This window comes from Pseudopodoces humilis, chromosome 16 (assembly GCF_049639895.1).
Source record: "Pseudopodoces humilis isolate 2021_Gansu_Grassland_sample_001 chromosome 16, ASM4963989v1, whole genome shotgun sequence".
In the NCBI taxonomy this organism is placed as follows: domain Eukaryota; kingdom Metazoa; phylum Chordata; class Aves; order Passeriformes; family Paridae; genus Pseudopodoces; species Pseudopodoces humilis.
Genome location: NC_142215.1, coordinates 897,604 through 1,113,130, shown reverse-complemented (window position 1 = coordinate 1,113,130; position 215,527 = coordinate 897,604). Strand labels below are relative to the sequence as shown.

Here is a 215,527-nt window from a genome sequence, read left to right as displayed (position 1 = left end):
TCCACCAAAAACCGGGAAACGCAGAATTCCCGCTCCAGGTGAGGATGGAAAATCTCATCTGGGAATATTTTTTAATCCCGTTTTATGCAAAGTTTGGGTCTCCCAAAGGCTCCGCTCGACTCATCCTGCCCGAGCGCATCCCTTTCCAAAAACCTGGGAATCCCATGGAAAGAAACGATGGAAAAATTCCAGGATCCATCCTCCCCCACCCCGATCCCGGGAAAAAAGGAAACAAGACACCGGGAATTTTTAAAATACCGTATTTTTAATCCTTAAAAAATACCAGGAAAAGTATTTCCCGAAGCTCATCCCGCATCCAGAACCTTCCGCTTCCCTCTTCTCCATAAAATTAATATTAGCATAAATAATTCCGCTATGCCGAGGGCGGATTCCCGCCCTCAAAATTCCATGATTTCCATGGCACCAGCTATGTACAGGTATGATACAGGTGGGCTCCCCCGAACTGCTCTGCTGGGACAAAACTCATCAAACTGCTTTCCTAATTAATTTTTAAGAAAGATTTTCAATTAAAAAAATGATTAAGATTTTTTTTAAAAAAAAAAATTCGAAATTATTTTAAAATGTGCAAAAAAATTTTTATCATTAAAAATTCAATTTTTTTTTTTTAAAAAAAAGTGTTTAGAAATTTAAAGAAAAAATTGAAAAATGATTAAAAAATTTTAGAAGATTTTTTTATTAATTATTAAAAATTTTAATTTAAAAAATTTTTTAAAAATTGAAAGAAAAAATTGAAAAATTATTAAATTTAAAAAGATTTTTTTATTAATTATTACAAATTTAGATTTAAAAATTATTTAAAAATTGAAAGAAAAAATTGAAAAATTATTAAAAAATTAAAAATATTTTTATTATTAAAAATTTATTTTTTAAAAAAAATTAAGAATTTAAAGAAAAAATCGAAAAATTATTACAAAACTTTTAAAAATTTATTAATTATTAAAATTTTTAAATTTTTTTTTAAAGTATTTAAAAATTTAAATTTTTTTTTCCCAATATTTTTATTACTTTATTTTCCTTTTTCCTCCTTTCCTTCCCATTTCCAGAAGAATTATGTACAGCTGGAATTTTGGCGTTTAAGGTGCTTGAAATCACAAGATTTTTTCGTTCAGTGCATTCAGACTAATTAACGCCTCCGCTTAATTACTCCGCTTAACGAAGGGGCAGTTTGAGAGCCGTGGCCAGCAGAGCCCGGGATTCCCCACAGCTCCGCCACGGGAAGGAGCAATCCATGGGGGTTTTTTTGGGATATCATTAAATTTTAAGGAGTTTTCCAGCCCCGCATCAGGGACCCCTCACGTCGGTGTCCCCTCGTCCCCGCTGCTGCCGCCTTGGAGAAATCCCGCTTGGAAGCAGCTCCCAGGAGGATTCTTTGGGAATTTTCGGTTGGTTTGAGGGGTTTTTTTTATGGAATTCCAGTTGGAAGCATCTCCCAGGAGGATTCTTTGGGAATTTTCGGTTGGTTTGAGGGGTTTTTTTTATGGAATTCCAGTTGGAAGCATCTCCCAGGAGGATTTTTTGGGAATTTTCGGTTGGTTTGAGGGGTTTTTTTTATGGAATTCCAGTTGGAAGCATCTCCCAGGAGGATTCTTTGGGAATTTTTGGTTGGTTTGAGGGTTTTTCTTATGGAATTCCAGTTGGAAGCATCTCCCAGGAGGATTCTTTGGGAATTTTCGGTTGGTTTGAGGGGTTGTTTTTATGGAATCCCAGTAGGAAGCATCTCCCAGGAGAATTTTTCAGGAATTTTCGTTTGCTTTGAGGTGTTTTTTCTGGAATCCCAGTTGGAAGCATCTCCCAGGAGATTTTTTTGGGAAAGTTTGGAGCTCCTCTGAGGAGATTTTTGGGAATTTTTGGTTGGTTTGAGGGGGTTTTTTTATGGAAACCCAGTTGGAAGCATCTCCAAGGAGATTTTTTTGGGAATGTTTGGTTGCTTTGAGGACTTTTTTATGGAATCCCAGCTGGAAGCGCCTCCCAGGAGATTTTTTTGGGGAAATTTCAGTTGGTTTGAGGGGTTTTTTATGGCTTTTAAGTGCTGTCCCACAAGGGGCGTTCTCTCCTCTTGCTGCAAAGCCAAGCTCAGCCCCCAAATCCCTCGGGATCCCGGGAATCTCCGGAGCTGGGAGGGGGCTCCTGGCCCCGGCAGAGTCACTCCATCCCTTGGGAATTCTGCTCCCGCTCCGCTGCTCGCCGGCGGCTCCCGCTCTTGAAGAACCCGAGCTGTGGGAAGAGAAACAAAATCCCGCCGTTATTCCAGGAGCTCTGGATGGGAAATCAGCTGGAAGTTGGTCCTGGATATCGTTTGTACGGAAAAAAGGGGTTTTGGAGGAGATTTTGGGATTCTTGGTGGCGCCAAGGAGCGCCAGACACGGATCCAGAGGGATCCTCACGCCTGGGAATCTCCAAAATTCCCCCAAAATGCGCGGCCTGAGCGCTGCTCACCTTCCAGAGCGCCAGGACGAGAAGGGCCAGGAGCAGGAGACCCCCCAAGGTGCTCCCGAGGATGATCCAGATGGGAATCTGCCATTCCTCAGGCTTGGAGATCTCAAACGTGATCTGGAGGAGAGAAAACGCTGAGGATTCCAGGCAGGAACGGCGGGAGAAGGGGAGAGCGGGAATGCCGAGCACCCCTTCCTCCGGGAATGCTGCGCCAAGGATCCGGCTCGGTTTTCCGGGAAATCCGGAGATTCCAGAGCTCGGCTCTGACCGAGCTCCTCCACACCTGGGTCCCTCCATCCACAGGGATTTTTCCCAGCGGGATCAGGGTGTGGCAGCACCCCAAAACTCTGGGATGAATCCGTATCCCAGGGCTCACCTGGCGGCTGGGATCCTCCTCCCGGAAAACCACGGGGCTCTGGAAGCGCCGCTGGAGCGCGGCGTTGGTGGTGAGCTTCAGTGCCTTGAACTTCAGCTGCACGGAGAGGGCTGGGATCAGCTCATCCCACACGGAACAGGAGCCCCCGTTCCCAACGGGATCCATCCCATCCCCACGGATCAACCAATCCAGAGGGATTCTGTTTGCCCCCATGGGAGAGGAGGATGCGGGGCAGGCAAGGAGCGGGGCGGAAGGACAGCAAAAAGGAGGTTTTAGGTTAATTAAATTAAAAAGGAGGTTTTAGGTTAATTAAATCTGCATGAATTAATTAATTATGGAATGAAATAATCCACGGCGAGGAGCTGTGGGTGCACAGTCCCACAGGGGGAGAGGCCATGGGAGCGAAAATCACCCCGTGCATGCCTGGGCTTCCCTGGGGATGGGAAAAATCCCAAACTTTTGGGGTGTAAAGGTTCCTTTTGGGGGGATTTTTCCCGGGAATCCACGTTTTCCGTGGAGCACTCACTGCTTTCAGAGACTTCAGCCACAGATTTCCACGCAAGTGCAAGTTCAGCTCCTCGTTGGGGGCCAGTTTCACCTCGCAGTCGATGGAAACCACGTCCGAGTTGCTGTGGTTCTGCAAAAGGAAATGTGGGATCGTGGCTGGAAAAGGAGGGAAAATCCCACTGGGATTCATCCCTGGCAAGCACTGAGGGAGGGAAATCCCGCAAGTCCGTCCTCCTGCGCCGCCAAATCCTCACAGTCTTCAAATTTCCTCCCCCTTTTTCACCCCGAGCTTCCCAGTCCCGCTGGGTTTTGTGCTGTTCTTTCCCTCCCAGTTTTCACTTGGGGAAAAATGATCCCGATCTCTGCGAGCTGGAAAATCCCTTCCCTCCCCGCAAATCCCGAGTGTCGACGGGATTTATTTGGCTGAGAGGAAAAAGATCGACCGAAGGGCTTAAAAATCTCCTGAAAATTCCAGCATCTGGAGTTTTTATCCATGGGCCATCCCTCTTCCGGGTTTTTCCCTGTTTTTGGGGTATCCTGCAGGATCAGCCCCGTGGAGGTACCAGGTGTGGGGTGCGGGACAGGTCCTCCTCCGCCGGGGTTCTCCGGTAGTCACTGGTGTTCCCCCAGATGCTGCAGGTGGTGTTTTCCTGTGGGAGAAGCCGATGGAATTCCAGCATGGACACAGGGGTCGTGGTAGTGGCTTCCCTGTCCTCGCATTCCGATGGAATTGGGGATGCTCAGAACCCCCCAGGATTTGCTGGAGCTGGGATTGAGTTTGGCTCGCTGTGGGATGTGGCTGGAGGGCTGGAATCCCATCCTAAACTGGGCTGGAATTCCATCCTTAATTGGGCTGGAATTCCATCCTAAACCGGGCTGGAATCCCATCCTAAACCGGGCTGGAATCCCATCCTAAACCAGGCTGGAGTCCCATCCTAAACCAGGCTGGAATCCCATCCTAAACCAGGCTGGAGTCCCATCCTAAACCAGGCTGGAATCCCATCCTAAACCAGGCTGGAGTCCCATCCTAAACCGGGCTGGAGTCCCATCCTAAACCGGGCTGGAATTCCATCCTAAACCGGGCTGGAATCCCATCCTAAACCAGGCTGGAATTCCATCCTAAACCGGGCTGGAATCCCATCCTAAACCAGGCTGGAATCCCATCCTAAACCGGGCTGGAATCCCATCCTAAACCGGGCTGGAATCCCATCCTAAACCGGGCTGGAATCCCATCCTAAACCAGGCTGGAATCCCATCCTAAACCAGGCTGGAGTCCCATCCTAAACCGGGCTGGAATCCCATCCTAAACTGGGCTGGAATCCCATCCTAAACCGGAATCCCGTCCTACCTGATCCGCCCGGAATTCCGTGGGCAGCAGGAGCCGGTTGCCCGCCCGGGTGGCCACGGGCACGGTGATCTTCAGGGTCAAGCCTTGCACCGGGAAGAATCCCAGGTTCTGCAGCTGCCGGGGAAGAGCGCAGGGATGTGTCGGGATCGTGGGATGGGGATCTCCCGGGGCAGATCCCAAATCCAGGAGATCCCAGGGATGCGATTCCTGCTCACCGTGAAGGTGCAGTGGAAGGGGGGCCCCATGGGGTTGGATGAATCCAGGGAATTGTTGGATCTGATCTCAAGATAGTCCAGGCTCGACGTCCTGTGGAAGAAGCGGCGACAGAAGGATTTGCAGGATTTTCCCCTTTCTTTGTAGGATTTTCCTTTTTTTTATAGGATTTTCCCCTTTTTTTGCAGAGTTTCCCCTTTTTTTTGTAGGATTCCCCCTTTCTTTGCAATATTTTCCCTTTCTTTATAGGATTTTCCCCTTTTTTTTGGTAGGATTTTCCCTTTCTTTATAGGATTTTCCCTTTCTTTGCAGGATTTTCCCTTTCTTTATAGGATTTTCCCTTTCTTTGCAGGATTTTCCCTTTCTTTATAGGATTTTTCCTTTCTTTGTAAGATTTTCCCCTTTCTTTGCAATATTTTCCCTTTCTTTGCAGGATTTTCCCTTTTTTAATAAGATTTTCCCTTTTTTTTTGCAGAGTTTCCCCTTTTTTTTGTAGGATTCCCCCTTTCTTTGCAATATTTTCCCTTTCTTTATAGGATTTTCCCTTTCTTTATAGGATTTTCCCTTTCTTTGCAATATTTTCCCTTTCTTTATAGGATTTTCCCCTTTTTTTTTGTAGGATTTTCCCTTTCTTTATAGGGTTTTCTCCTTTCTTTGTAGGATTTTCCCATTCTTTGTAGGATTTTCCCATTTTTTGTAGCATTTTTCCTTTCTTTTCAGATTTTCCCCTTTCTTTGCAGGGTTTTCCCCTGTTTTTTGTAGGATTTTCCCCTTTCTTTGCAATATTTTCCCATCCTTTATAGGATTTTCCCTTTTCCTTGCAATATTTCCCCATTCTTTGCAGGATTTTCCCTTTCTTTGTAGGATTTTCCCTTTCTTTGCAATATTTTCCCATTCTTTGCAGGATTTTCCCTTTCTTTGCAGGATTTTTTCCCCTCTTTAGAGCAGCAGAGCCATCGCAGGCCCTGGCTGAGGTTTGGATGCCACAGGAGGTAAATCAATCCCTGCTCTGCATCTGGAGAGGCGGGAAAAGCGCCAGGAATATCCTGTGGGAACCCATTCGGGAGCACCTGCGATGGCCCCAAACCCCCACATTCCTTAAAATTCTCTCCCTCCTTTTTCACTCCAAAATTCCCAAAATTCCATATTTTTTTTGTGCTCTTTTTTTTTCCGCTCCAACCTTTCCCTTCGTTCCGAACCGGAGAATCCCCTCACTCCCCATAAATCCTGAATATTAAAGGAATTTTATCCGTGGCGTCTGAGGGGAAAAAAAATATAAAATGACTGAAGGGCTGAAAAATCCCCTAAAAATTCCAGCAAGCAGCGCCAGGGAATGTGCTTTGGGATCGCTGATTTTCCCATCAGCAGCTTCCTAAATTATCTCTGCCTTCATCCCTGGCTTTTCCAGACGTGAATTCCCAATAATTCCGCGCTCATCCCGCAGCTGAGCTCCCCTCCGACGGTTTTGTGGGATGGCCGCCGGCCCAGACGCCGGAACACCTGTTATGGCCATTATTCCCTCCAAGAATTCCCTTTTTTTTTCCCCATAAAAACTCACCCTCACACCTCTTTAACAAAATTTATACCTTTAAACATCGGGAGAATCCAGCTCCTCGCGGCTCGGGAACTTTATACGAAGCCCTCAATTTATGGCTCCTGGTTTTTCCATAAATCCCCCAAATCCTCGGTTTGGAGGCCCAAGGGGGTTTTTCCCAATCCCTGATTTCCCGGGAATCGTGTCCCATCCCAAATCCCTCACCTGGTGAAGAGCAGGTCGGCCTCGTACTTGAGCTGGAGGTTGAGGTGGGCGACGTTGTCCTCCTTGGTGTTTTCCTTCTCCTCGCTGTCACTGCAACGGCAGCAGCGCCCCGGGGCTCAGCCAGGAGCCAGATCCCACCGGGAATTTTGGTTTGGTTTTTTTTTTTTGGGAATGCCAAAAAAACCCCCTTTTTTTCTTTTTTTTTTTTGCTTTTTCGTCCAAAGCGGGATTTTATTCCCGTGATTTTTATGAAGGTTTTGGAGGAGGTGGCGCTCCCAGGAAAAGCAGGGCAGGGAATCCTCTGCTCTGATAATTTGGGATTTTTTTTTTTAAATCAATTTATTTAATTAATTAATTAATTAATTAATAATAAATTTTAATTAAATTAATTAAATAATTCATTAAAAATTTAATAAATATTAGGCTGGTTTAATTTTGCCTTTCTTTGTAGGATTTTCACCTTTCTTTGCAGGATTTTCCCCTTTGTAGGATTTCTCCTTTCCTTATAGGATTTTCCCTTTCCTTATAGGATTTTCCCTTTCTTTGCAGGATTTTCCCTTTCTTTGCAGGATTTTCCCCTTTGTAGGATTTTCCCTGTTCCTTATAGGATTTTCCCTTTCTTTGCAGGATTTTCCTGCATTTCCCTTTGGGAAATCTTGACCTGTGCAGGAATGGGGAGGAAGGAGAACTTTGCAAAATTATTAGGAGATTTTTTTTCCCGGAAAATATTTGCAGTGGGAGCTTCTGCAGGCACAGAAAAATCATGGACGTAAATCCCTGGATAAGCAAAAAAAAACAGGTTTGGGATAACCCACAGCAACTCCATGGGGTTATTCCATGGAAAACCTCTGGCTCTGGAGGAAGGAATCCCAAGGGAAGCATCCCAGGGTGCCCGGAGAAGCTGTGGCTGCCGCGGGATCCCTGGAAGTGTCCAAGGTTGGACACCCTGGGATCGGATGCGGGAAAGGGGTGGGACTGGCCGGGCTTTTTTTCCAGCCCAAAGCATTCCATGATTCCGCGATTCCAGAGGGAGAAAGCATCCCCAGACCTGCTGGCCACCATGTAGACCTCCATGCTCTGCAGGAACACGGACTTGCTGAACTCAAAATCCAGGCGGAAAGCGACCTGCGGAGAAGGGGGAAAACATCGGGAAAAACATCCCAGGGAATAAAATCCCGAGTGCTGAGCGCGGGATCCTGCAGGAGACGCAATTCCCGATCCCACCGGGACGGAGCAGAGCCTTTCCAGGCAGGGAGGATTGGCAGGAATTCTCCCAGCCACTGCCACGGGAGCGGCTCCCTTTGGAATCAGATCCCTCCAGAGGCCCGGGATCGGCGGGAAGGGGAGGCAGCCGGAGAGAGCCAACACCAATAAAACGCGATCGATGTGATAAATGTCACATCTGCCGTGACCTCAAACCGTCTGGGCCGGCACAGCTGACTGGAATATTAAAGCTCGCGCAGCTCCGGAGCCAAAATTCCATTTATTTCCAGCCTGTCTTTGTCTTGGCAGGAGCGGCGCTACCTGACGGCCCACGGACGCATTCCCGACCCCGTCGGTCATGGGGAGCCGGCTCCTCGTGCAGCCACAGGAATCCCACGGGATTTTTGGGAGCCTGAAAGCCGAGCCTGGTGCCCGAGGCTCATCCATCATAATCAAGGAAAGGTTTCAGGCGGATACGGGAGACGGGGAGATTTTATCTCCAGGTCTGGCTTGTGTTGGTCCCTTTTCCCACGGGCGGCAGGTGGGATTCCATGCGGATCCCGAGTGGATCTCCCCGCTATTCCTTTCCCAATTTAACCCTGAATTTTATGTTTCCCAAAGATTTACGGCTTATAAAAACGATCAGCTGGGCTCATCCCAAATACCGGGAACAGCGGTTTGGAGGATGCCACCACCCAGGAGGGCTTGGGCTGGCTCCAAACGGGATCCAGAGGGGCCTCAGAGCAAGGAAAACCCCCCAGGCCTTGAAAATCCATCATCAGTATGGAAAAATTTCAGATGGACACAGGAGCTGGGTAGATTTTCTCTCCAGATCTTGCTTGTGCTGGTCTGTGGAATTCCGCACGGATCCTGAGCGGCTGCAGCTCCCTGCTTTTCCTTCCCCCACTTTATCCCTGGATTTGATTTTTTTCCTGAGGGTTTATGGCTCATAAAAACGGTTCTCACCGGATTTGGGCTGATCCCAAATACCGGGAACACCGTTTTGGAGGATGCCACCACCCAGGGGGGCTTGGGCTGACTCCAAATGGGATCCGGAGGCGCCTCAGGGCAAGGAAAACCTCTCAGGCAGGGGAGGAGCCTCATCCTGCAGGGAATGAGCTCAGGGAAGTTCTCATCCGTGGTTTGAAGCCAACATTAAATTTTTCCAAAGGATTGGAGGCAAATTCCAACACCTGGAGGAGGTGGGCTGGATTCTGGGGCACCGGGGCAGGATCCCAACCATCCTACAATGGTTTTTCCCAACCATCCCATTCCCTAAGGTTTCTTTCAAACTCCAGAAGGGAAGAACCCAAAAGTTGATCTTCAAAATCCCGTTCAGGGCTGCCCAGATGTGCCAGATGTGACCCCGGAAGGTCCAGGGAAGTCGGGAATGTCCTACCTTGGCCTTGGCTCGGAAGAAGGGGTAGCTGACGTTGCACACCCTCCTGCTGGGGTGGCGGTCGTCACTGGCGCAGTCGATGTTGATGTCGGTGTCATCCTGAAACGGGACACGGAGAGTCCGGGACACTGGGAATGAGCCCCGGCAGCCGGCTCTTCGGGAAACTGGGAATGGCTGAGGGGCTCAAAATGGGCCTTGGTTTTGGGGGAACAACCAACCAATCAATGGCCAACTAATGACCAATCAATGGCCAACCAATGGCCAACTAATGGCCAGCCAATGGTCAATCAATGACCAATTAATGGCCAGCCAATGGTCAATCAATGGCCAATTAATGGCCAACTAATGGCCAACCAATGGCCAGCCAATGACCAATCAATGGCCAGCCAATGATCAATCAGTGGCCAACTAATGACCAACTAATGGCCAACTAATGGCCAGCCAATGGTCAATCAATGGCCAACTAATGGCCAGCCAATGATCAATCAATGGCCAATCAATGGCCAACTAATGGCCCACCAATGGCCAACCAATGGCCAACTAATGGCCAGCCAATGGCCAATCAATGAACAATCAATGACCAATCAATGACTAGCCAATAATCATCCAATGGCCAATTAATGGCCAACTAATGACCAATCAATGACCAATCAATGGCCAATTAATGGCCAGCCAATGGCCAGCCAACCAAAAACCAACCAGCCAATGACCAACGAACCAATCGACAACCAACCAGCGAAACCAACCAACAACCGAAACTAACCAACAACCGAAACCAACCAACAACTGAAACCAACCAACAACCGAAACCAACAACAAATGAAACCAACCAACAACCGAAACCAACCATCCACGAGATGCTCCTTTGTAGGGAAGGGCAGCCAGGAGCCCGTTATCCGCGACTCCTCCATGAGCAGCTGTAAATATTCCCTGCAGCCGCCGCTTTCTGTTCCCCACCATCCCAGGGATTTTCCCTGCTCCCCTCACTTTGTTCGGAATAATCTCCAAAAAATGTATTTTTCTTCTTTTGTGGGCAGCCAGCCCCACAATTTTCCCTTGGCTCGGCTCGGAGAAAAACAACGGAGCTGGGATCTGCGGGCTGGGATGAAGTCATGGGGGGGTGAGGGAAGGCTCAGCAGCATCAGCACATTCCCAAACCTCGCTGGGAGCAGGGAGGAGTCGCTCCAGGATGGACTGGGTGGGGGAGTGACATTTTTGGGACACTTGGGGATGATCCAGGGAAGGCCACGGAGAGGTGGCATCGCCCGGCTCGCTGCTGAGCTGTGGCCACATTCCCATGATCAGCTCCTACTTCCAGGAGTTATTTCTCGGCTGCAAAAATTCATTCCTGACGGGAACTTGGCCGTGCTCAGGGAATATTTTTAAACAGCTGCAGGAGAAAAATAGAGGGAAATCATTTCCTCTGTGCTTGACCTTCGCTTGGGCTCTTAAAACTCAAACCTTTTTTGTATTTCCAAAACAAAGAGCTGGAAGCGCTGCGAAACGGAGCCCATAAACAGCTCGGATTTACGAGGGACCGAGACAGATTTGGGCTCTGCTTTAGGCTGCAGCTTTCCCGTCCAGCCGGGATCAGCAGCGCCTCTGGAAAATCCTGGATCTCCCCCGCCGGGAGCTCACCTTGGGGATCAAGCTGGCGAACTGGAGGTTCCTGGAGAAGGAGATGTTGAGGACGGTGCTGTAGGCGTTTTCCCCGCGGTTTTCCAGCGTCGCTTCCACGGCCACCCTTCTCCTGCTGCTCTCGATGACGAAGACGGAGGCGTCGAAGGAGAGGCTGAAGGCCGAGCAGTCGCCCCTCCGCAGCGCCCTCCGGCAGAATTCCCTGCGAGAAGGGGCATTCCAGGGATTTTACCGGCGTGGGTGGTGCACGGAATTCCCTGCTCTCCCTCTGCCCTGCTGTGCTGAGAGAGGAATTACGGATTCCTCCCGTTGTCTGTAATTTGGGGCTTTTTGGCCATCGGTGCGACGCTTTCTCAAACGTTATTGGGAATTGTTAGGAATGCTCGGGACAGCTGGGATGTAGGGAAAAAGCAAATCCCGTGCCAGCGGCAAAGGTGGCTCCAAGCCGTGTCCAGCCTGGCCTTGGACACTTCCACACTCTGGGAATTCCATCCCAGCCCCTCCCCACCCTCCTAGGGAACAATCCCTTCTCAATATCCCACCCATCCATCCTTCATTCCCTGTGTCCTGTCCCTCCATCCCATATCCCAAATCCCTCTCCAGCTCTCCTGGAGCCCCTTCAGGCCCTGCAAGGGGCTCTGAGCTCTCCCTGGATCCTTCCCTTCTCCAGGTGAACATTCCCAGCTCTCCCTGGATCCTTCCCTTCTCCAGGGGAACACTCCCAGCTCTCCCTGGATCCTTCCCTTCTCCAGGGGAACATTCCCAGCTCTCCCTGGATCCTTCCCTTCTCCAGGGGAACATTCCCAGCTCTCCCTGGATCCTTCCCTTCTCCAGGAGAACATTCCCAGCTCTCCCTGGATCCTTCCCTTCTCCAGGGGAACATTCCCAGCTCTCCCTGGATCCTTCCCTTCTCCAGGGGAACATTCCCAGCTCTCCCAGCCCAGCTCCAGAGGGGCTCCAGCTGCTCCTGTGGATTCAGGGATAACCTTTAATAGCTCTTTAACCACGGAGCTGCAGCGTGGAATTTTTTCCATGAGTCAAGCCCATAATTGCCAGGTGGGTCATGCCAGCCTTGCAGTTAATTCCCTGTTATTTCCTGATTTGTATCCCTGGAACTCATCACCATGGCACCAAATTCCCCGAAAAACCACGGATTCCTTCCAGACAGGGAGCGGGGAGAGGCTCAGAAGCTCCAAGGAGCGCCTCATGTTGGGCTGGGATGAACCTGGTGGTGATGCTGGATGAAGGAATCCATCCAGCCAAAATATACGGAATGAGGATCGGGGCGGGAGTCCCGAGCTGGTGACACTCCTGGAGGATGCTCCAGGTCTCCAACTCACGTGGCACTGGGAATGTCACTCCTGGCATCCAGCACCAGATCCGGGACACAGTGCTCGTCCTCGTTGCAGCCGTTCCAGAAGGGGACCTGAGGGGACAACGAGAGCAGCTCGCTGACGATTGCTCCGGAGATAAATCTGCCCTGGTGCCCTGGGAGGAGGAACTTTGGGAGGTGGAACTCTGGGAGGAAGAACTTTGGGAGGAGGAACTTTGGAAGGTGGCACCTGGAAGGTGGAACTTTGGGAAGTGGCACCTGGAAGGTGGAACTTCAGGAGGTGGAACTTGGGAAGGTGGAACTTTGGGAAGTGGCATTTGGGAGGAGGAACTTTAGGAGGAACTTTGGGAGGTGGCACTTGGGAAGTGGAACTTTGGGAGGAGGAACTTTGGGAAGTGGAACTTTGGGAGGAGGAACTTTGGGAGGAGGAACTTTGGGAAGTGGCATCTGGGAGGAGGAACTTTAGGAGGAACTTTAGGAGGTGTCACTTGGGGAGGTGCCACCGGGGAGGTGGCAGCTGCTACCTACAGAGACCCTGAGCGAGGTGGGCCACCCATCCTCCAGCACGGGGCCGTGCTCGGTGTGCTCCAGCTCATAGTCGATGGAGAACGTCACCGGCTTCACGTAATCCGCCGTGTCCTGTGGCACAGGGAAAAGGTCGGAGAGGAGCCCAGGACACCTCAGGTGTCCCTCCAAGGCCCCAGATCTGTCCTGTGGCACAGGGAAAAGGTCGGAGAGGAGCCCAGGACACCTCAGGTGTCCCTCCAAGGTCCCAGATCTGTCCTGCAGCCCCCAGCCAGGGCTGGGATGTAACTACAAAACACATCCCATGCTCCAAGGTTGCTCCGAGCCTCATCCAACCTGGATTTGGACATTTCCAGGGGCCAGCCACGGCTCCTCTGGGAATTCCATCGCAGCCAGGAATTCCCTCCTGGTATCCCAGCTAACCCTGCCCTCTGGAAGCCCCCAGGAGCTCCTCCCGTGCCGGGGTGCAGAGGGATGCTCTGAAGGGAGATGTTTTTTGGGCTAAATCACCAGCTTCAGCTCCAGCTCCAGCCTCAAATTTCCCAAAAGTTCACGGCAGTTCAGGCCGGGGCTTGGGGCCGGGCCAGTCTGGCAGCTGGAGCCTGCCTGGCTTCCATGAGATTCTCCTCATTCCCTGGGAATGTTTGGCTTTGGCCAGGTTTGTGCATCAGCCATTCCCTGCGAGCGAGGGATCCACCAGCTCCGAACCCCGGGCTGGGACAGGGGGACACCGCCAGGGCCATCCCCATGGAAAAAAACCAGGAATTTTGGAGCAGGAAGCTGGGATGAGGAGCTCCCCGAGGACATGGAGCACGTGGAAGCTGCAATGATGTCACTGCTTGGGGAGCCGGCAGCTGCCACGTGCTGGAAGCTCCGTCCCCGACCACATCAAACCGGCGGGGAGGAATCCAGGGAGATGGAGGAATCCAGGGAGATGGAGGAATCCAGGGGGATGGAGGAATCCAGGGGGATGGAGGAATCCAGGGGATGGAGGAATCCAGGGGGATGGAGGAATCCAGGGGGATGGAGGAATCCAGGGGATGGAGGAATTGAGGGGGATGGAGGAATTGAGGGGGATGGAGGAATCCAGGAGATGAAGGAATCCAGGGGATGGAGGAATCCAGGGAGATGGAGGAATGAAGGGGGATGGAGGAATTGAGGGGGATGAAGGAATCCAGCGGGATGGAGGAATCCAGGGGGATGAGGAGGCTCATTCCCAGCCTCGTTCCACACTCACCAGGACGTGGAAGGGGAGGCTGTGGCAGCGCTCCAGCCCCGCCGGCAGCTCCAGCCCCCTCGCCCGCTCGGCGCCGTCGTCCAGGTGCGCCCGGGGCGAGTAGCGGCGCTCGTCGATGGTCGCGTTGTACCTCAGCCCTGCAAGGACACGCCCAGCTCATCCCAAACCCCGGGCAAGGAGCAGGAAATCCAGGGAAACCCCAGGCAGCTCCGGGAAAAGCAAACGAGGAGTTTTAGGAATGGATTATTGCGAGGGGCCGTGTGAAATCTGTGTGGGTGTGGAATTCTTTGCCTGTCAATATTAATTATTATTAATTAATTAATTAATGTCCCGTGCTGCTCTGGAGGAATCGGAGCCCACCCCTCACCTGGATGATTTTTGGAGAGATTTCTCTTCCTGTGCTGCTGTTGGAGAGAAGCTGGAGATTCCCAGCCAAGCAGGGATTTTGGTGAGCCTCGGACTGGTTTGGGTTGGGAAGGACCTTAAATCCCATCCCATTCCAGCGGCAGGGATTCTTCCCACCATCCCAGGCTGCTCCAGCCTGGCCTTGGACATTCCTGGGATCCAGGGGCAGCCAGAGCTGCTCTGGAATTCCATCCCAGCCCCTCTTCACCCTCCCAGGGAACAATTCCCAATATCCCATCCATCCCCCTTCCAGCTTAAAGCCATTCCCTGTGTCCTGTCCCTCCATCCCTTGTCCCAAATCCCTCTCCTGGAGCCCCTTCAGGCCCTGCAAGGGGCTCTGAGGATTCCCTGGATTTTTCCCTTTTCCTGGCTGGACACTCTCAGCTCTCCCAGCCCGGCTCCAGAGCAGAGGGGCCGAATCTTCCACGTGGAAATAAAGATAAAATCAAATAAATAAAGAAATCCCACTCCGATTTTATCCCACGGGAAGAGCAGCAGGGAGAAAAACGCTGGATTTGTCAGCACAAAACAAAACTCTCGCTCGGGGCGATGGGAGTTTTTCCTTTGGCTTTGGATCCTGTTTTTCCTTTGGATCCCGTTTTCCCTTGGACGGTGTTTGCCGCTATCGCTGCCTCCCGGGAATCCGCCGGGGGGACTCGGGGTCACGGCACCGTCCAAGGGTTTAACGGGAGAGCCGGCCAGCTCCGCAGATTCCCTGTGATATTATGGAAAACGCACATCTGGCCGGCAGATGTGTCCCAGACGGATGATCCCGGGATGGACGAGCCCTGCGGAACGCGGGCCGGGCGCTCCCGTCCCGCCGTGGCAACATTCCCGTCACACGGAGCGCGGAATAGCAAATCCCAGGAGAGCTCATCCCAGGGAACAGGTGAGGGATGAGGCGGGATTTAGACTCGGAAGCGCCAGATGGACGCATGAGCTCCTCCAAGCTCCCGCATGGTTCCCATCCCAAAAATTGGGGCAGGAACGGGAATTCTGTCCTTACCCACGCTGGCGGTCCGGAAGTGAGCAGAGAGGAAGAGGGCGGTGAAGCAGACGAAGGCTCTCATGCACGTGGCCTCCTTCCCGTTGCGCTTGCAGTCCTTGGTGAAGATGTTGATCTTGGAGGGCTCGAAGCGGAGGCTGGCATTGATCCGGACCACGCTGCGGGACCTGGGAACAGGGATGTTCCCACAGATCCAGGTTTGCTTTTTTTCCCCTCTTTTCCCCCCTTTTTCCCTCTTTTTCCCTCCTTTTCCCTCCTTTTCCCTTCTTTTCCCCTCCTTTTATCCTCTTTTCCCTCCTTTTCTCTTTTTCCTATTTTTCCCTCTTTTCCCCTCTTTTTCTCTCCTTTTCCCTCTTTTTCCCTCTTTTCCCCTCTTTTTTCCCTTCTTTTTCCTTCTTTTCCCCTCCTTTTATCTTCTTTTCCCTCCTTTTCCCTCTTTTCCCTCCGTTTCCCTCTTTTTCCCTCTTTTTCCCTCTTTTTCCCTCTTGTTTTTGATCTTTTGGGAATCCCACAGGGCCTCTCCGAGGTGACCCATCTCATCCAGGCACAGCCACCCGCCGTCCCTTCTCCCTTGAGCATTAATTAACATTTGAAATATTGCTCTAATTAAATCGGACCCGAAGGATCCTGGGCAAATCCCCACAAAGGAATTTGGGATTTGTGGAGAACCCATGGGTGAAACTCAACGGAAAACCAACCCTGGCACCTCCTCAGGGCCCCAGGGGATTGAGATCCCCCGGCCGCGTTGGGCAGGGGTCGGTTATTCGGGAAAGATTCCGTGGATTATCGCTGGGATCGGTTTTTTCCTGGGAGAAGCGCGGCGGGATTTGGGCAGGGGGGATGGGGAGAGGATCGGCGGCTCACCAGAGCAGCACGGCGTTGCCCAGCGAGCCCACGGCCAGGTCCACCAGCCCGTCCTCGTTGAGATCCAGCTGCCCGTGGATGCTGCAGCCGAAGTACCTCAGGCCCGGAGCCAGCTGGGCGGCCGCGATCCGCTGGAAAGGAACGGCAGCGATCCAGGCTGGATCCCAGCGGGAGCGTCCCCGCCTGCCAAGGGTTTGCCAGGCTGGCTCCGCTGGAAATTCCCCCTTCCAAGAAGGAATTTCCAGGGAATGAAAGCAAATTCTCTTTGGAGATTTGTACTGGATTTAGCAGCGGAATTAATAATTAATATTAATTTAATTTTAATTAATTTAACATTAAATTTTAAAATTTTGTTTTAAATTTATTTCGTATTTATCAAGAGTATTTAATATTTGTCAAAAGTGTAATAAATATGTTTTAAGAAACAATGCATTTATAATTAAGAATAATTACTCAATTTATATTAATATAGTAATAGTATTGATATAGTTATAATAAATAATGTGTAATCAATATAATAATACATAATATATTATATTATATTTATTTCTATTATATCATTATACTATATGATAATATAAATATAAATATAAATATAAATATAAATATAAATATAAATATAAATATAAATATATTATATATATTTATTTATATTATGTATTTATTTATATTCTATATATTACATATATTATATAATAATATATATTTCTATTATATCATTATTATATATATTATATATATAATTAATAAAATTCTAATTAATAAATTAATTAGAATTAATAAACCTATAGCAATCCCTCGCAACAAACTCTAAACGTTGCTTTTAATTCCAAGTTTTTTTTTTCCCCCAGGCATTCCATGGAATAATTTAGGTTGATTTATCCTGCTCCGTTAAAACCGGCGCCAACGACATTCCTTCCCGCCAATACCCAATATCCAAAATATCCCACGATATTTTCCATGAGAAACGAGGAAAAGGAAGCACGGGGAAGCCCCACCTGCTTGTACTTCCTCAGGATGGTCTCCTGGAATCCAAGGAAAACGTAGATGGCTCCTTGGTGCTCGTCCTCCAGAGGGGCCCCCACCACCAGGTCGTTGTAGGAGTCCTGGTTGAGGTCGGGAACGGCGGCGATGCAGGAGCCGAACCGGGAATTCTGGTAACTCTGGAGATCCCCCAGCGCTCCGCTGGGAACGAAGAGGTTCTGCCGGAGGGGAAAAAGGCGGGAGAACAATTCCCGAAGGGTCGGCAGCCAGGCTGGGAGGAGGAGGGAGCCTCCAGCAGGGACTGGGTAAGGAAGGAGGGTTTTTCCTTCCTAATTCCAACTGGGAGAATTCCTTCCTAATTCCAACTGTGGGACTCCTTCCTATTTCCAACTGTGGGAATTCCTTCCTAATTCCAACTGTGGAACTCCTTCCTAATTCCAACTGTGGGACTCCTTCCTATTTCCAACTGTGGGAATTCCTTCCTAATTCCAACTGTGGAACTCCTTCCTAATTCCAACTGTGGGACTCCTTCCTAATTCCAACTGTGGGAATTCCTTCCTAATTCCAACCGTGGGAATTCCTTCCTAATTCCAACTGTGGAACTCCTTCCTAATTCCAACTGTGGGAATTCCTTCCTAATTCCAGCTGTGGGAATTCCTCACCCAGGACAACTTCCACAGGGAAGCAGCGGGCAGGAGCTTTGAGCTCTCCCTGGCAGGAGCGAGTTTGGAGGAGGCCACGGAGCTGGAGATGGTTTCTCCAGAGGGGACACCCCCATTCCCACACAACAAATCTCCCATCCCATACCCACCCGGGAGCCGGGAATGCTGGAGACCCCCAGAGGGTCCATGACCAGCGGGACAGCGTCGGGAGGTCCCCGCGGTGTCCCCGCGGTGTCCCCGCGGTGTCCCCACTCACCCCCCGCAGGGTGTACACGTAGACCTTGCCCCTCTCGCGGCCCTCGCTGAAGAACATGGGCGCTCCCACCAGCAGGACGTCGGTGACGCCGTCGCCGTTGGCATCCAGGGAATTGATCTCGCTGCCGTAGTAGGAGCCGATCTGGAGGAGCCGGAAAGCCGCCGGAACGCCGCCGTCATTCCCTGCCATCCGCAGGGGCGTCCCAACCCCGGCGGGCGCGGCCACGACCGGCACGTCCGCGGCGCCGCTGAGCCGTTCCCGTTGGGAAAGCCCAAGGAGAGGGTGGATTTTTTTGCCAGGGTTAAAATTCCTGGCTGGAATTACCTGCTCTCCCTTGAGGGCCTGGTGGATGGTGAGGTTCCTGTTGCTGTGCATGGTGAACAGGATGACTTTGCCGGTGTGGTTGAAGCGCGGTGCTCCCGCCACGTAAATCCGCTCGTGCTTGGTGGAGACGACGGAGGAGACGGTGTAACCTGGAAAAGGGACGGACGCCAAGTGAGAATCCCGGGAATTCCCTGTCTGCTCCCGGGATCTGCTTTCCTTCAGCCCCCGGCTGCTGACACGGCTCTGGCCGCTTCCCAAAAAGAGGAGCTTAAAAAATCTGGATTTTTCCAAAGATAGAATCACCCGGATGGACGCTCCGGTGCTGCCGGAGCCGTGCCGGGAGTTTTGGCGCTGCCCGATTTGCGCTTCCTGTGCAAATCCTTCTTTTATCCGGGATGAATCCAATTCCTGCAATTCCTGGACTTCTGAATGTTTCATTCCACGGCTCAAATCCAGCTGGACAAACACCCGCGAGGTGCCGGGCCTTGGGAAGTCGCAGCTCCCGCTGCTCCGCTCCTCTGTGAATACCAGGCAGGAAAAGCTTTGCCGGAGCTTGATGTCAACATTCCCAATCCGATAAAATCCATGAATCCAATCAAACCGCTCCTCCTCGTGGAAATAGCCCTGCCTGAGCCGGTGACCCTGAGCAATCCCGTTTTCCTACTGGGATCACCCCCTGCGGCGCTTCCACGCCTGCAGACTGGATTTTGTGGGAATATAAAGCTGCCAAATCCCGGTTTTCGGCCCCAAGTCCAGGTTCCTGAACCTTCAGGCTCGGGTTTAAATTCCACTCAAATCCTCGGGAGTGGAACAGGCTGCCCAGAGAAACCTGGGATAAGGGAAGGTGGAATGGGATGGGATGAGCTCCAAGTTCCTTTCCAACCCGAATCATTCCAGGATTCTGGGATTCTGTGGAGCTCAAAGTCTGGCCAGCCGTGAAACTGAATCCCTGGGATCACATCCAGTTAAATTTTGAGTATCTCCAGGGATTTCCAGACCCCTTTCCCTGATCACCAGCCTTACCTGGGGTCCCTCTTTCCCTAAAAACGCCTCTCCTGGAGGGATATTCCCAAACCAAACCCCAGCCCGGAGCTGCCCCGGCCGCTCCTCAGCAGGATACACCAGCATTCCTTAACATTCCCGGATTCCTCCCTCCGGGCAGCGGGAAAGGGATTCCCATGGGACACCCACAGCTCCGGGGGGACGCTCTGCTGTCACCCCACGGATCAGCCATTCCCAGGGAATCCCCCCCTCCCTCCGAGGAGAGGCCGCGTTTCCCGATCCAGGCCGAGGGTTTTTATTCCAGAGCTTCAGCGGCTGCACATGGAATGGATTAACCCAGCAGGTATTTCCTGCCCAGGCATGAAATTCCATCGGCGCTTTGAAAGCGTTCCAAGGAAAGCTGCGGATGAAGCCGCTGGCTCGGCTGCTCCTGGATTTCAATCCCGTCTGTGCCCCGCTCCGGGCTGGGAGCCGGGCTCTTCCCAGCTGTGGATGCTCCCGTGCTGCATCCCACAAGTCTCCCATGGATAAAATCCCGTGCTTCCTATTTTTAAGGATAAAATCCCGAATTCCCCCACCTAAGTAGGCTCCGTGGTTTTTCAGCTCCTCCGGGAATTCCTGCAGGTAGGATTCCCGCAGAGGAATGACCTTCCCGCTGCTGGTTTCCTTCAGGACGGCTCCATTCCAGTCGTAGGCTCCCACTGCTCCCAGCAGGATCCCGTCCTGTGGGAAAACCGGAGGGCTTTGGTGGGATTCCATCCCTCTGACCCCACACAGACCAGGAAACCGTTCTTCCCAAAACACCGGGAATGCTGGAGGGCTTTAAAAACGCTGGAATGCCGCTTCCACCCTATTCCTGTTTTTCCAGTGGTGTTTTTTCTCCCCGGGAAATTCCCAAACACTTTTTCCATGGATATCCCAGTCCTTCCCAAGGGGTCACGGCATTGGGAGGAGGTGCTGCAGATCCTAAGGAATGCTCGGGTCTCCCAACTCCCCCCTTTCCCATGGGATAATCCAGCAGCGTTTCCTCATCCTCACGTTAATGATTTAACCCCATAATTAACAATAATTTGTCCCAAATCCCGATCTCCCACCTTGAGCGGGGGGTGATAAACAGGACAAGGCAGGAGCAAAACAGAATTCCCACATTTCCTCTCTTACTTCCACGACGTGGGATGAAAATCCAGTCTGGGACATTTCCAGTCCGAAGGAGATCTCGTTCTTGTTGGTTCCTTAAAGAAAAAAATGGAAATTTGTGTTTTATGGAGAGTTTTGCTTTCCTGGAGGGGCTGGGCCCTGATCCCATCCCATTCCAGCCCTTCCCTATCCCAGGCTGCTTCAGCCTGGCTTTGGACATTCCAGGGATCCAGGAGCAGCCACAGCTGCTCTGGGAATTCCATCCCAGCCAGGAATTTCTTCCCAATATCCCACCCATCCCTGCCCTCTGGCACTGGGAGCCATTCCCTGTGTCCTGTCCCTCCATCCCTTCTCCCAAATCCCTCTCCAGCTCTCCTGGATCCTTCCCTTCTCCAGGGGAACATTCCCAGCTCTCCCTGGATCCTTCCCTTCTCCAGGAGAACATTCCCAGCTCTCCCTGGATCCTTCCCTTCTCCAGGAGAACATTCCCAGCTCTCCCTGGATCCTTCCCTTCTCCAGGAGAACATTCCCAGCTCTCCCTGGATCCTTCCCTTCTCCAGGTGAACATTCCCAGCTCTCCCTGGATCCTTCTCCTCTCCAGGGGAACATTCCCAGCTCTCCCTGGATCCTTCCCTTCTCCAGGGGAACATTCCCAGCTCTCCCTGGATCCTTCCCTTCTCCAGGGGAACATTCCCAGCTCTCCCTGGATCCTTCCCTTCTCCAGGGGAACATTCCCAGCTCTCCCTGGATCCTTCCCTTCTCCAGGGGAACATTCCCAGCTCTCCCAGCCCAGCTCCAGAGGGGCTCCACCCTTGGAGCAGCTCCGGGGCCTCCTCTGGAATTGCTCCAGCAGCTCCAGGTGCTCCTGATGATCCCATTTCTCCCCAAATCCCCCAGTCCCATATCCTCATGCCATTGGGAGGTCTTGGAGCTCTGCTGGGGTCCAGATCTGCCCTTGCAGAGCTGCAAGATCACCCAAAACCGGTGATTCCGAGGTTTTTCCCTTCCCAATTCCAACCGTGGGAATTCCTTCCTAATTCCAACTGGGGGAATTCCTCACCCAGGACAACTTCCACAGGGAAGCGCCAAGGCTGGACAGAGAAAAGTGTGAAACTCGTGGGGAGTTTGGTTTGAGCCCAAATCCCCGAAATTCAAACTCTTTCATTCCCCCTCCGTCTCCTGTTCCTATCGTTCACTCCAGGCTGCATTTTTCCTCGGAAATTCGGATAAATTTAGTTTGGGAGAGCGACAAAACTGTCACAAGAGCTGACATTTAAGACAGAAATATTTCCTGATATTTCGTTTCAGCCAATAAAGCCAAAATCCCGACGCTATCTCCAGAATCTCCCCGTGTCTGGCGCCCCGGGAAGCTCCTGTTTGTATCCCTGGATTTTGATGGATGAGGCCCAAATTCCCCCCATTCCTCAAATTCCCAAATCTCCGGGCTTTTCTATAAAAAGGAAAATCAAAGCCACCAGGATTCCGGCGGCCGGAACGCGGCGTATCCTTTGGAAAAATCACCTCCCTCCATCCGAGCCCCAAACATTCCCCTCGATCTCAAGACACCCCAGGCAGGATTTTCCCCCCGGATTTTGCGGAACCGCGTCCAAATCCGGAGGGAAAAAAAAGGATCGGCGGCAGATTGGGATGAGCCGGGAGCATCCCTGACCTTCCAGGCTGAAAATCCTTTCTCCCAGAGCATCCACGATGTCCTTGAGCGCCGCCTCGTCGGTGACGTTGAAGAAGTGTTTGTCGTCGGGGTCGCTGGCGATGAATTTGATCTCGTTCAGAAAGGCCTCGGGGTTGATCCCTCTCCTGTTGTAATAACCCAAAACCTGGGCGGGAATGAAAGGCCAGACTTTCACGGGATTAGAATTCCCAGATTTTTGGTTTGGATCTTAAAGGTGATCCCACTGTTTGGACCCATCCCAGCTCGCTCCGAGCCTCGTCCAACCCGGCCTTGGGCACTTCCAGGGATGGAGGCAGCAGCTCCTCTGGGTTTTCCCAGGATGGATAAACCCATCCGGGGCGTCCACGTGGGAGAAGCCCCATCCTGGGATCTGACACGGCTTTGTGGGAACAGAGGAGCTGCTGCAGTTCCTCCAGGACATTCCTCATGGAATTTGGGGTCCTGCCTGTCCCTGGTCCCGGCTCCTGCTCCAGCAGTGGAATCCCGAGCTGAGCATCCCAAAAGCAGCACCAGCCCCAGGAGCTCTTGGAATGTTCCAGGAGCTCTTGGAATGTTCCAGGAGCTGTGGGGATGGACAGGAGCCCTTGGAATGCTCCAGAAACAGTGGGAATGGACAGGAGCCCTTGGAATGTTCCAGGAGCTCTTGGAATGCTCCAGGAGCAGTTGGGATGGACAGGAACCCTTGGAATGCTCTAGGACCTCCTGGGATGTTCCAGGAGGCCTTGAAATGCCCCAGGAACCCTTGGAATGCTCCAGGAGCAGTTGGGATGGACAGAAACACTTGGAATGTTCCAGGAGGCCTTGGAATGCCCCAGGAACCCTTGGAATGCTCCAGGAGCAGTTGGGATGGACAGAAACACTTGGAATGTTCCAAGAGGCCTTGGAATGCCCCAGGAACCCTTGGAATGCTCCAGGAGCAGTTGGGATGGACAGAAACACTTGGAATGCTCCAGGAGGCCTTGGAATGCCCCAGGAACCCTTGGAATGCTCCAGGAGCAGTTGGGATGGGCCATCCCGGTGCTTTGGAATTCCCGGAGCAGCAGCAAGCCCCGCAGCAGCACCGTGCCCACCGCCCGGCTCACCGCCACGGCGTATCTGGTGACGTTGTCCCTCTCGCTGTCCTCGATCACCTTCTCCAGGTCCGGGCTGTCGTGGGATTCCCCGTCCGTGATGACGATCATCACCCGCTTCGCCCCTTTCCGGCCGCCCTTCCGGAACGCCTCCGAGCTGCGAGCCAAGAGAAGACGCGGGATGTGCGGTTTTCCCGCTTTTTTTCCCGGGAAAGGGGCCTTTGTTCCCTAAAATCGGGTGAGGGGATGGATCCCGAGTCGCTCCGAGGAGTTTTGGCCTCGCTCTAAAAAGGTTTCTCCCCTTGAGGGAAAATTTTCTTCACCCGATTATCCACCCCTGCGGAAATCCCGCTCTTCTGACGGAATTCCGGAGTATTTATGGAAAAGGTGGATTCGCGTGTGACACGAATCGTTCGGGATCTGGCCGAGATCCATCGGAATCCGCCTAAAACTTTTCCAGGCGGTGCTGGAATGCCCAATCCTGCAGGGATTTCAAAGCCACGGGGATGCGGCGCTTTGGGACTTGACCTCTGACCTCTTTTCCGACCTAAAATTCCAAGCTCTGCAGCAGGAATAGCGCTCGGGAAAAAGCGCAGGATTTGTCCCTGGAAAGGGAGGAGATGGAGCTGTCCTGAGTTCCTGGGGGTTCTCCAGGGATTTCCAGGAGATCTCTTGGAATTTGGGGGCTGGGAGCTTCCAAGGAGAGGACACAATTCCAGAATCCGCTCCAACCGGAAACAATGACAGAGAAATTTTGGGAAGCTCAAAGCTTCCAAGGAATGACATTTTCCCACAAACCCCGGCCGTTCCCTCATTTCGACAACAAAGGGAGAGGGAAGGAGGGAGGAAAAAAACGGGGATTGGGGAAGGTTTCCCCGGGAATGCGGGCGGGAATTTACCGAGCGAACTCGATGCCGTAGGCGGTCCTGGTCTCGGTGCCCCCTCGCTGCTCGATGTGGCTGGCGGCCGCCACCACGTCCTGCACGGACCTGTAGTCGTTCAGATGGAATTCATGGACCACGTCCTCTCCGTACTGGACAACTCCCACCTGGGAATGACGGGAATGTCACCAAAGGTGCCACCAAAACGAGGTCCTGCCCGCGGGAATCGCCCTTCGGATTCCATCCCAAATTCATTCCCGGTTTTATGGCGCTCCTCCCTGCTCTGATCCCGGGTTTTGGGGTGATCCGGGTGTGCTCCAGTTTGGAGCAGAGGCATCTCCAGGTGGGACCAAATTTGGGAAAATCTGGGGTATTCCTGCTCAAATCCCGGCCCAAATTCCCGCCTAAATCAACCCACGGTTACTTGGAGAGGACGGGGAGCTCCTTCCCGTGGGTTTCACCCTCCCTGTTCCCATCGGGATCTGGGATCCCTCCACAGCTCCCTCGGGAACATTCACGGCACCACTTTTCCCCACGGGATGAGTTAAAAATCCCAACATTTTAACGAATTCCCACAGGAAAGGGAGGTTGGGAATGGCCCTGGGATGACACAAACGTTTCGGGACCTGGATCTGGCCGGGACCGATGTAAAACTTTTTCAGGATATTGATCAGGAAGTGCTGGACTTCAACCCACGGATAAATGCTGTTGGATCCATCCAGAACGATGATGATGTCCATGTAGGTCTGGCACCCTGTGGAAAATCCAGGGATTTATTACAAGTCCCCTCACAAAGCGGGAGGATTTACGGCTTCGATTCCAGCTTGGGATTTTTCTGGGGAAAAAAAAAAAATGGGATTTTGATGGTTTGGGAAAGAGCTTTGGCGGGGAGAAGCCACAGGAATCTTCTCCTGCTGAGAAAAGATGGGATCGCTCCCGAGGAATAACATTCCGGGTTCAGCTTTGGAATTTGATCCCGTTTTTCAAAGAGGAGCAGGATCCGGCTCCGTTCCTGATCCCTGAGTCATTCCCAGCCCTGCCATGGAACACAAGGCAGGCATTTCCTCCCTTCCCGTGAAATCCTCGGCTCCGGAGGCAGCCAAAAACCCCGGAGGGACCCCAGGGCTCGGCTCCACAGCCGGAGCGGGAAGGATTTAAGGATTTTTCCTTAAAAATTCGCTCAGGATCATCTCAGTCTTGCTTGTTCCTTGGAAAATTCCTGGGTGATCCTGGATTTTTATCACTCTGTAGGTTTTTATGGATGAGAGAATCCGTGGATTGGAGTCACTCATGGATCACTGGGATCCTCGGTGTGCCTCCATCCCATCCCAGGAATCACGGAGAGGAGCCGGCCTCGTATCCCACTAAATCAACGCTTCCAGAAACCCCCAAAAATCCCAATTATCCTTTGCAGCGAGGACGGGAATATAACAGTGGGAATTTGATGCCTTTACCGCCTTGATTGCGAAAATCCCGTTTTTCCAAGCCCCTCTTTTCCAACCCCCTGGGAATGCGGTGCTGGGCTGGGCTTTTCCTGCCTTGATCCCCCCCCAAATCCCATTTTTCCCCGTCCATCCCTCTGCCCTGGGAATAACCAACACCAGAGGGGTTCTGGAGCTGGGGAATCACATCCCATGGGATGAGGAGCTCCCAGGAGCAGTACAGGCCTCTGGGAATCTTTCCCAGCTCCAGGAAAAGCAGGAAACTTCATTGGAACCCTCTGGAATAAAATCCTGGATCCAAATTGCCAAATTCCAACCGATTCAACTCCCGGTCAATGAGGGCTTTGTTTTGTGCAGCCAAAATGGGATTGGAGCTGGGATCAGAGCTGGGATCAGAGCCAGGATTAGGTCGGGATCAGAGCCGGGATCAGGCCAGGATCAGGCCAGGATCAGAGCTGGGATCAGAGCCAGGATTGGGTCGGGATCAAAGCCAGGACTGGGTCAGGATCAGAGCCGGGATGGGGTTGGGATCAGAGCCGTGATCAGATCTGGGATGGGGTCGGGATCAGAGCCGGGATCAGATCTGGGATGGGGTTGGGATCAGAGCCGTGATCAGATCTGGGATGGGGTCGGGATCAGAGCCGGGATCAGAGCTGGGATGGGGCCGGGAATGTGGGCGCTCACTCTGCAGAGCCGGAGCCACGCTGCGGGAGAAGCGGAAGCTGGAGCTGACGCGGGAACACATTCCCGTGGTGAAGTAGGAGCTGCCGCACTCGTGGGCCCAGAGCGGGCTGCAGGCCTGCGGGACACAGCGGATCCCGGGATCCCATGGAATCCATCCTGGGATCCCATGGAATCCATCCCGGGATCCTACGGAACCCAGCCAGGGATCCCATGGAATCCATCCTGGTATCCCATGGAACCCATCCCCAGATCCCATGGAACCCATCCCGGGATCCCATGGAACTCATCCCCAGATCCCACGGAATCCATCCAGGGATCCCACGGAACCCATCCAGGGATCCCACGGAACCCATCCCGGGATCTGGCGGGAAACAGGGAATCATGGGATCCTGGGATTCTGGGATCCTGGGATGGAGCTGGGTGGGTTCCTGTCCCAGATTTGTCCAAGCTGCTGTTGGACGCTTCCAGGGATGGAAATTCCCGAATAAATAAATGAATAAATGGATGAAAGAATAAATGAATCCAAGAATTAAAAAGAATTAATAAAATTATCAATAATATCGATTTTTAATATATTGAATTGGAGTTAGATTAAAAATATAATGTAATATAATGTAATGTAATGTAATATAATATAATATAATATAATATAATATAATATAATATAATATAATATAATATAATATAATATAATATAATATAATATAATATAATATAATATAGTATAATATATTGAAATAAAAATAAAACAAAATAAAATGTAGAAGAAAATAAAATTTGGACTTTGATGATCCTGGCAGGTCCTTTCCAACTCAGGATGTTTCATGATTATATTACATTGTATTGTATTGTATTGTATTGTATTGTATTGTATTGTATTATCTCTATTTTATTATTTATTCTATTCTATTATTTATTTTATTTTATCTTATCTTTATTTAATTTAATTTTTAGTTCATCTTTATTTTATTTTTTAAATTTTATCTTTATTTACTTTATTTTACTTTATTATTTTACTTAATTATTTTATTTTATTTTATTTTATTTTATTTTATTTTATTTTATTTTATTTCTTTTACTTTATTTCATTTCATGTCATTTCATTTCACTTGATTTCCCTTTCTTTTAGCTCCATCCCATCCCATCAATCCCATCCCATCCCATCAATCCCATCCCACCAATCCCATCCCATCCCATCCCATCAATCCCATCCCATCCCATCCCATCCCATCCCATCCCATCCCATCCCATCATTCCCATCCCACCATCCCCATCATTCCCATCAATCCCATCAATCCCATCCCATCCCATCATTCCCATCAATCCCATCCCATCCCATCCCATCAATCCCATCCCATCCCATCCCATCCCATCCCATCCCATCCCATCCCATCAATCCCATCCCATCAATCCCATCCCATCAATCCCACCCCTCCAATCCCCAACCCCCCCCAGCCAGGACCCTCCCCATCCCCTCCTCCTGTGACACATTCCCAGATTCCCGCCGGCATTCCCGGGAATTTGGCTCACCAGGACGCTGCTGTCGCGGGGGTCGGTGGCCAGGCTCAGCCCCAGGCGCATGTTGTCCTTGCGCTCCGACACGTTGGACAGCGTCACGCGCCCTGCGGAGACAGCGCGGCATTCCCGGGAATCCCGACGGCCCCGGGAGCTCCGGAGGAACCGGGAATTCTGAGCCGGAGAGGGATCTCTGCCCCCAGAACTCCGGGTTTGGGGGATTTTTGGGAGGTGAGAAAAAAATTGGGAAAATTGGTGGGGTTTTTTTTCCAAGATGAACAGTCAAGGAAGGAAAATTTTTTGGGAATGAGGCTGGAAGTTGGAGAGGCGGAAATCCCTTGGAGGGCTCAGCTCCTCATCCTGGATTCCCAGGAAATCCCTGTTTTTCCCATGGCACAGCCCAGGAATTGGGATCGGCCAATCCTAAACACCACGGAGCCGCGTCCCAAATCCCGCTCCGACCGCTCCTCTGGAAAATCCTTGGGAATCAAACCGGGAACGGCGGAATAATTGGGGACAGAAGGAATTCCAAACCCATCCAGGCCGCTCCAAACCCCATCCAACCCAACCTCGGAGGCATCTGGGAATTCTCTGGGATTTCTCTGGGAATTCCGCCTTCCCTCGATCCCGTTTTTTCTGGGATGTTTGGGATGGCCGGGAATGCCGTACCCAGGTTGAGCTTGGTGCAGTTCCCGTCACTCGGCACCGGACACTTGTAGACGTCTCCGGTTTTCTGGTGCCCGTTGGATTCGTACGGAGCTCCCACCACCAGCCTGCGGAAAACACGGATCCGTCGGGAAAACGGGAATTCCAAACCCCCCCGGGAAAAAAAAAAAAAATCCCTGATTTGGGAGCGGCCTCGGTGGAAGGGGAAGTTGGGAATGGGATTCTGCCAGCTGGAATTCTGGGATTTATTCCCAAGGGAGGGAGGGATCCGAACCCCGCTGGAAGCGCAGGGAAAAGCAGGGAAGCAGCTCCAGGACAGCACCAAATCCCTGGGAATCCTCTCATGGATTGTCCCGGCTCTTCCCTCTTTTCCAGAGGGACTTGGAATGGTTCGGGATGGAAGGATCATCTCATCCCAACCCCCTCCGTGGGCAGGGACTCCTCCCCCTTCATTCCAAGAACTTCTCCAGGGCATTCCAGGATGTGGAATTCCAGCGGAACCATGGGGAATTCCAAGGAGCACTTCCAGCAAATCCCACTGGGTTCCATGAGGAATTTTGCCCTGGAAAATCCTGGAAAAGGGAATTTTCTCCGTCTTGGAGTTGTTGTGAACAGCCCTGAGCCGAACGTTGGGATCTCCAGGAGTGGGGGAGGAAATTGGGAAGGAATTTTCCCAGGGAAAAACCCGGAAAAGGGAATTTCCTCCAAACTGGAGTCGCTCTGAACTTTGGGATTTCAAATAGAGGGAATTTCCCCAGGAAAAACCTGGAGAAGGGAATTTCTCCCAAACTGGAGTTGTTCCAAACATTGGGATCTGAAATGGAGGGAATTTTTCCCAGGAAAACCCAGAGAAGGGAATTTCTCCCAGGAAAATCGCTCCGAACGTTGGGATCTCAAATGGAGGGAATTTTCCCAGGAAAATCGGGAATTCTCCCGCTCTCCAGGATCCAGGAGCTGCTCAATCCCAATCCCATTCTGGGCGGGATAATTTTGGCACATCCAAACATTTTTCCCGCTTTTTCCTCCACCTCAACATTCCAACCAGCAACCCCAAAGCGGGAAGAGATTCCCAAGGAATCCATCCCTTCTTTCCAGGTTATCCCAAAAATCCCCGGCACCAGGAGCTGCCGGCTCCCCCCCAAAAAACTGGGAATTTTTAAATTTTTTTTTTTTTTTTGCAGCTTCCCAAAAATCCGATGGATGCGATCCCGCTCCGGATCTCCGGAAAAACTGCGGAGCTCTTTTTTGTTCCCAGCAGCTGGAAAAGCCACGGGCGCAGCTGGTCCCTGTTAGAGCGGGAATTGTCATTCCATAAAAATGTCGCTGCTCCAAAGACAAACATCCCAATCAGGAATCGCTCGCGCGAGGAAAAGCTTCCGAATCCAAGGATTCTCATGGAAAAACTTCCGGTCTTAATGTGGGAATTGGCGATGGGAGAATCGGCTCCAGCTGGAGCTGTCATTGACATGGAAAGGTGGGAATAAAGTTAAGGAAAACTGGGAAAAAAGTTGGGGAAAAAGTAGGAAAAAAGTCAGGGAATCTTTTCTTGGGAATCTCCAGAGGGAAGCCAGAGATCCCACGGGATTCCCTGGATGCCGATCCAGGAACGGCTCCATGGGAAATCCCGGCTGAGCCGAGAGAACCTCGCCAGGAAACTCCAGAAAAAAGGGGGAAAAGGATCCCTGGGAAAACGGGAATGCAGAATTCCCGCTGCCCAGGGAATCCCAGAATTCCTGGGGCTGGCCTCGCTCCCGTTATCCGCTCTTTCCTGGGAATTGTCCATGGGAATGGGCTCCTGGTGTTCCTCTCCGGGATTCCTTGGAAAAGGAACTTTGGGATCAGAGATTCCCATGGAATTCTCATCAAGCTCCTGGAATTCTCATCAAGCTCCTGGAATTCCCATCCAGCTCCTGGAATTCCCATCCAGCTCCTGGATAAGATCGGCCCTGGGATTCCCTGGGATCCATCCCTGGGATCCATCCCTGGGATCCCTCTGGGATCAGCCCTGGATCCATCCCTGGGATCCCCAAATCCCCAATCCTGAGCTGATCCCGGAGCTAATCCCACATTCCCGAGGGATTTTCCTGCTGGATCTCCAGGCCCCGCCCCCTCCCTGGGAACTGAACCCGGGGCCGCTCTGGGCGCGGATTCCCGAGGGATCCATTCCAGCAATTCCCGAGGCGCTCCAAGGAATCCACAATTCCCAAATTCCCAATATTCCCACCTAAAATTCCTCATTCCTTTAAAGGAAAACCTTTTCCAGGAGCAGCCTCAGCCCGGCCCAGCGATTCCCGGGAATTCAGCAGGAGATTTGGGGCGGATCGGGATCATTCCCGCCGGAATTCCCGCCAGAATCCCATCGGAATTCCCGCTTTTCTGGAGCCTGCTCACCATTTCTTGCCGCCGATGTCGTGCTGTTGCACCGTGTATCCAAAGAAAGATTCCCGGGATCCCGGAATGATCCGGGGCCTCTCGGTGTCCACATTGAAGGAATTCCCGAATCCTGGGGAAAAAAAAAAAACCGGGAAGGATCCGTCAGCCATAAAAAAAAAAAAAAAAAAAAAAGCCGGAATTTCCCCCTCCTTATCCCAAAATTCTTTCCAGCTCCTTTTGTCCCAGCGGCTCAGGAAGCTCCCGCTTTTCTCAGTTTTTCCCAGTTTTTCCCAGTTTTTTCCCAGTTTTGCCAGTTTTCCCATTTTTTCACATTTTTCCAATTTTCCCCATTTTTCCCACTTTTCCCAGTTTTTCCCACTTTTCTAATTTTTCAACAGTTTTTCCCATTTTTTCCCAGTTTTCCATTTTCCCCATTTTTTCCCACTTTTCCCCATTTTCCCCGAATTTTGGACACCGGGAATGTTCCGATCCCGCCATTCCAGGACCCTTTTCCCGCCCTCTCCAGGAGCCGGAAGCCGCCATTCCATGGATTCCATTCCAGCGGTTTTTTGGGATGAATCCCAGGCTCCGGCTCCACGGAAAAGACGGGAAAAGCTCAGGAAGGGAGGCTTGGAATTCCAGCATTCCCAAAATTCCGCTCCCCATCCCGGAGTTCCCAGGGAAGATCTGAGCCTGGGAATGGAGCCTGGAGCTCGTGGAGGATTCAGAATTCCCTGAATTCCCGGAATTCCCAGCCCTGAGCGGCCGATCCCGGGAATTCCCTGGAATCCAGGGATGAGCCGGGCTGGATTTGGCCGCTCCCATGGGAATCAGGGGATGGGATCCATGGAAAAAGCCATTCCCGAGGTTTTCCCAAGGAATTGCCATTCCCGGGAACGGGGAGCGGCGGCTCGGGCCGGGAAAATCCCTGAGGATGGAATTCCAAGCGGAACAGGGAGATTTCTTTGGGATGAATCCTCTGGAAAACGGCGCTTCCCAGGGAACAGCGGGAATGCGATCCCCGGCATCCCAATCCCGGGAGGAATTCCAGAGAAATCCAGGGAATTTCCTCTGGGATGGACACGGATTCCCGGGATTCCATTCCCTGAATCCTGCCGGATGCGGCATTCCAAGGAAAAACCAAAACCTTGGAATTCTCCTCCAGGCCAGGGACAGGAGGCTCCGATGGGAATTCCTCGGGTAAGAAAACTCTGGAAAAATCCAGCTGGGAATGTTTGGATGACCAGGAACGTCGGGAATAAAGGGAACGTTTGGAATTCCAGGAATAAATTCCGACCACGGATTCCGAGGAGGAGATTCCAAACGCTCCGGGAGGAAATTCCAGGATAAAAAAAAAAACCCGGGAGACCGGGATGAGAGCCAAGGAATTCACATCCCAAAAAACCGAAAAACCCGGGAAAGAGAAAAACCAGGATTGGCCATGGAATTCTGGGAATGGGAAAAGAGCAGCCGGAGGGAATTTTGGGAATTTGGGAATTCCCAAAGATGCGGAAGGGAAGAGCTCGGGATGGATTTTCCTCTTGGATTTTCCTGGATTTTGTCCTGCGGAGGAATTTTGGGAATGGGAACGTCGGGATAAGGGAGAATCCCATCCCGGGAAAGGGACGGAAACTCCTGGATAAACAGAAATACTCCAGGGAAATCTCTGGGAAAACAGGAGCTGGAGAATCCCAAGGAAAGCCAAAAAAAAAATCCGGGAGAGGAAAATTCCAAGCAATATTGGGAATATTCCAGCTGGGAATATCCCGAGAGGCTGGAATGGGAATTCCCAAAAATCCCAGAGATTTTTCCGCTTGGGAATGATGTCATTATCCCAAAAAAGCGAGGAAAAGCTCCAGGTTTTCCTTGGAATTCTGAGGAGGGGAAGAATCGAATTCCTCCTTTTTTCTTTGGAGGTTCTGGAGAATCCAAAGTTTTGGGTTTTGCCGGGAAAAACGTTGGGAATTCAGGAAAAATTTTGGGGAAGGAAGGATGGGAATGAAATCAGCCCGATGGGAAAACCGGGATAAAGGGAAATCCGGGAATTTCTGGGATGGGGATGAGGATTCCAAAGGTGGGGAAATGGGGGGAAAATGGGGAAAAATGGGGGGAAAATGGGAAAAGAAAAGAAGAAAAAAAATTGGGGAAAATGGGAGAAAATATTGGGAAAAAAAGAGGGAAAAAGTGGGAAAAATGGGGGGGAAAAGGGGGAAAAAAAGAGGGGAAAAAAAGGGAAAATGGGGGGGAAAAAAGGGAGAAAAAATTGGGAAAAAGGGAGGAAAAAAAGTGGGAAAAGCGCCCTGCCCGAATCCTTTGGAATTCCCAACTGGAAGAGGAACTCTGGGAATCTCCTGGAAGTTTTCCCATCATTCCCAGCCCTGGATGAACGTTTGGAGCCGGATTTTGCTGCCTTTGCTCCGAAGTTTTCTGATCCCGGGAGCTGCCGGAGGAATATCCCGGGTTTTTTATGGAATTGTCAGGAAAATTCCAGGTTTTTTTCCCCGGTTTCCGGCACTGCTGGAGCTCGGGATGGAATTCCTGGAGCGGGAAGGTTGAGCTGAAGCAGGAAAATTTTCTAAAGGAGAAAACTATTTGGGGAAAAGCTCTGGGAAGCAGCTGGAATTCCCAGGAATCCAAGGAATGCTGGCAGCTCCAAGTTTGTTGTTGGCTCCGAGGGAAAATCCCGGGATTTTTGGATGGGAATGCTGGGGAAGCTCGGTTATCCTGGGATATTCCCACTTTCCCAAAAAAATCCCTGGATACGGAAACATCCCGGGCCAGAACGGGTCGGGAATGGGAATTCCCATGGATAGAAAACATCCCGGGATGGAAATTCCAGAGGGAGAAACTCCCAAGGGACACAAATCCCTGGAGAGAGAAAATTCCAAGAGCAGAAACCCCCGAGGATGGAAAATCCCTGGATACAGAAAATTCCAGAGGGGAAAACTCCTGAAGGACCCAAATCCCTGGAGAGAGAAAATTCCATTGGGAATTTTCCAGGACGGAAATCCCTGGATAGAGAAAATTCCATTGGGAATTTTCCAGGACGGAAATCCCGGCCCAGAACCATCCAAGGATAAGGAAAAAAAATCCAGGAGAGCGGAGCGAAAATCCGGGAATGTTTCCATAAATCCGCCGTGTCCAGAGGGGGAAATTCCCGAGGCTCCGCCAGCTCCCGGATTTTTCCAGGATCCCATTCCAGAGGCGGCTCCGCATCCATCGCTGCGGCCACACATGGATCCAATTATCCCGGGAAAAGCGGCTCCCTGGAAAGGATCGGCGGGCAGAAAGGGAAAACAAAAATCCCAAAAATCCCCAAAAAAAAAAAACCTCCCAGAAAAACTCTCAGAAAACCCTGGCGCGTTTTCCAGAGGAACTTTGGGAATGTTTGCAGCTGGAGCCGGCGGCCGACTGGGGAAAAAGCTCTTTTCTTTCCCGGCTTTTTCCCGGTTTTTTCCCGGTTTTTCCCTGATTTTTCCCAGTTTTTCCCTGATTTTTCCCAGTTTTTCCCGGTTTTTCCCTAGTTTTTCCCGTTTTTTCCCCGGTTTTCCCCGGTTTCTTCCCGGTTTTTCCCGGTTTTTTCCCGTTTTTCGGCTCCCGGCGCGGGTGGATTCCAGATGGGATAAAACCAGGAATGAGCGCTGCCTTTTCCAAGGAAAAAAAAAAAAACCGGGAAAAGGCGGAAAATCCATGGAACGGGAGAAGCCGCAGCTCCTGGAATTAAACCCCGCCTGAAGCCTGGGTTTAACCCCGAGAATTCCCGCTTTTCCAAAGGGATTTATGGAAAAGGGAAGTTTCCTTCCCCATCCTTTGGGATTATCCCGATAAACCCCGCTCCAAAACCGAGGAAATACCGGGAATTTCCCGGCAATTCCAAGATTTCCATCCCTCTCCAGCTCCCTCCCGCTCCCGGCAAAATTTTTCCAAGAGCCGCCCTGGAGGTTTTTGGGATTTTTTCCCAAGCCATTCCCGGCTTTTTTTTTGGGATTGGGACTCACCGGGCAGGAGGAAGAGGGAGCAGGCCAGGAGAATCCCGCTGGGAATGGCCATGGAATCATCGGGAAGCGCCGATCCCAAATCCCGGCCCCGATCCCAAAGCTTTTCCCGGCTCTCCCTGACAGCGGGAGAGCCCCGGGACCGAGGGGGAGGGGCCGGGAAAACTGGGAGGAGGGAAAGGATGGGGATGGGGGCGGGAATTCCAGCGGCGGCACCCTTTAGGGAGCGGATTCCAGCCGGGAATTCCAGCCGGGAATTCCAGATGTGCCAGCCGGGAATTCCAGCCGGGAATTGGAGCTATTCCAGGCGGGAATTCCAGCCGGGAATCCGCTGTGCCAGCCGGGAATTCCAATCTGGAATCCTGGGATGAGGTCCCTCAGGAAAGGATGGGAGTGGGGGCGGGAATTCCAGCCGGGAATTCTTACCTGGAATTGGTTGTGCCAGTCGGGAATTCCAGCCTGGAATCCTGAGATTCCAGGATCCCAGGACTGCATGGATTCCCAGCCTTTTCCAGCCATACCAGCCTTTAGAGAGCGGAATCCAGCCGGGAATTCCAGCCGGGAATTGGCTGCGCCAGTCAGGAATTCCAGCCGGGAATTGGCTGTGCCAGTCAGGAATTCCAGACGGGAATTCCAGCCGGGAATTGGCTGTGCCAGTCAGGAATTCCAGCCGGGAATTCCAGCCGGGAATCGGCTGTGCCAGCCGGGAATTCCAGTCTGGAATCCTGGAATCCTGGGATGCCATTGGATGGATTCCCAACCTTTTCCAACCGCGCCAGCCTTTAGGGAGCGGATTCCAGCCGGGAATTCCAGCCGGGAATCGGCCGTGCCACCTCTGCCGGGAAAAGAGGGAGAGAGAGGAGAGGGAAAAGGGGGGAAAATGGGAAAAATCTGGGGAAACACCGGGAAAAAAACCCGGGAAAACCGGGAGAGAGGAGAGGGAAAAACTGGGGGGAAAAGGAGGAAAAACCTGGGAAGAAAAGGGAAAAAAACTTGGGAATAAAGGGGGAAAACTTGGGATGAAAAGGGGGGAAAACTGGGAATAAAAAGGGGGAAAACTTGGGAATAAAGGGGGGGAAATCCTGGGAGAGAGGAGGGAGAAATTGGAGGGGGGAGGGGGGTGGAATCTGAAGGGGAAAAACCGGGATAGGGGAGGAGAAATCTGGGAATTTTCCATCCCAGGGAGTGAATTCAGCTGGATTCGGATCTGGGAATGACGTCATTCCCAAAGGGAAGATCCCGTGGTTTTCCCAGATTGAAATCCTTGGATGACCCCTCCAAAACCTTGGAGAAGGAGGAGGCCGCGTCCTCCGGATCCAGGAATTTTTGTTTGCCTGGAAAAAAAAACTCTGGAAAAATCGGGAATTACCCCTGGAATCTGGGAATGGGGAGCTCATCCCATCCCGAGCCCTCGCCGGGCACGAATCCCTGGATACAGAAAATTCCAGAGGAATTTTCCGGAGCCGGATCCCAGCTCCTCCAAATCCCACAGGATTTTGGTGCTTCCATCCCATTCCCGACTTTTCCCGATTTTTTTGGATCATCCCGGGAAGTTTTCCGAGGGTTTTTTTTTTTTCCCGTTTTTCCAGCTCCTTGATCCCGACCTTTGGGAGGCCTCGGATGCCGCGGGAATTGGGGAAGAGCCAGGAATGTAAACACAGGCCGGGAATGACAACAAATTCCCAAATTCCCGGGATTTCAGCGCGGGAGGAGCCGCGGGAGCTCGGGCAGGGATTTGATGCCGTTCCCGAGGTTTTTCCAGGGAAAAGCGGAGGTTCGGGAACAGCTCCGGGCCTGGATTTGGGATCGGGATTTGTGGATCCCTCGTTCCCGATCCAGCGGCTCCGCTGAGCTCCCGGATCCCGGGAATTGATCCAAGGAAAAAAGTTGGAAGAGGAATTCCGGCCTCTGCCGGAGCCAGGAAAACGGGGAACGGCCCCCCAGCAAATCCTGGGATGGATCCTGGGATCAGCTCCCAAAATCCTGGGATGGATCCTGGGATTTATCCCCCAAAACTCTGGGATGAATGCTGGGATTATCCGCCCAAAATCCTGGGATGGATCCTTGGATCTGCTCCCAAAACTCCCCTAAAATGTTGGGATGGATCCCAGGATTTATCCCCCAAAACCTGGGAGTGAATCCTGGGATCAGATCCCAAAAAATCCTGGGCTGGATCCCTGGATCTGCTCCCAAAATTCTGAGGAGGATTCTGGATGCAGCTCCCCTAAAATCCTGGGATGGATCCCGGGATCAGCTCCCAAAATCCCGGGATGGATCCCAGAATTTATCCCTCAAAATCTGGGATGGATCCCAGAATCTGCTCCCAAAATCCTGGGATGGATCCCGGGATCTGCTCCCCAGAAGTGGAGAAGCCGGAATCTCGGTGCCGCTGGGAATTCGGGAATGCCGCTGGAAAAGCCGGAACCTCGGGAATGCCGCTGGAGATTCCGGGGCTGGAGGAGGCCGGGATTGGAACCCTGGGAATTCTTTCCGGGCTCTGAGCGTCGCCTTTTCCCGGGATCTGCAGCCGGATCCGGGAAACGAACACGGCCGGGAACGGGATCCCAGGCAACATTCCCAACATTCCCAACATTCCCAACATTCCCAACATTCCCAACATTCCCAACATTCCCAACAAATCCTTGGGATGCATCGCTGCCTCCGCCTGGATCCGCACGGATCCCAGAGTTCCCAAAGCCGGGATTTGGGATTGGCCTGAGCTGATTTCCCGCCCATTCCAGAGGAATTCCCAGCGGGAATTGTCCCACCCTGGGTGGGAGCAGCGGTGCTGAGAATTCCCAAAAACTTTCCAAAGAATCCCCAACAAATTCCCAAAGAATTCCCAAAAACTTTCCAAAGAATCCCCAACAAATTCCCAAAGAATTCCCAAAAACTTTCCAAAGAATTCCCAAAGGATTCTCAAGTATTTCCCAAAGAATTTCAAAGACTTCCCAAATAATTCTGAAATAATTCCCAAATATTTCCCGAAGAATTCCCAAAGATTTCCTGAAGAATTCCCAAGGAATTCCCAAACAATTCCCATTCCCAGCTGGGATCAGGAGCTTTCCCACTTTTCCCAAATCCCAGCCCCTTTCCCGACGTTCCCGAACTCCTCCCAATCCACATTTGGGATTTGGGAGATCCTGGGGATTCCAGCACGGAAATCCGGGATCCAGCCAGGAATTCCCGGGATTCTTTCCCTCCCCATCCTCACCTTTCCCAAATTCCAGCCGGAAGGAGCCGGAGCCGCTCCGAGGCCTTGGAAAAACCGGGAATCTCCTCCGGATATTCCCAATCCTGAGCTCGGGAGGCGGCTCCGGGAAAAGATTTTTTGGGAAGAGGTCGGAGCCGGCTGGGTCGGGAATTAGAGCGGTGACGCCATTAATTCCCGGAAATCTCATTAACCCGGCCACGCCCACTCGGATTATCCCAGAAAATCCATCCTGGCCAAGGAATGGCCGGGAATTCTCCTCATTCCCAGATCCTTTGGGATTCTCCTCATTCCCAGATCCTTTGGGATCCGGGAATTCTCCTCGTTCCCAGATTTTTTGGGATCCGTTTTCCAGGGAATTCGGCCTTGCAATGAGCCTCGATTTCCCCCTGGGAAAGGGAAACCCTTGGGAATTTTGGGAAATCCCCGGGAATTTTGGGAAATCCTTGGAATTTTGGGATGTTTCTGTTCCCGGAGGATCGGGAAAGGCCTCGGGAATTAATGGGAGTGGGTGGGAAGGGAAGGAATTAATGGGAGGGGGCAATTAAATAATTAATTGAGAGAGGTAATAAAAGAAATAATAAATAATTGCTAATAAATGGTGACCAATAAATAATGAGTAATTAAAAATTAATAAATAATCAAAAATAATTAAAGAATAAAGAATAAAAAAAAGAATAATGAAATAAGTGATAAATAATAAAGAAAATAATAAATAACAGATAATAAATAAAGAAAATAAGAAATAAAAATTAAAATTAAAATTAAAATTAAAATTAAAATTAAGATATAATAACGAATCATGAATAAATAATAATATAATAAATAATAAATAACTGACAATTAATATTAAAGAGCAAATAAATAATGAATAATGAATAAATAAAAAATTAAATAAAGCATAATAAATAATTAAATCAAGAAAAAGATGATAAATAATAAAAAATCAATAATAAAAAGTAAATAATAAATAAATAATAAAAAATAAGTAATAAATAATAAATAATAAAGGGATAAAGGGATAAATAAATGAATGTGATAATTAATTAACTAAAAGGATTCAATATTAAACGGATATTTCTCCATCTAATTATTTTATAATTATTTATTTCTACCCGCCGTCCTTCATTCCAATACCGTTCATTAAATGGCATCAAACGCGGCTCGGAAAGGGTTAAAGGGAACCGGAACCGGGACCGGGACCGGACCGGGCCTCCAAAGGGTTAAAACTGACCTGGAACCGGGACCGGACCGTGGCTTACAAAGGGTTAAAACTGACCTGGAACCGGGACTAGACCGGGGCCTCCAAAGGGTTAAAGCGGGACCGGGACCGCACCGGGGCTCCCGAAGGGTTAAACCGGGACAGGCACCGGACCGGGCTGTGAAGGAATTAAACCAGGACCGGACCGAGGCTTTGGAAGGTTAAACCGGAACCGGGCCTGATCCCGAACCGCGGCTCCCAAGGGGTTAAAACTGATCCCGAACCGGGACCGGACCGCGGCTCCCGAAGGGTTAAAGCGGGACCGGAACCGGACCGGGCTGTGAAGGGATTAAACCGGGACCGGACTGGTGCTCCTGAAGGGTTAAAGCGGGACCGGAACCGGACCGGGCTGTGAAGGGATTAAACCGGGACCGGACTGGTGCTCCTGAAGGGTTAAAGCGGGACCGGAACCGGACCGGGCTGTGAAGGGATTAAACCGGGACCGGACCGAGCTGTGAAGGGATTAAACCGGGACCGGACCGGGGCTCCCGGAGGGTTAAAGCGGGACCGGGAACGAGGCTGTGAAGGGTTAAAGTGGAACTGGGACCGGACCGGGGCTATGGAAGGGTTAAAGCGGGACCGGAACCGGACCGGGCTGTTAACCCGGTTAACCCGCTTAAAGGTTAACCCGGGACCGGACCGGGGGTCCCGAAGGGTTAAACCGGGACCGGACCGGGGCTGTGGAAGGGTTAAAACGGAACCGGACCGGGGGTCCCGGAGGGTTAAACTGGGACCAGACGGGGGGTCCCGAAGGGTTAAACCGGGACCGGGAGCGGACCGGAGTGTGAAGGGATTAAACCGGGACCGGACCGCGGCAGTGGAAGGGTTAAGGCGGAACCCCGGCAGTGGAAGGGTTAACACACGGAACCCCGGCAGTGGAAGGGTTAACACACGGAACCCCGGCAGTGGAAGGGTTAAGAGGCGGCGGAGGCTCCGGGCCCCCCCGGGGGCGGTGCGGGGCTGACATCACGGCCCCGCCGCGCCGAGCAGCGGGCAGCGCTCCCCGCCGGGCAGCGGCCACGGCCCGGCCTCCTCCTCCTCCTCCACATCCTCCTCATCCTCCTCCACATCCTCATCCTCCTCCTCCTCCTCATCCTCATCTTCCTCATCCTCCTCATCTTCATCCTCCTCCTCCTCCTCCCCCCGGTTCCCGCCGCCGCCGCCTCCTCCCCGCCGCATGACCGTGACCAAGGTAAGGCGCTGCCCGCGGTGCCCGCCAGGTGCGGCCCCTCCCGGCCCGGTTCCGCTTCTTCTCCTCCCGGCTCGGTTCCGCTGCTTCTCCTCCCGGCCCGGTTCCGCTGCTTCTCCTCCCGGCCCGGTTCCGCTTCTTCTCCTCCCGGCCCGGTTCCGCTGCTTCTCCTCCCGGCCCGGTTCCGCTTCTTCTCCCGGCCCGGTTCCACTGCTTCTCCTCCCGGCCCGGTTCCGCATCTCCTCCCCCCGGCCCGGTTCCGCTGCTTCTCCTCCCGGCCCCGTTCCGCATCTCCCACCGGCCCGGTTCCGCTGCTTCTCCTCCCGGCCCGGTTCGGCTTGTCGCGGCCCGGTTCGGGGGATCCGAGCGGAACCGGGCCCCTCCCGCGGCCGCCCCGGGCCCGCAGCGCTGCTGCAGTTTTAACCCTTGGAGGGGGCGGCGGCGCCGGGGGAGCTCCCGCGGGAGGGAGGGGCGGAGACGGAACCCCCGGTACCGGGAATGGCCCGAACCGGGAATGATCCGAACCGGGAATGGTCCTGAACCGGGAATGGTCCTGAACCGGGAATGGCCCCGAACCGGGAATGGCCCCGGTACCGGGAATGGCCCCGAACCGGGAATGGCCCCGAACCGGGGAGCCCGAACCGCGCATCCCAAACCAGGCATCACGAACCGGACATCATCAACCGGGAATGGCCCCGAACCGGGAATGGCCCCGGTACCGGGAATGGCCCCGAACCGGGAATGATCCCCGAACCGGGAATGGCCCCGAACCGGGAATGGCCCCGAACCGGGGAGCCCGAACCGCGCATCCCAAACCAGGCATCACGAACCGGACATCATCAACCGGGAATGGCCCCGAACCGGGAATGGCCCCGCACCGGGAATGATCCCCGAACCGGGAATGGTCCTGAACCGGGAGTGGTCCCCGGTACCGGGAATGGTCCTGAACCGGCAATAGCCCCCGAACCGCGGTCCCAACCCTCGATCCCAATCCAGGATCCCGGTCCAGGATCCCGCGGGCCCGGCCCCTCGCGGGGGTCGCGCATTCCCGGGATCTCTCCCTGAGCCGCTTTTCCAGCCCTTCCCGAACCTCTGCAGGTGGCCGGGAGGGCTTGGAAAACCTCGGGAATGGCTCTGGGAGCTCGGGGGGATCCCAAATCCATCCTGGAGCAGCTCCCGGATTCTCGCGGGCGGGGGAGGTTTTGCTTCCTCAGGGCTGATCCCGTCTCTTCCCATCCCGGGATCCCCGGGAGCTGATCCCGCTCTCCCATTCCCGATCCCTGATCCCGCTCTCCCATTCCCGATCCCTGATCCCGCTCTCCCATTCCCGATCCCTGATCCCGCTCTCCCATTCCCGATCCCTGATCCCGCTCTCCCATTCCCGATCCCTGATCCCGCTCTCCCATTCCCGATCCCTGATCCCGCTCTCCCATTCCCGATCCCTGATCCCGCTCTCCCATTCCCGATCCCTGATCCCGCTCTCCCATTCCCGATCCCTGATCCTGCTCTCCCGTTCCCAATCCCGCTCTCCCATCCCATGGTTCTGCCCCTGGAGCGATCCCGAGCCCCTGGATCCTGCTGGATTTGGTGACCTGGAGCAAAGGGGGAAACTCCAGAGGAGCCAACGGGGAATTTGGGATCAGGGATCCAAACCTGAGCTGATCCCAGACTCGGAATTTGGGATCAGGGATCCAAGGCCGGGCTGATTCCAGGGAATCCTTGGGAAGGCTCCGGAATGACCTCAGTGGGCTCCGGGAACGGGATCGATGATCCCATAAAAGCCCCGGGGCTGGATTGGGAAAGGCTGGAATATCGGGAATGGCGCTGGGAGCTGATCCCTCCCCAAAGCCTGGAATGGGATTTGGGAATGTCCAGGGAAAACAGGGAGAATCCGTGCCAGAATCCCAGGAAATTCCCAGCCCTTCCGGACAGGGATCGATGCCCAGGCCGGAATTTGGGATGTGAATCCACAGTCGGGATCAAAGAACCCCAAATTCCCGGGAATGCGGGGCCGCACTTGGAAGCCAGGCTGGGAATTCGGAGCCTCATTCCCAGGGATTTTATTGGAGTGGGATTTATCCCGGAAAAAAGGGAAAGCAGCTGCAGCAGGATTGGGAATTCGCTGTTGGATTTTAGGGAAGGGAAAAGTTTTCCATGATTTTATCCCAAAATTCCTTGTGCTCCCTCCGAGCTCTCCCCGTGGATTTGCTCTCCTGCGATCCATGAAATCCAAAGGAATTCCAGGAGCAGCTCGGCCCCGATTCCGGGGTTTTTCCAGGCCAAACTGGGACGCGGATCCCGGGAATCGCTCCCTGGATATTCCCTGGATTTGGAGAGGGAAGAGACTTTTCCCGGATGTTTTTTTGGCTTTCCGGAATTCCGGGAAAAGCTGCGGCGATCCAAAGGGAACGGTGGGATTTGGGGATGGGAATCGTTCCCACGGCGAGGCAGGAAAAGGGGGAAGGGGGGGGAGCTCCAGGGAATTCCTGGATCCCGGGACAGGAATTCGGGATTCTCCTCCCACGCCGGAGGAGCCGGAAACCTTGGATAAGCTTTTCCAAAGTTTGTAAATATTCCCGGGAATCCGGGGCCCAAAGGCATCCGAGACTTTTCCTGGGATTTGGGGGGGGAAGGATCTGGAATATTCCCTGGATCCGCCCCCCCCCTCACTTCCCACGGGAAGGAGCGGCCGGAGCCGCTGGGGGAGTTTGGAATTAAAAATAGGATGGAGCCGAATCCATGGGAATGCTGGGAGAGCCCGAATTCCCTGGAAAAACACCGAGGGGGTTTTTTTATTCCCGGCTTTCCAGGAGATCCGTGGGAATTTGGGATAATTCTTCCGGGTTTAATGATATATACATTTATAATTTTATAATTTTATAATTTTAAAATTTTATAATTCCTTGGTCTCGGTGCCTTGGGAAGGGAAAAGCTTCCGGAATTTTGGGAGTTCTCAGCCTGGAGAAATCTCCCGGGAAACAGGAGGAGCAGGAAGGGGGCGGGAGCGGGATTGGAGGGAGAAGGGACAGGAATGGGAACGGAATCCTTGGGAATATCCAGGGGGAATATCCAGGGGGAATATCCACAGGGGATATCCACAGGGAATATCCAGGCGGGAATTCCGCGCTCAGGGAGGGGCCGGAGTTTCGGAGCTTGGATCAGCCGCTCCCAATTCCCAGCCATTCCAGAGGCTGCTCCCAAATCCCAAAGGAATCCATGACCGGGATTTCATTTCGGGAAGAGGGATCCGGAATGATCCGGAATGATCAGAATTTTCCCCAAAAAAACCCCTGTTGAGAGGAGGAGGATCCCGGGATGATCCCACGGCTCCTCTGGATTCGATTGGCAAAATCCTGGAGCCGGGATCCGAAGGAATGGGAACATCCCAAGGGAACGGGAACATCCCAAGGGAACGGGAACATCCCAAAAATGGGAACATCCCAGGGAATGGGATCATCCCAGGGAATGGGATCATCCCAGGGAAATGGAGCCAAACCCAGATTCCAGAGGGAAAATCCCAACTATTCCCTGTCGGGATCAAATAAACGGAAGTTCTCCGTGGCTGGAGGTTGGAATGCCGGGATATTCCCGCTGGGAATTCTCGGTGTCCTCTGGAAGGGCGGATTCCGTGGCCGATCCATGGATCCATGGAAAAGCCGGATCGATCCGTGGCCGTGCCAGGAGGGAATTGGAGCGCACGGATCGATTTCCCGGGAATGCGGGATGGGGCCTCCTCCGGGGGGCTCCTGAGATGGGATCCCGGGAATTCCAAATATCCCAGAGGGGCTCCAGGAGAGCCGGATTTGGGATCATGGGACACAGGGAATGGCTCCCGCTGCCGGGGGGAGGGGCTGGATGGGATTTTGGGATTTTGGGAAGGAATTCCCGGCTGGGCTGGAATTCCCAGAGCAGCTGGAGCTGCCCCTGGATCCCTGGAATGTTCAAGGTGAGGCTTGGAGCAGCCTGGGATGGAGCCAGAGAATCCATGGAATGTGGGAGAGTTTGTTATTCCCTAAAATTCCTCTCCCTCCCTTCCCTTCCCTTCCCCATTCCCCCCCCCCATTTTTCCCCATTTTCCCCCATTTTTCCCCATTTTTTCCCCATTTTTCCCCAATTTTTTCCCCATTCTTTCCCCTTTTCCCATTTTTTCCCATTTTTTCCCCATTTTTTTCCATTTTTTCCCCATTTTTTTCCATTTTTCCCCATTTTTTCCCCATTATTCCCCCTCCCCTCATTCCCAAATTCTCCACAAAACCTTGGAAAATCCCGGCCGGGGTCCCCAATCCCTGTGGGATTAGGAACAGGGATCGGGATCCGTTGGAATCCGGGAATGGGAAAATTTCCCGGCTCCAATTAAAATTCCCCTCACCCGAGACGACTCCGTCCCTTTTTAACGAGTTCTAATTAATTGGCATTCCGGGCAATTAATTTGGGATTCAATGGAATTAATTCATTGGGATTCAATGGAATTCATTGGGATTCAGTGGAATTCACTGGGGTCGTTCCCGGGGCCTGGCGGGAATTCCGGGATCCGTAACTCACACCCGCCCGGCCGGGTGTTCCCATCCCCCTTCCCGCTTTTTTCCATGGAATTCCATCCAACCCTGAATGGTTCCATTCATCCCGGGAGCTCCATCCCGGATTCCCGGCTCCGGAGTCATTCCCTAAATCCGGCCCCGAGGGGGGAAAGAATCTGCGGATGGAGGGTGGGGGAGGGGGGAGCTGCTCCGGGGGCCCCCAAATCCCGGGATTCCGGAATTCCCAGAAATCCCGCGCTCCTTTCTTGGTGGTGAACGCTCCCAGGCCGGATCTGAGGCTGGAATGGAGCAGAATTCCCAGGAAAAGCTGTGCCGGGGAAAGGGAAAAATCAGGATTGATCAGTCGGGATCGATTGGGATCAATCGGGATCCCGGGAGATCCACAGAAATCCGGGAATTCTGGGAATGGCGGCAGCCACGTCCCTGCATCCAAAGCTTTTCCAAGCTCGTCTAAAATCCAAGGAATCTGGGTGGGAGCTGTGGCCGCCTTCCCGACGGATCCGGAATTCTCCGGGATGAGCTCGTCCCGCTCGTTCCGGCTTTTCCCTCCTCTCGGAATTCCCGAAATCCCGCTCCAGTCAGGAAAAAGCCTGGAATTGTTTTTCCCCTGGAGGAAATGGAATTCCATGGAACTCTGCCCCATCCCGCTGGGATTCCCACCGGGAATTTGCCCCTCCGGAAGCGCTGTGCGAATCCCAACAAATCCTGCCAAAAAATTATGGAAAACGATGGAAAAATCCATTTTTCCAGAAAAAAAAAACCCCAGAAGTTTGGGAAGATCCAGCAAAATTCCCAATGGAAATCCCGGGAAGCTGCCGGGGATGCTTGGGATGGGGCGGGGCCGGGAGCAGGGATCGTCACCATGGAGCTGATTCCTTGGGAATGGGAATGGGAATGGGAATGGGAATGGCTGAAAAGGCTGAGCCAAATTCCGGGAATATCCAAGGAAAACTTGGACGGGGCTTGGAGGAATCTGGGATCGGGAAATGTCCCTGGGCAGGGAACGGGATCTGAGGTCCACTCCAGAATTCCAGGATTCCGGGATTTCCAGGGATGCTGGCGAATCCCAAGCCATTCCCGGATTCCCGCGGATCCCCCGGATCCTTCTCCCGGTTTTTGGCGGCTGGGGATGGATCCCAGCTGGGAATGGGGATCCAGAGGGTTTCCTTCTTTTCCAGGCTCCCGGAGCAGCCGCGGTTCCCTGAGCTCCGGCTCCATCCCGCGGGATCCGGAGGCTCCGGAGCAGCCGAGCGGGGCAGGTGAGGATCCCGAGGGACCCGGACAGCAAATCCCGGGATTCCGTGCCAGGCTGGGAATGTCCCATCCCAGATTTCTGTCAATCATCCCAAATTTCCATCATCAATTATCCCATCCCAAATTTCCACCCATGATCCCATCCCAAATTTCCAGCAATAATCCCAAATTTCCAGCAATGATCCCAAATTTCCAGCAATCATCCCATCCCAAATTTCTGTCAATCATCCCAAATTTCCACCAATCATCCCAAATTTCCATCATCAATGATCCCATCCCAAATTTCCATCCATGATCCCATCCTAACTTTCCATCAATGATCCCAAATTCCCAGCGACGATCCCAAATTTCCACCAATTATCCCAAATTTCCATCATCAATGATTCCATCCCCAATTTCCTTCAATGATCCCAAACTTCCATCAATTGTCCCAAATTCCCAGCAATCATCCCATCCCAAATTCCCAGCACTGATCCCAAATTCCCATCATCCATGATCCCATCCCAAATTTCCCCTCTGGAAGTTGGGAATTCGCTCCCGTGGTTTTTTATCCGGAGTTTTCCGTGGATTCCCCCCCGGGGCCTGGAGCCGTTATCCCGAGGAATCTCGGAAAAGGGAGTGGGAGGAAAACCCGGCTCGCTTCCGGAATTTTTTCCGGAGGTGGAATTTTGGGATTGTTCCCGGCCCGTGGGGGCTGGGAAAGTTTGGATTTCCTCCTCCAGGAGTTTTCCCGGATGGAAAACGATCCAAGCTCTTTGCGCCTTTCTGGGAGAATTCCGTGAGATCCGTGGGAATTTGGGAAGCGGCTCCAGGATCCAGGAGGGACGAGAATTCCCGGGAATTTAAATACAAAAAAAAACCTCGGAGATTTTCCCTGGAGTTTCCAGGAAGTGAAAATCCTTGGAAAGTCGAATTCCAGGGAAATCCCAGAGAATTCCAGGCTGGAAAAAGCTCAGCTGGGAAATTCCCGACTGGAATTTACCCGTCTCCCACATTCCATGGATTCTGCTCCAAGCCCCATCCCAGCTCACCTTGAACATTCCATGGCTTTTCTGGGAATTCCAGAGAATTCCAGGGAATTCCAGAGAATTTTTCCCACTTCCCACAGGAAGAATTCCTTCCCGCCATCCCATAATCCCACTTTTCGGAATCCCAATCCAAGCTTTTCATGGAATTCCTTCTCCCTCCGGACCTCGGCAGCCGCCTGGGATCCTCCAAAGGAAAAAAAAAAGCGGGAAGAGGGATCGGGAATCGGGAATTCCGTGCCTGGGGGTCGGATCCGGGAAGGGCTCCGGGGGCTTTTCCCTGGAATTCCTGGGAAACGAATGGAATTTTTTCCTTTTCCCAGAGCTCCATGCGGGATCTGCACAAGGCCGAGGTGCTCGGGAGCAAACGCGGCCTGGTGAGTGCCCCGAGCCGGGAATTCCACAAAATCCATGGAAAACTCATCCCGGGGCAGCCCAGAGCTCCCCCCCGGGGCCGGATCCGCTCCGGAGATCTCCGGGAATGTTGGGAATTGGCGCCGTTCCCGCCCCTCATCCCGAATTCCTTTGGGTTTTCCCTCTTGGGATGAAGCGTCGAGGCTGGATTGGGAATTCCAGGAATTGTGGTGAGGTTGGATTGGGTATTCCAGCCCCAGGATGGATTGGGAATTCCAGGAATTGTGGTGAGGTTGGATCGGGAATTCCAGGGCCAGGATGGATCAGGAATTCCAGGATTGGTCTGGATTGGGAATTCCAGGAATTGTGGTGAGGTTGGATCAGGAATTCCAGCCCGGGATGGATTGGGAATTCCAGGATTGGTCTGGATTGGGAATTCCAGGAATTGTGGTGAGGTTGGATTGGGAATTCCAGGGCCAGGATGGATCAGGAATTCCAGGATTGGTCTGGATTGGGAATTCCAGGAATTGTGGTGAGGTTGGATCAGGAATTCCAGCCCGGGATGGATCGGGAATTCCAGCCCAGCTGCTGCTCCCGAGTTTTCCCCTCCCAATGGAAAGAATTCCGGGATTGGGATGGGCCGGTGCCTCCGGAGGGGGATCCCAGCCCGGATTTCACCTCCGGATCTGGATCCCAACAAACTCCGGGATATCAATCCCAAAACATCCCCTGGAGGATCCGGGATGGCCCCGAATCCCTTCCCAAACCAAATCCTTCGGGACTGAATCCCTGAGGCTCCCAAATCCCTCCATCCCGAGGGAAAATTCCCCGTGGAACCACCGGAAATTTGGGATCACGGCTCTATCCCGGGAAAGTGCCACAGCAGCGAAAATTCCCAGGAAAAAATTCCAAACATTCCCATTTTTCCCAAGTTTTCCGCAGGAGGGAATGGCGGGATGTCCCGGGATGGGATTGGGAAGCTCCGGTTCCTTCCCGGCCGTTCCCGATCCCGGATTTTCCTTGGGAAAAGCGGCTCCCGGCGGTGCCCATCAATGAGCCTTTGATGCTGGAAATGTCAAACTCCGCCATTCCCGACCTTTCCATGGAAAAAAAACTTCCAGGGATGAGCCAGATCCGGAGGGAGGGAGGGAAAACAAAAATCCCGAAATTCCCACAAAACCCGGCCTCGGTTTTATCCAGGAAATCCCAGACAGGGAATTTTTGATCCCAGTTCCCGGATCCCTTTCCAGGAGTTTTCCCACCTCGGATTTCCTTTTCCCGAGGATTTTTCCAGAGCAAATCCCTCTTTTTTTCCCCCTCTCCCCCACCGAACCCATCGGAAAATCCCGTGGGAAAATCCCGTGGGAAAAATCCCATTATTCCCGTTAAAAACACAAAAACTCCCGGAAGGAAATCCATGGAGAAGAACAAAAACCTGGAAAAGAGGGATTTTTCCTGCCAGGAATTCCAGGTGGAGGCAGGACGGGATTTCTCCGCCGCTCGGGGCGGATTTACCGGCGGCTATTTTTAGGATATCCAGGTTTTTTCGGGATTAGGGTCGGAGCCGCGCCGGCTGTTGCGGCCGGAGCTCCTTTCCCGGTTTTTCCCTTTCCCAGTTTTTCCCTCTCCCGGTTTTCCCCTCTCCCGGTTTTCCCCTTTTCCTGATTTTCTCCTTTCCCGGTTTTTCCCCTTTCCCGATTTTCTCCTTTCCCGGTTTTTCCCCTTTCCCGATTTTCTCCTTTCCCGGTTTCCCCCTCTCCCGGTTTTCCCCTCTCCCAGTTTTTCCCCTTTCCCAGTTTTTCCCTTTCCTAATTTTTCCCTCCTCCGGTTTTTTCTTTTCCCGGTTTTTCCCTCTCCCGGTTTTCCCCTCTCCCGGTTTTCCCCTCTCCCGGTTTTTCCCCTTTCCCGGTTTCCCCCTCTCCCGGTTTTCCCCTCTCCCAGTTTTTCCCCTTTCCCAGTTTTTCCCTTTCCTGTCTTTTCCCTCTCCCGGTTTTTCCCCTTTCCCGGTTTTTCCCCTCTCCCGGTTTTTCCCCTTTCCCGGTTTCCCCCTCTCCCGGTTTTCCCCTCTCCCAGTTTTTCCCCTTTCCCAGTTTTTCCCTTTCCTAATTTTTCCCTCTCCCGGTTTTTCCCCTTTCCCGGTTTTCCCCTCTCCCGGTTTTTTCCCTCTCCCGGTTTTCCCCTCTCCCGGTTTTTCCCCTCTCCCGGTTTTCCCTCTCCCGGTTTTTCCCCTCTCCCGGTTTTTCCCCTCTCCCGGTTTTCCCTCTCCCGGTTTTCCCCTCTCCCGGTTTTCCCCTCTCCCGGTTTTCCCTCTCCCGGTTTTCCCCTCTCCCGCCGTTTCCAAGGCTCCCGAGGGATGAAAGGATCCTTTGAGATCCCGGGAAAGGCCGGAGCTGCCGGGAGAGCGGGAAAAGATCCAAGAGCGGCCGGGGGCGGCTCCCGGGCCTCTTCCCGATTTTCCAGGCCTTTCCATTCCCAGGGAATCAGGGCAGAGCTGGAATTTTACTCCCGGCTTCTTTTCCCACTTTTCCAGGGGTTGCTGTTCCCAGGAAATCAGGGTAGATCTGAAGGCTTAATCCTGGAATCTTTTCCCGCTTTTCCAGGGGTTGCTATTCCCAGGGAATCAGGGCAGAGCTGGGAGTTAATCCTGGAATCTTTTCCCACTTTTCCAGGCATTCCTGTTCCCAGACCTGCTGGAATTTTATTCCCGGGTTCTTTTCCCGCTTTTCCAGGGATTGCTATTCCCAAGGAACAAGGGCAGAGCTGGGAGTTTATCCTGGAATCTTTTCCTGCTTTTCCAGGCATTCCTGTTCCCAGGGAATCAGGGAAGAACTCCTGGAATTTCACTCCCGGGTTCTTTTCCCACTTTTCCAGGCCTTGATGTTCCCAAGGAATGAGGGCAGAGCCAGGAGTTTAATCCTGGAATATTTTCCTGCTTTTCCAGGCCTTGCTGTTCCCAGAGCCGCTGGAATTTCACCCCCTGGAATCTTTTCCCGCTTTTCCAGGGGTTGCTATTCCCAAGGGCAGAGCCGGGAATTCTGCTGGATCCCCTCTGGATCCGTGCGGGAAAACCTTGGGAATCGGAACATTCCCGACGCTCCAATTCCCGCCCGTCCCTTTCCGAGCGGGAATTCCTTTGGATCCCGGCCGTGTCCCGGCATTCCCGAGCCTTTGGGAGCCTTTCCAGGGTTTTTTGGGAATGTTCATGTCGGGATGGGCCCATCCCGGTGCGTCCGTGTCCCGCTGAGCACCGATGGATTGGGGCTTTGGGAATAACGGGATTCTTGGGAATAACGGGATTTGTTGGGAATGGGATTCTTTGAGAATGAGATTTTTTGGGAATGGGATTCCTTGGGAATGGAATTTCTTGGGAATGGGATTTGTTGGGAATAGGATTTTTTTGGGAATGGGATTTTTGGGAAAAATGGGGTTTTTTTGGGAATAATGGGTTTTTTTGGGAATGGGATTCCTTGGGAATGGGATTCTTCGGGAATAATGGGATTCTTTGAGAATGGGATTTTTTGGGAGTGGGATTTTTTGGGAATAATGGGATTTTTGGGGGAGTGGGATTTCTTGGGAATTGGATTTTTTGGGATTTTTTTGGGAATTCCGAGCCTTCTTTTCGAGCTTTTCGGGATCCACTCCTCTCTCCAGGGAGCGCTTTCAATTCTTCGGGAACGTTCGTGTCGGGATGGTCCCACCCCCACGGGAAAAACCCCAGGAATGGGGGGGGGGATTTTTCCCGGGAACGCCGAATTCCCGCCTTTTCCCGCAGATGTCATGGCGGCCGCAGTACCGCAGCTCCAAGTTCCGGAATGTTTACGGGAAGGCGGCGAGCCGGGAGCTCTGCTTCGACGGAATTCCCATCACCAAGAACGTCCACGACAATCATTTCTGCGCCGTCAACGCGCGATTCCTCGCCATCGTCACCGAGAGCGCCGGCGGCGGCTCCTTCCTCGTCATCCCGCTGGAGCAGGTGAGACATTCCCGACCGGAATTCCCAAAAAATTCCCGCTGGTTTTCCTGGGGTTCCTTCCTCGTTGTCCCGCTGGAGCAGGTGAGACATTCCCAACCAGAATTCCCAAAAAAAGGGTTCAAATTCCTCCGGTTCTTCCTGGGGTTCCTTCTTCGTCATCCCACTGGAGCAGGTGAGACATTCCTGATGGGAATTCCCAAAAATGTGTCAGAATTCCTGCTGGTTTTCCTGGGGTTTCCATGTCATTCCACTGAGACAGGGAGGATTCCCAATGGGAATTCCCAAAAAAGAGTCAGAATTCCTGATGGTTTTCCTGGGGTTCCTTCCTCATCAACCCGCTGGAGCAGGGGGAATTCCCAACTGGAATTCCCAAAAAAGTGTCCAAATTCCAGCTGCTTTTCTGGGAGTTTCCTTGTGGCTCCTGGGAATTCCCAGCTGGAGCCATCCCATCCCATCCCATCCCATCCCATCCCATCCCATCCCATCCCATCCCATCCCATCCCATCCCATCCCATCCCATCCCATCCCATCCCATCCCATGGATCCCATCCCATGGATCCCATCCCATGGATCCCATCCCATCCCATCAATCCCATCCCATCCCATCCTTCCGCCCTTTCCCATTCCCGCCTTTCCCGGATTCCTCACCCGTTCCGGAGGCAGCTCCAGATGGAAGGAATTCTAATCAGGAATTCCAATCAGGATTTAATTGCGGAGCACAGCTTGAGCCTCATTAATATTCCCCCAAAAAAAACCCCGGGAACTGCGGCTCCGGCTCCATCCCGGCTCCTTCCTCACGGATCCCAGCTGGAATCTCCATCCCCAAATCCTGAGGAACAGCCCCAAATTCCCGGAAAAATCCCAACTTTTCTTTATTTATTTTTTCCTGGCCAAACGGAAGCGTTGGGATGCTGGGAAATCCCGGGATATCCAGCGGATCGATCCCGGCTGGAGGAGTTAAAAAATTCCCGTTTTTTTTTTCTCCCCTCCGGAGCCTGATGAGCTCATTAAGGAGAATTTTCCTTGGGAATCGGCAGCTCCCTAATTAATCCGACTCCGTAATTAGCAGCTAACGAAGGTGACCCGGACACCGCCGAGCCGCTCCCGGGATTTGCCGCCGTATTTTTGGATCTTTTTCCCTGGATTTTGCCCTCTGGAATCTGGGCCGAGCTGTCAGCTCATCCCAAAATCCGCATCCCGGCTTTTCCAGGGGGAGATCCCAGGGATTTGTGGGGTGGGAATTGGGAGCTTCGTTCCTCCCAAATTCCGGAGCCTCGGGATTGGGAAGGAGCCCGTCCCCAGCACCGGGATAAAAATATCCCGAGGGAGTGGGAGGAGGACCGGGAAGAGCGGGATTGGCTCCATGGGAACGGGAGAATCCCGGAATTCTGGAATGGTTTGGGTTGGAAAAGAGCTCAAAGCTCATCCCAATCCATGGGCAGGACAGGGAGGGATTTGGGATGGGGAAAAGCTGGATTTGGGAGAGAACAGGGCTGGATTTGGGATGGGACAGGGATGGATTTGGGATAAGGGAAAAGATGGATTTGGGATAAAAGAAAAGATGGATTTGGGATGGGGAAAAGGATGGATTTGGGATAGGGAAAAGCCGGGTTTGGGATAGGGAATTCCCAATTCCAGTCTGGATATTGTTTGGGAATTCCCAAACCTCCTCAGGTTCCTTTCCACGTTCCCTTGGGATTTTCCACCCGGATCCGGAGGCTGCACCAATCAATCCCTGGGGTTTTCCATGTGGGATTGAAGGATGGGGCGGAACAAAGGGATTTTTCCAAGTTTCTGGAGCTTCCCAGGGAATCCGGTAGCGCTCCCGGTTTGTGTTTCCCAAGGGAAAAGCGCTCGGGGAATTTTGGAAGTTGGGATCATTTATCCAAGATTTCCTGCCGGATGGATTTCCGGGAAAACCGGGATTCAGCCCCGGCCAGGGCGGAGCCGCTCCGAGGGTGGGAATTGTGGATTTTTCCCATCCCTCGGATTTGCTGCTGCCGGATCCGATGGAAAATTCATCCCAGATTTCCATCCGGGAGGGAAATTCCTTCTCTCCCATCCCAGAACCGGCTCTGAGCCCTCTGGAATTCCCGGGATTCTCTCCACAGAGCCGGATCTGGATGATCCTGGGGGAATTCCGGGATGGCATTCCCCGATTCCGGAATCCGGAGGGTTCCCATTCCCCATCCTATCCCAGCCCTTCCCAGGGACAGAATTCCCAATCCCCACAAATCCACGTTGTTCCCAAATCCTTTTCCCGAAGGATTTCCCCTTTTCCAAGCGCCTCGGCGAAGGGGGAGGGGCGGAGGATTTCCTCCTTCCAGCGTTTTCCATGGAAAAGCTCGGAGCCGCCGGAGCCGTTCCCGCGGGGCCGGAATCTGGGTCACCGAGCTTCCCGCGGATCAGGGATCCAGGGATTAGGGATTCACCTTGGATTAACTCCAGGCTGCCGCCAAGGCCCCGCTGAAAAACCGGCAAAACGCAGCCGGAATCCCGGAATTTTTTAGGGATTTTCCTAAAAAAAAACCCAGAATTTTTTTTATTTTTCCTTTCCCTCCTCCGGGTGCTCCGGGATCGGCGCATTCCGTGTCCTTTTCCCTCCGAGCGCGACCGATTCCAATCAAAATCCCGGAATTCCTGGGGAAAAGGCGACCCCATTCCCAGAGGGGTTGGGAATCCCTTGGGAATTCTCTGTGATCTGGGAGCGCTTTTCCAGCCCCGATATTCCAGGATTCTGTGAATTCCCAGAGTTCCCGGCTGTCCTTTCCCTGATCCCAGGCACGGATCAGCCGGGAATACTGGGAATACCGGGAATACCGGGAATACCGGACAGACCCAACCCCCGCTCGGCCCATCCCTGCTCCCCTCCTTCCTCCGGCAATTCCCGGGAATCGCCGATTCCTCCTGGAACTGTCCGGGTTTTTCCCGACCTTTTCCCTCCGCTTCCCGTTGCAGACCGGCCGGATCGAGCCCAATTATCCCAAAGTTTGCGGCCACCAGGGAAACGTCCTGGACATCAAATGGAATCCCTTCATTGAGAACGTCATCGCCTCCTGCTCCGAGGACACCTCGGTGAGCCGCAATTCCGGGATGCAATTCCCGCATCCCTCCCCATTCCCGGTTTTTCTCTCCCCTCGGCATTCGGTTTGGGAATGCTGAGGGTGAGAGGCCGATCCCGAATTGTGTCCGGCTCCTGGGCCCATTCCTTATTTATCCTCGATTGGCCCATCTGGCCAATCCCGGAATTCCAGGACAAACCAGGGAATTGGGCCATTCCCAAGGCCGTTCCAGCTGCGGATCAATCCCAGCTGGATCTTCCCAAGGATTCCTTATTTATCCTCGAGGGCCCATTGGAAATGGGGCTGATCCCAGAATTCCAGGACAAACCAGGGAATTGGGCCATTCCCAAGGCCGTTCCAGCTGTGGATCAATCCCAGCTGGATCTTCCCAAGGATTCTTTATTTATCCTCGAGGGCCCATTGGAAATGGGGCTGATCCCAGAATTCCAGGACAAACCAGGGAATTGGGCCATTCCCAACCCTATTCCAGCTGCGGATTGATCCCAGCTGGATTTTTCCCAAGGATTCCTTATTTATCCTCGAGGGCCCATTGGCAGCAGGGCCGATCCTGGAATTCCTGAACAAAACAGGAACTCAAATGCAGGAATTGGGTCATTCCCAAGGCCATTCCAGCTGTGGATCAATCCCAGCTGGATCTTCCCAAGGATTCCTTATTTATCCTCGAGGGCCCATTGGAAATGGGGTTGATCCCGGAATTCCTGGACAAACCAGGGATTCAAACCAGGGAATTGGGCCATTCCCAACCTCCATTCCAGCTGTGGATCAATCCCAGCTGGATTTTCCCAAGGATTCCTTATTTATCCTCGAGGGCCCATTGGCAGCAGGGCCAATCCCGGAATTCCTGGACAAACCAGGGAATCTGGCCATTCCCAAGGCCATTCCAGCTGCGGATCGATCCCAGCTGGATTCCCCCAAGGATTCCTCCTTCACCCACCCCGCGTCAGCTGGGCCCATCCCGGAATCCCTGGAAGCTTTTCCTTGGGGAATTTGCTCCCGAGGCGCTGCCGGGCGCGGTTGCAGGTGCGGATCTGGGAGATTCCGGAGGGGGGATTGAAGCGGAACATGACGGAGGCGGCGCTGGAGCTGTTCGGGCACAGCCGGCGCGTGGGGCTCGTCGAGTGGCACCCGACCACCAACAACATCCTGCTCAGCGCCGGATACGACTACAAGGTGGGAATTCCCGGGAATGCCGAGCCCCGGGGTTCATCCCGGGATTTGGATGGAGGGGAGAGCTGGAATGGGGAGGGGTGGGAGGAGATGGGAATGGAGCCTCCTTCCGGGATTGCTGTGGGGCAGGGAGAGATTCCATGGGAAAGGGAGAGATTCCGTGGGAAAGGGAGAGGTTCCATGGGAAAAGGAGAGGTTCCATGGGAAAGGGAGAGGTTCCATGGGAAAGGGAGAGGTTCCATGGGAAAGGGAGAGGTTCCATGGGAAAGGGAGAGATTCCATGGGAAAGGGAGAGGTTCCATGGGTAAAAAGGGAGAGGTTCCATGGGTAAAAAGGGAGAGATTCCATAGATCAGGAACAGCTTCCAAAAAACCTGGAACAGCTTCCATAGAACAGGAACAGCTCCCGCCGTTCCCAGTTGTAGCTCCTGCCATTCCCAGTCACAGCTCCCAAAAACCAGGAACAGTTCCCAGAAAAACCCAGAGCAGCCCCCAAAAACCAGGAGCAGCTCCCACCATTCCCAGTGCCATTCCTGCCATTCCCAGCACCATTCCCAGTAGCAGCTCCCACCATTCCCAGTGCCATTCCTGCCATTCCCAGTGCCATTCCCAGCACCATTCCCAGTAGCAGCTCCCACCATTCCCAGTGCCATTCCTGCCATTCCCACCATTCCCAGCACCATTCCCACCATTCCCAGTGCCATTCCTGGTGCCATTCCCGGTGCCATTCCCAGCGCCATTCCCACCATTCCCGGTGCCATTCCCGGTGCCATTCCCAGTGCCATTCCCACCATTCCCAATGCCATTCCCAGTGCCATTCCCAATACCATTCCCAGTGCCGTTCCCGGTGCCGTTCCCGGTGCCGTTCCCGGTGCCGTTCCCGGTGCCATTCCCAGTGCCATTCCCGGTGCCGTTCCCGGTGCCATTCCTGGTGCCATTCCCAGTGCCATTCCCGGTGCCGTTGCGGCAGGTGCTGATCTGGAACCTGGAGCTGGGCGAGCCGGTGAAGATGCTGGATTGCCACTCGGACGTGATCCTGTGCATGTCCTTCAACAGCGACGGGAGCCTCCTGGCCACCGCCTGCAAGGACCGGCGCCTGCGCGTGCTGGAGCCGCGCTCCGGGAAGGTCCTGCAGGTGCGACGGAGAATCCCATGGGATGGGGCGGGAATGGAGCCCCTGGATGGGCTCCCGTTGGGATTCGGTGCTCCATGGTGGAGGTGGTGGGAAAGGGGAGGAGTTGGGGGGTTTGGTTCAAGAGCGGCTTCCAAAAACTGGGAACGGCTCCCGAAAACCGGGAACGGCTCCCGAAAACAGGGAGCGGCTCCTGAGAACCGGGAGCAGCTCCCACCATTGCCCAGGAGCAGCTCCCAAAAACCAGGAGCAGCTTCCGAATACCGGGAGCGGCTCCTGAGTATGGGGAACGGCTCCCGAAAACCAGGAGCAGCTCCAAAAACCGTGAGCGGCTCCCAAAAACCGGGAGCGGCTCCCACCATTCCCAAGAGCAGCTCCCAAAAACCAGGAGCAGCTCCAAAAACCGGGAACGGCTCCTGAGAACCAGGAGCGGCTCCCAAAAACCAGGAGCAGCTCCAAAAACCGTGAGCGGCTCCTGAGAACCAGGAGCGGCTCCCAAAAACCGGGAACAGCTCCCGGAAACGGGAGTAGCTCCTAAAAACCAGGAGCAGCTCCCAAAAACCGGGAACAGCTCCCGAAAACCAGGAGCAGCTCCCACCATTCCCAGGAGCGGCTCCCAAAAACCGGGAAAGGCTCCCAAAAACCGGGAACAGCTCCCTAAAACCAGGAGCAGCTCCCACCATTCCCAGGAGCAGCTCCCAAAACCCGGGAAAGGCTCCCAAAAACCGGGAGCGGCTCCTGAAAACCAGGAGTCGGGAGGAGGGCAGAGGGCTCTCCCTGACCCCCGGGAAAATGGGAATTTTGGCTTATCCAGGGGCTTTCCCCGGGATTTCCCCGGGATGGGAGCGGGGGAGCAGGGACGGGGCTTTCCTGGGATGGGAATTCCGAAGGGAATTCCAGAGCCCGTTCCCGCCCCGCAGGAGGCGAGCTGCAAAAATCACCGCGTCAACCGCGTGGTTTTCCTGGGAAACACCAAACGGCTCCTGACCACGGGAGTGTCCCGCTGGAACACCCGGCAGATCGCGCTCTGGGACCAGGTCAGTGCCGCTGGAATTCCTGCTCCATCCCGCTGGAATTGCTGCTCTATCCCTGCCGGAATTCCTGCTCCATCCCGCTGGAATTCCTGCTCCATCCCGCTGGAATTCCTGCTCCATCCCGCTGGAATTCCTGCTCCATCCCGCTGGAATTCCTGCTCCATCCCGCTGGAATTGCTGCTCTATCCCTGCCGGAATTCCTGCTCCATCCCTGCCGGAATTCCTGCTCCATTCCTGCCGGAATTCCTGCTCCATCCCTGCCAGGATCCGGTTCCATCCCTGCCGGAATTCCTGCTCCGTTCCCGCTGGAATTCCTGCTCCCATCCCTGCCGAAATTCCTGCTCCAACCCCGCCAGGATCCTGCTCCATTCCCGCTGGAATTCCTGCTCCATCCTGGGCAGGATCCCTGCTCCATCCCTGCCGGAATTCCTTCTCTAACCCCACCACGATCCTGTTCCATCCCTGCCAGAATTCCTGCTCTATCCCGGGCAGGATCCCGCTCCGTCCCTGCCGGAATTCCTGCTGCATTCCCACTGGAATTCCTGCTCTATCCCTGCCGGAATTCCTGCTCCATCCCGGGCAGGATCCCATCCCATCCCTGCCGGAATTCCTGCTCCATTCCCTGACGGAATTCCTGCTCCATTCCCGCCGGGATCCGGTTCCATCCCTGCCGGAATTCCTGCTCCATCCCGGGCAGGATCCCATCCCATCCCTGCCGGAATTCCCGCTCCATCCCCGCCGGGATCCGGTTCCATCCCTGCCGGAATTCCTGCTCCATCCCGGGCAGGATCCCATCCCATCCCATCCCATCCCTGCCGGAATTCCCGCTCCATTCCCGCCGGGATCCCGCTCCGCTCCGCGCGGGATGCCGCGGCGAGCTGCGGGATTTTCCCGTTTTCCAGGAGGATTTATCCATGCCCCTGACGGAGGAGGAGATCGATGGACTCTCGGGGCTCCTCTTCCCCTTCTACGACGCCGACACCCACATGCTCTACCTGGCCGGGAAGGTACCGGGACACGGCATTCCCAAAAAGCCCCCCGGGAATTCGGATCCAGGGATATCCCCGCCACGGGAACACATTCCATCAGGATCCAGGGATATCCCCGCCACGGGAACACATTCCATCACCCCCGCCCAAGCCAGGGCATTCCCGCGATCCAGGGGCAGCCCCGGTTTCTCCGGGAATTCCATCCCCGCCTCTCCCCAGGGAACAACTCCCGATATCGCGATATCCATCCCTTGGAAATGCTCCTAATCCCGGGGTTTTTTTCCCACTTTTTCCATTCCCATCCCTGTTCCCGGCTGTTCCAGGGGGATGGGAATATCCGGTACTACGAGATCGGCTCGGAGAAGCCGTACCTGAGTTACCTGATGGAATTCCGCTCGCCGGCTCCGCAGAAAGGGCTCGGTAAGGGCGGAATTCCCGCGGGATGGGGAAGGAGCGGCACCAGGAAAAGGGCTTGGATCGGGTTTGGGTTGGGATTTTCCATGCGGGAATTCCGGGCCGATCCCGGTGTTCTCAGGGATTTTCCGTGCGGGAATTCCGGGGTTGATCCCGGTGCTCTCAGGGATTTTCCATGCGGGAATTCCGGGGCCGATCCTGATGCTCTCAGGGATTTTCCATGCGGGAATTCCGGGGCTGATCCCGATGCTCTCAGGGATTTTCCACGTGGGAATTCCGGGGCCGATCCCGGTGATCTCAGGGATTTTCCATGCAGGAATTCCGGTCCGATCCCGCTGTCTCTCCGCAGGGGTGATGCCGAAGCACGGCCTGGACGTCTCGGCCTGTGAAGTTTTCCGTTTCTACAAACTCATCACGCTCAAGGGTCTCATCGAGCCCATCTCCATGATCGTCCCCCGGCGGGTGAGCCCCGGGATCCGGGAATCTCCCGCATCCCGAACGTCCCGTCCCAGCTCCGGAGCCTCCTGCCCATCCCGGCTCCATCCCCGGATCCCGCCGTCCGTCCTCATCCCGGGGAATTTCCCCCACGGTTTAACGGGAACGCTTTTAGGGAATGTTTCTCCCAGGGTTGGGTCTCGCCTGAGGATTTTTGGGAATTTCTCTCTCGGATCGGGGTTTTCTGGGAAGCAAATCCGGCTGGGGGTGGGAACGCCATCCCAGGTTCTCAGCACTTCCCAAATTTCCTCCCCGCGCCCAGAGATTCCCGATTTTCCGGGTGTTTATTCCCTCGGTGGGGGGAGGGGAGCGGATTCCCAGATCCGTTCCCGGATCCCAGCGCTGTTCCCGTTTTCCCAGTCGGACACGTACCAGGAGGACATTTACCCCATGACTCCGGGCACGGAGCCGGCCCTGACCCCGGACGAGTGGCTCAGTGGGGTCAACCGAGGTAAAGCCAGTGGGGGACGATCCCAGAAATCTCCGGGATGCGGGAAAAGGGCTGGCAGGCGGTGATCCGGGGGTTTTCCCGCAGATCCCATCCTGGTGTCGCTGAAGGAGGGATACAAGAGGAATTCCAAGGTGGTGTTCAAGGCGCCGGTGAGGGAGAAGAGGAGCGTGGTGGTCAACGGGATCGACCTCCTGGAGAACGTCCCGCCCCGCACGGAGAACGAGGTGGGGCAGCCCCGGAGCGGGAATGGGAAAATGGGAATGGGAAAATGGGGATGGGGAAACGGGAATGGGAAAATGGGGATGGGAAAATGGGGATGGGAATGGGAATGGGATGGGAAAATGGGAATGGGAATGGGAAAATGGGGATGGGAATGGGAATGGGAAAATAGGATGGGAATGGACCTGGAAATGCACTGCGCTGCCAGTCTCCATTCCAATGCAGAAGAGACTGTGGGATCCACCAGGACTGGGATCCCGGGATCCATCCCAGGACGTTCCCATGGAAATGTGGGATCCATCCCATGATCCTTTCCCATGGTGGACAGCTTTTCCAGGGACACTTCCCACCGTTCCAGGCTGCTCCAGCCAGACCTTGGGCACTTCCAGGGATCCAGGGGCAGCTGCAGCTTCCCTGGGAATTCCATCCCAGGCCCTCCCCACCCTCCCAGCTGGGAATTCCTTCCCAAAATCCCACGGAAATCTCCCATCCTTCAGTTCAAACCCATCCCTCATCCCCAAAAATTTTGTCCCATTCCCAACACGGAGCCGGCAAAACCCTGGGATGAGCCGATCCCAGCGGCTCCATCCCATCATCTCCATCCTGCTTTTCCAGCTGCTCCGGATGTTCTTCCGGCAGCAGGACGAGATCCGGCGCCTGAAGGATGAGCTCTCGCAGAAGGACGTTCGGATCCGGCAGCTCCAGCTGGAATTAAAGAACTTCCGGAACAGCCCCAAGAACAATTGAGCCCATCCAGGGCCCTTTTCTAAAGCCATTCCCAAGTTTCTACTCCCAAATTCCCTGGATTTGCTCACCCGCGGCGCAATTCCGGAATCCGCGGCTGCCGAGAGCCTGGAATCGCGTCCCGCGCGTCTCGTCCGGCACTAATCCCGCTCTAACCCGATTCCTGGGAATGCCTGGAGGCTCCGGGTCCTGTCGGATGTCGGGATGAGCCCGGGTGGATTCCCGGGAAAAGGCGGAAATTCCCCGCTCTTCCTTTCTTCTCCTATGCAAAAACGCGACGGCGGGAACGGAACTGGAAAAGGGGCGGGAAGAGGGAAGGGCTGGATGGGCCAAGGGGATTCCGGGTGGGAATCCGGGATCCTTCCCGGGCTGGGAGTTTGGGATCCTTCCCGTGATCCTTGCCCATGGTGGGAGCCTGGGATCCTTCCCATGGCAGGAGGAGGGGATCCTTCCCGAGGTGGGAATCTGGGATCGTTCCATGGTGGGAATCTGGGATCATTCCATGGTGGGAATCTGGGATCCTTCCCGAGGTGGGAATCTGGGATTGTTCCATGCTGGGAATCTGGGATTGTTCCATGGTGGGAATCTGGGATCGTTCCATGCTGGGAATCTGGGATTGTTCCATGGTGGGAATCTGGGATCATTCCATGGTGGGAATCTGGGATTGTTCCATGCTGGGAATCTGGGATCGTTCCATGGTGGGAATCTGGGATTGTTCCATGCTGGGAATCTGGGATCCATCCTGCAGTTGGAGACTGGGATCCATCCCAGGACCCTTTCCCATGGTGAGAACTTGGGATCCTTCCTGGGATGGGAATCTGGGATCCTTCCTGAGGTGGGAATCTGGGATCATTCCTGGGATGGGAATCTGGGATCCTTCCTGAGGTGGGAATCTGGGATCATTCCATGCTGGGAATCTGGGATCCTTCTTGTGGTAGGAATTTGGGATCCTTCCCATGCTGGGAATCTGGAATCCAGCCCAGGACCCTTTCCCACAGTTGGAACTTCCCATGGTGGGATCCCGGGATATTCCCGGGGTGCTGCCCCAGGGCTGGATCCCGAGGGTGGATCCCGAGGGTGGAACGACACCAGATCCCAATTCCCAGAGATCCCAATTCCCACTCGATCCAGGCCACTGAAGTTCCCGGGGTGGATCTGTCCCGTCCGTGTCCCGCGTTCCCACCGTTCATTCCCGGTATTCCCGGCGTTCGTTCCCGGTATTCCTGCCGTTCATTCCCGCCGTTCATTCCCGGTATTCCCGGCGTTTCCCGCTGCCTTCCCCGTGCTGTCATTCCCGATTATTTATGCTCCCGCGGGATAGCGATGGAATAAAACCTTTGCAGGATACCAGAGCCGTGTTCCCGCTTTTCCTTCTCCATCCGGGGGGATCCCAAGGGAAATCCCGGGATTTGCGATTCCTCCGGAGCAGCCGGATCCCGCAATCCAGCGGGGATCCTCCTTCCGGCATTCCCGGCTCATCCCAACGTTTTCCAGAGGGAGGAAAAGCCGGATGAAGCTTCCCCAGGATCCGGGAGCTCCTCGTTCCCAGCCCAGCAAAGCCGGGAGAGGATTTTCCGGGAGAAAGGCTCCGGTTTTCCGGGATAATCCCGTGGAATTCCCAAGGGAAAACATTCCAGGAGCTTCACTCACCCCCAACCTCGCCCTGGGCTTCATCCAAAGGATTTCAGGGAGGCAAAGGGGATAAAAATCTGGGAATTCCCACTTTTCCAGAGCCACAATTCCTTCTTTTTATGGTCCTAGAAAAATCTGGGAATTCCCGCTTTTCCAGGGTTGCCATTCCTTGTTTTTTAGGGAGCCAAAGGTGCTAAAAATCTGGGAATTCCCGCTTTTCCAGGGCCGCCATTCCTTGCTTTTTCCCGGAAAGAATTCCAGAGGCGGGATTTGTATCAAAAGCTTTATTGAAATTCCTCAAAGCCAAACAGACAAAAACTCCAAAGGTGGCTCTGCCGGGCCCCCAAATTCCCAAAAAAAAAATCCTGGAGCCGCTGGATTTCTACACACGGAAGCTTTCCTAGGAAATCCGAGTCACTTCCAAAGGGATTTTTCCCGTGGGATCTGGACAGTCCCCGAGGATTTTCTGGGTTTTTTGTCTCCCCCAAGGTAAGAAAATCGAATTTTCAGGAATTTCCATGGAATTTCAGGCATTTCTCCTGGAATTCCCGGCTTTCTGGGTGGAAAAATTGGGATTTTCCAAGCGGGTTTTTTTCCTGGATTAGGGGTGGAAATTCCAGAGGGAGCTGATTGGGAAAGGGGGGAGGAGTTGGTTTATTCCAAAGTCGGGAAATTTGGGAATTTGGGGTATTTTTTTTATAAAGATTCCCATTTTTTTTTTTTCCATGCCTGCCATTTCCAGGGATTTGGCTGCCACCAAAAATTCCCAAAATTTCCCCTAAAAACCCCCCCAAAAAAACCCCCAAAAATAATAAAATAAAAAAAAAATTCCCTAAAAACCCAAAAATTCCCATCCCAAAGGAAAGGAAAACCGGGAACACACAACACGCAGGGATCGCCATCCCGAAAAATCCGACATTCCCAAAAAAACCAATAAACAACCCCAAGGTTTGGTCGCTATTTACAAAGAGGGAATTCCCAAAGTTGGGAAAAGGGGCTGGAAATGGCAGCATTCCCAAAAAAAAAAAAACCATGGAGCAAGGCAGCATGGCCACCCCAGGGAGGAGCCATTCCCGAAAAAAAACGCGGATTTGGGAATGGCGGAGGCGGGAAAATCCCGGCTGCTCCGTGGATTTCGGCTGGGTTTTCTCTCCTGGTTTCGCTTCCGAGACGTCCGAGCTCCGCTCCGAGAATTCCCGGCTGGATTTCCCACCGGAATCTCGCAGGTTCCAGGGATTCAAGGAAAAGGATCCGAGGGAAAAGCAAAAATAAAAATAAAAATAAAAATAAAAAATAAAAATTCCCAAAGAATCGGAGGAGGAGCGGCAGTAAAAATAGGATTTTATTCCCTTCCCACCCCGGCTGCTCCCGCTCGGTTCCCACGGCAACGTTACAATCCGGAAAAAAAAACCAAAAAAAAAAAACCAGGAAAAGAAAAGGAAAATCCAAAGGGTCGGGAGTGGGAAAAGGGGGAATTCCGGGATAAAAACAGTCAAATCACAAGAGGGAATTTTGTTTTTCCGGGGAAAAGCCGCTCAGTCGTCCTCGTCCCCCTCATCCTCCGGCTCTCGTTTCCTCTTCTGGCCCCGCTCTTCCTCTGGGAAAAGGAAACAATTCCCGTTATCCCCAGCCCGCTTGGCCGGGAATTCCGCGGAATTCCGGCGGTTTTTCCGTGGGAAAAGCGGGATCGGGGCCGTACCGGGCTCCTCCTCGTCCTCCTCGTCGTCCACCTCGCCGTCGTTGTAGCCTTCCTCGTCCTCCTGGAATTCCCGGAAAAGCGGGATGAGCTCGGGATGGGAGCGGGAGCTTTCCCGATGATCCCGGTCACCAAGGAGGGGACAGTCCTTGGAATGTCCTCAGCGAGGAGCCGCTTCCCGCTGTTCCCGGTTTTTAGGGAATTCCCAGCATTCCCAGTTTTAAGGGAATTCCCAGCGTTCCCGATTTACGGGAATCCCAGCATTCCTGTTTTCTATGGAATTCCCAGTTTTTATGGAATTCCCAGCATTCCCGATTTTATGGAATCCCCAGCATTCCCGGTTTTTATGGACTAGCTGGCTCTGAAATCCCCAGGAATCCCGAGCTGGGAAAATGGGAATGTGCCATTCCCAAGTTTCCCCCACCGGACAGGGATCGGCAGGAGCGGGAAGAGCCGGATTTATCCGGAGCCTTTGGGATAAATCCTGAGGGGCTCGGGAACATTCCGGAGGGGCCGGGGGGAGGGAAAACTTCCCAGAATCCCAATTCCCGCTCCCATCCCCTTCTCCTTCCTCCAATCCCATTTTCCCCCATCAATCCCATTTTTCCCCATTCCCATTTCCCCTCAATCCCATTTTTCCTCAATCCCATTTTTCCCCTCAATCCCATTTTCCCCGTCAATCCCATTTTTCCCCTCAATCCCATTTTCCCCCCTCAATCCCATTTTCCCCCCTCAATCCCATTTTCCCCCCTCAATCCCATTTTTCCCCCCATCCCAGACTTCACCTGCCCCAGCCCAAAGCAAATCCCACAATTCCTCCAATCCCGGATTTCCTTCCCGGCCAGAATTCCAAGGCTCACCTCCTCCTCTCCGCTCACATCCTCCTCCTCCCCTTCCTCCTCCTCCTCCTCATCCTCCTCATCCTCCACTACCTGAGCGTCGTCATCGTATTCCTCCTCTGGAAAAACAAAATCCATGGAAAAACTCCAGCTTTCCTTCCTAACTCCACCCAAATCCTGGGAATCCCAGCCGAGAATTCCTCAGGGATTGGCAAGATTGTTGGGAGCTCTGGGAATGCTCCGGCTGCTCCGCTTCCCGCTGTTCCCAAGGACTTGGGAGCTGGGGAATCCCATGCAAAATTCCAACTTTTTTGGGGATTCCCAAAATAAAACTCTCAAATCCAGCAGAAATCCGGGAAGTGCCGAAGCCCTGGAGCGTTTTCCATGTGTTCGGGGGTTTTTGGGAACCTTCCCAGAGTCCCCGCTCAGCATTCCCGGGAAAAGTGCACATCCAGCTTTTCTGCTGTGCCGCTGCCATGGGAGAATCCAGCAAATTCCCTGGGATTGGCCGGATCCTCGTCCTGGGATGGCTCCAGGGGCAGCCAGGGAACAGGGAATTCTCTGGAATTCCCTGGAATTCCAGGCTGCTCCTTCCCTCAGGGAGCAGCTCCCTAATTCCCGCTTTTCCATGAGGATTCCCACAATTCCCACCACATCCGCTCATCCTCGTTCCCGTCATTCCTGATCCCAGATTCAGGATCAGGATTTTCCGGGCCCTTCCACCTCCTCCCATCATTCCTTGGGGATTGGGAATTCCATGGGGAACATCCCACGTACCATCCTCATCCTCCTCCTCGTCGTCCAGCCCCTCCACGTAGCCCTCGGCGTCGGAATCCGGCGCTTCCTTCTCATCCCGCTCTTTCACTAGGGATAAAACTGAGCACGTTGTTCCCTCAGGCCCTGCCCAGCTCCTTCCCGCCCTTCCCGACATCCTTCCCTTCCCTTCCCGACATCCTTCCCTTCCCTTCCCTTCCCTTCCCTTCCCTTCCCTTCCCTTCCCTTCCCTTCCCTTCCCTTCCCTTCCCTTCCCTTCCCTTCCCTTCCCTTCCCTTCCCTTCCCTTCATTCCTTCGGGACACCAAAATCCTTCCCCTCATTCCCTCATTCCCTGATTCCCTGAGGATGCCGAGCTCCTTCCCCTCATCCCTCCCCTCAATTCCCACATTCCTCCCCTCATTGCCTCATTCCTTCCCCACATCCCTTCCCGTTCCTCAACTCTTTCCTCTTCCCTCCCCTCCCCTCTCATTCCCTCATCCCTTCCCTCATTCCTTCATTCCCTCATCCCTTCCCTCATTCCTCATTCCTTCCACTTATCCCTTCATTCCCTCATCCCTTCATTCCCTCATCCCTCATTCCTTCCCCTCATCCCTTCCCTTATTCCTCATCTCTTCCCTCTTCCCTCCCCTTCTCATCCCCTCATTCCTTTCCGTCATTCCCTCACTCCTTCCTGTCATCCCTCCCCTCATCCCTTCACTCCCTCATTCCTCATCCCCTTCCCTCATCCCTTTCCTCATTCCTTCATTTCCTCATCCCTTCCCTCATCCCTCACTCCTTCTCATCATCCCTCCCCTCATCCCTTCATTCCCTCATCCCTTTATTTCCTCATCCCTCACCTCATTCCCTCACCCCTCCCCTCATCCCATCCCTCCCCCATTCCCCTATTCCCCCATTCCCTCCCTCCCCACCATTCCCGTACCATCCTCCTCCTCCTCCTCCTCCTCCAGCCCCTCCACGTATCCCTCGGCGTCGGAGTCGGGCGCCTCCTTGTCGTCGCGGTCGTATCCGTCCAGGTAGGTGAGCTGCGGCAGCAGCTTGAACACGTTTTCCCGGTAGTCGTTCAGGTTGGTCACCTCGCAGTTGAACAGGTCTAAGCTCTTCAGGTTTTCCAACTTTTTCTGGGAAAATACAAGGATTTGTGTTTTTCCATGGATACGATCGACTCTTAGGGAATCCTTCCCTTTAACGTGGAAAAAGGCCTGGAAATGGGAAAACTGGGAGAGCTGGGAGCAGCTCCGCCTTTTCCGTGTGCTGCGGGACAGGAGATCCAGGAAGGAACTCCTGGAAGGGTTTTCATGGGAATTATTGTGGCTGGAGGTGGATCCCGAGCCCGCGGAATCCTGGGAAGCTGCGGTGATTCCCGCCGGGAATGGGGGAGCCCGGCCCGGCAGCCACTAGAGGGAAGCAGCGGCTCACCGGGAACGGGAGCAGGGATTTGGGATTTTGGGATTAGCTGGGATTTTGGGAAGGAATGAGGGGAGGGTCTGGCACAGATTCCAGGAGCGACATTCCCTGGAAGCGCCCAAAGCAGGGCTTGGAGCAAACCGGGCTAGAGAAAGGAATTCCAATGATTTGGAATAGGATGAATCCCATTCCTGGCAGCGAAACAAATTCCCTGGGATACGGGATGTGGCCTGGATCCCAGGATTAGCTGGGATTTTGGGAAGGAATGAGGGGAGGGTCTGACACACATTCCAGGAGCGACATTCCCTGGAAGTGCCCAAAGCCAGGCTTGGAGCAAACCGGGCTAGAGAAAAAAAATTCCAAGGGTTTGGAAGGGGACAAATCCCATTCCTTGGAGCAATCCCGACTCACCAGAGGTTCTATTGTCCCGAGATCTTTAATTTTGTTGCCGCTTAGGTTTAGGTGCGTGAGGTTCGGACACTTCTCTGCCAACACTTCCAGGCCTCCTGAGATTCTGTTGTCGCTCAGCTCGAGCTGCAAAGGCCCAAAAACATCCTCAAAAATCCCGTTGGATCCATTCCAGCCGCTTTTCCGCAGGGGAAAAAGGGGAAAGGAGGGATTTTGGCTCTGGGGAAAAGGAGGGATTTACCTTCTTAAGTTTGTTTAACTTTGGTAAGTTTGCGACTGAGGTTAAGCCGACGTTGATTGTGCTGAGGAATTCCAGCTCCTCAAACTCATCCGTGAGGCCCTCGATTTTCCCTTCGTACGACCGGCAGTTGTCCAGAACGAGCTCTTTCACCTGCAAAGGGAAGAAATCCAGGGAAAAAAGGTAAGGAATTCCGAGGAATTAGCGAGAATCGGGAGGTTTCCAGTGGAAAAAGGCGGGAGTATGGGGTCGTGAGGAGAAGAAAGCCAAGATGGAGGCAGCGCTCCTGATCCCACAGGCTGAGGGGAAAAAAACCCCCAAAATTCCCAAAATAAATTCCCAAATCATTCGTTGGATTGAAATTTAGGTGGAAAATTTGTGGATCTTCTCCTTCAGTGGTGTTTAGTTATGAGGATTCTCCAGAGGATTCAACTGGGGATAAATGAGATTTTTCCCCTTGTGTGAAGGGGAAAAAGCCCATAAAATTCCCAAAATAAATTCCCAAATTACTCACTGGGGTTGAAATTTAGGTGGAAATTTCATGGATCTTTTCTCTCAGCGGTGTTTAGTTACCAGAGGATCCATTTGGGATAAAGAAAGAGTTTTTTCCCCTCACGTTCCCCACACACGCCACAGAGTTCCCGCCAAAACAAAAAAGGCGGGAAAATGGCAATGGAGGCGAATCCTCCTTATCCTCATCCCTGCTCCGCCATCTCATCCCAGCAGCCCCGGACACGGAGCCAGGAGGGCTCGGGATCCTCAGCGGGAAGCTCCAGGTGCGGTTTGCCTCACGGGAATTTGGGAATTCCTCACAGGAATTGTGGGAGCTGAGGGGAGCGGGGAGGGAGGGAAAGGGCACAGAGGTGACGCTGAGGGACAAACAGCTCCAGCCCTGATACCACACGCTGAGGGGAAAAGCCACAAAATTCCCCAAATAAATTCCCAAATCGCTCGTTGGGTTGAAATTTAGATAGAAAACCACCCAAAACCAAGGAAAATACGTGTCTCTTTTCTCTCAACGGTGTTTAGTTATCAGGATTCTCCCAAGGATCCATGTGGGGATAAATAAAGAGGATTTTTTCCCCCCTCATGTGAGGGAAAAAGCCCCCCAAAATTCCCAAAATAAATTCCCAAATCACTCGTTGGGTTGAAATTTAGGTGGAAAATTCATGGGTCTTTTCCCTCATCAATGTTTAATTATCAGATGATCCATTTGGGGATAAATAAAATTTTTCCCCCTCATGTGAAGGAAAAAGCCCATAAAATTCCCAAAATAAATTCCCAAATCATTCATTGGGTTGAAATTTAGGCGGAAAATTCGTGGATTTTTTCCCTCAATGGTGTTTAATTATCAGGATTCTCCGGAGGATCCATGTGGGGATGAATAAAGAGGATTTTTCCCCTCGTGTGAGGGAAAATTCCCAAAATAATTTGGGAATGGAGGGAAGGGAGGGAGAAACAGCTCCAGCCCTGATCCGGGAGGTGGGATATCCATCCCTCCATCCTCCCTCCGCATGGAAAACCAGGAACTGGACAAAAAAAACAGTGAATTGGACAAAAATTCCCTCGGGTGTAGAACGGAAATTTATGGAAAAGCTGGGAATAGTCTTGGATCCGAAGGAAAACCCTGGAGCACGACGGCCAGAGGCCCAACCGCCTTTTTTCCCCTTTTAATTTGCATTTTTTTTTAATTTTGGAATGTTTTGGGTTGGAAGGGACTTCAAGGATCACCCCGTTTCAACCTCTCCCTGGAATTTTTTCAGGAAGGCTGTTTCCTGCCCGCTTTTCAGGAATTTTGGTGCACAAGTGCCACATTCCCTCCTTCCCTGCTTCCAGCACCGGGCAAATCCAACAAATCCATGGAGAAAGCTCCTGGAATCCAAGAGGCCGCCTTTGGAAAGCTTGGATGAGTTCAGAGATATTTGGGAAGAGCGGAGGGCGTTCCCAACCCTTCCCAAGAGCGACGTCGTGTCGGTGTGAACTCCCTGAATCCCTGGAAACGACGGCATTCCCAACAAAATTCCGGGACTCCCAGGCTCCACGTCCTAGGAGTCCCCAAGGAAATCCGGGTGTGCCAAAGGAGGAGGAGCTGGATTTGTGGGATTTTTCCCAGCACCCCACAGCTCTCTGCCTTCCATAAAATCTCAGAATTCCAAGGAGGAGAAGCCTTGGGAGGAGAGGCCATCGCTTTTCTCAGCACCTCTAACAGGGAACTTTTCCAAGGATTTCTCTCCCTCAAAATTCCAACAGGAGGTGAGAAATTCCCTGAATTTCCCATTCCGATCCCACCTGGAACGCGACCAGGCCGGCAAAAGCTTGGATGAGCTTCCCCTCCTCAATCCCGGGATTAGTGGAGCCTCTCCGAAGGCTCTGATGAGCCAATCCCTGCTCCGGGATCATCCCAAAAATCCCCAAGCTCGAGGAGCTCGTTGAAGAACTCATCACTGAAATTCCAGCTGCAATTCCAAGCTCTCCGAGCCATCCCAGTGGAAAGCAGGGAAGGATTCCATGGAAAACCTCCTGGCAGCTGCTCTGGGTCCACTTGGCCGGAGCTCCAGAGCTCTTCCAGGTTTTCCAGAGCCCTTGGAATTCTGCCCAGGGCAGGGAGGGCAGCAGGTGCCATGGCCAGCGGCCACCGGGGATTCCCATTCCATGGGATTCCCGTTCCATGGGATGATTCCCGTTCCAGGGGGATCCTCAGCTGCTGCTGCTGCTCAGGAACACAGAGCTGACCTGGAGCAGGACCCGATTCCACAGGGTAGGGAGAATTCCCATGGTTTTCCATCCTTTTTCTGCCCTGGGATAAAGAGTGGATGGAATTCCAACCCCAGCAGGATTTGGGATACGGAGCCCTCGAGGGCTGGGAATGGGATGGAATAGACTGATTCCTGAGGATCCTTGGGAATGCTCTGTCCCCGCCACTTTCCCAGCAGCACATCCAACTGGAATTCCAACCAGGAATCCCAGAATCCTTGGAAAACACCACCAGCCACCGACCCAATCCCAGCGCCTGTCCAGGATTGCACTTCCCTGGGAATACAGGATTCCCACTGGGAATGGCCGAGATGGGATGAGTTGATTCCCAGGCAGTTATCCAGCAGCATCTCCAGCTGGGAATGTGCTGGGAAGAGAATCCCAAAAATCCAGGAGCAGGGAAAAAACGGCCACGGAACCCGATTCCCGGGAAATCCAGCAGCCAAATTCCATGGAAATCCAGGGAATCGTCCTAGAGAATCCCACGGCAGGGCCTGGGTGGGATTAATGCGGAGACCGGGATTGGGAGCAGAATTCCATCGGCACCGCCAGGAATTCTCTGGGATTTCTCCAAGCTCCGGTTTATGGGAATTCCCCCTATCCAAGCAATCCTGGTCCCTTTGGCGGGAATCCGGGATTCCCGAGGGAAACCAGGATCCTTGGGAATGCTCCCTTCCCGCCTCTTTCACACCAGCTCATCCGACTGGAATTCCAACCTGGAATCTGAGAATCCTTGGGAAACGCTCAGGAAAACCAACGGAATGCAGCCATCAATCCAACCTTTCCGGGATTGAACCTTTCCCAGGAACACCAAATTCCCACCCCGGGAAGCTCCAAACCCGTCCAGGCTTCCCCAAAATTCCGACTGGAATTCCTCCTCCGCCGCAACTTCCATGGAAAACCCCGCCAAGAATTTCCGTTTCCGGCATTCCGGGATGATCCCTGAGGTTGGAAAAGCCATCCAGGATTGAGCTGTGCCTGGTCCCAGGAATTCCAAGGAATTCCTTGGAAACTCCCAGGAATTCCACCAGGGCTGCCTTTTCCAATGTTTATCCACCTTTTCCATGAAAAAATTCCAGCTGCTGTCCCACCTGAGCCTCCCTGGCATTCCAGCTCATCCCATCCCTGTTCCCTGGGAGAAGATCCCAGTTAAAATTCCAAAGGAATTTCAGGAAGATTCCTTCTTAATCCTCCTTTTCCTCCTCTCCTCCCCTCCAATCCATGGGAATTCCACCATGGAGCAAACTGATTTTTATTCCTCCCAATCCCGGCTTTAAAATTCCCAATATTCCCATTCCTGGGTCTCCTTTTTGGTTTTTTTCCACCTGAAAATTTTAATTCCAGAGAGAAACATTGGAAAAATCCGTGGAAAATTCCCTTTAAAATTAAAAATGGATTTAAAAAAAACCTTTTTCCTTCCGCTGTTTTTCCCATTTTTTTTGGCATTCCGTTGGATTCAGTTTCTGCCTCTTGAGAATTCCCTTTTTTTTTTGGGAAATTCCAAATGTTCTGATGGAATTTGGGGGTGATCAAGGAATTTCTTCCCTGCTTTAAATCAAATTTTCAGCCTAATTTTAATCATATTTAACAGGATAAAAAGTGGGAAAAAAACTGCCAGAACATCCAAAAATTCCTGATTTTCCAGCACTAAATCCACATTTTTCCTGAAGAGACTGAATTAATGGAAAGAAAAAAAAAAGGGGGGGGGGTGGAATTTAAAAATGAAACAGCAAAAATGAGACTGAGGAAGAAACTTCTCCACAGAATCCACCTGCAGATGTTTTCAGGATGTTTTATTAATCGGGATGTGACTTTCTGGGATTATCTGATGGAAAAGCCCAGAATTCCATGGAAAAACTGGAGATCCAAGTGGAAAATATCCCGAAGAAACTCAGGAAAAAGCACAAAATCCCATCCACACCCAAGGATTTCATCCTGATTTCAGGAGAAATCAAGAAGCAGCACAGAATTGAAGGGAATTCCCAAAACTCTGAGGGATTTTCCCAGGATTTCTCGATATTCCACATCAAATTGGGAAATAGTAAGGACAAACATTCAAAATTAAGGGAGACAATTCCCAAATTCATCCTGCCCACCCAAAACTTCCCGAAATCCAGGAATAAACGACTTTGGCATCGATATTCCTGCCACATCCCAATCCCAGGGGGTGGAATTAGCAGGATTTTCCTGGAATATTTGAAAGGAACAAAATTCATCCCACAAACTTCATTCCCTAAAAAAAACCACGTGCACACAGCTCGGAACACAACAACACTCCCAACTGGAATTACCAGCTCTCCGCTTAAAAATCTTGGAAATTGGGATTTAGAACACTCTGAGGGGGGAAGGGGATCAAAGCACCGAATTCCCTGACAATTCCAGGGAAAAGCAAGCGGTGAAAGGTGAAATTATCCCGATTTTCCAGCTCCCTGCTGCCCATTCCCAGCCCTGAGGAGCAGGGAACTCTTTCCAGCTCCGAGTTTTCCCAACTTTTTTATTTGAAGCAAAAGCGAGCGGAAACAGTACAAAATCCGAGCACGGAAAAGAGGGAAAAATGAAGTTTATGCCTTTGGAGGATGTTTTTAAAAGAGCGTTTCAAATGGGGGGAAAAAACCTCGCAGCGATGAGGGCGGTGAGGCGAAACGAGGGCAAAAAACGAGCAAGAATAGAAAACTCTTGGGAAAAAAAAAGGGAAAAAAACATGAAAAAGAAATCAAGGAAAAAGAAGGAAAAAAAAAAAGGATGAAAAAGAGGAAAACACTTCCCGAGCCCAACGCTGCCTCCCTACAGGGCCCTGCCCAGGAAGGAGGCGCATTCCGCGCTCCTCACCGGGGGGGGGAACCGCCTTCCGTAGCTCCGGAAAAATTTTAATAAAACCCTCATTATTAAAAAATAAAACCAAAAAAACCCTTTTTCTTATTCTTTTTCCTATTTTAATTTTTTTTTACCCTCACGAAATCTCCTCCCGCCTCGCGGCCGGCGACAAAATGGCAGCGCTGCCCGTCATGTCGGGAGGGCTCCGCCGCAAGCTCCGCAGCGCCTCAGCCTCGGCGCCAGCGGGGCTCCCTCACGGCCCCGCGGGGCCGCCCGCGGCCGAGGCAGCGGCGGGAGGAGGAGGAGGAGGAGGCGGCGGCCGTGGGGGGGAGGCGGGGGGTGTGGAGGGGGGGGGGACCACAGAACATGGCGCCGCGTCCTACTTGCGCTCCCCTTCGCCTCACGGAGCTCCCCCTCGGCCTTGGCGGTTCTACCGCGTTGAGTCCCCCGCCCTCCCTCTCGCCGTCCTCTTCTTCCTCCTCCTGCTCGCTCAGGAGTTTTTGAAACTCCAAAGCGCAGCTTCCGCCGCTCCGCGCCCGCCTTTGTCCCCCCCCTCACTCTCCCTCGGAGCACACACACACACACACACCGCGCTCCGCTCGGCCGCCGAGTCCCGCCGCGCTGCCCCGGGCGCTGCCCGCTGAGGTACGTTCGCCCTCCGCTCTCCCCTTCCCGCAGCCTCCGGCGGCTCGCGGGGCCGGGGCTCGGTGAAGCCTCCCCGGGCAGCGCTGAGGGCCCGGCGGGGCCAGGGGGGGATGAGGGGAAGGGGCTTCCCCGCCGCGGCTCCGCGCCCCGCCTGCCCCCGGCCGCCTCCCGCCCACTCTTTTTTTTTGGGGGGGGGGTAATTTTTCTATTTTTCCCTTATTTTGCCGCCAGCCCGCTTATTTTCTTGCTCGTTTGGGGGGTTTTGTTGGGGGTTTTTAGGGATGGGGTTGTTTTGTTTTTTTTTTTGTCCTGCCAAAGTTTTTCGCCGTCCCCCGCTTATTCCGCCAGACGCGGAACAACAACCTGAAGTCCGGCCCCGGGGGAAGGAAGGGGGGGAAAAGGGGGAAGAAGGAAAAACACGCACACACATCCAGCCCTTTTTGTGCGTGTGTATGTGGGGATGGAGGGGGTGGAGAGTGCGTTGATTTCTTCCAATATTATTAATTTTTTTTTATTATTATTATCATCCTTACGATCGTTAGGATTATTATTCAACGCTCGCTCTACCGGCGGCGATGCCCCATCGCCCGCAAAATAAATAATGAAAAAAAAAAACCAAAAAAAAAAAAACAACAACAAGAGGAAAAAAAAAAAAAGCCCAAAGCAAACCCGACCAACGCTAAGCGTCGGTTTGAAAATTCTTTCCTTTTATCTTCTCAGCATCTGGAGAGAGTGAGAGAGAGAGAGAGAGAGAAAGGGCGCGTTCATGAGGACTACAAAGTTACAAATATGGCTCCCCAGTCTCTCTTGCCTGAACACTGCAAAGAAATGAAGACGCACTTTAAACTAAACCATTCGCAACTCACTCGCGGTCCCTGCCTGCCTCTCCCTAGCCCAGCACCCTGCACAAATATTTGCCAACTAAACACGCCGAGAGAGAGAGCAGCGAGCAACTTATTTTTTATTTCATGCACGGCCAGCCCCTCTGCGAGGGCATCGCAGCCCGGCACGGGCAGGAGCGGCCCCGGGGAGCCCCCGGAGCTCCCCGGAGCTGCCCCCGGAGCGGGGCTCCGGCCCCCCACACACACAGGTAGGCACCTCAAGGGCAGCAGCGGCCCCGCCAACACCTGGCACGCTCCACCCCGCCAAAAAAAAAAAAAAAAAAAAAATTAAAAAAAAAATAAATAAACCGTGGGATGCCTTTTTATTATTCTCATCATTAGCGTTATTAGCGTTAATTTTTTTTTTTTTTTTTTTTTTTGGCATTGCATTGCTTACATCTGAGGGCGTCCTGTTCCGCAGCTCTAAGTGGATCCTTTTCTTCATGTCCATGTCCGTGGCTGGCGGGAGGCGCGGAGGGTGCGCGGCTCGGCTGGCGCAGTGACCCCGTGCAGAGCCCCCCGATCGCGGGGCGCGGAGGGACTCGGGCTCGCCCAGCGCCGCTCGGAAGCCCGAGCGCAGCACCGCGGCGCGCACTAACCTGATAACCGCGGGGGCGGGCGCTCCGGGGGCTCCGCCGGGATTGACGGCAACGTCGGCCAATCGCAGCGCGTCGCCGCCGCGTCTCGGCCAATCAGCGGCGCGAGGCGCGGCGGAAGCCAATGGGGGAGCGGCTGTGCCGGCCAGGGGGACAGCCCGGCGCCGAGCCCTGGCTCATTCCGCGCTGCCGCCCGATGGGGACGGAACGAGCGCGGCTCCGCCGCGCCGGGAGCGGGGCGCGCTGCGCGCTGCGACCGCCGCAGCCCGCGGGAAGTGCCAGGCCGGGCAGCGGCGGCCGAAGCGGAGCCGCCCGGCCGGGGCCGAGCAGCCAGGAGGGAGGGAAAGGTGCGGAGCGAGGCACGGCAATGGCGCGGGCAATGGCGCGGGCCCCGGCGGCGGGGGGCGGGCGGAGCGCGAGCGGCGGGCGGAGCGAGGGAGGGGCGGCGGCGCTGAGGGCAGCGGGAGCGGCGCTGAGGCCACAGGGGCCGGGGGTAGCGGAACCGGAACGGGGACGGCGGAACGGGGCCGGGGGAAGCGGAACGGGGCTGAGGGCACCGGAACGGGGCCGGGGACAGCGGAACGGTGCCGAGGGAAGCGGAACGGGGCTGAGGGAATCGGAACGGGGCCGGAGGAAGCGGGGCTGGGAGGCAGCGGGAGCGGCCTGGCCGCGCTCAGAGAAGGGAAAGAACGGAACGGAAAGGAAAAAGGAAATTGAGGGGAAAGGAAAGGAAATAGAAGGAAAAGTAAAGGAATGAGGCTCCCCCGGCAGGCCCTGAGGGACTCGGGCTCGGCAGCAGAGCCAAGGACGGGAATCCTTCAGCTCCCGGGAAAAACGGGAAGGAATCCTTTCCTTGGAGTGCCAGGACAGGGGGGATGGATTGGGGCTGGAGGAGAGCAGCGATGGGTGGGATATCGGGAAGGAATTCCCAGAGAAGCCAGGCCTGCCCCTGGATCCCTGGAATGGCCAAGGTGGATTGGAAGTGGATGGGTTTGAGGTCCTTCCCGAGGCAAATCCCAGGAATTTGGAAGGAAAACGGGAAACTCCCGGAGCAGCGGAATGGGGATGGAGCCAGGCTGGGAATGCTGGAGAAGGGAAGGATCCAGGGAATCCTCAGAGCCTTTTCCTGGAGGAGCTGCAGGAGGGCTGGGATTGGGATCAGGGCTGGAATCCGCAGGATTTTCACAGGAATTCGTGGGATTTTTCCCAGGAATCTTGAACTGATGGGATTTATTTTTCACAGGAACTTCTGGGATTTTTTCTCGGAATTTTGAACTGACGGGATACATTCTTCCCACCGTAAAAAGAGAGGCTGGGGTGGAATTCCAGGGATATCTGTGGATCCTGGAATGTCCAAGGTCAGCTTGGAGCAGCCTGGGAGAGCGGGAATGATCCCAGGCCACGGAATAATGGGATGAGCTTCACGCTCCTTCCCATCCCAGAGCGTTCCCCGCTCCCGGCTCCTTTTCCGGGATGAGGATCCAATCCCAGAGCTGCTCTTTTCCAAGGATTTGAGGATTCCCAAAGAGTTGCCATCAGGTAAGACAAGCTTGGATTCCCTGGAAAATTCCCGTTTATCCCTTCCCGCTTCGCCTGCAGCTTTCCCTGGAAAGCAGGGCTGGCAAATCCCAAGGAAAACATCCAGGGAATGCTGCAAATCCTTAGAAAATTGATCCACAGGGCGGGATGGAGTTGGAGGCTGAGCCATAAGCATGGAAAAATTCCGGGAATGCGGCCGCAAACAGCGGGAATCACCTTGGGAATGGGATGGGAAAAGCTGGATCCAACTCCAGGTAAAAATTCCAATTGAAGCACAAGGAAACCTGCAGAAAGTTGGGAATTTTGGGGACGGTTTGGGGATTTCCGGTGGAATTTCGGGATTGGCTGAGAAATCCTGGGTTGGAATTCACGTTCCAAACTTTGGGAAAGGTTTGGGATTTGGGAATGAGGCGGAATTTTGGCTGAGCTCTGTTGGAATTTCTCCTTTCCAGGCGTGTCCAGAGGCTCCTGCGCCGAATCTTTGGGAATTTTTCATGGAATTTCTGCTCCCAGAGCTGCCGAAAACCTTTGGAAAAAGACTTTTCTCGTGGGGAAAAAAAACAACAAAAAATGCTGGGATTTGAAAGGAATTCCTGGGAATCCAGAGCTGGATTTTTCCTTTGGTTTTTGGGGATGTTTCTTCCCAAAGAAAAACGTGGATGGGAAGGTGCAAAAAAAAATTCCCTTTTCCTTTCGTTCCCGAGGGAATTCATTCCCAATTCCAAGGGAAAATTCCGTGTTTAAAGCTGCTCCTGACGCCATTTGTATTCCAAGAGTTTGGGAATTAAAAAACAAAACCTCGGGAATTAGAATCTTGGGAATAAATTGGGAGATTTTTTTTTTTTATTCCAGGTTGGAATTTTCCCGCTGTGTTTTTTTATTCCCGGGGATTTTTTGGTTTTTTCCTGCTTGGTTTTTTTTTCCTTGGAATTTGGGATTTGCGGGGTTGGGTTTGGAATGGGAATTTTTGGGATTTTTCCTTGTTTGTTTCCAGCAGGAATTTGGGATTTTTGGGGTTGGTTTGGAGCAGGAATTTGAGGGGGTTTTTTTCCTTGTTTTTATCGGGAATTTTTAATGGAATTTGTGGGGTTTTTACCGGGAATTCGGAATTTTTCCCTGTTAATTTTTAACAGGAATTTCTGGAGGTTTTTTTTCTTTTTCCTTGTTAATTTTTACCAGGAATTTCCAATTTCTGGGATTGGTTTTTACCGGGAATTCTTCATGGAATTTGAGCATTTTTCCTTGTTTATTTTTCCAGGAATTTTCCATTTTCTGGGATTGTTTTTTACCGGGAATTTTTCATGGAATTTGTGGGGTTTTCCCTCATTTATTTCCCCAGGAATTTTTTTCCCTTCCTTTTCCCAGGATCCCCCCCCTGCAAATTCCATGGGAATTCTGTTAAAAAATTTGGGATGGCTCCAAAATTCCCTAAAATTCTCTGGGAAAGTTTTCCCAGTTTGTTGTTTTTTTTTTTTTAATTATTATTCTTGAATTTATTTTCTTTTTCCTGGGAAAATTGCTGGGATAATTGGAACATTCCTGCTTTTTCCCACGGAATATTCCAAGATTTTCCCGCTTCATTGGCCTGGATTGGTGGGAGAATTTTGGATAAAATCCCCCCAAAAGTTCCGGATGAGTTAAAAAATCCAAGGAATTCCGGGATAATCCTTCAGAACTTTGGGAATGGAATAAATTTGAAGCAGAATCCACCGGGTTTTTTTGGGAATAAAAATCCAATCACTTCACACGTGGGAAAGGCTGGAAAATCCTGGATTTCTGGGAATTTTTCCTGGCAGAAATCCGTGAAGGGGGGTGGGTGAAAAACGGGAAAAAAATCCCCGGATCCGTGGAAAATTCGTGGGAAAATCAAGGAGGGGGGAAAAAAAAAAACCGGGAAAAGCCAATTTTGGGGATGAAAACTTCCAGGGAATTCCAGGAAAAATCAGGATAAAAACAGTCTTGGAAGTGAGGTGAGAAACGGGAAGAGTGGGAATGGCAGAATTCCAAGGAATTTCCTGGAGGGGAATCCGTGGGATCCACGGAGCTGCTCCCAAAAACTGGGAGAGGATTCCCATGGAAAGGAAAATCTGGGAATTCTGCTCCGATCCCGGCCCGCTGGGATGGATCCAGAGGGTTTTTCCTGGCTGCTTTTCCAGGGATTCCGCTCCCGGTTGTTCCTTTTGGGAATTTTTCCCATTCCTGCTCTTTTTCCCAGGGATTTTCCCACGGGAATGTTGAGTTTCCCGCCTTTCCAGGATTTCCCGGAACTGCTGAGAGCGGGAGAATCCCGCGGAATCCGAGGAAAAGTTGGGAGTGGGAGGTGGTTCCCTGTGGAAAACGGGGCTGAGGGTGAGGAAGTCCTTCGGAATTCCAGGAAAAGTTGGGAATTGAGGGCGATTCCCATAAAACCAGGGATGGAAAGGGATTCAGTTCCTCTGGGAATGGGGAAATCCCACGGGATCCGGGGAAATGCGGGAATTGGGATTCCCCAGAGAGAGCAAATCCCGCGGAATCCAAGGAAAAGTCGGGAGGGAATGGAGCTCCCATCCCAAGGCCCCCATTCCCAACATTCCCACCTGGAATTCCCAACCCTTGGAGCCCCAAATCCCGCTGGGAGCCGGAGAATTCCCAGTTTTTTCCCAATGGATGCACCTGGATACGGTGGGAAAAGGCGGGAGGAAACCCCGGGATGAAGCGGGAGATCCCGGGAAAAGGCCGGCTTCCATCCAGGTTATCCCGGCCGTTATTCCCGGCGGGAATCGGGAATGTTTTCCGTCCGGAGCCGCTCCTGCCATTCCCATGGCAACCCCGAGCCGGGATTCCCGCTGGGAATCGAGAGCCAGAGGCTGGAAATGGCATTCCCGGCTGTTCCTGACGGGCGGAATTCGGGATCGGCTCCAGCTGGATCTGACAGGAACACAATTCCCGGCGGGAAAAGGGAGAAAGAGCTGGAAAAGCGGGATGGGCGGGATCCGGGAGCGGGGTTTGGGATTTATTCCCGGCTGGATCCGTCCCTCCCCTCCGGAGCTTTCCCGGGATTTCCCTCGGGAGGCTCCGCGGATCCGTCGGGGGAGAACGGGAGAGGTCGGGAATGCGGGAATTTGGATCCTGGGGAAAGGGGAATGGAGGGAATGGGAATATGGGAATGGAGGGAATGGGAAAGGGGGAATGGGAATGGAGGGAACAGGGGAGGATCCCTGCTCAGGTTTCCCGGGAGAAGAAATCCCCAGGGATGTTCCCGTGCTCCGAGCGATGATCCCGGGATTGGGCTCGGCAGCTCCGTGGAAATCCAGGATTCCGCAGGCGGCGGGAGCTGCTGGAATCTGGCCAATCCCAGCGGGATCCCAACGGGAACTCCCAGGGGATGGCTGGGACTGAGGGATGGCTGGGATTCCGGGATTGCTGGAATTCCGGGAACGCTGGAATCCCGGGATCACCAGGATTCAGGAACACTGGGATTCGGGAATGCTGGAATTCAGGGATCACTGGGGTTCAGGATTGCTGGAATTCCAGGATCACTGGGTTTCCGGGATCACTGGGATTTCGGGATCACTGGGATTTTGGGATCTCCGGAATTCCGGGCTGGCTCCGCAGCCATGGCGGCAGCGGATGCAGACGCGGAGTGGCTGCGCTGGGCCAGCGAACGCTTCGGGAACGGCGCCGGGAAGGAGCCGGAGATCGGCCTGGAGGAATTCACACGGACCCTGGGGATCAAGGAGGTCGGGAATCCGGGAAAGGATCCCAGGAAAAGGGATCTGGGAAAGGGATCCCACGAAAAGGATCCTGGGAAAAGGATCCTGGGAAAGGGATCTGGGAAAGGATCCAGAGAAAAGGATCCCAGGAAAAGGATCCAGGGAAAAGGACCTGGGAAAGGATCCTGGGAGAGGATCCCGGGAAAAGGACCCCTGGGAAAAGTATCGGGGAAAGGATCCATGGGAGAAGGGATCCCAATAAAGGGATGCCAGGGAAAGAGATCCCTGGGAAGAGGGAATGGAATCCATGGGAAGAGGGGAGAGATCCATGGGAATTCCCTGTTCCCTGGGAACATTCCCGATTCCCAATTCCCAGGGCACAGTCCCCATTCCCAGGGCACATTCCCAATTCCCCATTCCCAGGGCACATTCCCGTTTTCCCAGGGCACATTCCCCTTTTCCCAGGGCACATTCCCGTTTTCCCAGGGCACATTCCCCTTTTCCCAGGGCACATTCCCGTTTTCCCAGGGCACATTCCCCTTTTCCCAGGGCACATTCCCCATTCCCAGGGCACATTCCCGTTTTCCCAGGCCACATTCCCGTTTTCCCAGGGCACATTCCCGTTTTCCCGCAGTCCTTCTTTGCCGAGCGTTTTTTCGCGCTCTTCGATTCCGACGGGAGCGGCTCCCTGAGCCGGGAGGAGCTGCTGGGATCCCTGCGCCGGCTGCTCCGCGGGAATTCCATGGAAAAGCTCCACTTCCTCTTCCAGGTGTACGACGTGGACGGTGAGAGGAGAAAATCGGGATCCGGGGGGGGCTTTTTTGGGATCCCTTTGGGATTTGAGCAGCCGGGTTGGGCTGGGATGAGCCGGAATTCCCGGTTCCTCCTTCCGGCCGGGAATGGTAGAATTCCAGCCGGAAGCTGAAGATTCCCAGGATTTCCCAGCAGCCGGGAAAAGCTGGATGGGCTCCGCTCCGATCCCAACTCCTCATCCCGGTTTTCTGAAGTGCTGGGAATGTTGGGGATGGAAAAGCCCTCGGAGATTGAATCCAAGCATTCCCGACACTTCCAATGGCTCCCTTTCCATGGAGGAACATTCCCAGAAATCCCAAATATCCCAGAAATCCCAGCTGAGCCTCCCCTGGATGCCTTTCCTGTTATCCTGCCCCTCATTCCTGCCCCATCCAGGATTTTCCCGGACTGGAGGTGCGGGAGGGGGATGAGCCCATGGAATGTTGGGATCCTCATCCAGATTATCCCAGTTCCTGGATTAGGACTGGAAAACTGGGGTGGGGATGACTCCATGGGGCTGGAATTTCAGGATGGAGATGATTCCATGGGCTGTGGAATTTTGGGATGGAGATGATTCCATAGGCTGGAATTTTGGGATGAAGACACCTCCATAGACTCTGGAATTTCGGGATGGAGATGCCTCCATAGAACTGTAGGATTTTGGGATAGAGATGATTCCATAGGCTGGAATTTCGGGATGGAGGTGGCTCCATAGACTGGAATTCCGGGATGAAGACGCCTCCATGGAGCTGTGGAACATTGGGATTCTCCCGTTTTCCCAGGGAGCGGCTCCATCGATGGGCAGGAGCTGCTCCAGGTGCTCCGGGGGTGTCTCCGGGAGAGCTCCCTGGCCCTGCCCGAGGAGCGGCTCCGGGCGCTGAGCCAGGCCCTGCTCCGCGCCTGCGACCGCGACCGCAGCGGCTCCATCTCCTTCCCGGAGCTCCGGGAACAGCTGGAGGCGTTCCCGGAACTCCTGGAGAGCCTGAGCATCAGGTGGGAACGGGATGGGAGATCTGGGAAGGGATTCCATGGGGACAGAGCTGTGGGGCCGGGAGCAGCCGGAGAGGTTTGGGATTGGATCAGGGATGGGGTGGGATGGAGCAGGGTTTGGATTTTGGGATGGTTTGGGATGGAGCAGGGAATGTTCTGGGACGGACACAGGGATGGATGTGGGAAGGGCCGGGTACCACCCACCCAACCCCGAATTCCCACCCAACCCCAAATTCCCACCAATCCCCAATTCCCACCAATCCCAAATTCCCGTTTCCCAGTGCCGCCTCCTGGCTGAAGCCCCCCAGTCCCGCCGAGCGCCGCCTGTGCTGCTTTTCCTGGGAATCCTGCCGGGAGCAGCGGGCCGGGCTGCGCCGCTTTTCCCGGGAATGCGGCGGCCCGGGCGGCTTTTCCCGGGAATGCTGGCGGGCCGGGATGCGCCGCGTTTCCCGGGAATGGCGCTGGCCGGGGCTGTGGCTCGCGGGCTCGACGCTGCTGCTCGCCCTGGGCGCTCTGCGGCACCGGGAGCGCGGCCCGGGAACCGCCCTGGCCCGGGGCTGCGGGGCCGCCCTGAACCTCAACTGCGCCCTGCTCCCGGTGAGGGACACCGGGGACACCGGGGGGACACCGGGGGGGACAGACTGGGGACATGGGGACAGCCTCCCTGAACCTCAACTGCGCCCTGCTCCCCTTGAGGGACACTGGGGGGACAGCGAGGGGACAGCAGGGGGACAGACAGTGGGACATGGAGGGGACACCGAGAGGACATGGGGGCACACCAAGGGGACACTGAAGGACATTGTCCCCTGTCCCTGTTCCTCACTGTCCCCCAGGCTCTGATGTTGCGCCGTTCCCTGTCCCCTGTCCCTCTGTCCCTCTGTCCCTCTCTGTCCCTCTCTGTCCCCTCTCTGTCCCCTGTCTGTCCCCAGGCTCTGATGTCCCCTCTCTGTCCCCCAGGCTCTGATGTTGTGCCGTTCCCTGTCCTCTGTCCCCTCTCTGTCCCCTGTCTGTCCCCTCTCTGTCCCCAGGCTCTGATGTCCCCTGTCTGTCCCCAGGCTCTGATGTTGTGCCGTTCCCTGTCCCCTCTCTGTCCCCTCTCTGTCCCCAGGCTCTGATGTCCCCTGTCTGTCCCCAGGCTCTGATGTCCCCTCTCTGTCCCCAGGCTCTGATGTCCCCTGTCTGTCCCCAGGCTCTGATGTTGCGCCGTTCCCTGTCCCGGCTCCGCTCGTGGCCGCTCTGGGAGCGGCTCCCGCTGGAGCGGCACGTGCGCGGGCACGCGCGCGTGGGACACCTGGTGCTGGCCCTCGGGAGCGCGCACGCGGGAGCGCACCTGGGAGCGCGCCTGGCACGAGCCGGTCCGTGCCGGGAACCGGGAAACGGGATAGGGGATACGGGAACCGGGAACCGGGAGATGGGATACGGGAACTGCGATAGGAGCCGGGATAAGGGAACCGGGATATGGGATCCTGGGATGGGAGCTGGGATACGGAACTCGGGATGGGGATCCCAGGGATGGGGGAGCGGGGCCCAGATCCCAAAGAAAAGCTGCCCGTGTCCCGGGATCCCGGGGATGGGATCTCCCGTATCCCGCGATCCCGGGGATGGGATCTCCCGTGTCCCGGGATCCCGGGGATGGGATCTCCCGTGTCCCGGGATCCCGGGGATGGGATCTCCCGTGTCCCAAGGAATGCCCTGGGGAAGGGGTGCCCGTGCCGGGGGCGCTGCGAGGGCACGGGCGGGGATGGGACAGGGGACAGGGGACAGGACCGGGCACGGGCGGGGCACGGACAGGGGACAGGACCGGGGACAGGACGGGGCACGGGACGGGCGCAGCAGCCGCGGGCTGTGACCCCCTCTAGCGGCTCCCGCCGGGCACCCCCAGCGGGATCCCAAATCCCAATCCCAAATCCCAGCACGGTGCCAGGGCTCTCTGCCCCCCGGGCTCCTCCCGTGCCCGACAGCCGGGACGCGGTGCCAGGACCGGGCATTCCGGAACCGACATTCCCGAACCGACATTCCCGAACCGACATTCCCGAACCGACATTCCCGGGTGGGCATTCCCAGATGGGCATTCCCGAACCAGCACTCCCATATGGGTTCTCGGGCTCTCTGAGCCGTGCCGGTGTCCCCGGGATGTCCCCGAGCTGTCCCCGGGATGTCCCCCCTGTCCCTGTGACCGTGCCGGTGTCTCCGCGCTGTCCCCGGGATGTCCCCGGTTCTCTCTGCCCGTGCCCGTGTCCCCGCGCTGTCCCCGCGCTGTCCCCGGGTGTCCCCGCGCTGTCCCCGGGTGTCCCCGTGACCCTGTCCCGGTGTCCCGGTGTCCCCAGGCGGGCCGTGCTCGGAGGCTGTGGCGGAGCTGCTGCTGCCGGGGCCGGGCTCTGGCGGCGTTGCGGGCACGGCCCCGCTGACCGGGCTGGCGCTGCTGCCGCTGCTCCTGGCCATGCTGCTGGGCTCCAGCCCCTGCCTGCGCCGCCGCGGACACTTCCAGGTGATTCCCGGCAATTCCCGGCCGGAACGCCGCGTTCCCGGGGTTCCCTCCCCGACGGGACGCGGGGAATGGATTCCCACGGGGAATATCGGGAAGGAATTCCCGGCTGGGAGGAGCTGGGAGTGTCCAAGGTCAGGCTGGAGCAGCCTGGGACAGCGGGGGGTGTTGGGATCGGGACTGGAGGGGATCGAGGTCCTTTCCAAGGCAAATCCCAGCGATTCCAGGATTCCCTTGGGCTGCCTTTTCCCACTGGGATACCCAGACAGCCCCAGCAGGAAGTGCCAGTTGGCTCCAGCAGTTCCCATTCCCATTCCCACCCCCATTCCCATCCCAATCACCATTCCCACTCCCATTCCCGTTCCCATTCCCATCCCCATCACCATTCCCATTCGCACTCCCATTCCCACTCCCATTCCCGTTCCCATTCCCAGGTTTTTTACTGGACCCACCTCTCCTACATCCCGGTGTGGTTCCTGCTGCTCCTGCACGCTCCCCACTTCTGGAAGTGGTTCCTGATTCCCGGCTCCCTGTTTTTCCTGGAGAAGGTTCTGGGCTGGCTGTGGCGCCGGGCGGGAGATCTGCACATCCTGGAGGCCAGGCTGCTGCCCTCCAAGGTGGGAATGCATCCCGAATATCCCGAATATCCCAAATCCCAAACATCCCAAATCCCAACCATCCCACATCCCACCATCCCAGCTCCTCCGGCCACTCTGGGAATGACGGAACAAACACGGCAAACTCACAGCGGGGGGCGGAAAGAATTCCTTTATTTCCTTTATTTCCGAGCCTTCTTCCCTGTTTTCTTCAAATGAAAACCCACGGAACAACCGGAACTCCTGGAACTTGGAATTTTTTCCCAAAATCCCGTAGTTTGATCCCAGTCTGAACCAGACGGGAGCCGGAACCCAGAATTTCCGCGGCGCTTCCTGCGATGGGAGCCGGAGGATCCCGGAGGATCCCGGAGGATCCCGGCAGATCGATCCCGGTTTTCCCACAGTTTGTTTTCCGGCAGGTGACGCACCTGGTGATCCAGCGGCCGGAATCCTTCCGCTTCCAGCCGGGGGATTTCGTCTTCCTGAACATCCCGGCCATCGCCGCCTACGAGTGGCATCCCTTCTCCATCAGCAGCGCTCCGGAGCAGCCAGGTCCGGGAATGTTCCAGGTCCGGGAATGTTCCATCCCTGGGAATGTTCCAGGTCTGGGAATGTTCCAGGTCTGGGAATGTTCCATCCCTGGAAATGTTCCAGGCCAGGATCTGTGTCCCATTCCTGGAATGTTCCAGTCCGGGAATGTTCCAGCCTTGGGATCTGTGTCCCATCCCTGGGAATGCTCCATCCCTGGAATGTTCCATCCCTGGGAATGTTCCATCCCTGTGATCCATTTCCCATCCCTGGAATGTTCCATCCTGGGAATGCTCCATCCCTGTGATCTGTTTCCCACTCCAGGATCCGTTTCCCACCCCTGGAATGTTTCCCAGCCGATGTTTTTCCAGCCGGGATGGGGCTCGGAGCGAGCCGGGCTGTGGGAGGCGGTTCCATGGGATGAGTTGGGTTTCGAGCTCTTCCCAATCCAGACAATCCCAGGATTTTGGGATTCATCCCACAGAAACCCTCTGGCTGCACATCCGGGCGCGGGGCCAATGGACCAACAAGCTCTACGAGCACTTCCAGCGGCTGGAATTGCACGGCCCGGAGCCGGATCCGCCCGGGAAGAGCTGCAGGGAGCGCTGGGAACAGGTGGGATCGAGTGGATCCCACGGGATCATCCCGGTCTGCAGCCGGGGAATCCCTCGGGATGGACATTCCCGGCTGGTCCAGCCTTGAAGGATTCGTGTCCCTTGGAACGGGAATTTGTGTCCCTCCATCAGGGTCACACGGCCTTGGCACAAGGACACAAAATCCCATTGGGATTTGGGATGGATGGATGGGATTTGGGATTGATGTGACTTTGTGCCCCATGGAATGGGATTTGGGATGGATGGATGGGATTTGGGATTGATGGGAATTCCCAGCAGATCCCTGGGAGCGGCGATCCCAGCAGCGATTCCCAACCTTTGTTCCCAGGAAGGATCCGTGGCCTCCGGCAGGGACGGAGCTGTGGAGCTGCTGGCGTTCCGAGCCTCCGGAGCTGCTTTTCCGGGAAAGGACCCGGAGCAGGGAGTGAGCCCCGCCCCGATCCCAACGGGATAAAGCTCCCCAAAAAGCCGCGGGGGAAGAAATTCCTTGGATATTTCCGTGGCACTGAGAGCTGGAATTGTGTGGGCAGCCGGGTGGGAAAGGCCCCAAATCCAGGGAATGTGGGGAGCGCTGGGAAGGGGGGGATGGTCACAGCTCCCCTCTCCTCCAGGGCTCCGGGCCCGGAGAGACCCCCCGGAGCTGCAGCGTCAAGGTGAGACATTCCCGCTTTTCCTGGATCCCGGGAAACGGCCTGGGATCAGCATTCCATCCATCCCAGCCACGTTCCAGGCACTCCATCCCTGTTCTCTCCATCCCACCCACATTCCCAGCTCCTCCATCCTGGATCCCTGTGCACGGATCCCACCTGGGGCTGATCCAAGCCCTGCCCCGCTGGAAAACTCCCCCCCGTTCCTTGCTCCCATCCCAAATTCCGTGATCCCCTTTGTGCCCTTCTGCTCCGCACGGGAGCTGCTCCAGCACCTGGAACTGCTGGATCTGTCCCGGGTCAGGATCTGTCCCGGGTCAGGATCTGTCCTGGGTCGGGATCTGTCCTGGGTCGGGATCTGTCCCAGGTCGGGATCTGTCCTGGGTCGGGATCTGTCCTGGGTCGGGATCTGTCCTGGGTCGGGATCTGTCCCAGGTCGGGATCTGTCCCAGGTCGGGATCTCTCCTCCCTCTGGATCTCTCCTCCCTCTGGATCTCTCCTCCCTCTGGATCTCTCCTCCCTCGGGATCTCTCCTCACTCCGCATCTCTCCTCACTCCGCATCTCTCCTCACTCCGGATCTCTCCTCACTCCGGATCTCTCCTCACTCCGGATCTCTCCTCACTCCGGATCTTTCCTCACTCTGGATCTCTCCTCACTCTGGATCTCTCCTCACTCTGGATCTCTCCTCACTCCGGATCTCTCCTCACTCCGGATCTCTCCAGTGTTTCCTGGACGGTCCCTACGGAAGCCCAAGCCGGCGGATCTTCACCTCGGAGCACGCCGTGCTCATCGGAGCCGGCATCGGGATCACCCCCTTCGCCTCCATCCTGCAGAGCATCATGTTCCGGTGGGAATCCGGGAATCTGGGAATGCGCCAGGCAGAGCCCTGACGGCATCTGGGATTGGATGTTCTCCAACCCTCGATCCTTGGGATTCCGTCCTCGGGATTCCGTCCTTGGGATTCCATCCTCGGGATTCCATCCTTGGGATTCCGTCCTCGGGATTCTGTCCTTGGGATCCCGTCCTTGGGAATTTGGGCTGCGGGAAAAGTGCTGGAGGGACCTTGGCCATGGGCAGGAGCCAGGAATGAGCAGGAAAAGTCAGGAATGTGCAGGAAGGAGCAGGGAAAGTCAGGAATGTGCAGGAAGGAGCAGGGAAAGTCAGGAATGTGCAGGAAGGAGCAGGGAAAGTCAGGAATGTGCAGGAAGGAGCAGGGAAAGTCAGGAATGTGCAGGAAGGAGCAGGAAGTGCCGCTCATTCCCCTGTGCAGGTACCGGCGGCGGATGCGGAGCTGCCCCAGCTGCCGTTTCTCCTGGAGCGAGGAAGAGCGGGATGAGGAGATGACGCTCCGGAAGGTGCAGTGGGAAGGGATCTGGGATCCGGCCTTGTCCTGGGATGGGGAGCCCAGGAGCGTTCCCCAAACAGGGGAGCTTTGGGATCGGGGCTGGATCTGGTGCTGGGATCTGGTTCCAGGATCTGGAGTTGGGATCTGGTGCTGGGATCTGGTTCCAGGATCTGGATCGGGATCTGGTGCTGGAATTTGATGTTGGGATCTGGTGCTGGAATTCAATGTTGGAATCTGGTGCTGGGATTTGGTTCCGGGATCTGGATTGGGATCTTGTGCTGGGATTCGGTGCCGGGATCTGGGGTCAGGATTTGATGCTGGGATCCAGTGCCGGGATCCGGTGCTGGGATCTGGTGCTGGGATCCGGTGCGTGCCCGAGCCGAGGCTTTCCCGCTCTCTCTCCCAGGTGGATTTTGTCTGGATCACGCGGGATCAGCAGCACCTGCAGTGGTTCCTCAGCCTCCTGGCCCAGCTGGAGGCGCAGCAGGCGGAGCTGGAGCCGGAAGGTGAGCAGGAGCACCCATTCCCAGGAAAAAACGGGAGCCGGGTGCTGGCGGCAGCCGGAATTCCCGGAATGAATTCCCAGGGAAGTTCCTGGAGCTGCACCTGTTCATGACCTCGGCCCTGGGCAAGGGGGACGTGAAGGCGCTGGGGCTGCAGCTGGCGCTGGATCTGCTGGCGGCCCAGGAAAAGCGGGATTCCATCTCCGGCCTCCGCAGCCGCACCCAGCCCGGCCACCCCGACTGGGCCAAGGCACGGATCCCACCGGGAACGGGAACGGGGGCGGAGAGTGTCGGGGAATGGGATCGGAGAGACAGGGAATGGGACTGGAGAGCTGGGGAATGGGATTGGAGAGTTGGGGAATGGGATCGTGGAATCAGGGAATGGGATTGTGGAATTGGGAATGGGATCAGAAAATCATGGAATGGGTTGGGTTGGAAGGGACCCCAAAGATCAATCTCATTCCAACTGTCTCATCCAGCCCAGGGATCGTGGGGTCATGGAATGGGATCATGGAATGGGATCACGGGATGGGATCAGGGAATAGGATCATGGAATGGGGCCACGGAATGGGATCACGGAATGGGGCCACGGAATGCCGGATCGGGCTGGCGCAGGCGGGAATTGCGGATCCGCCCGTGCCGAGGATTCCGGCTGTTCCAGCTGTTCGGGAAGGTGGCGGCGGAGCGGCGCGGGAAGGTCCGGGTGTTCTTCTGCGGCTCCGCGGGGCTGGCCAGGATCATCCGCGGGCACTGCCGGAGCTTCGGATTCGCCTTTTCCAAGGAAAACTTCTGAGCCGGTGGGAGCGCTTCCCGCCGGCAGCCGATCCCATCCCAGCTCGGATCCGCTGGGGCTGGGCCACGGAAATCTGGGAAAAGCTCCTGTGGATCCGAGGAATAAAAAAGATGGGAAAGTTTCCTTTGGATCTGAGGAATGATTCAGGAGAAGATGGGAATGTTGGGGTCGATGGAAGCAATTCCAGCTCCTTGGCAAAACCAAGGGAAAACTGGGATGGGAATCGGTGTCCGAGAGGTGCCGCTCCCTCCAGCCCAGAATCTGCGCTGGATTGGGATTGGTTTTCCTGCTAAACCAAGGGAATCCAGGAATCAGGAGCTGGCGAGGCCATGGATAGCAATTCCTCTTGGAATTCCTGATCTTCCAGCCTTTTCCACGCCTGGGATCTGCTCCGTAGCGACGGCTCCTCGCGGGCAAGGCGCGGAATTCCCAAGATCAGCGCCGGATCGGGATTGAATCCCGTTTGTCCGGCGCAGGGGGGGCTCTGCCGGCTTCCTCCCGAGCTGGGCGGGTTTTAGGGATGGAGGATTTGGAATTTCTTTGGAATCATGGAATGGTTTCTGTTGGAAAAGCCCTCGGAGCTCCTGGAGTCCAACCACGCCGCTGTCCCCAGGTGCCACATCCCAAGGGTTTCAACCCCTCAGGGATGGGATCCCAGCCCTGCCTGGAAGCTGTTCCAGGCTTGGAGCTTTTCCAGGTGGGAATTTTCCAGGTGGGAATTTTCCAGGTGGGGATTTTCCGGGTGAGGATTTTCCAGGTGGGAATTTTCCAGGTGGGAATTTTCCCCGTATTCCCAAACCTCCCTTGGCGCAGCCGCTCTCCCCGAGGGCATCAAAGCCGCCATTCCGCACGCGCGGATCTCCCGCCTCCCTCGGCCGCTCATTAATCAATCATTAATCATTAATGAACCCCCGCTAATGAGCGCGAGCGCCGCCCCCGCCTCCCTCCTCACGCGGCCCCGCCACGTGACCGCTCCGTGGGCGGGGCCTCCTCCAGCCAATCAGCGCCGCGCTCCGCCCGGAAGCCCCGCCCCTTAAACGCGCGGCTCTGATTGGTCGTCGCCAGCTCTCGCGGGAATCCGGGGCGGGGCCGCTCCCGCCGCTCCCCCCCGGCCGCGCCGGTGCCCCCGGGGGCTGAGGCGGTGTCGGAGCGGCCGCGTGGGTTCGAGGCAGCGCCCGCAGCGCTCGCGGTGCCCCCGGTGCCCCCCGGGGCGGCGGCGGCGCCTCCTCCCGCCCCGCCCCGCCCCGCCCGGCGCCGTTGTGGCGGCGGCCCCCCCGCGCCCCCCCGCGCCCTCCCTTTGGCTGGCGCCCCCCGCGCGCGCCGCCCCCCGCGCGCTGCCATTGGCTGCGAGGCGCGGGGGCGGGGCCCCGGCTCTGCCGCTCCGGGCTCCCCCCGCTGCCCCGCGCGGAGGTTCCGCCGCCCGCCAGGCCCCGGGCACAGGTAAGGGCCGGGCCGGGATTCCCGGGAATTCCCGGGACAGCGGGAATTGCGGGAATTGCGGGAATAACGGGAAGGGCAGCGGGAGAGAGAGGGGGCTGCGGGATTACCCGGAGCTGGCGGCGCCGGGCGTGCTCGGGCCGCCTCGGGATTGCTGCCGGAGCCTGGAATGAGGGAATGGGAGCGGTGGGAATCTGGGATTTGGGAATACGCGTTGGGAAATGCGGGAATACGGGCTGGAAAATGCGGGAATGCGAGCTGGGAATACGGGATATGGGCTGGGGGAATGTGGGGTGCAGGAATAGGGGCTCTGGAATTCGGGAATATGGGCTCTGGAATTCCTGGAATTCCCTGGGGATTTCCCCGGGAATGCCAGGATTTCCCTGGGAATGTCAGGATTTTCCTGGAAATCTCGGGATTTTCCAGGGAATCTGAGGATTTCCCTGGAATTCTGAGGGTTTTCCTGGGAATACCAGAATTTCCTGGAAAAGCTCCATCCGGGCCTGCTGCAGTTCCATTTTTCCCGGTTTTCCCTGCAGGAATCCCAAGAGGAATCCGTAAATCCCGGGAATTTTTGCCTCTGGAAGCTCGGGATGCGTTAGAATTCCAAGAATTCCCTTTCCCTGAGGTAAGAGCGGAGCCGCTTTTCCTCATTCCCGTTTTTTCCCGGCTCTGTTGGGATACTTGGAGTTCCTATCCCGGCTCGGATCCACATTCCCACATTCCCAGGACCCGACCCTTGGCAGAGCTGCCGTGTTTTCCCAGGAATGCAGCACCATTCCCACCCCAAACATTCCAAATCCCTCTCCTGATCCCGTTTTTCCCTGTTTTTCCCAGGAATGCAGCACCATGCACTGCCATTCCCGTCTGGAACATCCCAAATCCCTCTCCTGATCCTGTTTTTCCCCCATTTTTCCCTGTTTTTTCCCCATTTTTCCCCGTTTTTTCCCAGGAATGCAGCACCATTCCCATCTGGAACATCCCAAATCCCTCTCCTGATCCCGTTTTTCCCTGTTTTTCCCAGGAATGCAGCACCATGCGCTGCCTGGCCCTGTCACCCTGCCCGTTCCCATCCCAAATCCCCCTCCTGATCCCGTTTTTCCCCAGGAATGCAGCACTATTCCCATCTGGAACATTCCAGATCCCTCTCCTGATCCCGTTTTTCCCTGTTTTTCCGTGTTTTTCCCCAGGAATGCAGCACCATTCCCATCTGGAACATCCCAAATCCCTCTCCTGATCCCGTTTTTCCCCATTTTCCCCCATTTTTCCCAGGAATGCAGCACCATTCCCACCCCAAACATCCCAAATCCCTCTCCTGATCCCGTTTTTCCCTGTTTTTCCCAGGAATGCAGCACCATGCGCTGCCTGGCCCTGTCACCCTGCCCGTTCCCATCCCAAATCCCCCTCCTGATCCCGTTTTCCCCGTTTTTCCGTGTTTTTCCCCAGGAATGCAGCACTATTCCCATCTGGAACATCCCAGATCCCTCTCCTGATCCCGTTTTTCCCTGTTTTTCCCAGGAATGCAGCACCATGCGCTGCCTGGCCCGCCTCAGCTCCAAGGCGCTGCTGGTTCTCTGCGCGCTCCTGGCGCTGCTCTCGCTGCTCCTCTGGAGCCGCTGCTCCCACCATTCCCAAACCCCGGCGCGGCCCCCGGAGCGCCCCGAGGAGGAGGAGGAGGAGGAAGCCTCGCCCCGGGACGCTCCGGGAATCCCGGGAAGCGCCGGGAAAGCGGCGGCGCCGCGCTACGAGGAGATCGACTGCGTCATCAACGAGGAGCAGACGGTGAAGGGGCGGCGCGAGGGCTCCGAGGTTTTCCTGCCCTTCAGCTGGGTGGAGAAATACTTCCAGGTGTACGGGCGGATCAGCGGATCCGACGGGAACGAGCACTTCGAGTTCTCCCACAGCTACTCCAAGGTGTACGCGCAGCGCGCGCCGTACCGGCCCGACGGCGTCTTCATGTCCTTCGAGGGCTACAACGTGGAGCTGCGCGACAGGGTCAAGTGCATCAGCGGGGCTGAAGGTGCTGGGAATGGGCTGGGAATGTGCTGGGAATGGGCTGGGAATGTGGGAATGTGGGAATGGGCTGGGAATGTGGGAATGGGCTGGGAATGTGGGAATGGGCTGGGAATGTGGGAATGAATGTGGGAATGGGCTGGGAATGGGCTGGGAATGGGCTGGGAATGTGGGAATGAATGTGGGAATGGGCTGGGAATGGGCTGGGAATGGCCTGGGAATGTGGGAATGGACTGGGAATGTGCTGGGAATGTGGGAATGGTGACAGGGTCAAGCGCATCAGCGGGGCTGAAGGTGATGGGAATGGGCTGGGAATGGGCTGGGAATGTGGGAATGAATGTGGGAATGAATGTGGGAATGAATGTGGGAATGAATGTGGGAGTGGGCTGGGAATGTGCTGGGAATGTGGGAATGGGCTGGGAATGTGGGAATGAATGTGGGAATGGGCTGGGAATGAATGTGGGAATGGGCTGGGAATGAGTGTGGGAATGGGCTGGGAATGTGGGAATGGTGACAGGGTCAAGCGCATCAGCGGGGCTGAAGGTGATGGGAATGGGCTGGGAATGTGCTGGGAATGTGGGAGTGTACTGGGAATGTGGGAATGTGCTGGGAATGGGCTGGGAATGTGGGAATGGGCTGGGAATGTGGGAATGAATGTGGGAATGGGCTGGGAATGGGCTGGGAATGTGGGAATGGGCTGGGAATGGGCTGGGAATGTGGGAATGGGCTGGGAATGGGCTGGGAATGTGGGAATGGGCTGGGAATGGGCTGGGAATGTGGGAATGGGCTGGGAATGTGGGAATGAATGTGGGAATGAATGTGGGAATGGGCTGGGAATGTGGGAATGGGCTGGGAATGTGGGAATGGGCTGGAAATGTGGGAATGGGCTGGGAATGTGGGAATGAATGTGGGAATGGGCTGGGAATGGGCTGGGAATGGGCTGGGAATGTGGGAATGAATGTGGGAATGGGCTGGGAATGGGCTGGGAATGTGGGAATGGACTGGGAATGTGGAAATGTGCTGGGAATGTGCTGGGAATGTGGGAATGGTGACAGGGTCAAGTGCATCAGCGGGGCTGAAGGTGATGGGAATGGGCTGGGAATGAATATTGGAATGTGCTGGGAATGTGGGAATGGGCTGGGAATGTGGGAATGAATGTGGGAATGGGCTGGGAATGTGGGAATGGTGACAGGGTCAAGTGCATCAGCGGGGCTGAAGGTGATGGGAATGGGCTGGGAATGAATATGGGAATGTGGGAATGAATGTGGGAATGTGGGAATGGCGACAGGGTCAGGTGCATCAGCAGGGTGCTGGGAATGGCATTCCTGCTGGTTTTTGGGATTGGGGTGGTCCTGAAAATATCCTGGAAGTGCTGCTGAAGGTGCGCTGGAAGTACAGAGTGACCTGGATTTGGTGCTGGGAACGTGGGAAAGCGGGAATGTGGAAACGGTGACAGGGTCAAGTGCGTCAGGGCTGTGGAAGGTGGGATTTGCTGGGAATCAAAGGATTTTTGGGATTGGGATGATCCTTTAAACGCACTGGAATGATTCCATGAAAGGGGAAGAGCAGAGCAGGGATTCCTCCGCCAGCTAAAACCGCGGAATTCCAGATTTTAGCAGGAAAGGGCCCCACCCTTCCCTCCCCAACGCCTCCCTCTAACACTTCCAGCCCCACTTACGGCGCTCCCGGGAATTCCGGGAATTTTTTCCCCTCATTCCAAGGCCTTTTCCATGTTTTTCCCGGGCAGGAGTTCCCGTCTCCACGCAGTGGGGCCCTCAGGGCTACTTCTACCCCATCCAGATCGCCCAGTACGGCCTGAGCCACTACAGCAAGAACCTGACCGAGAAGGCGCCACACGTGGAGGTGTACGAGACGGCGGGAGACGGGATCGAGAGCGTCGGGAATAGCGGGAATGAGGGCGGGAACGGCCGCTGGACCGTGCCCAAGGGCTGCTCCCTCGCCACCGTCTGGGACAAATCCCGCCTCACCGCCGTCAAGCACTTCTCCTGCCCCGGTGCGTGCCGGGGATTCCGGAGGGTGACGGGGATTTATGTGGGTGCTGGGGATTCTGGGGGGTTCTGGGGATTCCAGAGGGTGCTGGGGATTCTGGTGGCTGCTGGGGATTCCGGTGGGTGGTGGGAATTCTGGCAGGTGCTGGAACAGGGAGTGCAAATTGTTGGGTGCTGGGGTTTGGTTTGGCTTTTGGTCCCAATCCTTCATTCCCAGTTCTTCATTCCCAGTTCTTCAATCCCAATCCTTTCCCTTCCCAGTCCTTCATTCCCAATCCTTCACTCCCCATCCTTTCCCTTCCTAATCTTTCATTCCCAATCCTTCATTCCCAGTCCTTCATTCCCAGTTCTTCAATCCCAATCCTTTCCCTTCCCAATCCTTCATTCCCAGTCCTTCATTCCCAATCCTTCATTCCCAGTCCTTCATTCCCAGTTCTTCAATCCCAATCCTTTCCCTTCCCAATTCTTCATTCCCAATCCTTCACTCCCCATCCTTTCCCTTCCTAATCTTTCATTCCCAATCCTTCATTCCCAGTCCTTCATTCCCAATCCTTTCCCATTCCCAATCCTTCATTCCGGACCCATCCAGCTGAAACCTCCCCATAACCCTGAACCCATCCAAGGGCTGCCCTAAATCCTCGGGGATCTCCCCCAAACCCCGAACCCTTCCCGCCGGGATCCTCCCCGCGCTGATCCCTTTTCCCGGGACGGGCTCGCGGGGGGCTCATCCCTTTTCCAGAAAACTCCGAGGGCGTTTCCCTGGAGCTGAACAACGGCCGCGATTTCATCATCTCCTTCGACCTGAAGCTGCAGGGCAACGGCAGCGTCTCGGTGCTGCTGGAGACCACGGAGCGGGGCCGGCCGCTGGCCGTGCGCTACGCGCCGGGGGCGCCGCTGCTGGCGCTGCGCGACGGCGACGTCGTCTACGGCATCGGCGGCGCGGGCGGCGGCTGGAGGCGGCTGACGCGCGACCTCCTGACCGACCTGCGCAAGGGGCTGGGGCTCTCGCGCACCAAGGCCGTCAAGCAGACCAAGGTGGCCCCCAAGAGGCTCCTGCGCTTGGTGGCCAAAGGCCGCGGCTTCCTGGACAACGTGACGGTGGCGGCCAGCGCGCACACGGCCGCCTTCTTCGCCGCCAGCCGCTGGCTGCTGCGCAACCAGGACGAGCGCGGCGGCTGGCCCATCGGCGTCACCAGGAAGCTGGGAGAAGGTTTCAAATCCCTGGAGCCGGGCTGGTACTCGGCCATGGCGCAGGGCCAGGCCATGTCCACGCTGGTCAGGGCGTACCGGCTGACCGGGGAGCCGGCCTTCCTGAGCGCCGCGCTGCGCGCCACCGCGCCCTTCAAGCTGCCGGCGGAGCGGCGCGGCGTCAAGGCGGTGTTCATGGAGCGGCACGACTGGTACGAGGAGTACCCCACCACGCCCAGCTCCTTCGTGCTCAACGGCTTCATGTACGCCCTGATCGGCCTCTACGACCTGAAGGAGACGGCGGGCGAGGAGCGCGGCCGCGAGGCGCGGCTGCTCTACGAGCGCGGCATGGAGTCGCTGAAGGCCATGCTGCCGCTCTTCGACACCGGCTCCGGCAGCGTCTACGACCTGCGGCACTTCACGCTGGGCACGGCGCCCAACCTGGCGCGCTGGGATTACCACACCACCCACATCAACCAGCTGCAGCTGCTCGCCTCCGTGGACGACGCGCCCGTCTTCAGGGAGTTCGTCAAGAGGTGGAAGAGTTACCTGAGAGGGGGCAGAGCCAAGCACAACTGAGAGCCGGGGACGGAGAGGAGAGCGGGGCCGAGGGACGGCGGGGATCGGGAATGTTGAGGGGGAGCGGTGACGCGCGGGTCCCAAAATAAAGGAAAAAATGGGATTTTGGGATTGCTGCGGGGAAGTCAGGGCAGAGAGGTCCCAAAATAAAGGAAAAATGGGATTTTGGGATTGCTGCGGGGAAGTCACGGCAGAGAGGTCCCAAAAACAAGGAAAAAATGGGATTTTGGGATTGCTGCGGGGAAGTCACGGCAGAGAGGTCCCAAAAACAAGGAAAAACTGGGATTTGAAATTGCTTCAGGGAAGTCACAGCACGGCATGGAGAGGTCCCAAAACCAAGGAGGAACTGGGATTTGAGATTGCTCCAGGGAAGTCATGACAGAGAGGTTCCAAAAACAAGGAAAAAATGGGATTTGGGATTGCTGCGGGGGAGCAGTGACCCAGCACAGAGCATTCCCAAAAACAAGGAAAAAATGGGATTTGGAACTGCTGCAGGGAAGTCGTGACCTGGCACGGAGAGGTCCCAAAACCAAGGAAAACTGGGATTTGGAACTGCTGCAGGGAAGTGGTGACAGACAATTCCCAAAAACAAGGAGAAACCGGGATTTGAAATTGCTCCGGGGAAGTCACGGCCCAGCACGGAGCATTCCCAAAGTAAAGGAAAAACCGGGATTTGAAAGTGCTCCGGGGAAATCGTGGAATCGCGGCTCAGCACGGAGCATTCCCAGAAAAAGTGGGATTTAAAACTGCTCCGAGGAAATCGTGGAATCACAGCCGGGCATGGAGCATTCCCAAAAAACAGCCGGCACTGAAAGTGCTCCGGGAAAATCGCTGCTCCCATTCCCGGCGCGGGAAGCTTTGGGATCGTGACGCTCCCGCCCGGAGCTCCGGGCAGGGATTTGTTGGGATTGGTTTTGCCTTTTCCAAGGAAAAGGTTTTGCAGGAGCCACAGAAACCTTGGAATTGCGGCCCCGAGAGCTCATCCGGGGCCTCTCCCGGTGGGATTTGGCTCCGTGTGGGAGCGGCTCCCGCGGGAAGCGCTCGGAGCCGGGGAGGCTGTTCCTCGGGATCGGCCTTTTCGGGATGAGAGATCCGTGCTTGGAATTCTCTGCCCGGAGATCCTGGAGCTGCTGGAGGGATTTTTCATGGAAAACACGTGGCCGGCGTCATGGAAGCACAAGTGGGAGCCTGGAGCGCACAGCGCTGGGATCCATATCCCAATCACTGGAATTCCCTGGGAGCTGGGATCCCGTATCCCGGTCACTGGAATTCCCTGGGAGCTGGGATCCCGTATCCTGGTCACTGGAATTCCCTGGGAGCTGGGATTCCATATCCCGGTCACTGGAATTCCCTGGGAGCTGGGATCCCGTATCCTGGTCACTGGAATTCCCTGGGAGCTGGGATCCCGTATCCTGGATCTCCATGTTTTCTGTGGGATTTTGGAATTCCATCTGGAGATTCCTCGGAGCTCTGGGGACGTTTTTGGGAATGGCTCAAGCGGGACCTGGAGTCCCTCAGGAAATTCGGGAATTCGGGAATTGCCATTTTTCTCCTGCTCCAGCCCATCCCGCGTTTTCCCAGCTCCATCCCAGAGGCTTTTCCAGCTCTCCCTGGGCTGGAATTCCCAGAGAAGCCGCCTCTGGATCCCTGGGACGTGGAGCAGCGGGAGCTCCCTATGGAATGGGATGAGCTTTAAGGTCCCTCCTCCAAACATTCCATGATCCCGTGATCCCCCTGCTGCCCAATCCCGGGATTTGGGAATCCCCGGCGCTCCCGTCCCACGGCGGAGCTCATCCCAATCCCAAAATCCCGGGATTTGGGACAACGCCCGTCTCCATCTTCCCGTCGCTTTCATTTTTGGAGGCTTTTCCTTCATTTCCCGCCCGTCCTGGAGTGACTTTTCCGTCCTTCCCAAAAAATCCCCCTCCATCCTCCCCCCGCCTGTTCCTTCCGTCGTTTTCCCGCTTGGAAAACCGGGAGAGGCTCCGGGTTGCCTTCGGTGCCTTTCGGAGGCCGGAATTCCTCTCGGGCGGGATTTTTTGGGAATTGGTGCTGGTTTTCCCGCTCCGGAAGTTTGGGATGGGCGTTCCAAGGTTGTCCTTCCGTCTCTTCCCAGAGGAGCTCCCGGGAATCCCCAGAGGCTGTGATTCCGTGGGGAATCTGCCGGGAATTCCCGATATTCCTTCCGTTCCCTCGTGCGTCGGAAGAGGATCCTTGGCCGCGGAGCCTCGGAACCTCATGGAATCCAAAAATTCCTCAAAACTTCATGGAATTCCTTCCAGTTTGGGATCTCTTTGTTCATTCCCAGCTTCAAATTCACGGAGATCTTCGGGACCAAGGTCGGCTTTGATCCCGGATTTTCCGTTGGCTCTTCCCACGGGATCCCCTTGCCGGGGCTCCCCTGCCCCAACAGCACAAGCACAACCCTCCCGGGGATCCGGAATTCCCTGGGAGCCGGAATTCCCTGGGATCCGGAATTCCCTGGGATCCAGACATTCCCTGGAATCTGGCGTTCCCTGGAATCCGGCATTCCCTGCAATTCAGCCTTCCCAGGAATCCAGCATTGCCTGGAATCCACTCATTCCTTGGAATCTGGATTCCCTGGAATCTGGCGTTCTCTGGAATCCAGACATTCCCTGGAATCCAGACATTCCCTGGAATCCAGAATTCCCTGCAATCCTCTCATTCCCCAGAATCCTCTCATTCCCGTTCTCCTCCCCGGGTGTGGCTTGGCTGGGATTTCGTTGGATTTCCCGGGATTTTCCCCATGGAAAATATGCAATAATGGTTTTCCCGGCTGCTCCGGGCCGGCCGCTCCTCCGGGAAGCTCTGGAAGCACAAAGTGCTCGGGATTCGTTTTGTAATTCCGCCCCTCCGGAATATTTTTTTCTTTTTTGGCGGGAAGAGGTTCTCCTCCGTTTCTGCGGGACACCGGGAATGCTCGGGAAGCTTTCTAAGAATGGGAAATAAATTTTTTTATCTTAAGGAAAAAAAAAAAAAAAAAAAAATTCCTGGGCATGGCTCCGTTATTTATTTTGGGAATTTTCCGGGAGTTTTGTTTTCCAAAGGAATTCCAAGGGTTTTTTTTAATCCGTCATTCCTGTGGCGGCTTCGCGGTTTTCTTGTGGAAAAGTGGGAAAATGGGGATTTTTCCCGTGAATTTGGGCATGAGGGAGGAGCGGTGGATTCCTGGTGGGAATTTCATTCCTCCTGGGAATTATTCCTGCTGGGAATTTCATTCCTGCTGGAATCCAGCTGCTCCGGAGTTTTTTGGGATGGGTGAAGTGAGGGATTTAAGGGAACGATCCCGATGCTGGGAATGGGGAAATGCAGCTCCAGGGAATCCCTGAGGCTCTCCCGGGAATCCAGGAGAGCTGGAGAGGGAATGGTCGGGAAAGGGGAGATTTCCGTGGATCTCAAAAGGAATTCCCGGCTGGGAATTCCCGGAAAAGCTGCCGCTGGATGCCGGGAATGCCGGGATTGGGATGGGGAAAGGCCCTCTGGAATCTCCCGCTCTCCATTTCCCGCGGGTTGGGAATTCACTCCTTTCCATCGGCTTGGGAATTAAGTGACTGATTCACCTGTCGGCAGGCACGCGGGGAATCCCTGGCCCTGCCAACGCTCTGCATTCCACCTCCTCTCCTGAAAGATTGGAATCCAAAGGGAAAAACCCCTGGAAAAAAACCGGGATCTGCCGGGGCCGGGATTCGAACCCGCGGCCCCGCCCTTTCCACCACCGCCACCAGCAGGGGGCGCCCTCTCCCCGAGCCGCGCCCCTTCGCATCGCCACGGCGACGCCGTGCGTGATGACGTCGACAGCGGCGCGCGCTCCGATTGGTCGGATTTGAATCGCGGCTGGCGCGCGGCGGCCGCTCGGTGCCGGCTCCGGAGCGCGATCCCCCCCCGGGCCCTGTCGCGACAGAGCCGGCGGCACCCGCGACATGAAGGCGGCGTGAGTGACCCCACAGCCCCCGGGGGCGGCACGGGGGGGATCCCCGGGCTGGCTCCACTTCCCTTCCCGATCCTCCCCATCCCCTTCCCGATCCTCCCCATCCCCTTCCCGATCCTCCCCATCCCCGCGCTCCCCCCGCTCCTCCCGTTCTCCCCTCGGCTCTTTCCCCTTTCCCCTTCTCCTCTCCCGCTTCCCGCCGCTGCTTCCCGGCCTTTCCTGTTTCCCCGTTCCCACCTTTCCCATTTCCCCTTTCCCATTTCCCCTTTCCCATTTCCCCTTTCCCACCTTTCCCATTTCCCCGTTCCCAGTTTTCCCGTTTTCCCCGTTCCCAGTTTTCCCGTGTCCCCTCACGGCTCTCTCCCCTCAGCAGGGCCAGGACGCCGCGGAGGCCGAGGAAGGGCACGAACCCCGCGCTGAGGGACCCGGTGGGGGTGAGGAATTCATCCCCAGTTCCCCCGATTCCCATCTCCAGCATTCCCGCTTTTACTGCCGGGATCATTCCCTGTTTCCCTCATTCCAGGTGTACTGCCGGGCTTATTCCCGGTTTTTCCCTGCTCCAGGCTCATTCCCTGTCCCATTCCCGGTTTCCCCCCCCCTCCCAGGTGTACTCCGGGCTCATTCCCTGTCGCATTTCACGGTTTTTCTCTGTCCCATTCCCGGATTTTTTCCCGTTCCCAGGTGTACTCCGGGCTCATTCCCGCTCCCATTCCCGGTTGTTTTTCCTGCTCCCACGTGTACTCCCTGTCCCATTCCCACTTTTCCCGCTCCCATTCCTGATTTTCCAGGTGTACTGCCTGTCCCATTCCCGTTGTTTTTTCCCAGGTGTACTCCCATTTTTCCTATTCCCATTTCCCAGGTGTACTCCCTGTCCCATTCCCATTTTTCCCAGGTGTACTCCCGTTGTTTTCCCGTTTATCCCGTTATTTTCCCGTTGTTTATCCCGTTGTTTTCCCGTCATTCCCGTTGTTTTTCCCTAGGTGTACTGCCATTGTTATCCTGTTGTTTTCCCCGTTATTCCCATTGTTTTCCCCAGGTGTACTCCTGTTTATCCCATCGTTCCCATTGTTATTCCCATTATTTCCCTAGGTGTACTCCCATTGTTTATCCCGTAGTTTATCCCGTAGTTTATCCCGTTATTTCCTCATTGCTTATCCCATTATTCCTGTTGTTCATCCCGTTATTTTCCCATTGATTATCCCGTGGTTATTCCCGTTGTTTTTCCCCCCGGGTGTACTCCCGTTTATCCCATCATTCCCGTGGTTATTCCCGTTGTTTATCCCGTGGTTATTCCCGTTGTTTATCCCGTTATTCCCATTGTTTATCCCGTGGTTATTCCCGTTATTTCCCCCAGGTGTACTGCCGTTTATCCCATCATTCCCATGGTTATTCCCGTGGTTATTCCCGTTGTTTATCCCGTTTATCCCATCATTCCCGTGGTTATTCCCGTTGTTTATCCCGTTTATCCCATCATTCCCGTGGTTATTCCCGTTGCTATTCCCGTTGTTTATCCCATTTATCCCATCACTCCCGTGGTTATTCCCGTGGTTATTCCCGTTGTTTATCCCGTTTATCCCATCATTCCCGTGGTTATTCCCAGGTATACTGCCGGGTGCGGCCGCTGAGCCGTGCGGATCACGAGTGCTGCATCGAGGTCGTCAGCGACACCGCGGTGCAGCTGCACCCGCCCGACGCCTTCCGCGTCTGCCGCAACGGCGAGTACCGCGAGGTGAGCGCCATTCCCACCCGGAATTCCCCGGGATGCGCCCGGGATGGACCTGGGATGGGCCTGGAATAGCCCTGGGATCCCCTGGAATGGCCCTGGGATCCCCTGGAATGGCCCTGGGATCCCCTGGAATGGCCCTGGGATCCCCTGGAATGGCCCTGGGATCCCCTGGAATGGCCCTGGGATCCCCTGGAATGGCCCTGGGATCCCCTGGCATGCTCTGGGATCCCCTGGAATGGCCTGGAATTCTCTGGAATGGGCCTGGAATAGCCCTGGGATTCCCTGGAATGGCCTTGGGACCCCTTGGAATTCCCTGGAATGGCCCTGGGATCCCCCGGAATGGCCCTGGGATCCCCCGGAATGGCCCTGGGATCCCCTGGAATGGCCCTGGGATCCCCTGGAATGGCCCTGGGATCCCCCGGAATGGCCCTGGGATCCCCCGGAATGGCCTGGGATCCCCCGGAATGGCCCTGGGATCCCCTGAAATGGCACTGGAATTCCCCTGGAAATCCATTAAAACAATTCCTTAGAAAACAATAAAACCAGCCGGGAATTTCCAACCAAAATCTCAAGATCCAAAATAAAATCCCAAGAGGAATCAGCCCCACTGTGGATGTTCCTTGGCTTGGATTCCAGGCAGAACTCCAAGGAAATCCCAGCTTTTTTGGGAATTCTCCGCTCCGTGGGATCGCTCTGGATGTGGGAATCTTTTTCCCTGGAATTTTTTGCAGACGCAGTATTCCTTCAAGGAAGTTTTTGGGACGCTGGTGGAGCAGAAGGAGCTCTTTGACGTGGTGGCCAAACCGCTGGTGGAGGATCTGATCCGTGGAAAGAATGGTGAGAGCAACTCCCATTCCCAGAACTCCCATTCCCACAACTCCCTATTCCCACAACTCCCATTCCCAGGAATCCCCCCATCCCAAGGTTCCTCTGGAATCCGGGCTCCTGGCATGAAGGAAAAATCAGGATAAAAACCTGGCAGAGAATGGATTGATTAGGGAATCATGTCCCGGTGGAATTCCCAGACTGTTCCTGCTGAGATGTCAGCTGGGAGGAAGCCATTCCCGAGGGAGCTCCTTATGGAATGGCAGCCCTGGGATGCTCTGGGTGGGAATGGGAATCCAGTGTTCCCGAGGTTTGGCTGGAATTGTGGCTCAGCTCCTCACACCGCACCCTGGAACCTTCTGGAATCCTGGAATGTTTTGGTTGGGAATGGGAATCCAGTGTTCCTGAGGTTTGGTTGGAATTGTGGCTCAGCTCCTCACACAACACCCTGGAACCTTCTGGAATCCTGGGATGGGAATGGACGACCCAGTACCATGGAAGTGTTGTTGGAGCAAGCTGCCTTAGCAGGAGGTGTCCCTGGAATTCCATGGATTATGCATCCAAACCCTTCTCCCAGTTTCTCCCAGCAGTTTGTGGGAGGTGCAAATTGGGAATTCAGAATTCCGGGCTTTTGGCAAAGCCCATTTTCAACTCCCCAAAAAAATCAACAAACTCCAAAAAAAAAAACTCCCCAAAACCATCAAACCTACGGGAATCTCATCCCATACCGCTATCCCGAAGTGCTCCGAGCCCCATCCAGCCTGGAACATTCCCTCGATTTCTCCCTTTTCCCGGCATTCCCAGGTCTCCTGTTCACCTACGGAGTGACGGGCAGCGGGAAGACGCACACCATGACGGGATCTCCCGGGGACGGGGGGCTCCTGCCCCGCTGCCTGGCCATGATCTTCAACAGCATCGGCCCCTTCCAGGCCAAGAGATTCGTGAGTGCCTCCCAATCCTCCCCAAATCCATGGATCTCTGCTCCAAACCCGGCACCGGAGGGCTCGGAAGAGGAAAAATCCCAACTCCGGGGTCCTCGTTCCAAAAGGGTTTGGATTTCTGGGAATGGTTCTTGAGTGGTTTGGTGCTTGTTCCTCGAGGCCATCCTTGGAAAAATCTGTTAGAAACACTTGGAAACTAATCCAGGCAGGAATTTTTTCAGAATTCTTTCTGTATTTTTCTGGGTTTTTTTCTGTATTTTTTCATAATGATTTTTCTGTATTTTTTTCTGTATTTTTCTGTATTTTTCATGTTTTTTTTTCCCCAGTATTTTGCAGTATTTTTTCAGATTTCTTTCAGAATTCTTCATTATTTTTTCAGATTTTTTTCAGGTATTTTTTAAAATTTTTTCAGTATTTTCTTAGTATTCTTTTCAGGATTTTCCAATATTTTCCAGTAATTTTTTTCAGGATTTTTCAGGATTTTTGAATTATTTTTTTTTAACCAGTATTTTGCAATATTTTTTCAGAGTTTTTTCAGTATTTTTTCAGTATTTTTTTCCTGCATTTTTCCAGATTTTTCCAGGATTTTGTCAGGGTGTTTTTCTGTATTTTTCAGTATTTTTCAATATTTTCCAGTATTTTTTTTCAGTATTTTTTCAGGGTTTTTTCCCAGTATTTTGCAGTATTTTTTTCAGAATTTTTCAGATTTTTTTTCTGTATTTTTTCATTACTCTTTCAATATTTTTCAGTATTTTTTCTGTATTTTTTCTGTATTTTTTCATTACTCTTTCAATATTTTTCAGTATTTTTTCAGTATTTTTTTCCTGTATTTTCCAGTATTTTTTTCAGTACTTTTCAATATTTTCCAGTACTTTTTCACTATTTTCCAGTTTCAGTAGCGATGGCAAGGTGTTCCCTTCCTCATTAGGATGGGTGATTAGTAAGCAGATCTCTAATTAATTAGGCAGTTGTATGCCACTGAAATTCCCAATCTATTCCTGCTGTTCCACCAGGTGATTTCAACATGGAAGAAGCCATTCCATGGATTATTTTTTCCCTGGAAACACTGAAAAACACTGGTTTGGTGCCCCATATTTCCATACTTCTCCACTTGATATCAGCAATTCCCACAAAACCAAAAACTAATTATCTCCTGGTGAAATTAGGGATATTTTTTCCAAAGGTGTGCACTTGTGCTGCCTAAAAATACACCAAAATAATCCTGGAATTCTCATCCTTGGGAGCTTTCCTAAACCATTTTCCAAACGGTTTCTCTCAGACCATGCTGGGTCGAGCGCCAGCGAGGGGCATGGAATTAATAATAAATTAATCCCAGCCTAATCAGACTCATTAATTAATCAAAGAACGCTTTGTTGGCCAGCACCTGGATGTTGGAATTGGCAGAAATTCCTGGTTTTTCCCACAGGTTTTCAAGCTGGATGACAAGAACGGGGTGGATGTGCAGAGCGAGGTGGAGGCTCTGCTGGAACGCCAGAGGAGAGAGGCTCTGCCCATCCCAAAAACTCCGGCTGGGAAGTGAGTGACTCCGGGAAAACCGGAATTTATTCCCTAGGAATGGGACTGCGCTGCTCTGGGGCTCTTCCCTGGAAGAAATGAAGGAAAAATTGGGGGGAAAATTGGAAAATAATTGGATTAATTAGGGAATTGTATCCCGTTGGAATTCCCGATCTCTTCCTGCTGCTCTAACAGGAGATTTCAGCTTGGAGGAAGCCATTCAATTGCTTTTATTCCTGAATTTTTGGCCTTTTTCCTCAGAATTTTCTGCCTTTTTTCCCTCAGAAGTTTTGGCCTTTTCCCTCAGAAATTTTCAACTTTTTCCTCAAAAATTTTGGCCTTTTCCCCCTCAGAATTTTGGACCTTTTGCCCCAGAATTTTCTGTCTTTTCCCCCTCAGAGTTTTTGAACTTTCCCTCAGAAATTTTGGCCCTTTCCCCCTCAGATTTTTTGACCTTTTATGTTAGAAATTTTGGCCCTTTCCCCCTCAGAATTTTTGACCTTTTATATCAGAAATTTTGTCCCTTTCCCCCTCAGAATTTTGGCCTTTTCTCCCTCAGAATTTTCAATCTTTTCCCTCAGAACTTTTGACCTTTTCCCTCAGAATTTGTGACCTTTCCCCTCAAAATTTTTTACCTTTCCCCTCAGATTTTTCAGCCTTTTCCCTCAGAATTTTTGACCTTTCCCCTCAGAAATTTTTTACCTTTTCCCCTCAGGATTTGCAAGGGACCTTCACGCCGATATCACCCCACACTCAGCCTTATTAATAACAACAACAACAGCAATAAATAAAGCACAGGTTTCCCCACCGAGGCTGCGGATCCCGGGGATTCCCGTGGTAAATCCCGTTGTTTCCCACAGGAAGCAGCTGGATCCCGACTTTGCCGACATGATCGACGCCCACGACGGCTGCCGGGCGGAGGAGGTGGACGAGGACAACGTCTACGCCGTCTTCGTCTCCTACGTCGAGATCTACAACAACTACATCTACGACCTGCTGGAGGAGGCTCCCTTCGACTCCATCAAACCCAAGTGAGTCGGGAATTCCGGGATTTGCCTGGCCTGGGCTTGGGAATTGGCGCTAAAATGCTGGAAGAGGGGGATGCCAGCAATGGCTGCCGTGTCTCCGTGTCCCGTTCCTGCTCTGACCATCAGACCCCAGCGAGTTTGGGAATTGCCGTGTTCCCCATCCTTGGGAGGGTTTTTTTAGGATCTACACTGTGGTTTTTTTGGGTTCTAAGCTTAGGGAGATCGGCTCAGAATTCCTGGGAATTGCTGTTATAAATACATGGAAAGAAATCCAGCCGGGAACGTGGCAGTGCTGATGGCCGAGGTGCTCCCTTCCTTGTTAGGCTGGGTGATTAATAAGCGAATGTTTAATGAATTGGGCAATTTTATCCCACTAAAATTCCCAATCTATTCCAATAGGTGGTTTCAACTGGGAATAAACCATTCCATAGCTTTTTTTTCCCCTGGAAACAGTGCAAAACACTGGTTTGGGTCTCCCTGTTTCCATATTGCTCCACTTGATATCAGTCATTCCCACAAAACCAGGAATTAGGGATATTTTTTAGGGATGTTTTTTTCCAAAAACATATATTTTTACTTGTGATGTAGAAAACCAGTAGGAAAAAAATCTACAAATTCCTCTTGGAATCCATGGATTGAAATTCCAACTCCACGAAAGGAGCCCCTCAGTCCTGTGTTCATTAAGGAGTGGTTGATTAACAAAGACTAACGAGGGCAAAGCAAACTGGGAGCTGTCTCCAGGATCCTCATTCCACAAGGATTTGAATCTCTGGAAATGCTTTAAAACCATTCAGTGGTTTGGTGCTTATTCCCAAATCCCATCCTAAAAAAAAAAAAAAATGAAATTTAAATCCGGGATTATTTCTCCCTCTGGAAGCTGCAGTGTGCAAAGACTTGAGGCAGAAATCAAGGATTTAATATTTTTTTCCCCGTTTTTTTTGGTAGGTGGAACAGTTGCAACACCCCTGTGAGAAATGGAGACTTTGTGTATGTGTCCAATGTCTTATTCCTGTTATTCCAGCGCTCTTTCCCTCGAGTAGAAGCAGAAAATTCCCTGCCTCGCTTTCCTAGGAAATCTAGGATGCTCTCCTTGCTTCTGTGTGCTTGTAGAACAGCAATACTGCCACCAAAGCAATTAATTACAATTAAATAGCTGCTAATTAGAGCAGTAGCTGGAGTGTCACTAATCCTGCCTGTGTGTCCATGTCCTGTACTCCCTCTTCCAGCTTTTATATGGAAAATTGACCTTTTCCCCTCTGAATATTGACCTTTTCCCCTCAGGATTTTGATATTTTCCCCTCAGGATTTTGATCTTTTCCCCTTAGAATTTTGACCATTTTCCCTCTGAATTTTTGGACATTTTCCCCTCACGATTTTGAGTTTTTCCCCTCAGACTTGTGACATTTTCCCTCTGAATTCTGAATTTCCCCTCAGAATTTTAACCTTTTCCCCCTGAATTTTTGGACATTCTCCCCTCAGAATTTTGAACTTTTCCCCTCACAAGTTTTGACCATTTTCCCTCAGAGTTTTGACGTTTTCCCCTCAGGATTTTTCACCTTTTCCCCTCAGGATTTTTCACCTTTTCCCCTCAGATTTTTGACCTGTTCCCCCTGAATTTTGATCTTTTTTTTCCCCCTTGTGATGTTTTCTCTCCAAACTCTGAATTTTTCCTCTGAAATTTTGACCTTTTCTCCTTGAATTTTTTACCTTTTCCCCTCAGAATTTTGACCTTTTCCCCTCACAATTTTTGACCATTTTCCCTCAGAGTTTTCACCTTTTCCCCTCAGGATTTTTCACCTTTTCCCCTCAGGATTTTTAACCTGTTCCCCCTGAATTTTGACCTTTTTTCCCCCTTTTGACATTTCCCCTCCAAATTCTGAATTTTCCCTCCAAACTTTTGACCTTTTCCCCCCCAAAATTTTTTCCCCCCGAGAAAACCCGCATGGCCGGAAGCTGCACAGGGAGCTCCACTGTCATGAATAAATAAATGAAATTTATTTGTTTTCCCTCTTTCCCGCTATCCCAAAGACCTCCCCAGTCCAAAATCCTCCGGGAAGACCAGAACCACAACATGTACGTGACGGGCTGCACCGAAGTGGAGGTCAAATCCACGGAGGAAGCTTTCGAAGTCTTTTGGAGAGGTAAAAAAAAACCTTGGAATTCTGATCCCTCATCCCTCAAACCTTAAACATGATCCATGAACAAGGAAATTCCGCTGGATCCTCGGCCTGGAGCATCCACGGCTTCTCTGGGCCTTTAGGGCCTCCCCATTCCCGATGATGTGAAATCCCTCACGGCCTGGCGCTGGAGGAGGCGGGAACGGCGGGAAAGCAGCAGGAATTTTTGTTGCCAAACGCTGGGAATTTTGGGTTGTGTGAGCAGGGCAGAAGAAGCGGCGCATCGCCAACACGCAGCTGAACCGGGAATCCAGCCGCTCCCACTCCGTCTTCATCATCAAACTGGCGCAGGCTCCTCTGGATGCGGACGGGGACAACGTGCTCCAGGTGAGCTCCGGGTCATTCCAGGAGAATTTCATGGGATTTGCCTCCTGCCTCAAGTTTGGAGGCAAAATTATGAGGATTATGAGGAATAATCATAAATTTTGAGGAATAATCATAAATTTTGGCATTAAAACGGAGGACGAAGCTGCCGATTCCTTCGGTTTTCCTCCTTTTCCTTTGGCTGGGAATCTAAAACGTTGGGAATTTGGATGATCCAACAGCTTTCAATCCCGAGGGAGAAGGGATCTGCCCGACTTCCCAAAAAAAATCTGTGCTGCTCCCTGGGCTGTGCCAAGCCCTCTGAGCTCGGCTCCAGCACTTCCTTTGGAATTGGCCTTTGGGATGGGGCTTTCCAGGGGGTGTGGAGGGATCCAGGATTCCTTCTGTATCCCAGGAAAAGGAGCAGATCACGCTGAGCCAGCTGTCCCTGGTGGATCTGGCAGGAAGTGAGAGAACCACCAGGACCAAAGCCGAGGGGAGCCGGCTGCGGGAGGCAGGTAGGAGCACCCCCCTCATTAACCCCCCTCGTTAACCCCCCTCATTAACCCCCCCGCTAATCCTCTCTCCACGGGAAGAATCCCAGGAATTCTTGAAGCGCTCTGTTAGGATCAGTTTGGATTTGATGACCCCAAATCTTGGAAAGCACAAGTTTGCAGCAGCACTTCTGCCGCCTCAGCTAACTAGAGCAGTTATTAACAAATATTGTTAATTAGGCAATTTATTCTCCTGGAGAATTTGGGAATCTGATCCAAGGGCTGCTCGTGGATTTATTTTTTATTTTTTTTTTCCTTGTGTTTGCCTTTTTTAGGGAATATCAACCAGTCACTGATGACGCTGAGGACGTGCATCGAGGTTCTGCGGGAGAACCAATTGTACGGAACGAACAAGGTTTGTTCAGCCCTTCCCTGATCCCCCTCGGAATGCCTCACCCGGAGAAGGAAAACTCACTGGCTTTTCCCTGGCCTTCATTCCAGATGGTTCCATACAGAGATTCCAAACTGACTCATCTCTTCAAGAACTATTTCGACGGAGAAGGGAAAGTCCGGATGATCGTGTGTGTGAATCCCAAGGCTGAGGACTATGAGGAAAGCCTGGTGAGTTCCCCTTTCCCGTTCCATCCTGCTCTTCTTCTCCTGTTTTTCCCTGGATTCTCCCACTCCAGGAGATAGGAGGAATTATAATTGTCGCTTGAGCGCTTCAATTACAACTTTTTGGGATAAATCCGCTCTCCAAATCTTTCTTTTTCCTGTTCAAATTGCACCTGCTCCATGCTTGGAAAGTGGGAAAGGTTTTCCTCCCTCAGAGAATTCCACAGAGCCGTATTTCAATATTTAATCCCTGTTGCTCCAAGAATTCCAGCTGTCCCTGCCCAAGCTTTTGGGGCTCCTGCAGCTATTTCAGCCCCCTCATTCCTCCTTGCTCCCATCCCGGCTCTGGGCGTTTTCTTCCCGTTTGTAGGAGTAAAAAAGGCGAGACTTCTCCAAGCCAGGCTGCCCTTGGGATAATCAGTTTATGATTTAATGATATTAATATCTATAATATATACACATTATAATATTATAATAATATAATATATATTATAATTATATATATTGTATAATTATAATATTATAATAATAATATAATGTTATTTATTATTTAAGTGGGAGGTGGAGAAGATCCGTTTGCGCTGCCAGCCCCAGCCCGATCGTGCCCAAAGAGGGACAGAGAGGGGAGAGGGGCTGAGAGCATGAGGGCAGAAGGTAATTAAGGAGAGAGAGAAAGGGGAAGGAAATGAAGAGAAATGAAGAGAGCCAAGTTCTCCTTACAATCCATTCTCCCTTTCTAGAATGTTCTAATTCCCAGTAGCCAGCAGTGACCCAGGTTCTATAGGGTTTACACACAGCCTATAGGAACTGCTGCATTTCTGTCCTGGTGGCTGGCTTCTGTTTCCCCCTTGGGCTGAGACTGATGAGAGAGAGGCGATTTTCTCTTGTTCTGGGTTCTTTACTCCTCTTTTATCTGCATTACACGTGCACTGAGACAGAAAGGTGCAAAATGGCTAATAAAGAACTTCTTCAAGGTTTTTTTATATTTCCATTTACCCAATTAACAAATGCCAAGTAAATTGTTTTTGTTAGTGACCCAACGACCCCACACCTGTGTGCTGCACTGGGACATTCCTTATCCAATCACTCATTATTACCCAAAAACCTACAGAAGAAGAAGAGACAACACTTTAAATCCTCCATCTTGTCTTTTGTTTTCTAAACTAGTTTAAACTCTAACTTTTTCACCCAGTGACTTAAGAAAACTCTAATTTCCACACTGCCACTCTCAGTTTTTCGATTTAACAGTTGTTTTCACGGTGCTCCAGGAAATTCGGTGTTTTCTTGGGTGTCAGAGTTAGGCATCACAGATCAAGGTGAATACCTTGCATCTCTGACCCAAACACATCACAGTGCTCCGTTTTAAACTCTAAAAGCTGCTCTTCAAATTCTCCTCCTGCTGCTTCCACCTTTGGGTTCCCTTCTGTCAGCAGAAGGGGATTGTTCAACCAGCAGGGATTCTCCTCCAGCTGCCCGGGCTGTTGGCTTAGGGTCTGTGTCTCAAACCCAGTTCTCATTTCTATTTCCATTATGGGCTCCCTATTTTCAGAATCTTTTGCTGAACCACCGATGAGGTTTCTGTGTTCCATCACCCCCCGTTGCCTTGCAGCAAGTGATGCGCTTTGCCGAGATGACGCAGGAGGTGGAGGTGGCCCGGCCCGTGGACCGGCCCCTGTGCGGGCTGACGCCGGGGCGGCGCCTGCGCAACCAGGCCTTCCGCGAGGAGCTCTCCCGCAAGCTGCAGCTCCGGGGCGGCCCCGTGGCGGCAGGTGAGGGCTGGGGCATGGCTGGGGCTCCTTGAGCTCGGCCTGGGCTCAGCCTGGGCTCATCGGGCTCAGCCTGGGCTCCTTGAGCATGGATGGGGCTCCTCAGGCTCGGCCTGGGCTCCTTGGGCTCGGTCTGGGCTCCTCAGGCTCATCCTGGGCTCCTTGGGCTCGGTCTGGGCTCCTCAGGCTCATCCTGGGCTCCTTGGGCTCGGTCTGGGCTCCTCAGGCTCAGCCTGGGCTCCTCGGGAGCCCCTCTGGAGCCAGGCTGGGAGAGCTGGGAATGTTCACCTGGAGAAGGGAAGGATCCAGGGAGAGCTGGGAATGTTCACCTGGAGAAGGGAAGGATCCAGGGAGAGCTGGGAATGTTCCCCTGGAGAAGGGAAGGATCCAGGGAGAGCTGGGAATGTTCCCCTGGAGAAGGGAAGGATCCAGGGAGAGCTCAGAGCCCCTTGCAGGGCCTGAAGGGGCTCCAGGAGAGCTGGAGAGGGATTTGGGATAAGGGATGGAGGGACAGGACACAGGGAATGGCTCCCACTGGTTGGATGGGATATTGGGAAGGAATTCCAGGCTGGGAGGGCGGTGAGGGGCTGGGATGGAATTCCCAGATCAGCTGTGGCTGCCCCTGGATCCCTGGAAGTGTCCCTGCCCATGGAATAGGATCACTTTTAATGTCCTTTCCAACCCAAACCATTCCATGATTCCAGCAGAGTTTTCCATTAGGAATTAAAGGTTGGGAATGAAACTTTAAACCAATTCCATCAAGCCTTGACTGTGCCAGAGGAACCTCAGTGCCCCAGGAGCTGCTGCTCTTCCCTCTGCAGCGTCCCCATGGAGGTTTCCAAGGAATTCCACGGGATTGGGATGAATCCACGGTCCCAATATTGCCAGGAAACTGTGCCAAGGAAATTGTGGGATCTTCCTGGATGGGCAGGACCAGCTTTTAGGAAAACAAGGAATATCCAGGATGTCACATTTAATCCTTTCCCATCACTTCCTATGGAAACCCGTAGCTCCCCATAACCATTCCCGGTGTTCCACCATCCCCATCCATCGGGATTTTCCCATCCTGCAGGACCAGAGGAGCAATCTGCTGCCGAGCTCTTTTTCCAGAGCTTCCCTCCCCTGCCTTCCTGCGAGCTCCTGGACATCAACGACGACCAAACGCTCCCAAAACTGATCGAGACCCTGGAGCAGCGCCACAAAATGAGGCAGATGCTGGCAGAGGAATTCGCCAAAAACGGTGGGAATTCATCCCAAATGGGATCATCAGGGCAAAATTCCCATTTGGTGCCTTTATTATTCCTCAAAGGATCCTCCCTTCTTTTTTTTGTCCCAGTTTTTTTGTTCAGATTGGTCGTTTCAAGCTTTTTTCTTTTTTTTTTAGAGGAATTTTAGGCTTTAGAGTTGTTGGGAAAAAAAAGCCTTGGATGTTCTGGAGATAAGGGAGAAGATAAAATGGGAAATATCACGGTTCTCTTCCAGTTCTTGCCTTCAAAACGATGCTGCAAGAGTTTGACTCCAGTGTGGCATCCAAGGAAAATTATATCCAGGGAAAACTGGCTGAGAAGGAGAAAACCATCACGGGGCAGAGGACGGAGATGGAGAGGCTGGAGAAGAAGATTAAAACCTTGGAGTACAAGGTCAGTGGGGTCATTCTGGAGCACAAATCCCTGGTTTTTTTATATTTTATGGATCACTTGGCAAATCCCTCACCATCAGGAATAAACATTCGGGGGGAATTTTTAACCAAAGATTTCCCAGGATTTGTTAGGAGGGAAAGCTTTTAAAGCACCAAACGGAGCGGTTCAGGATGGAAAACAGGGGAGAAACACAAGCGGGAATTCCTGGATTAAAGGGTTGTATTCCCGGGAAACTCCTCTCTTCCTGCAGATGGAGATCTTGGAGAAGACGGCCACGATTTACGAGGAGGACAAGAGGAACCTGCAGCAGGAGCTGGAGAGCAAGAGCCAGAAGCTGCAGCGGCAGGCGTCGGATAAGAGGAGGCTGGAGGCCAGGCTGCAGGGAATGGTGGCAGAGACCTCCCTCAAGTGGGAGAAGGAATGTGTGAGTGCGGGAAAAGCGGGATGGAGCTGGATTTGGGGATTTGGGGAGCTCTGGAGGGAACGGGGTTTCCTTGGTCTGGGTGGGGATTGCGGGGTGGGAATTGCTGTTTGTGCTGGTGGAGGCGCTGGGAAAGGGATTGAGGGGAAGGGGAAGGGGAAGGGGAAGGGGAAGGGGAAGGGGAAGGGGAAGGGGAAGGGGAAGGAGAGGAGAGGAGAGGAGAGGAGAGGAGAGGAGAGGAGAGGAGAGGAGAGGAGAGGAGAGGAGAGGAGAGGAGAGGAGAGGAGAGGAGAGGAGAGGAGAGGAGAGGAGAGGAGAGGAGAGGAGAGGAGAGGAGAGGAGAGGAGAGGAGAGGAGAGGAGAGAGGAGAGGAGAGGAGAGGAGAGGAGAGGAGAGGAAGGGAGAGGAGAGGAGAGGAGAGGAGAGGAGAGGAGAGGAGAGGAGAGGAGAGGAGAGGAGAGGAGAGGAGAGGAGAGGAGAGGAGAGGAGAGGAGAGGAGAGGAGAGGAGAGGAGAGGAGAGGAGAGGAGAGGAGAGGAGAGGAGAGGAGAGGAGAGGAGAGGAGAGGAGAGGAGAGGAGAGGAGAGGAGAGGAGAGGAGAGGAGAGGAGAGGAGAGGAGAGGAGAGGAGAGGAGAGGAGAGGAGAGGAACAGCGAGGGGGGTTGGGCTCTGCTCCCAGGGACAGGAGGAGAGGGAAGATCCTCAGGCTGGGCCAGGGCAGGCTCAGGGTGGACACCAGGAAAATTCCCTCCTGGAAAGGATTGTAACCACTGGAAGTGCCCAGGGAGGTTTGGAATGGCCTCCCTGCAGGTATCCTGGAACACCTGGCCGTGGCACTCGGGGCTCCGGGCTGGCTGCACTCGCCTCTCCAGCCTCAGCAATTCCATGTTTTCCATGGCTTGTCCCCCCAGGAGCGGCGGGTGGCAGCCAAGCAGCTGGAGATGCAGAACAAGCTGTGGGTGAAGGACGAGAAGCTGAAGCAGCTCAAGGCCATCGTCACCGAGCCCAGAGCCGAGCGGCCGGAGAGGCCTTCCCGGGAAAGGGAGCGGGAAAAGCCTCTCCCAAGATCCGTGTCTCCGTCCCCCGCGCCCGTGAGTCCCTCCCAAAGCTGCTGCCTGCAGGGAACAGCATTTTAGGGATGAGGTGCAGGGATTTGGCTCATTAATAACCCCCAAGCCCAGAGCTGGAGCAGCTGGAATTCCCTGTGCCCTGTTTGTTCTTCATCTGTTCTCCCACCTCCCGATATCCTTAGGAACGGGAAATCCCTGGATCTGTCTGTCCCTGCTTGCTTGGAGTCTCCTGTGTCTCACTGACCTCTCCCTTCTCCCCAGAGCTGAGATTTGAGCCCTGAGCTGGAGCAGCTGGAATTCCCTGTGCCCTGTTTGTTCTTCATCTGTTCTCCTACCTCCTGATATCCTTAGGAATGGGAAATCCCTGGATCTGTCTGTCCCTGCTTGCTCGGAGTCTCCTGCGCCTCACCGCTCTCTCCCTTCTCCCCAGAGCTGTGCTGACCCTGCTGAAGTCTGAGCCCCGAGCCGGAGCAGCTGGAATTCCCTGTTTGTTCTTCATCCGTTCTCCCACCTCCCGCTCTCCATAGGAAGGGGAATTCCCTGCATCTCCCTGTCCCCGGCTCTCACCGCTCTCTCCCTTCTCCCCAGAGCCGTGGTGACCCCGCGGAGCCGGGGGCCAGCCAGGAGGCCCCGCGGGTGCCCCGGCGCTCCAACTCCTGCAGCAGCATCTCGGTGGCCTCCTGCGTGCTGGAGTGGGAGCAGCGCGGCCCTTCCCGCCAGCCGGCCGCCACTCCCAAATCCGGGAATATGGCGGGAGCGGAGCCGGGCTCGGCCCGCAGGAGAGGGATGTGCTGGAGCCGAGTGCTGGAGCTGCCCAGGGACAGAGAGGAGCTAGAGCAGGAAGAGGATTCGTGCTGCAGGGTTAGTCCTGGCCTAGTGGGGTTGAGCCCAGCCTAAAGGTTCCGTGCCCTGAGCCCGGTTTAAAGGTTCTGTGCCCTGAGCCCGGCCTAAATGCTCCGTGCCCTGATCCTGGTTTAAAGGTTCCGTGCCCTGAGCCCACGCTAAAGTTTCCGTGGCCTGATCCTGGTTTAAAGGTTCCATGCCCTGAGCCCACGCTAAAGTTTCCGTGGCCTGATCCTGGTTTAAAGGTTCCGTGCCCTGAGCCCGGCTTTCCGTTGAGCAGAGCTGTCCCTGCCGTGTCCTGCTGGTCCCAGGCTGAGCCTGGCCGCCCTCCTGCTGTTTGGAGTTTCCTTGGAAGTTGAGAATTCCCACTTTTAGGGAGCTCTGAGGTGGCCACACTCTGCTCTAGCCCTGGCTGTGCTCATGTTTGTCCTGGCGTTTCCCTTTTCCCGGTGTTTGCCTTTTCCTGGTGTTTGCCCTTTCCTGGCCTTTCCTTTTCCTGGCATTTCCCTTTTCCCAGTGTTTTCTTTCTCCATTCCCTGTGTTTTTCTTTTCCTGGTTTCCTGCAGTACCGGCGAGAGCTGGGTGGATCACGGGCCCCATCCCTGCCATTCCCAGTGCTCATTCCCATCATTCCCAGTGCCCATTCCCAACCCATTCCCATCATTCCCAGTGCCCATTCCCAGTTCCCGGTGCCCATTCCCAGTGCCCATTCCCAGTGCCCAGTGCCCATTCCCATCATTGCAGGCTGTTCCGGTGGCGCCGCTGCGGCCGCGGCGTTCCCGCAGCGCCGGCGAGCGCTGGGTGGATCACCGGCCCGCCGGGCACGTGCCCACAGAGACGCTGCTGCAGCCGCGCGTGCCCAGGGCCATCACGGTGGAGGCGCCGAGCGAGCGCGCCCTGGCCCGCTGCGACCGCTACCTGCTGACCCACCAGGAGCTGGCCTCCGACGGCGAGATCCAGACCAAGCTCATCAAGGTACCTCGGGAATGTCGGGAATGCCGGGAGCGTTGTGTCGGAATGGCCAAAATTCAGTTAAAATTAAAGGAACTCCTGGATGTGGCGATCAGGGCTGGGGACAGGGTTGAGATCCAGACTGAGCTCATCAGGGTGACCTCAGGAATATTGGGAATCTTGGGAATCTTGGGAATGTGGCATTGGAATGGCTGAAATTTGGTTAAAATGACTCTTTTAGGAATAATTAAATTTAATAGCTAAAATAAGGTTAATTAAAGGAATTCCTGGATGTGGCACTCATGCTCTGGAGTGGGGACAGGGTTGAGATCCAGACCGAGCTCGTCAAGGTGACCTCAGGAATCTTGGGAATGTTGGGAATGTGCCGTTGGAATGGCTGAAATTTGGTTAAAATGACTCTTTTAGGAATAATTAAATTTAATAGCTAAAATAAGGTTAATTAAAGGAATTCCTGGATGTGGCTCTCATGCTCTGGGCTGGGGACAGGTTGAGATCCAGACTGAGTTCATCAAGGTGACTCAGGAATCCTGGGAATCTCAGGAATCCTGGGAATGTTGTGTCGGAATGGCCGAAATTCAGTTGGGAGTTGTCATGGTTGGGTTCTGTGATTTGTGGATCCCCGGATTTATGGGATTCCATTATTTGTTGGGATCCCATGACCGTAAATCCCATGATCCATGAATTCCATGGTTTGTGGATCCCATGATTTTTGGGATCCCATGATCCATGAATTCCATGGTTTGTGGATCCCATGATTTTTGGGATCCCATGAATCCCGTTATTTATGCATTTTCCTGTGGAAAAAGGCCCAAATCCATTGGCAGAAAAGGGAGGAGCGATGCGTGTCCGTATCTCTTTGGGCTGGAATTACGGGATGGATCCCAGTGTCGTTCCCATCCCAATCCCGCTTTTCCATGTCCTTTTCCCGTTCCAGGGGGACGTGTTCAAGACCCGGGGCGGGGGCCAGGCCGTGCAGTTCACCGACATCGAGACGCTCCGGCAGGAATCTCCCACCGGGTGAGTCCAGCCCCTGGAATCCTGCAATTCCCAAAATTCCAACTGTCCTTTCATTGGAGCTTCTGGAATCCTGCAATTCCCAAAACTCCAATCGTCCTTTCATCGGAGCCTCTGGAATTCCCAGAATTCCAGTGGTGGAACCTTTCATTGGAGCTTCTGGAATCCTGGAATTCCCAAAATTCCAATTGTGAAACCTTTCATTTGAACTTCTGGGATCCTGGAATTCCCAAGGTTCCAATGGTGGAACCTTTAATTGGAGCCTCTGGAATTCCGGGAACGTGCTGGGAACGCACGAGGCTCTTCCAGGCCAGATGATCCAATGGGAAAATCCAGCTTGAAATCCCAGAACTTGGAGAAATCGATGGATGCCGGAGCTGCCGCATCCCAGATTTCTTGAGGAAGGCGAAGGAGCTTTCCCAGGGTTGGAATGCGGCAAATTCCAGGAGCTTTGAGCCGTAATTCCACAAATTCCCATTCCAGGCGGAAGCGCCGCTCGTCCCCGCCCGACGCCGACCCCGCGGGCTCGGAATGCACGGACGTGGAAACCAGGGTGAGCCGGGAATGCTCTCCGGGATCCCGGAATTCCGGGCTGGGAGGGAACTTGGGCTCATCCCGATCCTGGCATTCCCGGCCTTGGGCATTCTGGGAATGGGGATCCAAAGGCCTCTGGATGGGGAGGTGGGAGTGCTGGGAATGCTGGGAGTGCTGGGAATGCTGGGAGTGCTGGGAGTGTTGGGAATTCTGGGAGTGTGGGGAATGCTGGGAGTGTTGGGAATGCTGGAAGTGCCGGGATTGCTGAGAATGTTGGGAACATTGGGAATGTTGAGAACATTGGGAATGTTGGGAACATTGGGAATGCTGGGAGTGTGGGGAATTCTGGGAGTGTGGGGAATGCTGGGAGCGTTGGGAATTGTGGGAGTGTTGGGAATTGTGGGAAGCGTGGATCCTGACCTTGGTGTATTCCCAGTGCTCCGTGGCCGTGGAGATGAGGGCGGGATCGGCGCTGGGCCCGGGATTCCAGCACCACGCCCAGCCCAAGTGAGTGCTCCTGGAATTCTTTCCCGACAAATCTCCGGGAATGTTTTCTCCCCCCCTGCCCTCCTGGGGTTTGCATTCCCAGCTGGAATATCAGGAATTCCCTGGATTCCCTTTCCTGCCCCTTCCACCTCTCGTTATCCATCGGGGAATTCCAGCTTCTCGGGATCGGGAGCTTCCGGTTTCTTGGGATTACAGTTCCCTGTGGGAAGAGGGAATTGTGGCGGAATTCCCGCTGAAATTCCAACTGCGTGGAGCCGCTAAGGAAGCGGAGAATTCCCATTCCCAAATTACTGCTAAGGCAACCCTGGGAATTCCAGCCCTGGAATTCTTTCCTGACAAAACTTTGGGAATGTTTCCCCCCAACTTCGCTGCCCTTCCCACTTTGGGTCTTCATTCCCGACTGGAATAGGGCTGGGAACAGCAGCGGGAATTCCCTGGATTCCCTCTCCCTTCCACCCCTCGTTATCCATTGGGGAATCCCAAATTCCCCATGGGAAGAGGGACCTGAGGAATTGGATTCCAGCTCCATTTACTGCTCCCGCTGTCTAAAAATCCAAGGAAAACCCCGGATTCCTTGGCGTTTCCTTGGATTCATTTGGATTTTCTGGGAGGCGTGTGGGATTTGGGAATGCGAAACCCGGGGAATGGGGAATGGGGGCTCGGCTGCTCCCAGAATTCCCCCGGATGACTCCCAAAAATTCCCTGTGGCTCTTTCCCATTGCAGGCGCAGGAAACCCTGAGCTTTTCCTGCTGGAATCCCGGATTTTCCCGGCCTGAGGAATTCTCCGCTGCCGCTGCTCCTCAGGAACCGCTTTGTGCTCATTCCCAGAGGTTTTTCGGGAAGCCGGGAAACGCTTCCCTAGGCGATCCCAAAGAGATTCTGGACGGATCTGACCTTTTCCATAGATTTAGGGAAATCCTAAAGGTCCCTCTGGAATTCCAAACGGAGCTGGATCCGTACAGAGCTACCAGGCTTGTCCCTGGGAGATTTTTCCAGCTTTTTCCCAGTTTTTTTTGGTCCCAAATCCATCTTTTCCGGTCATTCCCTCTCTTTTGGGAGACCCGAGCTGCAGTCCAGCACTTTAAGGGTGTTTTTGGCCATTCCCGATTTTACCGGGGCCAGGAAAAACCCGGGAATACGGATTTCTCCTGGCGAGAAGGAAGTTGGGATACTGAAGGTGTCACTGAGCTGCCGGAACATTCCAGAGTCCCTCGGAAATCCTGGGAGCAGCGGGAATTCCCTTCCCGCCTGTTTTGGGAATTCTGGGATGTTTTCCAGTTGGGAATGGGGGGGAAAGGGGGAATTCCTCACGGATGGGGTGGGAATCGGCTCTCTGTGTGTCCCTGTGTTCAATAAATCCTTTTATTCCGAAGCCTCTTCCCAGGAATTCTGAGGGGGGCGGCTGCCCCGGCTCTGCGGAAAGCCGGGATCGGAGGCGGGATTTTGGGATGTTAAATCCCGGGATCTGCTCGGGCCGGGCACTGTTTTATCCTCCAATTCCCACCGAAAACTGATCCCAAAAATCCGGCCCTGGAGCGCCGGGATTGCAACGAGCGTTTTCTCCACGAGGTGTCAGTGTGGCACCAGCATTCCCATCCGCCTTTTCCAGGGATGCAAACCTTGGGAAGCCTTCCTTGGATGGCTTCCCCATTCTCATCCCATTCCCAGCTCATTCCCAGCCCATTCCCAGACAATTCCCAGCCCATTCCCAGCTCATTCCCAGCTCATTCCCAGCCCATTCTCATCCCATTCCCAGCTCATTCCCATCCCAATCCTATCCCATTCCCAGCCCATTCCCAGCCCATTCCCAGCCCATTCCCAGCTCATTCCCAGCCCATTCTCATCCCATTCCCAGCTCATTCCCATCCCAATCCTATCCCATTCCCAGCCCGTTCCCAGCCCATTCCTCTGCCTGGCCCTGACCCCTGAGCATCCCAATCCCTCTCCAGCTCTGCTTCCCTGGGATCCGATTCATCCATGGAATATTTCATGGATTCCTCATCCCTAGGAGTGTTTTCCTAACCCTTCCCATTTATCCAGCCTCGTTTTTTCCACCCTGCCTCCTTCTTTTATCTGGAAAAGCGGGAAAAATCTCCCCGATCCCTGTTTAATCCTGGAATTTCGGCAGTGATGGCTCACGGGGATTCCAAGCTATGACCCGCTCCCAGATGGAATATTCCTGGGAAATTCCCTGATCCGTGCCCAGTTACGGCCTCATCCCACGGAACCGGGTGGTTCCTTTGGATCCGGATCCGGGTTGGATGGAGCTGGATCCCTGCCCCACCCCCCACATCCCATAAATTCCTCGTGATTGCGGATTTGGAGATTCCCCCTCCTCCGCTCCCTCTCCTCGTCCCGTTTGGATCCCGAGATTTACCTGGGATGCACCTGGAATATTTCCAGCTGGAATTTGGGGGGAAAGCCCCTCCTGGTCATTCCTCGGTGGGAACAAAGTGACTCCGAGACCTCGCTTTTCCCTTTGGCAGCGCTTCCGAGAGGGAAAAATCCCGGCTTTTCAAGCGGAGCCAGGCCCCGTGTAAATATTTATGGAATATTTGATCCCGATCCCAATTTATTCCTTGATTGGAACCATTTCCCAATAACCCGCTGGAAAATCCAATTAAAGTTCAGCCCAAGGGTTTGGGGTTTTTTTGGGATTGTTGTTTTGCCAGGAATGCTGATCCGGAGGCCGGGTGGAGAGGTTGGATCTCCATGGGAGAGCCAGGATTTAAAAATAGAGAAAAAATTGCTGCTTCCTCAGGATATCCTACTCTTCCTTGGAAAATCCTACTCTTCCTTGGAAAATCCTGCTTTTCCTTCGGAAATCCTGCTTTTCCTTGGGAAATCCTGCTTTTCCTTGGGAATGGTGCAGCTCAGCCCTTCCAGGTCCCAATCCCACGGAGCCGTGGAAGGACTTGGGAACGCCCTCGGCAGGAGTCTGGGAGACTTTGGGATCTTTCTCCTGATGGGAATCCCAAAGGATAACGATCCCAAAATATTCCGTGGGGTTTGGGAATGCCCAGGCAGGGCACGGAGCTGCTGCTCCAAGAACTGTGGGATTTATCCTTGGAATTGCCCAGTTCCTGGCTGAATTCCCAACTTTATTTAGGGAATTTCTTCCTGATCTCTCCTGTGGCAGCAGGTCCTATCAAACCTCTGCCTCCTCCCGCTTTTCCCCTCCCAATCCCACGTTCTGGATTTTCCCATCCCAGCAATCCGGTGGGAATGTTTTGGAATGTTTTGGAATTTTTAATGTACAGGACAAAAAAATTCCTCCTCTGGAATTCCTTGGAGACCCAAGCAGGAGGCACAGGCTCCTTTTAAATTCAAAACCAGGGAATGTTGGAATTCTGATGAGCCAGGAATGCTGGGAAAGGCAATTATCCGCCTGGAAAACATTGGATTCGTTAGGATGAACATAAAGGCAAACTTTGGGAAGATAATTGGATCTTTTAAATCTCCCTGTCCTTGATCCCTGCTCGTCTCATAAATATGGATTTTGATATAATCCCTAAAAAAAGCCGGGCTCCCGTTAAGGAGCACAAAAAGTGCTGTAAATGCTGGAATTTTGGACATGGAATCAAGCAAAAAAGGAATAAAAGGGGAAAGATTTTAGTCCAAAGGCTCCTCCTGGCACATCCCGGTTGTTCCCGGTGCTGGAGGGGGTGGATCCTGCTCTGCTCCAGGTGCGGGATGGATCCAGCGGCTCCCGGGAGCCAGATGAGCTTTGGGAAACATCTGGGTGCTGAGGTCAGGGATTTCCATCTCCCATCCCATCAATCCCATCCCATCCCACTGATCCCATCCCATCAATCCCATCCTGTCCCATCCCATCCCATCAATCCCATCCCATCAATCCCATCCCATCAATCCCATCCCATCAATCCCATCCCATCCCGCTGCTCCCATCCCATCCCACTGATCCCATCCCATCAATCCCATCCCGGATGCCATGGATTTCCAGCTCTGGGATCACTGGGATTCCCCTGGCGCTTCCATGGAGCTGGATGTGACCCACAGGAGCGAGGAGCAGGAAGGGGACAAAGCTCCGGGCATGGAAAATCCCTGGAAAAGGCGAGGCCACAAACTCCTCCAGCCCTTCCCAGGTTTTTTGCCATTGGAAATGGAGGCAAGCCAGGCTTAATAATTAATCCAGGCTTATTTAAACCCGTGGCTCCTCTCAGCACAGCCATGATCCAGCAGACGCCTTCTCCTGGTGTATCCAGGGCCGGTTTTAGTGGATACTTCTGGAGCAAAAGCTGATTATTCCCTGCTTAATTAAACCCGCCATTACTCTCTGGATCCTGGGTCAATCCTTGGGAAAATCCATCGCCTTTCCCTCCCTTCCAATGATTAAACCATCGATCAAGAGCTGCTGTTTCATTTGTCTCCCCATAAACAGCCGCTCTCCGCAGGCCCAGCCAGATGGGCGGATAATTTCCAGCAGAACTTGGAATCTATTGGAGTTTCTGGAAGCCTGGCTTGGGAAAAGCTGGGAATATCCCAGGGATGCCCGCGCAATCACACGGCCAATTTGTGGCAGTAATTACCTCGATTCCGCGTGCACTCCCGTTAATTGGCGCCCCAGCTGCCGTCGGGATGCACCGACGGCCACTTGTGCGCGGAGAGCCGCGCCGCGGGAATTGCGCCTGCGCATCCGGCATGGATCCCGAATATTCCGCGTATTCTGCGTCTCCCCAGAGCCGGGAGTGCCGTGGTCGAGGTGTTCGGGGCATCTCCAGAGGACACGGAATGTCCTCGGCTGGAAGGGACCCACATGGACAAGAGAAGTTTGGGAAGTGCCCTGGAGAGAGGGAGGAGCCCGGAGGGCGTCCGTAGGTAACCGGAATCCGGCGGCTCGTGCCGGTTGTGGAATGCCACGGGCAGCTGGAGCGGGAGGGTGGGAGCGGCGCTGCCAGCTGGGATTCCCACAGGATAAATCTGCCCTCACAGGCCTTCTCCAAGGCTCTCCTGCAGTGAATCCGTGTGAGGTGTAGCCACGTTCCATCCCATCAGTGAATCCCTGCGCCATTCCAGAGGCGTAGCCACGTTCCATCCCATCAGTGAATCCCTGCGCCATTCCAGAGGCGTAGCCAAGTTCCATCCCATCAGTGAATCCCTGCGCCATTCCAGAGGCGTAGCCACGTTCCATCCCATCAGTGAATCCATGTGCCATCCCATCCAGATATCCCTGTGCCATCCTATCGGTCCATCCAGGTTCTATCCCATCAATCCGTCCCTGTGCCATCCCATCCGTGTATCCATGTTCCATCCCATCCGTGTATCCATGTTCCATCCCATCCGTGTATCCATGTTCCATCCCATCCATGTATCCATGTTCCATCCCATCCGTGTATCCATGTTCCATCCCATCCATGCACCCCTGCACTGTTCCATTACTACATCCCCATTCCATCCCTGTTCTATCCCTGTGCCATCCCTGTTCCAGCCCCTATTCCATCCCTATTCCATCCCCCTTCCATCCCCTATTCCATCCCCGTTCCATCCCCGTTCCATCCCCATTCCATCCCCTATTCCATCCCCGTTCCATCCCCGTTCCATCCCCGTTCCATCCCCATTCCATCCCCTATTCCATCCCTATTCCATCCCCGTTCCATCCCCGTTCCATCCCCGTTCCATCCCAGTTCCATCCCCATTCCATCCCCTATTCCATCCCCCTTCCATCCCCTATTCCATCCCCGTTCCATCCCAGTTCCATCCCAGTTCCATCCCCGTTCCATCCCCTATTCCATCCCCTATTCCATCCCCCTTCCATCCCCTATTCCATCCCCGTTCCATCCCAGTTCCATCCCAGTTCCATCCCAGTTCCATCCCAGTTCCATCCCCGTTCCATCCCCATTCCATCCCCATTCCATCCCCTATTGCATCCCCTATTCCATCCCCATTCCAACCCCTCCATGGCTCAGCATTCCCATGTCTCCATCTCCCTCTCTCCGCCAACCCCTGAGGCCGAGCCCTTCCCAGTCCATCCCAAGCCGCTCCATCCCGAGCCGTTATCCCTTTTTATTGCTCCGCCGCGGCCCCGGAGCTCCGGCACAAGATAAATTCCAAGGAGCGCTCGGTGCCGGCGCCGCCGGCGAGGCTCAGCGCTAACATTTACTCTGGGCCGGGGTCGATATCCCGCTGATCCCACTCAATCTGCTCCCTGTGCAAACTCCGGGCCGCCTCCCCCCGGATCAATCCCTCCTCCAAAGGTTACGTGAAGGTGGCCGGATTCTTCTAAGCTGTTTGCAGAGCCTCCGTTTGCTCTGCTAACACGGCCTGGAGCTGCTTCCAAGGATTCTGTTTGCCTTGGATTAGGGCTGTTTGCCCAAACACCTTCCCCGATCCAATCGAGGCCGGCCTTTCCAAACATTTGGGCACATCTGTCAATCAATAGCGGCAATCGGGTTCCTGATCCAAACAGCAAACTCGGCCAAATCCAATATTTATCCAAACTTTTACTGACTGGGGCTGGTTTTAAACAATCCGAAGCCGCGGAGCAGCCGTTGGTGCCGAAAGGTCCTGGATAATGTGTAACTCCGGGCAAACAGAGCGCGATTCCAGCGCGATTCCAGCGAGGAGCAGAGCGAAACCAAACACTGCCATTGTTGTCCCGCCTTTATTGCGGATAATTTGCTTAAATCTGTGGCGATTATCCGCTAATAAGGCTGGGGTTAATTAGGCGGGGCCTAAGAGGGCTTTGGCTGAGCCTCGCTCCAGGGCAGGGTGCAATTCCCGAACTTTGGCCCTGGGGATGGGAGCGTGTTTGGGCAGGTGACTCCTCGGGGGTGTTATCGGCGTGGAAAACACTCCAGGCAAAAAAAAAAAACAGGAAAAAAACAACAGGGAAAAAAAAATTCCTGGGAGGACTCCAGGCAAAGCTGGATTGAAACAAAGAGGAACAGGAGAGGCCGAATGTTTTTCGGGAGACGCTGCCAGGCGGGAATGGCTGGCTGGGAATTGGCTAAAGGAGCTGTTGGAAAACTGGGGGATTTTCATCTGCAGCCCAAAGGAACGGGAGACGCCAGGAATGACACCCAAACACGGGCAGGGCCTGGATCCAGCCCACGAGGAGGAAAAGGGATGGAAACAGCCTCCCAAAATCATGGAATGATGGATTCATCATGGAATCATGGATGGTCGGGGTTGGGAGGGCAGGGACACCTCCCACTATCGCAGGCTGCTCCAAGCCCTGTCCAACCCAACCTCGGACACTTCCAGGCTTAGGCTCTTTTTCCTGGGAAAAGGGCGGAGCTGGAGCGTCCCACCTGGAAAAAGGCTTTGGAATAAGAATTGTCTCTTGTCGCGGGGATGCGTTCAGGTATCCAGAGGGAAAATCGTGTGGATCATTCTCCATCCCGCTTTTCTCCTTCCGTACAGCAGGAATTAACCTGGGGAGATAAAGGAGGAGCTCTCCCGCCTTTTTTAATCTCCCAGCACCTTAAAGGGAATTCCAAAAGAGAGGGAGAGGGAATTTCCCCACGGACAGTGATAGGGAAAGAGGGAATGGTTTGAAATGGAAAAGGAGAGATTTCCATGGGATATTGGGAAGGAATTCCCGGCTGGGAGGGTGGGGAGAGGCTGGGATGGAATTCCCAGAGCAGCTGTGGCTGCCCCTGGATCCCTGAAGTGTCCAAGGCCAGGCTGGACAGGGCTTGGAGCAGCCTGGGGCAGGGGGAGGTGTCCCTGCCATGGCAGGGCTGGGACGGGATGATCCATAAGGTCCCTTCCCACCCAAACCATTCCATGATTCCATGAAAACTTTGCCAAACCTCTTTTGTAGTGGATCCACACCATTCTCATCAGCGGAGCTCTGACAATTCCAGCGCCACATCCCAGCTCATCCCAGCTCATCCCAGCTGCCGTGGCCTTGCTCCATCCCCATTTTTGACCCCATCCCTTCTCCGTGCAGAAATCCCATGGATTGAGGTGGATCCTTTGATCCCACATGTGCCAGATCTTTTTCCTTTTCCTTTTCCTTTTCCTTTTCCTTTTCCTTTTCCTTTTCCTTTTCCTTTTCCTTTTCCTTTTCCTTTTCCTTTTCCTTTTCCTTTTCCTTTTCCTTTTCCTTTTCCTTTTCCTTTTCCTTTTCCTTCTCCTTTTCCTTTCCCTTTTCCTTTTCCTTTCCCTTTCCCTTTCCCTTTCCCTTTCCCTTTCCCTTTCCTTCTACCATGGCCACCATTCCCACGTATTTACGGAGCGCACAATTCCATATCCTTGGGATGTTTGCAGGATCCCGGAGCGCCGCATCCCCATCTCGCACGGCCTTTTCCCAGCGGCATTCCGGCATTCTCCCTCGGCGGGACACGCACGCCGTTATCTCCGCGTTGTCCCGACGCTCCTCGGATCCCGCTGGGAACGGCGGGCTCCGCGTTGGGAGCAGAGTCAATATTGGCTGAGCAAACACCGGCGGGAAGGAGCCGCTGTTTGCGGAGCCGCGGGATTCGCGGGCTCGGCTGCCACTTGGAAATCACAACAATCCAAGGAATCTGGGGCTTTCCCGAGGCACGGAGAAGGGAGAGCGGGCAGCTCCGAGGGAAGCTCCCGGTTGGAATGGGAGGCAGCTGTGCTGTGTGGTTCCTGACCTTGAATCCATCAAAAATAAAGCAGGAATTCACCAGAGCCGCGTGCTGAAGCGGGAGTTGGATCCATGGAAAAGCATCTTGGGGAGCAGCTGGAGCCTCCTGGCAGTCCCACGGCTGCTCCGGAGCGTTTTCCGCGCGGTGATGGATCCCTGGATGGGGCTCGGAGCAGCCCGGGATAGCGGGAAGCGTGCCTGCCCATGGAATGGGATGAGATTTAAGGTGCCTTCCCACCCAAAGCATTCCAGGATTCTCCATATCCAAGGAAACCCTTTGGCCGTGCGAGGGAGCGTCTGTTCCCACCGGATTCCGTTTGCATTCCCTGGCACCATTCCCCGCCGGAAAACGGGAATGCCGTGAGCAGCCTCCAAACTGGGGCAGAATTCCCGGATTAAAATCCACTTTTAACCATGAATTTCCATAAATATTCCAAGATGGATCTTTCTTTCTTCTGTCCCGAGGTTTCCCTTCAGTTTAAAAACCGGGAAGAGGAAAACAGAAATCCAGGAAAAGAAAAAAAACCACCAGGAAAAGCGGAAAAGAAATACCAGGAGGCCTTGAGGAGAAGGGATTTGTCTGTTTGGTTTCCCATTTTTTTCAGGGAGGAAAAGGGTTCAAATCGTGGAAAAAAGGGATCAAATGACAGGAAGTGCTGGAATTCCCTTGGAAGGTGCCTGGGAAGTGCTGTGGGAGCAGCAGGATCGTGATCCCAATCCCTGCCTGCTCCAATCCGGGAGCATCCCATGTTCCTGGGATGCCCATTCCCACATTCCCAAGCCTGGATTTTTAACCCCGCAGAGGCCGGAGCCCTGTCCTTTTCCAGCCGTATTACTACAGCTTCCCCCCATCCCACATTCCCTCATCAGCTCCTGGCATCTCCTGGATGTTGAATTGCTTTTGGATGAAGGACATGGAAAAATCGACCGACGATTCCGTGCATCCAAGGCCGGCCTTTGGAGCGGGTGTTTCTGGAAAGCTCCCGCGCCAAACTCTCCTCGTTTTTCCTGCTGCTGTGGCACCGGGAAGGACAAACATTCCTATTCCAGGTTTTTCCGATTGTTTCCATGCTGAACCACTTTCCAAGGAACTCTTCTTGTGGTTCCAAGGATTGGCCGTTAATTTTCACTTCCAATTGGATCCAGCTTTCCTCCGAGGTTTTAAAGTCGGGAAGGATTTGTTTTGGGAATCCAAACTCAGGGGGTGGGAATGTCACATTCCGGGGTTATTTAAAGGATAATTAAGCTTGGAATGTGATATTCCCAACCCCTGGAAGTGTTGCAGGCCAGGTTGGAGCAACCTGGTGTCCCCCAGAGGGTGGAATGGGATGAGCTTTAAGGTGCTTTCCCAAAAGAATTCCATGATTAAAATATTTCCTTTGGAGAGATTAATTCAGTGGGAAAACCCAGCTGAGTGTCCCTCCGGCACCTCCAAATCCCGGGAAACGCTCCATGGGATGCTCAGGATCATCCTGGGATTTGCCCTTCCTCTTTTGGGAAGGCAGGAAGAAGGGAAGCAGCTCCCTGATCCCTGACTTCCACATTTAATAAAGGGAATAAAAGATCAGAAACCTGGGAAAAATCCTTAATAATTCACCAGCCTCGAGCTGCTTCATTTCCTGGAATTTGCCAACATTCCCGCAGCTCCTGACTCCTTCCCTCGCTCGTGATCCGATCCCAAAAAACCTGGGAATGTTGGCTGGATCCGCCTGCCCTCGTTGCGTGACTCCGGGATGTGCCCGGGAGCGGCGGTGCTCCAGGGAAAACGCAGCGGATCTGACCCGGAATCGTTGGTAGGAAGAGAAAACCATTCCAGGGCTGGAATCCAGGGATTACTGGGCATTGCTCCCAGGTGAAAGGGAGCTCCAGGATCCCATCCCGCCCCTCTCCAGGGGCTTTTCCCTGGGGAGTTCGGGATTGGGGCAGCGCCGGAGCTCGGCTCCATTTCCTCGCTGTTCCCATTCCCAGTTCCGAGAGCTGGGAGTGGATCGAAGCTCCCAGGGTTGTTTTCCCGAGCTAATTCCAGGTGCCGGAGCTTTGGGATGCGGGAGCTGTGGGCTGGGGTGATTATCCTTGGATTTTAAGCCGATCCTGGTGCCTTTGGAGCGGCGTTTGTTGGATTTCCCCACGCTTGCTGTTTGCTCAGCGGCTCCCAAAGTCAACACGGGCCTGATCAAACATTCCCGATTCCTCCCGTGGCCCTTTTCCCAAAGATCCGCTCCAGGAGCGGCGCCGGGGGGCCGGGAATGTGCTGCCCAGGCGGCACAAAGGAATTTGGGATTATCCCGAGCCAAGAAAGCCAGGCCCTGCTCGGGGTTTCCACCGCGGAGGGAACACCGGGAAGCATCCCGAGCGAGGCCAAGACTCTCCAATGGCTCCTGGAAAACCAAAGTATTCCCGGAAGGGAGCAGGGATGCTGGACAAGCCCGTGGGATGTCCCTGCAGCGGCTCCGGAAGGAAGCTCGGGCTCCCCAAATTCCGGTGCCAGCTGCTGCGGTTTGCCGAGGTGGGATGGGGCTGGCGGGAGCCCAGAATTCCCGTGGGATCTGAACACTGGGAAAGCTCCTGGTTCCCGTGGGTGGATCCCTCTGCTCCTCCCACTGCCCGGGATCCCGGGATGCGCCTCCAGCCCCGTCCTGCCTCCCCTGGATCGGCCACCGAAATTCCAAAGGAAAAGCTGCTCCTCTTGCCGCTCCCCCAGGCTGCTCCATCCCAGCCTGGCACATTCCAGGGATCCAGGGGCAGCCACAGCTTCTCTGGGAATCCCAGCCCAGCCAGGAATTCCTTCCTAGTTTCCATCCCTGCCCTCTGGCAGTGGGAGCCATTCCCTGTGTCCCTCCCCAGCTCTCCCGGAAAGCTCTGGAAGTGGCTCTGATCTCCGTGGAGCTTCTCCCAGCAGGAATTCACCTTCCAAAGGTCAACCACAAATCCCAAAAAAAACTGGGAAGCGACCGCCCAACCCCTCCAGCGCTCCGGGAACATCAATTCCCCGGGATTGGCAGGGAATGAAAGCGTTCCCGGGGAGCCTCTGCTGCCCAGCGAGATCCCGGCCGCGCTCCTGCCGCGCATCGCTGATGAGCCAAGAGCCCCGAGGAGCCGCTGCTTCCCCTCCTTCCCACTCTGGAGCTGCATTCCCACTTTTCCGCGCTCCCTGGCACATCCATGAATTTATATTGACCTTATTAGAGCAGCGGCTGCAGCAGCGCCCGGGCCTCGTTTGCACAAATTAAAGCTGTCAGCAGATAATTCATGGAACGCGGAGTGGAAGGGCTGGGATTGGGAACAGGTAGGGAAAGGGATGGATTGTGGGATAAACATCCTGCCCAGGATGGGAATTCCTGGATTGGGAAGTGGGTAGGGAAAGGATGGATTGTGGGATAAACATCCTGCCCAGGATGGGATGGTCGTGCTCAGTGGGTTTTTAGTGGTTTCTTGCTCGGGATGGTTTCCTGCCTTTCCCTTCCTCCCTTTCCCTCTTTCCTTCTCTCCGTTTTTCTTTTCCCCTTTTCCCTTTCCTGCTATTTCTTCCTCCCTTCCCCTTCCTTTCCCTTTCCTCCTTTGCTTTTCCCCCTTTTCTTCTCTCCCTTCCCCTTACCCTTTCCCTTTCCCCCTTCCCCTTCCTCCCTTTCCTTTCCTCTCTCTCCCATCCCCAGATTTTTCCCCTTGGGACACCTCCAGGGATGCCACATCCACGATTTCCCTGGAAAAGCAGTGCCAGGATCCCAATCCCTCCCTGCTGATCCCGCACCAATCCCACGGAGCCACGGCCGGAGCGGCCGCTCCAGGCTTGGATTTGTGCCCTGGGATTTCAAGCAGGGGCTAAATTTGTCGGGATGACCCCCGGGAGCAGTGGCAGGCACGAGGAGAGGGAAGAGCCTTCCTTTTCCGGCGCCAGAAAGATCGGCTGGAAAAACCTTTCCAGCTGGATTAACGCCCTGAGGCCCTCGGAGCCGCGCTTCCAACGTGTGGGATCCATGGATCCACCTCTGCTGGAATGGGGAAAAAAGGGGAAAAAAGCCATTTTTTTAGGGATGGCAGCAGGTGACAACCCACCAATCCAGCCTGGAACACGCCAGGAATTCCCTCGATGAACACCCAATCCCGTGGCTGTCCCCAAAGCTGGAATTCCAGGATTTCCAGCAGCCTGGGGGTTATTTATAGCGGGAATAAGAGTCGGTGTTCTCCAGGAAACTTGGGAAGGGGACAAATGACCTCAGTGCGAAGCAATGGGATTTTGTGGATTTCTGTGGGAATCTGGAGCAGGATTAGCGCCTCTCCTCCATTCCCGGCCGGGCTGGCAGCTGCTGGAGCAGGGAGGGATCCTGGGAAGCAAAGAGCTCCAAAATTCCAGAATTTCTGCGAGCCCTGGATCTGGGACATGGAGCCAGCTGCTAAAACTTCGCTAATTCCAGGCATGAGGAGCGGGATAACGGGAGCAGGAGCAGCAGGAATGGGATGGGATCATTCCCTGGGTGTCTTTTCCTTGGAAAGGGATCGGATTTTTATGGGACCAGCTCTTCCTGTTCAGCAGCAGAGATTCCTGCTTTTCCCAGAGCTGTTAACACAGGAATGGGTTTGGATCCAGCCCTTGCCATGGATTCCTGGGGGAGACCCTCTGGAATTCATTCCTTTACGAAAAACCACGGAAATAAACGCAGGAATTGCTGCTGGGAACGGTTGGAGCCGGTGACCATAAAGGGCTTTTCCAACCTAAACCATTCCGGGATTCCAGGATTTTTCCTGCTCCTGTCCCAGGGGTATTAGGACAGGAATAAGTTTAGATCCCTCCAGCATCCCGCAGCATTCCATGCTCTCCAGCTGTTCCCAAATTCCCCTTCAGCATCCCCGTCACGGAGATGTGAATCATTCCCCTTGGAATTGGTGCAGGCCTGGAGGGATTTTCCTGCTGGATTTTCCCTCTGGATTTTTTCCTCTGGATTTTTTCCTAGGGATTTTATCTTTGGATTTTTTTCCTCAGGATTTCTTCCTCGTGATTTTTTCCTAGGGATTTTTCCTCGGGGTTTTTCCTCAGGGTTCTCTCCAGGCTCTCGGCAGCAGCGGGATGTGCTGGATGAGGCTGATTCCCCGAGCTCCGGTGCTCCCTCCCCTTCCCATCCAAGGAGGAATTCCGGGATTTTTAGCCCAGAAGGGTTTGCTGCTCCCGTTTTTCCAGCTGCTGCCATTTGGAGTGCCCGCGCCGCTGGCGGTTCCCCGGGTGACGCCTTTGGAGCGGCGCTCCTCCAGAAAATCCAGCGGAGCCATCTGTGATTTTCCGCTCTCGGATGGATAATCAGACCCGAGTGCGGGGTGGGCGCGGGGCCGGGATTTCTCCGTGCCTGGGAACGCCGAGACACTCGCAGCCGGGCTCCAGGAGGATTCCAGGCAGGAACGGAGCCATTCCCAGCTGGGAAGGGAGAACTTTGTCCCCCTGGAATTCTCGGGGCCACTCTCATATTGTCACTTTTGGGAAAGAACCTCGTTTTTCCTCCTCTGCTCGATCCCACATCTTAAAATATCCCTCCAAGTGGATATCCCGGGTTTCCTTTGGATCCGTGAGGATCCTTCGGGATAGCTCAGAATCCCAAGGATTCATTAAACAGGGGATAATGGTGCCATTTCTGATGAAAAGTGGGATTGTTCACCCGGGAGAAGGGAAGGATCCAGGGAAACCTTGGAGCAGCTTCCAAGGGGCTCCAGGAGAGCGGGAGAGGGGTTTCGGATGAGGGATGGAGGGACAGGACACTGGGAGTGGCTCCAGGTGGGAAAGGGGGAGATTTGGGTGGGATACTGGGAAAGGAACTCCTCCCTGTGAGGGTGGTGAGGGGATGGGATGGACTTCCCAGAGAATCTCTGGCTGCCCCTGGATCCCTGGAATGTTCCAGGCCGGGATGGACAGAGACTCTCACATTCCCATCCTGGGTCACCCGGCAATGCCAAGGGTTGAGTTTTCCATGGCTGCACCTTCCCAAAAACATTCCCTTAACATCATCCCGGGGCAAGCCAACAAATCCGGGAAAATCCCAGCTTTTCCCACCCCTTTGGAGACGGCGCTCCGGCCGTGCCGCGAGGCTGGGCTGATTTACAGCCGGGCTGAGGGCTGAGGGATCCTCGGGATGCCGGCGGCTCTGCTTCCCATCCGTCTTCCCGAGGATTTCCAAGTGCCAGCTGCTTCCCTGTATCCAGCCCCTTTTCCGTGCAGTAGCCTAGGAAAATATTGAACCGGTGCCCAGAGCAACACCAGGATCTGAAGGGGAAAACTTTGAGATGTTTTGTAACTCCTTTTTTTTTTTTTTTTTTTTCCTTTTTTTTTTTTTTTTCCTCTTCCCAGGACCTGCCAACTCTTAATTTTTCCAGTTTGGAATAAGAGCCTCGGAACCATCTGTTTGCTGTCAACCGATGTTTGTTTGGAAAGGGATTTTATGGATTTTTTCCAGCTCGCACTCCTGTGCTTCCACCCAGTTTACTGAGCTCCATAAACGGCAGCTCTGGCAGGGTTTTTTGGGGGGGGAGTTTTAGGATTTAATCAAAATGGAGCCGTCAGTACCTTTAATCAATGGGAATGGAGATCAAAACCAAAGGAATGGTGGTGAAGGATGAAATATTTAATGGATCCCTTTGAAAGTGCCTGGTTCCCGACCTAATGGCTACCAGGGATCATTAGGAAAAACTTCCCAAAAAAATAACCTCCAAAAACCGAAAGCTGGCCGTGCTTTATAAAGATAAAAAGGGGGAAGGCAATTTAAGGCTTAAAAGCAGTTCCAGCTCTTTATCCCATTAAATATTAAAACCAAGCGGCTCCGGGGCTGCCGGAGCTCCCGGGAACAGGGATCGGTGTCCAAAGATCTCCGTGCTCATCCCGGGCTGGGCTGTGGGGATGGAGCGGAGCAGACCTGGATTGGGCCGTGGGATGGTGGCGCCGGCATTCCCTGCTGGGATGGGTGGATTTAGTGTGGAAATAAATCAGGGAAAGGTGGGAAGTGCGGCTGTGGTTCCCCTGGCACCACGCCGTCCTCAAGCCCTCCATCCTTCCATCCCGCCATTCCTCCATCCCTCCATTCCTCCAATTTTTCCATCTTCCATCCCTCTGAATTCCCATCGGCTGAATTTGGCTCCTCTCGGCCCCTCTCGGCTCCTCTCGGTTCCTCTCGGTTCCTCCCGGTTCCTCTCGGCTCCTCCCGGTTCCTCTCGGCTCCTCTCGGCTCCTCCCGGTTCCTCTCGGCTCCTCTCGTCTCCTCCCGGTTCCTCTCGGCTCCTCTCGACTCCTCCCGGTTCCTCTCGGCTCCTCTCGGCTCCTCCCGGTCGGGTTCGGCTCGGCGCTCTCGGGCGCCCCCTGCCGGCGCGTGCCCCTGATCCTGGGGAACCGAAAATCCTGGAATGGTTTGGGTGGGAAAGGAACTTTAAACCCCATCCCGTTCCACCCCTGCCATGGCAGGGACTCCTTCCACTGTCCCAGGCTGCTCCAAGCCCCGTCCAGCCTGGCCTTGGACATTCCAGGGATCCAGGGGCAGCCACAGCTGCTCTGGGAATTCCAGCCCAACTCCTCCCCACCCTGCCAGCCTGGAATTGCTTCCCAATATCCCATCCAACCAGTGGAAGTCGTTCCCTGTGTCCTGTCCCTCCATCCCTTCAGGCCCTGCAAGGGGCTCTGAGCTCTCCCTGGATCCTTCCCTTCTCCAGGGGAACATTCCCAGCTCTCCCTGGATCCTTCCCTTCTCCAGGTGAACATTCCCAGCTCTCCCTGGATCCTTCCCTTCTCCAGGTGAACATTCCCAGCTCTCCCAGCCCAGCTCCAGAGGGGCTCCAGCTCTCAGAGCAGCTCCAGGGCCTCCTCTGGAATTTCTCCAGCAGCTCCAGGTCCTGCCAGTGCTGGGATCCAGAGCTGGAGGTGTCACTGAGGGGGACAGAGGGGGACAATCCCCCCGTTCCTGTTTCCTGCACTGCGGGAATATCCCGGGACATCCTTTGGGAATCAGGGCTGCTGGAGGAGCTTCCGGAGCCCTCAGGAGTGACAGGGACAGAGCTTTGGGATGAGCTCGATGCCACCTTGTCCCCTCAGGTGCCAGCAGACAGCCGGAGGTGCTCAGCCACGCCGGCTCCCTCCAGCCTCACCTCCCGCCGTATCCCGGAGAAGTGGCGGGAAGCGGCTCCCCAGGATCCCTCTGTGTTCCCATGGATAATCCCGGGATAACGGCACACCTGTGGCTCCAAGGAGCAGCTCCCCCGGCCTCCTTCCGGCACGGCTGCGTCTTTAATCAGCCGCTTTCAATTTAATTTTCAGCCTCTTTCTTCTCCTGTTTCTTCTCCCGGCGTTTTTATCTCCGCTTTGGATGCACAAATCCCGACGATTTTGTTCCCGGAGTCAGCGGGATGATCAAGGGGTTTGCAGCCTCCTGAATTATTCAGGATATCGGAGTTCCTCACTAAATATTTTTGCTTCCAGCCTGTCAGGGAGAAGATCACAGGGATATTTTGTTCATTCCCAGATCTCTCTCCGAAGGCGCTCGTTAAGGGAGGGGCTCGTCATTAATTAGAGCAGGAGCAATGTCACTGTCACCCCAAGCCTTGGGGACACGGCCGGGAATCTTCTCCAGGCCTTGGAGAGGGAAATGGGGCCGTGCTGGATCGGGGTGGGAAGGTCAGGAGTCACCCCATGGCTCCCTGGCTGGAGGTGGCAGTGCTGCCCTTCCCGACCAGGGGACACCGGCACCTCGCTCCTGGCAGGGATGGAATCCCAAAATCCTGGGATTGGTGGCGTTGGAAGAGGCCTCTGCACAGGCAGGGTCACCCAGAGCAGGTGGAACAGGGACACATCCAGGTGGGCTTGGAACAGCTCCGGAGACAGGGACAATGGCATGGCCTTGGTGGGATGGTGGAATGTTCCTGGTGGGACATTGGAATATCCCTGGTGGGACATTGGAATGTTCCTCGGTGGGACAATGGAATACCCTTGGTGGGACAATGGAATATCCCTGGTGGGACATTGGAATATCCCTGGTGGGACAATGGAATATCTCTGGTGGGACCATGGAATGTTCCTGGTGGGACATTGGAATATCCCTGGTGGGACCATGGAATGTTCCTGGTGGGACAATGGAATATCCTCAGTGGGACAATGGAATATCTCTGGTGGGACAATGGAATATCCTCAGTGGGACATTGGAATATCCCTGGTGGGACAATGGAATATCCCTGGTGGGACAATGGAATATCCCTGGTGGGACATTGGAATACCCTTGGTGTGACAACGACACACCCCCAGACCTGCTGCCAATCCCCCACCGATATTTTTTGGGATTTCTGGCCGTTTTTCCCAAACCATCCCAACCCCGACCGCTCCGAGGTCTCCGAGGTGCATCCCGCTCCCGGTTCCTCCGGAGCGGCACCGCGGCTCCGCTTCCCGACGTTCCTCTTCCCCGCGCGGCACTCCGGGGCTCCAACCATCACCGTCATCCGACCTCTTCTTGCGGTTACATCATAAAAATTCCTGGGATCTTGGAAGCCGCCCGGGAATATTTGCATATGGATATCCTTCGTTTTCACAGCACAGCCTGGCTGCCAGATGGGAAAACCGACAGAGCCTCCAACATTTATCCGCGACTCCGCCGTTTTCCCGTGCCGGGAACCGCGGCAGAAGCGAGGTGGTTTTCCAAGCCTGGGATACTTTCACAGGGATCGGGGAAAAGGAGAGCGAAAACCACGTGGAATTCATTAAAGGCCGTTTCCCAAAGTTTAACGGCGCGGGAAAGATTCCTTTGTGGGCCCTTGGAAAAACGGGATGGTGGCTCCAGAAATCCCTTTTTCCTTGGATTTCACCCCATGTCCGGAACACGGATTGAGTGCCCTGAACCCCACATCCCACATTGGGATTTATTCCAAAGAGCCGGAGAGGTTTTGGGGGGGAAATCGCTTTTCCTTGGGAACACAGGACAGGAATTCTGATTTTTTAAAATTTATTTCCAAGCCTGGATTTCGGTGTTTGGGATGCAATGATGTTTTTTGGGATACAAGGATTTTTTTGGGATACAATGATATTTTTTTGGGATACGTTGATATTTTTGGGATATAATGACGGGTTTTGGGACGCAATGGTGTTTTTTGGGGGTACAATGACTCTTTTTAGGGTGAAATGGTGGGATTTAGGGTACAATGATGGTTTTTAGGGTGCAGTGATTTTTTGGGGGTAAAAGGATGAGGTTTAGGGTGCGATGATGATTTTTAGAGTGAAATTTTGGGCTTTAGGGTATAATAATATTCTTTGGGGTACAACGATACATTTTAGGGTGCAATGCCGATATTTGGGAGCGGAACAATGATTTTTTTGGGGTCTAACAACTTTTTTTGAGTTTAATGATGCATTTCAGGATTTTTTTTAGGGCACAGAATTCCTTTCGGGGTGCAGTGATTTTTTTGGGGTGCCACGATGTCATTTTGGGGGCCCGTTGAGGGGCACAATGGATTTTCTGGGATATAACGATCAGTTTTGGGATCTAAAAGTGTTGCCGCACATCCCTAAGAAGATTTGGGATCTCTTCCATGTCGGAGAGCTTGTAAGGGATTAATCACCCGCCCTAATTATTTTGGAACATCCCAAATTATCCGGGCGGAACAGCGGGAAAACAACGCAGCCTCGTCTTCCAAGCAGAGCCTCATTCCAGGAATCCGTCATCTGTTCATTCCTTAAAGCTCTGACAGCAAAAACCGGGATCCAAACGTCCCTAAATGGTTCCCGATGACACACAACAGGAATTTTCCGGCATTATTCCGGAAATGTAACGACAAGGGCCCTTCCTCGGGGATTAATTGGCTCCTAAGTGGTTGCACGTGTTGCCTTTGGAGCGCTGGGATCCCAGGCTCGGAATGCTGCTGGAGGCGGGAATTCCGGGCTCAGGGAAGGGATTGATCCGGCTCCAAAGGGCGGAGCGCAGCTTTCCAGGGTTGGGATTTGAGCATCCGACAAACAGGCTGGGAAAAAAAAGAAAAAGAAAAAAAAAAAAAAAAAATCAAAATATGATTTTGAGGGAAAAAAGGTTGGTTGGTATTTTTTTTTTCCCCCTAAAAATCCAAGGTGGATTTTTAAAGCAAATTCCAGGTTTTATTTCGGCTTTTTTAAACTTTTTGAGGATTTTTCAGGATTGTGGAGCCATCCAGGATCTGGAAATCCAGGAAGGTGCTGGAAGGTGGGGAGCTGGGAAGTTTCGTGGAACCGAGAACAGCGACAGGGCCTTGATAAAAATTCTGGGAGGATGAGGAATCCACGACGATCCGTGAAACCCTGGAGGGCCAAGGAAAGAAGGGAAAAGCAGGGATGTGAATCCCTTTGGGAGCATCCCGCAGCTGCTGGAAATGCGGCAGTGGGTCAGCTTTGATGCCCCATCCCTGGAAATATTCCAGATTGGATGGGGCTTGGAGCATCCTGGAACAGAGGGAGGTGTCCCTGTCATGAGATCAGCTCTGAAGTCCCAACCCAAACCATTCCAGGATCCTCTGCAATCCCACAGAAAAACGGGATCTTTGTTGTCCCTGTGCCCCGGGAATTCCCGGCTCGGAGGGAGGGGTGAGGAGATGTTGGGAAGAAGCAGATTCCAGGCTGGAATCTCAGGAGGCTCATCCGTGGCCATTCCTGCAGGGATGGGAATTCTCCCGGGGATGGGGCCATTCCTGGCGTTCCCAAGGGATCAGGATCCTCCTGGAGCTGTCCCAGTGCCACGGCCAGAGCCATCCACGCCTGGATCCCTCCGGATCCTCGGGAGCTGCCGCCGACGTTTCCCATCCCATCCCAACGACATTCCCGGCGCTGGGAACGGGGACACTTTGCCCCCACTTTATTTATCCCGTGGTTTTCTCCTGGCCGAGGGAGAGGATAACTCTTCCCGCAGAATTCCCTGGCTTTGCGCTCCGTCGGAGTTGAAATGGCGCAGGGAAATTCGGGAGTTCCTGGTCGGATGGGCCGAGGCTGGATCCGACCTTGAGTCCGCGCTCTCCTGACTTTGGAGCTCCAGAGGGACACGGAGCGCTGCCTTTCCCGTTTTTTTTTCCCCTTTTTAAACAAGAGATAAATCCCCGGAGCCCTGGAGCAGGAATTGCAGCCGTGGCTCCCGTGATCCGTGAGGAGTTTTCACAGCTTTCCTTTCAGCTGGAAAATTGCTCCAGTCGGCTGTGACCGGCGCGGGAGGAAGCTGAAACAGCCTCATCCCATCCTTCCCAGGGCTCTGGATGAGCTGGGACATCTTCCTGGCACAATTCCTTCCAGCCGAGGGGACAAATCCGGCTGGGAGCGGTGAGGATGGCTTTGGGATCATTTGGGATGTGCAGGTTTGTCTCTGGGAACATCAACAGGAGCATCACGGAATTGAATTTTCCCCGACTTTTATTTTTTTTGGGATGCAGTGATTCCCAGCCCTTCCCGGGATGATTTCCACCTTGCTCCGGGAAAGCGGTGGCTCGGAGCGAGCCAAATTCCGTTTGTTGTTCCTCCTGAGCTGGGAGCCGGAGCCTGGGAGCCGTTCCCGGCATTCCGGCCCCTTCCCGGCCGGGAAGAGCCGCATCCCTCACTCACGGCTCCGGTTCTGTCCCTGCTCCAGCTTTGGGAAGGAATGAGCTCCGAAGCCGTTCTAACGGAGCTCTCCCTGGATCAGGAAGAGCTGGAATGCGGAGCTGCAGCTCCGGGCCTCAGCTGTTCCTTTTCGAGCTGTCACTGGAAAATTCCAGAGGCTGACACTGATATTTTTAAGGTGGCAGCGCTGAGGGAGAGAGATCCGGATTATCCCGATCCACCCTGGCCTGGGAGCAGGGATGAGACGCGGCTGCTGCTCCCGGAGCTTCCCCTGAGGGGCTCGAGCCATTCCCAGCTCCCAGAAATGGTCCTGAACCTCCCAAATTCCAGCTCCGTGGGGAGCTGAAGGTCTGGAGCATCTTGAGCAACTCATCCCAGCTCATTCCCAGCAGGAAAGAGGGAAACAGGAACGGGGGGATTGTCCCCCTCTGTCCCCCTCAGTGACACCTCCAGCTCTGGATCCCAACACCAGCAGCACCTGGAGCTGCTGGAGAAGTTCCAGAGGAGGCCCTGGAGCTGCTCCAGGGCTGGAGCCCTTCTGGAGCCGGGCTGGGAGAGCTGGGAATGTTCCCCTGGAGAAGGGAAGGATCCAGGGAGAGCTGGGAATGTTCCCCTGGAGAAGGGAAGGATCCAGGGAGAGCTGGGAATGTTCCCCTGGAGAAGGGAAGGATCCAGGGAGAGCTGGGAATGTTCCCCTGGAGAAAGGAAGGATCCAGGGAGAGCTCAGAGCCCCTTGCAGGGCCTGAAGGGGCTCCAGGAGAGCTGGAGAGGGATTTGGGATAAGGGATGGAGGGACAGGACACAGGGAATGGCTCCCAGTGCCAGGGGACAGAGCTGGGTGGAATATTGGGAAGGAATTCCCGGCTGGGAGGGTGGGGAGGGGCTGGGCTGGAATTCCCAGAGCAGCTGTGGCTGCCCCTGGATCCCTGGAATGTCCAAGGCCAGGCTGGATGGGACTTGGAGCAGCCTGGGACAGTGGGAGGTGTCTTGGAGCTCTTCTCCATCCTCATCCTGTGATTCCCATTTTCCTTGACATCCCGGATGCTGCAGGATGCTCCACCCCTTTGGGAATCCCATCCCAGGTGGATCCTGTGCCGTGAATTCCCCCCAGGAATTTTCCAGGAACCCCAGTCCCGGAGGGTTTGGATAACTGGGCTGTTCCAGGGATGCTGGAGCATCCCTGTGGTGACAAATGTCCCCGGTGTCCCTGGGACCCCCCGGCCTCCGCCCGCTCCAGAATTCCCGGCCCCGGGAATCTGTCCCGGGGTGAAAACGAGCCCAAATGTCCCCGACTGGAGCTCGGCCAAGGGCTTGGCCCCGGCTCCAAGGAACTTCCCCTCAACATTATCCAAGGAAAATCCTTCCCGGGAGCTGTCAGACCCCGCTCACCCCCCGCGGGCTCTGCCTTTAATCCCGGGAATGTCCCGGTGTCCTGGAAGAGCAGGGAGCGCTGGGGGGCTGCTCCGCCCCTCTCCCGCGGCCTTGGACACACATCCTGCTCTTTTCCTCGGGAAAAAAAAAGGAGTTTTTGGCTACGAGGAAAAGCTGGAGCTGCCCCAGCGCTTCCCGTTGTGAAAGCGCCTCGGCGGTTCCTGGCTCAGAGCAGGTTCGGATTTTCCTGATTTTCCTGATCATTCCCAAAAGCGATTCTCTGGAGAGGGATTTGGGACAAGGGATGGAGGGACAGGGCACAGGGAATGGCTCCCAGTGCCAGAGGGCAGGGCTGGATGGGATATTGGGCAGGAATTGTTCCCTGGCAGGGCAGGGAGGGGCTGGGATGGAATTCCCGGAGGAACTGGGGCTGCCCCCGGATCCCTGGAATGTCCAAGGCCAGGCTGGAACCTGGGACAGCGGGAGGATCCCTGTCCATGGCAGGGCTGGGATGGGATTTAAGGTTCCTTCCCACCCCAAAACCATTCCAGGATTCTGGGATTGCAGGATCCGTGTCCTGTGGACAGGCGGGCGGGACTCGGACAGTCGGGATTGAGTTGTCTCGGGATCCTTTGGAAGCAGCTCCGGGCCCGGCCTGGGGGTGCCAGCAGCGAAAACCAATCCGCCTAATCCCGAGGAATGAGCGGGAACAGCGGCAGCTCCAGGGAGATCAGGATCGAGTTTTGCGTTACAGTGCTTGGAAGGGCCGGGATTTACTTGGAAACCGAATCCCGTTAATTAGCATTCTGCTAATGGCACTCCCGGATAAATATAGCGCTCCCTAATCCCCGCGCAGGTTGACTTATTTAGATCGTTGATATCAAAGTCATTAACGCCTCTCCGTGGGAAAGCGATTCCCAGGCGGGGCTGGGAACGGGATTCTCCCGAGCCAATCAATCTTCCCAAGGCTCCAGCCTCCGACTGGATGTGGCTTCCCAGAAATGCGCTCGCGTCTGGCACAATCCCAGCCCGCGGCCGCAGCCAGAGGTCAGCCCAGCTCCCAGCGGGAAGAGGGGATCCCGGGATGGGCAGCGCCGCTGGATCCATCGGGATGGGATCCCGGGAGCACCACTGGATCCATCAGGATGGGATCCTGGGATGGGCAGTGCCGCTGGATCCATCGGGATGGGATCCTGGGATGGGCAGTGCTGCTGGATCCATCGGGATGGGATCCCGGGAGCACCATTGGATCCACCGGGATGGGATCCCAGGAATGCCGCTGGATCCGTGGGGATGGGATCCCGGGATGGGCAGTGCCGCTGGATCCATCAGATTGGGATCCTGGGATGGGCAGTGATGCTGGATCCATCGGGATGGGATCCCGGGAGCACCACTGGATCCACCGGGATGGGATCCCGGGAGCACCACTGGCCTGGGATAAAAACCTGGAAAAACTCCGTGTTTTCCCACGGGAGACCGGGATCCAGGCAGATCCCGCGGGATGAGCCTTGGGGGATCCCCCTCTGAGTGCCGAGAGCTCCAAAAGCACGGAATAAACTCCGGGAGGAGGGAAAGACGCTCGGAACACGAGGAGCTCGTTTGGACAGCAAATTTTGGGGTTTTTTTGCAGTTGGGAGGTTTCATTCCTTATAAAAGCTGCGCTTGGCTCGTGGATTGGGAATAACACTTATCTCATGGATGGAGCCAGACGTGCGTCAGCCGCATTCCAGGGGCACGAAATTCCCGGCGTTATTCCCACCTCCCGTTTTGGGGGGGGGGTTGTCAGCCAGCCTTGAAACCCCAAAGCAGATGCAGGTGGCAGCCAAAGGATTTTGGGATGTTCTCATCCAAAAAATTCCATAAAATCATGAAATAAATAGGGAAAGAGCCGCGGGAAAACTTGGGATCACGATTGGGAAATGCAGCTGATGGGAACAAAAATATCCTTTTTTTTTTTTTTTTTTTTTCCCCCGTTAAAAAAGGAGGCGTGGGGGTGGAAAAATTCCCGATCCTAAAAACGGCCGGGGTGATTTGTATGGAATCTTCATCCCGGGGAAAGGGAAGCGGAGGAAAAGGCTCTCCAAGGAGGAAAGGCTTTAATGAGCTGCGAAGCCCTGATCACCCGCGGAGAGCCGGGATTAATTAGGAGCTGCTGAAAGCCGAGCTCAGTCAGGAGTTTAAGGCGCTCCCGAGTGCCGGGAAGCGCCGGGATTGCCGCTGGATTCCCTCCCTTGGATTGCCCGGGATGGAGAACCAGGCTGTGCCCATTCTGGCCCGGCTCCTCCAGGTGTCCCGGCTGTTCCAGGTGTTCTGCGTCCCTTTGGAATGCGGCGCTGGTGGCCGGGAATGAGGCTGGGAAGGGGGAATGCTCTGGGGAGGAGCCTGCCTTGGATTCCCTGCTGGATTTCCACCTTTCCAGGGATTCCATCCCGGCTCCCGGCGGGAGATCCCGGCGCCTGCGGAGGCTCCGTGGCCATCGGGATCCGGGATCCAGCGGCCTGGGAGGGAGGATCCCTGTGGATCCGCGGGCTCCAGCGGCTCCTTTTCCCGGCTTTCCCCCAGCGGTGGAGGGACGGGTTTGGGTGGCCTCGACATCCCACAAATTCCCTGCTCTTCCAAAGAGGGAATTATGGAACCCTGGAATGGTTTGTGCTGGAAGGGACTGATCCAGGGCCACCCCTGCCATGGCAGGGACTCCTCCCACTGTCCCCGGCTGCTCCAAGGTGGCCTCGGGCACTTCCAGGGATCCAGGGGCAGCCACAGCTGCTCTGGGAGCTCCATCCCAGCTCCTGCCACCTTCCCAGGGGACAATTCCTTCCCGATATCCCATCTAAATCTCCCCTTTTCCAGTCTGAGGCCATTCCCTGTGTCCTGTCCCTCCATCCCTTATCCCAAACCCATCTCTCCTGGGCCCCTGAGCCCTCCCTGGATCCTTCCCTTCTCCCGAGCCTCTCCACCCTCCCAGGCAGGAATTCCTTCCCTATTTCTATCCCAAACTTCCCCTCTCCCACCCCGAACCCCCTCCAGCTCCCGAGGAAACTTCCAGGACGTTTCCCAAGCCGTCCCCATTCCCGGATCTCCCCCACGCGCACAACCTAATAACGAGCGCTCACCAAACATCCGAAACCCGGGAAATTTATGGAGCATGACCCAAATTGAATTCTCCATTACAGCAGGATAATTGATTTTTTAGAAGAGAGATTAAATTTATTTTCCGCCTCACTAACGAACAGCCGGATTTCCCTTAATTGCTTGGAATGCAGAGTTGGGATGATTCATTAAAGCCGGAACATGCCTGGGTACATTACACTGTGACTAAAGCTTCCCTGCTCGGAGCAATTAAAGTGGAGAAATTCGGGATCTCACAAGGAACCGAATAAAAATTCCAGCTCGGGATGTCTCATTAAGCTCCTCGAGGAAAAACTCATGAATTCCCCTCCCCGTTCTCCAGGGAATCGTTTGGGGATTCATTTTATTTTATTTTAATTTTTAAAATTTTTTTCCTCCCGCCTTCCTGGCGTTGTTTTCTCCTCGTGCCAGCCCTGAAGAGGAGCGGTGTCTACGAGACAGATTTCGTGCCTCGCTTCACAGTTTAATTTTATCAATCACAACATTTAGAGCCCAAATTGACAGCAGCGAGGAGACATCCCCGGATTGCGAGGGGAGGAATTTTGGGCGGAATCTCGGAACATTTGGTAATTATAGACACATTGCAAAAATAAAGGTAGCGGCTGAGGAAAACAGGAGTGGAGAGGGAGGAGGCTGGGAGCTGCCAGGGAGAAATGAGGATTGTTCGGCACATTTGAATCCCATCCCACCCAGGCTCCGAGGGCTGGCGGAAAAAGCGGAGATGGATGCGGAGCACAGGCTGGGATGGACACCGGGATCCTTGGAAAACCATCGGGATGCTCCTTGCTGGCATCAGGGCTGTAATTCCCAGTGCGGGAGGGCAGGGCTACGCGGGATATCGGGAATGTTCCCTGTGAGGGTGGGGAGATCCCCCGGACCCCTGGAATGTCCAAGGCCGGGTTGGATGGGGCTTGGAGCAGCCTGGGACGGCGGGAGCTGTGCCTGCCCATGGAATGAGTGGAATGGGATGAGCTTTAAGGTCCTTTCCAAGCCAACCCATTCCAGAATTCCACAGTTCATCCCACCTGGCGGGGTCTGAAACCGGGAAGAACCCGCGGGATGGCGCAGGAGCTGCGATGCCGACGGGCTGCCGGATCCGTGCCGATGGATGCAGGGAGAGAGGATCCTGGGATTGAGGAGGATGGATCCGTTGGATGAGGACTGTGGGGTTTTAAGGAAAACTTTTCAGGCCCGGGATGTGCGGCCCTAACGGGAACGAAGCGCTGATGTTTTGTCTCCTAAAAAATGGGGAATTCCTTCCCCATCCCGATCCCAGCCGGCTCCATCCCTCCCTGCTTCCCTTGGATGCCTTCAAAGCACCAGGATCCCGGGAGGATTCCTGCTCCAGGAGGGAATAAACCGCTCCAGGAGGAGCAGCAGCGGGGGAACAGCAATTCCCGCCTGCTGTCCTCATCCCTGGAAACTTTTCCATTTCCCCCCCTTTTTCCAAGAGATCGAGGGACGCGTTGGAGAGAGGAGCTGCCCTTTGTGTCCCGGCACTCCGCATCCCTCGGAGCTGCTCCCGGGAATGGGGAGATCATTAAGGAATGACGGATGGCTCCGCCCCGCCCGCGGTGCTGGAGAGCCTAATTAGAGATAACGAACGAGGGAGCCTGCAGCCTGCGGAGGCCACAGACTCATTAATTATGCTAATTAGGGGCGGCTTTTGTCACCGCAGAGGGAGCCTTGGGGCTCCCGCCCCGACTCGGGGTGGGTTCACACCCGATTCCCTCCCCACCCCTACGGATTCCTCGTCGGGATGTTTGCTTTGGGGTGGGTTTGGGGGGTTTTGGGGGGTCCCGGGGAGCTCCTGGATGGGGGCTCTGATCCCACCAATGGAGCAGGAATGCGGGATTTGGGATATGGAATGGAGCTCTCCCAGGAGAGTTCAAATCCTCCTCAGGCGCCCCGTCCCTGGAAGTGCTCCCATCCCTGGAATGTCCAAGGCCAGGCTGGGCAGGGCTCGGAGCAGCCTGGGACAGTGGGAGGTGTAGGGGTGGGATGGGATGGGCTTTCAGGTCCCAACCCATCCCATCCCAGGATTCTGTGAGTCAAGAACGTTCCCAAAATCCCAGCAAGCCCCCAGTGGTTCCAACAGCTCTGCTCCAGGAGGGTTTTGGGCAGCTGGAGCAGGAAAATGCCTGAGGAGTGGCCATGGCTCCAAGCTGTGCCCTTCTCCAGCCATCCCATCCCATGGATCCCATCCCATGGATCCCATCCCATGGATCCCATCCCATCAATCCCATCCCATCCCATCCCATGGATCCCATCCCATCCCATCCCATCCCATCCCATCCCATGGATCCCATCCCATCCCATCCCATCCCATCCCGCTGCTCCGTGGAGTGTGGATAATGAAAATCCGTGGACAATAAAAGGAGATTCCCGGAACACTTCCGAGCACGAACCATCTGCTCGGCCGCGCCGGCCTAAGAGCTCCGGCTGATTTTTAATGCTGCTTTTATGACGGATCCGCGCATCAGCCCATCCATGCATGAGGAAATCCAGGCTGCACGGAGCCGCCTGCCGAGGAATTTGTCTCCCGCTTTAACTCCTTTCCCAACATTCCAGGTGTACTGGACCGTGGAAGTGCCTCGTCGGCTCCATCCCCTTGCCATCCCCACAGCTCCGGAGCTGCCGCCGCCTCCTCATCCGCATGGAAAACAGGGAGAGGGAGGAAACCCCCCCGGCGCATCAGGCCACCAGCAGCAAGCCGGCTCCGTCGGGTTAATTAATTCTTATTAATTACGTCCCTTGAAATTTCTCTCCGGATTGGTGCTGCCCGCTGGGGCTTGCGAGGAGAGCTCGGCCTTCGCTTCCCGGGAAATCAGAGCGGGAACTGGTGCTGGAAGAGGCTTTGGGGCTGCGATCTCGGCCAGGCTCTGGCTCTTTAATGAATTTTTTAACGACTCTATCAGCTTCCCAAGAGATTTATTTAATTATGGAGTTGTTTGATTTATTTATCACCACCCAAAAGTGGAGCCGTTTATCTGAGCGAGCCCCGGATGTTCGGGACGGCGCTGGAATAGGGCTGGATTTAGTCAGAGCCAAACCTCGCTGGGGTTTTTGTCTGGAATTTTTGCCCGTGGAATTTTCAGCCTGTCTTGGCTCTGCCCCTCTCCTGATTCCCAGGAGATTTCCAAGGGGAGCATCTCCTTATTTTGGCAAGATTCAAGTGACCCTGGAATGCTTTAATCCGTTTTAATTCTCCAACTTTTCCCATCTTTTGGGGTTAAAAACGGGGAATAATGGAGGAAGCTCAGCCGGATCTGGCACGGCCAGAACGTCACGTGTTCCCTCTTCCCTTCCTGGTGACATTCCCTTCCTCTCCATCCTGTTCTCCCTCTCCCCTTCCACCACGGCGCCTCTGGAACGTCACAGCTCCAAGTGATTTCCCTTCTGGGCCATCGACAATTCCAGGGTTGAATTTATCCATGAAAACCTGCCGCAGGATTTCGGGAAAGAGGGAGGCTTTTCCCAGCTTCCCTTTCTCCGCCCTTCCATTGAACGGGGGCGGTAATTCCAAAGTCGTTATCTGCTGAGGTCAAGCCTTTGCTTTCTCTGGAATTCTCTCCCAAAGCCCTCGGGATTCCTTTCCCTGCCTCATCCCTCGGGATGAATGAGTGGATGGATGAGGTCCAGTGTAGTCTGGGAATTTGGCTTGGCTGGGCTCGGTGCTCCTTCTCCTGGTTTTACTCACGGATTGGCCGGGTGGAACCTTTCCTATGGGAAAAGCCCAAGGAGTGAGTAACCTGTCTCCCTGAGCGAGCATCCAGAGGGGCCGGATTCCGCAATCCTTTTGGGATTCGTTGGGATTTGGACATCTCCTGGATGGAGACAAGCTGAGGAGAGACCACGGGCAGACCGGGATTTTAATGGGAATATCCACAAATCACGTGGAAACTTCAATTCCAGTCTCCCTGCAAAAGAAAAGCTAATTAAAAATTCCCTAATGAGCCCGGGCTCGGTGGCTGAGCAGAAGGGAAGCACCTCCGAGTGGCAAATCCATTGCCAAGGACGGAAAAGCCTCCAAGTGCGACGTGTTACAAGGAAAATGTCACTTTATTGGATGTTCCCTCGTCTCGCTAACGAGCTCTCGGGTTAATTTTAGCTCTTCCGCTGCATCCTAGCTCCGTTGTTTCTGGGGATCCTGGAGCTCGGCTCACTCCTCGCTGGGAGTTTTCTCTTTAACTCCCGGTGGGAATGGGGCTGTTCTCTCCCAGTGGATCCCGGTGGGAATGGGGCTGTTCTCTCCCAGTGGATCCCGGTGGGAATGGGGCTGTTCTCTCCCAGTGGATCCCGGTGGGAATGGGGCTGTTCTCTCCCTTTGGATCCCGGTGGGAATGGGGCTGTTCTCTCCCAGTGGATCCCCGTGGGAATGGGGCTGTTCTCCCATCAGCAGCGCCTTTTGCTTGCTCAAAACCATTCCAGGCAGGAATTTCTTCATGGAAAAGGTGGTCAGGCATTGGATTGCCCAGAGAGGTTTGGAGTGCCCATCCCTGGGTAATTCCAAAGGAACATCCAAGGAATGGAGGTGGCACTCAGTGCTCTGGGCAGGGGATCGATGGCCTTGGAGGCCTTTTCCAGCCTCAGGGATTCTGGGATTCTGGGAAAATCAGAACAAAAATGGGAAGGGAATGTTGGGAGGAAGGCGGGAAAGGTGAGGTGTGTGGCTGTGGCACCGTGTGACATCACCCTCCGTGTCCCCTGTCCAGCAGCTCTGGGAGCTCATCCCCATCCATGGAAAACCAGCGCCGTGGATGTTTATTCCCAATTATCCCTGGGACAATCAGACTGGATCCCAATTAGCACAAGCCGAGTGCTCCGGGATCCTGGAGTTGTCCCCTCCCTGCCTTCTCTCCTGGAAACATTCCGGAATCCCTGAGTCCCGCTGGATGGTGCTTCCAGCCCCGCCTGGCACGATCGGCTCCCCTCCTTCCATAATTCCTGCTGATTGTTGGGAGTCCCGAGGTGTCCTCAATCCATTGGTTACACTTCCAGGGATCCGAGCCGGCAATAAATCCCTGCTCTGCCCGAGGCTCCCGCGCCATCTTCCAGAGGCTCATCCCGGTGCTAATTCCATCGGAGCGAGGCTCAGCTCCGTTCCGGTGCTCCGGATCCCCCGGGGCCGCGCCTGCCGAGGGCTGATAAGGGAATCGGCTTTGGTGGCCACACCAGAGGTGAAATGCAAAGATCCCGAATATTCGGGGATGTTTATCCCTGGTAATCAGCTCTTCCTCTGGATGTCCCTGGGAAAGCCTGGATTGCGCTCCGTGCCCGCAGGCAAACAGCTCTCATTAATATTTCACAGCATTTCCCTTTTCCTTTTCCATCTTTTTTTATTTTTATTTCCCTGCTCCCACAGCCTTGCAGGAGAGCACCGGGATATTTTCCCATCTCCCGTGTTTGGCTGCTCCAGTAATCATCGGATTCAATCGCTGGGGCGATGTTTTTATGGATTAATAACAGGCACTTTGGAGAGCTGGGAGCTGCAATCTGTCCAAGCCTAATGAGCACCGTGGGGACCCGGTGCCATGGTTTCCCAAATCCTCTCCGTGCTTCCCTCTAAATCATTCCCTGCTCCGGATGCTTCTCCTGCCTCCGGCACACCGGGCTCCCCGCTGGAAGTTGTCCCAATTAATTTCTTTTTCCTGTTTTCCCTTTTTTATTTTTTATCCCCCGCAACGTTTTCCTAAAAGCTCAGCTTTGTCAGCGCTGACAAAATGTGTGTTTGTGCCTGGTTGGGATGGAGCTCCGGGCTGGGAAATCTCTGCTCCTGGATCTGGGAATGCCGGGATTGGAGCGATTGGCTCTGTGGGTCTATATGGATAATATAGATGATATATTATATATGTTATATTATATAGATATTTAAAATACATGTAATATGTAATGTGTAATATGTAATATGTAATATGTAATATGTAATATGTAATGTATAATGTATAATATATAATATATAATATATAATATATAATATATAATATATAATATATAATATATAATATATAATATATAATATATAATATATAATATATAATATATAATATATAATATATAATATATAATATATTATATATAATATGTAATGTGTAATGTGTAATATGTAATATATAATATACGATATACGATATATGATATATGATATATGATATATAATATAATACATAATATATAATATAATACATAATATATAATATCTAACATATATAACATATATATTATACATTATATGTTATATTATATCTTATGTATTATTTATAAGATATATATAACATATAATTATATATAATATACATAATACGTATTATGTATTATATAATATATATTATGTAATATAATATATAAAAATATATATTTTATATATATTTAAATTTATATATTTAATAAATAATCGAACAAATTATAAATGTTTGATAATTATGTATTTATTTTATATATTGATATATTTTTATACCTTTTTTTTAATGTATTTTACGTTTGTGTGTAATCATAGAATTACGGAATGGGCAGTTGTTTTCTGCCAGGGATGTTCCGGATGCTTTTCCTTCCTCCGGCTCCGGTGGGAAAGGAGCTTGGAGCGGGTGCGGAGCTGAGATCCGGGAGAGCTCAGGGCTGGAATGAGGCCGGAACTGCTCCCCAAACTCGGCTGATCCAAAGTCCCTTCCCGAGGTTTTTTCCCGGGGTTCCATCCATCCCAATTCCCACCGGAGAGCCGGGGCCTGGCCGGGCACAACGGGATCCAAAGGCCGGGAATTTCACATCCCTGTTTATCCCTGTGGGCCCAAAGACCGGGAATTCCACATCCCTGTTTGTCCCTTTGGGCCCAAAGGCCGGGAGTTGTTCATCCCAACCTTGCTTATCCCTTTGGGCCTAAAAGCCGGGAATTCCACATCCCTGTTTATCCCTGTGGCCCCGAGGACCGGGAAATTTTTTATCCCATCCTTGTTTATCCCTGTGGCCCCGAGGACCGGGAATTTCGCATTCCCGTTCCTGCGGACCCCGCGTTTGGTGCTGCCCCACACGGGAAGGGGAAAAGTTCTCCTCCGCCCCATATCGCGGGAAGCGGCGCTGGGATTTTGGGAATGCTGCCGGCTGACTTTGTCACCCAGACCCGCCCCGAGCTGTGGGGGACACTCAGGAATTGGGGACAAAAAGGGGGGACTCGGGGAATTAGGGAATGATCCCTTCCCTGTCCCAGCAGGGCGAGGAAACAGGGAACTGAGGAATGCGGCAAAAACGGGGGGAGAAATTAATAATTATCCCGAGCTCATCCCTATCACTGCTCATCAGAAACATTCCCGAGCTCCATCCCGGGCTCCTTTCTTCTCCCTGCCTCCAGTAAGTGCTCGAACATCCCTTTAAAAATTAAAGGAGGAGGGTTCTGGAAGAGATAAGGGATAATTGCCTGGCTTTGACTGCGGCATTGATGTGAAAATAGGATTGGAATTACTCACTCCGGTTGAAAGGTTAGTTGAAGGTTATTACAGGAAAATTGTTATTCATCCATTTTTTCTGTGCCGCTGGATAGCCCCAAAGATTAAATCCGGGGAGCGCATAATGACCCATCAGGGCGGACAATGGTGGGAATAATCTCCAGAGGCTCCCGAGAGCCTTCCCTGAATTATTCATGGCTCAGCAGCCCTCCCTCCCTGCCCGGCAGATTACACGGGAGTTTTCTTTGGGAAGAGATCATTTAAAGGAGCTTTAAAAAGCACCGCGCTTTTGGACGGAAGTGGAATTACCGGCAGCATTCCCGAGGTTTGTTTATGCCTTAATAAATCTCCTTTCCCGCTGACCTCCGTGCCATGGGAACAAAACGCCGCGGGATAAAGGGAGCCTTTGTTTGGGATGGAGCTGGAGGAGCTCCCGTGGGGCTTTTCCTGCTCCGGGCAGAGACAAATCGGAGCTGTTTGGGCACCTGGGAGGAGAAATTCCCGCTCTCCCAGCCCTTGGGGCCCCCGGGCCGCTCCCCTAAAATCCACCGGGAATGATTTCCTTCTTTCCAGGAGGAGATTGATTACGTTTCTCATCCCTGAGTTTCCTCTGCTCCGGGTTCCATCCCCAGCCCAGGGGAGCTCGGGGATGAGGGGGATGCTCGGGCCATCCCTGGATCCTGCTGGAAAACCAGGAGCAAGGGTGGGAATGTCACTTCCCGGCCTTCCCACTGCTCCTGCCGCTCCTCCAGCCCCGAAATCCCGGCCTGGCTCCGGTTAATCCTTTCATTCCAGCTCCTGGAAGCGCTTTAAAAGCTGCTCGTTCCTTAAAGATCCCAGGATTTCTGGAGGTTTAGGGATGTGGGATGCACGTCCCTGGCATCGTTGGGATCCTGGAAAATAATTGAAAAGATATCCCGGATAATAATTGATATTTACTAAACACTTCATCATTATCAGATCGCAATTAAATCCTAATTAAACCTTCTCTGGGCTTTTCCAGCCAGGAGGATGAGGAAGGATTCCGTGGGATGAGCAGGGAATCCTTTGGATTGGGAATCTGGGGGGTTTCTATTGATTTTGGGCAGGTTTATCTTCATTTTGGGTGGGTTTCTATTGATTTTGGGCCGGTTTCCCTTGGTTTGGAGCAGTTTCATCTCGAGCTGTGGAGCTCTGAGCCAGAGCTGGAGCGGCTCCTCCAGCCCCATCCCGGAATTCACGAGGAAGGATTTTCCGGGGGGGAATGGAGCAGGTACAGAGCTGCTCCTCCCTCCTCTCCGAGGGAGAAGAGTTGTTAGAAATAATCCTGGAGTTTAAGGATGTGAGCGAGGACTTTCATGGATTTAACAGGAAGCTCCAACATAATTTCCCACTAAGGCTTGTGTCAATAAATCATTTTTTAATTATAAGCTCCAATTATCAGCTAAGCTCGGCTTAATGATCTCTGGAGCAGCTCCTCCTTCAGGGGCCCGGCAAGGAACTTCTCCTCCTTCCTTGGGAGCTGCTGCTATTTTTTCCCAGCTCCTGGAAAATCCACCCCCTCCTCCAAAGCCCGTGGGATCCGAGTGAAATCCAAGCCTCTCCTAAATCAGGAGCTGTCCAGAGGCGCATCCAAAGGTTCCACCCTCGGCACGGGCCGGGAGCCAGGGGTGGATTTAGGGCCGCTCCGGGATCGGGTCACATTCCCGGCCGTGCCTGGGGCAGCTCTGGAGGTGTCCTGGGGGTTATCCGGGGATTTGGGATACGGGGCGGTGCCGGGGGAATCCCCGGGAGAAGGGGATCCGTGGGATCCAGCGGATCCCTTGTTTTGCATCTCTCTTGTCCAGGATCCAGAGATGATCCCAGAGGGATCCTTCCCATTGGCCATGGGATCTGGGCTGGGAATGAGCGCGGAGTCGGGGAGGAGGAGTTAACAAGGCGGGAAAAGAGGAGATAAACGGCTCTGGAATGCTCCAGCCCTTCATCCCCAGCTGCTCTCAGCGTACCACGGATGATTCCTGATGGATTGAGCTGGGAATTGAGTTGGGAATTGAGCCGGGAATTGAGCCGGGAATTGAGTTGGGAATTGAGTTGGGAATTGAGCCGGGAATTCAGCTGTGCTCCACAGCTCTGCACCGACCCGTGCCTTGAGAAATTGGTCACATCTGCCGAGCATCCCAGGATTTTCATGTGGGAATGGTGCCTCTCCTCAGGCTGGATCGCTCCTGGCAGGGGACAGATCCCAGGGCATCGTCCTGGTGCTTCTGCTGCTCCTGGGGAGTCCCAGCACATCCAGGAATCAATGATGGAACCAATGGATGGATTCAACAGGACATCCAACGATGGAACCAATGGATGGATCCCACACGTGAATCCAGTGATGGAACCAATGGATGGATCCAACACGTGAATCCAGTGATGGAACCAATGGATGGATCCAACACGTGAATCCAGTGATGGAACCAGTGGATGGATCCCACAGGACATCCAGTGATGGAACCAGTGGATGGATCCAACATGTGAATCCAGTGATGGAACCAATGGATGGATCCCACACGGCATCCAATGTGTGCATCCAACACTTGATCCAGCACGTGCATCCAGTGCCTGTCCCCGGTCCTCACATCCCACGTGTGCATCCCACCCATGTTCCAGCATGGAATCCAAGCCCTGCATCCCACTGGGAGCACGCCTCAGGGCGGGGTCCTGCAGCATTCCCCCCTCCTCATCCACAGACGGGGAATCGCTGCCCTCCTGCCGCTTCCAACCTGCCTCCCACCTTTCCATGCCCGGATTTCCTCCCTGGATGCTCTGGAGAATGATTTCCCATCCTTTGGCAGGGTCCTGACCAGGGTAACGGCATTCCAACCACTCCAGGACGGATGGGGCTGTTGGAGCAGGGCTTCCATGCCATTTATCCTCTGGATTTCCCTCCTCTGGATTCATCCCCTCTGTTCCTGGGAGACAGCACGGATTGATTTTCCAAGATCCGTTTTTTTTTCCATCAAAAAATATTGGATGGAGGCATTGACAGAGCCGCGGGTGTAAAAGGACAAGGAAATATTTCCAAATGGTTTCTCTGGCAGCTGGGAATTCCAGCTCCTGTCACTTATTGACCTCTAATTGTTTCCAGTAGGAGCGGGAGACGGGAAGATCAATAGGGATGGGAGAGAGTTAAAACCCTCCCGGTGCACTTAACTGTAGTTAGGAACCGCTGGAATTCATCTTCCCCGGATTTCCAGTTGTAATTGGAACGCTGGGATGGCTCCACGCGCCGGATTCCGTGCAGAGCATTAATTCCCTCCCCAGTCCCGCTCCTCACCTGGTCCCAGGGCTTGGAGCAGCCTCGTGGTTCTCCAGGCACCGTTAGAAATCCAGGAGACCCAAATCTGGGAGGAATTTTAAAGGAGCAGGAGGATTCTGGCAGCTGGAAATCCGCAGGATAGGAGGGATGGAGAAGCTGCGTGAGGAGAGCGCTGAGACACCAAGATCTGGGAACGATGTCCCGGAGAGAGGCCTGGGGATGGAGCTGGGTTCTCCCGCAGGGAGCTGCAGAGGCTGGGAATGCTCTGGGTGCTTTTGGGCTGCCCACCACCGAGCCAATCCCATCCCGGCCACCGGCCATTCCCTGGGAATTGCGCTGCCCCGGGAGCTCCTCTGGCTGATGGTGGTGCTGCGGGCACTGGTGGCATTCCCGGTTCCCCATGGAAGCTCCCGGCTCCCCATGGAAGCTCCTGGTTCCCCATGGAAGCTCCTGGTTCCCCATGGAAGTTCCCAGCTCCCCATGGAAGCTCCTGGTTCCCCATGGAAGCTCCTGGTTCCCCATGGAAGTTCCTGGTTCCCCATGGAAGCTCCCGGCTCCCGATGGAAGCTCCCGGCTCCCGATGGAAGCTCCCGGCGCTGCTGTCACCGGGAATCACGGCCCAGCCCTAATCTGTCATTAGCGCATTCAGCACTAATTGCTGGCAGGGTGCCACGCGCCTATTTTCCCGTTTTAACAAAACATTTATGCATGGAAGATTTAATGCCAGGTATCAAGCATATCATTGTAAATTTACCACTAATTAAGCCTAATTAAAATAATTAAATGGCTGCGGAGTCACAACGTGAATGAAAATCACATTTCCTCTCGTGTGCTCGCCCCTCTCCTGGCTGGCCTCGCTCCGGCTTCCCAACACAAATATTTTCCCATTTGGATGCGGGAAGACAGGAATTTGAGATCCCAACCATAACGCTGGGATTTGGGGGGAAGTTCTGCAATTCCAGGACCTCTGGAGATTTTCCTTTCTGGGGATGAAGGATGGACAATCTGACAAATCTGTTCCTCGGAGCTTCTGCATATTCATCACTGCTCGGATTTTTAATCAAAGCCTGGGCCGTGAATAATGGATGGGGTTGGGATGGGATGGGATGGGATGGGATGGGATGGGATGGGATGGGATGGGATGGGATGGGATGGGATGGGATGGGATGGGATGGGATGGGATGGGATAGGATGGGATGGGATGGGATGGGGTTAGGATGGGGTTGGGATGGGATCCAGGAGCTTCAGGGGATGCTCTGGCTGGAGATTCAGGAACTCCAGGGAATGTTCTGGCTGGAGGCTCCAGGAGTTCCAAGGGACTCCTGGAAATCCCAGGGATGCTCTGGGCAGGGATTCCCAGAACTCCAAGGGAGGGAGGGAAGGAGGAGCCAGGCCCGTTCCCATTCCTGTTCCTGTTCCTGTTCCTGTTCCCGTTCCCGGCTGTCGCTGTCCCCTGGGTGGTCCCAGCCCGGGCTCACAATGGCCTCAAAGCCCCTTTGTGCTCCGGCCGTGGTTTAGGCTCGGCTCATTCAAGGCCAGCCTGGCAAAGCTCCGATTAACCTTTGCTTTCCCAGGCACGGCCTTATTCTCCCTCCCGGCAGGGTCCTTCCCCCCAGGAAGGGCTGGGAATGGCCAGGAAGGGACCGGGAATGGCCGGGAAGGGTTGGAATGGGCTGGGAAAGGGCTGGGAATGGCCAGGAAGGGACCGGGAATGGCCGGGAAGGGTCGGAATGGGCTGGGAAAGGGCTGGGAATGGCCAGGAAGGGGTTTGGTCCTGGCAGGGTGGCCCAATCCCTGTGTCCTCTAATCCCAAATAAAGTCCCCAGAGCTCCTGGGCAGGGCACTGGGAAGAGATCCAGGCGTGTCCCGCTCCAGCAGGATTGGGATCTCCCGGGATACAGCGGGGCAGGAAGAGCCACAGGTTTGACCCTGGCCCAGGTGGGACAGGTGGGACAGGGGACCTGTGAGGTGACATCATCATCATCATCATCATCATCATCATCATCGTCATCACCATCGTCATCATCACCATCATCACCATCATCATCATCATCATCATCATCATCATCATGCTGCCATGACATCATCCTTCTGCTATGATGTCATCCTTCTGCCATGACATCATCCTCCCATGACATCCTCTTCCTGTGACATCATTGTCCCACCATGACGTAATCCTACACCGCATCATCCTCCCTCTGTGACATCATCACCCCCTGTGACATCATCCACCCTCTGTGACATCATCACTCCCTGTGACATCATCCTGCCACAACATCATCCTTCTGCCATGATGTAATTCCGCACTGTGACGTCATCCTCCTGTGACATCATCATCCTGTGACGTCACCTCCTGTGACATCATCCTCCTGCCAATGACGTCATCCATGGCTTCTCATCCCCCATTTCCTGGGAATCACAATCTTCCCCAAGGGACACCAGCCCAGGTCTCCCAGGTGTGCCCAGGTGTGTTCCAGGTGTGTCCCAGCTGTGCCCCCTGCCCCCCCTCTCTGTCCTCGTGCCCCCCGTGCAGCTCCGGATGCTCCCCCTGGATCAAACCTTGCTTTTTCCACGGATTACCATTTTTTTTTCTGGGAATTGACCCCTTTTGCATTCCCAGATCCTCGGGCAAACAGAGCCGTTTGTCTCCGTGTTTGCTCACTTCATCCCAAATATTTGCCTGCCAAGCGAACGCAGTCTCCCGGGATGTGCTATTAATGGGATAATTAGGCAGCCGCTAATGAAAAGGATTCCTGGGAATTATGGCAGGATTTGTTTTGGCATTTGGAAGCTGGAGTGCTCCAATCTACCTGAGAGTTAATTAGTTAATTAGTGCTGGTGGAACACACCTGGAAAAACAGGGCAGCCAATGAAGCCTCCGGTTTATTTTCCAGGAGCCCATGGAATGCGTTTTTCCATGGGATATTTGGGAAGGAAACAAAATCCCCTTTCTTTTGGCTTCCCACAGCTTGGGGGGAGTTTGGGATCTTCGGGAAACCCCGGGAATTTGGGGTGTCCCGATCCTTTCGAGGTTTCTCTGGTGTCACTTTGGGGGTTCGGCCGAGGGTGGTGGGAATGGCCGTGGATTTTCCGGATCTTTCCTGGTTATGTAACCCCTCCCCAGCTCCGGGTGCCGCCGCCGGTGACAAACCCCGCGTGGGGTTGGCCCCGCGCTGATTAATTAGGAAATTACATTTATATAACCCCTAATCCCCAGCCGGGAATTACATCCAGATTAGCCCCGAGCCCGAGAAAACCCCGGCTGGAACGAGTGCCCGGGCACACATCGGCAAATTGGGTCGAGCCGGGGGAAAACGGCCAAAATTCCGCTTTTTTGGGGGGGTTTTATTTCCCTTAATTCCCTCCTCCCACGGGGCCTCCCAGGGGTGGGAGCTGCGTGAGGCCGGAGCTGATTCCGGCTGAACGTGGCCTTCGGTTTTCCCAACAAAATTGCTTTTATCCTTCCCAACATGTGTTCCCAAAGATTACGGGGCTGTAATCCCACACGGCTTAACCGGGGGGGAGCTTCGGGAGAGCTCCAGGAACGGCGGGGCCGGGATTGGGAATCCTGGTGATTGAATTAGAAAGAACCTTAAGGGATAAAGGATCGGGAAGGAGGGATTGGAATGCCTGGGGGGATTTGGGGGAGCCAGGGGGGATCACAACAAATCATTTGAGAAGGGTTTGTGTGGATTTGGGTTTGTTTTGGGGGTTTTTTTTGGCGGGTTGGTTGGAAAATAGGTCGCGGCTCCGTATTGATCCGGATGGGATCATTATAAAGGGCACCTTTTCCCTGTAGTTACAGGGACAAATCCAGGAGGAAGCCTGGAGGCTTTGGGAGTGCTCCATTAATGGTCAAAGAGCCCTGCCTGGGTTCCCTGCTCCAAGGGAATTTTGGGATAAATCCATCCTGGAAGGCACAGGGAGCATCCTGGGGAACGTCCATCAGGATGGGGTGAAATCCCTCATAGCTTTGGGATAGGCTGGAAAGCAAGGAAAGGACTCGAATCCTAGAAATTCCCTCTGCTCCAGGGAGTTTGGGACGATCCAGCGGGGCTGGAGCTGCACCCTCCTCATCCTGGCAGGAGCGGGACTAATTCCAGGTTTGGGATTTTCTGGAGGTGGAATTACAGATCCTGAGAATCCTGTTCTCTGGGATAATTCCCGTTGTCCCAGGATAATTCCCGCTGTTCTGGGATAATTCCCACTGTCCCTCCTGGGATAATTCCCGTTGTCCCAGGGTAATACCTGCAGTTCCTCCTGGGGTAATTCCCGCTGTCCTGGGGTAATTCCCGCTGTCCCAGGATAATTCCCACTGTCCCAGGATAATTCCCACTGTCCCAGGATAATTCCTGCTGTTCCTTCTGGGATAATTCCTGCTGTTCCTTCTGGGATAATTCCTGCTGTCCCAGGATAATTCCCGCTGTCCTGCTCCTTAAGAGGATTGTGAGGATTAAATGAAATCATGAGACACAAATTCCAGCCCAAATCTGATTTTCCCCTGGGAATCACGGTTAAAACTTTGGGAACTTTTCCCTTGGCCGCTCCGGAGGGTGCATTCCCAGCAGCCAGGCCTTTCCCGAGGTGTTTTTTGGGATACCAAACACCAACGGAATCGGCAAATCCCCCTGGGATTCCTGATCCCATCAAAGCGCTCACACGGAGACGGGGTTGGCTTTGGGGCTGGGTTTGCCCTGCCAGGACCCAAATCCTTTCCAGTTCCCATAAAATGTGGCTGTTTGGAATCTGCCCGTGGATGCAGGGACACCTCCCACCGCCCCGGACACTTCCAGGGATGGAGCAGCCGCAGCTTCTCTGGGAATTCCAGCCCAGCCTCTCCCCGCCCTCCCAAGGATTCTCTCCCAATATCCCGGCTGTCCCTGCCCTCTGGGAAACTGGGAATAAACCCCTGGGAGCCTCCCCCTGCACGGAGCAACCCCATTCCCTTTAATCTCCAGGATTTTCTCCTCCAGCCCTGGAAAAAAGTCCTTTTTTGGCCCGATATTCCGCAGGCGTCTCCGGGCTGTGCTTTTTCCTCCCGTCAGGCGGAGTAAGGAGATTATCCCGCCGCAAATCTGATGGAAAAGATTCCCTTTAAAGTCTCTGATGGAGCTCAATAAATAACTGCTGCTTCCCAGAGATACCGGAAGGTGGAAAACATTCCGGTGGTTGTTATTTAAATGGGGAAAAAAAACCCCAAAGAGGAAAAAGAAACGGCTGCCGGAAAAACCTTGGGGTTCTCCGGGGCAAATCCGAAGGTTTATCCCTCTCCTCTTGGGGGTGGACAGAAAATAAACAGGATTTAGGGAGAACGTGCGGGGACGGTGGGTGAAGGACTTGGAGAGGGAGGAGAAGGAGAAGGAGAAGGAGAAGGAGAAGGAGAAGGAGAAGGAGAAGGAAGAGGAGGAAGAGGAGAAGGAAAAGGGAAAAGGAAAAGGAAAAGGAAAAGGAAAAGGAAAAGGAAAAGGAAAAGGAAAAGGAAAAGGAAAAGGAAAAGGAAAAGGAAAAGGAAAAGGAAAAGGAAAAGGAAAAGGAAAAGGAAAAGGAAAAGGAAAAGGAAAAGGAAAAGGAAAAGGAAAAGGAAAAGGAGGAAAACCAGGAGGAAGAAGAAGAGGAGGAGGAGTGACAGGGGGCTCAGCAGGATTGGGGCTCAGCCCTGCCGGAGCAGGAATCTCCGCTGGCGCCCGGATAACCGCGATCCCCGTCCTTGGAACCGCGGCTTCGGGGAGGCCTCTCCTTTGTTCCTGCTTTTCCTTTCCCGGGCCTCCATTGGAAGCCCCAGGGATTTATGGCCTCTCCAGTTTATTGTTGATCCAGATCTTGATCTGCCCCGGGCTCCTCACTGACATTTAAATTACAGCGCAAACAGTGAATCAATATTTATGGATTAGCGCGCCAATGCGAGCTGTCCCGGGATTCTGGCTCCCGGCAAACGGGACAATGAGGTCAAGGTCAAGGCTTTGTCTAATGAGGGATCGGCACAGACAGGAGCTGCCAGCCGGGGATTGACTTCCTAATAGGAATGCATTTATGGCCGGCATTCAGCCCCTGGATCCGGCTCCCGCCTCCATTTCCCATTCCGGCCATTTTCCCGCTCAGAACCGGGAATCGTTTCCAGCCCCGAACCCGGAGTGTTTCCCCCTGCCTGGAAAAACCCGGGAGGAACAGCCGGCTCCTCCCAGCCCCTGCTTTGCCAGCCTTGATTTCCCGTGGGGAAAGACCCCGAGCTCCTTGGAGGGGAATCTGGGGTTGGGAAATTCATCCTGGACTCGGGGAGTCCAGAGGAGCCGGGATCAATCCTGCACTCCTTAAAAACTTCCTGGGTTGGATTTGGGATCATCCCTGTGCCCCTTAAACCCTTCCTGGGTTGGATTTGGGATCATCCCTGCACCCCTGAAACCTGGGCTGGATTTGGGATCATCCCTGTGCCCCTTAAACCCTTCCTGGGTTGGATTTGGGATCATCCCTGCACCCCTGAAACCTGGGCTGGATTTGGGATCATCCCTGCACCCCTGAAACCTGGGCTGGATTTGGGATCATCCCTGTATTCCTGAAACCTGGGCTGGATTTGGGATCATCTCTGCACCCCTGAAACCTGGGTTGGATTTGGGATCATCCCTGTATTCCTGAAACCTGGGCTGGATTTGGGATCATCTCTGCACCCCTTAAACCTGGGTTGGATTTGGGATCATCCTTGCACTCCTTAAACCCTTCCTGACTTTCAGCTTCCAGTGGCGGCTTGTTCCCTTTTCCGACCTGAAATCAGGAGTCAAACTGGCCAAAAAAAAAAAAAAGAAAAAAGAAAAAGGTTTTTTTTAATAATTATTATTTCTTTTTTAGGGATTTTTTTCCTGTCTAATTCCGGCAGCAGCCGCGTGGACTTGGCCTTGACAGGGGTGGAGGAGCGGTTGGAATCGAGGACATTCCCAGCCAAAATAATTCCCCAATTCCACGATTTTAACCATTCCTGATAAAGGCTGCCCGTCACAATTCCCGGGAATTTCACTCCTGGCATGCTCCCCATGGGATTTTACCCCATAATCCCTGGAGAGCTGCGCCCCGAGAGGGAAAAGGGGGGGAAAAAAGGAGGAATTTGGGGGCGGTGGGATTTTTTTTTTTTTTGAAGCCGCGTTTATCCCCCTCGTTAAAACCCAGCTGAAAACTTGCAGGGCTATAACCGAGCCCCACGGCCGCGTTTATTTACATTATAATCATCCCCGGCCTGCCAATTGTGTCAATTATTCTTTCCTCGGGGCCAGCCGAGGAATTCTTTGTTCCTCGCTGGTTTACAAAAGTGAAATATAGGTGAGGTTTCGGACCTTTTAATCCCCCGATGTAATTACTGCTCCCCGCGGGCTCGGCCGCGTTTCAGCGCCGCTGCCGGGCTCAGATTAGACACACAAAGTCCCTGCTCTCCATCAAAGGCTTCCTTATCTGCCCGAGACAGCCAAACAACAAACCAGCCCCAAATCTCGCCGGCCCCGCTGTTTATTTGGCCAGGCCCGAAATAAATAAATCGGCTGCAGCCAAACAGGCGCTTTTTTATTTTTGTTGTTTTTCCCTGAGAACGGGGGGCTCCGGTTGGGAATTTCCAGGAGCGTCAAGAGAGGGCCGGGGACTACAGCGAGGCTTTTGAAGTGCTTTTTCCACGTTTTAGGAGCCCAAAATGAGGATGAAACTAAAATGACACGAAGAAATAATCCCCCCCATTCAGCCCTGAAAGGATTATTCTAATTACTTTGATTATTAAAGATCAGACAGATTTTTTTTTTCCTTCCCTCCTCCTCCTCCTTTTTTTTTTTATTTTTTTTATTTTTTTTTTTTTGCCCTGCCGGCAGAAAGCAAAACCAAGCCCCCGAAATCCAAATCCTCGCTGGGAATTGAGGAAGGTCTTAAGTAAACAGCGGGAACAAACGGGCTGTGTGAGGATCCGCAGGCTCCGGCAGCCGGCCCGGGGGGGTCCCTTTGTGCCGCCTCAATGGGGGCTAAACGCCCCCCGAGCCCCCCGAGCCCCCCGAGCCGGGGGCCGCGTCTCGCCCCTTTCAGATGCAAATTCCGGGGGTTTTTCCTTTATCCCGCTCCCGGCCGGGCTGAATAAAGCGGGGATGGCTGCGGGGATGGGCGGGGGGTTCTCCCTGCGCAGATGGTGCCGAGCCCCCCCCGGCCGGCCCCCCTCTCTTTATGGGCCGCGATTCGTTTAAGGAGTCTGTTTGTTTCTGCTGATGAGGGCTGTTAATTTGCGCAGCGGTCTCATTAGGCCTAAACCACCAATTAATTTCTTTTGTTCTCATTAAACGGCTGATTCCGAAACATTTCGGCAGCCACGATGGATGGCTCCGAGCCGCAGCCCCGGCATCCTCCCCGCCGCTGCTGGCGGCGCTCCTGGAGACCAAATCCTCCCCAAAAATCCCTGGCACCGGCCCCGCCTCTGCCCTGGCTACCTCAGCTTCCTCCCCACACCTGCCCTGGCTACCCCAAAACCTCCCCAGCAGCCCCAAACTCTCCCTAGCCACCCCAAATCCTCCCCCAGCAGCCCCAAATTCTCCTCCAGCAGCCCCAAACCCTCCCTGGCTACCCCAAACCCTTCCCCAGCAGCCCCAAATTCTCCCTGGCTACCCCAAACCCTTCCCCAGCAGCCCCAAACCCTCCCTGGCTACCCCAAACCCTTCCCAGCAGCCCCAAACCCTCCCTGGCCACCCCAAATCCTCCTCCAGCCCCTCCCTGAGGGGGAGATCTTGGAAATTGGGATTTGGGGTGTTTGGGATGGGGACAGGCAGGATTTGGGGACAGGCAGGGATTTGGGGTGTTTGGGATGGGGACAGGCAGGGATTTGGGGACAGGCAGGGATTTGGGGTGTTTGGGATGGGGACAGGCAGGATTTGGGGTGTTTGGGATGGGGACTGGCAGGATTTGGGGTGTTTGGGATGGGGACTGGCAGGATTTGGGGACAGGCAGGATTTGGGGACAGGCAGGATTTGGGGTGTTTGGGATGGGGACAGGCAGGATTTGGGGTGTTTGGGATGGGGACAGACAGACTCTGGCTCATCACAGGCTGGAGCTGCTCTGTCCCCGTGTCCCCCGTGTGTCCCCAGGCCTGGGCCGGCTGTGGGATCGCAGGGATCGGATCCATGTGGGATCCTGGGGGACGCTCATGGATATTCCTCGTGCCCCTGTGAGGAGGGGGAACGCTGCTGCCCCCGCTCCTGCCGGGATCCCTGGATTCCGGGCTCTGGAATGTCCCGGGAGTCACCGGCTCCTCTGGGGCTTTGTAAATTCCATGAAAAATTTATAGGCAGGAAAAAAAGGAAAAAGGGGGGAAAAAACCACAACAAAACAAACCAAAACAATGAAACCCAACCCCAAAAGCAGCCGGGCTGTTCTCAGCTGAGCCTCTCCATAAATTCCCGGGATTGGAATCCCAGGGTGGTCCGGTGCGTGCCAGAGCCGCGATCCAAGGAGGAGGATCCCGGGGAAAGGGGAGGGGGAAGGCAGGGATGGGGCAGCTCCGGAATTCCAGGCTGGGAACGCTCCCGGGAGATCCGGAGCCGCTTTTGGGAATTCCGGGTGGAGCTGGAGCGGCACCGGGGCCGCTCCAAAGGCTGGGATGCAGGGATTGCAGGGATTGCAGGGATTGCAGGGATTGCAGGGATTGCAGGGATTGCAGGGATTGCAGGGATTGCAGGGATCCAGCCCTGGGAATTCCAGCCCCTCCGGAGCTCCCTGCATCTCTCCAGGATAACAAGGAGCCTGTGTGATCCCAGTTTCTGTTTGGGGCTGGAGCTGGCTCCGGAGGGAAGTGTTGTGGAAAAGCCTTGGCTCCATCTGGGAGCTGTCAGGAAAAGGCTGAGCTCCATCTCACGCTGTTATGAAAAGCAGCATTTCAGCCTTCCAAACCCTCGCGCTTTTTTTGTTGTTTTCCTTCTTTCTTTCTCTCTTTTTTAATTTTTTTTTCCTTTTTTTAAATTTTTTTTTCCCCCCCTTCCGAGGTAAATTCCAGCTGGGATCAACACTCCCCAGGAATTCCCCCGGAGGACGTTCACCAACTCATCTTGTTTAAAAATAAAATAAAATAAAAATAAAATAAAAATAAAATAAAATAAAGTAAAATAAAATAAAAATAAAATAAAAATAAAATAAAAATAAAATAAAATAAAGTAAAATAAAATAAAATAAAAATAAAATAAAAATAAAATAAAAATAAAGTAAAATAAAATAAAATAAAATAAAATAAAAATAATAATAATAGGGTCATTATTCCCGTAGATCCCACGGGGGGTGAGAGCGGGGCCAAGAGGTGCCCCCAAACCCATCCCGATCATCCCAGCATTCCCAAATCCTGGATGGGCTTTTCCAGGCAGGAATCGGGCGCCGATCCCAGTGCTGGGGACAGAGGAGGGGATTTAGGGCGAATCCAAGCTCGGGGTGCCAGGGACCAGGTTTTTCCAGAGCCAGAAATCCCGGGAAAAGCGGGAATTCAGGGAAACAAGGAATCCCGGGAAAAGCGGGAATTCAGGGAAACAAGGAATCCCGGGAAAAGCGGGAATTCAGGGAAACAAGGAATCCGGGGAAAAGCGGGAATTCAGGGAAACAAGGAATCCGGGGAAAAGCGGGAATTCAGGGAAACAAGGAATCTCGGGAAAAGCGGGAATTCAGGGAAACAAGGAATCCGGGGAAAAGCGGGAATTCAGGGAAACAAGGAATCCGGGGAAAAGCGGGAATTGCGGGGAGGGATGATGGAAGGGCAGCCGGGCCCAGGGACGCTCCCAGGGATCCGGGGCTCCGCAGGGTTGGAATTTTCCCTGCCGGGCTCTTTCGCTTCCTGCCGTGCCTTTGGGTGCTGACAAAATAAAATAATATAAAAATCCTATATTATATATATTAATAATATTAATAATTATCAATATCAATAAATATTAATAAATATAAATAAATATTAATAGATTGTACCTGTGCGCCCGAAGGGAGCCTGGGCGTCCCTTCCCCTCCCCTGCCGGGCTCTCCCAGCACAGAATTCCTGGCAATTCCAGGCTTTCCGCGGTGCCAGCCGCTCCTGCCCTGCATCCCTCTCCCCGCTCCGGGAAGGGCTCTGTCTCCTGCCGGGAGCTCGGGAATGCCGCGGGGATCCGGGATCAGGAGCATTCCCAAATCCCGGGGAAGGAGCCAAGGATGGATCCCCAGGGATGAGGATCCCAGGGCTGGGATCTTCTCCCATGGATCCCGGCTCCATCCCCGCTCCAGCGGCAGCGCGGCTCTCCCGTGCCCCCCGCCCTGCTCCCTGCTCCCCGCTTCCATGGAATTCCCTGGATCAGAAGCTTCAGAGACACTTGGCTCGCGCTTGAGCTTCGGTACATTGACTTTTTATTCTTTTTTTTTTTTTTTTTTTCTCTTTTTGGCCCTTTTTTACAAAAAAAAACAAAAAAACAAACCAGTGGTAGTTATTAACAGCTGTACAGGTTCTGCTACATACTTTGGTGTGAAGTTGAGAGCCCGGCTCCGGGAGGCTCCGGAACACGCGATTCCTGCGATTCCTGCGATTCCTGCGATTCCTGCATTCTGCTCCTGGCATTTCGGGGAGGAAAATCCCCCCTGGGAGCCTGGGGGTGACCCCACAGCCCGGGGGGCCCTGGAAGGCTCCCGGAGGAGCTGGGAATGCCGAAGGAGCTGGGAAGGGGCAGAGCTGCCCCCGGGATCCCAAAATCCGACCCCAAAGCGGCCCTGGAGGTTCCGGGGCTGGGTCAAGCCGAGCCAGGGCGCCCCAAAACGCCTTTCCCTACAAAGAGCTGCAGGGAACTTCTCCTTCCTTGGATCGGCAGCGCCCCGAACTGATCCCAGCGTCCCACGGAGCCCCTCCCTCCCTCCCTCCCGCCGGGAACATTCCCGCAATTCCACCTCCGAGCCCTCGCACCGGGATGGGAACGGCCGGAGCGCCCAGGAGAGCTTCCCTGGGAGCGACCACAGGGATGGGATCAACCCTCGGGATGGGATGGATCCCTCGGGATGGGATGGAGCCCTTGGAATGGGATGGATTGATCCCTCATTGGGATGGGATGGATCCCACAGAGGAAGGGGATGGATGCCTCAATGGGATGGGATGGATCCCTTGGGATGGGATGGAACACTCGGGAAGGGATGGATCCTGCAGAGGGATGGATCCCTCGAGATGGGATGGATCCCTTGGGATGGGATGGATTGATCCCTCAGGAGGATGGGATGGAACCCTCGGGATGGAACCCTCAGGATGGATCCCTTGGGATGGGATGGATCCTGCAGAGGGATGGATTGATCCCTCATGAGGATAGGATGGAGCCCTCATTGGGATGGGATGGATCCCACAGAGGGATGGGATGGTTCCCTCAGGAGGATGGGATGGATCCCTCGATTGGGTGGGATGGATCCCTCATTGGGATGGATCCCTCAGGATGGGATGGATCCCTCAATGGGATAGGATGGGATGGATCCTGCAGAGGGATGGATCCCTCAATGGGATGGGATGGATCCCTCAATGGGATGGGATGGATCCCTCAATGGGATGGGATGGATCCCTCAATGGGATGGATCCTGAAGAGGGATGGATCCCTCAATGGGATGGATCCTGCAGAGGGATGGATCCCTCAATGGGATGGGATGGGATGGATCCTGCAGAGGGATGGGATGGAATTCCAGGGAAGGCTGCAATTCCAGCTCCCACCTCTCCATCCTCTTCTCCAAACCCTTCTCCCCTGACTCAACCCTAAACATTTGCCATTTCCTCCTTGGGACCAGATCCAACTCGCCAAAAATAATCCTTAAAAATGCGGTATAAAAATCCTCTGCCGTGTGCTACGATACAGGCGAGCACTTCTGCTACACAAATACTTTTATTTTCCCCTTAGGTCTTTTTTTTTTTTTGTTTTGTTTTGTTTTTTTGTCTTTTTTTTTTGGGTTTTGGTTTTTTTTTTTGTCCTTTTTGGAACCCTTTAGTACAAAAGGCCTGTGGGGGGAGGGAGTTGCTCCATAAAACCAGAAGACACAAGACCATAAAGCCCACAAGGACCACAAGCAGCCCCCCCACCACACACAAACCCTACTTGTTAGTAAACTTTTTGTTTCTTTTTTTTTTTAAAAAAAAAAACTTGTAATTTTTTTCTTTTTTTTGTCTTTTTTTTTCTTTTTTTTTTTTTTTTTCTCCAAGGTTATCAATTCTAATTCTTTACTTTCATTTGAATACAAAACACATAAGTTTGCTATTATCTTTCGTGGCTCCCTGAGCTGAATTTTCTAAGCTTTCTTTGAAATCACTCCTCATTTGCTTCTGTCCGAAGACCAAGAAGGGCTTGCGTGGGCTTCCCCTTTTCTTCAAACATCCAAGCACGGGAAAAAAAAAAAAACAAAAAAAGAAAAAAAAAACCCAAAAAAACCCCCCAAAAAACCGAAAAAAAAAATAAAATTGAGGATAAATCCATCTATAAAAAACAAACCCCAAGGTGGTTGTGTCGATGTCCCGTCAGTAGCCGAGGATCCCAGCGATTCCCCACCATCACTAACACACGACGCACGACAGGAGGAACAACTTTTCACCACTGGACATCTCTGCTCAGGATGGCGAAGTCCCCGTGGACGCTTCCGGAGGGAGGGGGAAGGAAAAGGGGGTGGAAAAAAAAAAAAAAAAATAGAACCCAAAAAAAAAAATAAAAATAAAACCAACCAAAAAAACCCCCAGAATAAAATTGCCACCACCAAAAACCATCAGTGGGATACAATTACAGCAGACAAAAATACACAACTAAGTGTACTGGGAGGGTTCCCCCCTTCCCACGCTATTTCCTAGTCCAGTATTTACATTTTTCACAAGTCTTATGCGGGATGCACAAAAAAAAACAACAAAAAAAACCAAAAATAAAAGTCCCAATAAAAAAGGAGTCCTTTATAGTGCCACCAAAGCCAGACGGAAAGAACCGGAAAACAACAACAAAAAAAAAAAAAAATCAAAAGGAACCCCAAAAAACCTTAAAACCAAATAAAAATCCTTTTTAGGGCTTCCGTGTGTGCCAGAGCTGCTGCAGATCTCCAAATAAATCCGGGTGTGGCGGGTGCCGGGCGGAGCTGGGCCGGGCCCGGGGCCTCCCCTGGGCGTTCCCGGAGCGTTCCCGGAGCGTTCCCGAGGGCTGGAATTCCCAGGCTCAGTAGATGACCTCGTAGACCGTGGCCTTCTTGTCCCCAGAGCCCGTGACGATGTATTTGTCATCCGCAGAGATGTCGCAGCTCAGCACGGACGAGGATTCCTTGGACTGGGAAAAGCGGGAGGGGAGAGGATCCGTCAGGATGGGAGAGGATCCATTGGGATTGGGAGAGGATCCATCGGATGGGGAGAGGATCCATCGGGATTGGGAGAGGATCCATCGGATTGGGAGAGGATCCGTCAGGATGGGAGAGGATCCATCGGATGGGGAGAGGATCCATCGGGATTGGGAGAGGATCCTTCGGGTTGGGAGAGGATCCATCGGGATTGGGAGAGGATCCACTGGATTGGGAGAGGATCCATCGGATGGGGAGAGGATCCATCGGATGGGGAGAGGATCCATCGGGATTGGGAGAGGATCCACTGGATTGGGAGAGGATCCATCGGGTTGGGAGAGGATCCTTCGGGTTGGGAGAGGATCCTTCGGGTTGGGAGAGGATCCTTCGGGTTGGGAGAGGATCCACTGGATTGGGAGAGGATCCACTGGATTGGGAGAGGATCCACTGGATTGGGAGAGGATCCACTGGATTGGGAGAGGATCCACTGGATTGGGAGAGGATCCACTGGATTGGGAGAGGATCCATTGGATTGGGAGAGGATCCACTGGATTGGGAGAGGATCCACAGAGATGGGAGAGGATCCATTGGATTGGGAGAAGATCCACTGGACTGGGAGAGGATCCACTGGATTGGGAGAGGATCCCTCAAGATTGGGAGAGGATCCCATCCTCTTGAAATTCCAGGATCTCCCCAGCAGCATCCATGCCGGGGCCACCACCCCATCCCACACCCCGACACCAGTCCGGCCATCCCAAAGGATCTCCCCTCTCTCCAGGATGCTCTGGAATGGGAATGTGGGAGGAGCCCCCGGGCCCTGCCGGCTGTCCCACCTGGAAGATGCTGGCTCCGTAGGGCGTCCTCCAGGCGTTGAGCAGGTTGTCCTTCCCGGTGCTCACAAACCACTTCCCTGCACCGGGAATTTGGGATCAGCAGCCGAACGCTGCCGGCGCCACCTCCCCGACCCTTCCCCGGCCCCTCGGGCTCGTCTGACCCCAGAGATTTGGGAGAAACGGGAAAAGCTGGAGATTCCCTGGAGGATCCTGCCCAGCCCCGCTCTGCTGGGACAATCCGAGTGCCGCTTCCCAAATCCCGCGGGGCCTCGTGGACGTTTGCAGCCACAGCCGGGATGGGACTGTGGGATAAGCCCTGCCTAAACCAGGGTGGGGTTATGGGATAAACCACAGCCACAGTCAGGATGGATTTATGGGATAAACCCCGCCTAAACTAGGGTGAGGTTATGGGATAAACCCTACCTAAACCAGGGTGAGGTTATGGGATAAACCCCGCCTAAACCAGGGTGAGGTTATGGGATAAACCCCGCCTAAACCAGGGTGAGGTTATGGGATAAACCCCGCCTAAACCAGGGTGAGGTTATGGGATAAACCCTACCTAAACCAGGGTGGGGTTATGGGATAAACCCCGCCTAAACCAGGGTGAGGTTATGGGATAAACCCCGCCTAAACCAGGGTGGGGTTATGGGAATAACCACAGCCAGGATGGATTTATGGGAATAACCACAACCACAGCCAGGATGGGGTTATGGGATAGACCCCAAGTGCAGCATCCATGGGATGGATCCCATGGGAACATCCCTGCTCAGCCCCACTGCTGCGCAGAGCACCGTCCCTTCCCGTGGCTCACGGACATCCGTGTTTCCCATCCCTGGAAGTGTCCACGCCCAGCTCGGACAGGGCCTGGAGCACCCAGGGATAGCAGGAGCTCTCCCAATTCAAAGTTCCTTCCAACCCCAAATATTCCATAGTTCCATGATCCCCCTCCACGAGCGATCCCGGGGGGCCTCAAGGTCTCTCCCAGCCCAAGCCATGCCAGGATCCCACGATCCCAGGATCCCAGGCTCCGGGCGGGAGCAGCTCACCGCAGTAGGCGAATTTGAGGGAGAGGACGCAGCTCTCGTGCAGGTGCAGCTGGTACTTGTCGGGTTTGGTGTGGTGCAGCACCTCCACGTTGCTGCTCTCCATGCCCACCGCCAGCCACTCGCCCGTGGGGCAGTATCCCAGAGAGAAGATCTGCGGGAAGCGGGAGACGGGGATATCAGCGGAAATTCCCAGCCCCACCGCGGAAGGTTGGGATGAGAGATCCTCCAGGAGCCTCCCAGCCCAGCGGTTCTGGGATCTGTGGCACTGCTGGAGCTGCTGGCCAGCAGCTGGAGTGGGTTTGGAGAGGCAGATCCATGGGTTTGGGTGGCTCCATCCCCTCCATGGGTTATTGGAGGTTGTGAGGTCCCCCTTGGGATCGGGGTTCTGGAAGGCTCTGCTGGAGGAGGCAGGATCCTGATCCCTGATCCCACCCAGGGGCACCCAGAGAACCCCGCTACATCCACAGGCATCCCGTGGGAAGGAAGAGCTGCCTCCTCCTGCAAGGATGGAAAAGGAGGACGAGATCCAGGGAACCCCACGGCTCCAGCATGCCCGGGCCACACCGAAACCAGCGGGAACAGCCACGCTCGGAGCTCACAGGGCTTTTCCCAGCAGGAAAAGGCTGGTCCCGCAGCGGGACTCCGTGTTTTCCACAGGATGAATCCCCGTGCCGTACCTGGGAGGTGAAGTCGTGCTGCTGCAGCTGCCGCCCTTCCCGCAGGTCCCAGGATCGCACCGTGTTGTCCAGGCCCCCCGTCCACAGCTTCGTACCGTCGTGGGAGATGTCTATGCAGCTGGCCCCGTCCGTGTGGCCTTGGAATTGCCTTGGGAGCGGGAAAAAAGGATGGAATTCTGCAAGGGGAGCACTGGAAAAAGGGGCTCAGGCTATGTTTGTGTGGCTCACCCACACCAAACATCCCTGGAAATCCATCCGGGAGCATCCTGGCCAAGGACTGGGCTGGTTTGGGGATGAGCACCAGGAGATGGTGCAGCAGCACCAGAGGGTGCTCCTGGCACCACCCAGAGAGGACGGTGCATTCCCCATCCCTGGAAGGTTTAAGGAAAGGTTGGAGAGGGCTTGGAGCATCCTGGGATGGTGGGAGGTGATTCTGCCCAAGGAAAAGAGGAAATGGGACCGTGATGGGAAAAGGGGAAATGGGACCGTGATGGGAAAAGGGGAAATGGGACAGTGATGGGACAAGAGGAAATGGGACCATGATGGGAGAACAGGAAATGGGACCATGATGGGAAAAGGGGAAATGGGACCATGGTGGGAGAACAGGAAATGGGACCATGGTGGGAAAAGGGGAAATGGGACCATGATGGGAGAACAGGAAATGGGACCATGATGAGAGAACAGGAAATGGGACCATGATGGGAGAACAGGAAATGGGACCATGGTGGGAGAAGAAGAAAGAGATGGCAATGGGGTGGGGAAAGAGGAAAAGAGACATTGAGGGAGGGAAGAGGAAAAGAGACATTGACAAAAGGAAGAGGAAAAGGGACACTGACAAAAGGAAGAGGAAAAGGGATGTTGACAAAAGGAAGAGGAAAAGGAACACCGACAGGAGAAGACAAACAGGAACGTGACGCGGTACAAACCCCTTTAAGCTCCGTGCCACCCCCCCATCCCCAAGGTCCTGCCGCCCCCACCCACGGCGGGGCCCGGCCGGGGGCTCACCTGACCAGGGTCTGGTTGTGCAGGTCCCAGACGGCGATGTTGCCGTCGCTGCAGCACGAGAAGCACACCTTGGCGTCGGGGCTGATGGCCAGCGCGTAGCACGCGGGCGCCGACGACGTCAGCTCGGCCTTGATGCGCGGCGTGGGCGACGCCAGGTCCCAGATGGTCAAAGTGCTGGCCTCGCCCCCCACGATCAGCGTGCGGCCGTCCGGCAGCAGCTTGCAGGAGCGGATGTAGTTATCCCTGTTCTGGGGAGACAAGGGACCCTCAGGGGCCAGAGCCCGGAGGAGCGACGGGCTGGGGATGGGGAAAGGGGGTGGAAGGGGCAGAGGAAAAGGGGTGGGGAGAGGGAAGAGGAAAAGGGATTTGGATGGGGAGAAGAGGGAAGGGGATGTTGATGGGGAGAAGAGGGAAAGGAATGTTGATGGGGAAAGGGCAACAGGGTGAGAAAAGAGGAAAAGGGACATTGATGGGGAGAAGAAGGACGTTGATGGGGAAAGAGGAAAAGGGATGTCAATGGGGAGAAGAAGAAGAAGGACCTTTATGGGGAAAGAGGATGTTGATGGGGAAAGGGGACGTTGATGGGGAAAGAGAGAAAGGGACATTTAAAGGGAGAAAAGAGCTAACAAGAAGAGGAAAAAGGCAGTAAAGGAAGGCAGAGCTGGGAACAGAGAAGAGCAAGAGGATGTTAAGGAGGGAAGAGGAAAGGAAGGACAAAGAGGGAGCACAGAGGGCGACTTGGGGCAGAGATGCTGCTGGGGAGAAGTCGATGGACAATGTCAGAGGTGGGTGAGGGCAGGGAGGGGAGGCAGCCCTCACCAGGCAGTCCAGCTGGGAGATGGGGCTCTTGCTGCCGGGCTGGCTGATGTCCCAGATCTTGACGCAGCCCTTGCCGCCGGTGTAGACGTGGCGGGTGGGGTTGCTGATGGTGACGGCGCACACCACCTCGCCGTGGCTCAGCGTGTTGATCTGCCGCGCGTGCCGCGGGATGCCGGGCCCCGCCAGCGCGTCGTGCGGGAACGGCACCGGCTGCATCTGCCCGTCCGCGCTCACGTGGAACGAGTAGGCCCTGCCGGGGTGGGAGAGGCACCTCAGCTCCAGGGACGCGGCTCGTGCGGCTGTCACGTTGTGTCCGTGACGCCGGCCCCGGGTGAAGCCCCCACCTCGTCTCCCCTCCCGGCAGCTCGTGCCCCCCGATCCCACAGAAATCCAAGCGAGGCTTACGGTTTCCCTCCGGGGATGGAGGCCAGGCTGGAGGGCAGGCCCGGGGCTCGCATGGGGGGGTGTGGGTCGAAGCCGACCTGCCAAGAGACGTGTGGACACGGTGAGGCCGGGCACGGGCCAGGAACGCCCCAGCTCCCCATGCACCACCCCTGGGGACACCGGGCAGCCCCTGCCCCTCCCCTGCTGCCCAGAGATCATCGGTGTCCCCCCGGCAGGAACGGGAACCTGCCAAAGGTTTGGGGTCTGCCAGAAGCAGGTGGGACACGCTCCCTGTCCCCGTGTCCATCCCAAGGCCCCAGGGATGGGATCAGCCACGTTGTGCCTGGCACCACGAGGGCAGAAACCCCAATCCCTACTTTAATGGCAACAGGAGGGGGCTGAGGAATGGGATGTGGGGCTGAGGAATGGGATGTGGGGCTGAGGAATGGGATGTGGGGCTGAGGAATGGGATGTGGGGCTGAGGAATGGGATAAGGGGCTGAGGAATGGGATGTGGGGCTGAGGAATGGGATGTGGGGCTGAGGAATGGGATGTGGGGCTGAGGAATGGGATGTGGGGCTGAGGAATGGGATAAGGGGCTGAGGAATGGGATAAGGGGCTGAGGAATGGGATAAGGGGCTGAGGAATGGGATGTGGGGCTGAGGAATGGGATGTGGGGCGGAGGAATGGGATGTGGGGCTGAGGAATGGGATAAGGGGCTGAGGAATGGGATGTGGGGCGGAGGAATGGGATACGGGGCTGAGGAATGGGATACGGGGCTGAGGAATGGGAAATGGGGCTGAGGAACGGGAATGGGGCTGAAGAATGGGATATGGGGCCGAGGAATGGGAAATGGGGCGGAGGAATGGGAATGGCAGGAGAAACCCCAATCCCATGGCACATGCACGTCATCCCCAGCAGGAAACATCCCCATCCCCACCCCTCCAACCCAAACCACAGCTGGCTGTAGGGAGCAGAAGCCCCAACATCCCAGCCCCCCCACGCGCCCCCCAGGCCCTCCCCCCAGCAAGAAAGGAGCTAAAAGTGCTACGTACAGCTCCAAAGCTCACCATTGGCGACCGGCCGTAGGCGGCGGCGGCGGCGGCGGCCGCGCTCATCTGCGGCGGGAGGTTGTGCAGCCCCGCGTAGGCGCCGGGGCTCGTCAGGGACCCGTTCATCTCGTGGTGCCCCATCATGGCAAAGGGCGCCGCGTAGGAGCCCGCGATGGAGATGGGCGTCCGCAGGGCCGAGGCTGCCGAGAGCGGGACACGGTCAGGGATGGGGACAGGGATGGGGACAGGGATGGGGACACAGGCAGGGAGGGAAGCAGGACCCAGCCATGGAAAAACCCAACACCGTGGAGTCCCCCAGGCCCAACACCGCCTTCCTCCCAGCCCAGAGCACCGAGTGCCACATCCAAGCGTTCCATCTCCAGGGATGGAGTCTCCACCACCTCTCCCTGGGCAGCCCATCCCAACCTCCCTTTCCATGAAGAAATTCCCACTGATGTCCAACCTGAACTTCCTCTGGCACAGCTTGAGGCCGCGTCCCCTCATCCCAGCCCCGCTGACTGCACCTCCCTCCTCACCCCACCAGCTGTCCAGGCCTGGATGGGGTCCCCATAAACCTCATCCCCGGGAGGACAATCCCCCAGGGCTGGGGTGACCCCGCTACCCACCCAGGGGGTCCATGCCGCTGGGTTTGCCGGGCATGGGCCGCAGCCCCGGGGTGCTGCTGGTGCCCGGGGTGGGAGCGTCGTTCCTGGGCGTCGGAGTGTTGGACTTGAGGCCGGGCGTGGAGGATTTGTCGTTCTGGGGGGAGAAGGGACGGAAAAGGAGGGATGAGCTGCAGCTGCCGGGATCCACGGGCGGCGCCGCGGGGACCCCGCGGGAGGGACGTACGTGGCCCAGGTCCTTGGTCTTGGAGGAGGGAGTGCTGCTGGAGGAGGCCACCGAGGCCGGGCTGTTGGGAGCGTCGCCCTTCTTCAGCCCGCGTGCTTTGTCCAGGCCGTTCTCCGGGGGGGAATGGGCCGGGCTCACCCGGGGCGTGGCGGGGTCCTGTGAGATGGGAAAAGCCTTGGAATTCCCAGGGAGGGAAGGAAGGAAGGGCTCCCTCCGGCTGGCGCCGAAGGAATCGCTTCCCAAATCCCCGAGCCACAGCGTGGCAGGGGCAGAGCCAGCCGCTCCTCACCTCATTGGAGACGTCCACCACCAGGTCATCGCTCTTGTCACCGTCGCTGTCCTGCAACACAAAGCGTGTCACAGCCCGCAGAGAGCTCCCAAAGTGGGGGGATCAGCGCCCCGGGGAGCCAAACCTCCCCCAAACAGGAGAGCTGGGAAAGCCTTTCCATGGAAAAGGTGGGACTGGAGAGCTGGGGAAGCCTTTCCATGGAAAAGGTGGGACTGGAGAGCTGGGGAAGCCTTTCCATGGAAAAGGTGGGACTGGAGAGCTGGGGAAGCCTTTCCACGGAAAAGGTGGGACTGGAGAGCTGGGGAAGCCTTTCCATGGAAAAGGGACTGGAGATCTGGGGAAGTCTTTCCATGGAAAAAGTGGGAATGGAGATCTGGGGAAGCCTTTCCATGGAAAAGGCAGTCAGGAGCTGGAAGGGGCTGCCCAGGGCAGGGGTGCAGCCGGTCAGGGCAGGGATGTGGCACTTGGGGACATATGGGGACATGGATTACGGTGGCCTTGGCAGCGCTGGGGGATGGTGGGACCCAACGGTCCCAAGGCCTTTTCCAGCCTGAATTATTATAATATAATTATAATATCTATATTTATATCTATATCTATCTATATCTATCTATGTACATATATATATATAAAAATAGAATTATTATCTAATACTACTACATAATAAAATTACTATATATTTCTATTATTATACTATATATGGTATGTATATTTATATTATTATAGCATATATAGCATATATTTGTATTATTATAGCAGATACAGTACATTTATTATTATATTAACTACAGTATATATATTTATATTATTATTTATAATAGTATTATATTATATTTATAATTATTTATATTATACTATATATAATATAATATTTATATACATTATATATAGTAAAATGTTTATATATTATACTATATATAACATAAATACTTCAACTATATAAATAATATATCAATATTATACTTATTAAAAGTATGTACATATTAAAAGAATATGTATGAATTAATTATATTATATATAGTAAAAGAATATATACATATTAAAAGAATACATATTATACATATTAAAAGAGTATATGAAATATACAAATAATATAAAATCTAAGTAAATATATAAAAATAAATAAATATATTGAAAAATATGTAAATATATATAAATAAATAAAATATATTTAATATATAAAATAAATAAATATATAAAATATATAAAAATATACAGAATATAATAAAATATATAAAAATATAATAAAATATGTCAAAATATAATAAAATATATAAAAATATAATAAAATATATAAAAATATAATAAAATATGTCAAAATATAATAAAAATAAAAAATATAAAAATATAAATAATAGAAATATAAATATGTAACAATAATAGAAATATAAAATAAAACCCCACAGATTCCAGCCCCAGCTCACCCACATCACACCTGGAGAACATCACCCGAGCCCCGCCCCCTGTCCCCAGACGCTGTCCCCAGGTGTCCCCGTGGCTGTCACTCACATATCGGCTCATGCTGTCCTTCTCCTCCGCTTTCCGCTTCTTGGAGTCGATGCTGTAATCCGTGGAGCTCCGGTGCTTCTCGCTGGCCCGCAGGCTCTCCGAGGGGGACACGGAATTGTTCTGTGGAGGTGGGAGAAGCTTTGGAGGGGGGGCAGGAGGAAACGGAGCTCCACGAGCAGCGGGATCCAGGGCTGATCCAGCATCAGCCTCACTGGGAATGCCGTCAGGATGTCCATGGACACCTGAGCTGAGCTGGGAATGCTGTGAGGATGTCCATGGACACCTGAGCTGAGCTGGGAATGCCGTCAGGATGTCCATGGACACCTGAGCTGAGCTGGGAATGCCGTCAGGATGTCCATGGACACCTGAGCTGAGCTGGGAATGCTGTCAGGATGTCCATGGACACCTGAGCTGAGCTGGGAATGCTGTCAGGATGTCCATGGACACCTGAGCTGGGAATGCTGTCAGGATGTCCATGGACACCTGAGCTGGGAATGCTGTGAGGATGTCCATGGACACCTGAGCTGAGCTGGGAATGCCATGAGGATGTCCATGGACACCTGAGCTGGGAATGCTGTGAGGATGTCCATGGACACCTGAGCTGGGAATGCCGTCAGGATGTCCATGGACACCTGAGTGCCTTGGCTGCAGGAAAATGTTTTTGGCAGGAGGTTGTTTATGAAAACATCTGGGAAGAAAACCCACGTGGCCAGGAGTGGCACGGCTCATCGGGAATTCTGTCCCTGCTCCCAGCAGCCAAGCCCAGGCCATGCTGGCATTCCCAGGAAAGCTCCAGAGCCCAGCAGCTCTCCCCTCCTGGCCGAGCTGGGAGCCTCATCCAGAAGGAGCCAAGCAACGGCCCCATCCCAGCCCTGGAGCAGAAGGACATCCCCAAAACCTCCTGGAGATCCCACGTGAGCAGGACCGGCAGCACTGTGGGATTCACCGGGGGAATTCTGCCCTGGCTCGGAGCAGCAAAGCCCGGGAGACGCGGCATTCCCGGGAAACGCCGGCAGCACGGCCAGGAGGACGCCTGGCGCCGCTCCCGCATCCCAGCCCGCACATTCCCTCCACCCCTGCGAGCAGCGGGGTCTCTGCCCGCTCCCCAGCGCCGCTCCCCAGCCGTGCCCGCCTCTCTTCCCCGGCTGAAAGGGAGAAGCAAAGCAGTTCATGTTTCTCCTCGGTCCCCACTAAGCAGCTTTGGATAACACGGAGCTCTTTCTTCCCAGGCAGTCATGCTGAAAACCCTCGCAGCTCCCAGAGAATCATGTCAGGCATTTAGAGGCATCGATCCATTCAGCCCCGCTCCTGGCCCGCCGCCAAGGAACTAAATATTTTTTATTGCACAGGCAAAGGCTGGGGAAAATATGAATGACTAACGCTGATTATCGCACACATTAAACCTCCACGGGGAATAGCCCGGCTCGCAGTTTATGGATTGGGAAGCTGCCCGGCTCCGACGGCCCCCTGCCCGCCGGAGGAGCGGGTTAATGATGCCCAATTCCCCTCTGCCTCTCCCCCCCGGCCGAGCACTTCCCTTCCCCGCTCTCCAAAGGGCCGTTTGTGGGCTCGGAGCTGGCAGGAAATCGCTGCCAAAGCCGCAGCTCGGCCGGGTTTTGTCCTGGCAGCTTTTCACACGGAACGCCGGGCTCGGGAGAGACCTCCGGGATCCTGGGCCGGTCCTGCCGTGCCACGGGGAGCTCAGGGACGCGTCCAGGCCTCCCCTGCCCGTGTTCCACAGCCCTTTCCCTGCGGGAATTCCTGCCGCTGTCCCGTTTTCCCTGAGCATGGGGCTCGGCCCCGTTGTTCCATGAGCTCCTGCCACCCTCAGCATCCTCTCCATCCCTGCTCCCAGGGAACCCATCCCAAGGAGCTCTCCAAAATCCAGGGATTTCCCTGGTTGGGAACAGCTTGAGCTTCCAAGCCCTGCTCAGCACCCATCCCAGATAAAGGGGGAGCGACTGGGAACGACCCCGAGCCCCCGAGGAGGGTCTGACCCCGCTCACTCAGCCCAAAAGTTCGCAGCTCTCCAGTCCCACCTTTTCCACGGAAAGGCTTTCCCAGCTCTCCCGTTTGGGGGAGGTTTGGCATTTCCCGACCTTCTGCCACGGGCAGAGCGATTTAAATCACATTCCCAAGCCGCCAGCAGCACGGGGAAGGTGACTCCGCTCATCCCAGCACATCCTCCAGGCAGGCTGAGGGATTTTATGGCCTGGTTTATGGTTTAGCGAGAGCCGTGCCCAAAGGTGGCCCTGCAGCTCCTCCCAGGCACCAGGTGGGTTTTTAAGGGGTAAATAAAAACCTGCAGAAAAGGGGGAGCAAAAGGAAGGAGTGGGACTTACTGCACTCGAGTCTCGCTCTTCAGGAGATGCCGGGGCACAGGGCAGGGCACAGCCAAAACAGAGACAGGGAAATAAAGCAAGTTAGCACGAATCTCAAACCAGAAAAATAAACCCAGAACCTCCTGCTCTTCACTCAAACCCTTAAACCCTTTCCGGGCTCTCTCCAGCTTTAAAATCTCCCTCCATCCCTCCCTCCCATCCAAGCCCTGCCCCTTTTTGTCCTTCCTGTGATTTCTCTGGCCAAACACGGCTGGGAATGCCCTGAACTCGCTGCAGCAGGTCTGTCTGTCTGTCTGTCTGTCCCTGCAGCCAGCCCTGGGTGCCCAGCTCCACACCCAGGAGTGAACATTTCCCTGGAATCTCTGACAATCCATGCAGGAAAAGGAATGGAACTGGATCGCATTACCAATAGTTTTGTCTCACTGCTTTGTTTTTTCCCACCCCAAATCCCCCAGCAGAGCCCAAGAGCTCAGAGAGGCTGTGGGAACCTGCCCTGCCCGCGGGAAAAGATCCCAAATCCTGCCAGGACAATCCTGAACGCCGCTGGTTTGCACCTGGAATCACAAATCCACCCTCTAAATCCCTAAAAATGGGAAAACCCACAAATTCCCGGGGACCCCTGCCCATGGGAAGGCTCTGGTGGTGATGGAGAGGAGGAGGAGGGTGAAGGCTGCTTTCCCATTAAGGCACGGCACAGGAATTGCAGCCAGGCTCCAAATGAGCGGCTTTTAGGGAATTCTGCATCCCTAAAAGTGCAATCCCCTGATCTGGATGCAGCTGACCCGAGGGATGGGGCGGTGGGACACGAGCCAAGCCAGGATGAGAGCTCTCCCCCAGCACCAGGGGGACCTGGAGCTGCCCCAGGGCTGGAGCCCCTCTGGAGCCGGGCTGGGAGAGCTGGGAATGTTCCCCTGGAGAAGGGAAGGATCCAGGGAGAGCTGGGAATGTTCCCCTGGAGAAGGGAAGGATCCAGGGAGAGCTGGGAATGTTCCCCTGGAGAAGGGAAGGATCCAGGGAGAGCTGGGAATGTTCTCCTGGAGAAGGGAAGGATCCAGGGAGAGCTGGGAATGTTCCCCTGGAGAAGGGAAGGATCCAGGGAGAGCTGGGAATGTTCCCCTGGAGAAGGGAAGGATCCAGGGAGAGCTGGGAATGTTCCCCTGGAGAAGGGAAGGATCCAGGGAGAGCTCAGAGCCCCTTGCAGGGCCTGAAGGAGCTTTGGGAGAGCTGGGACGGGACAGGACCCAAGGAATGGCTTTGTAGCGGAAAAGGGGAGATCTGGGTGGGATAACAGGCAGGAATTGCTCCCTGTGAGGGTGGGACAGGCCCTGGCACAGGTGGCACCGCTTGCCCAGAGCAGCCACAAATCCATGGAAGTGTCCAAACCCAGCTGGGAGCACCCTGGGACAGCGGGAGGTGCCAGTTCCAACCTTCCCCTCCCTTCCAAGTGAAACATCCTGGGACTGTGGAAACTGCAGGGACAGCAGGGGCTGCAGGGGACAGAGGGGACAGAGAGGACAGCAGGAGCCGCAGGAGCTGCAGGGGCAGAGGGGGCAGCAGGAGCCGCAGGGGCTGCAGGAACTGCAGGGGCAGAGGGGGCAGCAGGAGCCGCAGGGGCGGAGGGGACAGCAGGAGCCGCAGGGGCAGAGGGGGCAGCAGGAGCTGCAGGAGCCTCATCAGCCGCAGCCCCCTCACCTCTGTGGTCCAGGTCGTGGTGGTTCTTCTCGTCCTTGACGGCCAGGTGTGCCTGGCTGCCGAGCGCGCCGAGCGCCAGCAGCCCCGAGCTGCTGCCGGTGACGGGCGGGATGCCGGGCGGCTGGAGCCCCGAGGGGTGCGGCGGCAGCTGGACCGGGGGCCCGTGGGCGGCGTGAGAGAGGTGCTGGGCCTGGAGCTGCTGCTGCTGCAATGAAAGCACCAGTGAGCCCCGGGGAACGGCCGTGGGCGCTCCCGGGAAGGGAAGGGACGGTCCCGGGGATGGACGCTCCCGGAGCGGCCCCGCAGGACGCCTGGAAGGAGAAGCTCCGTTAGCTCAGAGGTGCCCCAGGACAGGGGCCGGGATCTGGGCTCGCCCCCCGGGATGGACACGGTCGGTTTGGCTCTTCCAGCGGTAAAAGGGAAATAAAAACCCCCCGGGAATCCCACCCAAGAGGCGGAGACGCTCCGTGGCTGGAGGGCAGCAGCCAAAGCCGTGCGAGAGAGGAAATTCCAGCCCCCAGGAGCCTCCCGGGCAGCCCAGGACAGGGAAGCTCTGCTCATTTGCTCAGGAGCAGCTTCCACGTTCTTCATAGCAAAGAGAGAATTCCACAAAATGTGCTGGATCCCAGGATCCTGCTGCTCCCAACCCCTTCTGACCCCTGGCACTGGATAAATCCCGCAGGGATCCTCCTCACCCCCACATTCCCGGAGCTGCAGTCCGGCCAGGATGGCAGAGGGCCCCCAGCTGCTCCCAGGGGTTTTTTGGGAGTGAATCCCACCATCCCAGCACTCATCCAGCCATGGAGACTCACCACCCAACCCAGCTTAGCCGGGAAAAGCAGCTGTGGGGAGAGGAAGGGAAAAGCAGACCCGTTCCCTGCTTCAAACACAAAACCAGCTGAAATCCAAGGAGAAATCCAGGGAGCCGCTCCCCAGAGCCCCCCGGTCCAGCCAGGAGGGTCCTGGAGCTGCTGGTCCTGCCTGGGACCCTCCTGCCTGCACCCCCAGCCCCTCCAGCAGCTCCCGGGGAAGGAAAGCACGAGGGGAATCACAGCTGGGGACACCTGGAGTGAGGGGACACACCTGGAGCGAGGGGACACACCTGGAGTGAGGGGACACACCTGGAGCGAGGGGACACACCTGGAGCGAGGGGACACACCTGGAGCGAGGGGACACACCTGGAGCGAGGGGACACACCTGGGTGGGCCAGGCCACTCCAGGCCCCCACAAGCAGCCGGGATCAGGATTTACCCTCCGAGGGGCAGGGATGGGCAGCAGGACCTGCTGGCACAAGGCCAGCCCAAAGGACACCCCAAAAGCAGCCCCAGGGATGGAGGGCTCATCCCTGTTCCCAAGGGTTCCAGCAGGGACATTTCCAGGTGCCCCTGGATCCCTGGAGTGTCCCAGGCCAGGCTGGACAGCGCTGGGAGCACCTGGGACAGGGGGAGCTGTCCCTGCCATGGCAGGGGTGGCACTGGAGGGATTTAAGGTCCCTTCAACCCAAACCATTCCAGGATTCCGTGACAGGATTCCCCACCACAAGTCCAAGTTTTGGGGAACAGCTCTGGCCCGTTCCCGACGAAGGAGCCGTGCTGAGCAGCAGAGGTGACATCCATGGACACAGCAGGACGGAGCAGGCCCCGGCTGGTCACCCAGCCCTTCCCGAGCTGCTCCCTCATCCCCGTGGGATGCAGAGGGAAATCCCCATCCAGACCAACATTCCAGGAGGGAGCTGAAGGCAGAGACCGCATTCCCAGGCACGGGAGATCCACAGGAGATCCACAGGAGATCCACAGGAGATCCACAGGAGATCCACGAGAGCAGCTCCGAGATCCCGGCTGGAGCAGCAGCCACACGGAGAAGGAAATCCATAAATCCCTGAGCCCTCAAGAAGCGGGAGCCGGCTCTGCCAGCAGGGTGGGGAGACCCTCAGGATGGACATTCCGGAGCGTCCCCGAAGCAGGAGCAGGGCTGAGGGGCACACGGGCAGCTCCTCAGGGCCGGGATCAACCCTCCGGCACCAAAACAAACCCAACAGATCCTCGGCTCTTCCCGATCCCAACTTCACGGGATTCCCACCCATCCGAGGGAGAGGCAGGGCTGGCCATGGCGTGGTCCCAGAGAACGGCCCCCAGCGCTTCCCACATTTCCTCTCCCGGGAGCTCTCCGTCGGTGCCCATCCCTGGAATACTCCAAGAGCCGGTGTTTTATCCTCAGCGACATCTGCACGCCGTAACTCATCCCAGCAGCTTTCCATCCCCTTCTCAGGATGTCCGTGTTGGGAATTCCAAGCCTGGAACAGCCCCAGGGGACGGAACAGCCCCAGCACCAGCGAGGCAGCAGCACCCAGGGGAGGAGAATCAGCGCTGCTCCAGCGGAGAACCAAAACTGGGATTTCTTCCTGGTTTTTAGGGTTCCAATGGATAAATCCATCCCGGGGCTCTGGGAGCTGCAGGAACCGAGGTCGGGACACATCCCTGGTGGCCCCGAACATCTGCAGGTGCTGTTGGATTTCGGGAAGCGGGGAGCAGGATCCACGTGGGATGTCCCGAAGGCTCCGTGTCCCGGGGGCTGCTGAGGAGCCCATCCCGGGCCGGGGAATTCCCGTCACTCCGGAGCATCCCTCGGGAATAAGGTGCTGGAGGCTCCGTGGAGGGGGACAAAGCGCAGCTGGAGCTCGCAGGCGCTGTCCGCTCCGGCTGTCCTCTGCTGGGAAGGGCCCTTCCCTCCCATCCCTCATCCCAAGCCTGGAGAGGGGCTGAGCCGCCGGCCAAGGTTCGCTGCAGCTCTTGGGGAACCCCGGATCCCCCTGGACCAGGGGACAAGCGGCACACGCCGGGCGAGGATTCGGAGCAGCATTCCAGGATCTGGGAGCGGCCGAGCCCAGGCACAGCCCGGATCCCTCCGACCCAATTCCAGCCTCAGCAGGACCCCAGCGGGGAGCGAGGCTCCCGATATCCCGGGAAAGCGGGAGGCTGGGGATAACAATCCTGCCGACCCAGCCCGGGGGGACTCCGGCAGCGCCGCCGGAGCTCTCGGGGTCCCTCGGCCGGAGATGGGGACACCGGAGGAGGCTCCAAATTTGGGAGGAAGGCTGGCAGGGAGTGTCTGCTGGTGGAGTGGCTTTAATTGGATTATGTCCATCACGCTCCGTGCCTTTGTTCCCGATTTAATGGTTCAGCACTTCAGCTCAGCGCCGGCGTTAAATTTAGTGACGGGGTTTAATCATTTCCAGGGAAATCATTTCCAGGGCTACAACCAAATCAAGGCTCCATTTCAGCCCAGCCTCGAGCGCAGGAGCCGCGAGACAACGGCCCAGATGCATCAAATTAACAGTTCTTGACCTCAAAAGGGGCAAAAGAAGAGCTTTGCACCATTTTTGGGGGGGTCTGGGTGCACAGGGCTGGTGGGGCAGGCTGGGGATGGAGCCAGGGACACCCCAGGGCAGAGCAAACCCAGCCAGGGGTGCGGGAACCCCACAGAAACAACCAGCTGAGGGCAGGGCAAAACCCCAAATCCTCTGCCTTGGGGGACTCAGCGGCTGCAGCTGCCACCCAAAGCAGCTCCACGCTCGGGGATGAACCTGGAACGTCCCTAAAAACCACAGGAGGCCGTGGGATCAGCATTCCCTCAAACCATGGGATCCCCATTCCCTCAATCCATGGGATCAATATCACATCAAACCATGGGATCCCAATCTCCTCAAGCCATGGGATCCCATTCCCACCAAACCATGGGATCCCAATCCCATCAAACCATGGGATCAGCATTCCCTCAAACCATGGAATTCCAGTCCTCTTAAACCATGGGATCCCCATCCCCTCAAACCATTGGATCAATATCCCCTCAATCCACGGGATCAATATCCCATCAAACCATGGGATCCCAATCCCAAACCATGGGATTCCCATCCTCTCAATCCATGGGATTGATTCCCATCCTCTCAAGCCATGGCATCCCCATTCCCATCAAACCATGGGATCAATATCCCATCAAACCATGGGATCAGCATTCCCTCAATCCATGGGATCCTGTGTTAACTGAATTCCAGCATCTGCCACTTCCAGCAGCTCCCGCTCCACCCCGAATCCGTCAGCAGCGTCCCCCCGGTGCCAGCTCCCGCTCCTGGCGCTCCCACCAGCCCCTCCACCAGGGATCCGGCTGATTCCCCGCTCCCAAAACCGGCAGGAGCGCGATCCCACGGCTGTGAGGCCCGCGAAGCACGGGAGAACGGATGGAAGAGCGAGTTAAGCACAGAGAGCTCCCAAGATCCGTGAAGCTGAGGACGCGTAAATGGTTATTAAAAAATAAAAATAATTATCAGTGAGTGTTTTCTGGGGAAGGAAGCCAGAGGAGCTCTGGAGCCACCTGCCCGGGAGGTGGATCGGGAATTCCCACGTGCCAGGCTTTGCTGCAGGAGCAAGACAGCGACAGCAATTAAAGAAATGATTAAACTCGTTAATTTTCAATCAGAACCGCGGGAAAGGGTCAATGCACGGGACAACAACGCCGCCGAGGGCACAGCACATTCCACACCCGGCAGAGACAGGCCTGGCCTCAGGGGCTGCGGGAGGCTCCCATCCCAAACACCCCCAGCCCCGCCGGGAACAGCCAATTGCAACCCTGGAGAGCCGGATCGGGGCGGATTTGGGGTCTGGGGACAGCCAGGAGTGTGGGATTGGGGCAGTTTTGGGGTCTGGGGACAGCCAGGAGTGTGGGATTGGGGCAGTTTTGGGGTCTGGGGACAGCCAGGAGTGTGGGATTGGGGCAATTTTGGGGTTTTTAGGAACAGCCAGGAGCTGTGGGATTGGGGCAGATTTGGGGTCTGGGGACAGCCAGGAGCTGTGGGATTGGGGCAGTTTTGGGAACAGCCAGGAGCTGTGGGATTGGGGCAGTTTTGGGAACAGCCAGGAGCTGTGGGATTGGGGCAGTTTTGGGAACAGCCAGGAGCTGTGGGATTGGGGCAGTTTTGGGAACAGCCAGGAGCTGTGGGATTGGGGCAGTTTTGGGAACAGCCAGGAGCTGTGGGATTGGGGCAGTTTTGGGAACAGCCAGGAGCTGTGGGATTGGGGCAGTTTTGGGGTTTTTAGGGCAGCCAGGAGTTGTGGGATTGGGGCAGTTTTGGGGCAGTTTTAGGACAGCCAGGAGCTGAGGGATTGGGGCAGCTTTGGGAACAGCCAGGATCTGTGGGATTGGGGCAGTTTTGGGGCAGTTTTAGGACAGCCAGGAGCTGTGGGATTGGGGCAGTTTTGGGGCAGTTTTAGGACAGCCAGGAGCTGAGGGATTGGGGCAGTTTTGGGGCAGTTTTAGGACAGCCAGGAGCTGAGGGATTGGGGCAGTTTTAGGACAGCCAGGATCTGTGGGATTGGGGAAGTTTTGGGGCAGTTTTAGGACAGCCAGGAGCTGAGGGATTGGGGCAGTTTTGGGGCAGTTTTAGGACAGCCAGGATCTGTGGGATTGGGGAAGTTTTGGGGCAGTTTTAGGACAGCCAGGAGCTGTGGGATTGGGGCAGTTTTGGGGCAGCTTTGGGAGCAGCCAGGAGCTGTGGGATTGGGGCAGTTTTAGGACAGCCAGGAGCTGTGGGATTGGGGCAGTTTTGGGGCAGTTTTAGGACAGCCAGGAGCTGAGGGATTGGGGCAGTTTTGGGGCAGTTTTAGGACAGCCAGGAGCTGTGGGATTGGGGCAGTTTTGGTGTTTTTGGGATGGCCAAGGACTGGGAGCCGCCCTGCCTGCCCTCCTGAGCGCAGGGCTGCCTCTGGACATGGTAAATGATAGGAATAAAAGGGGAATACACACGGTGAGAGGCAGATTGGGAAGTCCACGTACCCCGATGATAGCATTCAACTCCGTCATTGTCACTTGCTTGGCACGCTCAACAGCCTGGGCCACCTGCTGTTGGTGCTGTGGGGACATGGGGGCCGCGTCAGCCGCAGCCCAGGAGCCCCCCAGGCGGGCCCCCCCCTCTTTTGGGCCCTATTTTTCCCAGTTTTCCCCCATTTTTTGCCCTCTTTCGGGTGCAGCAGCCTGGGGGCAGCTCCCAGCTCCTCAGGGAGAAGGGGAAGCCACTCACAGCCTTTTTGGGGGCTCAGTGCTGAGCAGAGCCCCTGCTCTGCCCATCCCAAGGGTTTTCCAGGCAGGATTTAAATCCCATTTCTCCCCCCAGGGACCCAGCAGTGCCCGTGGGGGAATGGAAACCCCTGGGAGAAGCTGCACCCCCTCGAGCAGGGCATGGAGAAATCCTTACCTCTTGTGACAGAAAAGGCATGATCTGGGCTAAAATCGTGTTCAGTCTTTTAGCAATTTCTGTCTGAAAAAAGGGAAGAAGGAAAAGCAACAGTCAGCACCCAGCAACCTCCCACGAGGCACGAGGCTTCCCAGCAGCAGTGCTGCGTCCCCTGTCCCTTCCCAAAATCCCCTCCCTGTCCCTTGTCCCTTCCCAAAATCCCCTCCTGTGCCTCCCCTCCCTGTCCCTCTCTCCCTGTCCCTCTCTCCCTGCCCATGGAAGCAGCAGCAGCTCCCAGCAGAGCCCCCCAGGCTCTCCATCCCAAGGACACATCCCTGTTTTCCCCCTTCCCACCACGGGATCAGCATCCTGGAGCAGCCCCGGCCCTGCCACACCGGCCTGGGCTTGGAGGAAACACAGCCAGGGACATCCCGGAGCAGCTGCCGCTCCCTGGAGGGGCTGGATCCCAGGAAATCCAGAGTTTGGAGACCCTCTCCATCCCCCTCTCCATCTCCCTCCCTTCCCAGGGCTGTGGTGGGGATTTGGTTTCTCCCAGATCCCCCTGCCCTGCGCAGGGAGTGGGATCCCAAAATCCACCAGGGCCCTGCTCTGCTCCCTCCCCACGGGCGGCATTCCCTCCGCCAGCCTCACATCCCCATCCAGGAACAGCCTCCAATCCAATCCCAAAGGCCCCTCAGCCCAGGAGACACCGGGAAAATCCTGCCCTGCCCTGCCTGGAGCCCCCCAGAGCTCCGGCTCCTGCTCCAGGGGCTCCCCACTGCAAAGCCCATGGAACATTCCCGGCCATCCTCTTCCCCAGCAGCACCCCCGGTGATTGGGTTACACCTGGAATTGGCTCTGTGGGAGCTTCCAGGGATCTCCTGGTGGGATGGCCGTGTCCCAATCCAGGGATCTCCTGGTGGGATGGCCGTGTCCCTCTCCAGGGATCTCCTGGTGGGATGGCCGTGTCCCAATCCAGGGATGTTCCCAGCAGGACAGCCGTGTCCCTCTCCAGGGATGTTCCCAGCAGGACAGCCGTGTCCCTCTCCAGGGATGTTCCCAGCAGGACAGCCGTGTCCCAATCCAGGGATGTTCCCAGCAGGACAGCCGTGTCCCTCTCCAGGGATGTTCCCAGCAGGACAGCCGTGTCCCAATCCAGGGATGTTCCCAGCAGGACAGCCGTGTCCCGGCTCCCAGGGGTTAACTCCGGCTGCTCCTGGCCAAGGCAGCTGTGAAAACAGCTCCAGCTCCAAGTCAAACACGGCCAAGCGGCCGCGAGGATCCAGCGCCACAACAATGGCCGGAGCTGAGCGCTGGCACGGAATCAAACGCCCCGAAATTCCTTCCGCCAGCCCCAGCAGCTCGTTATCAATAACACAAGTGATTAACCGGGAGAGCTCCGGCCTCCTGCTGGCAAGGAGCCTCCTTCCCTGGAGAGCCACGGCCACCCCCTGCCCCAAACACCGCTGTGCTCCCCAAATCCTGCCCCAAACCCCGCTGTGCTCCCCAAATCCTGCCCCAAACCCCGCTGTGCTCCCCAAATCCTGCCCCAAACCCCGCTGTGCTCCCCAAATCCTGCCCCAAACCCCGCTGTGCTCCCCAAATCCTGCCCCAAACCCCGCTGTGCTCCCCAAATCCTGCCCCAAATCCCACTGTGCTCCCCAAATCCTGCCCCAAATCCTGCTGTGCTCCCCAAATCCTGCCCCAAATCCTGCCCCAAACCCCGCTGTGCTCCCCAAATCCTGCCCCAAACCCCGCTGTGCTCCCCAAATCCTGCCCCAAACCCCGCTGTGCTCCCCAAATCCTGCCCCAAATCCTGCCCCAAACACCGCTGTGCTCCCCAAATCCTGCCCCAAACCCTCCTGTGCTCCCCAAATCCTGCCCCAAACCCCGCTGTGCTCCCCAAACCCTGCCCCAAACCCCCTGAGCTCCCCAAATCCTGCACTCCTGCTCCCACAGCCCCGGGACATGTCCAGCAGCACCTTGGAATCCCAGCCAAGCCAAAGGAGCCCTCGGCTCCACCTGCTCTCAGAAACCCCAAAGATCCTGATCTGGAGGAAAAATCCCAAAGGCCCCTCAGCCCAGGAGACACCGGGAAAATCCTGCCCTGCCCTGCCTGGAGCCCCCCAGAGCTCCGGCTCCTGCTCCAGGGGCTCCCCACAGAGCTGCAAAGCCCATGGAACATTCCCGGCCATCCTCTTCCCCAGCAGCACCCCCGGTGATTGGGTTACACCTGATGCTTTTCTTAGCAATTCCAGAGGCCGGGAACGTGCTGGCACACCGTGCCAAGGCAGGGACGGCGGGAAGTGACCACGGCTTGGACTCAGGTACCCCGGCCACGGCCAAGTCACCGGGATCATCGCGGCCCCGAGCGTGAGGATGCGTGGATCCAGCGGGCAGCCGGGGCGCCACGGAATCCTGGAATGGTTGGGTTGGGAAGGACTTCAAAGCTCAACCAGTTCCACTCCCTGCACCTTCCAGGAGCCCAGGTTGCTCCAGCCTGGCTTTGGCCACTTCCAGGAACGGGGCAGTGATGGGCACCAGTGTCCCGGCAGCCCCCCAGGGAAGGATTCCCTGCCGGTATCCCGCCTATCCCTGCTCCGGGCGGCGGGAAGCCGCTGCTGCTGTCACTGTCAGGACACCTGGCCCTCGGGAGCCCTGTGTCACTGTCAGGACACCTGGCTCTCGGGAGCCCTGTGTCACTGTCAGGACACCTGGCTCTCAGGAGCCCTGTGTCACTGTCAGGACACCTGGCTCTCGGGAGCCCTGTGTCACTGTCAGGACACCTGGCTCTCAGGAGCCCTGTGTCACTGTCAGGACACCTGGCTCTCGGGAGCCCTGTGTCACTGTCAGGACACCTGGCTCTCGGGAGCCCTGTGTCACTGTCAGGACACCTGGCCCTCGGGAGCCCCGTCCCCAGCAGCAGGCTCTGGCCAGCACGAGCCTTTCCGCACCCAACGCTCACACAACAGCTCCGGCTGCCGAATCCCAGCGCAGCCCCGGGGCCACCTCCGTGCCCAGCCGCAGGAAAAGCTCCTTCCAGGCTCTTTGGCACCGCAGCTTTGATCAGATTATATTTAGCTGCGGCTCCATTAAAGATTTATTCCTGCAGCTCCAGCCATCGGAGCCGGGATGCGGCGAGCGCTGCTCCAGGAGCCCGGCCCCGGCAGCTCCCGGGTTCCAGAACAAATCCCATCCACGTCCGAGGGGAAAACGGCGCTGCCAGCACCCGCCCCCCTGGGCTGCATCCCGGGAAAAGCGGATTCCAGGGGGCAGGAAGGGAAGGAGCTGGGTTTTCCCTGCCCAGGAGCACACGTGACGCTTCCACCCTTCAACACAAAACTTCCAAGCGAGACATGAAGCCAAACTCCCCGTTCCACACAGACTTCCCACGTGGGATCGGGCGAGCATGGGGATATTGGATGTCCCAAATATTACATTTACAGCCGTGAACACGAGACTCAATCCTCCTTTAAATATTTCCTTGCTTTCCCTTCTCCCATTCCCTGGCACGTTAAACTCCGGTTGTCCCCATCAAAACTTCAAGGGGAACACCGGGAATGGGGGAGAGCTCCGTGCCCAACACCTTCCCCTTCACAGGGCTCGTTCATCACCTCGCCCAGAGCCCCCGAGCTGCTCCTGCCAAGGAAAGCTCCGTTCCCACCGCGGGTTGCCATGGCAATCCCAGCTCCGCATCCCCTTCCGCTGCCCTGCATCTTCCCTGGACCAGAAACGCCCAGAGGGGGGCACGGGGAGAGGCTCCCGACCACGCCAGGAGCCAATCCCGGGATAGTCCCGCTCGTTAAAAAGGGCAAGGAGTGGGGAGAAGCTGAAATCCCGATGAATTCCCCCCTCGCTCCGCGGCCCTGCCAAGAGCCTGCCCAGGAGCTCCCGGCGTGGGGTTTCAGCGAAACCAGAGAAAACATCTGCACCGGTGATAAATCAACACCGGCACCGCCTGGCCCCGGCTCAGGCTCCTGTCACCTGCTCTCAAAATGGCCAGAGCCAGCAGCAGCAGCAGCATCCCGAGCACTCGGGGACACCGGGAGCTGCTCCCGGCCCCAAGCGGCGCCGGCTCCGCGCTGTTCAACAGCCGCGGTGCCCCACACCTCCCGTCCCACAGCTGGATGGGGCAGAGGGGGGTTAGAAATAACCCCACCACGTGTCAGTCATGGGAGAGGCTCAGAACTGACCCCAAATCTGGGAGGGCAGAGCTCTGGGGGTGGGGGGGACACCCAGGGTGGGTGGGAACGCTCCTTGTGGCAAAATGTCTGGGTTTGGATGGGCCCGAGGCTAACGGGGCTGCAGGGATGTCCCAGCCCGGGGTGACACCCCCAGGCAGAGCCCCCGTGGCACAGGACAGGACACAGACCCCTCCTGGGCATTGCTCAGCATCCCAAAAACCCTGCACGGGACAGCCCAAAAAACAACCCCAAACAGCAACCCTGAACCTGCAGAGAACACCCCAAAACACACAGCACACACCCCTCGATGTGTCCCCCAGACGGAAAACGTTCTCCGTGGGGAAGGGAAGCTCAGCAGGCCATGGCAGCTGGAGCCCCCAGAACAGATTTTGGGCCACGGCAGCCCCAGCCCAGCCTGCCCTCACTCCTGGGCTCACCAGGACAGGGGGAAGGCGCAGAACGCTGCCCTCCCTCCTCCTGGAAAACCCCAAACCCACCATCTCCACCTCCTCCAATCCAGGAACCTCCAGAGGTGGAGCACCAGGGATTACCCAGGGCCCTGCACACACACCTCACCGCCAACCCCAGCCTTGCCCAAGCGCTCCCGGAGCTCCGGCAGCCTCGGGAACGCGACCGTTCCCTGGGAAAGAACAACTCCATCCCTACACACACACACACAGGGCACCCCTAAACCCTGCAAACGGGGCTGCAGGAGCACCGACACCACAGGAGGAGCACCCCACAGCCCCCAGGTCCTCCCCGGCACAGGAGGAGCACCCCACAGCCCCCAGATCTCCCAAACCCTCCTCCCCAGCACAGGAGGAGCACCCCACAGCCCCCAGATCTCCCCAGCACAGGAGGAGCACCCCACAGCCCCCAGACCCCCCAAACCCTCCTCCCCAGCACAGGAGGAGCACCCCACAGCCCCCAGATCTCCCAAACCCTCCTGTCCAGCACAGGAGGAGCACCCCACAGCCCCCAGGTCCTCCCCGGCACAGGAGGAGCACCCCACAGCCCCCAGATCTCCCAAACCCTCCTCTCCAGCACAGGAGGAGCACCCCACAGCCCCAGATCCCCCAAACCCTCCTCTCCAGCACAGGAGGAGCACCCCACAGCCCCAGATCCCCCAAACCCTCCTCTCCAGCACAGGAGGAGCACCCCACAGCCCCCAGATCTCCCCAGCACAGGAGGAGCACCCCACAGCCCCCAGGTCCTCCCCAGCACAGGAGGAGCACCCCACAGCCCCCAGATCTCCCCAAACCCTCCTCTCCAGCACAGGAGGAGCACCCCACAGCCCCAGATCCCCCAAACCCTCCTCTCCAGCACAGGAGGAGGAGTAAATCACACGAGGCGTGAAGCACCAGCAGCATTTGTTGAAACCAGGATATTGTCTCTTTAAGCACATGAAAATCAGGCCCTTGAGCAGTGTGGTTCTCACTCGGGCGCACAATTATGGGTACTTTCAGCTGTCTACCACTATTTCAAGTGCTCTCTCCAAGCGGGCTGTCAATGGCATGTTGAAAGCTATTTGTGGCTGCTATCGTTATTAGCAAAGTGGAGAGCCTGGCTGATGAGAATTAAATTCAGGGCGGGGGTGTGGAGGGGCAGGACACAACCCCTCATTAGGGAATTACCACCAGCCACGGGGTAAAGCTCGCCCGGACCCCCCCCAAAACTCAGCCAGGAGCCCCCCAAAATCCAAGATCCGAGAGAGAATTCCCCCTCTGCCTCGGGAGCGCTGAGAGCGCGGCGCACAAATTACTCGGCTTGTGAAGTATTTAGCAAATTATTACCTGGCACTCCTTGCTAACGAGCGCGACAGAAAGGATATTGTGCTCCTGGAATATTCCAGAAAGGCACAGACAAAAAGCTGCCTCTCTTCCCCGGGAAGTGCTGGGGGGTTGAGGTTTGTTCCAAGCACAAGGCAGGAAAACAAGAAGCGCTTCTCTGGAGCGTTCTCAGCCATAACAAGAAATGAGAGGCAGCACAAAGGTTCTGTCCTGCGAGGTGTCCCGTTTCCCCAAGCAAAATGAGTTTTCCTTTTGGAATGGTTATTGCCCTCGGCGATTATCCACGGAGATCTGCACAGAAACAATGCGCGGCCCACGGGGGGAAGAGAAGTTTCTTTTGGAAAAATCAATTAAGCCGAACAAAAAAAAAAAAAAAAAAAGGGAAAAAAAAAAAAAGTTTTGCCGGTGTTTCAAAAGAAAAAAATTCCTGATTGGAGTCGGGTTTAGGAAGGAATCGAGTTCAGCAGGAAGACTGATGTAAGGAACGATTCACTGCAACCGACTGGGGAATCACTTCCTAAATATTCCTTTGCATATGGAGTTGTTTATGAAACTCCATTTTTTTCCTAACGAGAAACAAAACGAGAAGAAAGGCGGGGGGGGGGGGGAAAGGCCAAAAAAAACCCACCACAACCCCCCCCCCCCCCCCAAAAAAAAACCCAACCCCACACGCAGCCACATATGCACACACTTAATATTCAGCGTGGAAGAGATAATCTGTTATATAAGCCCACAGACAGACAATCCCCCTTTGCTTAAAGATGAAGTATCCATCAATGTTTGTCTGGAGCAGATGTAATCACAAGCAGTCAAGTCTGGAGGGCAGGACACTGCATGAATAATTCAAGCACTTCAGTCTACTTGATTGTGTGCAGATAAACACAAGTCAACCGCTAAACAGGTCAGCTGATAAACTTGTTTGTTCAGGACCAGCCACCCTCAGCCAGATGCCGGCAGGACCACGCCGCAATTAGCGGGATGCCTTGCGGGATGCCTGCCGGGGGGGATGCTGCGCCAGGGATGCCTTCCAGGGGATGCTGCGGCCCCAAAAGGGGGGAAACCCTCCCCGAAACCCTCCCCGAAACCCTCCCCGCTCGCCCCATTTTCGCCTGGAAGCGCAGCCGGGCTGGCTTTGTTTGCTCCGCGCTGCTGTCAATTAAAAGCAGGAGCCGGCTCCGGCTTCCCCGGGCTCCAGCGGGCACGCAGCAGATGTCACCCCCGGGAAGGGCCCGGCCAGGCACGGGATGCTGCTGGAAGCGCTCGCACAGCTCGCCTCCCGGGCTGCCGGGGCCGGGAAAGGCCGGCACGGGCAGGGACCGGCAATTCTGAGGCTCCTCGGCCACCCCCGAGCCCCCCGCGGCACACGGAGGATGGAGCTGCTCTGTCCGCACCTCCCAAAGCTCACCCCGCGCTGCCGAACCTCGGGATGCACCCATGGACCGGTGGGAAAACACTCGGCATGGCCAGGGAACAGAATCTCCCAGCAAGGGAATCAACTCAACATCCCAGAGCACAATTCCAACATCTCCAGCGAGGGAATCAACTCAACATCCCGGAGCACAATTCCAACATCTCCAGTGAGGGAATCAACCCAACATCCCAGAGCACAATTCCAGCATCTCCAGTGAGGGAATCAACCCAACATCCTGGAGCAGGATTTCCAGCATCTCCCAGCACCCCAACGTCCCGGAGCACTATTCCATCATCTCCCACCAAGGGAATCAACATCCCAGGGTGTCATTCCAGCATCTCCAGCAAGAGAATGAACCCGACATCTCAGAGCACAATTCCAACATCTCCACCAAGGGAATCAACTCAACATCCCAGGGTGTCATTCCAGCATCTCCAAGAGAATCAACCCAACATCCCGGAGCACCATTCCAGCATCTCCAGCAAGGGAATCAACCCAACATCCTGGAGTGTCATTCCAGCATCTCCCAGGACCGAGCGGAGCCATCCAGCAGCCAGGTAGGAAGAGGCTCGGGAGAGGAGCCCCTCTGCCCCAGGAGCCCGAGCTCCATCCCTCCGGGGTCCCTCCGGGGTCCCTCGGGTGTTGCTGAGGTGGCCGCAGGCTCCGTGTCCCTCTGGCCACACCAAACCCATCCCCTCCTCACAGGAGGCCGCCCTGGCCTGCCCCACAATCCCGAATTCTGGGCCATTCCTGAGCCTGGCCCACAATCCCAAACTTTGGGCTGTTCCAAGGCCTGCCCCACAATCCCGAATTCTGGGCCATTCCCGAGCACTGCAATCCCAAATCTCAAACTGTTCCCAGCACCACAATCCCAAGTCCCGCGCCGTTCCAGGGCCTACCCCACAGTCCCAAATTCTGGGCTGTTCCCGGGCCTACCCTGCCATCCCGAATTCCAGGTCGTTCTCCAGTACCATAATCCCAAATCCTGGGCCATTCCCAGGCCTACCCCCCAATCCCAGGCCGTTCCCCTTCACCACAATCCCTAATCCTGGGCAATTCTCCATCACCACAATCCCGAATCCTGGGCCATTCCAGGGCCCAGAACCACAATCCCGAATCCCAGGCTGTTCTCCAACACAATCCTGAACCCCAGGCCGTTCTCCATCACAATCCCGAATCCCAGGCCATTCTCCATCACCACAATCCCGAATCCCAGGCCGTTCCCCATCACAATCCCGAATCCCAGGCCGTTCCCCATCACAATCCCGAACCCTGGGCCGTTCCCCATCACAATCCCGAACCCTGGGCCGTTCTCCATCACCACAATCCCGAATCCTGGGCCATTCCCAGGCCTACCCCACAATCCCAGGCCGTTCCCCATCACAATCCCGAACCCTGGACCGTTCCCCATCACAATCCCGAATCCCAGGCCGTTCTCCATCACAATCCCGAATCCCAGGCCGTTCCCCATCACAATCCCGAACCCCGGGCCGTTCCCCAGCCCCGAGCCGGCCGCGCTCCCCGGGCTCGGGGTGCCCCGCAGCAGGACAGCCGGGCCCCGAGCGGGAAGCAGATATTTATAACAAACTGAAGACTAAGCAGGAATTATTTTGGCTGCCCCGTGACTCCAGAGGGAAGAAGAGAGGCGCGTTCCTGCTTTGCATCTCATCAGCGCCCGGCGAGGAGGGCGATGCTGCTATTAAACCAAAGCACTCTGGAGTTGAATGGGGCTGATTTGCCAGCCCAGAAGTTGATGTCAACTTCTATCTGCCTTAAGTTCTTAATTAGAACTCCTTCTACAACCAGTAAGCAGCAGCAGCACAAATAATCGGGTCTAATCTCAGTAATAACTTTATTCCTTTAAGTTTTACCATCATGTGCGCAGCCTTTAGGCTCTTTACCGATAATCTTATCAAGGTAGCACACCACATTCTGCTGGGGCCTTCTCTATTTTTTTCCTTCGGGCAAGTTACACATTACAGGAGACTGGAAGGGAGGGAGAAAACAAAACCCAAACCGACAAAACCCCGAGCAGCCCCAAACATTGCTTCATTTCCCAGATGCAAAGACAGCCCGGTGACGTTGAGCAACACACACGGGGAGCTCTGGAGATAATTCCCTGCTCGCTCTCACGCTCCGGCAGGGCCGGGAGCAGGGGATGACCTTACAAACAGCCCTGTTGTACCCACAACACCAGCGGAGGCCAGCGCAGCCCCTATCAGTGTTTTCCAAGCCTTGGGAACGCGCTATTCCAGGTATTGACCTCCCCAGCACGGGAGGAGAGGCTGTTCTCACCTCTCTGCATAAACACCCTGCCTAAAAACCCAAATTCCTGGTGAATATCGACAAAATAAGCCCAGCCAGTGCCATCGAGCCGCGGCTGCCAATTTAACAGCCGGGCCACGGGATCCCACCTGGAGCCACATCCCTGCCTCCAGCACTTATTCCCTATTTAGTGCAATCAGGGCCGATTTTACCTCAGGTGGAGGAAAAGGGCAACAGGAGATCAATCAATCACAACTTCCCCCCTCGAAATTACTCACCTGTTTGTGCATTTCAATATTCAAACCGTACGACATTTCGTAGTACTGGGGAACCAGGGGGAAGAAAGAGGAAAAAAAAATAAAAAAAAGAAATAAATTCAATTAAAGACGAGAACCAAGGAGGATTTGAATTCAATTCGCAGGAGGTATTTGCATAAGGTCATTACCAAAAAGCATCCTGGGCAAAAACTGGGCTTAAAGCACGGGTAGCCAAGGAAATTACACCTTATAATAAGCAGATGTTTATGGGTTTAACTGGCAGGCACTTAACGAGGGGACACTCCTTTTGACTCCTGTTTTCTCCTCCTAAGCTACTTAGAAAAACAAAGAGGTGCAGAGCTGGGTGACAGGCGTCTGCTCAGCCCTGGCAGAACAGGTACAGCCCGGAGTCTGGCCAAAAATCCAGCTTCTCACCGAGGGCGGGGGGAGATCTGTTCCCCCTCCAGGGAGCGGGGGAGCCCCGGGAGAGGACAGGAAAGGGGGGCTGGATCCTGCCAAACCCCTCAGGAACCCCCCCGAGCCCACCCGGGTGCCCGCCATGCGAATTTAGCTTTAAAAAAAGAGCGTTTCCAGCCAACAAAAGTGCCCGTTTCCCTCGGGAAGGATGGGGGGGAAAGCCGGGATGGCTCCCGGGTGGCCTCGGGGGCAGCAAGGGGGGGACCCCCAGCAGCACCAGGGTCGCCCCCCGCGCCCGGGGGCTCTGCTCCAGCCCCCCCCCCCCGACCCCTCGGCGGCCGCAGGAGCGCTTCAAAGGGGTTAACAGGAAACTTGGGATTGCGCTTCCAGCCGTCTGGAGCTCGGAGCGCCGGGCACCGCCGCCCCCCCGCGCCGGGGGTCCCCGGGCAGGCAGCGCCCGTGCCGGGGGGGGGGGTCCCCCGGTCCCCCCCGTTCGCAGGCTCGCAGCTAATGACATTTGCAGGCTGATCCGAAATCTGATTAAAGTCTCTCACCATAACGTAATGGCGCTGCATTTCGGTCTTCTCGTTCGCCAGCTTGTCATACTCCACTTTGAGGCTGGGGGGGGAGAGCGCACGGTGAGACCCCGCGGAAAGCGGGGGGGGGCTCGGGGCGGGGGGGCGGCCGGGGGTCCCCTCCGGGCTCACCTGTGGTACTGGGCCTGCAGGAACTGGAACTCGTCCTTGATCCGGTCGCAGGACTCGGCCACGGTGAATTTGAAGCCCGGTTGGCCCGGCTGGTGCGGAGCCTGCGGGAAGCGCCCGCGGGGGTTACCGGGGGGGGCACCGGGAGCGGGGCGGGGGAGCAGCGGGGCGGGCGGACGGAGGGAGGGAGGGGAGCTGCGGGGTGCCGAGGGGGTACCGGGACTCACCGGGTGCCGGCCCTGGGGGTACATGGCCGGGCTGGGGCGCGGTCACTGGAAGCAGCCGCGCCGAGCCTCGCTACGGCGATCGCGACGTGCGGAGCTGCCGCTGCTGCCCGCCGGCCTCGGAGCGCTCCCGGAGAGGCCGAGAACTGAACAAAGGGACGAGAGGAAAGTCCGTGCGGGGGGCGGAGGAGGGAGGGCGGAGGCGGTTGCGGGGAGGGGGGGGGGGGGGGGGGGGGGGGGGGGGGGGGGGGGGGGGGGGGGGGGGGGGGGGGGGTGTGAGGAGCGGGCCCGGCCGGTTCCCCCCCGCACGTTCTCTCCCCCCGACCCGCTCCCGGCCCCGCACCGCCGGGGAGGCGCCCGCGGAGCCGAGCCCAGCCCCGCAGCGCCGGGGCCAGGTGCCGACCCCCCCCGGCCGCCGCGCTCCGCGGGCCTCCGCTTCCTCACCCCCCCCCCGCTCCTTCCGGCACTCGCTGGCGGAAAAAAAAAAAAAAAAAAAAAAAAAAAAAATTCAAGAAAAAAAAAAAGAGAAAAAAAATCACCCCCCCCCACCACCCCGAAAAAAAATAAAAAATAAAAAAGATCAAAAAGCCACAGCGGCAACAACAACAACGCGGCGGCGGGAGGAGGGTCCCGCGGTATTCCTGCGGCCGGGAGAAGGGGAAGCAAAGCCAGGAACTAACGCCGGAGCACGACGGCCATGGAGGAGAGGAGGAGGGGGAGGAAGGCCGTACACATCCGACTTCCCGGGCGCCGCGGACATGCGAGGTGCGAGCGGGTCCCCCCGCCCGGGGGCGGCCGTTCAGCTGCGTCCAGCCGGGATCGCCGTAACTCCGGGAGCCATCGCGGAGCGGGCGCGGAGCGGGGCAGCGGCGCCCGAGCACGCGGTGCCGCCACAGCGCCCGGGCGGAGCGGGGCGGCGGGCGGGGGACAAAACCCGGGCGGCCTCTCCGCCGCCGCCCAATGGCAGCGCGCCGCGCCCACGTGGGGCCGCCGGCGGGGTGCGGTGATTGGCTAGCGCTGGCGTGACGTCACAATGGCAGCTTGTGTCTGACGGAGGGGCGGCCGCCGGCCACGCCCACCGAGGGCCCCGCCCCGCGCAGGCCCCGCCCCGCCCCGCGCCCCCCGGCCCGGCCCGGACTCGGGCCCGGTGCTGCCGTAACCCCGCTCCCGCGGCCCGGTTCGGGAGCCGTGGCAGCGGAACGCCTCCGCTCCGCGGGCCGCCGCGCCGAGAAAGCGCTCGGTGCGAGCCCCCCGCGCCGGCGGGCGGCGGGAAGGCCGCCCAGCCTCCCCCGGCGGCCGCGCGGCTCCTTTGATGTGTGGTGAGGGCCGCGCTGCTCCCCCTGCGCGCCTCCCCTCACGCCTGAGGGGGTTTAACGAGGAACACGGGTAATGGCGTTAACGTCAGAGCCTCCCGCCGCGCCCCGGGGACACCCGGCTGCGCCCTCGGGGGACACCCCGCGCCCGCCCCACCGGAGCGGGAGCGGCCCCGGTGCCGGCGGCCCGAGGGGAGCGGGGCCCGGGCGGCCGCGGCCCCACGGGCGGGCCGGGCCCGGCCCAGCGCACAAAATGGCCGCTGGCCCGCGCGTCAGACGGAGCCTCCGCCCCACGTGGGGCCGCGCGCCGCTCACCGGCGCTCCGCCAATCACAACGCGGAGCGGGCAGCCGCTCCAACGCTATTGGCCGGCGGGAGCGGCGCTGTCAATCAAAGCCACGCGGGGCCGCCGGCGCGCAGCCCCCGCCCGCCGCCCGCCCGCCATGGCGGCGTAATTAGCCCGGGCCGGCGCTTCCTCCAGCTCAAACAATCTGTCACCGCCGAGCCGGGCGGGCCGCGGCACCGCCGCGATCTCTGCGCCAACGCCAAGCCTCGCCGATTTCTCAAGCAGAGCCAAGCGCCGCCGTTTAAATAACAAACAGTTGGGCGAAACGCCCCGAAACGCCGGCCCGCTCCTCGTTCCCCGGCGCGGGGGTGCGAGCGCCCCGCTGACCCCCGGGCTGCGGGATGGGGGTGCCCCGGTCCCCCCCCGCCCGCCGCTAATTGGGCGCGTTCCGGTTGTTGACGTGACGAGCGCTGTCAGCGCCCGGCGCTGCTGATTGGCTGTCGCCGCCAGGCCACGCCCCTGCCCCACGTGGGGCGCGGCCGGAGCGCCGCAAAACGCGGTGCGGATAAACGCGGAGCGGAGTCACCCCCGCGCCCTTCCCGCCTCCTCCGCCATTCCCAGCTCTTCCTAATTCCCACATTCTGCCACCTCTCGGCCTTTGGATTTTGGTTTTTCCTCTGCCGAGGCAGCAGATCTTTGTGAATCCCCTGCACTGCATGGGGTGAAGCTGGAGGATCCATTGGTGCGCCCATTGGGATGGACATCAGGATGGACATGGGGTGTCCACCGGGATGGACACTGGGTGTCCATTGGAGCATCCATCAGGATGGACATTGGGGTGTCCATTGGAGCATCTATTGGGGTGTCCATTGGGGTGTCCACCAGGATGGACATTGGGTGTCTGTTGGGGAACCCATTGGGATGAACATTGGATGTCCATTGGAGCATCCATTGGGATGGACATTGGGTGTCCATTGGGGTGTCCATCGGGATGGACATTGGGTGTCAGTTGGGGTTTCCACCAGGATGGACATTGGGTGTCCATTGGAACATCCATTGGGATGGACATTGGGTGTCCATTGGGGTGTCCATCGGGATGGACATTGGCTGTCAGTTGGGTGTCAGTTGGGGTGTCCATCGGGATGGACATTGGGTGTCAGTTGGGTGTCAGTTGGGTGTCAGTTGGGGTGTCCATCGGGATGGACATTGGGTGTCAGTTGGGTGTCAGTTGGGTGTCCATTGGGGTGTCCATCGGGATGGACATTGCAGTCCCCCTGGGGTGCCCATCGAGTGACCCACCGGGACCCCCGTGGTGGTTCCCACCGAGGAGCAAAGCCCCCCTGGCAGGCAGCTCCTGGGAGCTGGGACAGTGTGGGAACACAGCTCTCCAAAGCGCTCAGACCTGGAGCAGCTCCTGGAAGCGCCGGTGCCAGGGAAACAAGGAAAATTAACGGCAAGGAACAAGCTTGGAAATATTCCTGGTGAAACTGAGCCTTATTCCTGCTGCGAAGCGCTCCCTCCGCAGCTCCTGCCGCCGAGGGGGACGAGGCTGAGGGGAGGGACGTGGCCGAGCTCCCGGTGTCACACACTGCCATCGCTGCCAGGACATCCCGAAGCAAAGGGAACAGCACCTGGAAATTCTGTCCTCGGGGAGGGACTGGGGATGGGACACACTGCCCTTCCTGCCAGCTCATCCTGGGCTCATTCCCAGCAGGAAAAGGGGGGATTGTCCCTCTCTGCCTCCCCAGGTGAGACCCCACTGGATCCCGGCATCCAAGGGATGTGGAGCTGCTGGAGCAATTCCAGAGCTGGGAATGTTCACCTGGAGAGGAGAAGGATCCAGGGAGAGCTGGGAATGTTCACCTGGAGAAGGGAAGGATCCAGGGAGAGCTGGGAATGTTCACCTGGAGAAGGGAAGGATCCAGGGAGAGCTGGGAATGTTCCCCTGGAGAAGGGAAGGATCCAGGGAGAGCTCAGAGCCCCTTGCAGGGCCTGAAGGGGCTCCAGGAGAGCTGGAGAGGGATTTGGGATAAGGGATGGAGGGACAGGACACAGGGAATGGCTCCAGAGGTTGGATGGGATATTGGGCAGGAATTGTTCCCTGGCAGGGTGGGCAGGGGCTGGGATGGAATTCCCAGAGCGGCTGGGGCTGTCCCTGGATCCCTGGAATGTCCCAGGCCAGGCTGGAACCTGGGAGGATTCAAAGATTCTGTCCAGTCCTCACTCTGTTCCCACTGAGCAGGAAAATGTGGGAAAGGGGGTGATTCCCGTGCTGGGGCTGAGCCAGACTCTCTGTCCCAGGGACTTTCCGGGGCCAGACTCGGGGGACGTGAGGCCACGGGGAGAGGAACAGAAAGCGGCGATTTTGCACTGAAAATTCACTTTATTGCTCAAAATAGAAGCCATTAGCTGGGCTGTGCCCCTCCCCCCGTGGTACTTATGGACAAATTCTGATTTTTACTTAATGGTTTCCCTGAAAAGGTTGTAATTTTCTTCCCATTCCCATCGAGCCGCAGCTCCAGCGCTGTTGTGGTGAACTCCAACAGCCGAGGATGGCTCTTGTTAATTGATATTCCTCATGCTGGGACTGCACTGAAAGAGGAGATGTTTTATTTTAGCTTATTAAAACTCACCTGGTCGGGGAAAAAAAAAATAAAAGAATCAAAAGAACGATTAGGGGTGAAAGGAAACGTTCTGGTTCGTATTGATTTAAGGTCTGCTTAAATTGATATTTGCACATCCCAATTAGAAAGCCGTGATCTTTTCCCAGAACTTCTTTTTCCGACTTGGGTTGTCTTTTTCTCAGGGATCTTAGGAAAAGCTGCGGTGGGAGAAGCAGCTGTCTCCTGTCCCAGCTGGACATCAGTGGGGACATCATGGGGACATCAGTGGGGGCATCATGGGGACATCATGGGGACATCAGTGGGGGCATCATAGGGACATCATGGGGACATCAGTGGGGACATCAGTGAGGACATCATGGGCACATCATGGGGGCATCATGGGGGCATCAGTGGGGACATCATGGGCACATCATGGGGACATCAGTGGGGGCATCAGTGGGGACATCATGGGGACATCAGTGGGGGCATCAGTGGGACATCATGGGGACATCAGTGGGGGCATCATAGGGACATCATGGGGGCATCAGTGGGACATCATGGGGACATCAGTGGGGACATCATGGGCACATCATGGGGACATCAGTGGGGGCATCAGTGGGACATCATGGGGGCATCAGTGGGACATCAGTGGGGACATCAGTGGGGACATCAGTGGGGACATCATGGGCACATCATGGGGGCATCATGGGGGCATCAGTGGGGCATCAGTGGGACATCATGGGGGCATCAGTGGGGACATCAGTGGGGACATCAGCGGGGACATCATGGGGACATCAGTGGGGACATCATGGGGACATCAGTGAGGACATCATGGGCACATCATGGGGACATCATGGGGACATGAGTGGGACATCAGTGGGGACATCATGGGCACATCATGTGGACATCATGGGGACATGAGTGGGACATCAGTGGGGACATCATGGGGACATCAAGGGTGATGATCCCTCCCGGGGGTGTCAGCCCCAAGGGTGGCTTTGCCCCCGTGTGTCCCCTTCCCGGTGCCCGTGAGGTGGCACAGCCGGGAAAGGAAGCTGGAGATGTTCCCTCCCCTCAGGGGGGAAACCTCAGGCCCAGCTTCTGGCCGGGGGTGTTGTGACACTTGGTGACACCGTCCTGTCCCCGGCAGCCTTTCGGGGAACCGGCGGAGCCGCCCTTCCTTCCCCTTCCCCTTCCCGAAGCTCCCGTGCGCCACCAGCCCCGGTGCCCCCTCGGGGGTGTCCACAGCCCCCCCAAACCCCCAGGAGGCGGCTGTGGGACACGAGGGAGGGAGATTCCCGCGGGAAGAGCCTTCTGGAAGGATCTGTACACCCTCACGGCCACCCCGCGGGGACACCCCGGATGTCCCCGGCCGTTCCCCGGGGCGCTGCGGATGGCGGGGCACACACACGTGTGCGCACAGAGGCCACACACGCCCGCAGCCGCGTGTGTCCCTCGCGTCCCCTCCTTCGGGAGCCGCCCCACAGGTGACTTTATCGCTGCCGGGGCGGTGCCAGCCCCGTCAGGTGTGTGTTTACACTGCAGGTGACACGATCTCGGCGCAGGGCAGGACCCTGCCTGCCAAATTCCCCTCGGCTTTATCCGAGCGGGGATTTCGGGGCGGGGAGAGAGGCGGGGGAGCGGCCGGGAATGAGAGAGCCCGGAGATTCGGTTCTGCGGGGAGCCGGATCCGCTCCGGGCGGGGAGCTCTGCCAGCCCCGCTGGGCTCCGGACAGCGCTCAGCCCCGAACCCCTCCGGCCGCGGGGCTGTGCCGGGCTGGCCACGGGAATCCGCGGGCAGCGGCACCGGGAGAACCGGGGAGAACGGGGAGAACCGGGGAGCATCAGGAGAACTGGGGAGAACCGGGAGAACCGGGGAGCATCAGGAGAACCGGGGAGAACCGGGAGAACCGGGGAGAATCAGGAGAAGCGAGGAGAATTGGGGAGAACCGGGGAGAGCCGGGAGAACCGGGAACACTGGGGAGCACAGGGAGAACCGGGGAGCGCTGAGGAGCACCGGGATGGGGCTGGAGCAGCGCGGTGTGACTGCCGATGTCCCTGCAGGGTGCAGGGGCTGGATGAGACCTTTGCCGTCCCTTCCAGACCCTTCCGGGCCCGGTGAGGTTTCCCGGCGGCTCCGGGAGCCGCTGTTGCCACAACAGGCCCCGGTTACCCCGGCCTTTCACCGGCGGAGCTCCCCTGACCTCGCTCTCAGCCCAGCCCAGCCCGGAGCCTCCCACCGCTGCCGGGGGACCCGGGGGGCAGCGCCCCGCCTTGGGACCCCCCAAAACCCCACCGAGCCCCGGCGAGGCTCCCAGCACCAACAGCAGCACCTCTCCCACCGCGTGTCCCCCTGGGCTGGGGCTGGGGGTGCAGAGCAGACAGGGGGAGCCCCCGGAGCCTCCCGGCAGCAGAGACGGCTGCAAAGAGCTGGAATTGTTCTGGCCGGGAAGTTGGGACAGCGGGAAGGAGGATCCTGGGTTGGGTCCAACCCCAGCAGCTCCAGGTTGGGCTGGAAGGGAGCTCACAGCTGATGCAGTGGCACCTCTGCCATGGGCAGGGAAAACTCCCTGGAAAACCTGGCCTTGGACACTGCCAGGGGTGGGAATGTCCCACATTAAATCACATTAAAGGACATTAAATCCCAGGGACATCCCCCTCCTGCCCCGTGGCTGGAGCCAGGTCACTCTGGGATCGTTATGGACGGTCCTGGGTTCTCCTGGGTGTTTCTGGATGTTCCTGAGTGCTCCTGGGTACTCCTGGATGTGCCTGGATGTTCCTGAGTGCTCCCGGATGCTCCTGGGTGCTCCTGGATGCTCCTGTATGTTCCTGGGTGTTCCCGGGTGCTTCTGGGTGTTCCTGGATATTCCTGGATACTCCTGGATGCTCCTGGATGTTCCTGGGTGTTTCTGGATGTTGCCGGGTGCTCCTGGGTGTTCCCGAGTGCTCCTGGATACTCCTGGATGTTCCTGGATACTCCTGGATGTTCCCGGGTGCTGTCCCGTGCCCGCCACCCCCGGATCCCAGCCGCGATCCCTCGGGCTCACCTGCCCTCCCCTCCCGGGGCAAACAGCTCAGCCCCGGCTGCTGCTGAGCGCTGTCTAATTATAGATATTATATTGCAAATGGCTTTTGGGCCTGCTAATGGTATTACTGGTGTTATTCTTCTACTTGTTAATTATAACCAATTTGTTTGGGATGCCTTCCCAGTTTTCGGCTGTAATTGCTCTCCCCATTCCCTGATGGCTGTGACTCAGCAGAAACTCCGCAGTTTCGCTCAGGGATGAGGTTTCTCTCTGTCTCTCCTGCCAAGCGTGGCTGCAGACGCTGCCTGAGCTGCGTGGCTACTGCTCCCAGCCCGCCGGTGGCCACGGGAGGGGCCGGTACCCAGGCGGGGCCGGGATCACGGCAGCTCGGCATCGCCAAAGTGCTCGGTCTCAGGTTTGGGATGCTCTGGAGGGGCCGGAGTGGCCGGTACCCACTCCGGGCTGGGATCACGGCAGCTCCGCATCCCCCGAGCGCCCGGGCTCAGGTTTGGGATGCTCTGGAGGGGCCGGTACCCAGGCGGAGCCGGGATCACGGCAGCCCCGCATCCCCCGAGCGCCCGGGCTCGGCTTTGGGATGCTCTGGAGGAGCCGGCTCAGGGCTGTGACCCGTGAAACATCCTAGGATCCCGCCTGTGAAATCCCAGCGGCCAAAGGCTTCGCCCGGGCGAAGGGGGGAGGATATTAAAAGGATTGTTTTCTTTTTCTTATTGCTAAATTCTTAAGAAGTTTGCTCTTCTCCTCTGGCCGGCATTAACTGCAGATAAGTTATTTGGAAAGCGAGTATTTCAGCAGAACAGCCGCTCAAGTAGCCTAATACACACATTAGAGTCTATTTGCACTTAAAAGAAGTGGGAGGTATTAAATCAGCCCCTGGCCAGATAGGCATTGTATAAACAAGAGCTGTTAACTCCTACTTGATAGCGATGATAGCGAGGGAAAGCAAAACAGCCCCGCAGTGTCACCACCGGCCTGACACCGCTCCTTGTAGGTCTGGGCAGAGAGAAAACAAACCCCTGGGAGCTCCTGCCTGCGGGAGGGCTGTGGGATGATCCCAAAACCTCTCCGGCCCGGCAGCGGCTCCCACACCCGCGGGGGACACGCTCGTGGACCCGCGGAGGCCACCAGGAGGTGGGGACAGGTCCTGGGTGTGGGGGGGTTTCCATCCTGGATCCCGCTCCGGCCGCGCGCGGGGCTGGGGGGAGGCTGCTGCCGAGGTATTAATGAAATTTATGAGTCAGAGCCAGCAAAAGAAACTGTTTTCAGCTGACTTCACTCACCACTTCCTCTCCTCGCCTTCGCCTCTCCCGGCAGCCCACTTATCCCGGCCTGGAGCCGTGCCCACCGCCCCTGCCGGGAGCGGCCGGAGCGCCCAGCCCCGCTCCCTCCCTCAGCCACTCCAGCACTCTCGAGCTGTTCTCTGCGGCTAATCAAATGTCAAAATCAAATGTCAAAACAAGCTGCCCCTGGGATTTGGAGAGCTTTTAAGCAGGAAGACGCTCACCGGGAGCGGCTCCAGCTCAGCGCTGCTCCCGGGAGCTGCGGGGCTCTTTGGGGTCTCTCCTTTGGGGGATTGTGGAGCTGACAGCACTGATCCCATGGCTCACCCACAGGCAGCACTGATGGGGCTGGGGCTGCTTCCATCCATCCATGGATGCATGGATCCGTCCATCCATCCATCCATCCATGGATCCATCCTTTATCCATCCCGGCAGCCCCAACATCCCCATCCTTGTGCCCCATTCCTCGACTCTCTGGTGACCAAACCTCAGGCCGCAGCCTCAGCCTCCCTTCCCACCCCAAACCCTCCCCGAGCTCTGCCTTTCCTGCTCTGCCGGATCTCCCTCCCAAAGCTCCCCCCGAGCCCCCCCGGTGCCAGGGGCTGTGCCGGGAGGGGACAGGCGGCGGCTTTGTCCCCGCGGGACGGGGAGAGCGCTGCGGGTTTGTTCTGGGACAATGAATGGATTTCAGTGTTTGACCAACGCCGCGGGGAATGCCAGGCCCGGGGGCTGGGCAGCAGGGCTGGCACTTGTCAGCTCGGGTTCCTGCAAGAGGGAGCGGCCTGCTGTCCCCTCTGTCTCCTCTGTCTCCTCTGTCCCCTCTGTCCTCCCCTTTGTCCCCTCTGTCCTCCCCTTTGTCCCCTCTGTCCTCCTCTCTGTCCCCTCTGTCCTCCCCTCTGTCCCTCTGTCCCTCAGTCCCCTCTCTCCAGAGGGGCCGTTCTGGGAAGAACTCGTGGCCAAGGAAGATCCAGCAGTCCCTGATCTTTGTTATCCAGCCGGGAATTTCGGGCAGGGTTCCACGCTCCGGAGACAGCCCGGGCTGTGCCGGGAGCGGAGCCGGGAGGATCGCGGGGATCGCTCTGGAGCAATCCCTGAGGAGCCGGGCCTGGGAGCGGCCGTGCCGGCAGCCGGGAGTTTTCCATGGGGGTCCGGCACAGGCACTTCCCTGCTCCGGTGCTGGGCGTGGGGCACGGCTCAGCCCAGCCTGGAGTGGGAATTCCCAGGGGAAAAGGCGAGGGAATTGCAGCCCTGCATCCCAAACAAGCGGAGAGGGCCGAGCCGGGAGCTGCCGGGTGATGCTTGAGGAGCGGCCCCGAGAGAAGGGCCCAGCCCAGCTCCCGGTGAATCATCCCGGGCACGGAGGAAGGGCAGCAGCTGCCTTCCCCTGCGGGCTTTGGGAGCAGCTCTTGAGGAGTCAGGGCTTTCCAGTCCCTGTGAAATCACAGGATCAGGGAATTCCGAATGGTTTGGGTTGAAAGGGACATGAAAGCTCGTCCCATCCCACCCCTGCCACGGCAGGGACACCTCCCACCGTCCCGGGCTGCTCCAAACCCCATCCAACCCGGCCTTGGGCAATGCCAGGGATCCAGGGCCAGCCCCAGCTGCTCTGGGAATTCCATCCCAGCCCCTTCCCACCCTCCCAGGGAACAATTCCTGCCCAATTCCCCACCTCACGTGCCTGGGCTGTGCTCCCACAGCTCCCGCCCCCTCTGCCCCTCAGCCCGGTGCTCCAGGCCTGGAATGCGGGTTTGGGGGGCAGCACCCAGCACCGGGGGTGATTGCTGCTCCGCTCGGGGCCGGGACAGACGAGGGAGCTGCGGGAGGTTCTGGATCTGAGGGAGCTGCTGGAACTGCAGGAGGTTCTGGATCTGCGGGATCTGCGGGATCTGCGGGATCTGCGGGAGCTGCAGGAGCTTCAGGAGCTGCGGGATCTGAGGGATCTGAGGGAGCTGCTGGAACTGCGGGAGGTTCTGGATCTGCGGGAGCTGCAGGAGCTGTGGAATCTGCGGGATCTGCAGGAGCTGCCTGCGGGCCGGGGCTCCAGGGCAGCCGCGGATAACCCGGCTCATTCCGGCTGCTCTGCGCTCCCAGTCCAGCCGGGTGCGACGTCCCCGGCTCTGCTCCGCTTGTGCAACGAGCCCGGGGCTGAGCCGGGAGCCAAACCCACGCTCCTGACCCGGCCACAGCTCGCCCACAGCGGGCACAGGCTGGGACACGCTCTGCTCCGAGCTTCCCGGTGCTGCCCTGCGCAGGGAGCACGGGAATGCATCCACGGGGCTCCTCCGCTCTGGGAACCTCTGATCCCGGCCCTGTGGCTGCACGGGGAGGATCCAGCTCTGTTTCGTGGAATCCCAGGATGGTTTGGAATCCGGGGAACCTTAAAGGTGATCCCATCGCACCCCTGCCATGGACAGGGACACCTTCCACTGTCCCAGGCTGCTCCAAGCCCCGACCAACCTGACCTGGGACATTCCAGGGATGGGCAGTCACAGCCTGAGCTGGTGGAAGGGGTCTTTGGAAGGCCCTTAAAGGTCCCTTCCCACCCAAACCATCCCGGGATTCTGGGATTCCAAGGGAATTCCGGGGGATCCCGGCTCCTCCCAGGTGCCAGGGTGGCCGCTCCGAGGGCTCTGTGGGTCACGTCACCCTCGTGCTGTGGCACCATCAGCTCGGTACCCCCGGTTCCAGCTCACGGAGGGGCTTCGGAGCCACAACCTCCACCGTCCCCAGACCCAAGGGAAAGGACAAAGCTCAAATGATGCCCCCGGAGCAGGAGAAATTCCTGCTTGGATGACGAACATTCCTATTTCTTGCTTTAGGAGAGAGCAGGGAGAGCTGCCCGAGGCAGCATTTAGCAGGGGTGCCTGCCAAGGGGCACCAGACAGCCCCAAATAAACCCCAAATCAGTGGGATCACGGCCCTGCTGTTCCACCTTTGGATGGAGGAGTGGAGCTCCGAGTGACCCCCAGAGCCCTGAGGAGCCCTCCTGGGTCCCTTTCAGCTCCTTCATTATCCCAGTCAGCCTCGGAAAATCCTTCCCAGACGATGCTCTGGAAGAATCCTGCCTGGCCATCAGAGAGGCCGTGTTCCCGCGCTGTTATTTTATTAAATCATTAAAAGACACTTCTTTAATAGCTCCAAAAAGATCTTTTTTTTCTCTTTTTTTTTTTTTTTTTTTTCATGTGGCTGGGGCTGCTCCCACCTGGAACCGGCACAAATCCTCCCGCAGGTTCAAAGCTGTCTGCCTTCTACCGCTCCGTCGGGAATTGGGGATAATTGGGACGAGCGCGTTCAGAGGAGCCGGAGCTCGGCGGGGCTGACCCCGCTCGGTGCCTCCCGCCGAGCCCGAGCCACCGGCACCGGTGCCGCGGTCCCGGGGGACAATTCATGGCCCAAAGCCCGGAGCCAGCACGGCCCCGAGCCCGCAGCCTGCCCGGACACGCTGCGAGGAGATGAAAGCTCCTGCTCGGCAGCGGGGAAATGCGAACGCTCCTGGAACGAGCTGTTAATTGTTAAACCTCAGCATTTCGGGACAATCGTCCCCGGAACGGCTGGAGCGGCTCCAAGCTGGCCCAGAGCTCCCCGGGAATGGGATCCGCCAGGGGAGGATGTGAGGATGTGGAGGGGAACTGGAGAGGTGGGAGAGGAAAGGGCCCTGGGGACAGCTCTGGTGGCCACGGCTCAACCCCCACGGGGAGCCCACGGAAAGGGAGAGCCCCTGATGGAGCGGGAGAGGCTGGAGCTGCTCCTGGGAAAGGCTGATCCCGTCGGGAATGGCCCCGGGGATGGCACGGAGGCTCCAGCACCTCCTCCCGAGCCCAGGGCTGTTCCCAGCTCGTTGTCACGGCGGCCGTCGCTGCCCCGGGGCTTTGAGGTTCCAGCGGGAGCTGCTCCCTCCCTCCCTCCCTCCCTCCCCGCCCTCCCGGGGCTGAGCTCCGCTGCTCCTGCCCCAAAAGGGGAGGGACAGCTGGTCCGACCCGGCCAGAAGGGACCCCAAGCCCCCCCTGAGCCACAAACCTGAGGACACCCCAAAAAGGGGAGCCCCGGCCCCGCCTCCCCCGTGGGCACCGGGAGGTCCCTGCGTGAGGAACACGTTCCAGAGCACTGGGATATTTTTTTTCCCCTAGTTTTGGGAAGACAGAGACCCCCCCGGGCGGAGAGCGGCTCCTTCAGAGCCGGGTTTCAACAACCAGGAACTCGTGTGTGTCTTGGACTGGGATCCAGCGCGGCTGGGGCCATGTGCAAGATGTAATTTAAGCTCCAGCTCCGGGCCCAAATGTTCTCCAAGTGCGGAGGTTTTGGCACCGAGGGTTTGGTTTGGTCCCAGCTTTCATGGTAAATTGAATAATCACAGGAGGGGGAGGAACGGGGAGAGAGCAAGAGAGAGAAAAAAAACCCCAAAAAACCCCAACAACTCTCGACAGTTCTTCCAAAAGTGGAAAGAACCAAAACACATTTTGGCTTGCTCAGCCCTGAGCCGGAGTTATTTCCCTCTAGATCTGGCGCAGCTTTTCCAACAACCTTTTTCAATTTAGCTTTTTATTAAAATCGAGCCGTGCCCTGGCAGATCCTCGGGGCTCTGCCTCCTGCCACGGCCGTGCCCGGCGCTGTGGCTCCCGCTCGTGCTGCTGGCACCCCAACAAACATTCCCGATCCGGGGGAGCAGCTGCCCGGCCAGAGAGCCCCGGGCACGGCTTTCAATCACCTGCTGCTGCTGCTGCTGCTCTGACTCGCTGGCCTGCTCCGTCTTTTAATTATTCCCACGTTTAGGCTTTGCTGCGGCTTACGGGATTTTTCCCCTCGAACGCCTGTTTTTCCTGACAATTAGCCCTGCTGGCTGGAAAAGCTCGGGTCGAGGCTTGGACACGGAGCTCAGCACCAAAATCCAAAAGCTCCCTCCTGGCTGCAGGAGCTCGGTGCTGGGAGCAGCCCTGGATCAGGAGCAGGATGGGGACCAGCCTGGGCTCGGCTGGGAGGGGATGGAGTGGCCTGGGGTGGTGGGAGATGTCCCTAGGCTCAGCCTGGGAGGGGATGGAGCAGTGGGAGATGTCCCTGGGCTCAGTTTAGAGGGGATGGAGCAGTGGGAGATGTCCCTGGGCTCAGTTTGGGAGGGGATGGAGCAGTGGGAGATGTCCCTGGGCTCAGTTTGGGAGGGGATGGAGCAGTTTGGGGTGGTGGGAGATGTCCCTGGGCTCAGTTTGGAGGACTTGGAGCAGTGGGAGATGTCCCTGGGCTCAGTTTGGAGGACTTGGAGCAGTGGGAGATGTCCCTGAACTCAGTTTAGAGGGGATGGAGCAGTGGGAGATGTCCCTGGGCTCAGTTTGGAGGGGATGGAGCAGTGGGAGATGTCCCTGGGCTCAGTTTGGAGGGGATGGAGCAGTGGGAGATGTCCCTGGGCTCAGTTTGGAGGGGATGGGAGCAGTCTGGAGCAGAGGGAGATGTCCCTGCCCTGTCTGGGGTGACACCAGATGATTTTCAGCTCCCATCCCATCCCATCCCACTGATCCCATCCCATCCCAGACCCCTCCCCAGCTGACACCTGCAGCCGGAGTCACCCCAGCTCCAAACCCCGCCTGTGAAGCCGCACTCGAGGCCCTGCAGGGAGAACTTTGGGGTGCCCAAAGGGGGTGTGGGGTCCCGGCCGAGCCCCCTCCGGCCCCGCCCTGCCCCAGCCTCGCCTGCAATCAGGCGGGAGGTCGCTGTTAATCAGCTACAAGCGATTAAACCATCGGCCCCGGCGCTCGGCTGCCGCCTTCGCCAGGAATTAGACCATCATAAAATCAAGCAGCATGAATCTCCGAGATTTACACGCTGCTTTCTTAACAGTTCTCAGTATATTTCAGTAGTTAATAAAACTAAACGCCGCTTTGTGTAAAAGGTAATGGATTCCAGTCGAGGGGGGGGTTTTACTGGAGTGCTCAGCCAACACCTCCAACGTTCACCTCGCGGTCCACTCGCTGCAGATTAAAAGCAGATTTATCACAGATGTGCCTCAACATTATGCTTGGCTTGAGCCATTAGACTCCTGGAGTTTAAAGGTTAGGCTTTAATGACTTCAAGGAAGTCGGGTGCTTTTTAAAGCTTTAAATAAGCGGCTGGGACACTGCTGGCATTCCCAAACAGGGCAGACTGGTTACGGGCCGCTCCAAG

General features: G+C 55.2%; 7 protein-coding genes and 1 long non-coding RNA gene across 24 annotated transcripts; 5 read left to right on the top strand and 3 right to left on the bottom strand.

Moving 5' to 3' along the window:
- Positions 1-1,013: 1,013 nt before the first annotated feature.
- Positions 1,014-35,102, bottom strand: ITGA11 (integrin subunit alpha 11). Its single transcript, XM_088063254.1, has 30 exons — positions 34,952-35,102; positions 30,972-31,083; positions 28,584-28,687; positions 27,930-28,021; positions 26,400-26,514; positions 24,900-25,027; positions 24,292-24,440; positions 23,405-23,549; positions 22,302-22,467; positions 20,657-20,727; positions 20,074-20,218; positions 18,494-18,642; positions 18,170-18,310; positions 17,266-17,469; positions 16,268-16,398; positions 15,404-15,570; positions 13,993-14,129; positions 12,759-12,869; positions 12,238-12,323; positions 10,898-11,099; positions 9,260-9,358; positions 7,706-7,782; positions 6,658-6,747; positions 4,901-4,991; positions 4,686-4,799; positions 3,901-3,987; positions 3,357-3,467; positions 2,831-2,926; positions 2,458-2,571; positions 1,014-2,235 (listed from the first exon to the last, which is right to left on the bottom strand). The coding sequence occupies exons 1-30, from the start codon at positions 35,001-35,003 to the stop codon at positions 2,164-2,166; spliced, it is 3,558 nt and encodes a 1,185-aa protein (XP_087919380.1). The 5' UTR covers positions 35,004-35,102; the 3' UTR covers positions 1,014-2,163.
- Positions 35,103-40,397: 5,295 nt separating this feature from the next.
- Positions 40,398-62,830, top strand: CORO2B (coronin 2B). 3 transcript variants are annotated; one of them, XM_005521664.3, is made up of 14 exons: positions 40,398-40,612; positions 46,326-46,406; positions 47,750-47,803; positions 51,553-51,753; positions 54,712-54,828; positions 55,857-56,006; positions 56,973-57,137; positions 58,055-58,171; positions 59,071-59,175; positions 59,481-59,577; positions 59,921-60,033; positions 60,427-60,517; positions 60,602-60,741; positions 61,352-62,830. In XM_005521664.3, exons 3-14 carry the CDS (start codon positions 47,756-47,758, stop codon positions 61,481-61,483), a joined length of 1,476 nt encoding a protein of 491 aa, XP_005521721.1. In that variant the 5' UTR covers positions 40,398-40,612; positions 46,326-46,406; positions 47,750-47,755; the 3' UTR covers positions 61,484-62,830. The 3 variants fall into 3 exon arrangements, with proteins under 3 accessions (XP_005521721.1, XP_087919368.1, XP_014106749.1); XM_088063242.1 differs by lacking the exon at positions 47,750-47,803; XM_014251274.2 differs by lacking the exons at positions 46,326-46,406; positions 47,750-47,803.
- Positions 62,831-63,381: 551 nt separating this feature from the next.
- On the bottom strand, positions 63,382-76,160 carry ANP32A (acidic nuclear phosphoprotein 32 family member A). Of its 2 annotated transcripts, none has more exons than XM_005521661.3 (8): positions 75,965-76,160; positions 68,477-68,626; positions 68,239-68,361; positions 67,343-67,541; positions 66,425-66,523; positions 65,669-65,766; positions 64,812-64,872; positions 63,382-64,709 (listed from the first exon to the last, which is right to left on the bottom strand). In XM_005521661.3, the coding sequence occupies exons 1-8, from the start codon at positions 76,016-76,018 to the stop codon at positions 64,648-64,650; spliced, it is 846 nt and encodes a 281-aa protein (XP_005521718.2). In that variant the 5' UTR covers positions 76,019-76,160; the 3' UTR covers positions 63,382-64,647. The 2 variants fall into 2 exon arrangements, with proteins under 2 accessions (XP_005521718.2, XP_005521715.1); XM_005521658.3 differs by having other exon boundaries at positions 66,425-66,511.
- Positions 74,391-79,407, top strand: LOC106628113 (uncharacterized). Its single transcript, XR_015773955.1, has 5 exons — positions 74,391-74,686; positions 75,407-75,776; positions 77,407-77,702; positions 77,844-77,956; positions 78,155-79,407. It is a non-coding gene; the product is annotated as an uncharacterized LOC106628113 (long non-coding RNA).
- Positions 79,408-81,298: 1,891 nt separating this feature from the next.
- NOX5 (NADPH oxidase 5) lies at positions 81,299-91,546 on the top strand. The gene is made up of 16 exons (XM_088063253.1): positions 81,299-81,421; positions 82,029-82,179; positions 82,969-83,179; positions 83,458-83,773; positions 84,366-84,531; positions 85,504-85,664; positions 86,096-86,278; positions 86,677-86,809; positions 87,270-87,400; positions 87,728-87,823; positions 88,011-88,274; positions 88,770-88,894; positions 89,318-89,402; positions 89,799-89,898; positions 89,979-90,145; positions 90,557-91,546. Exons 1-16 carry the CDS (start codon positions 81,299-81,301, stop codon positions 90,686-90,688), a joined length of 2,544 nt encoding a protein of 847 aa, XP_087919379.1. The 3' UTR covers positions 90,689-91,546.
- Positions 91,547-92,018: 472 nt separating this feature from the next.
- GLCE (glucuronic acid epimerase) lies at positions 92,019-100,874 on the top strand. Of its 2 annotated transcripts, XR_015773964.1 has the most exons (6): positions 92,019-92,128; positions 92,665-92,753; positions 93,644-94,145; positions 95,886-96,152; positions 96,887-98,052; positions 98,113-100,874. XR_015773964.1 is itself a non-coding variant. In XM_014251325.2 (5 exons), the coding sequence occupies exons 3-5, from the start codon at positions 93,656-93,658 to the stop codon at positions 97,912-97,914; spliced, it is 1,785 nt and encodes a 594-aa protein (XP_014106800.2). In that variant the 5' UTR covers positions 92,019-92,128; positions 92,665-92,753; positions 93,644-93,655; the 3' UTR covers positions 97,915-100,874. The 2 variants fall into 2 exon arrangements, 1 of the variants encoding a protein (XP_014106800.2); XM_014251325.2 differs by having other exon boundaries at positions 96,887-100,874.
- Positions 100,875-101,767: 893 nt separating this feature from the next.
- KIF23 (kinesin family member 23) lies at positions 101,768-121,524 on the top strand. 4 transcript variants are annotated; one of them, XM_088063074.1, is made up of 24 exons: positions 101,768-101,866; positions 102,237-102,297; positions 103,464-103,592; positions 104,321-104,426; positions 105,219-105,355; positions 106,782-106,891; positions 107,731-107,901; positions 108,844-108,885; positions 109,927-110,039; positions 110,281-110,402; positions 110,794-110,896; positions 111,208-111,287; positions 111,374-111,493; positions 113,097-113,256; positions 114,326-114,493; positions 114,736-114,893; positions 115,144-115,317; positions 116,225-116,404; positions 116,972-117,244; positions 117,971-118,201; positions 119,133-119,215; positions 119,696-119,765; positions 120,183-120,253; positions 120,978-121,524. In XM_088063074.1, exons 1-24 carry the CDS (start codon positions 101,856-101,858, stop codon positions 120,991-120,993), a joined length of 2,889 nt encoding a protein of 962 aa, XP_087919200.1. In that variant the 5' UTR covers positions 101,768-101,855; the 3' UTR covers positions 120,994-121,524. The 4 variants fall into 4 exon arrangements, with proteins under 4 accessions (XP_087919200.1, XP_087919198.1, XP_087919201.1 ...); XM_088063072.1 differs by having other exon boundaries at positions 101,822-101,866; positions 102,234-102,297; XM_088063075.1 differs by lacking the exon at positions 108,844-108,885 and having other exon boundaries at positions 101,822-101,866; positions 102,234-102,297.
- A 48,323-nt stretch (positions 121,525-169,847) lies between these two features.
- TLE3 (TLE family member 3, transcriptional corepressor) lies at positions 169,848-201,739 on the bottom strand. 10 transcript variants are annotated; one of them, XM_088063381.1, is made up of 21 exons: positions 201,533-201,739; positions 200,856-200,998; positions 200,632-200,732; positions 200,479-200,542; positions 199,529-199,573; positions 189,622-189,684; positions 189,174-189,278; positions 183,378-183,582; positions 181,686-181,702; positions 179,344-179,463; positions 177,835-177,885; positions 177,546-177,701; positions 177,323-177,455; positions 176,700-176,896; positions 175,667-175,743; positions 175,262-175,511; positions 174,443-174,690; positions 173,438-173,585; positions 172,761-172,911; positions 171,715-171,791; positions 169,848-170,874 (listed from the first exon to the last, which is right to left on the bottom strand). In XM_088063381.1, the coding sequence occupies exons 2-21, from the start codon at positions 200,877-200,879 to the stop codon at positions 170,767-170,769; spliced, it is 2,340 nt and encodes a 779-aa protein (XP_087919507.1). In that variant the 5' UTR covers positions 200,880-200,998; positions 201,533-201,739; the 3' UTR covers positions 169,848-170,766. The 10 variants fall into 10 exon arrangements, with proteins under 10 accessions (XP_087919507.1, XP_087919509.1, XP_087919508.1 ...); XM_088063383.1 differs by having other exon boundaries at positions 176,715-176,896; XM_088063382.1 differs by having other exon boundaries at positions 183,378-183,579.
- Positions 201,740-215,527: the final 13,788 nt, after the last annotated feature.

Coding starts and splice junctions, on each gene's coding strand:
- KIF23 (XM_088063072.1), top strand. Junction 106,892..107,730: donor CCAAAAACTCCGGCTGGGAA/GTGAGTGACTCC, acceptor TGTTTCCCACAG/GAAGCAGCTGGATCCCGACT. Junction 110,403..110,793: donor ACGGGGACAACGTGCTCCAG/GTGAGCTCCGGG, acceptor TCTGTATCCCAG/GAAAAGGAGCAGATCACGCT.
- ITGA11 (XM_088063254.1), bottom strand. CDS start 35,003: ATGGCCATTCCCAGCGGGATTCTCCTGGCCTGCTCCCTCTTCCTCCTG. Junction 28,688..30,971: donor GACATCGGCGGCAAGAAATG/GTGAGCAGGCTC, acceptor TGTTTTCCGCAG/GCTGGTGGTGGGAGCTCCGT. Junction 18,311..18,493: donor AGGCCCTCAAGGGAGAGCAG/GTAATTCCAGCC, acceptor CGGCTCCTCCAG/ATCGGCTCCTACTACGGCAG.
- ANP32A (XM_005521661.3), bottom strand. CDS start 76,018: ATGGACATGAAGAAAAGGATCCACTTAGAGCTGCGGAACAGGACGCCC. Junction 68,362..68,476: donor AGTTAAACAAACTTAAGAAG/GTAAATCCCTCC, acceptor GGGCCTTTGCAG/CTCGAGCTGAGCGACAACAG. Junction 66,524..67,342: donor GGAGGAGGAGGAGGAGGATG/GTACGGGAATGG, acceptor CAACGTGCTCAG/TTTTATCCCTAGTGAAAGAG.
- GLCE (XM_014251325.2), top strand. CDS start 93,656: ATGCGCTGCCTGGCCCGCCTCAGCTCCAAGGCGCTGCTGGTTCTCTGC. Junction 94,146..95,885: donor GTGCATCAGCGGGGCTGAAG/GTGCTGGGAATG, acceptor TTTCCCGGGCAG/GAGTTCCCGTCTCCACGCAG. Junction 96,153..96,886: donor CAAGCACTTCTCCTGCCCCG/GTGCGTGCCGGG, acceptor TCCCTTTTCCAG/AAAACTCCGAGGGCGTTTCC.
- TLE3 (XM_088063378.1), bottom strand. CDS start 200,879: ATGTACCCCCAGGGCCGGCACCCG. Junction 173,586..174,442: donor CACAACCAGACCCTGGTCAG/GTGAGCCCCCGG, acceptor CCCGCTCCCAAG/GCAATTCCAAGGCCACACGG. Junction 172,912..173,437: donor AGCACGACTTCACCTCCCAG/GTACGGCACGGG, acceptor CGCTTCCCGCAG/ATCTTCTCTCTGGGATACTG.
- NOX5 (XM_088063253.1), top strand. CDS start 81,299: ATGGCGGCAGCGGATGCAGACGCGGAGTGGCTGCGCTGGGCCAGCGAA. Junction 85,665..86,095: donor GCCGCCGCGGACACTTCCAG/GTGATTCCCGGC, acceptor TCCCATTCCCAG/GTTTTTTACTGGACCCACCT. Junction 86,279..86,676: donor CCAGGCTGCTGCCCTCCAAG/GTGGGAATGCAT, acceptor GTTTTCCGGCAG/GTGACGCACCTGGTGATCCA.
- CORO2B (XM_005521664.3), top strand. CDS start 47,756: ATGCGGGATCTGCACAAGGCCGAGGTGCTCGGGAGCAAACGCGGCCTG. Junction 57,138..58,054: donor GCTCCGGGAAGGTCCTGCAG/GTGCGACGGAGA, acceptor CCCGCCCCGCAG/GAGGCGAGCTGCAAAAATCA. Junction 60,518..60,601: donor GCTCAGTGGGGTCAACCGAG/GTAAAGCCAGTG, acceptor GTTTTCCCGCAG/ATCCCATCCTGGTGTCGCTG.